The 226025-nt window shown below is 40.7% G+C and overlaps 2 protein-coding genes across 2 annotated transcripts; both read left to right on the forward strand.

Annotated features, from left to right (window-relative positions):
* The first annotated feature begins 16925 nt into the window (after positions 1 to 16925).
* LOC130835552 (ATP-binding cassette sub-family C member 4-like) lies at positions 16926 to 186301 on the forward strand. Its single transcript, XM_057707190.1, is given in 32 exon segments — positions 16926 to 16999; positions 20540 to 20650; positions 21197 to 21317; positions 29779 to 30003; positions 37682 to 37771; positions 38850 to 39013; positions 40188 to 40313; positions 41517 to 41766; positions 50831 to 50932; positions 54346 to 54435; positions 60336 to 60527; positions 67376 to 67470; positions 67696 to 67782; positions 75179 to 75275; positions 78185 to 78394; positions 79764 to 79904; positions 80846 to 80883; positions 81271 to 81365; positions 82741 to 82887; positions 100020 to 100099; positions 116074 to 116224; positions 124690 to 124809; positions 125997 to 126107; positions 127349 to 127449; positions 128521 to 128712; positions 134888 to 135043; positions 148182 to 148271; positions 154143 to 154315; positions 154753 to 154858; positions 165965 to 166063; positions 166066 to 166104; positions 186095 to 186301. Coding segments are annotated over 32 exon segments (4080 nt in total).
* A 7176-nt stretch (positions 186302 to 193477) lies between these two features.
* Positions 193478 to 195535, forward strand: LOC130835805 (coiled-coil domain-containing protein 22). Its single transcript, XM_057707659.1, has one exon. It carries the CDS (start codon positions 193493 to 193495, stop codon positions 195371 to 195373), a length of 1881 nt encoding a protein of 626 aa, XP_057563642.1. The 5' UTR covers positions 193478 to 193492; the 3' UTR covers positions 195374 to 195535.
* The last annotated feature ends 30490 nt before the right edge of the window (positions 195536 to 226025 follow it).

Consider the following 226025-nt stretch of genomic DNA (forward strand, 5'->3'; position numbering starts at 1 on the left):
TGCATGTAAGAAAAGACATCTTATTGCTCTTATCTTAGAGCTTCTAAGGATTTTAGGATCTGTGCCAGGGATAGCATGAGAACCAAATAGATATTTCTAACTACAAATCACAACATCACCCTTCAAGGTTCATCCATACTGTAGCATGTATCAGAATTTCTTTCCTTTTTAAGGCTGAATGTTGCTCCATTGTATGTTTATACCACACTGTGTTTATTCATTCCAGCAATAACACTTTTGAATGATTTTTCCTCAAATAAACCTTTATGTATATGTGTGTGTGTGTGTGTATATATACATTTATATGTGTATATATATGCAGGTGGGTTTCATATATGGGAAAAAAATCTGAAGTTACTTATTTCCCTCTTGTACTGATACCCACTTATTACCTCATTTAATTTTTTTTTATTTGCGGGATAAACAAAATAAATTTTTATTTCTTGCTCATGCAGTTTTCTCTGTAAATCAGTTGACTGCTGAGTAACTGTCCTTCATGCCATGAGAAGAATGTGCTTTGGTCTTTCCTTTTTCCCTCTCTTATTAAAACAGGATTCCTCCAGGACCAACCTAGCAGTAGAATAAACATTAGGGAGTCTGGGGTTGTCCTCTAAATAGCCTGGCTTGCATTATGCCTGTCATCTATGCTCACCTCCACTGACCAGTATTGGCCACTAGCTCCGTGTATCTCAGGCAATGGAGGAAGCATAGTCCTCCTTTTGGTCCAGAGAGACAGAGAAAAGTTTTTGAGTCACATTAAATGCTTTCAGAGGTTGCAGCACCCTCCTCTCTCTGGAGGGGTGTGGGCATCCTCATCATTCACCAGGCATGTGTCTCCTAAGACCTCCTGTGGGCAGGGTGTTGAGTGGGCACTGGAGTCCCAGGGAGCAGACCTGCTCACCCTGCTTTAAGAAGCCCGTGGTCCAGGCGTGGTGAACCAGTGCAGATCCAGCAATTATAACTCGCAGGTAGTTTTTACAAGCTCTAAATAAACTAACAGGATTCTTTCTCCCTTATCTTTTAAGAATTAGGTTATATTTTACCTGTAAGTACAGTGACTGGCAATTAGTAGATATTCAGCAAATACTGCTGACAAAAGAGCTCTTCTCATGTAAAGTGTGACTGAAGAATCTAATTCTGACCAAAAACTTATTCTACAGTATGTTATCATGTAATCTGTGCCATTTTTAGTGCTTTAAACTCAGATATACTTTAAAATTGTGCTTTCTTGGCCTGGGCAATTTTTAAAAATCCACGTCTCTGCTGTACACATTGATTTTCCCACTGTTGTGATCATACTCTCCGTGGTTCCAGGGTTTGGAGAGCACAGCTATCCAGTCATTCTACGCAACACGACTCTGGTGACCCCACTACAGCTTGCTCTGGGGCAACCATTTGCCCCAGCAAACTGTCTTTATAGACATCTAGACTCCTGGTTCTAAATTACATCAAGCACGTGAGAAATGTTGACACAAAGATTACTCTTTGACTTTCTGTTGGTGACTCTAAAATAATAACTGACATTTGGAGAGAAAGGCAGCCCAAAGTGGCAGTGGGCTTTGGGACAGATATCTGGGTTCAAATCTTGTGGGATTTTTCCTCATTTTGGAGAATTCACTTCACGTTTCTCTAAATTTTATTATCTGTAAAAAGTTAATGTAGTACATACCTTACAGTAGTATTGTAAGGATTTAATGAGATGATAAAAGTGTATAGTTACACATTCAGTGAAGTGTAGCTATTGTTATTGAATGAAAAATATTGTGTTTTGCCTAACAATTGCCTTACATGACATAACATTTGGTGTGAAGCACAATTTTAGACTGGATTGTAAATTCCTTGGAACGTTGAAATTTTGGTATGCTTTTCATGTGAATGTTGGTACTTCATTTGCTATGTGTTGCTGCGAAAGCTATCAGCAAAGGTTTCGTTTAGTAACAGTTTCTGTTCCTGTAAGATTGCCTTCTGAGATTCAGAAAACCTCTAAATTAACCTCTGTTCATCTGTATGTTGTAATTACAGTGCTTCTTTACAAGAAACAAAACAAAACAAAACATTTTCTTGGGGAAAAATAAGGCTTGTTTTGATTTTTTTTTTTTTTTTTTTTTTTTTTTCAGTTCTGGACTTTATTTTACAAGCACATCACAAAAAATGATTAAACTATCATGGAAACTTGCCCAGTTATTCTAAGTTGTTCAAAATAGAATCCCCTAAAGCTATACTGCTCACTTATTAATATAATGGCTGCAGCTAATTTGCAAAGAATGTTGCATTTACGAATATCTCTTCCTGTCCTTTCGGTTCTCCATCCCTATTAACAATATTTGTATATGTAGTTTTCATATAAAGCAATTTTTAATAGATACAATAAAAAGAGAAAGCAAAAAAGAGAAAATTTTTTTCTTGTGATGAGAACTCAGGATTTACTCTCTTAATGTTAATATACATTATATACCAGTGTTAACTATAGTCAGCATGCTGTTCATTACATCCCTAGTACTTATGTTTATTGTAACTAGATGTTTGTACGCCTACCTCCAATTTCTCCTTCCCCCAAGCCCATCCCCACTTCTGGTGACCATACTCAAGGCTTTTTATTATATGAACTTTTCTGCCTTTTAGCTTTAGCATATATGACTTCACTAAAAGGGTAGCAGATATAAGTATAGGGGTTAAGAGCATGAGTTTTATAACCACAGAGATCTACATCATAGTTAAGATCCTAGCCACTTTATAGCAAAGATCTTGGATAAATTACTTAACGTGTCTGAGCCTCAGATTTCTGCTAAATGATAATGCATTCTCATTTTTCATTAAATGTAAATTTAGGAGGATTTTAACTTTAAAAAAAATACTGTCTTGTACAGATGTGTTATATTCTTATTACTAGAAATTTACTCTTCATATTTTAATGATTAAATTGGCTTACTGGTGTAATTACCATACATATCTGTGCTGGTAAGAGCCAGTTTTCCCCACGGCCTGCATGAAAAAAATAGCAGAGCTGAGGTTCTAGATTTTAAATGACACACAGATACTTGACTCTGAGCCAGTTTGTCACCACTTATAGGTGATCTATGAGGAAATAACATACTACACAGCTTGTGATAATCAATCAGTTTATCTGATTTACTGAAAACCCCATTTTAAATTAAGAGGAAAATCGTAAGATAGAGAACATGTTTCCTTTGGACAACAAAGAACTCAAAATTAATTAAAACTGTCCAGAAGAGTGGAATCCAAATTTGAATGAGAATCTTTGGACAATCAAGATGTGGCAAAAGGGCACCATGTAAAACAGAGCTGTTTATAGCAAAAGGTAGAAAATCTCAAAAAAGTTAATGGAGGATATGGCTAAACTGAATTCCAGAGCTATTAGTGTTACAACTATTATAATACCAATGAGTGTCTATCTTCTAATGTTCTTTCCTATTTTAAGGTTGCTCATGGAAACAGAAAACATGTCTAAAAAGCAGAACAAATGTATTTTTTCTCACAGAATCTTTTAAATGATGAATGTAGGTGTCATGGGTTATGAAATAACCTCTCTAAAATTTCTGACCAAGTGAGAAATAACAATCATGAATGGTTTAGGAAAAGCCGAGAAGCAGAGATTCCATTTCAGTTCTAGGATGCTACTAGTGTCAATGTTCTTTTGATTCTCCAAAAAAATAGTTTAGAATGGCACTCTAAGCTTTTGTAGGATTTATATTGTCACGTCTAATTAGTCATCCAGCTTCAATAGGTAGCTCCAAGCTTTTAATTAACTAAACAGTATTATAGACGACTGGTTGGGTGCTGGCCAGATAACTGTGTCCTAAATAAAAGGCCAGATTTCTTCACTTAGTAGCCATGGCTGTTATTAATTCTAAATGAGATAAAGTGATAAACCCATATAAAGAAAGCTGCTATTAGAAATTGCTCAACTTCAAAGAAAGTGTTGTGAAACACAGATACTTTAATAAAATAAAATGTGTGCATATGAATATATAAATATCCTCAGATATACATTCACCTACTATATGAAATAATAGAATCATAATATGTTTAGTGCTTTACTCAAAGCATTTTTATGTCTGATATCTCATTTGATCCCAGTGTGGTCAGCAGAAGAGAAAATATTATTTTAGTTTTAAGAATAAGAAAACTGAGGTGTAGAGCTATGCAATGATTTAACTGTTACTCAAAACAAAGAACAAACTGGAATCAAAGATGACTTTAGATAAGAAGCATAGATACCTTCTATTTCAAATCTCTCATTGTGTAAATGAGGAAGATGAGACTCAGATACAAATGCACTTGCTCAAAAACATGTGTTTAGCATAAAGTAGAACCAAGAACAGACCTTGTTGACTATGTTAATAACTCATACACCTTTTCTAGTAACATTGAAATAGAACAAAATAAAAAATAGAGAGCCTAACAGGGACCATGCAAGGACTCATTTTACTCCGAAGGACTCTTAAGTGCAGAAGAGGATAAATTAATTTCCAAACTTAATGCAGTAGTAGGCTTGAAACACAGTTCTCCCAATTCGATATTCTTTTAAAATTATATAACTGTATGTGCTTAACCTATTTGCAAGCATTTAAATGACTTCAAATCTCACAGGCCTAGATGACCTCTATTTCAGAGTTTATAAAGAAATAAAATAGTTTAAATCCTGTGACAAGAATTTTCATGAACTCATGAAGCACTAGCAGAGTTTTTCTTGAAAAAATAATGTCTTATAAAGATATGGGATGTGTTTATTACTAGAAATTTACTCTTCAAGTTTTAATGTGTCTAAGACACCAATTTTGAAATTGGGAACTCTCTTTTAGTAAATATGAAATGGAATGGATAAGAAAAGGTGATACCTTTAGCACTTGTTGTAAGGCTGGTTTGGTGGTGCTGAATTCTCTTAACTTTTGCTTGTCTGGAAAGCTTTTGATTTCTCCCTCAAATCGGAATGAGATTCTTGCTGGGTAGAGTATTCTTGGCTGTAGGTGTCTCTCTTTCAGGACTTTCAGTATATCCTGCCATTCCCTTCTGGCCTGCAGAGTTTCTGTAGAAAGGTCAGCTGTTATCCTTATGGGTTTTCCCTTATATGTTATTTGTTGCTTTTCTCTTGCTGCTTTTAATATTTTTTCTTTGTGTTTATTTGTCATTAGTTTGATTAATATGTGTCTTGGTGTATTTCTCCTTGGGTTTATTCTGTATGGGACTCTCTGTGCTTCTTGGACTTGGTGAATTATTTCCTTTCCCATGTTGGGGAAGTTTTCCACTAGAGCCTCTTCAAATATTTTCTCAGACCCTTTCTTGTTTTCTTCTTCTTCTGGGATGCCTATAATTCGAATGTTGGTACGTTTAAGGTTATCACTGAGGTCTCTGAGGCTGTCTTCTAGTCTTTTTATTTTTTTTTCTTTTTCCTGCTCTGTGGCGTTTATTTCTCCCATTCTATCTTCCAACTCACTTATTCGTTCTTCTGCCTCAGTCATTCTGCTGGTTAGAGCATCTAGAGTATTTTTAATTTCAGTTATTTTGTTATCCATTGCTGTTTGTTTTTCTGAGTTCTTGTGAACTGTTTCTTGTACTTTCTCTATTTTGTTATCGAGATTTTGTATCATTTTTACTATCATTACTCTAAATTCTTTTTCAGGCATTTTTCCTATTTCCTCCTCATTTATTTGGTCTTGTGGGTTTTTTTCCTGCTCCTTTGCCTGCATGGGGTTTCTTTGTTTCCTCATGGTTGTCCAAGCTTCTGGGGTTGCTTGTCCTGGCGATAGAGGTGTTTATAGAAGACTGTCCAAGCCTCAGACTAACGTCCAAGTATTGGATTAAACGAATATTCAGTCTTTTTTGAACAACTCGATACAGCAGGCTTGGTGTGTTACACAAATTATTTTACTTAGCCTCCAGGAAATCCCTGAAAAAGCAGAATCGTGACGGTCCTCCTCACTCCTCGCCTCTGATTACAACAGACCGAATTATGGGAAGGACATGCGCAGCAGAGCCTCTTGGTATATAACCTGCAGCTCTCTCTTGAGGTGTTCTCTCTGTTTTCTCTTTATCTTCAATAAACTCTTTTGCAACCGGTAAGACCTCAGATTCTTCTTTGCCTCCTTACCAAGAACTGAGGCCCATGGGAGGAGGGGGGTCTCTGGATTCCCCTCTGCTAACAAAACTTTCAGGTTCTGCTTTCTCTGCCCTTTTGCTGATCCTGCAACATAAAGTGATGGATGAACAATTTCCTCTGAAACAGCTTCTCCTCCTTCAGGATCTGTTCTAATCTCTCTTCTTGCCGGGATCAACTCGGCGACTCTAGGTGAGTGACGGGTGCCGCAAGCTTGAGGAACACACAGACACAGACTGAAGAGAAAGATGGGACCGGGGGACTCAAGACCTCTAGGATCAAGAGCCTTGTTTTGATTTTTAATCACCCATAATCCCACCATACAGAAATAAACAACCACTGTTATCATTTTGGAACATTTTCTTTCAGTGTTTCTTGTTTCATGCATTGTTGTACATAATTGGTATAATGGTTTCATGCCATCATATGAATATTCTTTGTTGTCTTAGTTTGGGTCCCCTGAAACTAAACTCTAAGGATTTGAATGCAGTAGGTTATTTGGGAGGTGGTCCCAGGAAACACTCAGAATGGAGTAGGGAAGTGAGACAAGAAAGCGAATAAAGGCAGCAAAGGATTTATCATCAAGCATGTTCCCAGGAGGGGCTACTGGAGCACAATCCTGCCGGGAAACTGTAGGGGACAGTGTGGAGCAGAAGACTCATGGTCACCTCCTGTGAGGAGGGAGTGAGGTGGGTGTGTACACACCAGCTGCTGTCTGTCTGTTGACTGAAGGCTGCTGGGGGAGGAGAGCAGGGGAAGACATTAGATTCCTGGCACTCCTGGCCTGCCTTGTACTTGAGCAGAGCTGACTCTGGGGGCAGACAGAGCCCTCAGGCAGAGCTGCAGGAAGTCAGGCTCCTGTGAAATGGAAGGGCCCAGGGCTTATGGGCAGACACTGACAACATCGACTCACCCATGTTATGAAACACTGGCTACGGGACAGGCTACAGTGTGGATGATGCCTCCTCAAGGGTTACACTCCTGCAGTGATTTCTTTTTCTGTTTTCTGTTCCTCCTCACAGCAAAACTGGTCACAGGAGTTGTGTATGACCACTGTCTCCACACCTTTACAACGTGTTCTCTGCTTCACATGTTTTTATACGGTTTCTATCTCTCTCTCTCTCTAAAAACTGCTTTTAATAAGTCACTAAAAACCTCCGCTTTGCCAAATCCAATTGTTACTTTTCTGTCTTCAACTTACTAGCCTCTCAGAAGCATAGGCTCCAGCTTTTCCTTCTAGAAACATGCTCGTCACTTCTGTGACTGCACATTTTCTCCCACCTCCGTCTCCTTGGGTGAGTCTCTACCTGCAAATGTTGGAGGGCCTCAGGGCTCTATCTTTGGTTCCTCTCTCCCTCTTTCTCTTTTTAGTTTGTTTCTTTTTTTTTTTTTTGAGATTTATATATTTATTTTATTTATTTTTGGCTTGTTGTGTCTTCGTTACTCTGTACAGGCTTTCTCTACTTGTGGCGAGCAGGGGCTACCTTTGTTGCGGTGCATGGGCTTCTCATTGCAGTGGCTTCTCTTGTTGTGGAGCAGGGGCTTCAGTAGTTGGAGCACATGGGCTCAGTAGTTGTGGCACGTGGGCTTAATTGCTCCATGGCATATGGGATCTTCCCGGACCAGGCTCAAACCCGTGCCCTCTGTATAGGCAGGAGGATTCGTTAACCACTGTGCCACCAGGGAAGTCCCTTTGGTTTGTTTCTATACATCTTATTTCTTTAATGAAAATTCTTAAATAACTATAGGAAAATGTCAACACTTTATATAATCAGTTTGGAATATATGTTCATTTAAAAAAATTTGGGGGTATTTTCAGCATTCTTAAAATATTTCATATCAAAAGAAGAGGAGAAATTTACTAATCATTTAGGAACGTATAAAGCCATTAGCAAACGGAAGCAACTTCTGATAACATTCGCTTCTCCAGCTGTCATCCTTGGGTAATTTCAGTCTCACAGAAGACAGCTGAGAGCAAGAGACATCTAAGTTGCCAAAATTATATGTACAAACTCATCATTATTATTCCTAGTAGAGATCCTCAGGCCCTTACTTTAAGCCTATTAAATCTTACTTTACAAGCTGATTTTAAAGTAGTAAAAAGTAAAATATTATTAGAAAAGGGAAGAAAAGAAATAAAAATATAGAAAAAATAGACGTGAAGTTTTTAACAGTTAAGTTGTTGTTAGTAAATATATATAAGTCCATAAACCCCTACACCTGTGTTTTATTAGGCCCTTAGAGTATTGCACCAAATGGTACAATACTACATGCTGGTAATGATACCAAACAATAACATTTGTCATCACTGTTCTGCAGACTCTAAGAATGGAGGGACATCAGCAATACATTTTAGAAAAATGCCCACCAAAAAAGTCAACATTTTTGTTTTAATATTGAAACATAATGGACTTCATTTCTGTTATCCACATTATAATAAAAGCCTTTACTCAAAGTTGTGACTCTAAGGGTGAGAATTGGACACAGTATAAATTGTAAGCTATGTAAGGTTAGGAAACATACATTTCACTTACATGCAATTTGCTACTTTTATACCCACAGCTTCCCTGGGAGTGCAAATGAAAGTAGACTGTCTGGAAGGAGTAAAGGGAAGTCCCTTTTCAGAAAACAAAACAGAATTCTAAAGTTCATTATGTTTAGAAAGAGCACTTCAGTTTTTTAACCCCTGAATGTCATATAATATATCTATGACTATCCAAAACAGAGATTAAACGTTAATAATATGCAATGTTTATAAATATATTTTATAAATATATCTTACCTCAAATTCTATTCCTTTTAGTTTAACTGAAGTCACATTTAACAAACAACAAAAAAAATTTAATGAAGAAAAAATGGACCAGCTGATGGTAATTTGCAAGGGATGGAAAGGAGATTATGATAATAACTTTGGTAGTGTTTTATACATTATTTTTTTTTAAATTGAGAAGAAAGGCTAAGTCTGGCCTTCTAATTTTCTTGATTGAGTTGAAGAAGCTGTATCTCTATCAGATTATGTATAAGCCTGTGAAATTCTCTAGGGGATCAATGGGACATTTTATTAATATGAATCTCAATCTCTAACTTAAAAAAGATCTCTTCATGTCTTCTATTATAACATGTTTTGGATATATAATCTTCATCAATATCTTAATAGTATTTCATAGATTTTTCTTCTTTCTTTTTCTTTATTTTTTTTTTTGAAGGGCAATGCAGAGGTTTATGCTATGCCTCCGTCCCCACTCTCCATAGTCTCCCCACTCTCAATATCCCCCACCAGAGTGGATATATTTGCTGCAACAGATGAATCTACATTGATACATCATGTCACTCATGGCCCATAGTTTACATTAGGGTTCACTCTTGGTGTTGTGCATTCTATGGGTTTGGACAAATGTGTTCATTATAATAACATTTCCGTCATTATGGTCTCACACAGAGTATTTTCATTGTCCTAAAAATTCTCTGTGCTCCACCTATTCATCCCTCACCCCCACCTCCACCTTCTGGCAACCACTGATCTTTTTACTGTCTCCACAGTTTTTCCTTTTTGTCATATAGTTAGAATCATATAGTATACAGCCTTTCAGACTGGCTTCTTTCACTAAGTGACAAGCATTTAAGTTTCCTCCATGTCATTTCAAGGCTTGGTAGCACATTTGTTTTTAGTGCTGAATAATACTCCATTGTCTGGATGGGTCAGTGCATTTATCCATTCACCTACTGAAGGATATCTTGGTTGCTTCCAAGTTTTGGCAGTTATGAATGAAGCTTCTATAGGTATTTCATAGATTAAAAAAAATCTTTTCCCTCAAAATTAAACACATATCAACCAACACGCATCCAAACAAGACTGAAGAGGCATCTCCTTGGTCACGTTCCCTTCATCTTTGCATTAACTGCATTATTAATATTAGCATATTATTTTTTTCCATCTTTATTTATCTTAAAGAATGCAAGAAAATGTAAAAAAACACCCAAATGAATCTACAAACAAGTGCCATTATACACAGATGGTTTTTATGGAAGGCAGTTCAGTTGACTGATAGGCAGAGATGGATGGCAATGCTTGATAGTCAGTTGCTGGATGAAAGTCTAAATTTGAAATAAGAAAAGTGGTTTGAGGGCAACAGAGTAAATGTTGCAGTCCTGTAGGACACAGATGTGTGCTAGAAATAGCCTACCTGCATGTTTTGATTAACGCGTAAACACATTACTTGTCTGACTATTGAAAAATGATAAATCACACACACATACACACTAGTTGGTGAAATGTGTGGAAACTTTGGTGTCAGTTTAGAGAGAGTGGCAGTTCTCACAGGATTCAAGCAAGATATACTACATAGTTTGATTCTGAACTTTGCATGGGTACATGACATAGAGTTAAATGCATCCTTCCAGACCAGCTCATTCGAAGAGGTAGCACCTCAGGCTTTCTGACCAAAACTACCAGCTTTGGACCAAAGGCCAGTTGCTCTTTCTCAGTTGCTTCTTATCCAAAGCTACTGCCTTATCTTGGGTCCTCCGTTGGTACACTGTGGTCAATGGTAAAATATTGTCACCACACAGAACCCAGAGAAACCCACTGCAGGCAGTAAAAAAGCTATCACCTTATCTTGATTTCTCCATGTGGTAGACATTGGTCAGCAGTAAAATTCCATCACCAGGCAGAATCCAGTGAACCTACTGCAAAGTTAAAAAAAGAATAATAACCTTAGTTTACCAAAGCTCAGGCATAGTCACATGTTAGTAATCCAGAAAGGATGTGCAGTTGAGCCAATAAGAGGTATTAGCCAGGGAAACAAACATGGGTCAAAATACAAGTCAAGGAGCTGGCTGATCCTGAGTCCGCAGGCGAGGTGACACGCAACACGTGGTTGCCATGAAAGAGAAATGAAGGAATGGGAATGGCAGGGAGAGTCTAACAGTCTCTTTGCTAGAATCCTCACAACTTCTCTGTTGCTTTTGTCACTGCACTCTCAGGATACAGCTTTCATAAGTTCTTTTTCCACTCTGGCCACTGTTCAAAGCTTTCAATACCACTTTATCTGTTCCTCTTGCACAGCTGTCCCCTCACTTACTACTTCTTTGATGTTCTTCCTTACTTTATGTAGATCTGAGTTTCTAATTTATTTTCCTTTTTGATAAGGAACTTCTTTTAACATTTTTTTTGCAAGTCAGATCTATTGGCAACAAAGTCCCTCAATGTTTGTTTGTCTGAAAAAGTATTTATTTCTCCTTCACTTTTGAACGATCATTTCACAAGGTACAGAATTCTAAGTCCATAGTTTTTTCTCTCAACACTTAAAATTTTTCACTCCACCCTCCTTGTTTACGTGGTTTCTGAGGAGAGTTGGATGTAATTCTTATTTTTGTTCCTCTATAGCTAAGGTTTTTTCTTTAATTTGAAAATAATATGCCTAGTTGTAGGGTGTTTTTGACATTAATACTGCTTGGTATTCTCTGAGCTTCCTGGGCCTGTGGTTTGGTTTTGACATTAATTGGAAGAAATTCTCAGTCATTATTTTTTTTTTTTGAGATTTATTTATTTATTGGAGTATAATTGCTTTACAATGTTGTGTTAGTTTCTGCTGTACAACGAAGCGAATCAGCCATATGTATACATATATCCCCTCCCTCTTGGATCTCCCTCCCACCCATCTAGCTCATCACAGAGCACTGAGCTGAGCTCCCTGTGCCATACAGCAGGTTCCCACTAACTCATTATTTTTTCAAATATTTCTTTTGTTACTTTCTTTCTTCTTGTTCTGGAATTCTCATTATGCAGATGTGGCATCTTTTGTATTTGTTCCTCAGTCCTTGGATATTCTGGTTTTTTCAGTCTTCATTCTCTTTGCTTTTTGTTTCTGTGGATTCTATTGATATAGCCTCTTGCTGAGCTAGCTAGCTCAGCAACTCCTCTCTCAGCTGTGTCCAGTCTATTAATAAGCCCATCAGAGGCATTCTTCATTTCTGTTACAGTGCTTTTTATCTCTAGCATTTCTTTTTGGTTCTTTCTTAGAATTTCCATCTCTGCTTACATCACCCATCTGTTTCTGCATGCTGTCTACTTTATCCATTAGAGCCCTTGGTATATTAATCATAGTTGCTTTTAAATTCCTGATCTGATAATTCCAACATTCCTACCACATCTGGTTCTGTGTCTTCAAAAAAAGAATTTTTTTTATTTTTTGCTTTTGGTGTGCCATGTAACTTTTTCTTGATATGCAGACATGGTGTCCTGGGTTAAAGGAACTGCTGTCACAAGGCCTTAGTAATAAGGTGGTGAGGTGTGAGGGCAGGCAGTTCCCACGACTGGGTCTCAATCCCTCAGTGAGCCTCTGCCTCTGGACTGTGAACGTCACAAGTGCTTCTCATTTTTTTCTCCCCCACCCTTCCCGTATGTGGGACAGAATGGCTAGAGACAGCTGGAGTTGGGCATTTCTATCCCCCCGGTTAGTTAGGCTCAGTTAATACCCCAGCAAGTTAGACTCTGGTTAACTAGTCTCCCCTGAGGTCAGGCCCTGTTAAGAAGACTGAGTGCTCTGGTCTATTCCAAAATTGGCTACTTTCCCCTCCCCCAGCAGGAGGCCTGAGGGGACTTCTCTCTGGTATTTTCTGTAGGATCCTGGTGGAGGTCCTGGAGGTAAATCTCACAGTGTTGTGAGTCCTCCCATGACTGGGTCCCCCTGGAGTTTTTAACTCTCAGGTTGTTCACACTGAGCCTCCAGCAATTTGTCAGTTTTAGTTCTGGATTTCCTCCCCAGACACAGGTCCCCCTGGTGGTTTCACTCTGAGTATCTGCTCCAGGAAGCCTTGATTTCCTCCATTCACCTGGAGGAAAATCTCAGTCAGTCTCAGGGGTGGCAATTTGCCTAGTGTCCTCCCTACTCTTACAGATGCAACAGGAGGTCTTCTGTGTAAAACAAACAAACACACACCTACACTCACCCAAGTTATCTTATCAATGCCATGGATTTTTTTCGGTTTTTTTTCTGTTGTTGTTTTTTTGTTTTTGTTTTGTTTTTTTTCTCCCTGATTTGCACAAGGCTGGCTCCTTGGTATTCATGTTTCAGCTCAAATTTCTCCTCTGAGCAGCCTTCCTGACTACCCAATTTAAATCAGGGCTTGCAGGCCATCTCCAACCACTCTCTTTCATTTCGTATTTATTTTCCTCATAGTCCTCATCAAACCTGATATTATCTTGTTCATTCATTTACTTGTTTACTGTCTATCTCCCACTACATGAATGTAAACACCGTGAGAAGATAAACCTTACATGCCTTGTTTGCCATTGATCCCCAGTGCTTTGAAGGGTGTCTGATGTATGGTAGGTGTTCAAGAAGCACGTTTAAAAATGATTCATGATTTATTTAATCATTTTTCTATTGCTAAACTTGGAAATAAGGTCTTTTCTAAATTCTATTATAATATAAGTACTGCTCTGATAAACATATTTGTTATATACATAAATTTGTACATAAATAGTTGTCTGTAAATGACTTTTTGCCTTATCATCTTATAAGTGGAAATCCTATTGAGTCAAAGAGATGAACATTTTTAAGGCTCTTAATAAATATTGTCAAATTATTTTCTGAAAAGGCTATTCTGATTTATATTTTACCAGTAGTATATTACAGTGCCTATCATACTTTGCTTTCATTAGCATGGGGCATTCTGGTTTTTAAAGTGTTGCTAATTTAATAGGTGAGAATGAACATATTTGCACATCTATATTATTTTATTATTTGTATTATTTTGTAGTAATTTTCTTTTTACCTATTCTTTTTCTAGATTGTGAGCCTAATGAAAGCAGGGATTTCATCTTTTTAGATGTATTCTTTTCTGAAGACATCTTTATCAACTCTTAGCAGTTTCTGGACAATTTCATCTCAATAATGGACTAGTTTTCCAAAGACTGAAAACAAAATAATTCAAACTCCCAGTATTATTATAACATCTTAAAGGAAGATCAAATGGAATATATTGACCCAAGTTAAGCAATTTTGCTTAATTTTTTATACCAGGGCTCTCTATGAAAGCATCATAATGCAAATATGACTGAGGTCCAGTGGGAAGTGACACAAGTAATTCATTACTAATAACAAAGTTCTGAAATCTGAGGATGACTTCTTTTCATGAATTAGGTCACTTCAAGGTTATTTGTATAGTAACATGAATATTATTGAATTGTTTCCTTTTTTAAATAAATTTATTTATGGCTGCATTGGGTCTTCGTTGTTGCACACAGGCTTTCTCTAGTTGTGGTGAGAGGGGGCTACTCTTTCTTGTGGTGCACAGGCTTCGCATTGTGGTGGCTTCTCTTGTGGAGTACGGGCTCTAGGCGTGCAGGCTTCAGTAGTTGCAGAGCGTGGGCTCAGTAGTTGTGGCTCTCGGGCTCTAGAACGCAGGCTCAGTAGTTGTGACACATGGGCTTAGTTGCTCTGCGGCATGTAGGAGCTTCCCAAACCAGGGCTCAAACCTATGTCCCCTTCATTGGCAGGCAGATTCTTACCACTGTGCCACCAGGGAAGCCCCAATTTCTTTTCTTGAGTGGGAGAGAAATTTGTGGTGCTAGAGCCTGTCCATGGGCTACAGCAGTGCTGTCCATAGAAATACAACATGAATCATACCTGTAATTTTAAATTTGTAGTAGCCATGTTAAAAAGTTAAAAGGAACAAGTGAAAGTAATATTAGTAAGACATTTTTAAACCAATGTGTCCAAAATACTGTATCAGTGTGTAATGAACGTAAAAATCATTAATGAGACAAAAAAATGTTTTATGCTGTCTTTGAAATCTGTTGTGTATTTTACAGTTATAGCATCTCAGTTTGGCCCAGACACATTTCAGGTCCTCAAAATCATCATATGGATAGTGCTTTTGTATTGGACAACCTAGGGTTTATAGTATTAGTTAGGATTTTAATGGGTTCAAAAGAGTGAATATATTTTTCAGTAATTGGAAGGATGTTCCTGATAGGTGTCGTAGTTTGGGTTTCCCAGTAGCAGACCCTGAGACAAAGATTTGAGCGGAATTGGTTTGTTTTGGAAGTGAGCCCAGGAAAACACTTGTAGCAAGTGGAGAAGTGAGACCGAGAAGGGAAGGAAGCCAACAAAAAGTGTTAGCAAGAAAGTGCTGTCCTTGAGCCTCATCTTTCTCATCTGTACGATAGGGATGAAAATACCTTCTTGAATAGGGCATTGTTAGGGTCAAAAGTAAGGCAGGGTCCCCGGAAATGTGCATACATGTTCTGTAACATATGCCACTGTCATTTGTCTAGGCCTTGAGCACACGATGAAAGAAATCATAAGGCAGTCTCTGTCTTCCAGTATTCCCCTTTCCTAATCTAACAGGACAGCAAAACACTCACAGAAGTTCCCCCCACCCCACCCCATGCAACATGTGAGATGCCAAAAGATCTCACATGTTGCAGAGATCCCCAGTGACAGCATTTGAGCTTTTCTAATCTTCTGTTACCTTACTTTAAGTCTCGCAGTTCTGCACATATAATCTGTGCTAAACCCTGTTGTTGTCCAAGATCAAATGTTTGGCTGATGGTTGTGTTGTCCAACGCAAGTTCTTATGCCCAATGCACAGTGAGGCCAAACTGAAATATTGGAGCCCTGAGCACTGGAAGCTTTAATACAAGGGCCAAGTAAGGAGTACAAGAGGCTCATGCTCAAAAGAGTGGAACTCACCAATGGATTTCAGGGGAGGATTTTTAAAGACAAGCTGAGGATGGAAGTCCAGGGTACCTGATCCGCTCATGCACTATTCTTAGACTGGTCGACGTGGAAGAACAGGGTGATGCAACAGAGGTCCTCATTATCAATTGTTGGGTTCCAGCTGATCCTGGTCATCCTGCAGTTAACTTCTTCCACCTGGTGGGCTTTTTAGCACCTGCAAAACAACTCAGGAATGCTCATCAGACACTGGTATCTATAGCCTTCAGGGAGGAACTGAAGATTCTGTGACTGCTGTATGGCTGATCTTTTGTTCAATTTTTTTTGGTCACTACAGGTTCACATTCTTTCAATCGTTAATTCTTGAACCAGCCTTTTGTGACTCAGGGGAGGCCTAGGAGATTAAAGCTTTTCTACAAACAAGAGGCAGGCAGAGGACATGAGGTGGGGGTTGGGGTCTGTCCCAGAAAGGCCCCACAGGGTCCTGCTTGGTTACAGTTGGGGAACCTCCCACAGCACCCTTGTTTGGTCCTGATGACCGCAGGATTCCCAGAGGGTGGTATGTTAATGTCTCTGCCAGCTTTCTCCAGGTCTTCCTTGCAGCCCATGGGGAGCTTCCGAACAGCAGAGGTGAGCAGAGCCTGAGTCTTCCCTCTCCACCTTCTAGGTGGGTGCTTCGGCTCACAGTAGGCACTTCAGCAGATTTCGCAACCAGCTGCAGTTGGTCCTACAGCAGCACAGTCAAACCTACCCGCCTCCATCAAAGAGCTGGTGGTCTCGCCTCGCAGCTGAGTGTGGCTCCTGGAATTGTCTGCCCGGCTGCCTGCTGGTCCTGCCGCCCCAAACGTGGCGCGCGGCGTCCTTCTCCCGAGCCTGTGGCGGCGGCGCAGAGTGGATGCCCCATAGGTGACCCAGGGAGGCTGCGCAGTCCTGGGAGGCGGGGACCAGCGTGCCGCCGGCGCTCCGCTCCCAGAAGCAGGTGGTTCTTGGGCTCCCGCCCAGCGGACCCGCGAGGGGAGTGGTCTCCAGTATCCCAGCCGGCGCCTCCAGGAACAGCGGCAGCGGCGCGGCCGCCAGAGCAGCGCGACTCCAGCCCGCGCCCCCGCCCTGCCCCTGCGGGCAAGATGCAGCCGGGGTACCGGGAGTTGAAGCGCAGTCCGATGCAGGACGCGAACCTCTGCTCGCGCCTGTTCCTTTGGTGAGCGCCCTGCCCGAGCTGCAACTCGCTGGTGCTATAGACCCGTGCTTGACGCTGCCGGCGCCCTTCAGGGACCACAGGGTCGGGCGAGGGAGCGCTTTCCGATGCGGGTTGAGCCTCCCGACGGTGGCCGCGTGTTCCCCTCTGCGCCCCTGCACACCGGGCAGGCGGGAGCAGGGCTGGGGAGCGCGGCGCGGGGACCTAGAGGCGGGGGTACTGGGTCTCACTGCCTTGCTGCTCGCCTCCCCGCCAGCCTCCAGAGCCAGAGAGAGGCACGAGCAGGGGGAGCAGGAGACAGCGAGGCTGCCCAGGGGGAACCACCGCCCAGCCTCCTGAGAATGGACTGGACCCCCACACTCCACCCTTAGCCGGCTTCCCCCAACAGCTCAGGATTCGCAGTTCTGAGCTAAAGCTCCCCGCTCCCATCCCTAAGCAAAGAACTTATGAACAGCTTCCTTTATCTAATTAGTGCCTCGGACCATTCTTTCGATAATGTCCCCACATTTTCCTATATTCCTTATGTGACATCTGCGTTCCAACTTCACCTGGCTCCCTCTGCCCCTGTGTCTATGACCGTGTCTTTCTTTCCCTCCCTCCTTGTGTTCCTGGGTGGCTCTCACTGTATGCCCTGGTACCTAGTTGTGGCAAATTTCATGTGGGTAAAGAACATTATTATTTTTTATTTAATGAACGGGGACACTGTTCTTGAACACATTTTGCTTTTGCCTGGGACACACAGCCATGACTGGAGGATGCATTTGACCAGCCTCTTTCGTTATGAATATTTTCACTTCCACCTTTGAGGAACACTCTGGGGATGGGGATCCCTGAAGTCTGTGGGGTCTTATCTAGATCTCTAGCCTTTAGAGCAGCAGCACTTGGTCTTGATGCAGGAGGTCTTGCCCAGGAGTCCCTGGTCCTGAAACCACAAGGGTCCCTAAGCTGGGAGGAAACACACATACGAAATATGGCTCAGAGGTGAAGCTCTTAACTAAAGTTTTCCATCTAGTAGCTGGGACTACTAACAAGGTGGGCCTGAACCTTTGCGCTTTAATCACACTTGGGTGATTACTAGATCTTTTGTTTCTGGACCCTAACTCATTCGTCTTTCCCACAAATTCTGATATTTCCTTCTTTAATGGAACAGCCCAGGGGATCCCCAGGGGATGGAGTTCCTATGCTTGTTTTGATAGTGGTGTATTCAGTGTGTGTAGCTACATTTCTTGGCCATTTGATGGCCTTTGAGGATAGAGGGGCCTAGAAGAAGGAATATGGGTGTGGTTACCGTAAATAATAACAAAGTAAGCAAACATCTCCTTAACTTAAGGCAGGGCAAGGAACTGTCTAAGCACCTGCTTTTTGTGGATTTTCAAAATGTACGTGGATGGAAATGGGAAGGTGAGGACTTCTCATCAATTTTGGTAGGCACACATTTCCTGTTTTCCTGCTGGAGCGGAAGGAGCTATTACCTCTTATTTTTCACCTGAAGGTGCTGGGCAGGGAGGTTGAGTGAGTTGCCTACCATCACACAGCTAGTAAGTGGTGGAGCAGGATCCAAACCAGGCAGTCTGGCTCCTGAGCCTGTGTTCCTTGTGTAGGTAACTGCTGTACTGCTCACCAAATTGGTCTCCTGGACTCGTGCCAGGGTCCTGGCCCAGGCTAAGACCCCTTATCTTGGCTGGGAAGGTTGTTTTTCCACTTGGATTCCCACAGCCAATAACTAAACTGATGGTGAGACTGGAAGAGCACAAGCTTTGTTCAATGGCCAAAGAATAGAGAAGCAGGAACTTAGTTTGCAAATCATCTTCTCAACCCAGTTTGGGCTGAGACACTATGTGTAGGAGGGTTGAGGTAAAAGGGAGGGAACTGAGTCAAGAGAGGGAGGAATATTCATGACTTATCTGAGAACAGGGGTGTGGTTCGGACCTGAAACTGAGGCAGCCCTCCTTTTCAGGCCCTGTATGGGCTCTTCAGGTTGTTGTCATGGCCATTGTCAACTGTCCTGGCACTGGTGGGGGTGTCATTTAGCTGCTGATATATCACAGGGAGCGCATAATGAGGTTCAAGGTCTACTGGCGGTTAGGTCTCCCGCCATCTTGGGCCTGGCTGGTTCTAACCAGGTCTTATTTCTCTGTTTGCAGCTTCCTCCTTTTATGGTGGAGCCTGAGACTCAGATAAGAGCCAGTGGTTTCCATTCGAGGGAGGGGCAGGGTTGTAATTCTGGGACAACAGCCTGGTAGCAATTCCTCCCTTTCCTTTTTACTGCTCCTCGTTCTTGAAGGACACTGAAGGGGCGAAGGTCGGTCTTCTGAAACGGCTTCCTGCTGAGCACGGGTGTGGTCATATGTTGGGTGAGAGGAGCAGAATTTTTCCTGATTCAGCTAAAATAAGTCTGTCACCTGTCTGGAGTCCCAGTTGCTCATACCCCTGGGTAAGGACCATGTGCAGTTTGATTGCCTCAGGTCTCCAAGAGATGAAACTAATGAGGCAGCTGAGGATGCAGCGACCACAGAGCAAGAGAAGGAGAATAACTGTAAGGAGTCCTAAGAATCCAGAAGTCCAGGGAAGCTGGAGATTGCCCTTTTGATACCGTCCCAAATTTGTCCAGTCAGGCTCTTCTTCTGAGTAATTCACCAAATGGCCTGCTTTAACAGTTGGGTTGCACTCTCTTCTATTTCACCACTCACATTAACATAGAAACAGCAGGAAATATTTCCAGGGGCACAGATTCCCCCTTGATCAGCCAGCAGGGAAGTGAGAGCTGTGCAGTGGTGGAGGGTCATGTGGGCCAGAGGGTGCAGTGAAGATTGTATGATTCTAAAGTTGGAGCCGGGTTCTCTAGTTCTCCAGGCCACTGTCCGAGTGACTTCTGTTGTAGTTACAGCGTTGTAAATTGTTCCTCGTGCTGGGCTCCCCAAGGATGCTACAAGGGTGACCACTCCTGCTGGTACCAGTCCAGCTCCCCTCCTGACTACATGAATGGCCCCCTGTAGTTGGGAGGTGGGGTGGGTGTCATTAAAACTTGGATGTAACCTGGGTTGTGTGGTCACCACTTGTAGCCCAGTGTCCGTTGGTATAGTTTTCTCGGAGGCAGTTTATGGCCCAACCGTGGGTGGTCCTTGCCTCAGGGGCACACACCGTCTTCGGGTTTTCTTGAGTCACGTTTAGGCTGATGGTGGTGCCCTTCCATCCAGGGTGCTGGCTCCATAGGCCAGGCCCCTCTGGGTCTGATGTGATCCTGTTCCCAGAGCCCTTAGGCATGGGGACTATCTAGAGTCTACCATGCCATGCCATGTTTGGTAGGCCACAAACAGGCTGTTTTAGTTGTTATATCATGTATAAGCCAGAATGACTTTCCTATACCTCGATATATGTGAGTATGTGTGTGTGTAAGCACGTATCTAGTTTTCCCCATATCTTTATATATTTAAAATGTAGATTTTTTTTTTTTTTTACAAAGCCCATGAATGTAGGATTCTAATTAGACAGTGCTGTGTACTATGGATATCCGTCACTCTCCTTTTCTCTTAATTTTAACAGGTGGCTAAACCCCTTGTTTAAAATTGGTCACAAGCAGAGATTAGAAGAAGATGACATGTACTCAGTGCTTCCGGAAGATGGCTCCAGGCACCTTGGGGAAGAGCTGCAAGGGTGAGCAGCAGGCAGAGAGGAGAAGGGGAAGGAGGAGTGAGAACGTCTCCGTGTGGCTCACGGTTTGGAGTGGGTTTCGCCTCCTCCGGGCTCTTCTGGAGCCTCCTTCCCCTGACACTGCACGCTCACCCCCCTCAGGCTGAGCCCGGGCTTAGCCCCCTTTGGAGGCTGGGGGCCCCGTGTTTCCTGTGCGTTTGTGGACGTGGAGGGAGCCAGCAGCCCAGGCGCTGGACCCCGAGCTCTGTCCCCGGAGGTGGTGTCCTTGGAGGAGGCCGTCTGTCTTCTTGGGCTGCTCATGGTGCTGTGACTCCAGCAAAGCTTGGCAGGAACTTGTTTCCCGAGACTGGGAGTCTTTCCATCAAAGGTGTTTTTCTGGTGCTTCAGGGTCCACAAGGCTCATCTTTCAGGAGCCCTGCAAGCAATTAGCCAGCATTTATGGGGCAGCCACACAGCGCCCTGTAGTAAAGGCTTCTCCTCCCCTCTGTCACCTCCCCTGTTTTGCCTCTATAGGGGCTGTTCTTTACTGTGCTTTGTTTCTCATCGCAGGTACTGGGACCAAGAAGTTCTGAGAGCCCAGAAAGACGCACGGGAGCCTTCTTTAACGAAAGCAATCATAAAGTGTTACTGGAAATCCTACTTAGTTTGGGGAATGTTTATGTTTCTTGAGGTAAAAGCTTTTACATACAGTGTATTGCTTTTCAGTGTGTGAGGATCAGTACTGAGATGGACAGGCAGGTGGGGAAAGAGGCCTGAGGATAAAATGTATAGGAAACATGAAGCTCAGCAGTTTTGTTTATCTTTAGAATGGGCAAATATGTAAAGGACTGGACCTCCAGGGGATTACTGTTTTTCTTTTAACTGATTAAAACATAGTTTCATGGAAGATGGCACTGAAAAGGAAAGACATTATATATTATGTTAGGATGTTCTTGGTGCTCAGTATAAATGCTGAGAGTGATCCATGATCAAAAGAAATTAAAACCTCAAGGAATATGTGCCCTGTGGTTTGGAGGAATTAAATTTGGACCCGAGCCAAGAAAAACATAAGACATTTTACAGGCTCTCAGCAAATAATTATTAACTTGACTAGGTCACCTCTGATAAATGCTTTCCTAAGAAGGGATCTTGCCTCTCCCCTTCCAGTGGAACAGAACTGGGGCCCTGTGTCTGAGCCGGAGCTGCTCAGATCTCCCAAGAGCACACCCTTCCTCAGGCTGCCCCCTTCCTGGTGGGCTGGGTAACCCAAGCCAAAGCCCCCCGTGGGAGGAGCTCCAGCTTCACCATGAAATGTGGAGCATTCGTGCACCACCCATGCTGGTTTCTGTCCCTGGCTGTGGGGGTGGATTGCTGGTTGAAGGGGGCGTCTTGGTAACCTGGCATGTGCAGAGGATCTAGGAGGGATGTGAAGGGGAAAACTAAAGGCAGAAAGCCATGAGGTCAGTGACCTCCATGACCCTGAAAGTTCTGGGTCAAGATCCCCCAGTGAGACAGTTCCACCTGGGGGCGCAAGACCAGTCAGCCTCCCTGTTCTGGCTGTGGCTGCTGGAGGTCGGCTGCAAACCCACCCAGGTGGCTCGTGCTCTCCGGGGCACCTTAGTGCTGCCTTAGGGACATGGGCGACCTGCGGGTGTCTGAGAGCAGGAGGGATAGAAGATGCAGTTGCTGTGAAAGGGTTGTTTTAGGTGGAGAAGGTGGTGAGTGGTCATAAGTACTTTTTGTTCGGGGAGAGGTACGTGGGCCAGGCGGTTTGCAGGTGGGATGTGTGACTTTTGTTTAAAACGCTCTGTTGTACTGAAAGACACTGCAGGCAGGGGGCAGCTGGGTAGGTGAAGTCTGCCCCACACAACTGGAGAAACCAGAGAATCTGTCAGGTGACTGGATGGTCCTGGGAGATTGAGTGCTCATTGATGACAAAGGTGGGTTGGCCATTGTGCCAGAGGATGGGGACAGGTATATGGGGCAGAGTTCCACTTCTGAGTGAGCTCTGACCACGTAGATACTGTGCCTGGTGAAGGGCAGGGAAAAATGCAAATGTGTGGGACATACTCGAGGGTGGGAGAGGGTGCAAGAGTCCCTCAGGCTGTCCCAGCCCTTCTTTGACCTGCGTACAGCCGTCCCAATGATGGTGTTTCTACACAGTCACAATAAGTCTTCATTTGAAATACACAGGCGGCAAGCAGGTGTGGCCTGTGTGTGCGGGATTTCCTGACCTCACAGAGCAAAGTGCTCATGAATTCTGCTTGTTGGGAAGCCCTGGGGCCTCCGTGTGTGCCTGTGGCTCATGCCAGGTGCCTGGTTAGATGAGTGGCCTCTGGGTTTAGTGTTGAATCATATCCTGAGAGCTGTACTGCTGGGCCTTTGCATTTATTTCCCAACCCTTTCTTCCAAGTGTCCCTCACGTCTGCTCAACCCAGGAGGCTAAGGCATGGCTGTTGGTGGCAAAGATACTGTGGGCCGAGAGCAACCACTGAAGACCACACAGCAAGGGAGAGGAGGAGGGAGCACTGAGCAAAGCGGATGGGGACCTGCAGGGCAGACCTGCTCTGTGCACCCTGCTGGGTCTTAAGTACATAGCATTAGCCATTAGATGTCAGTAATATCCACAGTGATGACCTTGAGTCATAAATGAGGGTGATGCTTTTCAATCCATTTTCTTTTCATCTTTTTCTTTTCTTTCTTTTCATATATAAACTTTTATTGTAACATTAAAAGAGTTTTTAAAAATTGAGGTATGATTGACTTACAATGTTACATTACTTTCAGGTGTACAACATAGTGATTCAATATTTTTATACATTACAAAATGATTACCATGTAAGTCTGGTTACCATCTGTTACCTTACAAAGTTATTCCAGTATTATTGAGTATATTCCCTATATTGTACATTACATCCCCGTGACTTATTTATTTTATAACTGGAAGTCTGTACCTCTTGATCTCCCTTGCCTATTTCACTCGCTCCTCACATTCCTGTCAGTACATTTTCTTTAAGAAGTCAAGGAAGGAGGTGATTCATTTTTAAAAGATTGCATTCATAATTGTTAAATTTTTTCGCAATCTGCTTAGAAGTGAAACTTTTAATTACTGTCTAGAAAACTTGGCTTTTACATATCACTTTTCTCAAGAATTCTTGTTCTGCCATAATGGCCTGTAAGCAGCATTGGGTTTTCCAAGCCCTCTGTGAAACCAGCCTCTGCCATTAAGAATGGAATAGTTCTCTTCTCAAGACTTCTGATAATAAAACTGATCAAAAACACTTGTTTTTATGCTGGTTTCACAGCACTTGGAGCTGTTGTAGCTATTGTAGTTCATTTAGTTGTCCCAGAATTCCTCCGAAGTAAACAAGGCAGATGTTTCCACAGATAAGGACCAAGAAGTGCAGGAGGGCATAGGATGGGCTTGAGTCATGTGACTTGCAGGTGGCTGACCTAGTTTCCAAAGCAAAGCATTTTAATTCCTAAGCCAGTATTCTTTGCATTCTATCCTGATGCTTCCTCTCCTGCCACAGCCTCCACTGAAGGGTCAGAGGCAAGAGTAGGTATTTTTTCTGACCACAGCTCCGTGCTCCTCTATCAACTGCTTCCCGTAGTGTTTTCTTCTGTAGTTTTTAAGGACATTTCAAAAATACAAAAAAGTAGAATAAGATTGAAGGGTAGAAGAATGTGTCAGCTCAGAATATGCCTCTTTGGCACAAAGATTATTATGTGCTAATTACTTTTTTGAGAAATAGACACAGGAAAAGCTCTGAAGACAGAGTAAAGCTACTCTTCTATAAGGGACATTTATATTGATAAAGGAAATCTCCATTTGTAAGGGTGTCTCCCTCTCTGTACCAGAAAGAGAAGGGTGGCTCTAAATCACAGAAGAATCCTGTCAGTGGAGAAGTCTTCAGGAAGACTTAAATCTGCATAACAAACCCAACCCTACCCTAGTTTAAGTTGCTTTTCCTATTAACCTCTCATAAGTATCCCCCACTTTCTTTTGTCTTTACCTGGAGATGGGATTTAAGATGGTAGCTTGAGCCATCTCAGAGAGTTACTCATTTTTTCTAGGTTTTTCCCATCTGTACCAGAAATAAATATATATTAATAAACTTCTGTTTGATTTTCTATTGTTATTCTGTCATTTATTACAGGGAGTCTCAGTTAAGAATTCAGAAGGGTACAGGGAAATGAGCCCCCATGTAACCTTAAGGCAGCTTCAATAATGGCCAACTCAGGAGCAGTCTTGATTCATCTGAACCCCTACTCTTACTTTCCAATATCATTTTGAAGCAGTTCCTAGACATCACATCACTCTTATCTATAAATATTTTAGTATGTATCTTTTTTTGTTTGTTTATTTTATTGGCTGTGTTGGGTCTTTTTTACTGTGCGCGGGCTTTCTTTTTAGTTGTAGTGAGTGGGGGCTACTCTTCATTGTGGTGCGTGGGCTCCTCATTGCCATGGCTTCTCTTGTTGCGGAGCACGGGCTCTAGGCACGTGGGCTTCAGTAGTTGCAGCACATGGGCTCAATAGTTGTGGCACATAGGCTTAGTTGCTCCACGGCATGTGGGATCTTCCTGGAGCAGGGATTGAACCCGTGTCCCCTGCATTGGCAGGCGGATTCTTAACCACTGCGCCACCTAGGAAGCCCAGTATGTATCTTTAAAAGATGTGGACTTTTCCCCCTAAATAATCCTAATCCTATTATGATGCATAAACATTAATTTTAATGTCATCAGTATCTAGCCACTGCTCACAGCTGTGTTTTTCCCCGTTGTTCTTTGAAGCAGTATCAAATAAGGGACTTTTGATCAATAGAGGTTGTATGGGTTGCTTTTCTATTCCCCCCTACACTTCACCCCTCTCTCTCTTTCCCTCTTAGCCATTTATTTGGTTTGTTTTTTTAAATGAAAGAAACCAGGTTGTTTGTCCTGTAGAGATTCCCACAGTCTGGATTTGGCTGATGGCCTGTCTCCCCCTGTATCATGTAACATGTTCCTCTGGCACCTTAGGTTGGTGGTTAGATCTAGAAGCTTGATCTGACTCATTCAGGTTTTCTTCACCCCTTTCCTCTTTGTAGGAGGTAGGGTTGTAGGGGTGTGTCCCTCCCGTATGAGGTGCATACCGTCTTTTCTGTGTGTGTGATGTGAGGAGCTACTCATGATCATTGCTCAAGGTCCAGTAATTCAGTAAGGGTTGCAAAATGGTGATGCTCTAACTCTAACTCTTACCCTCTTCATTTATTAGCTGAAATATTTGCATAAAGAGAAAGTTTGTCATTATAAACTCTTTGGTTACCCTGAGCTCTAGTATTTACAGGAAGGATAGGGGAAATTCTTAATTTCCTCAGATGATGCTAATGTGCAGTGAGGATGAAGACCCTTGTGTAGAAGAGGACTGAAGGCATATCTAGAATCCTGATAGTTATTATTTCCCCAGATTCACTGCTTTTCCTCCCAGTCTCTGGGTCTTTCTCAGCTCTACCTTTGTCACCTTTCCCCCCAGTTCTAAAAACGAATTGCCTTTTTATTTTCCCACAAGTTCACTCTTTTTTGCTTATATGTTTCACTCAAGCATTTTTTCTTTGTCTGATAACATGTTTCAATTTCCTGTGTTGTCTCTTTTTTTCTCATGAATGAGAGATGAGGAAGTTGGGTAAGAAATGTTTCAAATACATGGGGAAACATCGCAGAGGAACTGTACCCACTGTGGAAATTCTAGCATCTAACTGTAAGAAGTTGCCCTAAGAAGCAAGAAGTGGGACCCAAATGTCAGGTGCTTTCAGGAGGTTGATACCAAGGACCCCGTCGAGAAATGTCTGCTTCAGAGACTCTGAGACTCTTGTAGAACCTTGAATGATGGGCTTCATGGTATTAAATTGGGCTCTTTTAAAAATCCCTTATGATTTCAGAGTTGTGAAAAATTCCTGTGAAGGAATAAGAACTATATTCTCAGTTGGTTTGTGGAAAAAATATTCACGGGGTTATAGATTGATGTCAAAGATGAAGGTTAACGGGGGCAAGTTTGACCTTGTTCCTACTTATCCGGAAAGTTTTAATTTGATTAGTTTCATGTTTGATAATGAGTATTTTCTCAGTTGTTTTATTTCTTACTAGTTGAAGGTTAGGATCAAGAATGGACAGATGAGTGAATTTCATGGTGGCGCCCGCCAACACCAGTGTACACGCGGTAGGGGTAGCTGCGGGAATGGCTGTGGCCAGTGTCTCTGTCCCCAGGGTGAGCCACAGCTGCCCCTCACCCCTCTGGGAGACTCTCCAAGACAAGCAGAGTCATCAGAAATTGGGCCTTCCCTTGGGATTCACACCACTGTCCCATTTGGAGTTAATACATGGAACAGAGCATTGAGGATATACAGTTGTTAATCTTCTAGCAGCTGGAAAACATTCTGCCTGGTCCACCTCAGCCAGTTGCTACCAAATGCCAGAAATGGAGACTTTCACGGGTTACAGATGCTGCTGCCAGCTGTCCTGTTAAATGATTCTTCCTCTCTAACTTACCCTTATGTGTGGAGGGGATGGATTTACTCAGTTCAGCTTTGATGGCTGTAATGACTTCTGCCCTATGTGTTCTAGAAGCTTTAAGGTATTATATTTAGTACATGTATTCTTATTCTCTATATATACTTTGGAGTTTTCTTTTCACAACTTTGTGTTAGTGACTACTTTGTTTTCTGTTTTGTTGAGAGAAATTACTTGAAAATTGTTCTTTACTTATTGTTATTTTTCATGTGGAGTATAAAATCCATTTTTTAACTTCAATAGTTGAAACTTACCCTAGAATGGAAATTCCTTGTACATTATGCTTTTCACCACTTTTCTGAATTGCCATGACTACTCCTTGTTGGAGGAAAAGTAGTGCTTAAGAATAACAAGCGACTCTCTCCCTAAATTATGTCAAATCAGTGTCACAGTTCATGTTCAAAAATCTTTATTATCTTTTGAAAATGTTAATTCCAAATGAAGAATAATCATTATTAAGAAAAAAAAAGAATGGACAGAGGAGTGGAAGATCTGGGCCACGAGCTGGCTTTACACCTTAATAAGCCTGTTTGCTCAACTGAGTTATTAAATACTGTCTCTCAGTGGAAAAATCCTGATGCCTAGACAGCAGTGACCTGCCTTTATTTTTCACTTTTTTTTTTTTTTTTGCTAAATTTGTTGCATCTGTTGTTATTCTCTTTGCTGGGTGACATTACTCTTACCTTTTCTTATAATTACACTTTTATTATAACGGTGGGCTCAAATGGAGAGCTGAGTAATAGGCAACAGTGATTCCCAGACGCCATCATAAATTTCAGGAAAGTTTGGGAAGGAAGGTGTTACCGCTGGGCTTCTGGTGGAGAGTCCCAGCTTTGTAGGCTGTAGCACTGGACTGCCCTTGGCCACACTTGCACAGGGACTGCCCATGTGTACAGTTTGATGTTCTTGCTTCTCTGTGTAAGCCTCCAGATTTCCATCTCAGTAAATTCTAAACAGTCTCTTTTACAGTCTACTGTATGAGGGGTTCTGCCATAAGCTTTTCATGCTTCTAGGGGTGAATGATTGGGCATATTGAAAATGTAACAGTGAGCCTTTGTTTTCTTAAGAACTGATCATCTTGCTCTGATCTGATCATCTTACTCATAATTCTTCAACTAAACAGCATTCCCTTACTTCTCTATAGTAGATGAAAACTGCTATGAACTCAGGGAAGGCGAGACAGTTAGTGCAACCTGTGAATGTGTGTGTGCATGTGTGTAGAGCAAGACAGGAGTGTTGGGGTTTGATGTCACATCCATTTGAGGGGTGAGGACAGCTTTCTGTAAATATCCTGATCAGGCACTAGTTGGTTAAGCAGAAAATGCATGTTAGTTTTGTTTCGTGTTTGCAGTTTTGTATTTTCTTCCCTTCCTCTTGAATGTGGGTTCTTCAACTTCAGACACACAGAAGACAGCTATCAAAAGTAAGCCCATCAGTTGTTTACCGTGTCTGTGTTAGTAAGGAGGGGTTGCCTGAAAGGAAAAGCTTGTTTCAAAGTCAAGTTTCTTCAGAAGGTTTCCAAACTTTTGGCATTTTGTCTTTTGAGAAGTCTGTGGAGAAAATGATGTCGAGGGCATCAAGGTATTTACTTTTGGTGACTTGGAGAGTTTGGTTTTCCTTGATGGAGGAGAAGTGTACCTTGCAAGGGGTGACTAGAAGGAGGAGGTAGGTTGTGGGGTGGAGTGGCCCTTTGGCAGGGTAGGCAAGTGTTGCTGTTTGTTTGTTTTTAGTTTTGGGGAAGGAAATTGCTTTCCCTAAGTCTTACTCAGCAGGTAAGCCCCAATCCCCACCCAAGTCACTGGTTTAGGATTTCAGTTTCTTTCCTTGAGGAATAGATGATTGGTAACTTTTCCTCTAAACCAGTACTTGCAGTGTATGACTGATTGTGAACTACGGATAACATCATTTTTTTTAGCTTGGCGTCTGCCGTATTTAATATTTGACAACAAGGAACATCCCAGCTTCTAGTGGGTAGAGATATATTGAGGTAGTGCCTCCTGGGGATGAGAGCCTGCAAACTTCCCAAACCTGGTTTCTTAGTGTTGCTCCAACAGAAGTTGGGCTCTGTTCTCTTGATTTACCAACATGTGGAGTTTGGGGTGGAAAAGAGTAAACATGTTTGTACCAGTGTCTCAGTTCATAAAGGCTCTTAAAGCAGAAGATGATGGCAAGAGCGTGTCTCCTGTACATGAGCCACCTTGACTTTCTGTTGGGCTAAGACATTGAGAGTGCAGGGGACAGGGGCAGGCTGCCAGTAGGGCTTGTTCATATGGAAGCAAATTTCTTAACCTTCTTGTGCTTTCACTTATTCATATTAGGCTAAGATTTGTTCAAAAGCACTGATTATAATATTTATTGAGCATCCACTGTGTACTAAGCATAATGTACTAAGGCTTTACTGTGTTTGAATGTAAAGTTTTGCCTTAAGGTTAAAACTATTGACTCTTGTCTCATAGGAGATAGTGGATCTGAGTATTTTTCTTTTAGATTAGCCATGAAAGTAGCATTTTGTCAAAATGCCTTTTTAACATGCTAATAATAAAAGTAAAGCTTGTGTGAAGAAAAATTGGCATTTCTAATTAAGGCTTTTATCTTTCCTTTTAGGAAGGCACAGGAGTACTTCTGCCCATATTTTTGGGGAAAATTATTAATTATTTTGAAAACTCTGATCCCACCGATTCTGCTGCTTTATACAAAACCTACACCTATGCCACAGTGCTGAGTGCCTGCATGCTCATTTGGGCCATTCTGCACCACTTTTACTTCTGTCACATTCAGCGTGTGGGGATGAGGTTAAGAATAGCCATGTGCCATATGATTTACCACAAGGTAAGTATCATTTGGTAGCAAAGTGTGTACCTCCCCTGAAGCATCAGAAGCATTTTGGGAAGTTCTCGTAAATTAAAAACGTTGTGACTGGGGTCATTTACATCTTACTAGAGATACTTGCTATTTGCATCAAGCCAATTTTTTTGTTGTTGTTTAAGCAAACTTTGCCAATAAATAATGAAAAGTATTCTCTTGAGATCAGGTCGAGGCTGCCATTGATAATTTTATCCACAGGCTGTTGCATAATATCCACTAATTTATTATGAAGTCTACTTAAAAAATAAGTATCAAAAGTATCACATTGATTTTCAGTGTTTCCAGGCCTGCCTAATAGTGGTATTTATGGAAATTTCATGTTGTTGTTCATTAAAACCTTCATTTACATCAGTTTTATTTACAACTGAACTTAAGTGATTGGAGCTATAAAATTAGATCTAGAAGCAAAGAATGCATTTGAAAAAGGGAATGATTATAATTTTAAAGACCCATCTAATTATATTCAATATAATTGTGTTAAATAAATATGTGAATGAAATCCATGCCAAATACAGGCTCGCTCACTAAATTCTATAGATATGATTGTTTTTAATGGTATTAAAGAAAATTGTAAGGTGTTTGAGATAAAACTTGAAACTTTACATTGTTTTATTAATTCTGGAGAGAATTTGTTGCTGTACATTCAAGCTGTTTTTTAATACAATAATTCCTTTTATCTTTAATATGCATTATAGCACTTTTAATAAGACCTAATTTGATGTGTTCAGTGATATTTTATTGAGAAATCCCATGAAATTATTCTAAACACTAGTTTACCCTGGTAACTAGTGTAAAAGGAGTAAGGATGTCAGGTGTCTTTACAAAGGAATTGTTACAGATACATCAGTGTCAAGAGCTAAAGAGCTCTTTATAAACTTCATTCTGGATATCTCTTTGCCTTAGACTGTTTGCTAAAAAGTCCTCATTTGACTTTATTGCATACATTAAATTTTCTAGGAGAGTAGATACTGTGTTCTCACCACACAGACAAAATAAGGATAACTATGACCTCTTCTTATGAATGCCCCATAATCATAACTGCCAAACAACCATCAACAACAACAACAAAAAACTGGAATCCATCAAAAAAAAAAAATATCCTATATCCACAGACAGAGAAGAAGCCATAATGAGATGGCAGGAAGGGCACAGTCATGAGAAATCAAATCCCATACCCACCAGGTGGGTGACCCAGAAACTGGAAAATAATTATACCACAGAAGTTTCCCCACAGGAGTGAAAGTCCTGAGCCCCGTGTCAGGCTCCCTAGCCTGGGGTCTGGCAATGGGAGGAGGAGGCCCCAGAGAATGTGGCTTTGAAGGCTGGTGGGGTTTGATTGCAGGAATTCCACAGGACTCAGGAGAAACAGAAACTCCACTCTTGGAGGGTGCACACAAGGCCTTGTATACACCAGGACCCAGAGAAAAAGGAATGACCTTATAAGAGCTTGGGCCAGACCTACCTGCTGGTATTAGAGGGTCTCCCATGGAGGCAGGGTGTGGCTGTGACTTACCATGGAAACAAAGACAGTGGTAGTTCTGGGGAGTACTCATTGGCATGGGTCCTCCTGGAGGTGACCATTTTCTTACCAAGACCTTGCCCACCCAACAGCCTGTAGGCTCCAATGCTGGGACCCCTCAGGCCAAACAACCAACCAGGTGAGAACACAACCCCACCTATCAGCAGACAGGCAGCTTAAAGTCTTCTTGAGCACAAAGTTGCCTGCTAAACATACCCCTGACATGGACCTGCCCATGAGAGGGACAAGACCCAGCTCTATACACTAGTGGGCAGGAACCAGTCCCTCCCACCAGGAATTCTGCACAAGCCTCTTAAACAGCCTCATCCACCAGGGGCGGACAGCAGAAGCAAGAATATCTACAACTCTGTAGCCTGCACAATGGAAACTGCAATCACAGAAAGTTAGACAAAGTGAGATGGCAGAGGAATGTATCCCAGATGAAGGAACAAGGTAAAACCCCAGAAGAACATCTAAGTGAAGTGGAGATAAGTGGTTTACCTGAAAAAGAATTCAGAGTGATGATAGCAAATGTGATCCAAGATCTTAGAAAAAGAATGGAGGAAAAGATCAAGAAGATACAATAAATGTTTAACAAAGACTTAGAAGAACTAAAGAAAAAAAACAGAGATGAACAATACAATATGCGAAATAAAAAAAATCACTAGAAGGAATCAAAGCAGAATAAGTTAGGCAGAAGCATAAATAAGTGAGCTGGGAGACAGAATGGTGGAAATCACTGCCACACAACAGAAGAAAGAAAAAAGAATAAAAAGAAATAATGACAATCTGAGAGACCTCTGTGACAACATTAACTGGGCCAACATTTGGATTATAGGGATCCAAGGAGGAGAAGAGAGAGAGAAAGGACCTGAGAAAATATTTTAAGAGATAATAGCTGAAAAATTCCCTAACATGGGAGAGGAAATAGTCACCCAAGTCTGGAAGCACAGTCCCAAGCAGGATAAACCCAAAGAAGAATATGATGAGACAATAGTAATCAAATTGACAAAAATTAAAGACAAAGAAAAAATATTAAAAGCAACAAGGGAACAGCAACAAATAACATACATGGGAACTCCCATAAGGTTATCAGCTGATTTCTCAACAGAAACTCTGTAGGCCAGGAAGGAGTCATACAATATATTTAAAGTGATGAAAGGGAAATATCTACAACCAAGAATACTCAACGCAGCAAGGCTCTTCATTCAGAATCAAAAGAGAAATCAAAAGCTTTACAGAAAGCAAAAGCTAAGAGAACTCAGAACCACAAGACCAGTTTTGCAACAAATGTTAAAAGAACTTCTCTAGGTGGCAAAGAAAAGGCCACAACTAGAAACAAGAAAATTACAAATGGAAAAGCTCACCAGTAAATGTGAACATACAGTAAAGGTAGGAAATCACCCGCACACAAATGTGATATGAAAATCAGCAATCATGAGAAGAGAAGAGTACAAATGCAGGATATTGGAAATGCATTTGAAATTAAAAGACCAGCAACTTAAAACAATCCTGTTTATGTATAGACAGCTGTATTAAAACTTCACAGTAACTGTGAACTGAAAATCTACAATAGATACACACACAAAAAAGAAAAAGGAATCCAAACAACACTAAAGTTAGTCATCAAATCACAAGAGAAGAGAACAAAAGAGGAAGGGAAGAAAAAAGAGCTACAAAAATCCAAAACAAATAATAAAATAGAGATAAGAACACATGTTCAAAAATTTAAATATAAATGGATTAAATGCTCCAACCAAAAGACATAGACTGGCTGAATGGATACAAAAACAAGACCTGCATATATGCTGTCTACAAGAGACCCACTTCAGATCTAGGGACACGTACAGACTGAAAGTGAGGGGAATGGAAAACTTATTCCATGTAAATGGAAAGCAAAAGAAAGCTGGAGTAGGAATACTCATATCAGACAAAATAGACTTTAAAATAGACTGTTACAAGAGACAAAGAAGGACACTACATAATGATCAAGGGATCACTCCAAGAAGAAAATATAACAATTGTAAATATATATGCACCAAATATGGGAGCACCTCGATATATAAGGCAAATACTAACAGCCATAAAAGGAGATATTGACAGTAACACAATATCAGTGGGGAACTTTACCACCCCACTTTCATTAATGGACAGATCATCCAGACAGAAAGTCAATAAGGAAACACAGGCCTAAAATGACACATTAGAGCAGATGGACTTAATTGATATTTGTAGAGCATTCCATCTAAAATCAACAGAATACACATTCTTCTCACATGCATCCGGAACATTCTCCAGGATTGATCACATGCTGGACCACAAATTGAGCCTTGATAAATTTAAGAATATTCAAATTATATCAAACATCTTTTCTGACCCCAATGCTATGAGATTAGAAATCAACTACAAGAAAAAAAAATGTAAAGACACAAACACGTGAAGGCCAAACAATATGCTACTAAACAACCAGTGATCACTGAAGAAATCAAAGAGGAAATAAAAAAATACCTAGAGACAAATCAAAACAAAAGCATGATGATCCAAAACCTACGGGATGCAGCAAAAGCAGTTAGTGAGAGGGAAGTTTATAGCAATACAATCTTACCTTAGGAAATAAGAAAAATCTCAAATAAACAACCTACCCCTACACATAAAGCAACTGGAGAAAAAAGAACAAACAAAACCCAAAGTTAGTAGTAAGAAAGACACCATAAAGATCAGAGTAGACATAAATGAGATAGAGATGAAGAAAACAATAAAAAAGAGCAATGAAACTAAAAGCTGGTTTTTTGAAAAGATAAATAAAATTGATAAACCATTAGCCAGACTCATCAAGAAAAAAAGAAAAAGGAATGGGCTCAAATCAATAAAATTAGAAATGAAAATGAAGAAGTTACAATAGATACCACAGAAATACGAAGGATCATAAGAAACTAGTACAAGCAATTGTATGCCAATAAAATGGACAATCTAGAAGAAATTGACAAATTCTTAAAAAGGTATAATCTCCCAAGACTGAACCATGAAGAAATTGAAAATACCTAGGAATAAACCTAACTAAGGAGGCAAAAGACTTGTACTCTGAAAACTATAAGACACTGATAAAAGAAGATGACACAAACAGATGGAAAGATATACCATGTTCTTGGATTTAAAGAATCAATATTGTCTGAATGCTTATACAACCCAAGGTAACCTACAGACTCAATGCAATTCTTATCAAATTACCAATGGCATTTTTCAGAGAATGAGAACAAAAAGTTTTAAAATTGGTATGAGATACATAAGATCCCAAATAGCCAAAGCAATCTCAAGATCGAAAAATGGAGCTAAAGGAATCAGACTCCTTGATTTCAGACTATACTACGAAGCTATAGTTATCAAAAGAGTTTGGTACTGGCACAAAAACAGAAATATAGATCAATGGAACTGCATATAAAGCCCAGAAATAAACCCACACACCTATGGTCAACTAATCTATGACAAAGGAGAAAAGACAGTCTCTTCAATAAGTGGTGCTAGGAAAACTGGACATCTACATGTAAAAGAATGAAATTAGATTATTCTCTAACACCATACACAAAAATAAACTCAAAATGCATTAAAGACCTAAATGTAAGACCAGATACTATAAAACTCTTAGAGGAAAACATGGGAAGAACACTCTGACATAAATTGTAGCAATATCTTTTTTGATCCATCTCCTAGTATAATGGAAATTAAAATAAAAATAAACAAATGGACATAATTAAACTCAAAATCTTTTGCACAGCAAAGGAAACCATAAATAAAACAGAAAGGCAACCCACAGAATGGGAGAAAATATTTGCAAATGAAGCAACTGACAAGGAATTAATCTCCAAAATGTACAAACAGCTCATGCAGCTCAATATCAAAAAACAAACAACCCAATCAAAAAAATGGGCAGAAGATCTAAATAGGCATTTCTCCAAAGAAGACATGGAGATGGCTAACAATCACATAAAAAGCTGCTCAGCATCACTAATTATTAGAGAAATGCACATCAAAACTACAATGAGGTATCACCTCACACCAGTTAGAATGGGCATCATCAGAAAATCTACAAAGAGAAAATGCTGGAGAGGGTATTGAGGAAAGGGAACTCTCCTGCACTGTTGGTGGGAATGTAAATTGATACAGCCACTATGGAGAACAGTATGGAGGTTCCTTGAAAAACTAAAAATAGAATTACCATATGACCCAGCAATCCCACTCCTGGGCATATACCCAGAGAACACCATCATTCAAAAAGACACATGCACCCTGATGTTCATTGCAGCCCTATTTACAATAGCCAGGACATGGAAGCAACCTAAATGCCCATCAACAGATGAATGGATAAAGAAGATGTGGTACATATATACAATGGAATACTACTCAGCTGTAAAAAGGAACGAAATTGGGACAATTGTAGAGACGTGGATGGACCTAGAGACTGTCATACAGAGTGAAGTGAGTCAGAAAGAGAAAAACAAATTATCATATATTAACACATATATGCGGAATCTAGAAAAATGGTACAAATCAACTGGTTTGCAAGGTAGAAATAGAGACACAGATGTAGAGAACAAACATATGGACACCAAGTGGGGAAAGCGTGGGGCAGGGGTGGGGTTGGGGGGAATGAATTGGGTAATTGGGATTGCTATATATACATAACTAATAAGAAAAAAAATATGCAATTGTACACTTTAAATATATGCAGTTTATTGTACATCAATTGTATCTCAATAAAAGTTCTTAAAGAAAAAAATAATAAGTGAAGGGGAGAGGCAGGACAGTCAGAGTCAAGGAGAGATTTAAAGATGCTAAAAAAAAAAAAAAAGGGCAGAAGATCTAAATAGACATTTCTCCCGAAAAGACATACAAATGGTCAAGAGGCATGTGAAAAGATGCTCAACATCACTAATTATTAGAGAAATGCAAATCAAAACTACAATAAGATATCACCTCACACACACTATAAATAATAAATGCTGGAGAGGGTGTGGAGAAAAGGGAACCCTCCTGCACAATGTCTGTCATTTTGTGTCTGGCTTACGTCATGTAGCACAATGTCTTTAAGGTTCATCCATGTTGTAGCAGGTGTCAGAATTTAATTCCTTTTTAAGGCTGAATAACATTCCACTGTAGATATCTACAACATTTTGTGTATCTATACATCTGTCAGTGGATATTCAGGTTGGTTCCACTTTTGCCTATTGCGAATAACGCTGCTGTGAACACAAGTATACAAATATTTGTTCAAGTCCGTGCTTTCAGTTCTTTTGAATACATTACTGGAAGTGGAATTACTGTACTATATGCTAACTTTACATTTAATATTTTGAGGAATTTCCATACTCTCTTCCATTGTGGTTATATCATTTTACATTCCCACTTGATCACTGATTATTCTGTTTGATGTGATGAGTAAATGAAAAGTTTTTATGAACTATGACATTTTGTTTGGATCTGTGGCTCCAGTTGGTGGTCTGTTGAAAGAGCTCATGGTGGTCTCTTCAGGTTCCTGAGATCTCTAGAGCATTTTTCATAACTTTTTACCAAATAAAGGGATTGTGCAACACAGGTTGTGTTTTTTTTGTAAAGTTAGCAGACTGGCATTAAGAACACAGTTTCCTCACAGGAACAGTGCTGTGAACATTATACTCATTCATTTCAGGATGAGGAGACCAAGACCAAAGTGTTTAAATGATGTTGTACATGGAATTAATGATCAATTCCAGATTTACAGTTCAAGTGTTCTAATTTCTTCTCTTCAGGTGGCCTCAACAATCTCATCTAATTGGGCTCAAATTTACTTTAGTTGGCTCCTAAGTCTAAACCTACATTCCTTTATACTTAGGGCATGTCCAAGTTTATTGAGAAACAGGGAGGGGTTTTTGCTTCTACCTCCTACTCCTCCCTTTGGTGTCCTTGTGGCCTTGGCTGTTGCCACATTGAGGAGTTGAAGAATAAACGTGAGTCCCTAGTACCCTGCTGTCAGGGGTCATCCTGATACCATGCAAGACCTTTTGAAAACATGCTCCATTTTGCTATGTTCTGAGAGTGACTTGGTATCACCATAGAAATCCAGTTTTCTATTTCTTTCTCTTATTTCAGGCACTTCGCCTGAGCAATGTGGCCATGGGCAAGACTACCACAGGCCAGATAGTCAACCTACTGTCCAACGATGTGAACAAGTTGGATCAGGTAAGCTGCCCCTGAGGGATCCTCTTCCATTTCCTGTCCTTCTTACTGGGTTTTGCTTATTGGGATGCCAGGTGCCAATGTTTGGCATCGGCCAGGATTCTGCTGAGAACATGACAAGGGTTTTTTTAATCCAATGCTTATTTCTTCTGTGTGCAGCTTAGATATAATTGTATGTGTCATCCTGTAGATGAAAGTTTTGTTTTTCTAAGGTTGCCTGCAACATACTCCAATAATAGATAGGCAGCAGTGTTCTTGCTAAGCTCGGTTAGTGTCCCTAAGGGTCCTCCTGCAGGGGCCCTTCTTGGCACGTCATGCTGGTGTTGCTGGCTGAACTGTCTTCCTCCACCTCTAGATGATGAAGACCTGGTGGGCAGGGATTGTTCTTTCCCCTGTGCCTTGTACAGTGCCTCCTGCATAGGAAGACTTCAATAAATAATGCCAAATGGGTGGTCCCTAGCCAGTCACAACCTACTCTCTGCTATCACACTGCACTCTTTTTTTACACTTACCTTATAAATCATACTATCCAGGATGTTAGGGCTATTGGTCAGATCCATATTTAACTAGACCACTTCTCTTTCAATTGTTCATCCATTAAACATGAAGTAAGGCCCCTACGCAGTTTCAGGGATGAATAAGAGTTAGTTTTTGCCCTGAAGAAGTCACAGATTTTCAGGGAGGTAAATATACAAATAATTACTGGAGAATGTGGTAGGTACCATAATATAGGCTTTCCTGGGATTCTGGGGAGCCCCAGGGCTGATGGGAGCTGAATTTGGGGGCAGAAAGTGCTTGGGAAAGCCCTGAGGTCATCTCTGGTGTAGATAAAATCAAGATCTTCCTTCAATGCTGCTGGTCTGCTTCTCCCTGGGCGTCCCTGAAGCTGGCCCTGTGCTGCCCCGGGACAGCGTCATCGGGGGTGGTTGCTTGGATTTCTGCTTCAGCAGGTGTAAAACCCACTGAGATCGTTTCTGTTTAGGTTCCTGTTGGTTCTTTCAGAGCAGATTGTTTCCATACTGTGTCCTTACTGGTTTTGTTTTTACACAGTCCTAAGAAGGCTTTGTCTTTTTCTTTTAAGGTAACGATGTTCTTGCACTTTCTGTGGGTGGGGCCACTGCAGGCTATCGCAGTGACCACCTTGCTCTGGATGGAAATAGGAATATCATGTCTTGCCGGGATGGCGGTTCTAGTTTTTATTCTGCTTTTGCAAAGCTGCATCGGGAAGTTGTTTTCATCACTCTGGTAAGAGAAACACTGGTTTAAAAAATAGGTGATATGTACTTGGTAACATCGATAGTCTGTTTGAAGCATTAATTTAAAAAACTACCTTCTTTGATCTCTTCTTTGTGTGTGTTGTAGACTCTTCAGGCTTAGCCAGCAGAGGCTCCAGACTTAAGCTGAGGGCTGGTTGTGAAGTGGGAAAGGTGACGGCATTCGCTCTTTCCTCACGGATAGCTTTTCAGGCACCATACCTGAATAAGTAGAGTGTCTTTAAGCAGAATTTACCTATGTCCAAGTTTTTTTTTAAAGATTATTAAATAGTAATAATCTTATAGGCCCATTTCTAGATGTATGTATTTTTGTTATGCTTGTGTTAGAGCCTTTTCAGGTATGTATATTCGCATCTTGTTTTTAATTCAGTGGTTCCATTAAGTTATAAGCACCCCAAGGACAAGGCTGATGTTAATTAACTATGTCTTTATAAAGCCCCACATTCCCAGCAGCGTATGTGATAGAAAAGTTGCTGGTGATGAAGAGCCTGATGGTGATGAGTTAGACCTGAAGCAGGTCCCAGAGGGTTGGAGGTGGGTCATGGTCCAGGTTGTCAGGTGATGGAGATGTTGTGCCGTTTGAAGCTCATTGAGTTCTTTTGCATGTATGTGAGCACCTCTATGTGTGGTGTATTTCTCTACTTGGAATTTACTTTCCTCTCTTTGTTGTAGGGAGATGTTCCTTGTCCTTCAAGACCCTGTTCCAATGTTATGGGGTCCCTGATGCTTTTCCTGCTCTCCTTTCCCAATGGAATTGACAGCCTCATCTTTTCTGCTCCCAGCATTTTATTCCTATTTTATTACAGCACAGCCACTCTCTTCCTGTTAAATGTGGTGCCTTTCTGCCTTCCCTGCCCAACTGTGACCTCCTTAAGCAGATGGTTTGTATCTTACTCATTTTACATGTTCTTTAGCCAATACTGCAGGTTTTCCAAGTTACTTCTTGATTTGGGCTGAATGAAGAAGTATAATTGAAGTCTTTTTCTCCTTTGTATTTTGAGTAGGACCTGCCTGTGTTGTCAGCATAAAAGAGCTATAAGGAATAATTTGATTCCTTGTCTTTGCCTGTGTCCACTGCTGCTGCTGCTATTACAGAAATCTGGGCTGTGGTCACTAAGGTTCATCTCTCATGTCTGTCCCCTTAGGAGGAAGACTGAAGCTTTCACAGACGACAGGATCAGGACTATGAGCGAAGTTATAACTGGCATCAGAACGATAAAAATGTATGCTTGGGAAAAGTCATTTGTAGATTTTATTACCAGGTTGAGAAAGTAAGTTTTTGTATACATCACACCATATTTTCATACTTTATTTTTTATTCTACTGAATGCTTTACAAGTCTTAACAAAATTTTCACAGTAAGGTGAACTTAAGTACTATCCACTCCATCTCCCCACATGTGGCAGTGGGGTTAAGTGGAATAATGGAGTTTATCATTTAACTTGCTTTTCCATTTACCATCTTTTTTTTTTTTCATTTACCATCTTCTTTAAGGAATATATATATATATATATATATATATATATATATATATATATATACTTCTTACTTATACAGAAATGAAATTCCAAGTATTTCTTAATACCCAAATCCCAAAAAGCAATGATTCTAAGATGTTAGTATTTAAGGCAATAACATTCAAACCAGAACTATAATTTGTGTTAATGTAGCACAAAGGGGAGATTATAGAGGTTGGTTGCACCTGTATTGGGCCAAACTTTATGAATCACTATTATTCATTCCAAACAGAGCCATGAAAATATTGTTCCTTTTTCTTTTGCTTTGTTTCATTTAAATATGTGATGAGTATTTATACTCCAGCACAGGGTACTTAGAATTCTCCAGTAGCACACTGTCACCTCTCACTTTGTACCTTTGTGGGCCCCTCCCTCTGCTGGGAAGACACTCCCATCTTCCTTCTTTTCTGGCCTCCGCCAGGCCTGACTGACTCCCACTCATCTTCTCAGGTTCCACGTGCGTGTGACTTGCTCTGACTCCACTGCTCCGAGTCACACGCCTCTGCTCTGTGCTCCGTGGGGGCTGTGCTGGCTCCTCTGTCTAATGTCTTGGTGTCTCACAATTTTGGGGTTGCTTAGTCTCTTCCCCCACAAGTTCATGAGCTCCTGGAGGGGACGGGCTATGACGTTCTGTCATCAGTGAGGAGCCCGGCACAGGACTTATGGTTATGAATGCTTGTTGAATGAATGTTCAAACCCAGTCTGATTGACCCAGAATGTTTAAAAGTGTGACATGAAGCCTCCTTTTAGTTGGAGAGTGAGGTGGTGATGCAGGGTGTGGTCCTTGTGTCGGGCAGACCCCCGGGTGTGCACTGTGTAGTGTCTGCATGACGTGAGGGATGGTTTATCTTAATCTGCACCCACTCCCTAGAAAGGGGCCACTCACACAGGGCACTGAATTCATGACTTGGATGTCGATGCTTCTTTTTAAAACCTATTTACTATTCTCTTTTCCAGGAAGGAAATTTCCACGATTCTGAGAAGTTCCTTCCTTAGAGGAGTGAGTTTGGCATCATTTTTCGCTGTAAGCAAAGTCATGGTTTTTGTCACCTTCATCACCAATGTGCTCCTGGACAACGTGATCACAGCCAGCCAAGTGTTTGTGGTGGTGACGCTGTACGAGGCTGTGCGGTTGACGGGCACCCTTTACTTCCCCATGGCCATCGAGAAGGTGTCAGAGGCAATCATCAGCATCCGAAGAATCAAGGTTTGGTGATGAATAACTTTTTTCACTTGTAGATGGATTTTCTATAAAATACCTCCTTTTATGTGGTGTCCCTGTGTTCCTGTTAGGTGAGGTTTAACTCTCTCAGTGCCAAAGCTGGCAGTCATTCCAAAATGTTGCAGGTACTCCCCTCTCTTCTTAGGTGGAGTGCATTACAGATATCATAAGATTACTGCTCATTTAGAGGCAGGAGTATAAATAACAGCAGCACAGGGGTCTTGATGTACCAGTGATGACTGCAGGGTGATTAAAATGTCTGTATGCAAAAGAAGCAAACAGATTGCGTCTCCTGTGTGAACTCAAATGACTAGGCACTGACTGTGTTGAGTCCTGGGATGAATAGGATTCCTCTCTGGGCTGCGAAGGAAAGAACTTGCTGAGAGGACCCTGCTCCTTGGGCAAGAAGAATGGCCTCAATTTCACTTAGTTCTCTGTGTTTAAAAATGAGTTCTTTCCTTCCTGCATGCTTTCTTGTTGATTTTTGATCTCTGCCTTTTGGTTCCTGCCCTTTTTTTACTTACTGTCTAAGCCTCTCTCTAGCTGGCCTCTTCCTCTCAAAGTTGTGATTCCCACTGTATCCACTGTCTCCTGTTTTTAACTAACTGTCCCTGAGTAGCCAGGGGCAGAATAATTTACATCACCAAGACAAGGGCCTGGCACACAGTAGGCACTCAAGTAGTTGTGTCTAAAATGAAGATAAATTGGCTCTGTGAGCCGGCCTGGGCATGAGCTTGAGTGTCTGGATTTTATAAAAAATCTAATTTGTTTTGTTCCTACTTCTCCACAGTGATGCAAGGCCAGTAATAGATATCTAGTGAAGTTAGATAGCTCTGGGTGTGATTATATTTTATTTTGGGGTCTTGTCATAAAAGCTGACCTTTTTATGATGACTTTTCTACATAAAAAGCTATTACCCATAAAATAGATCAGTCATATGGGGTCAGTTCTGGTCCGCTAAGTTTATCATTCTTTCTGACGGAGGCTTCTAACAACGTGGTTAAGGAATGGTCCATGCACTTGAATAGAATTTCTTTCTCATGGCTTTCACATCTTGAAAGAGGACAGTTAGGAATATCTTTGGATCGTAGTGATGTTCTCAGTGACACAGTAACCTGTCAAGATGGAGGCTTCACACGTGTGTTGTGCTGCTGTGGTTTTGTTACTGCTGCTGCCAGGGCTCGCTGTGTGGTCTAGATGCTCCTGAAACCTTCACGTGTCATCTCATTTAATCTTGATGTCAATTGAATGGGATAAGCATTAGTGTCCCCACTTCATAGATAAGGAAACAGCTTCCTGTAACAGGTGAAATAGCTCGTCCATCCTCATATAGTTCGAAAACAACAGAACTAAGATTCTGCCCAGAGCCTGATTTCTTAACCACTGTTACGGTAACTTCTGGCATGTAGAATATCTCCTTATGTTTAAGTTCCCTGTTTATTGCAGAATCAACATTTTAAACTCTTGTTTCCCAGCACACAACCCTCCACTCTGGCAGGAGAGGGGGGGCTTTTCTCTGTGACCTGCCACATTCATCCCCACTTTTGGGTCTTGCCTCACTCTCTTCGGCCCCCTGGGCTGCCTTCTCTTCTGTCCTTGATTTAAGCAAATGCTGCTGAGCCTCCAGCAGCCCCATGACCCTCTCCCAGCACTTTCATTCTCACTGATCTAGGGCTTCCATTTATAGAAGCAGCATTCTAAGCCCCTTGATAGCCCCTTGACTGTATCTGCTGGACACATCATGGGCATCAAGTAAATACTGGATTGACTGAAATAACAGTTACAGGAAATGGCTGGGACCCCACAGAGGCCCAGCGTGGCCCAAACTGCATTAGGAGCTGGAGAAATGCAGAGGTAGGGCGCAGATTGGAGTTAGGCGTTCCTGCAACATTAGGCCTTGGTATGTATTTCCAGGGGTGTCTCAATCTAGCACCGTCTCAATCCCAGAGTGGGATCTTATCCAGAGTGGGACTAGCTCTTAGTCTTTCCCTTGTTCTGTGCGTCCATTTGTGTATCTCAAACCAGCCCAACTGGGCTTGGTGGACCCGCTCTCTAAAGAGAGGGGCTGTCCCTGCACAGCCTCGTGTTCATGCAGACTCTGCTGGCCTCGCTCCTGGGCTGGGCTCTTGGGCCTTCTAGGTATTTAGAAACACCTCAGTCCACTTAGTATGACTGTCTTCCTGATCATCATGAAATAAAAGATTAAAATAATGAGGCTTTATGCTAAAATGCATTTCAAGTCTGAAGGTGGTCAGGAGACAGAATTCCCTCTTTGGAGCTGGTCAGTCTTTTCTCTCTTAAGGCCTTTGACTGGATGAAGCCCACCCACACTGTGGAGGATAATCTGCTTTACTCAAAGTCTGCTGATTTAAATGTTGGTCTCATCTAAAAAATACTTTCACTGTAGTAACTAGATGTGTTTGAGCAAGTGTCTGGCAACTGTGCTTTAGCCAAGTTGACATAAAATTAACCATGACACCCGCCTGAATCCCCGTCTCTTCCTTTGAGTTCCTGGATGTGACTGTGTCCTAAGCCATGTGTTTGTGGATTTCATTCCCTCCCTGAACTCCAGACTCATCTAAAGGGCAGGTACAGTGCCTTCTTCATCTTCATACTCCTCACAAATAGCAGGTGCAGCTGAAGGAACCATCCAGCTCCATCATGTCTGGGCTCCTGCAAATGCCTAACCATGAAGCCTGGTTTTAGTGGGAAAAGCGGTCACTCTGATTCTCTGGTAGATTACGTGATGCACCAAGGAGTATAGCACAAAAGGAGTCCTGCAGAGGTTTTCAAGGAATTGTGCTCAAATATTCGGGTAGGATTTTTTATTTCTTTTTCACCAAAATGCAACTGAATTGTGTCTGAGGTTTGAAATTCCTTCCCATGTGGATGTGTGCAGTGACATTAACATTATGACCTCGGGAGAACATTGAGTTTTCTGGGGCTGGCTTTGTCAGGCTGCTTTGTGTCCTGATGAAGGAAACACCTTTGATTAGGGCAGGAAACCTAAATTTTTCCTCCTGTACACAAAGTGTCTGGCAAGAAGGTGGTCTAGGAATTTAGAAATATGTTCAGCAGTAGTTGTTTTCAGTAAAAGCAGGACAAATGGCTAAGAATAAGAGTGCTGAGAAGATTGGTGTTAGCGTGCAAACTGCTTCCTGGTGGGTTGAAGTAATTGGTGAAATATTTTTTTTCTTTTAAATCTTAGACTCTCTATATAGTTTCTACAACCCTTTAAAAACTTTAGTTCTCTAGTTCATCAGAATCACCTGGAATGCTTATTAAAGCTAAATGATCACACCTTGCAGTTTCTGATTCACTAGATCTTGGCTGGGGCCAAAGTTACCTATATCTTTAGTAAGTGCCCCTGTGTACCTGAAAATAAGCCACATATGGGAAACGTTACCCTAGTTGCAGAAAAAAGCACATAAAGCCAAAATGTGCTTTAGAAATATAAAGGATGTCAGGATCACGTGAAAATTAAAATTAGTTGAGAGGAAAAACCTGTCTTGGTTTATGCTAGACATTTTGGGAGGCAAATTTGGAATTTATTCATCCATCCAATCACTTACTCTGCATAATAACTGAGGACCTACCTGAAGCCTGGCATGGGCTAGATGTGTGTGTACAATGGCAGGTAAGCAAACACAGAGAAGCCCTTCCTGCTTAGAATTTATGCTTCATCAAGTGGGGGATCAACAAAAAAGTAATGAAACTCACTGTGAATGTGCATTTGTGTGTCATTAGTTGTTGGAAGGAAAAGTGCAAGACATGAGGTGCAGAGATGCTGGTGTAATTTTGGAGGTCGTGCTTCCTGGGAAGGTTGAGAAAGTCACCTGGAGAATTACGTGTGTGGGGGTGGGGGAGGTGGGAGGCTGAGGCTTCACACTTTCATGGGGATCTTGATGTGAAAAGGGCTTTTAGTTAGTGGGGATCCATGTATTTTAGAATAAAAAATGTCTGAGGCTGCAGAGTAGAGAGTGCTGGAGGCCTGAGCAGGTACTGTACAGGACCCTACAGGTAACATTAAGGTTTTTTTTTGTTTTTGTTTTTTTTTTAACATTAAGGTTTTTAATGTCTCAGAGCTCACCCTGGCTGCAGCCTGGGGAAGGGGTCAGGGAGGTGGGGTGGGGACCCAGAACAGAGTCAGGGAGTCTTGTCAGGAGGCTAGTGCAGAACATAGTCCAGAGACAAGATGATGTGGTTTTATTTAGAGTGAAATAGAGAAACATGACCAGATCTGAGAGCCCCTCAGGACACATCTTGAGTTGGGTATGGGAGGAGTGGAGAGGTGGATCTCAGGCTGATTTGGGCTTGGGGGCTGCAAAATCACCTGGATTCATTGAAATATGGAATATTAGAATAGAACTAAATTTGGGGAGAAGAGCCTGAGAAGCTTTTGAAATACCTGGTATTTGTTATAAGACCCACTTCAACAACCAGCCACTGGCCTGATTCAACCTCCTTTCTTACTGTCTAACAGGTAATAGGCAAAGAATATAATCAACTAATCAGATGTTCACTTTTCTTCCTTTCTCTGCCTCTCATTTAGATGTGTTAACACCCAATTAGAAGGTGAGAAGGATAGCAGGAGTGGAAGAAAAGATCAGCAGAGTTTACTGATCAGGTAGTCAGAACTGGGCAATGTTTGACCATAGATGGGCTGGAGGTGTGGTAAGCACGTAGTTTAGCGCACAGTGTGGTGTTGAGCCCTGCTGCCCCACTGCCTCCTACAGCCTGGGACTCAGTAGACTGGATGGTGCATCTTCCAGGATTTCCACTCAGGTCATGTCTGGGAGCCCTAGGAAGGAAATCCACCACCTCTGCCCACCTTGGAGGGGGCAATGTTTTATACCCTCAGAGCAGACCTACATGTGGCTTCATAGTGTTGTGTCTTCTTATTTACCCATGTTTTTCAATTTCCTTTCTTCCATGTACAGAAAATGAGGATTTATTGTGATCTTATAGGCCTAAGCATCCCTTTTATTTTTCTCTTAGTAAGGAAAGAGGACAATGGTCTTGGTATTGAATGACTCCAACAGAATTACAAAAGATCTTGTCTTAACTTCAAAGCACTAAAAGTCTTCAGTGACTTTGCCATTCAGTAAAATGTGTCTTTGAAGTTGTATTGTTCACAAAGCTGCTTAGGATTTTGCCCACCAGCCACTCAGAAGTCAACCTTTTTGGCTCCAGTTTTGATGTAGGTACTTTCCTGCATGACCTGTTCTGGGTCTGCACTCCATAGCTCTAATAGCTGTTTAATTTCAGCTCCTTCATCAGTCTGAGTCCTGGAGAAACGTCCAGCCAGCACGTCTGGCACTTTTACAAGCTGGTCGTGCATTGAATGGAGTCTCATTTAACCCCTGGAAGACTGTGACGTCTTTCCCCCTCAGACCTATTATTTGTGGGAAATGCTCAACAGATTCACTTCCTCATTTAGGGCATAATTTTTCTTTTCTTTCTTTTGTTTTTCTTTGAACATAGGAAATTTCTGTTCTAATATGCACACCCTGAATATTGAGTATTTATATCCTGGTAACACATTTAAGCTTAAATTGGAATTTGATTCTGTCTAGACAAGATTTATCATATATATGTATAACTGTTACTGACCAGGGCGCCCTTGGACTTTTTAATCAATAGAAATTGATAAGAGGCTGGATAAGAAATTCAGGCAAGACTTTATTGAGGCTCATGACAGCACAAGGGAGCGAAAATAAGAGACGGTGCCCTTGCTCACCCTTCAAGAAAGGCAGGCTGGTTCCTTAAATGGGGTGAGAGTAAGGGTAGATCAGTGATTTGGGCCAGAGGGGTGGCTTAGGTGGTCTGCCCACCCCCGTGTAGGTGCTGTGTGCAGGGATCATACGCAGTATGCTGCTTTTCTCCTGGCATCTCAGAAATGGCAGTTGGCTTGTGGTCTTTTTGTATCTTACAGTTCATAATTGCCTCCACTGCACATGCGTGTGGTTACTTTTAGTCCCTTAGAGTTTCTTTGTATTCTGTTGCTCAAGGAGACATTTATCCAGGTACAAGCACTCCAATGAAGGGTCCCAGGTCCCATCCTATCTCATAACATTTTGCTTGTTGCTGTGTTAGCTCATGCTGTGTAAGGCTGTAGCCATGCAGTCAGTGGTTGGACTGATTGGAACCAGCCCTACAGTCTATTCCTTCCTTTAGCTGATGCCCACGATGGGCCAATTCCGTGCAAGGCTTGGCCTCAGTTGGAGGTGGGACTGTGTAAGTGCATGAATGACATAGTGTCTCCCCTCTATTTGACTTAACATCCCTATGGGGGATTCAGAGGTTGGGAGGGCAGTGCCAGCTGGGTACATCCTGACTGGTACCCAGGAGGATTAGCATTTAAGATGGACCAGAAGAATGGGTGGGAATAGTACTCAGGATATCCAGGCACAGGCCACTTGGGGAGTGTGGACTCAGGTGCTGATGGGTCCCTGGAGGGTGTTAAGCATAGTGGACATTCTCAGAGATGTTGTAAAGAGATCAGGAGGGAGTGGTGTTAGGGTAGGTTCGGTGGTGTTGGGAAGGGCTGGGAAAGGAACCAGCAAAAAAAAGTTGTATTAGTATTTGAAATGACCAGTAGTGAGTGAGATTCTGAAATTATGTTGTTTAAGAAGAAAAGAGAATTGGGAGAGAGATGAGCTGTGGCAGAACAGATGAGAGCTGGTACCTGGCTGACGATGGGAGAGGCCGTGTGGAGGGAGAACTCAGGCTGGGGTGGTTGAAAGCCTACAGAGGAGTCCTCAGAGCACTGTCCATCCATCCTGCCTCCTGCTGGACGTGGGCTTGGGGCGGGTAGGGGTAGCCGTGCCCAGTGTTAAGGTTCTTAGTGAGCCTGGATGAGAGAAGAAGGGAATAAGTGGATGGCATCTCCCGCCAGGTGGTCTTTGAGAGAAATAAAAGGATCTCGTCTTCCTTTTCCTGCACAGAAGCAGGTTTTCACGTTCAGTTGTTACCAGTTGTTCTTTTGAAGTAGAAGGTTGCAATCACATTTGTAGCTTTGGGGCATGATAGACGAGGTGTCAAGGACTTGAAGGGAGTTTATGATGTTTAGGGTAGTAGGTTACTATTTACGTGTTGTTCTCTTTCTCAAACGTCGTCATATGCTTGTTTCAGTTGCCCCCTGTGTTGGTGAGGATTCGGTTTACCTGTGTGTCCTAGAATTACCCATGTTAAAGCTGCGTACACAGGTCATTTGTTTTTCTCTTATTCAAGAATCCTTGCAAGGCCCTATATTGGTTTCCTGGGGCTGCCGTTACAAAGCACCACAAACCAGATGGCTTAAAACCACAAGAATTTATTGTTTCATAGTCCTTGAGGCTAGAAGTCTGAAATCATGGTGTCAGCAGGGTGAGGATCCCTCTGAATCCTACAAAGGAGAATCCTTCCTTACCTTTTCTAGCTTTGGGTGGTTGCAGGCAAACCTTGATGTTCCTTGGCTTATAACTGCCATCACTCCAGCCTCTGTGTCCATCATCACATGGCTTTTTTCTGGCTACATGTGTTGGAGTCAGGGCCCTCCCTCTTCCAATGTGATCTTAACTTAATTGATTACATCTGCAACAACCTTATTTCCAAATAAAGTCACCTTTTGAGGTAGCTGGGTTTAGGACTTCACCTTTTCTTTTCGAGGGATGCAATTCACCCCATAACAAGTTCTGTGGCTAGTATGATCTTCTGTGGTGTTAGGGAGCAGGACTCTTTCTTTCTTGTTACTCCACTGCATGTGGCTTTGACCAAGTTGTCAGCCTCCAAGGCCCAGGTAGAGGAAGGTCCTGGATATTGTCACTTTCTACTGACCTGGATTTAGTCACATGGCTGCACCTATCTGCACGGGATGCTGGAGAGAGAGGGCCTCTTTCCAGGTTGCCATGTGCCAGCTAAAAATCAGGGTTTTGTTACCACTGAAGAATGAGAGCAGGTTTTGAGGATAGCCAGCAGTCTCTGACACACATTCACAGTTCTTGGCGAGGGTGGGGTGGCGGTGATATCAGTTGTTTGACCAATGTCTGTGCCACTGTAGCTTTTCTCATTGAATTATGTCTAGCATTTGCAGGGCAAGAGGGAGTTTTCCTGTATGTGATTGTTAGCTTTGTAGTGGTTCACAGGTCTTTGTTTTATTCAGGTAAATTGCATCAATTAGCTGCTAAGTCGTGTGGAAAATAGCAAGAAGTGGAAGATGCAGCCATTCCTACTGTTGAAGAGAGAGGGCACTGACTAAGGAGAAGAAACAAGTGATTGTGAAAAGATGCTTGTAAAATATTTTTTAAGGCATAGAAACTTGAGTGTTTTCTTTGTAGAGTGATGACTTAAATGATAGTTAATGAGAAACAATGATCTGGATTTGACACACACGAGAAAAGCAGAGTGTACAGGGTTTTCATTCGGAGTCTCTGCCATAGGTCTTGTGTTCCCAGCCTGTCCTGTGCCCCTTGATTCCTGCAGGCCTGGGAGTGGCCTTGCTCCCTGTGTTCCTAGCAGTGTTGCATGGTGCTTGGCACCTGGTGGAATTCAGTAAATATTTATGGAATAATTTCTTACCAGCTCCCCTGTTTATTGTTAATAACACAAAAGTAAAACAAGAGAAATGTCCAGGTTCTAAATGTATTGGAATTTGAAGCCATATTTTCTCCTTAGGGAGGGACCGGTGTACTTGCTGAGAAAGTTACAAGTTTCCTCATGGCCAGGAACTCTTTATTTATCTATTACACACACACACACACACACACACACACAATATATATATGTGTATATATGCATATATATTAATATATTATTTTATATATGCTATATATATGCTATACTATGTTATATACTTATGTACTATATGCTATAATAATAGTATATTATAACTATACATTATTTAGTATGGTTCTCATGTGAACCAAGACATAATAAAATACAGTTATGCAATGATATGTAGGCTGTATAAAGTTTTTTATTGCAAATTCCAAGAAAGCAAAACAAAAATTATTTTTTTGGTGCTTTGTTCCTGCAGTTTAAACAACCTGTGTTTTTCCTTTTTCTGTAGAACTTTCTGTTACTTGATGAGATATCACAGTGCAACCCTCAGCTCCCATCAGATGGTAAAATGATTGTGCACATGCAAGATTTTACTGCTTTTTGGAAACAGGTAACAAATCCTCCATTTCAAGATTGTGACTGCTAAAAGACAACTGTGACATAGATTTATTGGAGACTTTTGAGATTTTAACCAGGGTGTAAAACGTGACTTGCCCATTTACTGAAAGTATGTTATAAAAATTCTCAAAATCAGGAATAAGGTTTGCAGTTAATGGAGATCAAGTGTAAAATCACTCTGAGACATTTGACATGTTCTTTATCTCATTTTAAAGAGAACTTTCAAAGAGAACCTTAAGCACATGTTGAACTTAAAGTACATAAATTCTAACATAAGTTAGAATTTACAGGATTAGACAGACACAATGCTGCAGTATAGAATGGGCTAAAAAATACAAATACATAACCAGTTGTTACAGACCAGAGGCTTTGGGGAATCAGTGTACATTTTTTGCCTTGATGTTCTCAGATCATCTTATTACATACTGAGTGAGGCTGTGATTTGTATCTTTGCTGTGGGGTAGGGTGGGGCTCCCCCATCCTAAGCTTCTGGGTGATTCTGGCTACTTTGGTGGCAGCAAGGGACAGGGAGGAGACAGCAGGTGGGCATAGTAAGCACCAGTGATTCCAAGTTGAAGGGCTGCACTGTGTGGCAAGCTGACTGGGAGAACGGGTGATTTTTCAACACTTGGTTTATTTTTTATGTTTGGGCAGATAGGAAAAGCAAGAGGGTCTGCTCTCAATAAGTTCTCAAAATTGCACACCTCATACACCCCCTTTACCGACAACTGAAATGCTCCCCTGCCGCCTTGTTCCATGGTCCTCTGTGCACATCCTCTTGTATCAGTGTGGACTAGTCAGGCAAACTGAACCCCCACTACAAGAGAGGGAGTTCCATGCAGGGAATTAGTTACACAGGAGATGAAAGAGCAAAAAGGGCAAAACAGTGTTGCTTGAGATAACCTAGAGATTAGCAAAGGCAGAAAGCTGCTCCCACCCCCAGGGCTGGAGGGACTCAGGTAGGTGGCGTCTCCACCAGAGGGTCCACTATCTGGAGCAGAGCCCAGGAGCCTGGCTACTGTCAGAATGGGGACCACAGAGCAAGTGTCCAGGCTGTGTAGACTCTTCCTGTCTTTTCATGCCTGTGACTCTGTTGTGCCACCTGCATCGTGTTCACCTACTTCTGACTCAGCATCTGCTGTCCCAGCAAAAAATAATAGTATGTTCCCAAATACATAAAACCACATCCCTGTACCTTTTGCACATGGAAACTCACACAAGGTGCCTTCCCTAACCTGATGGTATCTCCTACCTTAATACCATAGATTTAATTCTTGCTTGGTATTCACTTGAAGCATTTATGGAAAGCACCACTAAAATTCTATTATAAGAGCAGACTCTGTGTGAATGCTGATACATACCTTGAATGGCCCATTACCCAACTTCTTTTGTACCAAACGATGCAACATAGTAAAATGAGCTGTTTTGTTCTTCTTCCAAGAACTTCATAACATGTTCTCAGACTTCTGTGTAACTTGCATTGTATAATAGTACAGAACACCCTATTCTGCTGTCCTGGCCTTGCCCATGGAAGGCTGTGCCCCTTGCTGGGGTCATTAGTAATTAGGGGCTGCCAGATTAGGTCATGGGTGAGAGAGCCCTCAGGAGGGGGAGGGGAACAGACATTGGGGGTTTTGGAGAGAAGCTGAGTCTGAATGAAGGGAGTGCTGGGTGGGGAGGCAGGAAATAGATGTGAGCTCTGTAACCTGCTCCACTAGACAGCCAGGTGGGCAGGTGGGGGAAGATCTTGGGGACCCAGGTCTCATTCTTAACCATTTAATTTTAAAGCTGAATTTTTAAGCTTTAAAATAAAGTGGTCCTGTGGGAGCCTCCAGTTTCATGGGGCAGGGATTCCTAACTGTGTCTGGCACAGAGTGGGGGCTCAGCTGATGATTTGTGTTGAATCAACCTCCCCTGAGCCTGGATAGTCAGGAGACTGTCCTCAGTACCCATGGGCTGTTGAGTGCTGCCCCCTTCTGGTCACTCCAGAGCAGTGCCTGATCCTGAAGCCTGAACAGGGAGGGAGCTCAGTGTCTGACCCTGAGAAACTGAGGTATGGGGACAGGAAGCTGATGTTTGCATGTGATTCATTGTTTGGTTGTCATAACTGAGTGAAAAGTAGTAAAATAGGAACCCTAAATGTCATAAAAGAATAGAGGAGTGGAGAAGCTTAAAAAATGTTTTTCCATTTAATATTTTAAAAATATTAAAATCTAGCTTCTTATTGATTTGTAATTCCTATAAAATCTGGGGCTAGTTATTTTGATGAGTCAAAGTAATTGTTGTTGTTTTAGTAAGTGACTATTCCATAATCAGTTCAGTTATTTCCAGAGAAACTTTACATTTAAAAGATTTTCCAGACTTTTTATCCAGATCTAGTGCTTTTAATCTTTTAGACGTTTTACTAACCACGTGTAAGCACTCTTTTGTTTTGTTTTGTTTTGTTTTTAAACACTGGCAGTTTTTGAGAATATTCTTAACACTTAGTATCTGTAAAGACATACCCTGAAGTCTCTTTGCCTTAGAACTTAACAGATTGTGCAGTAATCCGACCTGTGATGGGCATGATGAGTACTTTGTCCTTCTCCCTTGAGTTGGATTGTACATGCAACAGCACACCTCATGTTTTGTTGTTGTTGTTGTTGCCCCTGTTTAGCCAGGACAGGAAATGCATGTAACACATATAAAATTGAGGCTTTATCACTCTGACCCACAATGTCATACTTAATTTCTTTAATCCCCATTTTTTTGTTGGTGTTGGTGTTAAATTAGAGCTGTGGTGAAATTAGAGCCTTGACTGCCATTTATAGGAGTTAATTTACCAAGAGTGACTTTATCATATAAAGTGCCCCCTTGCTTGCTGAGCTTTCCTGAGATTCATTCTTTATCAATTGAAAATGGAGAGATTAGAGGAGATTTCAAGTTATTTATTAGTAAAGGACCAGGCAAGCATGTGTTTCTGCTGCCACATTGTGGAGATTAATGAAATAAACAATTAATACTAAGGGTCATAATGAAAACTTATAAATGATTAAAAACCTCCCATACTGAATATTTTATTAATTATATTGTTTTAATAAGTTAGTGTGCATCATGAAGTTTGCATTTCAAGCAGGTGCTTTGTCACTTAAACTTCTAAAATTCTCTGGATATCTAGAGCTGTGTCTATTTGGAAATCTGGTAAAAGAGGGAGACTTCCTAAAGGCAACTAAAGCTGCTTCAAACCCTCGAAGAGATACAATTGGATGAAGAGGCCTCCAAGACATAGTAACTTAAAATAAGGAGAAAAACATAGTTATGTTTGCTTATCAATTATCTTGAATATTATGTTATTTTCTCCATTTTCTGAACCAATTCATGTTACTTTATTAAAATGGGCACATTTTTGTAAACTTTAATTTTTAGGCATCAGAAACCCCAACTCTACAAAGCCTTTCCTTTGCTGTCAGACCTGGGGAACTGTTAGCTGTGGTCGGGCCTGTGGGGGCAGGAAAGGTAAGTTATGATGGCTTTTGTCAGCTGGATGCAACGCCACAGCCCCTACTAAATTCTCAGAGTTGAGCCCAGAGCTGTGTGTAACACAGTTTGAATTGGGTGTTTCTAGAACAGCGTTTCTCTAAGTGTGTTCCATGGAACATTCATTTTGCAAGAAGTTTTCGTGGCCAAAAAAATCAGGATAAACGCACATTGTGTTTTCCTTCTTGGTGCTTCACGTTGCACTGTTGGGAACTGCTTGTCAGGAATTTGACATCTCAGTAAAGGAAATGATTTATGTGACAGCTGTTCAGGATGGACTGAGACAATGGAGACTTCTTTTTGTCACACTGGCCCCTCCAGGAAGTCTGGAGATTGTAAAGGCTCTTCTGGGAAGCTTTGAGCATTTCCTCACGTGACTTGACTTGGTCCCATCAGTGCACGTTTAGTGAGTGTGCAGCCACGTGCTGGAGCTAAAGACACAGACGTGAGCAAGACCCTGACGCCCCTGCCTCCAGAAGCAACCAGGGTCTGGGGTGAGACAGACACGCAGGCAGGTTATTTCAGCCCATTGTGGTGAGCGTGCTGATGGTGTGGACACAGACACGTCACATCTGTGTGTTGTAAGAGATTTGAAGGAAATGTGCACATGCACTTAATCTTGCATTCTGTACAACAAAATACAGAGACCTAAATGTGGGATGTGTACATGAGAGGGTGATGATTTCCTTTTCTTTTCTTTTAAAAAGAGTTTTATTGAGACATAATTGACATGCAATAAACTGCATATATTTAAAGTATACAAATTGATATTTTTTTCTTATTAGTAATGTATATATGGCAATCCCAGTCTCCCAATTCATCCCACCCCAAGCCCCCCAGCTTTCCTCCATTTGAGTCCATATGTTTGCTCTCTAAATCTGTGTCTCCATTTCTGTGTACCATTTTTGTAGATTCTGAATATATGCATTAATGTATGATATTTGATTTTCTTTCTCTGACTTACTTCACTCTGTATGACAGTCTCCAGGTCCATCCATGTCCCTACAAATGACCCAATTTTGTTCCTTTTTATGGCTGAGTTATATTCGATTGTATATATGTACCACATCTTCTTTATCCATTCGTCTGTCAGTGGACATTTAGGTTGCTTCCACAACCTGGCTATTGTAAACAGTGCTGCAATGAACATTGGTGTGCATGTGTCTTTTTTAATTATGGTTTTCTCTGGGTATATGCCCAGTAGTGGGATTGCTGGGTCATATGGTAATTCTATTTTTAGTTTTTTAAGGAACCTCCATACTGTTCTCCATAGTGGCTGAATCAATTTACATTCCCACCAACAGTGCAAGAGCATTCCCTTTTCTCCACACCCTCCCCAGCAATTATATTTTGTAGGTTTTCTGATGATATCCATTCTAACAGGTGGGAGGTGATACCTCATTGTAGTTTTGATTTGCATTTCTCTAATGATTAGTGATGTTGAGCAGTTTTTCATGTGCCTCTTGGCCATCTGTATGTCTTCTTTGGAGAAATGTCTATTTAGATCTTCTGCCCGTTTTTTGATTGGGTTGTTTCTTTTTTTGATATTGAGCTGGATGAACTGTCTATATATTTTGGAGATTAATCCTTTGTCTGTTGATTTGTTTGCAAATATTTCTCCCATTCTGAGGGTTGTCTTTTCATCTTGTTTATAGTTTCCTTTGCTGTGCAAAAGCTTTTAAATTTCACTAAGTCCCACTTGTTTATTTTTGTTTTTATTTGCATTACTCTAGGATGTAAGTCAAGAAAGATCTTGCTGTGATTTATGTCAAAGAGTGTTCTTCCTTTTTTTTCCTCTAAGAGATTTTTAGTGTCTGGCCTTACATTTAGGTCTTTAATCCATTTTGAGTTTGTTTTTGTGTATGGTGTTGGGGAGTGTTCTAATTTCATTCTTTTACCTGTAGCTGTCCAGTTTTCCCAGCACCACTTATTGAAGAGACTGTCTTTTCTCCATTGTATATCCTTGCCTCCTTTGTCATAGATCAGTTGACCACAAGTGCACAGGTTTATCTCTGGACTTTCTATCCTGTTCCATTGATCTATATTTATGTTTTTGTGTCAGTACCATATTGTCTTGATCTATAGCTTTGTACTATAGTCTGAAGTCTGGGAGTCTGATTCCTCCAGCTCCGTTTTGTTTTGTTTTGTTTTTCTCAATATTGCTTTGGCTACTTGGGGTCTTTTGTGTCTCCATAAAAATTTTAGGATTTTTTGTTCTAGTTCTGTAAAAAATGCCATTGGTAATTTGATAGGGATTGCACTGACTCTGTAGATTGCTTTGGGTGGTCTAGTCATTTTCACCATGTTGATTCTTCCAATCCAAGAACATGGTATATCTCTCCATCTTTTCGTGTCATCTTTGATTTCTTTCATCAGTGTCTTATAGTTTTCTGAGTACAAGTGTTTTACTTCCTTAGAGGGGTTTATTCCTAGGTATTTTATTCTTTTTGTTGCAATGGTGAATGGGATTGTTTCCTTAATTTCTCTTTCTGATCTTTCATTGTTAGTGTATAGGAATGCAAGAGATTTCTGTGTGTTAATTTGGATCCTGCAACTTTACCAAATTCATTGATTAGCTCTAGTAGTTTTCTGGTGGCATCTTTAGGATTTTTTATGTATAGTATCATGTCATCTGCAAACAGTGACAGTTTTACTTCTTTTCCAATTTGGATTCCTTTTATTTCTTTTTCTTCTCTGATTGTTGTGACAAGGACTTCCAAAATTATGTTGAATAGCAGTGACAAGAGTGAATATCCTTGTCTTGTTCCTGATTGTAGAGGGAATGCGTTCAGTTTTTCACCATTGAGAATGATGTTTGGAGTGGGTATGTTGTATATGGCCTTTATTGTGTTGAGGTAGTTTCCCTCCATGCCCACTTTCTGGAGAATTTTTATCATAAATGGGTGTTGAATTTTGTCAAAAGCTTTTTCTGCATCTATTGAGACAATCATGTGGTTTTTATCCTTAAATTTAATATGGTGTATCACATTGATTGATTTGCCTATATTAAAGAATCCTTGCATCCTTGGGATAAACCCCACTTGACCATGGTGTATGATCCTTTTAATGTGTTGTTGGATTCTGTTCACTAGTATTTTGTTGAGAATTTTTGCATCTATATTCATCAGTGATATTGGTCTGTAATTTTCTTTTTTTGTAGTATCTTTGTCTTGTTTTGGTATCAGAGTGATGGTGGCCTTGTAAAGTGAGTTTGGGATTGTTCCTTTCTCTGCAAACTTTTGGGAGAGTTTGAGAAGGATGGGTGTTAGCTCTTACCTGAATATTTGATAGAATTCACCTGTGAAGCTATCTTGTCCTGGAGTTTAGTTTGTTGGAAGATTTTTGATCACAGTTTCAGTTTTATTACTTGTGATTGGTCTGTTCATATTTTCTATTTCTCCCTAATTCAGTCTTGGAAAGTTATACCTTTCTAAGAATTTGTCTGTTTCTTTTAGGTTGTTCTTTTTATTGGCATGTAGTTGCTTGTAGTAGTCTCTTATGATGCTTTCTATTTCTGTAGTGTCATAGCTTCTCCTGTTTCATTTCTAATTTTATTGATTTGAGTCCTCTCCCTCTTTTTCTTGATGAGTCTTGCTAAAAATTTATCAATTTTGTTTATCTTCTCAAAGAACCAGCTTTTAGTTTTATTGATCTTTGCTATTGTTTTCTTTGTCTCTATTTCATTTATTTCTGCTCTGATCTTTATGATTTGTTTCTTCTACTAACTTTGAGATTTGTTTGTTCTTTATTCTCTAGTTTCTTTAGGTGTAAGGTTAGAGTGTTTATTTGGGATTTTTCTTGTTTCTTGAGGTAAGATTGTATTGCTATAAACCTCCCTCTTAGAACTGCTTTTGCTGGATCCCATAGGTTTTGGATTGTCATGTTTTGTCATTTGTGTCTAGGTATTTTTTAATTTCCTCTTTGATTTCTTCAGTGATCTCTTGGTTATTTAGTAGTACATTGTTTAACCTCCATGTGTTTGTGTTTTTTACAGGTTTTTTTTCCCCTGTAATTGATTTCTAATCTCATAGTGTTGTGGTCGGAAAAGATGCTTGATACAATTTCAGTTTTCTTAAATTTACCGAGGCTTGATTTGTGACCCAAGATGTGATCTATCCTGGAGAATGTTCCGCATGCACTTGAGAAGAAAATGTAATCTGCTGTTTTTGGATAGAATGTCCTATAAATATCAATTAAGTTGAGATGGTCTAATGTGTCATTTAAAGCTTGTGTTTCCTTGTTTATTTTCTGTTTGGATGATCTGTCCATTGGTGTAAGTGGGGTGTTAAAGTCCCCCACTATTATTGTGTTACTTTCAATTTCCTCTTTTATATTTGTTAGCATTTGCCTTATGTATTGAGGTGCTCCTATATTGGGTGCATATATATTCATAATTGTCATATCTTCTTCTTGGATTGATCCCTTAATCATTATGTAGTGTCCTTCCTTGTCTCTTGCAACATTCTTTATTTTAAAGTCTATTTTATCTGTTATGAGTATTGCTATTCCAGCTTTCTTTTGATTTCCATTTGCATGGAATATCTTTGTCCATCCCCTCACTGTCAGTCTGAATGTGTCCCTAGATCTGAAGTGGGTTTCTTGTAGACAGCATATATATGGGTCTTGTTTTTGAATCCATTCAGCCAGTCTGTGTCTTTTAGTTGGAACATTTAATTCATTTACATTCGAGATAATTATTGATATGTATGTTCCTGTTACCATTTTCTTAATTGTCATGGGTGTGTTTTTGTAGGTCCTTTTCTTCTCTTGTGTTTCCCACTTAAAGTTGCTTTAGTGTTTATTGTAGGGCTGATTTGGTGGTGTTGAATTCTCTTAGCTTTTACTTGTCTATAAACCTTTTGATTTCTCCATCGACTCTGAATGAGATCCTTGCTGGCTAGAGTATTCTTGGTTGTAGGTTCTTCCTTTCCATTGCTTTAAATATATCATGCCACTCCCTTCTGACTTGCAGCGTTTCTGCTGAGAAATCAGCTGTTAACCTGTTGGGGGTTCCCTTGTATGTTATTTGTTGTTCTTCCCTTGTTGGTTTTAATAATTTTTCTTTGCTGTTAATTTTTGTCAATTTGATTACTATGTGTATGATTTCCTTTATGATAGACTTTTGCTCTTCAGACACAACTCACTTCAGAGTTCTTTTAATAATAATCTTTGGATATATTCTTCACACATAGCTTTTTAAGAACAAGAATTTGTCAAGTAAAGGATACTCAGTTGCAGAAACAACTGCACTAAACATCAAATACATGAAATACACACTCTGATTGGCTGCTCTGCTACTTAAGGATGTTAAACATTCTTGATTAGTCTTTGCTGAGTGTAGCAATTCATTTGGGGTAAACTCTTGGGCACAGTAGATTGTTATACTATTTTATCAATATTCCTTATCAACCATTAGTTTACACTGACCAATAGTGTTATTTTGTTTGTTTGTTTAATTTTATTTATTTATTTATTTTTTTGGGGGGGGTACACCAAGTTCAATCATCTGTTTTTATACACATATCCCCGTATTCCCTCCCTTCCTTGACTGCCCCCCCCCTCGAGTCCCCCCCCCAACCTCCCCGCCCCAGTCCTCTAAGGCATCTTCCATCCTCGAGTTGGACTCCCTTTGTTATACAACAACTTCCTGCTGACTATCTGTTTTACAGTTGGTAGTATATATATGTCTGTGCTACTCCCTCACCAATAGGGTTATTTTTAATTTTTTTGGTCACAACTGCCAGGGCTGTACTTCATCCTGTTCTAAAGGAAAGGGTTCTATCCTTTATCAAGCGCCCAAAGTGGGGATGGCTGTGCTGCAGGGCGTGTCCCGTCCTGAGTGCTGCCTGTTCACATGTGTGTGTTACCATCTGTTTCAGTCGTCACTGTTAAGTGCTGTGCTGGGGGAGCTGCCCCCGAGCCAGGGGCTGGTCAGCGTGCACGGGAGGATTGCGTATGTTTCTCAGCAGCCCTGGGTGTTTTCAGGAACTGTGCGGAGTAATATTTTATTTGGGAAGAAATATGAAGAAGAACGATATGAAGAAGTAATAAAATCTTGTGCTTTGGAGGAGGTGAGTAATGACTTCTGAGTTGCATATACTCGAATTTCAAATAATGATAGGGTTGGTTTAAATTGTAAAGTTTGGTGAAAGTTTTTTTTTTTTTTTTAATTTGAAGCTTAATATTTTAAGCTGGTCTTCTGTGTAAATATATAGACATATATGCTACTGTTTTAATCCTGATGTGATAGCACTCACAGAATGCCTTTTCTGAGAGGGGTGGGGTTGTTTCATTTTGTGAAGTTTCATTCCCTTTTAGCTTCTTTTTTTGGGGGGGACAGTTACAAAAATTTGTGAAAACAGAGAGCACAGTGTGATGAGCCCTCCTGCACCCACCCCAGCTCCAACCAGGAGCAGCTGGAGGCAGGTCTTGCTGCGTCTCTACCCCCGCCCTCTGCCAGCCCCACCCCCACCCCAGATTATTCTGCAACAGATCCCAGACCTCAGATTAGTCCACCTGTAAACATTTCATTAGTTTTCTCTAAAAGGTAGGAAAGCCTTTGGGAGAAAAATCACATTATTATACCTGAAAAATAACCCAGATTCCTGAATATCATCAACCTTCTAGTCTGTGTTTACATGTTGTTAACCATCTCACTGAGAAATCTCGCTCACCATTGTCTGAATCAGACTCCATGTGATGTCTGCCCCCTGCTCTTGGTTGGTGCCTCCTCGGTCCCTTTCAGTCTGTAGGTTTCCCTCTCCTCTTCATTTTTGACTTGTAATTTATTATTTAAGGAAAGTTGAATGCTTTAAAATTTACTTTTAGTACTGCATCATTTCTCTGGGGGAGAGATTATTTTCAAAAATGGCATTGAGTTGCACAGAAAATGGCAAGATGAAACATTTAAAACTCTATGTTGGGATTTAAATAAAATTAGTGAATAAATGATGAAAATTGAACTTAACTGATAGAAGAATACAATTTGGCAAAAAGAAAGGAAAAAAAAGGTAAATACTGTTAAATACTGTGTTACTCTATTGGGTTATAAAAATCTGTGAATAATAACATTAAAGGGCACCTCCTGGGGTTTGTTCAGTGCAGTCCTGCCTGTCCTTTTATACTGTGAGGGAAAAGGCTGGGACAGACTTTCAAAGGTGTGGTGTTGAAGGCTCCAGACTGAGGAAATAGTAATTCTGCTTGAACAGTGGCTTGAACATCATAGGTTGTAACAGGTGAATAGCATTTTCGGATGATGTGGACAAAACAGAATTGCTTGCTTGTTTAATTGGCTTCTGTTTCTTTTTCCTAGGTTTTTGTTAATGGGAGATTGTGTGTTTGCAGAAACGATGTCAAGTTAGCAGGAATGAGCTAGCTTTTTATTAAATGGTGTAGAGACTGTATGAGAAAAGAAGGGGGAAAGCAAATGTAAAACAGTGAGAGCAATAGCTCCCATTTATTCAGAGTCCACGTGCAGATCATTTTTCTATCTTTCACACACATAAAAAGGCATATGAGTTATTAATTCTTTATGAGTGTTTTCGATGTTACCATCCTCATTTTATAGTTAGTAAAACTGAGGCTTGAAGAGATGAAACACCTCATCTTTACGTTTGCAGCTCAGGCTCAGATCACTGGGGATTGGTATTTTGCTGCAGCCCTGTGGGGTGATTGGACCAGTAACACGGGCAGTGTTCTGGGGCTTCACCCACCCTTGGGTATCCATGCGGCACAGACTGTGGTGGGAAGGGGCCCTGCAGAATTGGGCTGCACAGAGATTCTTCTGTACGTGATGTGAGGTTTATAAACAATGGACTCTTCTCCTGTTCTGCTGTGTTGTTGGGACATGGAGTCTAGGCCCTTTGTGCACATTCTCTCCTTGGCAAGAAGGGAGGCCCAGGATGGAGAAGTAGCGAAGAGCTTTGTCACTTGCCTGCTGAAACTTTGGACACATTCTGTTACCTGCCTGGGCCTCTGATGTTTCTGCAGCACAATAAGGACATTGTGTCAGAGGGTTTCTAAGAGGTTTTGCTGCTGCTCTGAAATGCCATGTATGACATCTGATTAACAAGGGGTCAGCTAGGTCTTATGACACCTGGGAACGATTTAATGAGTTATGAGATCCTCTGCTTAACTCTATCTGGAATTCCTGTGTCAGTGGATGGGCATAAGACCCTCATAGATAATAGGGGCTTCCTGGAATGCTTTTTGTCTCTAGATACAGGGATAGAATGTGTAGTAGGAGAGACCTGGCCCTTGCAGAGAAACAGTCCTGGGTAGTAGCTCCAGGAGTCTATCTCAGTTTCCTCGCTTATTAAATGGGGGAGGTATGGGATTACTTGAAAGGCTACAGGCAATGCCTGTGAAATGAAAACATGCCAGGGTTTTAGTAAACGGTAGCCATTGTAACTATTATAGATCTTTTCTCTATATCCATCCATACATCTATCCATACTTACATATAAATACAATAAAGCTTTACCTTACAGTTCTCCCTACCCCCACCTCCCCCAAATCCTGGAGGAAAAAACAGAAGAAAAGCAACATTTCTTATATTACATATGTTAGTAACAACTAGATGAATTGTATTAGATCTAATTGAAATAATCATTTAAGTTCATTGAGCTGAATATATTTCTGTGATAAAATAGGGAGATATGAAGTAATCACATTTGACAATATCGATTCAGGCTGATGACATCAACTCCAAGGTCCAGGAGTCAGAAGGCTCAGGGATGGAGTCTCAGTTTCTCTGTTTACTAGTTGTGTGTTTTGGGTTAATCATGTGACCCTTACAAGCCTGGTTCTTCATTTGTAAAAAGGAATAATAATACTATTAACCTCATAAGGTTGTTGTGAGGATGAAATGTAGTAGTGATTTTAAAGTACCTGATTGCTAGGGACATAACAAGCACTCTATAAATGTTAGAATAATTTTGAAAATAAATTAACTCCTAATTATAAGCTCAGCCAGTTTTTGGTAAAATCACATCCATAAGATGTGACATGTAAGAAAGAAGGTATCTGAGTATTTAACTTCCATTAATTGAGGTGATATTTCTATAGGTGCTCTACACACAGTACGTTATATAAATCAACAATAAACATATCCTGTTACCATAACATAAGCAACATAGTATATCACATTTGTCTGCATATCATCTTTAACCACTTGAAGGCTTTTAAAAACTTTTAGGAAATACATGTTTAAAGTTATCAAACTGATAAATTTTAGTTTAATATTTTCACACATAGATCATTTACTTGGACATTTGCTTTTCAGATTGCCTTGACAATCATATGATAATAAGTTTATTGAGACTTCCATGTCTAGGTATAGAGGCCTTCAAGTCTTGAGTTATTTTAGTGTTGCCTTCATTTCAAATATACTTTTCAGTCACCACCTGAACAGCATGTTGTGAAAGAGTAGAAGGCTATGAAGTGACATGAGCTTGGTTCAGATTTCAACTATTCTGTTTAATAGCTGACAGTCCTCAGACCAGTGATGTAACCTCACTTAGTCTCAGTTTCCTCATCTGTGAAATGGGGCCAGTACTTCCTATGCAGCTTGTTGTGAGGATTAGAGATAATCAGCATCAGGGTCCAGAACAGAGCTTGGTGCACAGATCTCACCCTCCAGGAGCTGAGAGAAGCCGTGTGCACACGTACAAATGATGGAGCAGAATAAGATGGGTCCTTCACGAAAGATGTAAACAAAGCCTTAGGAACCCAGCAAGAAGAGAGATGAGTCCAGGGTGGTTTCATGGGAGAGAGTGTTTGGGCTGAGCCTGGAAAGATGGGCAGGATATTGACAGGCCGTGAGAGGAGGGACCATTCCAAATGGAAGAAAAAACCATGAAGAAGGCAGGGGCCTCCTGCTGTTTGACTCTGGAGCCCAGCCCTCCTCTGCCAGGGCCTCAAGTCCTGTCCTCATTAACTATTTCAACGGTCGTCTCTGCAGTGTTTCTACACTAAGTCTCCACCATCACTGAAGGGCCCTTGATGTGCTTCTGGATGGATGGAATCACACCAGTGAAGCCATTTTCTATTTTGCCTCTAGTTTGTGTGTCTGCTATTCAGTGGGAATTGGTTAAATTTAATTTAGAGGAAAATAATGTGAATAAGAACACCTTCCTGTCAGCGGGAGGAGTTGTAATATATGCTCAACTCAGGCTTTTCCCATTTAATCAGAAAATGGTGGCTGAGAAATCAGCTTGACTTGGATTTTACTTCAAATCCTCTGATATGTTTTTCCCATCTTGGGCTTGTCCATAAATAACTTGCAGAGTCAACAACATCCTCAAAGTCTGACTACCAGACTCAGAGCTAGTTTCTTATACCCTAAGTGTGCTAAATGAAAGAGTGGGCTTAATTACCTTTTCTAGAATGTGGTTTAAATTGCTGTGCTACAATGTGGTGCTATTTTAAGAAGGAAATTGAACAACATAAAGTCAAAGCATAAAAATTAAGCAGAAGAGTTTGCAAGGACTGTCAACAGTGAAACAGAGGCCAAGTAACTCTGTGTGTGTGTTTGTGTGTGTGTGTGTGTGTGTGTGTGTGTGTGTGTGTGTAAGGCTGGGGACCTGTCAAAACAGCTCATTGTTTTTTCATGAAAACCAAAAGCAAGAGATGGTATTAAGTTCTGAGCTCAACAAAAAAATAGGGTGAAATAGTGGTAAATTTTCAAAACACAGCAATTGCTGTCTTTCATTTGATGTACCCTCATTAAGCTTTGAGTGTACAAGGGACCTGTGTGTGCCTGTGTGTCTTTGAGGCTGTCAGGGAGGGTTGTGATGGAAACAATCTCTTTCTTCTCCTTGTGGTCATGTCCTTTGCATGCTGTGATTCACACTGTGAATGGGGTCCCACTGTTGGTTTGATGAGAAAATAGGCATCAGTCACTAATAACAGCAAGTTACAGTCAATTCATGTCCTTTTCCCCCATATGCAGGGTGTTCATACACTTGTTTTGATCCTCAGAGAACCCTTGAGTTTAGTGATTCTTGTGTCTGTAGCACATTCTGTCATAGAGGAAAATAAGACTAAGGGAGATCACAGGATTTGTTTATCATGGAGACTCCAGTGTGCCACTTGCTTTCTACCTAAATTTACTAAAGGAAAGACAAAGAAATGAGGGCTTCATCTGCAGAAAGGTACTGTTGTGTATCTTAGGTTGATACTTGAGGGGTTTAGTAGAAAACAAACTCCCCACAAACTCTGCTTGTCTACACCAGGACCTGTCAAGTGATAATTATAGGCAATCTAAGATTTCTAATATAATAACTATGTAACTTAGACTTAATTGTTATCTTGTCATTTTAGGGATGTTCTTGTCCTCTCCCCCCCGCCCCCCCATCCCAGGTACTGGGAAAAATAGACTGATCTATTTACTTCTTAAATAATATTCAAATATAATTTTTGATTGATTCCCAGATCCTCAGGGCAAAACTTCATGTTCTTCTTAGCTTTATGGTTTTCCTTCTTCCACAGACAGGTATCTGCTTAATCCAGCTGATCTGCTCAGTGTCCCTCGAGCACACTGTTTCTTTCCCTTTGGTTTTCCTGCCCAGCCTGCTCTTTCCACTCCCAGTTCTTGTACAGACCTTGTCTGTCACTCTCTCACTTACCTTTCTTATCACTTGCCCTATGTATCACTTGCCTTCCGTGAAGACAAAGGTCAGGTGTTATCCCTTCTCTGAAAGTGGGAAGCTGAGGCCGAAGTCAGCAAAATTGGTCATTTAGGATAAAATAAGTCCTGCGCCTTCATCAGCCTGGGCCACCAGCTCTCACACTTGTGCCTCTAGCACAGACCTTTACACTCACGTATCCAGCTGCACTGTGATCTCACCAAGAGGTCACCTCAGCTTGTCCACAACTGAAGTTTCCTAAATGTGCATCCACTGTCTTCCCCAACTCAGTAAATGGTGACCCTGTTCTTCTTCTTCCTCGTACCCCAAACACCATAGTCCTCCTCTTCTCTTACAATCCACACCCATCCCATCAGCAGGTCTTACAGCCTCCACCTTTGAAATGTGCCTGGAATTTGACCCCATCTCTCCATTCCCACTGCTCCCACTCTGGTCCTGGCCACCATCATATCTCTCATCTAGATTATTCCAGTAGCCTCCTAACTTGTATATGCCCTCAACCTTTCCCACTCAATGCCTGTTTTCCAAAAAGCGCAGGAGTGATTTTTTTAAAAACCTCAGACCATGTCAGTCCTTCCCCTTCCCCTCCCCCTTTCACTGGGAGTGAAACCAGGGCTCCTCCTGCTCCGTCTCTGCCCTCATCCCCCTCACTCTTACTCAGCTCCAGCTCTCCTGGCCTCCTTGCTTGTCCTGGAAAACCTTGGGCATCTGCCCCATGGCCTCTGCCCTCACTCATTCCTCTGTGTGGAGCCTCCTCTCCAGGTCTGCGTGAGCCCCCTCCACCCTCCCCCAGATCTGCTCACACCTGAACAGAGCCCTTCCCGACCCCAGTATAGACTCACTTTCCCTCCTTTACTCCCCATCCCCTTAAGCCAGCTTCCTTATTCTTCTAGTCCTTAGTACTTGCACTCATGTTAATTTTCCATATTTTCCATCTCCCACCATGGAAAGAAACTCTAGGGACTTTGTTTCCTCATGGCTGAATTCATTGTGCCCAGAACAATCTCCAGCATACAGTCCATCCTCAATAAATATCTGTTAAAATGCTCAAATGCATAAATGCTGTGAAAAACTGCAGAATGAATGTGAATGAAAAACCCTGAGAGGTTGTTTTTTTTTTTAACGTTCAAGGTTATAATTTAGTCACTATGAAATATACCCACTGCTGTTGATGAAATACTTTTATAACGAAATGATTCTAGAAGGTTGGATGGCAGGAGGAGAACACATTTTAAGTTTTTTTCTTTTCCCCCTTTTCTATCTTCATGTAGGATTTGCAGCTTTTGAAGGATGGAGATCTAACTGTGATAGGAGATGGAGGAACCACACTGAGTGCAGGGCAGAAAGCCCGGGTCAGCCTTGCAAGGTAAATAGTGTTTCAGTTGCCATCCTGCCCCTGCCTCCTCTGCAGCTCCTAGTGGAAGTGAGCACGAGACCTCTCTCACCGGGTGGGTGCTGTGTGAAGCAGGGTCTTGGTCCTTTCCATGGGCTCTTGGAATGAACATTGAGTTATTGGACACCGTCCTGATTCAGAGATGAGATCCAGGGAGCATGAAGCGTTCTTCTCCTGACATCTCTCTATGTTTCCTAGAGCCGTGTATCAGGATGCAGACATCTACCTCCTGGATGATCCGCTCAGCGCAGTAGATGCAGGAGTCAGCAGGCACTTGTTCAAACAGTGAGTTTGCTCCTGTGTTCTGTTATTTCTGCTTTCCAAGAACGCTGTAGAGATCAGGGAAGAAAGCTCAGGAAAGCCTTTCTGCTGCAGAGACTCATTCTGCCCTGGTGTCCCTCTCTCCCCTCCCTTCCCCCACAAAAGATCTATCATAGAGAAATTTTGCATCATGATAAGGTCAAGACAGGAAAATACAGGAGGTGCTTCCAGTGTGTGGAGGCCAGTGGAGCCCATGCTTTAGGGAGCTGAGGAATAGATGGCAGATTTCCCCCTGCTACTTGCAGTTGATAACTAGACACTGTGGGTGGACCCAGACCCCAGGAATAAGAAAGATGATGTATGGTTTTTAAATCAGAGGGTGAGTCTCAGTAACCTGGTACTTCACTGCCAGTTCTTTTCCATCATCATTTGTTTAAGGCACATTAGAAGTGAAGTTCTCAGCACTGACGAAGGGCTTCCATTGAAAAGCCTTGTTGGTTTATGCTTATTCTGTCAGTTTGGAAATACTTAGTAAAGTCTAGAATTTGAAAATGATTTATTCCACATGAGAGTACGGCTTCAATCATTTAATGTTGCTTCATGGATGCTTATTAGAATTAATACTTAGACCACAGTGTAGGGTTAACTTGAATTTGAAACTAGGAATCTAGAATCTGGCTGAAGTCCTGACTCTCACTTTGTGTGTCTGGAATGTGTTGTCAGTGGCTCTTGCTTGGCCACCGAACCCCTGAAGCAGAACAACTCTGATGCTTTTCTGTGTGTAATGTGTCCTAACACACACTGACTGATGCCTCTGATGGAGTCTAGCTGGCCTCTTTGAAAGCCTAGTGAACTTGCTTTTTCTGAAGCAGCATCCACATCTACCCCATGGTTAGGTACCTTGCTGTTGTTCCCCTTGTTAAAGGCAATGAGCGCTTCCAGCTGCACGTATTAAAGCCCTACTGTGTGCACTGAGATCGATGCCCTTATAGATGTTACTACACAAAACCTCTTATTTTACAAAGGAGGACAGTGAGCCAGGAGAGGGAGGGACCCACACTGGGCAGAACAAGGGAGACTAAGATGTTCAGCTCTCATTCCTGCCTCTAGGGAATCTGTCTCTATGTAGAGCTTGTTAAGATAGATGCCTGGGAATAGGTCAGCATAGCCAAGGTTTAAGTATTTCAATACAGGATAGTAAATGCTACATGGAAGCAGAAGTGGGCAGCTGTAGGCTTTCAGCTAAAGTTGGAAAGCTCCCTGTGCACTGGGCTTGGTGGGAAGTGCCCTGTGGACCTGCTGGCTGGGCAGGGTTTGTGGAGGCTGAGAAGAGGATTCAGTTCTTTTTGCTAAAGGAAGAGTAGAGGCACAGGAGTAGGGGGAGGAGGAAGCAAGGCTGTGAGAAGAACAGCAGGCACATCCTCGCCTGGAGGATGCAGGTTGTACAGCAGAGAGAAGTTATTTGGAAATTCTCGCTGTCAGGTCCTGTGTTAGTTTACTAGGGCTGCGTCTGTTCAGGCTGCTCTCACAGGAGACCATGGACTGGGTGGCTTAGAAATAACAGAAATTTACCTCTCACAGTTCCAGAGACTGGGAAAGTCCAAGATCAGGGTGCTGGCAGATTTGGTGTCTGGTGAGGGCCTGATTCCTGTGTCCTCACGGGGTGGAAGGGGTGAGTCCCTTTTATAAGGACACTAATCCCATTCACGAAGGCTCCACCCTCACGACCTCGTCACCTCCTGATAGCCCCCTCCTCCTAATACCAACACATTGGGGATTAGGTTTCAGCCTCTGAATTTTGAGGACACAGTCAGCCTATAGCAGGCTGTCACAGATGGGACGGTGCGGCTCAAACAATAGAAATTAGTTTTCTCACAGTTTTCGAGGCTGGAACTAAGATCAAGGTGTGGGCAGGTTTAGTTTCTGCTGAGCCCTCTCTCCTTGGCTTCCGATGCCAGCCTTCTCGCTGTGTCTTCACATGGTCTATCCTCTGTCCCTTTGTGTCTGTCCTTACGCCTTAGTCTCCTCTTCTAAGGACACCAGTCAGATTGAATTAGGCCTACCCTAATCAAGGGTAACAATAACCTCTTTAAAGGCCCTGTCACCAAATGCTAAGGTACTGACTATTAAGGTGTCATCATGTGAATTAGAGGGACATGATTGCTTTACAACAGGTCCAGGATAGCACAGTAAAGAGACTTTGGCAGAGTCAGCTGTGTGAGAGAGAAACCTGTGAGGAGCTCCGAGTTCTGGATCCTGGGAGCTGGGATTCTACATCCACTAAGCAGAGGTCGTGGGGTGGGTTCCACCAAAGTCTGTATGTAACTTGCACTGAGTGTTGAGGTGATGAAAGAGCTCTGCAGATGGATGGTGGTGATGGCTGCACACCACGTGAATGTGCTTAATGCCACTGAACTGTATGCTTAAACATGGTAAAAATGGTAAATTTCACGTTATGTATATTTTACCACAATAAAAAGAATTTTCAAAGTGGCATTGAATCTTTCAGAACATGAGAGAGCAGGACAGCTGACATGTGGCATGGCCTCCAGCTCTCTGATATGACCACCCTTTCCTGCTCTCTCCTGACTGTGACTTGATGAATTTTCCCTTAGAGAAGTGCCTTGTGGCTTGTCATGGGTTCAGTGACAGGCACTCGTGCTGTGACAGGGATTCCCCACCCTCACTCTCCTGGCATCTTGAATAGCTCAGCCTCTCTGTTCCCAGCGCCCCATCCTGAACTCGCAGATATCTGTCGCCCTGTCTTGTGTGGGTCTGCACAAGTTCTCCATCACTCCAGGAACAGTTTCTGCTGGTCATTGCATCCTGTCACAGGGAGGGGAGAGGAAGGTGTTCTGATTGCCAAGTATCAGTGTGCTCCTTACAAAAGCTCTCCCAAGTTCTTCTTCAAACACAGGAGTTGTTTATAAAGTCCTCTCCAGCCTTTTGGGTTTAATGACCTTGGATGTACACTTGATAGAAGTAAGCTTGTTAAGATTGTTGTTTGCTCATCAGAACCACATTCTCTAGGGAAACATAAGTCAGGGAGCCTGAATGTAATTTAGGAAATCACTCAGCAGCAACTGGAGACTATTCTCAAGTTAGAAGATTGGATGGAAAATTGTGCTTCGAAAGATGGTGGTCATGTCAAAGTTTAGTCATGGGAGTGTTTTGTATTAACAGTGAATGAATTACACTCTACTTGCCATTAACAGTTTCCTTCAGTCATGAATCTATATTCCAGATTATTAAGGCGTGTGAGTTTTACAACTACGTATTGTAAACATTGAGTGAGTTCTATCACCTACAGAAGGTTAGAGGCCTTAGGTGAACTGATGCCGTCTCACCTGTGTCTAGCCATAGCTTCCCATTGTATTTCAGCCCCACGTCACCAGACCCTCGCCTCCTACGTCACCAGTTCTTCAGGTCTGTCCTGATCAGATTCCCAGGCTGCTGTCTACCAAGTTCACCCTTCCTGCTCCAGCCCTTCACAGACTCCCCTTCACATTCAGGATGCAGTTCCAGGTCATCAAACTGAGAACAAGCTTCTTTGCTGTCTGCCCCCATCAGCCTTTCCAGCTCGTCCCCACACCCACTCGGTATTCCAGCCGTGCTGGCTTTGTGGGGGCCCCTTTCTCACACCTGTCTGTCTGTAGATACTGCTCCCTCTGTCCCAGAGCCAGGGAGCAGTGCGCCAGGGCAAAGAAGGAAGGTGAAAGACAGGCCCCTGCCTTTCCCTCCTGTTCCTCCAGGGGGAGCCTGTGCCCTTCTGCCTTCCCACAGCCCTCAGTGGGCTGCACTTGACCATTTACGAGTTCCCCCCACCCCCCATAAGCTGTGAATACACAAAGCTGCCTTAGCCCAGCATGTTCTGTCTCAGGACCGCTACACCTCCTCTGCCTTCTTCCAGGATGTTTCCCCCAGATAGTCTCAGGGTTCCCATGTCAACCCCCATCTAAGTTAGGAGCACCACCCCCCTTGCTTTTTCTTTAGAGCACACATCATGTCCTGATAGAGCATTTTCTATACTCATTCAGTGTGTCCTCCTGTACACAGTCTGAGTATTGTCTGCTTTCTTTACCTGTGGATGTATCCTCAGCACTTAGGACAGAGCCTTGCACCTCGACAAACCTGCTGATTGAATGAATGAAGGTGGGAGTCTGTCTGTCTTATTTGTATCCCCTCTACCACAGGCTGTGTCCCCTCTTAATACAGCCCTTATGTAGGATTATATATGAGATTATAGGATTAACACAGCCCTTATATAGGAATAATGGTTAAATAACTGGTTGCTGAATCAATCATTTTTATGGCATGACTTGAAAATCTTTACTATAAAAACTTGGAAAACAGAGTATTTTCCTACAAATTTGAATGAAAAGCATTATTTAGGAAAAATTCAAAGCCATCAACTGACCACTTCATTGTAATTATTTATATTACCTCATCTGTGGTGACCAACTTTTGGGTTGGTCCACCTTGGACATAGCAGCTGATCAGATTTGATTAACATCCACTTTCAGGGACTGATGGCAGGTAATTATGGATTAAGGGGAAATAATTCCCTTGAAAGCTTTAGTACTACGTCTGAAGAGGGGGTTACTCAGTCAAGAAATTTAGGTATGAACGCTGAACTAACACATGTCAAAAGGGAAAAATGAATCCTTTAGACTGAATGAAGCAATGGTGTATGTGTCTATATCCTGGGCTCTTGCTTCTGATTATAGGACCCAGTGTTCAGAGTGTCCCCTTAAGGCTTTCCTATCCTAAGTCCAAAGCACATGACCTCTCGTGGGTTAGGGAGGAGTAGAGAAGGGGGCTGACCTTTACTGAGTGGACTGGTGGTTTGCTTTCTCAGAACATGTGGATGAGTTTTCATTGACCTTGTTTTCGGATGAAGAAACTGAGGTTTAGTGGCTCGACCAATGTTGTCAGGCTGGTGACAGGGACTGAGCTGCTGTCTGCTGCCTCTAGACTCTCCATCTGACTGACTCAGCAGGCTGAGCTGTGGCCCATATTCCTGAGATTTGCTTTGTGAGGGGTTCAGACACCCAGAGTACATGCCTGGAGCCCTGCCCATGGTCACCGGGGCCCCATACCCGGCTACTCGCTTCCCTTGAGGGGTTGTAGACCCTTGAGGGATGAGACTGGGGCTCAGTTCCTAGACATCTGAGGGGGGTTGTTGGGCTTCATCCTGCAGGCCAGCCAGACCTGTACTTGCCCAGCTTAGACCTAAGAAAGAGCCTGGAGTCAGTGACAGAGACATCAGTGGTTTAATGTATGGGGCAAGCTTCCATGTCTGAAGCAGGGTCCTTGAGAGACACCCCACTGCATGCAGCAGATGGTGGGAAAGGACATGGTGGCAGTCTTAGCTCCTAGGGAAAGAGAGGGAGGGCGAAGAGGTTACCTATTATAGGGGAAATTGATGTCAGGTTGACCCATCGGTTACCATGGAAACCAAAAGGGACACACCCGTCACCGCCCCTTTGATAAGCATAGTGGAGGATTCTGATCTAAAACTAGAACAGCCATTAGCTGGGCCCTGGGGCAAATATGTAGGAAGGTCAGTCATGTGAGTAGGTGTAGGTGAAGCAGGCACCCGTTGAGCAAGGGATGTACAGAGAGCAAGAGAACAGCCATCTTGGGTGGCCTGACCATACAGAGGTCTTGGGTATAGAGAATCGATGTGTCTTTTGAGCTGTTGGATGATTTCCACTGTGATTTGGGCCATTTGGATTCTGTCCTTTTGTTTTTATATTAGGAAGGTGTTCAGTCCTAGTGAAAGAAGACTTGCTTCCTGGATGGGACTGGGAATGTCGTAGAGACTGATGGAGGCCATGCTAGCATTCATTTTCTATCTAATACTGCTTGTGAAGAAGTGTCTAGGAAATGCAATCTGGCAAAGGTTACCAAGAATCTATTAATTTTTTAACTGTTAATATGTACATCATAATAAAAACAAAAATAAATAAGTGGGACCTAGTGGAACTTCAAAGCTTCTGCACAGCAAAGGAAACTATAAGCAAGACGAAAAGACAGCCCTCAGAATGGGAGAAAATATTTGCAAACGAATCAACAGACAAAGGACTGATCTCCAAAATATATAAACAGTTCATCCAGCTCAATATCAAAAAAACAAACAACCCAATCAAAAAATGGGCAGAAGACCTAAATAGGCATTTCTCCAAAGAAGACATACAGATGGCCAAGAGGCACATGAAAAGCTGCTCAACATCACTAATTATTAGAGAAATGCAAATCAAAACGACAGTGAGGTATCACCTCACACTGGTCAGAATGGACATCATCCGAAAATCCACAAGCAGTAAATGCTGGAGAGGGTGTGGAGAAAAGTGAACGCTCTTGCACTGTTGGTGGGAATGTAAATTGATACAGCCACTATGGAGAACAGTATGGAGGTTCCTTGAAAAACTAAAAATAGAGTTGCCATATGACCCAGCAATCCCATTACTGGGCATATACCCAGAGAACACCATAATTTAGAAAGACACATGCACTCCAATGTTCATTGCAGCGCTATTTACAGTAGCCAGGACATGGAAGCAACCTAAATGCCCATCAACAGATGAATGGATAAAAAAGATGTGGTACATATATACAATGGAATATTACTCAGCTGTAAAAAGCAAGGAAACTGGGACATTTCTAGAGACATGGATGGACTTGGAGACTGTCATGCAGAGTGAAGTGAGTCAGAAAGAGAAAAACAAATGCCATATATTAACACATATATGGGGACTATAGAAAAGTGGTACAAATCAACCAGTTTGCAAGGCGGAAATAGAGACACAGATGTAGACAACAAACATATAGACACCAAGTGGGGAAAGTGGGGAGGGTTGGGGGGGAATGAACTGCGATATTGGGATACCAAATTGTACGCTCTAAATATATGCAGTTTATTGTATGTTAAAAAAAAATGTACATCATAAATCATAAATAATCACCTAGAAAACTGTCTCTAAGAAAAAGTCACACACTTTTACATGACATAGATCCTTCTTCTCCCATTCCTATGTAGCAATAAAATAGTGTTTTAGTTCAGTCAAGTTTTGGAATCTCAGTATTGCTCAATTTTTTTACATTATGAAACATAAATAATCATTAAGCTGAGTTTTTGAAAAAAAAAAAAAAAAACTTAGCTGTTGGTACCTCCTTCACTGGATGGCTGTTTAGAATTTTTTAATGTAGCTAGACTCAAGTTTGCTGCTGATGAATTTGAGGACCTAATCATAATCATTGATTTATGTTTGTATTCAATTTGTATTGTTTATTTGATTTAAAGTACACACCTTTGACTGCTATGTGGTCTGTCTCATTATGTTTCTGAAATACATGTTTCCAATTTGGAGCACCCCCATTAATGTGCTTTTGCATACTGTACCTTTTACATTTGTAGGTGTATTTGCCAAGCCTTGAAGGAGAAGATCACAATCTTAGTGACTCATCAGTTGCAGTTCCTAAAGGATGCAAGTCAGATTCTGATATTGGAAGATGTAAGTAATTTTTAGAAGTCTGTGGAACTTGCTAGCACTCAGGTATGTAGAAGGCCAGGCCTCCCAGCAGGTCATTCTCCTTGGGTTCATGGTAAATGCCCTCTTCTTCCTCAGTTTTATGCCTCCTTCTTCTCAGAGTAGGTGGTATTTATGCCTTTGAGGATGAATCCAAAGACCTGTAGAAATGTCACCACTACATTCTAAGCCACATAAACACTTTTTAAAGTATATAAAAGTGCAACCTCAGAGTTACTGAATTATCACTGTCATAGTGAAATTTGTTAAGGATAATGATCCTATCTTTATCTTTTATTTAGAACTTTTTGTTTTCTCCTCCACAACTTAAGTCAATGTGTATTATTTGGAAATTAGAGATACTAAGATATGTTTGTATCTACATGATTGTCACGTGCAGTTTGCCTAAAGAGCATCTTTCATTAACACCAGAAACAAGGTTGGGTAGCCAAGTACGCTGGTCAGAGACACCCACTCTGCTGGTGTAGCCAGCTGCTGGTTTCACTGCATAGGTCTTTTTTTGTGCCCAATACATGTGGGAGGCTGTGCAGCAGTAGGACAAGCCCTTGCCTTCATGGAGCTCCCTGAAGGTTCTTATGGGGACAGATGTGACAAAAGATAGAGGGATGGGGGCTGCCATCCTGACTGCCTCCCTGAGGAGGTGGTGCCTCGCAGAGATTGAGTCGTATGAAGGTGGGGACCACACAGACACCTGGGGGAGAGGGGTCTGAGGCAGGGGATCCTAAGGAAGGAGCTGACCTGGCCGGTTAGAGGAACAGCAGGAAGGCCCACATGTCTGAGGAGAGTGAGCAGGGGGATGTGGAGGGAGCTGGTCTCCAAGCAGTGAGCAGGGGGCCTAGAAGTGGGATGGAAGCCATTGAATGGTCCAGAGCAGCGGAGCGATCTCATCTGATATGTGATATAAAAGATTCCTCTGTTGTTTGCTGGAGGGGCAACAACAGAAGCAGTTAGAATTCTTAGTAAAGTTGGAAAGGCAGAAGTAAGGGCTCAGGCTAGTGTATTAGTTTCTAGAGCTGCCATAACAAAGTAATGCAGACGGGTGGCTTAAAGCAACAGAAATGTATCCTCTCACTGTTCTGGAGGCTACAAGTCCCAAATCAAGGTGCTGGCAGGGCCGTGCTCTCCCTGAAGGCTCTGGGGGAGAATCCTCCCGTCCTTCTGGTATTTGCCTGCCTTCCTTGGTGTCCCTTGGCTTATACCTGCAGCACTGTAGTCTCTGCCTCTGCTGTCACGTGGCCATTGTCCCTGTGTCTGTCTGAGGCTCTTCTCTTCTCATAAGGACATCAGTCATATTGGATTTAGGGTCATCCTGCTCCAGTATGACCTAATCTTAACTTGATTGCATCTGCAAAGACCCTGTCTCCAAATAAGATCATGTTCACAGGTTTTGGATTTAGAGATTGGACATACCTTTTTTTGCAGGGGCCACAACACCTAGCATGGTTGGGGGTGGGGTGGAGATTAGTGAGGAGTTTTCAGACTCGGTGGTGGTTTGATGCTTCACTCCTTGGCTTGTTTGCCTCTGTGCCTCAGCACCTCTGTTGTTAACCCTTGTCTGTTCTATCAGGCCATCGGTCAACTTCCTCACTTATCAAATAAATTTCTGCTCTAAGAAAGATTATTAAAATGCAGAAGCTCTACCTCTCTAGAAGCAGGTCCATGTGTCAGCTCTTCTCCACTCCTCCAGAAATGGGGGGGGGGGGGCTCAGATTTCTTAAGCTTTAGAACAGCTAATTTCATGTGCAGAGGGGGTGATACTAGTGTGTAAGACCCCAGCATTGGTAGTATTATGAGCAAAGAATCAATGGGCAGGAAAATAATCTATTTAGACAGTCCCTAGATATTTTAGGATCCCCTCATTACTTCTTTTGAAGACATCATCCTGATTTTAATTCTATCAAAACAACCATTTGTCCACTGGTAAGCACCCCTGGATGAGTTGGGGTCCATCCTCATGGTTTGTCTGGTCCCTCTCTCGCAGCAGAGAGGGGACAGCTGGCCCCTCGTCCACTCGGAGTTGTCAGCACTTGGCTGCGGAGTGAAATTGCCATCTTTGTACCACTAGTCATTTCCTTGTGCATCTTACAGATACTAAGTGGAAAGTGATAATTTCATTAAACAATGTATATGAATTTTGACTCCCAAGTGGAATGAGATGCATATATCCTGAATAATTTTCTAGTTCTGCAGTATCACATGGTGCTCAAAGGCTTCAGTGGGTTTCTCCCAGGGGACCACCTCAGGGGATAGGGTGAGAGGGTCCCAGCTAGGGTCCTGGGCCACCTTCTTCCACCTGACCTGCCTTAACCAGAGCTGCCCTCCTTTGATTAGTTTTTCATCCCAGGATTTTGCATAATATTTTGTTTGCCACTGACTGAGTCAGCTGAGTCTTGTTTCATGGGCTGAGAGGAGGGTGAAAACATATACACATTATTTTATATGACTGTAAGGCAGGGAAACTGCAATGATATGTTACACATGTTCAAAGAAAATGATTAGATTATAGCTTAAGCAGTTGTCTGATTGGGGAAGCCTGTTTGGCTGCTTTTGGTTAAGTTTTTTCTCGAATTTAAGTGCACTGATTCTGGCTTAGGGTTTGGTTTGCTGGCACAGGCTGCCAAGGCATTAGAGCCACCCCAGTCTCATGGCCTCCTTGTTTAGTTACTTTATCAGGGTTTGGCAGAGAACAGAATGCTCAGTTCTTGTCAGGTTTAACTGAACTAGATTTGTCAATCAGAATTCCAGACCTAAGGATCATTTTCTTAAGAAAATCATCATTTGATACCAGTTAACTTTTCTTGATTAGTATTTAGATTAGATTAGTATTATCATATGCAAATGCATTCCTCTCAAACTCTTTATTTTTATTTTAGGGTAAGATGGTGCAAAAGGGGACTTATGGTGAGTTTCTGAAATCCTGGGTAGATTGTGATTCCCTTTTAAAGAAGGAGAATGAGGAGGCTGAAACATCTCCAGTTCCAGGAACTTCCACTCTGAGGAATCAGACCTCCTTAGAGTCTTCAGTTCCATCTCAACAGTATTCCACACCCTCATTGAAAGATCCAGTTCAAGAGGACCAAGATGTGAGTTTCTCATCCTGCAACGTGCCCTGGTCTGTCTGCTCTTGGTGGCCTTGCAGGCCTTCAGTCTGCTCTGCTCACAACATCTTCATTTGTCCCAAAGTAGATCCTTAGTTTCCAAAGCCTTATTCCATGGAATTGGTAGAATTAAAAGAACATGATGGGAGCAAGCCTGATTGGTGTTCTCCCTTGGGTGTAGGATGGTGAGTCTTATGGAGATCGGTAGTGGATGTGCTGCTATAAATTCCTGGGTGTATGTGGCTCACACTGATATGAGAACTCTTCAGTTTCCCATAGTTACATCCTACTTGCTCTGGTGGCCCGTGGCGTCCCTTATGCATCTAAGGGCTTAGTATGAAAACCTCCTTAGACTGAGTCCTGCTGTAGCCCCTGTTGAATCAGCTACCGTTCCTATATGTTGGAATGTTCTGGCATTGCAAGTGATTAATGGTATTATTTTGCTCCATTGTCAGATGGTTTGTGACAGGCCAGAGGTAGCAAGTGCAAAGGACCTGCCACACAGCAGACACTTTGGAGTTAGTTCCCATCTTCCTTTCTTACCCGTCAAGACCGAGAACCATGTCTTACTCACCTTGAATCTTCAGTAGCCAGGATAGAGCCGAGGATATCTTTGGCCCATGTGACAGTGCATTCTAAGTGCTCCAGACAGAAATGCAGAAATGCACTAGATCTTCCTTAACAACACACACAAGTACCCCTCAATATCCAACCCTCACTATCCAAACCCAGGAGCCTGGATGATTCTGATAAGTATTCATATTAGTCCTTCACATTCTACACTCCGGAATCACTCTCTGAAATTCAAGAAGCAAATAGATTTGGATCATATGCTGTCCCCCTGCTATTTTAACTCACATCGCTCCAACTGACTGTGTGTACTCAGTTTACTATATTTGACTAATACTTTGAATCCCTGCTGTGTTTTATGTTCCTGTCCCTGAGTGACACAAATAATCTAGAGGGATACATCATCTCCATATCACTTTGTGTATTATTTTGGAGCAAACTTCTGTGTTCGTACTTGAATCGGGTATGTGCTTATGCTGAGAGTCATGATCCACTTAAAGCAAAGCCACCCAACAGTGAATAACGGTGAATAACCTCATGCAAACGATGTTTCCTCATTTCTAATAGATTCCTAGGAGTGGGATGGCTGGGTCCAAGGGCGAAGGCATACATGGTTTGGCTAGATGTTTCCACACCCTTCTCTGTAGCAAATGGACCATCTTGCACTCCTACTAGTGTGTGTGTGTTTTCCCACGGCTTTGCAATGGAGGGCATTGTTAAACTTTGGAAATTTGGGAGTTCATTATTTAAAATTTTGTCTCTCACTGCCATTTTCTCCTCCCAGACTGAGAATACACAGTTCACACTCTCCCTGGAGGACCGTTTGGGTGGAAACGTTGGTTTTAAGACCTACAAGACCTACTTCACAGCCAGTGCTCACCAGTTTATCATCATTTTCCTTATTCTAGTAAACATCGCAGCTCAGGTAAATAAGCACATTTATTCTGATTTGTGCCCTCAGCTTGCTATTTACATACTATTTATACTGTATTTATTTTATTATTATTATTTTTAATATGTATATTATGAGATTTATGTCAAAGAATTGGCTCATGAAATTGTGGGATCTAGCTGGGTAAATAAGAAATCAGAAAGGCAGGCCTGCAGGCTGGAACCTCAGGCAGGAGCCAATGCTGCAGTCTTGAGGCGGAATTTCTTCCTCCTCCAGGAAGCCTCAGGGTTTGCTGTTAAGGCCTTCATCTTACTGATTAGTCCCACCACATTGTTCAGGCTAATGTCCTTTACTTAATTTCTGGTGTCAGATGTGAATCACATCTACAAAATACCTTCACAACAATATCTAGATGAATGTTTGGTTGAATCACTGGAGACTGGCCTGGCCAAGCTGACACAGAAAACTGACCATCACAGTACCTGTCAAGCTTTTTTCCTTTGAAAAGTGCTGACATTTATACAATTATTACTGTATTTTTTTTCAATATTTTTTGGCCGCGCCGCTCTCCATGTGAGGTCTTAGTTCCCTAACCATGGTCGAACCTGCGCCCCTGCATTGGAAGCTCAGAGTCTTAACCACTGGACCACAAGTGAAGTCCCTTATTACTGTATTTTGCAGTCCACTTGGATTTGCATTGAAAAGCATTATATGTGGAGAGCAAAGAAGTGAGGCTTACTGGTGTTGTGTGTACATGACAGAGAGATTCTAGGAAATAGGATGTCTTTTAAAGATATTAAAATGTAATTCACCCTCCCTGAACTGTGGTTGTGTGGGATGTGGGGCTGGCGCAGACCTGAGTGGGGAGGATTGTCTCCATTTCCTGGAGCCTTTCCATCACCCATTCTAGTGAGTGGGGGTTTGAGGGGGGTCAGTAATGTCAGTGTTTGAGTGATTGTTGTTTCCTGCTCCAGGTTGCCTACATCTTTCAGGATTGGTGGCTTTCATCCTGGTGAGTGATTCCTGGTCTGACCCAAAGTGCTTTAAAATTGACATGAAGCTTCACTTTCCTACAGAGTTGGGGGAGAGGTGGGGCTTGTTCAGCCTCCTCTTCTGATCCTCACATTGTTTCCCTGAAGAAAAATTTAAGTTCCTGCTGGTGGAGTGTGACCCTCCCATGGTCTCTCCCCGTGTCTGACCCTCAGCAGCTTCCTCACAGATAATTTTAAGAACTGGAAGTCATGATTCAAGTTAAATTTTTATAAGGTAGACAGACACAGAGACTTGTGAGCTGGGAACCATTTTCTAGCATAAAACACATCTCCTAAATTGAAGGGTTTTTTCTTATTATTTATCTAAATTCTGTCTATAATATGATGTTTTTATTCCTGTTCCATAGGGCAAATGAACAGAGTATCCTGTATGTCATGGTGTATGGAAAAGAAAACGTAATTGCAACGCTTGATGCTGTCTGGTACTTTACAGTTTATTCAGGTAAAGTTGAATCATCTGGTTTATTATACAAGAGTCTGAGGTGCTTACAGTGAGCCTGTGTGAGCAGCTAGGGCTTCCAGGAGTAATTCAGCAATGTCTTAACAGTTTAAGAGTCTGAGTCACATGTACTTTGTGAATTAATTAGAGTATTTTTAAAATATCCAAGAAAAAAAGAGATTGAATGAAGACTCAATTTGCTCTGTACTGGATTTTCAAAGTTAAACTGGGATTGCACATTCAGAAAGTCAGCCACTGGAAGCATGTGGCTATTGTCTATTCTAATCAGTTGCTTTAGCTAAATCTTCCATCATTATATGGATGGGCAAGGGGATGAGAAATGGATCCCCACCCTGTGGTTCAGATTGTTCTAGTTCTGTCTGAATAAACCCTGGATTTTATTGAATTTGTATGAAACCCTCTGGCAGCAAGGGCCCCCAAATAAAATACCCTCGCAGGTATGCAAAGCTCCCCTTCTCCATACTGCTCATCTCTTGGGCTAGTAAGTATCTAAGAAAGAAGCTAAGTAGGAAGAAATCCAGTGTCTAGGAATTAGGATTCCTTCTCTTTCTTACCTTGAGATCACAAAGTTATTGTGTCCACAGCTGTAAATAATTTAATATCTGGCTTGCTAGACTGTTATTAACATGGCTTTTGCTTTCACAGGAGTGCTTATGTTCATTTTCAAATGTTATGTGTTTCTATATAACACTTAGTGAGATAGTAGTTGCTCATTTAGATTATCTCATGTTAAAATATAATTTGTGTTTTCTTGAAATTCAATTATTTAAGAGATTTTTCTGCTTGCAACTTATGATATTTTCATACTCTTTAAAACTACTTGGGCATGGAAGTAGCTACTTTACATGGAAGTAAATTTCCACACAAATTTACCATTTACAAGGAAATGGTATATCATTTCTCCTGCTTCCTGTTATTTTATGCTGGTATCAAAGCATATCTCAATTTTAGCTTATGGGATGTTATAAATAAAGAGATTTGAAATATGGAGAAAGAGAGATCGAATACTTTATATAATTTTCTTTCTTCTGAGTTTTATTAGAACTCGTAATTGAATCAGGAAAGACTGAAAAGGTAGTTTACACCTGTTTTTTTTTTTTTTCCCATGTGGTTTTTATTTAATGAGAGGAACATAGTGATTTTTATATTCTTTATAAGTGTATCTTGTGAATGTATTAAACTCTTATGGAATCCATTATATAAATAAATTTATTCTATATTCTATATATTCATTTATATATAAACTATATTTATAGAATAAAATGCATAATATCCTTAACTCCCTGACATGCTTTAACATCACTGAAGAAAAATCAGAGATCTTGTGCTCTCTGAGTGATGTTTTTTTTTATTTCAGTTCTAACTGTAGGTACTGTCCTTTCCGGCCTCACAAGATCTTTGTTGATACTCTACGTCCTTGTTAATTCTTCACAAACTTTGCACAACGAAATGGTGGAGTCCATTTTGAGAGCTCCAGTATTTTTCTTCGATAGAAATCCAATAGGTAAGTCAGACACCAAGCTTCTCAGTAAATATGTCTTGCTAATGCATTTAGTGGCTGATTACATTTTGGTATTTGAAAATGGAGGAGGTGCTTGGAAGAAAATCACTGTGAAGTTGATCAATTTTCTACAGAAATCTTCACTGATATTTTTTCCTACCAGAGAAAATCTGAATATAGAAGCATATAAGCTTTTATTCCAGTTTGTGTAGAAAGATAAATAAATGTTCACTTTGCAGAATAATTTAGGAATCCATTTGTTGTGTTGGCATATGAAACACCCTACATTCAATGCTAATGTGTTTCAGTGTTGTTGACTGGTTGCTAAAATGTTGGCTGTGTTACATAGTGTTAAGCTAGGTTGTCTGCTGGGAAGAACCCTCTTACAATGAATCTCTACACAAGACAGGCTGTGTGTTTCTTTCTTTCATTCCCCATCCGTTTCTGGGATCTCAGAGCTCTGGCATGTGCCTATACTTTGAGGTTTACCTAAAATGGTAATGAAAAATTAATTAAAATACAAAATTGGTGAAATGTAAAAATCCTCTTCAATGGAATTAACTCTATAGTTTTACAGTGGACTTTTGGTGACACGTAAGAGGCTTTGTGGTACGTAGCAGGTGGATCTTCAGTGGTAGTTTCTTGATATGAGTGTCTCTGGAGGTTTCTCAGTGGCTTCTTCCTCCGACTTGAGGCCTTTGACCTGTCTTGCTTTGGAAAGTAGCCTCCTACCTGGGTTTCTATGAAGAGTTAATTCATCAATATACATGCTCATTCTGTTCAGTTGGTTAGACTTGCAGTGAGGCCCAGGGCAGCTTTGTTTTTGCAGGAGATGATTGACAGGGCCTATTGAGGCACAGAGGTGGGCTGGAGAGAGGACAGGAGTAGCCTTGGTCTGGCCATCAACTAGCCATGTGACCGAGGCCAGAGAAGGTAGGTACTATTAGATACTCAAATCTCAAAGCAGCATGTTGTCTGCCTTGGTTTAAAAGTATGGATGCAGGAGCCAGCTGGCTGCATTCAGTCCTGGTGCTAGTTACTAACAGTAATAGCTGGTTATAGTTATGTTAATATGTATGTGCTAGTTACTTAAATTCTCTTTTTTTTGTTTTTCTTATCTGTAAAATTAGGATGCTTCTAACACCTACCTTAACTATATCTTGTAATTGTGGGCATTAAGTGGGTTAATACATTGACAGCACTTAGCACAGGTCAGTGCCTGATGAACCTTAGTGGCGCTGATGACATGGTGTCTGGGAACTTCCTCTCCTGTGAAATGGGAATAACCGCTGCCCTTCCTGCTTCACAAGACTGTTGTGGGGATTAAATGAGACTGTTCAGGGCAGCATCTTGTGTAGATTTATTCAGCACACGTTGTTTAGTCCAGGCACTGGGTGGAGCACAGGATGGTAACCTGCAGAGGCCCACACGGATCTCGTCTTACTATGAAGCCATAGAGAGAAAGTGCTTGGAGGAGTCCATGCTATTACGGCTGTGAAGTTGCTCCACTTTGTCAGGTAATGTGAAAACTACAGTCATAAAGTTGGGAGCCCTAAGTGGGACTGAATTTCTGTTCTCACAGCCTCTGAGTGCTCGTGGCCACAGTTAACCAGGCTCTTCATGTTTAAGACTTGTAGGCTTCTTCAGACGCTGACTTACTTGTTATTCAAGGAGTTGGGACCCAGTTTAAATCTTCAAGGTCACTAATCTTCGAGCATCCGGCACACTAATGTTTATCTTGCCTCCCCCTCCTGGGTCTATTAGCAGGACTTCATTCCTTCAAGAAAACTGAAACCCTAATAAGTACTGCAAAGATAGGCCTGGTTTGCTCTAAAGGTCTAGGGGCTATGAATTATTCACTCTTTTACTGGTAGATTAAATTGAACTCTTTTCTATAGTTTATTTTCAAAAGTAGAATTTGTAGTAGATTATTTATGGTGAACTCTGTTTCTGGTATGTGATGGCATGAAGAGAATACCACATGTAGTGGTTCTTTGGAAGCTGCAGTTCATGAAACCAGAGCATGCAAGATTCCAAATTCTGTTGTCTGTCAGTCAAGAAAATGAAACTGTCCAACACCTAAATATGTTTCCCTGGGTTTCAGTTGTGCGTTGAAGATGAATCTTGGCACTTATGTGGGTTAAATATTTGATACCTGATAATTTTACCTTATAAACTACAGGCCCTTAAGAAGTAAAGAGGAGGAAATGATCCATTTTAAAACATCAGTAGACACTTTAGAACTATCATTAAACAGGGAGTTGGGATATAGTTGGAGATGTTGCAATGTCCCAGTTCTGCTGGAACATAGCTTTGGAAGAGCTGTGCCAGTCACTTCACTTCTCTTTGTCTCAGGTTCTAACAGGTAAGAACGGGGGCTTTTTTACTTATTAACATTTTATCAGTCATCTACTGATTGTCAGTTGTGGTCCCAAGCATTGCGACAAAAAGTCCCTATCTTCATGGCATTTGCAAACTTAAATAATTGCAGACAATGAGTTGTTTGTTTTCAAAAAAATCTAGTGTTAATATTCTATGATTTCATATAGAAAAGATACAAATTCAGAATTTAATACAGCTGTGGATTGGAGATCTTGATTCACATATGCACACAACACCCACTTACTAGCATAGCCCTGTGGTATGTATCTTTTTCATCATCAATTATGTAGGGGTTGCCCTTGATTTCAGAAAATTTTCAAAAACTATTTTCCTGGAACTTTAAGATGAATTGTTTTCAAAATGAAATCACACCGGTGGGAGTATGAGTGGAATTTAGAAAATAAAGTCAGTGATTCTTTATTTAAAATGATCATTTCTAAGCTTACAGCAAACTCAACCCGATTTCTAACCAGACTCTTGATGATACTGAAATGCTCTCCTGACCCATCAGGGACTGTCTGGGTGCTAGAGCTCATCTCTGAAAAGTGTGTTAGGGAAAGAAGAAGGAAGCCAGCACTTCCAATGTTGCCCTTTATAAATATCTACACACACTTGTCTTTGGTGGCACATGAGAAATGACATTTTCTCTGTAAATAATGTTATAATGAAATCAACTGTGATGCATTGAGTGTTCTTGGAAACTAGGATTAATCTGTTAGAAATTTCCCCCTCCTTTAGGGAGCAATTCTTTAATATCTAGAAAAACATGGCAAGCTCCAAAGTACACTTGCAGTAGAAGTTTATTAAAATACTGTGGTTAAATAGAAAGCTATCATAAAATCAAGTTCTCTGTTCTGGAAATATTTTCCTTTCATGCCTTTTTTAAAATTTTCATTTTAATAGATTGTATCACATTGGGAAATGTTTCAACTTTTTGAACACCTGGAAAGTCTATTTTAGACTTGTTATGTGTTAAAGAATCTTTATCCAGACATTATTCCAGATACAGTCATGCTCCTCATGATGGGAAAATCCTGCCTCCGGGTCCGCTGTTGGGAGGAAGCAGTGCTGCAGAGCAGCGTGCTGTTAACACATCAGTAGAAATCAGAGTTTCTGCCCTGGGTGATTTTCAGCCTAAGTCTCTGATTTGGGGATGTTTAAGTCAATAATTAGTTAATGATTTCTCTCTGAACTTCAAGTGGATGTTTCTTGAAGTGTTCTTTTTATTCAGTGACCAATCTTATCCTTCAGTCTGACTGAGGCATATAATCCAAAAGTATAGAGACTTTTGAGGGCGTGGTAACAAAAACAATGTACCTACTTCCTTCTGTTTCACACAAAGATTTTGAACAGATACCATGGTATATGTTCTTGTCCTTGAATGCATTTTCTCACACAGATAATTTCATATATCTAGATCAGTGGTTGTGCTTTGAAATGTACTCAGAATCATGGATTAATTTTTTTCATTACCTTTAAATATTTAGAGATAAATTAAGAAGGAAATGATTGCATTCTTGTATGTAGTCATTATTTTTAGAATGTTTTTCTTTTTTCCCCTGTTGGTGTTAGACTGCCTGGGCTCATAAAATGTATCTCCTTTGGGAGAGCTATAAATTTATTATTCTTCCTTTTTGGAGAATAAAATGACAGTAACATCTTAAAAATTCTATCTCATGTTAATATAAATCTTCTCTACAGCCTCCCTTTTACTTAGCATAAAAATGAAAAGGGACTCAAATATGGCTTAATGAGTTCCACTAATGGGCAGTACTGTAGACAGAAGTATTTCTTATTGGTGCCAACTTTTAGATGTTGGTCTTGACATAGGCCTGTAAATGGGAGGAAAATAAACACCTATTTCAAGATGATGAATAATCATTGTTACTAGGAAGTTGTTCTTCCTTGATTCAAGATTAAATAAATAGTTGTGACACAAACAGCCAGAGTAATAAATGGCAGTACCTGTGTAATCCAGACAGTTAGTGGTTTATCCTACAATCAGATGAGCTGCTGTTTATTAGCAGATTGTCAAGTCTTTAGACCAGGTGAGTAGATTTCACTCCTACATTAGGGAATTCTAAACCTCAAATGAAGAAGCTTTAATTCCCCTTGGTGCCAAATTTTCTAACCACTCACATCTTCTTTCATAAAGGAGAAGCTATAGGAGTTTCATGCTTGAGTGACCTGGCCTTCAGTATGTCTTCTCTTGGTTCTTGTTACATCCAAGTTGCTAAATTTTCTAGATGAGATTAAGGTTTGAAATTTTAGATAACACAATGGTACCTTATATATTTTGGCTAAACATTGAGTATTTTTTTAGAAATGTATCATCTTTTTTCTCCCATTAATTCCTATGTCCATTTTTTATTCGATGTCAGGTAAGAGAGAACTTTGTCATCAGTAGACATTTTAAAGCTGTTAATGGACAGGGAGTTGGGATGAAGGTGGAGATGTTGCAATATCTCAGTTCTACTAGAACAGAGCTTTGAAATAGCTGTGCCAGTCACTTCACTGGCACAGTGAAGATCCTCTTGCTTGAAGCACAGTTATCTTAAGCAGCATTGATGTGTGTGTGTGTGTGTGCACGTGCATGTGTATGTGTTTGTGAGTGAGAGAGACTTCTTCTGAGTTAGATTGTCACATCAGAATAAGATCGATATTATTAGATTATATTAAAGAGATGTGAAATTTAAAGTTTTAAAATTAACCAGCAAATAAAAGTGACTGTTGCCTTTACCCAGACTAACTGAATGATTTTTCTTTGTTTTTCAATAGTGGTTTTGAACCACTGTGTAATTTGGAATCTGTGGTGCCCCATGGTAAGGAAAACAGGTTTTGGAATCAGCTAGTCTGAATGTGAATCCCAGCCCGGCCACTGACAGACAGACTTGTGTCAAGTAACTTAACCTCTATCTGCTTCAATTCTCTCTGTACAATAGGGTTGATAGGATAATAACACTCTCAATGTTTTTGTGTGTGAGAATTGTGAGAATTAATATATGTAAAGCAGTTAAAGCGATGCCTAGCAAATAGCTGACATTAGTTGATTTTTTGACTAAATGACCTGATGAAATTTAGGGATTTTTTTGTCTTTTTCTCCTACAAAATCCAAATGAATATGATAAATTTGTTAAAAGCATTGGGAATGGGGAAGGATGTGTATATTTTCCCAGATGGAAGGGAAAATAGATAAATAAGACTAAAAACCACAAAACAAAATCTACAGCATGTTTTTTGTTTGTTTGTTTTGTTTTTGTTTTTGTTTTCATTGGGGCACACTTATTCCTGAGTTCATTTTAATTTGGTTTCACAGGGAGAGCTCAGTTTTGCATATAAGTACCAAACATCTGGTTTAATCTTTGTTTGAAAATGATACAGCTAGAGTTTATTACAGAAATCTGTTGTGTAGGTAAGGAAAGAGAGTTGGCAATTTTATAAAGTAACTTCTATTTAAATGCAATATTGGAATTATTCCAGGGAAGTGGATGTACTTAGAAGTAGCAGGAACTTAGTATTTCTTAGAAAATGCTATAATTGGTCAAAATGGAAAACTTTTATGTAGTCACCTTTTTCAAAAAACATGAAAAAGACAAGTTTCACAAGCGAAAGTTAAAATTGACCTAAGGCAGTTTTAGACTGTCGACCTTCAAATTTAATTCATGGAATGTTTTTAGAGACATTACATGGTTTGTTCACTCCAGTTAATTCCAGCCAATCCTGCATTGCTATCAGATGGACATTCTGATATTTCAAAACTTCCTTGTGCACAAAATATGGTTAAAGCAGCCTGGGATGAAAATGAGATTCCTGGTTAGTTTTTATAAATCTGTAGATTATATTTTTAAAGCTATTAAAGGCATAAAGAATGTGACAGAACAAATACAACTCTACTATAAATACTGCCCAATTAGTGTTAATAAACTAACCAATTAAATGCCATAACTTACTGGCTGGGATATATAATGACATTGAGGTAGATGAAGAAATGCATAGCTCTGGGTGGAGACACCTGAGTGAAGACAGAGAGCTCTTACTCCACGAACACCTGGCTGTCAGGTAGCTGTGTTAGGCAGGGAGCACCTACCTGTCCAGAGTCTTGGCATTCAGCCTCAATGGTGTCTGAGAGGCCTGCAGCTCTGAAACTCAGTGAATTTCAGAATTTACTTGGAAATAATTTGATAAAAAAGAAAACCAAAGATAGGTTGTAAAGACTTCGGATGATTTTTATAATAGTGGTTTCCATACACCATCTACTCTTTCAGAGATCTGCTGCATGACAGAGGTTTCATCTGTTGGCAGTTATAATTCTCCCAGGGATATGGGATAGAGACTGTGCATTTTGCCCTGAAGGGCAATTGAGGTGCACTGGGCCAGGGAAAACACCCTTCCTGGAGACAGGATGTACATTCCTGTGGCAGGAGAGCCCCGTGATAGGTGGTGTCCTGTTCTGTCAGAATGGGCAGTTCTTACCTGGCCCACATCTCTCTCTGGCCACCCCACTTCCTGTGTTCATGGTTTAGAAATGTCCTGAAATCATGCAAACTGTGCAAGTGGTCATTTTCCAGTGGACACACTCCATAGCTTTCAACAGACACACGGTGTTTCAGAGCCACTGTGGTAGAGATTTTCCTGCCTATTGCTGTCCACTGGTCTGTCCATCCCTGACCACGAGTGAGCTGTGACTCCTGTGTGACAGCCTGCTTGACATGTGCATGAGATCCAGGGGTAAAGGTAGTAGCCTGGTCTAGCTTCCCAACTTTTTTTTTTCAATGTTCAGGAAATGTAAAATATTGATCACTCACTGTAGCAAAGCATTTATGGAGGCTGCAGCAGAGTGGTTTTCTGGATGTATCCACTCCTTCACGGTCAATCCCCTACTGTACTTAGTACTGCGACTTGCCCTCAGTCACAGGACAGGTGAAGACCTGGGTCTCTCAAGCCTCTGCATTTTCCTAATCAGTTATGCCTTTTATTAGACCATCTGTTTTCATTCATTCTTTCAGTCATTTGTTCATTTGTTAATCTATTCATTCAACCTTCAATAACTTACATAATTTTGAGGTGGAGTTATTTTAAGTGTCTCACTTTAATCATGGTTAGCCAAGAGAGGGTTCCTGAAACTCTTCTAACCAGGAGTGATGTTCAAAGTATTCAGCATCCAGTGGAGCAGGGATTAGCCAATAAGAATGGCCAGGCATGTCAATAGTCAGTTTGACCATCACCCTTCATACCAGCTTACACCGGCCCTGCCTGTGATATTTTTATTTTTTGGCTCATCTTTATTGTAGATATTTAAGAGAGCTTTCAGATGTGTCCAGTAAAATAGCTCCATGTCATAGATGTGTTGACATGAATTTTCTGAGTCTCTCTAACACGGAGTCAGTCCCCAACAAGGGTCCTTCTGCCCAGTGTTGCTCATGCCAATAGAACGAGCTAGAGTTCCTTTCAGAAGCAAAGGAAAGCTTTATTCTTTGATCAAAGAATGGAGAGTGTGAGATTACATGCTAAAGTATATGTTCTCTCCCCTAAAGGCCCTGAGCAGAGCTGCTTTATAGGGTTCTTGTAAGCACACATGCCCCGCCACCACCATCTTGAAGCCGTTTCCCATCAGGGGTTCTGGTCTGAAGGTCCAAGTACAAGGCCTCTGCACGTGGTACCCTGTGAGCAAGTGAAACTAGACTAAGCACAAAGGAAAAAAAAAAGTTAGACTTTATTTTATTACCCAGCTTCTATTTTTATTTCCCAGGAATTGTTAATGGACTTTGCTGTGACAGTATGATGAACCAGACACTTCATGTTGAAACATTAATTTCCCCAGGTCTGAAAACAATAGTTAACAAACAAAGACTCCTTGAAATATCAGTCAAGATTGAAATTTGGAAACTATCTGTTTATTTCTAGCAGAAAGGCTTGTTTTACTAATTCATTCAGAATATGCCCAAGCGATTTCCATATGTGAGGCTTTGGTCCAGGTGCTGGGGTAACAGCAGTGAATGAAGCAGACAAAACCCCTGCCCTAATAATGTCCATATTCTAATTTAATTTGTGTGAATAAAAAGGAGAAAAGTGGTTGTTAGCTCCTAGAAGCAAAGAATGAATTTTTAAAGGGCAGGAATTATACATGTAGAAAAGACAAGGTTAATTTAAAGGTTGTTAAGACAGAACTTATAACTGATCCTCACTGGGCTGGTGACCCCTCAATGGGTCCTTTGCCTGGAGTTGCAAATGTCACTTATGAAACCAGGTTCTGTATAGCAGAACAGAAACTTTATTCAGTGATTAAGGAATGGAGAAGGGAGAGCTCATGCTCTAAAAACACCTTCTCCCCAAGGGGAGGGGAGTAAAGTACTTTAAGAGGTAGGAGGCATGCATGTCACCAGGGCTCTAGAAAAGGCACAGAGATGTCCAGGAACAGCCGGGGTAGGTGGGGTATGCAGAGTCTTCCATGACCCTTTGCACCTGGCAGGAATTGTGACTAGTAGAGTACAAATCGCCCCTTGGGTAGAGATCTTAACATGCTAATGAAGCAAAGGCCACTTTCAGAACCTCTAGGTCTCTTCTGTGCAGGCACATTCCTGTAGTCAAGTCAGACTCTGTTCAGGGGAGTTGACCCCTGCATATCTCTTAAAGAACAGCTGCTTTAAGTACATCTCTGTCAAATACCAGGAGCTTTGGAAACAAAGAGGTAAATCAAGGCAGAGATCCTTTATCTCTCAGGGGCAGGTATGGGTGACAAAGGAACTTCATCAGAAGTGTTTAGTTTCTTCCTTGTTACTCAAAGTGTGGGCCCTGGACCAGCAACATCAGCATCACCTGGAAGTTGTTAGAAATCCAGAATGTCAGACCTCACTTCGTGCTCTTAAGAGTATACATTTTAAGTAGAACTCTGGAAGTTTCATATACAGATTAAAGTTTGAGAAACATTGTTCTTGTGAGTATTGGCCTATTTCTGATCTAATTTCATTCAGATCACAGGAACTTTCCATGAACTGGTAGTTTCCCCCACGTGTTTATAAACTGAAGGAGCTAGAGCATTAGTGGGCTCCCTAAGAATCAGAATTGATCTTTCCACATGTGTTCCCTTATTGACATGTACTGAGATGGTCACTGAGTGGGTTCCAGGTCTTACACTCTCTCTTCAGTAAGAGCCACTTTTAAAATATTCATTTTCTTAGATTTGTTTTATGTTTTTGTGTAAGAGTCCATGTGCACAGAAGGTTTCCCATCTTAAAAAAAAAAAAAAAAAAAAGGTTGGAAAGCTACTGGGTTTGTGATGCTTTATTAGTAAATCCCATTTGAGCACACCCCGCCTACACCCCTGCCCCAGCACTTCGCATTTTGTTATAGACTGTGTGTGAAATGTGGTCCATGTTTGCAGAGGGTGTATAATCTAGATGTGAACTCAAGACTACTATACATGAAAAGTAGTTAAACCACTAAGTAGATTACACTATGATATGTTCTGAGAATATACCCAGACTCCAGGTGGAATCTGGAAACTCACTGAAACAGTCCCTCATCAAACAAAGTGTCAGAAAACTTATGCCTTTAAACATGAAAATTGCTTATGTCTTTGCTGAGAACCTGTACGGTCTTATTTTAGGCCCTACTTGGTTGCAGAATCTCCCTCAGTCCTCAGCACTAAAAGTAAAAATGAAGGTTGGAGGCAGTCTCTGGGCAACAGCAAAATGTATCAGCTAAAAGGCACAGTATTCAGGAATAAACCTGCCTAAGGAGGCAAAAGTCCTGTATGCAGAAAACTATAAGACACTGATGAAAGAAATCAAAGATGATACAAACAGATAGACATACCATGTCCTTGGATTGGAAGAATCAACATTGTGAAAATGACTATACTACCCAAAGCAATTTACAGAGTCAACGCAATCCCTATCAAATTACCAACAGCATTTTTCACAGAACTAGAACAAGAAATCTTATGATTTGTATGGAAACGCAAAAGACCCGAATAGCAAAAGCAATCTTGAGAAGGAATGATGGAGTTGGTGGAATTAGGCTTCCTGACTTCAAACTATACTTCAAGGCCACAGTGATCAATGCAGTATGGTACTGGCACAAAAATAGAAAGGGGGATCAATAGAATAGAACAGAGAACTCAGAGGTAAGCGAAAACACATATGGGCACCTTATCTTTGACAAAGGAGGCACGAATATACAATGGAAAAAAGACAGCCTCTTCAATAAGTGGTGCTGGGAAAATGGGACAGCAATGTGTAAAAGAATGAAATTAGAACACTTCCTAACACCATACACAAAAATAAACTCCAAATGGATTAAAGACCTAAATGTAAGGCCAGACACTATAAAACTCCTAGAGGAAAACATAAGCAGAACACTGTATGACATACATCAAAGCAAGATCCTTTTTGACCCACCTCCTAGAATAATGGAAATAAAATCAAGAATAAACAAATGGGACCTCATGAAACTTAAAAGCTTTTGCACAGCGAAAGAAACCATAAATAAGACAAGAAGACAACTCTCAGAATGGGAGAAAATACTAGCCAATGAAGCAATGGACAAAGGATTTATCTCCAAAATATACAAGCAGCTCATGCAGCTTAATACCAAAAAAGCAAATAACCCAATCCACAAATGGGTGGAAGACCTAAATAGACATTTCTCCAAAGAAGACATACAGATGGCCAACAAACACATGAAAAGATGCTCAACATCACTAATCATCAGAGAAATGCAAGTTAAAGCCACAATGAGGTATCACCTCACACTGATCAGAATGGCCATCATTAAAAAACCTAGAAACCACAAATGTTGGAGAGGGTGTGGGGAAAAGGGAACTCTCCTGCACTGTTGGTGGGAATGTAAGTGGTACAGCCACTATGGAAAACAATTTGGAGGTTCCTTAAAAAACTACAAATAGAACTACCATATGATCCAGTAATCCCACTCCTGGGCATATACCCAGAGAAAACCATAATCCAAAAAGAAACATGTACCACAGTGTTCATTGCAGCACTATTTACAATAGCCAGGACACGGAAGCCACCTAAATGCCCATCGACAAATGAATGGATAAAGAAGATGTGGCATATATATACAATGGAATATTACTCAGCCATAAAAATGAATGAAATGGAGCTATATGTAATGAGGTGGATAGACCTAGAGACTGTCATACAGAGTGAAGTAAACCAGAAAGAGAAAAACAAATATTGTATGCTAACTCATATATATGGAATCTAAAAAATTTAAAAAAAAAGTGGTACTGATGAACCCAGTGACAAGACAAGAATAAAGATGCAGTTGCAGTGAATGGACTGGAGGACATGAGGTTGGGAGGGTGGGGGGCGAAGGGGAAGCTGAGACAAAGTGAGAGAGTAGCATAGACATATATACACTACCAGCTGTAAAATAGATAGCTAGTGGGAAGTTGCTGTGTAACAAAGGGAGTTCAACTCAAGGATGGATGATGCCTTAGAGGACTGGGATGGGAAGGGTGGGGGGGAGTTGCAGGAGGGAGGGAATATGGGGATATGTGTATAAATACAGCTGATTCACTTTGGTGTACCTCAAAACCTGGTACAAGAGTGTAAAGCAATTATGTTCCAATAAAGAGCCTAAAAAAAGAAGATGTGGCACATATATACAATGGAATATTACTCAGCCATAAAAAGGAATGAATTGGAGCTATATGTAATGAGGTGGCTAGACCTAGAGTCTGTCATACAGAGTTAAGTAAGCCAGAAAGAGTAAAACAAATACTGTATGTTAACTCATATATATGGAATCTAAAAAAAAAAAAAAAAAATGGTACTGATGAACTCAGTGACAGGGCAAAAATAAGGATGCAGATGCAGAGAATGGACTGGAGGACAGGGGTTTGGGGGGCCGGGGGGCAAAGGGGAAGCTGGGACAAAGTGAGAGAGTAGCATAGACATATATACACTACCAACTGTAAAACAGATAGCTAGTGGGAAGTTGCTGTATAATAAAGGGAGATCAACTCGATGATGGGTGATGCCTTAGAGAGCCAGGACAGGGAGGGTGGGAGGGAGTCATGGAAGGGAGGGGATATGGGGATATATGTATAAATACAGCTGATTCACTTTGGTGTACCTCAAAAGTTGGTACAAAAGTGTAAAGCAATTATATTCCAATAAAGAGCTTAAAAAAAGAGGCACAGTATTATAAAAATATTTTGAAAAAATAGTAGTTGGGTGGGGAGTTGGAGTGCATCTCAAGTAACCATAAGTAGCCTCAAAGGACATTGCCATGTTTAAAAATAGTTAAACCATTTCATGCTCAAAATATTAGATCTGGGTTGTCAAGAAAAGGTGCATTTATGCTCTGTATCTTTTGTTTAAGATGATCCTATTGCATAGCACAGGGAACTATATTCAATATTCTGTAATAAACCATAATGGAAAATAAAATAAAAGACGATAAGTCTCTTGTTCACATGAAAAAGGTTCTGCTGAAATGATTAAAATAGGTTTTGTTATTTAAAAGGTACTTAGTAATTTGAAATTTTAACTTCACAAAATCTATCATTTCCCCCAACTAGTTTTATAAAGCAAGTCTATTGTATCTGTGGTGATTATTCTAGTCAAGGCTTTTGGGGTGCTGGGGACAGAATCTACCCAAATTAGTTCAGATGAGGAGAGCTTTAATAAAAGGAAATGGGCATCTCGTGGAACTGGTTTGATGCTGACTTTCTTGGAACTGAAGCTGGGAACTGGGGTCCTCATGGGAGCTGGGACAGGGCTTGTACATATTCCCAAGCCCCTTCACCTCTCATTTTTGCTGGGTGTGGAGAGTCTGCTCCGCTTTCCTGCTTCTCTTCTGGTCTCGCAGTTTTTTAGAGGGGAGATCTGAATGACTTGGTGGCTAGTTATTGGGTTAGCTTCCCCTGGGCACTTTTGGTCAGTTAGCTGTGGCCAGGGCTGTGGAGGGTCCCTGAGAGGGCAGCACAGTTATTCCAAGTCTGTCCAGTAAAGATAAAGGAGTTCAAGTGAGTGGCAGATTCCTGGGAGCTACATTTGTCAGTAAGAGTCTCAAGGAGGAGAAAGGGTTAAGTCTGAGATTTGGACAGATGGGGCAGGGATTGAGGACCTTCTTGGTGGGTAAGTAGAAGAGAGAGGCGGGCCCCCCATCAGAATAAGGGTACATGATCAGGAGTGATGGAAGGGAGATAAGGTAGGTACCTCTCTTCCATCTCCTCTCTCCTCACTATTCCTAAAAACATGATAGATATGATTTGATAAAGAAAGGAGGATGTGAATGAAATTATTTTAAATGACAAGTTAAGACCCGTTGGCTATTATATGAGATCAGGGAAGTCAAAATTGAATAAAGTTTTTCATGCTGAGTATTTGGGCAGAGGTCTAAGGCAGAGTTTGAGAAGTCGGGTGTGGGTAGTTGCAAGTCAACTTTAAAGTCTTCTATTCAGTTTAGATGTGTTGAGCTTCAGATGTCCTGTAGAGCAGGCAAGTGCCCAAGGAAGAGGTCAGGAGTGGAGATATGATTTGGGATGCATAAACAAACAGGAAATCATTGTAATGAAAGTGAGTGAAGTTTAGAAAGAGAACCAGAAAAAGAAAAAATAGTCAATGGCACAATCCTTACAAAAAAATAAGAGGCAGCAGAGGATATTGTAGGAAGTTGCCCTGAAAAGTGAGGTTTCTGTGCCTTCTCTCTCTGCTGGGTGGAAATCCCAGGATGGCTAGGCAGTAGCACCCACCCCATGATGAAATATTATTGCATCACCCTGAGCAAGGTTGGACCTTTCCTCCATCACCAGAAGTTTGGCCTATAAAGGGATTTGAACATTTCTGTTTGCAGCAGAACCCTTTCTTCAAAGGGTGTCTCAATGTGAATGTCCAGATGGATGTAAGGGTCTCTGAGAGGGTATGGGCAGTAAGGGAGATGGATGGAGTGTCTTGTCCTCCACTTCCTCTTCTGCCTCATTCTCCAAGGTACCTCTGTTGAGTCACAGATGCTTCACAGGACAAAGTTTGGAAATTACTAGCCATGGTGACCTTTCATGTCCCTTAAATCTCTCAAATCCCCTGAGGATAATATGAATAACACCTTGCACATGTGTGCTACTTCCTAATTTAGAAGATGCCTGCGTAAGCATGATCTCTTTCATCCTAATTATCTTTTATCCTGTGCATGTCATCATCTCCTTTTAAAAGATAAGGAATTTGCAAAATCCATAAGAATATATGGAAAATTGCCCATTTGATTTTAATGTTCCTAAAGCAGAACTGATTAAATAATAACCCAACCTCTTGCCCCTCAAAGCTTGGTCAGGGAAATAGCAGAAAGGCTATCACTGGCAGCTTGGAGGAAATGCAGACACTCTAGCTCCCCCCTAACACTCCTGAATCAGAATCTGCATTTTAACAAGTGGACCCTCCTACAGTGCCTGGTAGACTTTCCCAGGTAATAGGATGCTGCAGAGACTGGGGGCAATGCTCAGCTTGTTGGTTGAGCACCTGTTAACTCACCTGGCATCGTGACTGGGTTCTTTCACCTGCATAAGCCCATTCAATCCTGAGAATAACCCTCTAAAGCAGGCATTCTTAGAGGCTTAGAAAAGTTGTCACTGGGCTTTCAAAGGTGTCACTAAAAGTTTCTGGAGTCTGTATTTCCTAAGCCTGAGACAGAAAAGTTGAGACCCAGCCTGTTATGGCCTGGCCTGGCTAAGGGCAAAAGCTTTCAGTCACTCCAGCTCCTGGCTTGGGCACACCCTGTGCTTCCAGTGAGCCAGGCGCCCCTGGAGGACAGCAGAGCCAGCTCATCCCAGCAGCAGAAACCCAGCCCCTGGCCTCTGGTCATTCTCAGTCCAGTTGTGGCTTGGGAGGAAGGTACCTCTGACAGAGATCAGGAAGAGCAGGTAGAGGTCCCACATCTCACCTGCAGGCTGGCTTCCTGAAGCCTCAATTACAAATGAAGTTCAGGGGCCTAGATAATATATTTCTCAAGAGTTGCTACCCCAAAATAGGGCGTGTGTGTGTGTGTGTGTCTGTGTGTGTAGCTTCAATTTCTTTACATTTAATCATTAAGAAGACTAGTGTTGACTGAAAAAAATGCACAATATAAACATTGAGAGTTCTGTTTTATTCAGTGGACAAAAGTGAGAACTTAAGCACGGAACACAGTATCTTAGATAACTCTTGAGAGACTGCCCTGAAGAGGAGGAGGGGAGCAAGGATATATAGGAGTTTTTGCAACAAAGAATAGGTAGTTGGAACATCAAAAGATTAGTGTTAATAAAAAAAAAAAAGCCAGATATCTCAAGTTAGGGAATTTATTGCTTTTTCTGTGTATGGGAAGATGCAAGAATCTGGGCTCACTGAAATCATTCCTTTGATATGCACCTCAGCTATCTGGGGCCAGTATCCTGTGTATTTTCACCCTGAGCATTTTCATCCTGAGTTTCCTCAGTGTGCACAGTTGGAGGGTGGCTGCAGGGTCCTAATGGCTGGAACATCCTCTGTTTACTGATGTGACAGGTGACATTTTTTGTTCACACTAGATATTTATTAGAAATTAGTTGTCATCTTGCAATCCTGCAGCCTTTAGGATATACTGTTTTTGCGGATTCTGAGCAGGGGAATAAAATCAATGATGTTAAGTGATTCTTAGTCATTAAGTAATATTTCTGTTTCCCTGCCTACATCCTTCTGGTCTTCTTGGATGTATATGCATGAGTCTGTGTTTGTCACACCTGGTGCACCTCTGAAAATAATAACTTATTATTACCCCAGTAGTAAACTCAGAGCTTGGAAATGGCAGGAACCCACAGTCTCCCAAAATGTGAGGTGCTGTGTACCATCTTGAGGGGAAAATAATTACAGAGAGGTTATAATTATGTTATTATAAAAACTACAGAGAGGTTATAATTAGCACTTAGCAAAATTAATTGTGATAACTAAAGCAAAATTAATGTAACAATTAAGATTAACTGAAGTATTTTGAAACTATTTACCAACTTAGCACTTGGAATTTGTCTTATATGGGATGGATTTAAAAGGAGGAAACATTCTCAAATCCAGATACTGCCACAAGATTTTCCCCCCATACTTTTTTTTTAAAGCTATTTTCTTTTTTGTAAATTTACTTATTTATTTATTTATTTATTTATTTATTTATTTATTTATTTATTTATTTTATTGGCTGTGTTGGGTCTTTTCGCGGGCTTTCTTTTAGTTGTGGTGAGTGGGGGCGACTCTTCATTGTGGTGTGGGGGCGACTCTTCATTGTGGTGTGCGGGCTCCTCATTGCCGTGGCTTCTCTTGTTGCGGAGCACGGGCTCTAGGTGCATGGGCTTCAGTAGTTGCAGCGTGGGCTTAATAGTTGTGGCTCACCGGCGCTAAAGCGCAGGCTCGGTAGTTGTGGCGCACGGGCTTAGTTGCTCCGCGGCATGTGGGATCTTCCTGGAGCAGGGATCGAACCCGTGTCTCCTGCATTGGCAGGCGGATTCTCAACCACTGCGCCATCTAGGAAGCCCTCCCCCCATACTTTTAAAAAGCAGGACTCAATTTCAACTCCCCATCCACTGCCAATTGGTGGTATTTTTGTTTTTCTTTAGATATCGTATTTTCTCTTTCTTTACCACTGATATTGGCTTATTTCATATGAATCTGTAATATATTAAATACATATACTTTAAAAAATATTGTTTTGATTTGTTCGTGAATTTTTTCTCTTAAATGGCATATCTGGGAAAATGAGTGATTTCTCATATCCTGTTCTTGCAGGAAGAATTTTAAATCGTTTCTCCAAAGATATTGGGCATATGGATGACCTGCTGCCCCTGACATTTCAAGATTTCACCCAGGTAACATAACAGTCATGTGAGTTCTCCCAGGGAAAAGCAAAGTGCCTATTTTTCAAGGCCTTTTCACAGGGGCTGAGGGTGGGCCTTTCTGCCTGGTGATGTGTTGTGTTATCTTAAGTAAAAGGCCATGTTTGTAGAAGAAAGGTGCAATTGTGATTGGGAGGCTGAGTTAACATGAGTAATACCTGGTGTAGGAGCGGCTACACAGTCACGTCAAGGTTGGTTCGAAGCAACAACATGCTTGGTGAGTGGTTCTCCCTCTGCCTTCCAGGGATCTGGCGTGGCTTCCCTTTACTGTGAGCACATTTCATAGCAGAGAAACAGTCACCTCTCATGGAAAGACAGCCTAGATTAACTAAATTATGCATTGGATTACTACAAAGGACAAATATTTACTGCACTGTTTTAGGGTTTTTTTGTTTGTTTTTTTTTGTTGTGTTTTGTTTGGTTTTTTGGATAAAGCCAGGTGTGATTACTTACAAAGAAAAAATTATTAATTATAAGTTGAAAATAATACTTGAGCAAGGACAATAGAGAGCAGTTATTGAGGATACAAAGCCTTTAAGTGAGTGATTTGATTATGGGATCAAAGTCATCTCAAAAAATGTCTTTTTTGTTTTTGTAGGCAATTTTTCTCTTCACATGTTGATTGCTCTGTCTTAAGGTGTCTTTTAAAAGAAAACACAGAAATATCCACAGAAATACCTTCTATCCAGCCTTTGTTTTGTCTGTGAACTTGAGATTCTAAAGAATGATGTTGGGTTGTCTCAGCTCTCCTCTCCTCATTCAGTATCATTGCTCATGTGAGATGTTTTTTCTGTTGTTTAATTTTGTCTACTTTTCAGTGATTCAGGTGGTGGAGACTTTCTTCACTTCCAAGTGTTCATTTTGGAAATGAAATGAATTTATCAAAAGCTGCACACAGAAATGCAGCAATGAATATCTGACTGCAGACAGCATAGCCTATGGGCAAATGCTTCCACTCTTTACTAATGAGAAGTAAGCTGAGACTCAGAGGCAGAGTACTTTTATTGAAAAGATATCTGATTTTCTTTTTTCTTTTCTGCAAACTTATTTTATAAAGGCATGCTGCTGGGTTTAGCTCCATAATTTATCCCCAGAAGCAACCTTTCCCTAAAAACAGTGTCATGTTTTGAGAGTGATTATGAATTACTTTGAAAAGATTTTGTGAAAGGTTCTGTTTCTTTGCTACAGCAAGCTAGGCCAAGGCTGGGCTTCCAAAGCTGGCTGGCCTGTTGTGTGCTTAACCAGTCAGTTATCCATCATAATCAGAATCCATCTCATGTTTTTGTATGACATAAACAGGGACAGGGATAGACGCTAACTGATTTCAGTAGAAAACATTCTTAGTAGTGTGAAGGGAGAAGACTCTGGTCTTATTGATTTCCAATCCCAGATCTGCCACTTGTAGTTCAGTTATCTTGAAGTTTGGGACCTCCAGGTGGAGACCTCCTGCAGGTCATTGGAAGTAAGAGCCTGGTGTTTGAGAGAGAGACCTGGGATTCTTCACTGAGCAGGTAGTAGCTGAATCTGTGAAGATGGATAAGATTGCCCAGAGAGAGGGAAGCATTTTGAGGAACAAAGGTCAGAAGCTTATGGAAGCCTTGATACTCAGAAAGCAGAGAGAAAAGGGAAGCAGAGGAGACACACAATAAACAGCAAGGAAGAGAGGAGGAAATAGGTTGGGGAACTAAGGAAGGACAGGTCTGTTCAATGCAAAGGAAAAGGTAAGTCCATGGAAAGTTGTTGGTTGATTTGGAAATCAGGAGGTGTCTGGTGACCATGGAAAGTTGTTGGTTGATTTGCAAATCAGGAGGTGTCTGGTGACCAAAGGAGCAATTTTAGATGTGGGGAGGCTATAGTGCAAATCAAAGAGGTATGAAGGGTGTTGAGGTGAAGGCAGGCTACTCTTGGAAGGAGTATGACTAAAACAGGAGAGAGGCCCATCTGGAATGCAGGGTGTGAGGAGATGTTGCTGGTTGTTTAGATTTTTAGTTTGTGGGTTAAGGGTGTGTGTGATGGTGGGTGGTATTTCTCTACCTCATTCCTTTCTTTCAACTAACTGGGATTAGAGTTGAGGCCCTGAGGTACACGGGTGAGTCAGGCAGGAAGCCCTCCTCTCATAGGTCTCCTCCAGCCCCCCAGGGGGAGGGAGACCTCCAGAGATACATCCCTTGCTGCCCTTGGAATCCTAATTGTGCAAGCGCCTGTGGAGGAAGTCCTGGAAGGCAAACTGGAGGTGGGGGCTGGAGGCAGCTAGGGAGCCTGGTCCAGGAGGTGGGTGGAGCTTCTAGGAAGTGACCTTTGATCCCAGATGAGAGGAAAAGGCCCCTGTGGGGGGTGGGGCAGGAGGTGCTGCCAGAAGCCATGTTCCCAGTGGGAACCAGTCTTTTCTCTCTGTCGTCACCTGAGAGAGGGGTCGGGCAAGGACTTGAAGGGGGTTGTTCGGTTTTGTTTTAAAGGACGTAGTTCGTGCCAAGTGTGTTCAAACTCATTTTTGATTACTCTACTAATCCTTAGTATATTTGATAAACCTTGGAAGATACTTGATCACTTTTTTATTTTTATTACTTCTAAAATATTTATTCCATGTACTTTTCCTCCTCTAATTCCTTCTCATTCCCTTAAATGAATCTCACATAATTTATTTAATATTTTGTAGTAGTGATGCCAAGTGCGGGTAATGACAACCCTGAATTCTGAGTAGTGGGTCTACACTGCAGGACAGTCCATGCCCTCAGGTGACGTCTTTCAGAGACCACATCCCAGCAGAGGGGCGATCACAAGTTTGTGCCCTATCGTGTACACTGACTCTTAAAACTACCAGATGTGTTGCCTGTCCAGTCACATTATAGCTGCTGGCCAGCTTGGAGCTGTTTGCCATTTCAAAGGAAGAAGGAAGGCAGCATAAAAAAAAAATTTATGTAGCATGATTCCATGTGATAATCATTTATGGTGTTGATAGCTTTAAAGTGGGGTGGAATGGGGAGCCCCCAGACTCCCTTTTCAAGCTTGAGTCCTAGCTCTCCCTCTTCCTGTCTCTGCCCCACAGAGCCACACTCTCCTTCTCTGTAAAATAGAGAAAATAATACCAAGTCCATAAGGGTTGGGAAGACAAATGAAGTCATTTTAATAAAATTCTACTTATAACATCTAAGTGCATGTTGAGCACTAAATAATGGGTAGTAATTTTTAAAATGCCATGTGTTTTTTTAAGTAGGAGAAATAGTCTGATGATGGCATTATGTTACCTTGAAATTATTGTCACAATTTCCAAGCCCATAAATATTGCCTTGTGAGTTTGCATCACAGAGATTCTAAGTTTTGTAATCCTTGAAGATTTTAATGGACTTTTTCCCATGTAGACTCACAGAATAAAAATCAGTTATTTTCAAGATAGACCACGGAGCACTAAATATTTCATATTAATGTAATTTTCATACAATATGCCAAAGTCCTAGATAACATTGAGTAAGGCGTCTCAATTACCCACAATTCTTGTCATTAAAACCATCACTTCCAAGAAGTCTTCCTACTGGTAAAACAAATGAAAATGAAGGTAAGATGCAGAAGCTGGATTCAGGCATTTTGATTTTTTTTTTAAAGTTTGGGACTACTCTGAGCATGCGAACTTGCACACAGCTGCCACCAGCAAAATGCTATAATTTATTGAGGAAAACTGAATTGCATAACCTTTCTTTCCCACACACCCCTTATTCAGGAAAAAAAAAAATTAGCAGCTTGACTGAGCTTAAATAATTGACTTTTCACATCCTTTCATGGACACAAAGGGCTCATCCTGAGGCTACTTGAGCCACCAATGCCGGCAGTGGTGGGGACCACCATGGACCGTGTCATTCCCTCCTCAGCCACACACAAAACACATTGACTGCAGCTTTATGAAGTGAAAATGCCCAAGAAAAAGAAAATGTAAAGGAGGTGTCCTTAGTCATTTCTTTCCAGAGGAGGGAGAGGAAAAGAACAAGCTGCTGCATCTGGATGTTGCGAACAAAGCAGGCCTGTGACCAGGGCATAATAGGTTGGGTCACTAGCTTTTATAGAAGCAGAAGAGTGGAACTGCCTTTACTTCTCTCAGTACCACTGACCCTTGCATTTCATTGTGTAGAGATGTCAGGGAAGGTGTGTAGAAAGCATCCAGCCTCTTGCACTGAATGATGACTTTGTCATTTTGAGATTTCTGTGGTGTTGGTCCCTTCCCCCACTCCCTCCCTCAGATCCCCATTGGGGATATTTATTTTTAATATATATTTAATACTAGCCCTTTGTGAATATTTTTTTCCGGTCTCTGGCTTGCCTTTCTATATCCTAAATAGAGATCAAGTTTTAATTTTGATGATGGTAATGTTTACCTTTTTTTTTCTTTTATAGTTCATGTTTTTGTATCCTAAGACATCTTTGCACATTCTTAGAAGTGTGAAGATACTTTCCTATTGTTCTGTCTTTTTAGAAATTGATGCATCTTGTGTTGACTTTTGTGTATGGAAAAGTAGTTAGTGGTTGAGGTTTATTTTTTCCGCTTATTCTCGCCACATTTGTTAAAGACTTTTATGCACTGAATTGGCACCTTGGTTAGAAATCATTTGACTTTATGTGAGGAAGTCTGCATCTGTATCTTTATTTTGCTCCACTGATCTGTTATCCTTATACCAATACTGCAGTCTTGGTTATTGTACATTTTAGTAAGACTTGAAACCCAGTAGTTTAAGACCTCTAACTTTGCACTTCTTTGTCAAGACTATCTTGATCATTCTTGTTTCTTTACTTTTCTGTGTAAATTGTAGAAGCCTTTCAATTTGTTTTTTGATAGAAGTCTGCTGGGAATTTTATTAATATTTCCTTTTAGCTGTAGTTTATTTGAGGAGTCTGAGTCTTAACAATATTGAATCTGCAATTATGAATATGTTATCTCTCCACTTATTTAGGTCTTCTTTAATTTTAGAAATATTTTGTAATGTTTAGTATAGACATCTTATACTCTTTGGTTAAGTTTATTCCTGAATATTTGATGTTTTTTCATTATATTGGGTTGGCCAAAAAGTGCCTTCGATTTTTAAGTAAAAATAAAAGACATTTTTCATTTTTGTCAAGAGCTTTATTGAACAACGTATTCACCTTTTTGTTCCACTACCTTCTGCCTTTTTTCAAGCAACTCATAATTCCATCTTTCCAAAACTTTTTATCTTTTTGAGCAAAGAACTTTTCCGGGTGCCTTTTATAGTCTACCAGGGAATTGAAATTTTTTCCATTATGAGAATTTTGTAAAGATCACAATAAATGGAAATCCAAGGTGCAATGTCTGGTGAATATGGTGGGTGAATCAGAACCTCCAGCCAAGCTGTAACAGTTTTTGCCTGGCCAGCAAAGAAACATGCAATCTTGCATTATCCTCATGGAAGATTATGCGTTTTCTGTTGACTAATTCCAGATGCTTTTCATTGAGTGCTGCTTTCAGTTGGTCTAATTGGGAGCAGTACTTGTTGGAATTATTTGGTTTTCCAGAAGGAGCTCATAATAGATGGCTCGCTTCCAATCCCACCATATGCACAACATCACCTTCTTTGGAGGAAGAGCAGCTTTTGGTGTGGTTGGTGATGGTTCATTTCACTTGCCCCACGATCTCTTCTGTTCCACATTATTGTACAGTATCCACTTTTCATCACCTATCACAATTTGTTTTAAAAACAGAAAGTTTTCATTACATTTAAGTAGAGAATTGCATGAGGAAATTCGGTAAAGAACATTTCACTTAACTTATGTGGAACCCAAACATCAAAGCAATTCACATAACCAAGCTGGTGCACATGATTTTCAGCACTTGATTTGGATATTTTGAGCATGTCGGCTATCTCCTGTGTGGTATAACACTGATTGTTCTCAAAGTCTTGATTTAATCCCTATCAACTTCAGCTGGTCTCCCTGACCGCGGAGCATTGTCGAGCAAGAAATCTCCAGCACGGAACTTCGCAAACCACTTTTGACACATTCAATCAGTCACACCACCTCTCCATACACCGCACAAATCTTTTTTTGTGTTTCAGTTGCATTTTTACTTTTCTTGAAATAATAAAGCATAATATGCTGAAAATGTTGCTTTTTTTCTTCCATCTTCAGTATTAAAATGGCTACACAAAAATTCACCAATTTTGATAAGTCTTTTTAAATGCATGGTGATGTGAGAACTGTCACATACAATCTAACAAAATTGTTTCGAATGAAGTTAAAGATAACTAAGTGCTACTAGAGCTTACAGAAAAAACCGAATGAACCTTTGGCCAACACAATATTGTCGGATTGTTTCTAATACCATTTTTCAACTGCTTCTTGCTAGTATATAGAAATACATTTGATTTGTTTGTGAATTTACTTAACATTTCCTGGAGTTGGTGGTGTTTTTTTTTTAAATTCTGTAGGATTGTTTACATATATAGCCATGTCAGCTATAAATAATGACAGTTTTACTTCTTCATTTCCAGTATTTATGACTTTTATTTTCCTTTCTTGACATTTTTGTGGCTAGAATCTCCAGTACAGCATGGAATAGAAGTAATGAGATAAGACATTCTATACCCTTAGGGCAAAATCTTTCACTATTTTTACATTACGAATGATGTTACCTGTAATTTTTTGGGTTGATATCTGTTATCAGTTTGAAAATGTTTTAATTCCTCAATTGCCAAGAATTCTACTTTTTTTAAAAATCAAGAATAAATGTTGAATTTGGAAAAATATTTTTTCTACATCTCTTCAGATAATCATAGGATTATTCACCTTTACTCTTTTAATGTGAATTATAGTGATTTGTGTTTGAAGGTTAAACTTACATTCCTGGAATAAACTTGACTTGGCCATAATGTAGCATCTTTTTATTTAATGTATCACTGTATGTAATTTGTTAATATTTGGTCAAGAATTTTTGTATGTGTTGTTCATGAAGGATATTGGTCTATAATTTGCTTTTCTTGAAATATTTTGTCAGCTTTTGGTATCAGAACTGTGCAGTCCTCATAAAAAGACACAGAAAATGTTTCTATTTTAGATGATTGGTTTTGTGTGTCAACTTGGCTAGACTAAAATAATCCCATTATAGAGTCAAAAAGTAATCTGTGTGTTGCTGTGTAGGTAATTTTGTAGATGTGATTAAAGTCCATTATCAGTTGATTTTAGGTAAGGACAATTATCCTAGATAGTCTGGGTGGGCACAGTTCAATCAGTTGAAAGGCCTTAAAGAGCTAAGGCTTCCCTGAATAGAAAGAAATTCTGCCTGTGGGTCAGAGCATCAGCTCCTACCCAGTAGTTCCAGCCTGTTCTTTGTAACAGCCAGGCCTGTGGATTTGGGACTTGCCGAGCCAAGTGTGATTGTGGAGTTTGATCTTTTTTATATTGCTATATTCAGTTTATTGGTATGTTGTTTAATGTTCCTAAGACAATTTGGTTTGTAATTTTTCTTTCTTTTAATGTCTTTGTCTGGTTTTTATATCATGATAATGCTGGACTCAAATTCCCTGGAAGAGTTTAGTAAAACTATTTTTGCACAATGTATTTGTAAAGGCCTCTGGGCCTAAAGTCTTTTCTGTGGGAAATTTTTAAATTATGGACTCAAATTCTTAAATCAATATGAAATTATTCAGATTTTCTATGTCATTATGTCAGTCTTTGTATATCACTTTTCAAGACATTTGTCCTTTGCATTGAAATTTAAAAATTTATCAGCACAATGTCTAATCCTCTTTGTAATATCCATGGTATCCCTTGTGTTATCCTCTTTTAATTCATGTTAATGGTAAATGTTTCCCACCCTTTTTTTTTTAATTTTATGCTGCGTGTGTGTTTGTTGATTTTTCTGTTTAGAAGTTAGTTTTTTATTTCATTCATGTCTACTTTTTCTTACTTCCATTTTCCTACATACTTTAATATGCTGGGTTTTTTGTTGTTTTTGTTTTAATTTTAAGATGGATCTAGTTGGGAGATTGGGACTGACATGTATACACTGCTATATATAAAACAGATAACAAGTAAGGCCCTACTGTATAGCACAGGGAACTCTACTCAATTCTCTGTAATGAACTTTATGGGAAAAGAATCTAAAAAAGAGTGGATGTGTATATGTGTAACTGACTCACTTTGCTGTAGAGCAGAAACTAACACAACATTGTAAATCAACTATACTCCAATAAAAATTTAAAAAAAAAAAAGATGGATCTTAAAACTTTAGCTTTTTTTTTTTTTTTTTTGGTTAAGACTTTATTTTTCATTAGAGCATTTTTTCAGTTCACAATAAAATTGAGGAAGATATAGAGATTTCCCATGTGTACTCTGTAGCCTTTAAAAAAATGTTTAAAGCTGTAAATTTATCTCTAAGCACAGCTTTAGTTTTCAGACCTCAAAGTTTAATGTTAGTAGGTTTTCATTTTCTTTTATGTCAAAATACTTTCTAATTTTATTGTTATTTTGAACTAGGTGATATTTTCAAGTGTATTTTGAACTTCCAAACATTTATTGATTTTCTAGTTACCTTTTTGCTACTGATTTCTAGTTAAATCCAGGTAGGTTAGAATATGTCCTGTATAATTCTGTCCCTTGAAGTTTCTTGATTCTTGCTTTTAGCATAGCATATGTGTAATTGAAAAGAATGTGTTATGTAGCTATTGACTGCAATGTTGTATATTTCTTAATTAGGTCAAGTGTGTTAATCATGTTTTCAAAATCTTCTATATCCCTATTGATTTTTATCTGCTTGTTTTATCAGTTGCTGAAGTGAGTTTAAATCTCCCACTGTGAGTATGGAATTGTCTATTTCTCCTTAGTTCTGTCAAATTTTCCTTTTTATATTTTGGAGCTATGTTATTAGGATTATATAAATGTAGATTTTCTAAAATATTTTCTAGATCAGTTGATCCTATATTCATAAGAAATGTTTTCCTTTGTTTCTAGGCATCCTTCCTAACTTCATGTTCATAGCAGTGTAGATAGATACTCCAGCTTTCTTTTGGTTAGTGTTTTTAAGGAGACCTTTTTCAGTTTTTTATCTCCACTTTTACATGCTATTATTTTTAAGGTGTGCCTTTTAAAAGTAGCAAATAGATGGACTCCAGTCGTGAATTTCTTAATAAGCTGGAATCCTAACAAAAGGTAGAAAGGAAGCTATTGATCACTGAGATGTGCTGAATACAAAGGAAGAAGCGCACTACCTTTCCCTAGTGCTTTCTGTTGTGTTGGTTAACAAATCGTAAACCAAACACCACCATTCACTCTTCAGTGGAGTTAGTTGTGATTCTTATTTGGGAGCTAATTGAAGGATACACAGGTCCCAGAGCTGGTGTGGTTGTGAAAAGATCCAAGGCAGCCAAATGAGGGATGGAGGTGTGATTAATGTGTCCCAAGGAAAGGACAAGTTTAGAAAAGCTTGGTTTTAGGGTTTATATAGATCTCATTGTACAGATGAGACACACCAATGTTCTATAACGTTCTAAGTTAACCAAGTTAACAGAGTTAACCGAGTTGGATGGGGTCAAAGGAAACAGAGATGAAATAGGAGGAATCTGGGAACCAGAGCTGATCTCTGAAACTCCTGAGATGTGCACGGTACCATATCAGCTTACATGCAGACTCAGTACTGACCCTAGATTGGTATTAAGTTTAGGAGCTTACATTTAAAAGCCTTCCATGTTTTTCCTTTTGCTTCTACATATATTTATCTTGTGATTGAAGGGTAATGAGTATTGTTTGACAGGAATTACATTTTATTTCTTAATCTATTCAGAGTTTTGTCGTCTGTTCACAATTTTACTCTCTCCAAAAGAATCTTGTGTTAGCAGTGTAATCTCTGTGATACTCAGTTCATTGAAAGTTTTTTTTTAATCTCAGATGTTTCAAGAATAAATAAGTAGAAGAATCTCTCCTACACCCATATCAGTAAACAGCTTACTGATCAAAAATTAGTCGTCATTTTTTTTCCTCTCTAAATCACAAGGAAATTGCCTTGTTTTCTTGCCAAGAAGTGAATCTCACTTTGTTCGTTGCACTTAAGTTGTATTTTTTGCAAAATCAGAGTTTAAGGCAATCTGGATGATTTGTACTTACCACAGCTTGAAACAGAATTCTTAAGCGTCTTACCGCAGAATTTAAAGCTTTGAAATTCTTTTGAGGTGTTAGCAATTTTAATGGTCCTGATTTTATTTTTTAGTACTGTAAACAAATAATAAAAGAAGTACTGTCTACTGATTAAGTGGTTTTATGATTAAATACGTATTTCACATTGTGCTAATGTAGGTATGAGAGCAAGCAAGCGAGAATTCAAACAGGAATGGAGTGAGCCAAAAGTGTGGATGGCATGTTTATTTGCATAAAATAAGAAAAACAAATTTTACTGCTGTTTATAGAAAACATGTTCTTTGGCACAAGCTTCACAGAGACTATCAGGAACACAATCCCTTGGAATTAAGTTTAAAGTATGAGGGTGAGCCAAAAATTATCTGCACTCTGTTTATATTAAAACTTGTATAAATTCTACAGCCAGCGTGTGGATAATTTTTGACTCACCCACATAACATGTAGGTAGATACCTAGGAATTCCTACAGAACTGTAAGGAATTTGCAAGTTAAACAGGGCCTTGTATTTCAAACTGTGCTTGTGAAAAGAATATGTTAAAATCTGCAATATTATGATACAGTGTTAATTCTACAGGTTGAGACTTACTGGTGAAATAATGTTTTTTCCACCATCCAAATATAGATGTTAAACATTTAAAATACTTAACCTCATTTTGTGTTCTTGGGGTTTACATGTTTATTAAAATTGGATTGGGTTTTTTTTCCCCAAGTCATTGTGCTTTTTGGGCCTAAAACTCACCTTTCTTATGAGATTTTCTTTTTTCTTATTTAAAGAATAATTCTTAAATCAACACATGTTAGTGTGTTGTATTAGAGAGCACTTTTAAGACCTTTTAATGATCAGTCTGCTCTGTGAGCTGAGTAGGCTGTTATTCCCTAATTAGCTAGGAATCTAGGACTGGTTGCCTCATGGAAGAGACCAGATACGACCCCAAGAAACCCAACAAAATTAGAAAATGCAAACATAAGGGAAAATATGTTAAAAAGCAGTGTATTTAGATGTTAATTTTTTAAATATGAATTTTATCTCTATATGGGATACAGTATCAGGCAGAAATTAAAAGGACAGGCTTGCGGTCAAAAATGACTGAATTACCTGACTTTGGGCAAATCACTAAGCCTCTCTGAGCATCAGTTTCCTGCTTTGTGGAGGATGGAGAGGATAATCCCTCCTACTCAGACTTAATGTGAAAATGAAATTAAATAATGTCTGTGAAATACTTGAGAGTGGGGCACATGGCAAGCCTCGTGAAATGTCCTCCGTTGTTGGTAATTGGGAGGGTGGGGTACCCATCACTTCTTTGCTTGTTGCCTAGATCTAGAGAACTGTGGCATTTCTTCAGCATTATGAGGAAACTTGCCATGGGCACTAGCCATAAAGCAGTGTCTTATTTTTCAATTTTTTTTGATTGGGCAGGTTTTTAAACAAAACCATTAACATTTTTCATAAGCATTATTTTCTTTTCCTTTTCTTTACTGCTTTTGTATATACCTCACTAACAATTTATTTAGATGCCAGTGTGGTTTGTCAGAAACAGCTGCTCACGGGACAGCATCTTTTCTGAGGATGAGAGGTACTCATTAGACATTGTTTCCATAGGTGGTGGTGACAGTGTCCTCTGCCTTAGTCATCCTGACATCCTAATCAGGCTGTTTGCTTGTACCAAGAAGGCTGACCTGGAATGGACACAGTTGAATTTCCTGGGATTCACTAGTGTACGAGATCTAGCTTTTGTACTTCCATTGGTATCAATACACCAGTTTATGGTGCATGAAATAGAAAATGTCAAGTTGATCTTCCCTTTGGACTGTATTGTTTTGTTGATTCAGAGGCCCACCACATTTTCCCATAGTCTCGCATAAATGCTCAGCAGTTTCATAACAGTAAGTCTTCACCAAAAAAAGTGAAACTTGAAACATAAAGAGGATATGGAATAAGAAGAGAAACATCTCAAAAAATGTTGACTTGCTGCCATATCCCTAAGATTATCAATCTTTGGAAGACCTAGAGTTAGGAAGAAAATACAGAGAGGACAGAAATTGTAGTTGGCATGAGGTTTATTGGTCATATCATTTTAAAAGTGCATCTTCAAACAAAATAGACCTCAGATACGATTTTCACTGTGACCAGAGAAAAGCCACAGTCACTTTGGTACATGTGACGTCATCACCACATCTAGGAAAAATAGGACCTACTCCGATATGTCCTTGGGTACCAAGCTGTTCCAGTGGTTAGAATGAGAGGCCTTCTAGGGTCCAACTGCATGAGATTCTTAAGATTCTTTTAACCCATAAATCTGCTAATATACCATCCGTCCTCTCCTGGCTTCTGGCATCCAGAGCACACTAAAGGGTGGTAATAATGGACTTAGAGTTTCTATTCATTATGTATGAACTGGTAAGCACTTTATATATTATCTCATTTAATTCCCAGCACCATGATTTTATTTTATTGGTATATCCCATTTTTACTAAGATCGAGAGTAGGTGTAGGGTCTTATCCTCCCTGTTAATATTCAAGAAGTTTTACCCTAAACCCTATCTCAGCATGATACCAGGCTAATGGAATTTGCACTCCAGGTGTAGGTTGTCATTCTCTGCAAACTAAAAAATTATTCTGAATTGTGAAAAATCACCATGTACTTGCAAGTGAAAGATTTTATCCAAGAATTTTTTGTATTTGTTCATGTGACTTCGTTGACTTTGGATAGAATATCCCAACTGGTGTGCTCCAAATGGGTTATAAGCATATCAATATGATTCCCCTTATTTCTTGGGGCATCAGGACTTGGGTCACTTGCTTCTGGGTCAGCATGCTTCTTGCTGTGTACACATCATCGTCTCTGTGCTGTAGTGAGAAGAGGTACAGAAGCACTGGCCATGGGAGTGGGCTATCAGATGGGCCTGAAATCCAATCAGATGAGGGTAATTATGTGTGTAGCTTGGATTAGGTTCCTTGGGATTCCTGGGAATGTGGAAGGAAGAAATGAGATTGACTTCAAGGAAGGGATGCTTGTTATGCACCAGAATCTTTTGTTTACTTCTTCAGATGTTGGCTTTTTGCTTAGATACTATTTTTATCTTCTACCAGCTTCTGTAAAGAGTTTGAGACAGCTGGCAATAAAAGATTCACAAATGTATATACATAGATACTAGATACATATAAATGTAAACCAGTCCATTGTGTGTGTGTATACACATATATAATATATATATATTTGTATAATTTCATATCCAATCCACTATGAGGTTGGCATTAATATGTCCTACAAGTAGAAATAAAACTGTTAGAGAAAGCCTCTTTGTATTGCTTCAGAATTTAGTGGCATGAAATCTGAGGGACCTAACATAACTTGGGAGCTTTTGAGATCAACAGTTACCTACTGGTCTTTAATGGTACCCAAGGAAAAAGCATTGGCACAGCTCCTGTGGAGCCCTTCATTTTTTAAAAAACTTTTATTTTATATTGGAGTGTAGTTAACGCTGTTGTGTTAGTTTCAGCTGTACGGTGAAGTAATTGGAGCCTTCATTTTGATCTTACCTCTGCTATCCAGGTAAGCTGCCAGGCTGGGTTAGCCATAAAAGGCTCTCACCTGGGGAGAGCCAGATTATTGAAACTGGTGAATATTGTCTTAATCAAATGATGTGAGTCTGCTAAAAAACAAACAAAAAAATATGATTTAGATTTTTTCTTAATTGACATTTTAGCAGGTTTTTTCCCTGACAACTAATTATGGCAAGCCAAGTGACTTAACACCAGACATAGAAGGAGCTGGATAGGACCCCGCCTCATGAGCATGATGGGTGTAGCAGGGTGAGATGCATCAGTTAATCTGGTAGTTGTAAGAAATCGTTCATCTGTAGGTATAATAGATCATATCAGATAGTCCTATTTTTCCCCACTTATGATTGGAATTTGTTCTTTCAAAATCCCACCCTCTTCACTCTGAGGTGTATATTGATACCAAAGCAGAGGCTGGGAGAAACAGGAAAAGCACATGAGTCAACATCCAGACACTGCCGTCTGATGCACAAGGGCTCCTGGGCAGAAAGCCACAGCTCTGGATGTTTCCTTCTCTTCCAGGCTCCTCCTGCCTTCAGCTGTGGCTCTGGGATTCCTTGAGTACAAACTGCTCCTGTCTTTTTCCACAACCTACAGTACCTTCCTGGGAAAACTTAGGACAACCACTTATACCCTCCCAGCTTTGTGTCTCTTACATATAAATGGACATGACAGTTCTTGCTCTTCTCACTCACAAGATGGTTGTGAGGATCCTCTGAGAAAACAGATCTGGAAGAGCTGTGAAATGATAACCCAAGTCTCTGTGGTACAGGCATTACCCCCACTAACCCATCCCTCAGAGATGCTCCAGGGCCAGCTGCCCCGGGTGACAAGGTGGGGAAGGTGCTGGTGAGCACGGGATGCAGAACAACCGGTGTTAACTTGGGCAAGCATCTTAACCTTCCCAGCCTGGCTCCTTTTTAGTCAAAATTTCCATCAACTGTGATTACTACCTTCAAATTATTCATGCCACTCTTTGATTTGTTAAACCAGCCTGTAAAATTCAGTCATTGGCCTCTTCTTCAAACTCTCTGAAAAGTGTTCAGGTGTTCTTCCCTGTGTTTCCCCAGCACTCTGCACCTTGTGCAGATCATCATGGATTGGTATTTATCTGAGATCATGAACTTCAGAGGTCTTGGCCCAGGCCCTGTGAATCCACACGTCCCCACCATTTGACCCCACTTTCATTGCAGGCGGATGCTAAGTGTTGATTGCATTCCTATCGCCTGACGCTTTACACCGTGATATAGTACTTTTCCTGACAAAGACAGATACTTAAATCAGCATCAGTCAGTGACTTGGGTTTCTATTCTACCTGCTGTCTTTTTAGACCAAGATCATTTTCCGAGATAAAATCATCTCACGGGATGAGGTGATGATTAAGTGAATGTTCATTGAGCTCTTAGCACAGTGGCTTCTATATAGTAAACACCTGGCAAATGGCATCTGCTGGTGTTATAATCTTTAGCCTTTGAAATGGACATTTTAAATACTTAATGTAATGATAGAAAGTTGGCTATATGTTGGGGGAAAGCTTAAATATGTCACAGTGGCTTATGACGTGGGCTCATCAGCTCTGTGACTTAGGCTTTGCAGTCTCCATAAATTGCTTTTCCTCTCCCTGTGCCTCAGTGTCTCCATCTGTAAAATGAGAAAATACTGTTACTCGATAGGGCTATTGTGAGAAATAATGAGTTAATACATATGAAGTTTTAAATATGCAGCCCTGTACACAGTCAGCACTCAGTAAATGTTAACTATGGGTAGAAAACCAAGAAAGAGGAATTCCCACTTCCAAAGGTCAACATTTGAATTTTTCCCCTTTTTCTGGACACTGAATTTATAATTAACCACTTCTTTATCCCTACATGTGTAGCTGAGGCTTCTGGATTCCTCATCTGTGATACCTGCTCACTCATCTCTCTAGTAACACCTACTCACTTGTGATAGTTTGCCATTCAAGTTCTACTCTGTGAGTCTCAAATATTCTCAACTGTGAAAAATAGTAACACCTGCCTCATAGGAATACTAAGTGTATTAAAAGAGCTAATACCTGGAAAGTTCTTATCAGAGTGTTTGACACACAGTAAATATCATGAGGACCACCTATAATTTTATTTCTTTGGATGGGAAAGCATTCCCTACTATTCCAACACATCTTCTGTGGAAAGGAGTTTAATCCTAACGAAACAACCAGTTAAAGTTTATCTTTGAAAAGAATCCTTGACAAGGAGGCCTCTATCTATTTTCGCTATTTCAGACATTTCTGCTTGTGATCGGTGTGGTGGGCGTGATGGTGGCGGTGATTCCTTGGATTGCAATACCTGTGGTTCCCCTTGGCATCATTTTATTTTTTCTTCGGCGATATTTCTTAGAGACGTCACGAGATGTCAAACGCCTGGAATGTGCAAGTGAGTACCGGGGCTCTCAGGTTGGGATGGCAACGCAGGCTGGCTTCCATTTATGCCATAATTAACCAGACCCCTGAAATTCTGCAAACTCTGGCTTCTGGAATTGCTCACCAAGTCAACGTTAGGTAATTGAATATTATGGCCACTGTGAGTCAGTGTGACCCTTTAAGGCAAATGGAGCTGGTGGCAGGTCGGCTGCAGCTTTGCATTTTAGCACACGGAGGATAGATGTGAACACCATGAGGACAGGGACCGGTTCTGTCTTGTTCATTGCATACTTCCTAACAGTGAGTAAGCACACAATAAACACTTTTCTAAAAAATAAAATATTTCATTTTGTTGGAACTAATGCGGAAAATACGGGATTTTTCTTCCCCTGAAGTTACCAGAAATGACAAGGAAAGGAAAAGATTAGGAAAATCAAGGAGTCATTAGGAAATATATGTCAGAACTGACATATCTGAAAAATATATTCTTTCATATGTTCAAAAGATGGTAAGTAAGTTGCAGTTGTTAAATGTTTTGAAATGATAACCCGGTTATTTTCTGGTTTTCTCTTTATCATCACCAGTATTTGGGGTGATGTTTGTGGTCCCCATTCCACAAAGCTGTTCATAAAACTAATGCTGAAAATAGTCCCCTTAGGAGGACACAGGAGGGGAAATCTGTTCAGTACACATTTAGGCTTATTGCTCCATTCGACTTCCTAGTTTTAGAATAATGGGGAACACATTTTATGATTCATCATTCTATTCTACAGGTAATCAGAGAGGATGAAATAATCCAGAGTTTCTCATTATTAATGCATGTATTTCATCAATATTAAAGCAAAAAATCATGAGGAAACTATTTAGAAATGTAGTATATTTTTATAACATTTTTTATTTTAAAGTCTATTTTATCTGATATGAGTATTGCTACTCCAGCTTTCTTTTGATTTTCATTTGCATGGAATATCTTTTTCCATCCCTTCACTTTCAGTCTGTATGTGTCCCTAGGTCTGAAGTGAGTCTCTTGTAGACAGCATATATATGGGTCTTGTTTTTGTATCCATTCAGCCAGTCTGTGTCTTTTGGTTGGTGCATTTAGTCCATTTACATTCAAGGTAATTATTGATATGTATGTTCCTATTACCATTTTCTTAATTGTTTTGCTGTTGTTTCTGTAGGTCCTTTTCTTCTCTTATGTTTCCCGCTTAGAGAAGTTCCTTTAGCATTTGTTGTAGGGCTGGTTTTGTGGTGCTGAATTCTCTTAGATGTTGCTTGTCTGTAAAGCTTTTGATTTCTCCGTTGAATCTGAATGAGATCCTTGCTGGGTAGAATATTCTTGGTTGTAGGTTCTTCCCTTTCATCACTTGAAATATATCATGCCACTCCCTTCTGGCTTGCAGAGTTTCTGCTGAGAAATCAGCTGTTAACCTGATGGGAGTTCCCTTGTATGCTATTTGTCATTTTTCCCTTGTTGCTTTTAATAACTTTTCTCTGTCTTTTATTTTTGTCATTTTGACTACTATATATCTTGGCGTGTTTCTCCTTGTGTTGATCCTGCCTGGGACTCTCTGCACTTCCTGGACTTCCTTTCCCATGTTAGGGAAGTTTTCAACTATAATCTCTTCCAGTATTTTCTCGGGTCCTTTCTTTCTCTCTTCTCCTTCTGGGACCCCTATAATGCGAATGTTGGTGCGTTTAACATTATCCCAGAGGTATCTTAGGCTGTCTTCAGTTCTTTTCATTCTTTTTTCTTTATTCTTTTCTGCATCAGTGATTATCACCATTCTGTCTTCCAGGTCACTTATTCGTCCTTCTGCCTCAGTTAATCTGCTATTGGTTCCTTCCAGTGTATTTTTCATTTCAGTTATTGTGTTGTATATCTCTGTTTGTTTATTCTTTGATTCTTCTAGGTCTTTGGTAAACTTCTCTTGCAACTTTCCAATCTTTGCATCCAGTCTTTTTTCGAAGTCCTGGATCATCTTCACCATATTATTCTGAATTCTTTTTCCAGAAGAGTGCCTATCTCCTCTTCGTTTAGTTGTTTTTCTGGTGTTTTATCTTGTCCCTTCATCTGGTACAAAGTCTTTTGCCTTGTCATTTTCTCTGTCTTTCTGTGGCTGTGATTGTCAGTTCCATAAGATGAAATACTGCTGATACTGCTTGATTCTGTTGTCTGCCCTCTTGTGGAGGAAGCTGTCTAGGAAGCTTGTGGGTGTTTCCTGATGGGAGGGACTGATGGTGGGTTGGGCTGGGTGGGCAGAGCTCAGTAAAACTTTAATCCAATTTGGTGGGTGGAGCTCAGTGACACTTTAATCTGCTTGTCTGCCAATGGGTGGGGCTGTGTTCCCACCCTGGTGGTCGTTTGGCCTGAGGCTATCCAGCACTGGAGCTTACAGGCTCTTTGGTGGGGCCAATGGTGGACTCTGGGCAGGCTCAAGCCAATGAGCACCTCTCAGAACCCCTGCCGCCAGTGCCCCTGTCTCCTGGGTGAGCCACAGCTGCCCCCCATGTCCACAGGCAACACCCCAACACCAGCAGGTAGGTCTGGTTCAGTCTCCTGTGGGGTCACTGCTTCTTCCCCCTGGGTCCTGGTGAGCACACTTTTTTGTGTGCCCTCCAAGAGTGGAGTCTCCATTTCCCCCAGTCCTGTGGAGATCCTGCAGTCAAATCCTACTGACTTTCAGAGTCTGATTCTCTGGGGATTTCTCCTCCCATTGCTGGACTCCCAGGTTGGGAAGCCTGATGTGGGGCTCAGAGCCCTCACTTTAGTGGGTGGACTTCTGCAGTATAACTGTTCTCCAGTTTGTGAGTCACCCACCCAGCATTTATAGGATTTGATTTTAACGCAATTGCGCCCCTCCTAGCATCTCATTGCGGCTTCTCCTTTGTCTCTGGATGTGGGGTGTCTCTTTTGGTGAGTTCCAGTGTCTTTCTGTTGATGATTGTTCATCAGTTAGTTGTAATTCCGGTGCTCTTGCAAGAGGGAGTGAGCACATGTCCTCCTACTCTGCCATCTTAATCCTATCTAATAATAAAAAACTTTTAAGAGGCATTTATCTTAAGTATTTGTGTAAAGGATAGTTGGTGTCAGTTTCATAAAGGCTGTAGAAAAAATTTTCATGCATCAGGAGAACCAGGTAAACTCCCATGAGGTCTGGTTTTGTGAGGTGTTTGGATGGACTGTGGAGCAGTGGAGTCCAGGTGTGTGTGACGTTCTGCCGATGTGACTTGGTAGGATGGTAGAACCTGGGAAGGCAGAAGAGGAAGTGATGAGCTCCATCCAGTCTTCTGTGTAGACAAGGTTTCAGATGTTTTATGATTTGAGGCCACTCATGAAATGGGGTCATTCAGCAGTCTTGTTGCAAAGCAGATCTCTGGTACATTCAAAGAGGGGTTGTTCCAGAAGGAACACTTGACAGAGATCTTTGTCTGGAGTGAGGGTCACTTCCCATCCATATGGAAGTGGAGAGAAGGGCATCTTCTGAGGATTTTTTGAAGAAGTGGTACAAGATTTTCTTAGTGTTTGATCTAGAGAGTCTGAGAACTTTGGCACCATTCCTGTGGAATATTGGGATTTTTTTCACCCTGAGGCTGCAACAATGTGAGACAATACATTCAATCTGGGTATTGCCTCCTCCATAAACCTAGATAACCAGATGCGGTTTTAGTTGATTAGAACTATTTATTTTCTGTATCTAGGTAGTAGATCTGTGCCGTAAATAATAACATTGCTGTTTTCTCTAAATATTAATTGATTGTATGTCTTAAGGTCACTGCTGGAGCCGCCAGCAGAAAGAAGGATGTTTGATTGCTGTGGCCAGAAGGCATAAACCTGCTTCATCCTAGTGCTCTGAAGGACTACTGAAGTCCCGAGATTTATTTTCATATCCTACTGCCCAGCTGCCTCTGGAAGCTTAGGCTGACATTTGTCATCTTAATGACAAATCTGCAGCTGATTATAATGGGATTTGGGGGCATATTTTTACAAAAGTGAGCATAGCAATGATCAGTCGCAGAGCAGTGCATAAAACCAGGGTGGCATTTGGTTGTCTTTCTCTAGCCAACTTTGCATTTGGCAGTGCCTGAGTGATGAAGCCATATCCAGATTCTGTCTGAAGGGTGCTATGATCAGCTAGCAATGTCTGCCACGGGCATTGCTAGAAGAAGGTTAGCACATGTGCCAGGTGTATTCAGACCATGGATCCTCAAGTCTGCTGTTTTATGGGGTCCTCATGGCAGATTCCCAGGGACTTTGCTCAACCTACGGTGCTTAATAACATATGCCATCATGGCTAAGTCTGTTGGATATTAAGCTGAGTAAGATTTGGGGGCTTTCTGAGCATAAATAACAAAGTCTGGAGAAAAATGCATGTAGTTACACATGAGCATCCTTAACCCTGATTATCCTCCCTCTGAGACACTGCAGCTGTGATTAAAAGCACAAGCTTGGGAATAAGACAGAGTTGGGTCTGACACCCAGCTCTACCACTTAGGTGGGTTAATTTACTTAGTCTTGGACAGTGAGTGCTCTTAATCCCTCAGTCTCTGGGATTCTCATGAGGATTTCTTGAGTCAGTTCTTGTAAAGTACTTGCCAGCCACTGCCAAAGCCACCAGAACCTTGAACATGAAGGAATTAGGAACATAGTAACAAGTGGTAGGTCTCATGTAGCGTGAATAGTAACCTGCAGCAGGGCTGTCAGCCCAGGGTCCTTGTATGCGGTTCCCTGCCCTCCCCCTGCCAGGGAAGATCTGCCGACCTTGTGAGATGTGTCCCCAGAGTCCTCAGGGTTGTGGAAGACACACCTGTCGGTCTTGTGACCTGTAGGGTTACATGCGTCTGTGACTGCAGACTGATACCGTGGCTGGTACATGGTCTGCTTCAGGACAGCGAGCTCAGTCTTTGTGGAAAAAAGGATGTTACATTGGACAACGTGATACCAGAGCCTCAACATCCCCTCTCCCTCTGTACTAGTTCATTTTCTTTGCAGACTCTCCAGTTCATTTATCCTGGCATCCTGCTCATTCCTAGGTGGGGTTTGCAAGAAACAGGATGGCTTTTCATGGGTCCTGATTTCCACTGGACCACTGTAACTCTTGGGCATGAGGTGAGATAGATGATGGGGTGTTTGGGTTCCTTGGTGGTCAAGGCTGAGACAACACCTGGTTTCTAAAGTCGATCTGCCCTCCATCCCTAGTGGCAAGAATCACCTGCAGCTTTGATCTCCTGAATGAGGGAAGCAGGTGAGGGGGACTAAGCTGAAGAGTTCATTCCAGGATTCTCCCAGGTGAACAGCCACATCTACTTCCTTCTCAGAAGCCTTGCCTGTAATGAACAGTGTTGATGTCACAACATTTGCTCTAGAAATGAAAGCCTGGTTGTAGTGAGTTTTCTACACCCTCTGGAGCTGGGTTCTCAGCATCCTCCTGGCAGGGTATTGGGCCCTGGAATCCTCATGTGTTATCCCTGTGAGCACCCTGTTTCCAGACTGACTGAGTTCGGGGGGTGAGTTGGGACACCTGCTAGGGGTGCAGAAAAGGCCTGTACAGAGCTCCCACCTTTCTTATTTGGAGCAAGAGCTCACTCTGTGTTTGTGTTGCTCTTATAAGTGCAAAGTTATAGGAAGCTAAAATAAAAAGTTACTCAATAGAATGAAGAGAGAGAACTGTGTGGATGCTGAAATAGGAACACAGGCATACAACTGGATGATTAAAAAAAAACACCAAATCCCTTTCGGCTCTTTGCCTGAATTAAGTACAAAGGGGAAATGTTAGATCATGTCCCCGTTCAGAGAAAGTTTTTTTCTTAAAGCAATATCACAGGTGAGGGCCCATAACAGTTAAAATTCCTGGTCAGATGTCCCAGTTGGAAAGAGCCCCAGGGCTGAGGGAATGGTCAGCTGGCCCACAGCCCAGGGCTTCCCACCCTCTCTGAGCCCCAGCGTCTCTGGCTTGTAGAACCAGGGACACTAAACATAAGAGGATGTTCTGTATCTTTGCCCATTTGTACCCCAGCACCCACTACACACACCTGCAGTGCCCATGTGCATGTTGGTAGTGACTGAACTGTCACCCAGACAGGCATTCATATGCTGGGCTAAGGAGTCAGGCCCTGAAAATAACTTGGAGTTCTCCCCCATGATTCTTTTTCCCCATCATTTTATAAATTTATTTATTTATTTTATTGGCTTTGTTGGGTCTTTGTTGCTGCACACGGGCTTTCTCTAGTTGCGCAAGTGGGGGCTACTCTTCCTTGTGGTGCATGGGCTTCTCACTGCGGTGGCCTCTCTTGTTGCAGAGCACCAGCTCTAGGCGTGTGGGCTTCAGTAGTTGCGGCACATGGGTTTAATAGTTGTGGCTCACGGGCCCTAGAGCACAGGCTCAATAGTTGTGGCGCATGGGCTTAGTTGCTCTGCGGCATGTGGTATCTTCCTGGGGCTGGGATCAAACCCGTGTCCCTTGCATTGGCAGGCAGATTCTTACCCACTGCACCACCTAGGAAGTCCCCCATCATTTTATAAAGCCTCTGTAGCCTCCTGCAAGATAAGTGATCTAAACTTCCACTAAATGCCCAGGTTTTCCTAACAGGTCTTTTCTAAAAAATACACAAATAACAAAGTGATGTCAGTATTTCCTGCTGATACAGCACAAGTTATCACTCATCCCAGACAGAGGTCAAAGGCTCGCAGTCTACCCCTGACAATAGCAAGCTACAGCTTCATTCACAGTGGGGAATGAAAACCATAAGCGGTCCTTCCTGCCCAGCAGCCTGCGGCCCACCTGTTCCCTGAGGGGCAGTAGCCTGACCCTGTGCTCGTGGTCAGTATGCTCTTAGAGAAGATGGCAGCAAACAAATGGCCAATCATGTGATACCAGGCTCCAAACCCACACGAAGCCACTCAAAAGAGAATGGCCACTAAGGCCACAGTCAGATTCTAAAAGGGTGATGCCAGTGTCACATGCCACAGCGACCTCCAAACACCAGGGCAAGTATCCAGCAGGCAGTTATAAAAACATCCATCAGGTTCCCAGAGCTGAAGTCAAGACTATTCAAAGACCCCTTGGCTGCACAGGTCCTGTAGACACAAGGGCAAATGTGATACCCAGGTGCTCTGTGACCTGCAAAGAGACTCTTGGTGCAGGTGCAGGGAAAGCCCTGAGATGCAGGAGACAACAGACTGTCCGTTTAACTTACTTATCTCACCCTGTCCTGTGCCTGGTACTGTTCCAGTTTGGAGGATAAACTGATTTTACCCCAGCCTTTAGATTACTAATCTAAGGTGAAGACAACACACACAGCTGGTGAGGACTCTCAGAGAGAATTAATCTTTAAAATGCTATTGACTCAGGACTTCCCTGGTGGCGCAGTGGTTAAGAATCTGCCTGCCAATGCAGGGTACACAGGTTGGAGCCCTGGTCCAGGAAGATCCTATATGCCATGGAGCAACTAAGCCCATGAGCCTGTGCTCTAGAGCCCATGCTCCGCAACAAGAGAAGCCACCTCAGTGAGAAACCTGCGCACCGCAATGAAGAGTAGCCCCTGCTCACCGCAACTAGAGAAAGCCTGCATGCAGCAACAAAGACCCAATACAGCCAAAAATAAATAAATTAATTAATTAATTAATTTAAAAAATGCTACTGACTCAAAAATTAGTGAACAATAATTACTCTGCCATGAAAAAGAATGAAATGCCATTTGCAGTAACATGGACGGACCTAGAGAATATTACTCTTAGTAAAGTAAGTCAGAGAAAGACGAATACTATACGATATCACTTATATGTGGAATGTAAAAAATAATACAAATGACTCTATATGCAAAGCAGAGACAGACTCAGACATAGAAGACAAACCTATGGTTATCAAAGGGGGCAGGGTGGGAGGGAGGAACAAATTAGGAGTATGGGATTAATAGGTACACACCAGCATACATGAAATAAGTAAGCAACAAGGATTTACTATATATCACAGGCAATTTTATTGAATATCTTGTAATAACCTATAATGGAACACAATCAGAAAAAAATAACTGAATCACTATGCTGTATACCTGAAACTAACACGTTATTGCAAATCAACTATACTTCAGTATACTTTTAAAAAACGAGTGAACAATTTCCAACTGGAGGGAAGTCAGGGAAGAATTTGGAGGGAGGCTCTGTGCGAGGAGGACGTTCATGAATGAGATAGTAAAGAATTTCTTTATCTACATCTAGCTGTGATTTAAATGTGGTCAAAGATGGGCTCAAAGAGAATCTTTCATTTCCAGATTGTTAAAGTGAAGCTTGGTGTGAGCAGGAGTTGGAGGGTCACATGGAAGTTCCTCTCCAGAAGAGGCATTGTCCCTCCTCCACCAGGCAGCCCACCAGGAAGCCCATTGGCTGCATGTGGGACCACAGAGCATGGGAAGCAGTTGGTTTCCTTGCATCCAGCCTCCCTGACTTTCTCTGTCGTCTGTCTGTCTCTGCTTCCCCAGCACAGAGCCCAGTATTTTCCCACTTAGCATCTTCTCTCAGGGGACTCTGGACCATCCGGGCGTACAAAGCTGAACAGAGGTTTCAGGAACTGTTCGACACACACCAGGATTTGCATTCAGGTCTGTAAGTCTATGGAAATGATTTTGAAGGAGGAGACTTGCTGCCTTCTGAGGCCTGACCTCCCTCTCAGGTGGACTTGCTGGCCCGCACCTCTCTCTGTGCTGTCCCACGCCCCACTCTGCACACCTGTCTCCCCTACCCCTTCCGCTCAGCATCCCCTCTGTGTTCCCCTCTTCCTCCGTCACCCCCTTCTTTTCTCCTGACTGGCTTGCATTGTCCTTCCACCACTGTGTCTTGTGGCTATCTGTCCCTTTACAGCACAGGTCAGCAAACATTTTTTTGCAGAGAGCCAAGTAGTAAATATTTTAGGCTTTGTGTGCCATACTGTCTCTGTTGTGACTTTTCAACTTGCCTGTTGTGGCACAAAGACAGGCAAAGATAATACATCAGCAAATGGCCATGGCTGGGTTCCAATAAAAGTTTATTCACAAAACCAGGTGGTGGACCGTTCTTGGCCCACATGCTTTAGTTTGCTGACTCTCTTTTCAGAGCATGCAGGGCAGCAGAAGTGATTGAGGAAAATAATTCCCTGATGATCAGATTTGCCTCCCACTTGATTTGTATTATTCTTCGTATCAGTGAAGTTTTTTTCTGAGTAGAAATTTCAGAATTTCCTTTAGGTCAATAAAATCCTGGCCCAACTTTCCAATCTCTATTATATTTTGAAGATAAAGTGACATTTTGAAAGCCACATGCAGATCCTGTTAGCTGATGGTCATTTAGACACTGGCTCCAAAGAATAAATGCTGTGCAGGGCACTGTAGTAAGTGCAGAAGGTACTGGAAACATAGTGTGAGCTGAGCTCTCTGCTACTGGAGAACTGGGAACAGCTGGCCCTATGAGAGGATGAGCCTCGCGCTGAGGCCCAGCACTGCAGGAAATGTACCAATGAAACCATTTTTCCATCTTCTTTATTAGAATTGTATTTCTGTTTACAATCTGTGGGTTGAATTTTTCAGTGCATGCTTCCTGCAAAGCCCCTGGACTGATAAGTGTGTCTACCATACATTGTCTTGTGTCAGAACCTAGCTTTTTGGAATCTTCAGACTCCTTGAGTGTGTAACTTTGCTGTCCCACCTTGTGTAAAAATCTGTAGCTCAACTGAGCAAAATGCTCTCCCTCATGAGAAGAAGCTAATATGGTTTTCCTACTCATTTATTATGTTTATTACGCTTCACAAATTCAGAGGCTTGGTTCTTGCTTTTGATGACGTCCCGATGGCTCGCCGTGCGTCTGGATGCCATCTGTGCCATCTTTGTCACTGTTGTTACCTTTGTGTCCCTGATTTTGGCAGAAAGTAAGTACAGATGTGAATATTTGTGGTATGCCTACAGTTTATAGCTTTGTTTGCAGTTATTGATTAAACTCTTGCTATTTTGTCTAATACATGCTGTTTGGTTCTAATGAATTGTAATAAAGTGTTTGAGTGTGTGACTCCACAGTGTGGTCCATATGAAATCATTTGTGTCTTGATAAGACCTTTTATCTTTTTATCTTTCTTTGAATGGGTTGAGGTCTACACCACTGTAGCAAACTTACCTTCTGAACATTCCATGTAGTGTCCTGTAGTTGGGAGGAGAGAACCAAGTTTACCATTAAGTTTTTTGTTCAGCTTAGCACTTTAGGTTTTAGTTTTAGGGCTAGTCAGATCTCTTGGTTGTAGGTATTTAGGTGAGAAAGATTCTCTATGGGAAAGAATAGTATCCTCACTGCTGTGGGTACCAGATGAGCAGGTGTTGGTGTGTGTGGCATGTATTCACCATCCATAACTATTCCGTAGTAACAGCATTCATTTTTTAATATGAAACAATGAGAGAAGTATTTTTTATTTAAAAGCACTGGCTCTTAAAACCCATTGCTTTGTTTTTTGTGGTTTCAACTGCAGCTATATTGGACATAGAAAGTGAAATTACATAATGATTCTTGAAACCATAATCACGAAAGTCTGAATAATGACATTATTCCTCACCAATATAATATTGTCAAGTGGGGACTTCCCTGGTGGCACAGTGGTTAAGACTCCACCTACCAACACAGGGGACATAGGATTGAGCCCTGGTCCGGGAAGATCCCACGTGCTGTGGAGCAACTATGCCTGTGCGCCACAACTACTGAGCCCTAGTGCCACAACTACTGAAGCCCACGCACCTAGCCTGTGCTCCAAAACAAGAGAAGCCATCGCAATGAGAAGCCCACACACTGCAACAAAGAGTAGCCCCCATTCTCCCCAGCTAGGGAAAGTCCGTGCCCAGCAACGAAGACCCAACACAGCCAAAAATAAAAGAAATTTATAAAAAAAATATATTGTCAAGTGTATGTCAATCCTGCTGGGATTAATAAACGCATCTAATAGTCTTTCTAAATTTATAGTGAGTTTTTTCCACTGTATCATGGTCTAAATCAACAGTAAAATATGAGTATCTGTACATGAAAATGATTTAAATATGTAAAGGAGTCTTCTTAGTAAAGTGACAGAAGGAGCTGGGTGACTGGTTGAGGATGAGATTGACTTTATTCCCCTCCTTCTTCCTCATTTAGCTTTGAATCCTGGACAGGTTGGCCTGGTGCTGTCTCTCGCCCTCACACTCAGGGGGATGTTCCAGTGGTGCGCCAGGCAAAGCATCGAAGTTGAAAATATGGTGACGTTTATTTTATCATTCTTAGCTTTTACAAGTCTCCTTGCCATTAAATGGCATAAAAGCAATTCTTATGTAAAATAGTAAAACTGTTATTTTTACATTGTAGTTGAGGTTTTTTTTATATCCTCTTCTATCTGTTTAAAGTTAATGTAAAATAAAATATCTACATCTTTTTCTCAGTCTTATGTGAGCCGTGTCAGCAGGTTTTATATTCATCACAAGCTGTCTTCAAATATAATAAATTACTCTGTAGGAGGGAGGTTCTGAAATCCTAGAGAGAATATAAGCTAATTTCTTAGCGGCTTCTTTATTTTTGTTTCTTAACAGGTAATTTCTCATTTTTGTAAAAGAAGAATTCAGTGCTTTGAGCTTTGTTTAATTAATAGCTTCCTCTGCCCCCCCATTTTAGCATTTGATCTTGTATGTGTTGAGCACCTGAATTTGTTAGCAGCCTTTCTTTCTGGTAGGATAAGCTCCCTCTCAGAATGCACTATCAAAGCTGAGGAGTTATAGTTGTTTAAGAGGCCTTAGTCAATATGTAAATTATAGTCTCTTTTGAATATCTGCACCTTCTCCTAAAGGGAGAAAAACAATAAAAATGAAATCTTTCCATTTTGTTCTTCTAATAGAGTAGAAAGTGACTAATTATTAAAAGGAGGTTTGATGACTGTCCAGCTCTACTCATCTATAATAGATGGCCGTTCTGTAGCCACACATTACTAATTGGTGTCCATAAATATCTTTTTCTTTGACAAAATTCTCATTTGTATTGAGATGTGAAAAGGGGAAAAATAAAATCTTAGCATTCATTTCTCTAATTCTTTTAGTTTTAATAATGTTGAAGGAAGTAGCTGTAAGTGAAAGTGTTGCGATAATAAACAAGTTTGCAAATCATCAAAGGCCTCATCAAACTCCTACTTCTGTCCTTTGCGGATGCTAAGACCTGAGATATTCTGAACCATGTAAAAGCAGATATAAAGACATAAAAGCAGAATGGTTCATTTACAATCTCTGAAAATCCATAAACAAGACCCTCTGTTCCTAACTCATGTGATGTCAAATGTGTTTCAGATGATTTCAGTAGAAAGAGTGATTGAATATACAAACCTTGAGAAAGAACCATCCTGGAAATACAAGTGTCGTCCACCACCGTCCTGGCCCCATGAAGGAAGGATTTCCTTTGACAAAGTGAACTTTACGTACAGCTTAGATGGACCTCTGGTATTGAACGACCTGAAAGAGCGCGTTAAACCAAGAGAAAAGGTTCATTTAAGCCATTTGTGTTTTTAAAAGTTAGCACTGCATCTGCTGTTGGCTTCTTCCTCAGTGTGTCACGGGAACTGTTTGTTCCTCTGACGATGTAAATTAGATCAATGACATTGTTGGTAAATCTTCCTTGGAAACTGACCATGGAATGGGGATCCCAGCGTTTCTTTCCCTATGTCGTGAGCTGCTTATGGTGGTTGGTGGGCCCTGGAGCTTCTTAGAAATGCAGAATCTCAGGCCCACCCAGACTTCTTGACTCAGAATTGCATTTGAACAATACCTCCCAGTAAAGTTGTTTGTCTCCCACAGGCAATTTTTGATGACTGATAACCTGTGATTTCCAAGAAACATCCTTTGACAGTTTGAAATTGAGCTCATGAATCACCCAAACCCCTCTTGTGTCTGAGCATGAAGCTCTAGAAAGTTCTGAGCTATTTACCCTACAGATTCACTTACTTTTATATTGTGCAAATCGTGCCTTTACATTATAATCTAATTCTTTGTTATTCCAGTGCATTTATTTGCATCTTTTCAGTGGAGTCTGACTTCATCACAGGCAGTTTTCATCCTGCTGTTCAGCCTTCCCCACACCAGCCTCCTGCAGCGACTGGAGGTCTTTCAGCACACACTCAGTCCTGCCTGCTCTCAGAGCCAGAGACAGCCCAGCATAGCTGTGTATGTGTGGCTTTTTTTACCACCTGATGGAATCAAAAATTAGTCTTCCTACCCCAAGCAGGGCTCTAGGTCTGTTTGGCCTGTTTCCAGACACCATGTGCCCCACTTAGCTGCAGGCTTCTCTCCCAGCCCAGCTGTGGCTGCTGGTTCTTTCTGCTGAGAGCCAGCCCACCTGACCTCAGGTACCCTCTTTGCTCAGAGATATCGGCCCTCTTGCCCACTTTATACGCACCCATATCCATCTCATGCTTTATCTGTCTGGCATAGGATCTCTATGGTAGGTCTGTTCCTTTAACTGCAGCTACACCTCTCCCCAGTTTCTCTCATCTAGCTACATAGAGAGTCTTAATAAGGTGCCAGGCTGTCCAGGAGATAAGAAGGCCATCAGAAGAATGGAAAAGAGGCCAACATACATGGGTTTGAATCCCATCCTGTGACTTATGGGCTCTGTTATTTCAGACAGACTAATTAATCTTATAAGCCTCAGTCTTTTCTTTTGCAAAATGGAAGTGATAGGACCTAACCTCTAGGGTTGTTGAACAACTTAAATAAGATAAGACACATAAAGCACCCAGCATGGAGACCAGCACAGAGTAAATGCCTGGACAAAGAGAGCTGTCATTTTCATAGGGTGTAAAATGACCTTAACCACTAACACTGTGTAAATTGCTGTCTGTCCATGAAAATGAGGAGTTGGCCATTTACAACTGTTCTTATGGCTGTAGGATCCATTAGCCATGTCTGTCTCTGTCCAACTTATCATATGTCTAAAAAAATATGGTAATCAATTTTCCATAAATTTCTCCAGCTCAAGTTTAAAATCTCGGCTCCCTACAAAATGCCTCTTTGTCTCAGGAAACCACAGGTAATACAAATAATCCAATACAGATCCTGCTATCAACACATACAGTCCAGTTGAAAAAGTAAGAAATAGGATATATTAGCTTTGTAAAATAGAAGGAAGTCATCATTTTTGTGGAACTTTAGAAGGAAGATAGTATCACATCTGTTAGGGTTGAGAGAAGTCCACAGGAGGGGTCAGATAGAGCATTTCTGAGGAATTAGGCATGTGAGACAGACAGTGATGTGTGGTTAGGGTTTCAGCAGGTGCAAATGCACGTGAAAGGCATTTTGGGAGGTAGGACCAGCATAAGCAAAGGCCTGATGTCCTGATTCTATGACTGAAGAACTAGGCACATGCATAGCATTCAGGGAAAAGAACTACCAGGTGTATAACACACATTTTCATGTTCATCATGTTGCCGTGAAATCCATCTAGGGGTGCAGATTCATGATCTCTGGAAGAAAAGAATTTCTCCTGGGATTAATAACGAGCCACTGCTCAGGTTTAGATAGCAGAGTAACAGTTTATTAAGGAGAGAAAATACAGTAGCTTCTGGCACAGACACCAGGAGGGGATGGAGAGACCCACGATGGAGTTGTACGTGTGTCTTATATACCCTAAAAATAGAGGAGTTAGTTATACCCCCGCCTAGTTACCTCTAACTACAGGAATTTATAACAGTAGTGGACTGATTACTGAAAACAATGACTTTAGCCCAAGGATGAAGAATGGATTGTTCCCTGGACGGGTCATGACATTCATCAGAGTTTATGAATTTCTTAACTCAGTGATCTGGGCCGTCCCAAGTAATCATTGCCCTAGCTTACAATCAAGATTACGAAGGGGTGCTGTAAGAATCAATCTTGAAGAAAGGAGCTTTAAATCACATTTTCAAGTTTTTCTGCCCTTCCTCCGGCCGGTCGGGCTATGAAGCTCTCAAGCCCTCACAACTACCTAGTAATCCCAAAGAAGCTGACTCGTGGAGATGAAGGATATGTTGAGGTTAGTGGGAACAGTTTTGTAGAAGAGACGTTCTGGGGTGGAGTGGCAGGCACAGAGCTGTCCTTTGGGAGTTTAATCTGAGAAGTGGGTGCACATGGACCAGAGTGGACAGATGCAGGAGGCAGGGAGCCAGCAGCTGTTGTGCCTCAAGCAAGACGTCAGGGTAAAGTGATTCCACTTTTTGGAAGGAAACTGTCAATTAAAACAAAGTTATAACATCTGGGTTTGTGAATGTGCAGGGAAACGGGTGGGAGTAGAAATTGGTATCATACGTATTTCTGGAGATTAGGTTGGCAGTACTTAATAGCTTCCTCTGAAAATGTTCATACCTGTTTCTCAGCAATTCCACATCTGAGAATTTATCTTATGGAAATAATTAATGCTGTTTGCAAAAATTTAGCTTTAAGGATATTTAACACAGTTATTTATAATAGCAAAGCATTGGAGACTGCCTAAATATCCACCAATAGGGGGGTTTATTAAATAAATGATCACACATACTGTAATATTATGTAGCCATTAAAATAAAAAATTTTACAAAATACTAAGTGGAAACATTACAACAGTATGTTCATATTAATCCCATTTTATTTAAATATAAGACCTTGTATCTTTAAGAACATATACACAAAAGTCTATAGACTCTTAAGAATGGTTCTGTCAGAATGCTGGGGTGATGGCTAGTATTTATTTACTTTTCAAATTAATTTATACTGATTATGATTAAGAAAAGAGTTTGTTTTGTTTTATAAAAGGTAATGCAGCCTGGCACTCAGGTGCTGTATAAGGGCCTTAAATTGAGGGATTGAGGCATGAAACATTGTGGGAGTAGAGTCGTCAGGGCTTGGCACCATGCTGGACTCAGGGAAAGCTGGAAGTAAGGTGGACAGTTGAACCTGTGAGCCTGGGAAAGAAGTAATGAGATGAAAGTGGGGATGTCAGAGGAAGGGGCTGTTTTGTGTGGAGCATTAGCTGTTGATCATGTTGAGTCTGATGTGTGAAGAGAGATCCAGGTGCACGTGTCTAACAAGTTGGTGTGGTCGTCAGAGACCAACCCTGGCCTGTTTGGGAAAACAGAAATGGGCAGAGTCTCAAGGCAGGTAAAATAAGAGTGTCTCCAAATTTGTTTGGTGTTAGGAATGTAAACTAACTGATTCTGGTGACACTCTCCACAGGCAATTGGTAAAACCCACTGGCGACCTGGGAAAAACTTTCAGGCTATTGTTTTGATAAGTGAACGGTAGAAATAGCCAGAGCCGGGTTTCTTTGAGTTGCCTTTTTCTTACTCTCCTCACTGGAGTTAGGCGCTCACAGTCCTGTGGTCGTGAGCAGCCCTTGGTGCCCTGGGATATCATGACCATTTACCCAAAGTCTACAAATGTCCCAATTTGCACAGATGTATCAGTTTCAGTAGAGCTGATAGCATAGGAATGTACACATATTCTCACAGACGCAGTTCTTGCCTGTGTCCTGAGATGTGATGATTTACATATGAGAACACCCAGAAATAGAGACACACGGGGTTCTATTGTGCTTCACAGACCATGCATTTTTTACAAATTGAATATTTGTGGCATCCCTGCATCAGGGAAGTCCATCAGCGCCATTTTTCCTACAGTATTTGCTCATTTTGTGTCTCTGAAAGCACCTTCTCCCTGAGTGTGGAGCGTAGGCAAGAGCAAGCTTTTTATTGAAAAGAAAGAAGAAGGTGATAAGGGGCAGGGGTCTATTGTCATCTTGAATCATAGAAATGGGTGGAGATTTCCTGGACTATCACACCTCTTTTCTGCCCTTGTTTCGGTGTCTGGGTCTGAAGCTGAAGGAAGCTGGGGTAAGGTGGGAGGCCAGGGATCTTAGTATTAATAATGAGATGCAGAGATAGGTCCTTTTTATCCTGTTATACAAAGACAGCTGGAGGACTCAGTCAGTTTTGGTTTTCTGAAGGTTTACCTGTAGGGAGGAAATTGTTAGAAATAGGGGACTTCTTTGCCTCCTTGCCCAGGATAGATGTGCTTGTCTTTTGGGGTTTTTAGGGACCCCTGGATTGTTCCTCTTGGTGACAGTAATACTATTGTAGACTTAGTAGACTACAGTATGGTGTAAACATAACTTTGATATGCACAGAGCAACAAAAAAATTCTTGTGACTCACTTTATTTTTCGATATTTCACATTATCATGGTGGTCTGGAACCAAATCCACAATATCATTGAGGTCTGTCTGTACACAGAACTTGAGTCATATATATTCGTACTAGGACCTGCTTATACGCAGACAATGGCCCCTTTACATTATATAAATTAGGATTTAACATAAGGTACAAAGTGGCTACAAAGATAATAAAATTAGCTAAACCCACTTTTATTACATTTAACTTCTATAAAGGTAAGTCCTTTTTTGAAGTTCCATGATTGATTTTATAGATTAGTATTCAAAACATTGGAGGTGTTCAAATGACAAAATATGAAACATTCTGATTACAGTGCTCAGAAAGCTTTAGTTCTTCTCTGTTTAAAGCTGTGAGTTTTTTAAATTTACTGAATTAATTTACAAATGATTGAAAGCATGTCTTACACCCCCCATTGATTCCAGATTCCTAAATAGAGATGAAATCATCTCTTGGGAAGCTGCCACCAGGGAATTTGCAGTTGGGCAAGCTCATTGGTTAAAAAAAAAGAGAAAAAAAAAAGCCAGTTTCTGCATACGTATTGAATGCACATAGCTAAAAGCCAGTTTTTACAGTATAGATTTTATTCTTTATCAATATTTTACCTGCATTATACAGGTTCTTTAATCTTATCTTTAGTGCACTTAATTTCTCTCTGCTTTGATTTTAATGGCTAGACTGACACTTGACATGTATCTTTCCGAGATGCAATTGTAAGTATTAATTTGTTTATAAAATGCCTTTCAAAATGCTCAGATGAAAGGTCCCATATAAGTAGCAAATGTTGTTTGTATTGTTGTTGAACTTGTTATGTGTATTTTGTCTACTGGCAACTGTTTTTTAAGACACTGAGACCTACATTTTACAATTTTAAGATGTTTCCTTTCAAGATAGAATATAATTAAGATATTTACTATCAGGAAGTGATTTAGTTTCTCTACCAAAGAATAATTCCTCTTAAATAATAGATCCCTGAGAAAGTGAGTACTTGTTTATGTATAACACTTCTGACTAGACTTGTTGACATCTCTGTAAATTTACCCACATAATTCTCAAGATCAAAATATCCAGACAGTAGGAATAAAGATAATTTAAGATGACTTCTTATGGACCACTTAGGAGACTGCTGGCTTTTCACTGCCAATAGGTTGATTCTGTTATTTGTAACTCTTTTTGGGACCAGGGTTATCTCAAACAGGGGACATTTGTCAATGTCTGACATTTTTGGTTGACACAATTTGGGGGCTGCTTCTGGTATCTAGTGGGTAGAGTCCATGGCTACTGATAAACATCCTACAATACACAACACAGGCCCTCAACACCCCAAAAATAAATAATCTGGCCCACAATGTCAACAGCACCATGGTTGAGAAACTTATAGGCTACTCTTTATATAGAACTTTTAAAATTCATCTTCAACAACAGGGTTTCTCCCAGGTTTGTTGCATCTTGTTACTTCTTAATCCCTCCTGGATCTCTTTACAGTTTGGCATTGTGGGAAGAACAGGAGCTGGAAAAAGTTCCCTCATCGCTGCCCTTTTTAGATTGTCAGACCCCGAAGGTGACATTTGGATTGATGGCATCAGGACAACCGACATTGCACTTCACGATTTAAGGAAGAAGTTGTCAGTTGCACCTCAGGTATGCACATCAGAACATTCTCACATGTTCTTTTTATAAGATATCAAAGTTTAATTGCTTTTAATTTGATTGGTTTTTTTCAAATTGCATGAAAGGGTTGATCCTTTTTCCTCCAATAGAGCATATTTTTAGCAGCAGGTATTTTCAACGTTTTCATCAGATACCAGGTTTTGTTTTTTCATTCATTTAGTGTGTGTATGTGATTTAGTAACTTATCCAGATAGATTTCTGGACTCAGGCTTCCTCAGGTGCCATAGTTTTATCCACTGATAAGCACATAATTCTGAGAACAAAGTGATAAATGGTTTGTTTAGCACTGGAGAGGTTCCTAAAGTAAAACACAAATATTAGGTATCTTACAGATGGAATTTTGCTGTAGGAAATAAAGTCACCTTTTTAAAGGTGGTTATCTCCCTAAGGGCTTCCTATGAAACCATGGGGCTTTGAGAATTACAGGGTATATAGATGCTTTGGGGAAACTTTTAGAATTCAGCCATTAATAAATGATTTTAGGGACTTCCTAGATGGCGCAGTGGTTAAGAATCTGCCTGCCAGTGCAGGGGACAGGGGTTTGATCCCTGCTCCAGAAAGATCCCACATGCTGCGGGAGCCCGCCCATGCCCCATAACTATTGAGCTTGTGCTCTAGAGCCCACAACCCACAACTATTGAGCCCATGTGCCACAGCTACCAAAGCCTGAGAGCCTAGAGCCTGTGCTCCACAGCAAGAGAAGCCACCGCAATGAGAAGCTTGCACACCACAATGAAGAGTAGCCCCCACTCGCCACAACTAGAGAAAGGCCGTGTGCAGCAACAAAGACCCAACACAGCCAATAAATAAATAAATAAATAAATTTATAAAAATAAATAAATGATTTTAACCAGGGAGGCAGTACAGAATAATGAGGAAGAACACAGGACATGGAATTACATCTCTGCACCTTGGTTTTCTCTCCCTTACCAGGCAGCTAACAGTACCAATTCCTCAAGGTGCTGTGAGGACAAAATAGGTCAGTGCATGTGGAATGCTTCACATAGACCCAGTATGTGGCTGCTGTGATGGTGAAGTGTTGAATTGACCTTCTCTTCCTGGGCTCTGATTCTGTTTTCTTTTGTCCTGCTTCTTAAAGAAATATGACTTTCAGGGAGTGTTTTGGAGATTGGATTATATGCACAATAGAAACTCAAGTTATTCTTTGTGGTTCATCCACTCAGAATAATTCAGAGAATATTTACTGAGCAATTACTATCCTCCAGGTATATAGCCAAGGACAACATAGACCTTGTGACCTCATCTTTTATCCTGCACTCTGCTTTGATAGACTTGCTGATTATGTTTTTCTTTTTAAATTTTGAGGGTTTTTTTTTTTTTTTTTAATTCTCTACAATCATCAAGGGAAGCTCAGGAAAACACCCTCTTCAGATGAGAAAGACAGACAGGAGAGGAGACAAAGACAGCCAGGCAAATTTGCTTCCTGGAGTGTGGATGTAATAGCTCTGAAATGCCTATTTATGAGGAAGCATATAGAACACGGCACTTAAAGAAAGGAAAACATGGACTTGTGTCTTATGACTGAGTACAGCTGTTGCTACCTACCCCTAGCCTCTAAAATAACTGGAATTAGTATAAGTACTTTCGAATTCAAGATATTCCGTTCAGACTACAGTGAGATGCCACCTCACACCCCTTAAGATGTCTACTATCAAAAAGAAAAGAACAAGTGTTGATGAGGATGTGGAGAAACTAGAATCCTAGAATCCTTGCGCATTGCTGGTAGGAATGTAAAATGGTACAGCCACTGTGGAAAACAAGTTGGCTGTTGCTCAAAAAAGTCAGAAGTAGAATTGTCATATGATCCAGAAATTCTACTTTAGGGTATAAACCCCCCAAAATTGAAAGCAGGGTCTTGAAGAGATTTCTGTACATGCATGTTCACAGCAGCATTATTCACAATAGATAAAAGGTGGAGGCACCCAAGGGTCCATTGACAGATTACTGGATAAACAAAATGTAGTGCATATACATACAATGGAATATTATTCCGCCTTATAAAGGAAGGAAATTCTGACACATGCTACAACACAGATGAACCTTGAGGACATTATGCTAAGTGAAATAAGTCAGTCACAGAGGACAAATACGGAATGATTCTACTAATTTTAGGTACCTAGAGTAGTCTATTTATGGAGACAGGAAGTAGAATGGTGGGTGCCAGGAGCTGCTGGGATGAAGGAGTGGGGAGTTGTTGTTTAATGGGTACAGAGTTTCAGTTTTGCTAAATGAAAGGAGTCCTGTGGCTGGATGGTGGTGATGGCTGTACAACAATGTGAATGCATTTAATACCACTGCACTGTACACTCAAATATGGCTAAGGTAGTAAATTTTATGTGAATTTTACCACAATTAAATAAAAGTTTTTTAAAGATACCCCTTTCAGAAAAAATGGGAAGAAATTTTCAGCACATAGAATCCCTGAATTTAAAGATTCCCTCTGGCTGTTAGATTCATGACAGTGATTTATGTAGAAAACAAATGAATTTAGATTCCCAAGTTTTAAGTTTTGATTGTACCCATCTCTGAAATGGGTCAAATGAGTCTAGCAGAAATAGTGGGTGTATCTGTGAAGTCCTTTTATGTCCTTGGATGAAAAGATTTAGAAATGTGCCCTCTGTTATTTTTTAAAATTTTTTAATTGAAGTATAATTGATAAATATGTTAATTATTGCTGTACAGCAAAATGACTCAGTTATACACATAAAGATTCTTTTTTCATATTCTTTTTTCATTATGGTTTATCACAGGATATTGAATATAGTTCCCTGCGCTATAAAGTAGGACCCTGTTGTTTATCCATTCTATATATATAAGTTTGCATCTGCTAATCCCAAACTCCCAATCCATCCCTCTCCCACACTCCCGCCTTGGTAACCACCAGACTATTTTCTATGTCCCCAATTCAGTTTCTATTTCATAGATAAGTTCATTTGTGTCATATTTTAGGTTCCACATATAAATTATATCATATGGTATTTGTCTTTCTGCCCTGCATTATTTTTGTTTGTTTGTTTGTTTTGTTTGTTTTTTTTATTGCCCTGCATTATTTTTAATGCCTCTTAATAAGAAAAAGTTGTGTCCTTGTCTACATAAAAGAACTCTATAAATAAAGAAAAACATTTGATGATTCTTGGCTCTGCTGTAATGTTTAGAAGTACATCTGAGCAAAGACTAAATATACCTTGCTATCACCAGGTTTTGGTCTGTTCCATCGGTTTCCACCCTACTTTTGAGCATGCTCTGCGTACACACTCCAGAGAACTTGCTTACAAAACAAGGCTAATCTTTGTATCCGTGCAGACAATGATCACCAACCATGTAAAAACAGAACATGTATTATTCCACTTTATATGCCATTGCCTCCAAGGTACAGTGTTGGTTGATTAAAGAGAGAGAATCTGGGCTTCCTAGGTGGCGCAGTGGTTAAGAATCCGCCTGCCAATGCAGGGGACACGGGTTCAATCCTTGCTCCGGGAAGATCCCACATGCCGCGGAGCAACTAAGCCTGTGTGCCACAATAAAAAAAAAAAAAAAAAAAAAAAAAAAAGAGAGAGAATCTGGAGAGATTGTGCAATGTGAAAAGGGTCCCAGGCAATCATTCAGGAGGCAGCTGGGGTTAGACTGTTTAAGACCGTAGACTGAGTGTCAACCTGACCCACATTTCTAAAAAAAATTTTTGTTGGAGTATCATGACCAACATTTTTATTCCTGCTCTGCCTCATATGACTATGGGGCCTTGTTGAAGTCGCTCAGCTTCCAAGCTTCAGCATCCTCATCCTTAAACCAAGTCTAGGAATTACTGCTGCACAGATTGGTTGTGAAGATGTAGCTGAGTGAGAAAACATTTGTGACCCATGCCTGGTTCTTGGGAAGACTCAGTCAGTAGTAACTATTATTATTCTTAAGGATCAGGGCACAGGCCTTTCAAGGATTATTTCTACTTAAGTAAAAAGAGTAACACATTCTAGAATGACTTTGCTCTTTACTTTCTGTTTATGTGTTTGTGGCCTTTGGTGATTTTCTTTATATTTATTGCTTATAAAACCAAATTGTTTATATAAATTTAAACAGTAAAGCAAAAAAACAATACACAGTAGGAGTTTTAGGGAAAAGCGTAACAGAGAAATGTGTCTAAGGTCTTTTCTATGAGGAACAAGAGGAGAGAATATCACATTTTTGTATTCTTTTGATATCTGGCTCCCCTCCTACCAGGTTCTTTCCCGACCCACTCATACTTTCAAATCCTCCACGAAGACCTCTGGCATTTTTCTCAGTCCTCCCCACATTCTCAACTCTTTTCTTCCTTTCCTTGAGGACAGGGCCTATGTCTCTCATTTCTGTTGCTCTAGTGCCTGTTGCAGCCCCTGACAAGTTACACAGGTGTTAATAATCATTCTAAACATTTGTGGAATCCTTAACACATTTTAGCCTTTTTCCCTACCATCTCCCACTTAACCCTCACAACAATTCTCTTGGTATTCTTACCCAACAGATTTAAAAACTGAGGCACTGTGAGCTTAACCTACTTACCAAGTAAGGAGCAGAGCTAGGATTCAAAATTGTGTGTGTGTATGTTTTAATTGAAGCATAGTTGATTTATAGTGTTTCAGGGGTGCAGCAAAGTGATTCAGTTTATACATATATATGTATATGTGTGTGTGAAAGTGTGTATATTCTTTTTCAGATTCTTTTCCATTATATATAGGTTATTGCAAAATACTGAATATAGTTCCCTGTGCTATACAAGTCCTTGTTTATCTATTTTGTATGTAGAAGTGTGTATCTGTTAATCACAAATTCCTAATTTATCCCTTCCCCCACCTTCCCCTTTGGTAACCATTAGTTGGTTTTCAGTGTCTGTGAGTTTATTTCTGTTTCATAAATAAGTTCATTTATATCATGTTTTTAGTTTCCACATATAAGGGATATCATATGATATTTGTCTTTCTCCATCTGACTTACTTCACTTAGTATGATAATCTCTGGGTCCATCCATGTTGTTTCAGATGGCATTATTTCATTCTTTTTTATGGCTGAGTAATATTCCATTGTGTGTGTGTATGTATGGTATGTGTATATTTATTAAATATATATTAATATATATTTTATATATACTTATATTAATATATATTATATATATATATATATAGTGTGTGTGTATATATCTCTCTCTCTCTCTCACATCTTCCTTATCTATTCATCTGTCAACGGACATTTAGGTTGCTTCCATATCTTGCAAGCAGTGCTGCTGTGAACATTGGGGTGCATGTATCTTTTCAAATTAGGGTTTTCTTCTTTTCCAGATACATGGCCAGAAATGGGATTGCTGGATCATATGGTAATTCTTTTTTTCAGCTTTTTAAGAAACCTCCATACTGTTTTCCATAAGAACTGCACAAATTTACATTCCCACCAACAGTGTAGAAGGGTCTCCTTTTCCCCACACCCTCTCTAATATTTATTTTGTAGACTTTTTAATGATGGACATTCTGACCAGTGTGAGGAGGTACCTCATTGTAGTTTGGATTTGCATTTCTCTAATAATTAGTGATGTTGTGTATCTCTTCATATGCCAGTTGGCCATCTGGATGTCTTCTTTGGAGAAATGTCTATCTAGGTCTTCTGCCCATCTTTTGATTGGGTTGTTTGTTTTTTGGTATTGAGCTATATAAGCTGTTCTATATACAGAAATCTGTTGCATTTCTATAAGTTAACAACAAAATATCAGAAAGAGAGGGGGACTCAAGGGGGGGAGTCAAGGAAGGGAGGGAATACGGGGATATGTGTATAAAAACAGATGATTGAACTTGGTGTACCCCCCAAAAAATAATAAATAAATAAATAAAATTTAAAAAAAAATAAAAAGAAAATAAAAAGAAAGAGAAATTAAGGGAAAAATCCCATTTACCAACACATCAAAAAAAAAAAAAATACCTAGGAATAAATATACCTAGGAAGGCAAGATACCTGTATTCCAAAAGCTATAAGATACTGATGAAAGAAATTTAAGATGACATGAACAGATGGAAAGCTATACATACTCTGGGATTGGAAGAATTAATATTGTTAAAATGACCATACTACACAAGGCAACCTACAAATTCAGTGCATTCCTTATCAAATTACCAATGTCATTGTTCATGGAACTAGAAAAAAATTTTAATTTGTATGGAAACAGAAAAGACCTCAAATAGACAAATTATCTTGAGAAAGAACAGAGCTAGAGGAATCATACTCCCTGACTTCAGACCATACTACAAAGCTACAGTAATGAAAACAGTATGGTAATGGCACAAAAATTAGACACATAGATCAGTAGAACAGGATAGAAAGTTCAGAAATAAAGCCACACACTTATGGTTAATTAGTCTAAGACAAAGGAGGCAAGAATATACAATGGAGAAAACACAGTCTCTTTAATAAATGGTGCTGGGAAATCTGGACAGCAACGTGTAAAAGAATGAAATTAGAACATTCTCTAACACCATATACAAAAATAAATTCAAAATGAATTAAAGACCTAATTGTAAGACCAGGTACTATCAAACTCCTAGAGGAAAGCATAGGCAGAACACTCTTTGACATAAATCACAGCAATATTTTCTTGGATCCACCTCCTAAAGTAATGGAAACAAAAGCAAAAATAAACGGGACCTAATTAAACTCAAAAGCTTTTGCAGAGCAAAAGAAACCATAAACAAAATGAAAAGACAATCTACAGAATGGAGAAAATACTCACGAATGATGCAACAAACAAGGGATTAATTTCCAAAATATACGAACAGGATTCAAATTTAATTTAAGAAGAGTCCCAATTCTAAAGCCTGAGCAGCTAACTACTCTGCTAGTAACTTCAGCACTGTTGACTATGGTCCACAGTACAACTGCTTCATATCATGATTTCATGTGCGTGTATACATCACACACACATACACACACACATGTACATATACACAGGGGAACACAAGTTTTACAAAACAATCTTTCTCTGTGCTCTGATATTTTCTATTATATCCATTCTATTCTAGTTCATATAAAAGAGAAAATGGGGACTTCCCTGGTGGTGCAGTGGTTAAGAATCCGCCTGCCAATGCAGGGGACATGGGTTTGATCCCTGGTCTGGGAAGATCCCACATGCCATAGAGCAATTAAGCCTGTGTTACACAATTACTGAGCCTGCACTCTAGAGCCTGTGAGCCACAACTACTAAAACCCACATGCTTAGAGCCCATGCTCCACAACAAGATAAGCCGTCAAAATTGGAAGCCTGCACATCACAACAAAGAGTAGCCCCCACTCACCACAATTAGAGATAGCCCGCATGCAGCAGCAGAGTTGTGCAACAAAGATGCATTCAGCAATGAAGACCCAACGCAGCCAAAAATAAATACATAAATATATAAATAAATCTTTAAAAAAGAGAGAGAAGATGGTCACAAGGCACAAAATTGATTTCATAATCCATTGGTTGCACCTGCAGTTTGACAAACCCCATCCCTCATTGTCTCCCTTTTGGGCTGGGCTCCTGGTCCATGTTAGCATCATGTCAGGAGCTTCATTGTTGTTCCAGATTCTCAGAGCAGCCCTGCAAGGTTAGCCCCATTTTCCAGTAAGATATTTAGGACTTGGGGAGATTAATAGCTTAGAATCAGAACCTAGAACCGTCCTTTTTTAAAAATAAATGTTTGTTGAACTGAATAATGTTCTCATCAGATGTTTTCCCATTATTTTTCTACCATCCCACTCAGGAGGATTCTCCAAACCATAACAAAAGCAAATAAATGTAGAGCAAAGTTGAAAGATAAAACTCCTAGTGTTATGTCTCTCATTTGGACAGTATCAGTTTAGAAAACTGATAACAAGTGTATAAATATAGAGCAAAATGGGAGGATATTTCTCTTAGTGCTGTGTCCCTCACTTGAACATATCAGTTTAGAAACAAGTTTATTCACTTATATGACATGGGCTAATATGTGTCAGGAGAAGATACTCAAAATCTTACCCCTCCTCAGGCAGGAGCCCTTTCCCTTTAAATGTCTAGCTGGCTGTGGAGGTGGAGAAAGTCTGTTCATATGGTTACTTGAAGTTACTTGTCTAAGTGCAGAAAGCTTACATCCCTCTACCCCCAGATGAATAGGAAGCAGTGTTGCTTGTGTCTCAACACCCTGATTTAGGGAACCTAAGAAACTGAGACTCTGCAGAGGGGGTCCCAGTGCTGTTTCTTGGAGTTGCCCCATTTAAGTGAGCCAGACCTACATTATCTTCCCTGGCTTCCTGCTTCCTATAATCCAGGGAGCAGCAGTGAGCTTCTGGAGTGGTCCCTCTCTCTGCCAGGCTCATCCCCATCACTGTTGACCACACCATGAGCAGATCAGAATTGAGGGAGATGTGACAGCAGCAAGGACCTGCATAGGACCCAGAGGCAGGGGAGTGGTGACACAGACCATCAGTCCTGGAACCCTGAGGGGACCTTTCAAAGACAAATACTGTATTCTCAAGAAGGTACTCCTCAGTTTGTGTTCATAATTTCAGCAATAAGCAAAAAATAAAAGCACTTCCTCAGTAATATCCTTAAACAGAACATAAAGCTGAAGTATATGTGTCCTTTGTGCTCCCAACCTAAGGTAGTTAATTATGTTCCCCAGAAAGAACACCAAGGTGAGATTATATTCAGGGAGTAGCTTGCTTATCTGAAAGGATCTGGAAAAATGAATTTCAAACTTCTTTGGATGATTCTCTACACATAGAGCCCCTTATCCTATTGGCATAAAGTGTTTTCAATTGAAGAGGGATTCCATGCAAATTCAGTATTTATGACTGTAGCCCAGGGTTTGGCACAGATCAATAGACATCATCTTTATCATGATTAATCAGATTTATTTTTTTATATTTAATAGGTTTTCTTTTTAAATCAAAGCAAAACTGAGTATTTTTAAAACAGCCCATTCTGCTCTTTCGGTATTTCTATTCCCTGAGTTTTCTTCAATAGGTTGAAGAAGATGAACCAGAGCTGTCTCTCTAAGACTTCTCCCTGATTACCTGGTTTTCTTTCCCTTTTTTTTTATTGAGAACAAACTCAAAGAGAGAAGAGGTGGATGTACTGTTGCTAGTGAAGAAATACAACTGGATTCTAGCCTAATGCAGTCGGCCCTTTGTTTCTGACACTGAAGTCTTCACTAAATCCTACGGAACTGCTCCCCAGAGCCCCTGAAGGAGGACTTTATGGGACTTAAATTCTTTTTCCTTTATTGACGAACAGTGTCCTTTTCTTCCTAATATGGATGATGATCTGTTCATTCAGAGGCTACAGGATTTAAAAAAAAATAATAAAGGAAGAAGAAGGAAACCAAGATTTAAAGGGACTTCAGGTGATTCCCTCATTCTTGAGACAGGGAAATAAGCTACCCATAAATAAGGTCCTCAGATTAGAAATGAAACATAGCTCTTAGGAAACAGCAGCAGTAGCTACGCTTGAGGATGTATTTTAGTGGAGGGCAGTTTCCTGGTTTGGAACTGAAGTGATTAGGGCAGAGTGCTGTGCTTTACCTGCTTTGTTTGTGACCCCTTGTATGGTTTTTGGCTTCATCCCAGGTTGTTTTAAGCCTCTGAAGGTTAGTGGGTAGGGCTTCTTTGTAAGATAATGAGGGTCTTGTGTTCCTGCAGCCTATACAAAAGGTCCAGTAAGACTGCCGTTTTCAGTCTTGCAGTTGTGTTGAGGGGTTATCAACTTACTACACTAAATGCTCTGATTCAGAGTGGCCATTTTTGGGTCAGATGCCTAATATGAACTTATATTAGTAACAGGAAAAAATTGCTACTGAATATGGCACAAAGGATTAAATTTTAAAAGCGTTCTCTTTCAACCACGATGAAAACCAGTTCTGAAACTAATGCTCCATTCAAAATATTATGTTAAATAAGAGTATTCGTTTTCCTGACTCTGCTGTGCCAGCTAACTCTTATTAAATGAGGTTTAATTCTGTACCTTCAGAAAAAAATACATGTGGGCCAATAAATTTAGTGTGTATTTACATGAAGCTTGTGTGTCCTACCATGAATCTCTACACTGAAGTGTTCTGCCTGCAAACATTTTTACAACACTTATTTAGCAGATTAGTTTATTAACGTCATTGCTTGGAGGTGGGTACTTTAATAATATCTATCAGAAATGATCATTAATTTGACCCTTATCTGCTCTTGCAGCATGTGTCTACGGTGAGCACTTTTATTACCTTTTGAAGATAATATAATGGCTTCTTATTTGGCAAGAGATGAAAGTAGAATGAATAGAAACCAAAATGAACACCATGTGTAATACACACTGATATATTATAACAGATGCTCACAAATTGCCTGTTGGATTTAAAGAAAAATATAGCCTCAATCAGTTAATGTTGTAATCAATTATTTTTTTATTCAACTTTTTATTGAAGTTTTATTGATTTTGAAACATGTATTTGGCATGTCTTAACAAAGAGAAATATTCTCATTTACTAAATTACATTCTTCCATTTAATGCTGCTAAATAAAAAATCATAATTGCCCAACATGTCCTTTTCAACTGACAGCATAAACTTGAGTGGGGACCCTTATTGCAGTGTGAAATTCTTAAAGTTATTTTTTGTTCTCTTTATGACACTCAGCAGTGGTTTGGTGATAATTAGCAGAACCTTCTCAAAGCCTGCAGGGTGTCTGAGGGCTCTGATTAAAGTTCAGCATGAAGCACCTGCAGGCGCTGGTCAGGGGCTCAAAAGTGAGCAACTCCTCTGTCTGCAAAGAATCCCACTTTAGTCCCTCAGGGTTTGGAGAGTCTCATCCCTTTCAAGGAGTTTCCTAAAGTGTAGAAGGTGAGCGAGGTGACAATAGAGAGAGGCCCTGATTATGAAATCGGTAATTGAACTTTAAATGGGGTCCCTGTCCCTGTTCTCTTGAACCACTATAACCGTTGTTCCCTAACATGCTTATACTGTGAGCCCTTTCATTGCTTAAGGAAGGAAGAAAGGTCTGTCTTTTAAAACAGATTTTTTTTTCTTCTCAGATCGGCTTAGGTAACACCTCCATAAAGTGTACTTTGAAAACCAGGTGGACACTTCAAACCTTAGACCTTTTACAGGATGTGAATTTGCTCTGTGAGAGGAACCTGAAGGGAAAAATGTTCAGGTCACAGAAGCCACAATGGGCAAAGAAACGTTCTTGTCATTACTATGAGCAAAGAGACCCCGTCTCACTTCTCCCAGTTGGGCGCAAATCTGGTTCCTTAACCTGGCCTCCTTCCAGCCCTTTATCTCCTCAAACACCAGTCCTTGAAGAGCCTCTCATTTGGGCCCCAGACTAGAATTCTGCCCATGGTTTAGAGCCTTGAGGGGGAAGGTGGAGGAGAGTCAGAGGAGAAGAGGGAATGTTAGGGACCAGGCCTGGCCACATCGTTTGTGTAAACCTCAGGGAAACAGCTGAAAGAAAAGAAATTGCCTGCATGTTGGAATCTTAGAGTTGATAATTGCAAAGAGTATGAAGTTTTTTTTATAAAAATCTGAAGTAGAATGATGATTATTCCCCTGACAAGGAACTCTTAATGTTGCTTAGATGGTTGTTTAGCCTTTGATCCTAAATTCAAGAGTTTTAAGGGAGACCTTAAATTTGGGTCTGGGGATTTTTCAGTACAATTCAATAATCATTTTGAAAAGTCATGACCCGTGATTTTCAGTGCTTTGGAGGCATATCAGGCACTTAATCAACTTTGTGGAAATAAAGCTCCCTTTATAGTATATTTTTAATTTTGGATTTTGCTTAGGGTTATATCTTTTTTGATGGCACACTGTGTATCTTCTGCATCCACTTCTCTCTCACCAGACTTGAAACCAAGACAGTAGGGAGAGAAGATACAGGAGGCTCTCTGAGTGTCATTTTTTTCCATGGCTGGGCAAAAGAAATGTCTGTCTTCATCTTTCTTCTCAGGCTTTTGTGAAGTGAGGAGGAACAGTCCAGCCTCCAGGCCAGGCAGGATTTGAGGCTGGTGATTCCGAGCAGTTCCCAGGCACATGTGGGAGAGTCAGATCTCCTCTTGTTCTCTCATGTGTGCATCCCCTTGTTCTACCCCCTTCACTGAAAGGAGCCAGTTGGGCTCTTCTCTGCTGCCCACATTCTTGTGGCCTTGCTTACTAGAGCTTCCAGAAGGAAACTTAAATGACCTACATGAGCTTATGTACAAGATTCTCTCTTGAAGCCCAGAAGTAGGCACATGTTTACAGAGTAATTTACTTGTGGCTCCTCCTGAAGCAGATGACTAGGAAAAGCTATTTAAATTAAAATAACTTTATTATGATGCACATCACAATGGGTTTCAGGTCATCCTGGCCTTGCAGTTAATAATGATGTTCTGTGAGGCATGTAATCCTGATGCACAGGTGAGAGCACGTGGGGATCAGCTGATGCAGAATCAAAGGCATTATCTTCATGGACAGAGGTGCCACAGGCCCCAGCAGTTGACATTCTCTTTGCACAAGTGGAGATGTTCCATTCACACATGTGGAGAGATTCCAGATCTCAGAAGACTGTTTGACCAATGGATAAAATATCCTAGTTTATTCTTCAGTGCAAATATGAAAATATTTAACAGTTTTGCTTTGAGGCACAAACCTCAACTAATCATGCTCTTCGAATTTCCCAGTCACACCAGTATTGACAATTAATTTCTGTGGCTCGTGATGTAAAGTTTCTCAAATAATTATATTCTCAGTTGTGTGTGTGTGTGTGTGTGTGTGTTTAAGCAGATATTACTAGGAAGGTTTTTTTGTTTTTTTTTTAATCAAATTTTCCTCTCTCTTCTTCAGTTTTTTTAAGATGAAAAAACTTCTTCAATACTTTCTTCTGTTAGTGTTCAGTAGTCTGGAGGATATTTTGTAGCACACTTTATACAATGGAGAAAATTGTTTTAGAGATACTATTTTGTGAGCAGCCATTTTCAACCTTATTATTAACAATTACAGTGAATTTTGATATTTTGTATTTTAATTCTGTTCTGTAAGCATTGGAATAAATTGAAAAGAAGCTACAGAAATAACATTCACTATTTTGGGATATTTAGGAACCTGTTTTATTCACTGGAACAATGAGGAAAAATCTGGATCCCTTTAATGAGCATACGGATGAGGAACTATGGAATGCCTTAGAAGAGGTAATTTATTAAATGTAATTCACTTGTTAACATTAGCATATGTGTGTGTACATGTATAGCGGTTGCAGATGATTAAGGGGAAAGTATCAGTTTAACTGACTTTGGTTGCCTCCTAGGAGAACACTGATGACATGGATGAATTTAAAATGTGTGTATTGATGGGGATGAAAACCAACAATGTAATCCCTCGTGTTTCCATTTTAGCTTTTCCCCTAGAACTCAAGCAACTAGATGCATTATCTTGTCCTTAGCAGAGCACTAACCTTGACGTTAAAACTCTGGGCTCAAATTCTACTAGTGACCTAGTGAATTAATTACCCTAATTATTCTCCAGTGTTCATTGTACTCCTGTGGTCTTAGAGAACATCTGCTAAGTGAAGACAACAATAGTTTTTCATTATCACCTGAAAGATGAACATGATCATACCAATAAAATGCTGTGAAGCTTCACAAGAAAGTGTTTATAAAGGTAATTTATATATGAGAGTGGGTCAAAAATTATCTGCACTCTGGCTATAGTGCAGATAATTTATGATTCACCCTAGTAGTTGGAATGTGATAATGATTATGTCATTTTAATACTGTACTATGAATGCAGGTAACAGAACCTTGGAGCTTTTGATCAGTTTTCATATGGCATACGTTCATTTCTAGAGAATTTTCTGTTATTTGGGTCATGTTTGCCCTTGCCCCACTTCTCGGAATTTCCTCACCCTTGCATGAAAAAAATTTTGACTATTAAGTTGCTGTTGGTTTGTATATTTTAATGGTAATTATTTTGTGTATTCGCCCTAGTTTTGCAAATTGATTCTACTGATGGCAGAAACTCTAGATTTCTAAACTACAGACAGACTTCTAATTTCTCACAGGACCTAGCTTAGTCTTTTGCTTTTAAAAAGTAAGTACTTAATAAATAGGTACTAAGTGTTTGGTTGATCTCTTCATTTCAAAGAACTGTGGCTTATTTCCTTCTTTCTTTTTTTTAATTAATTAATTTATTTATGTATTTATTTATGTATTTATTTATTTATTTTATTGGCTGTGTTGGGTCTTTTTTTTGCTGTGTGCAGGCTTTCTTTAGTTGCGGTGAGTGGGGGCTACTCTTCATTGTGGTACCCAGGCTCCTCATTGACGTGGCTTCTCTTGTTGCAGAGCACAGGCTCTAGGCGTGTGGGCTTCAGTAGTTGCAGCACACTGGCTCAATAGTTGTGGCTCACAGGCTCTAAAGCGCAGGCTCAATAGTTGTGGCGCACGAGCTTAGTTGCTCCACAGCACGAGGGATCTTCCTGGAGCAGGGATCAAACCCATGTCCCCTGCATTGGCAGGCAGATTTTTAACCACTGTGCCACCTAGGAAGCCCTGGCTTATTTCTTTAAAAAATTTTTTTGTTACACAAATTTGAGTGACTGATTTTTCATGTTCTTGTTTTGAATTGGTGTGTTTGTGATTTACCCTTCCAGGGGAGTTCTGAAATCTGTAATATATAGATGAGCTTTGACTGTGAGCAGGCAGATTTGGAGGCCCAACAGTTTCCTGTCAGTAATTCTGGTTTCTGAAGGCATGTCAGCACTGATTCTTTACACATCTACCCTGCTTTCCAGCAACTGAGGGGATTTTGTTTTCTTAAATCGGGCCAATTGCTTTACCTTCTCCTACTTGAAAAGCAATACACCTCTGATTTCATTTAAGTTTGTTAGCCTTTTACAGTGAAATTCTAGAAGAGACGAGGTGGGGAGAGCAGTTAACCACCAAATGTAAAGAAAGATAGGATGATCTGCTAATCTTGAGTTCATAGGACAGATTTAATGGTGAAATTGTGATATCTTAAAAAAGAAAAAACAAACTGAAAGTGCTGACAAATTATTTTTCTATTTGTTTCCCAGCTTGAGGTCTCTCTTCACAGATTCTCAGGTAGTAAAATTACTCTAGAATTTTAGGACACATTGTTCCATGGACAGAGGGGAAATGTTAATTAGAAGGCAAATCCTGTTAAAAAATTATCTTAGAACTTGGCCCAAACTTAATTCATCTGTAGGAGCAAAAATTAAAATAAAATTTAGTAGCCTTTAAATTCTAAAAATGATGAGGTGTTAGATGATACTAAGATCTAGCTTTATTTAAACTACATTTGGGACTGTCTATAAAAAAGAAATAAACATGAGTTTATTTCACAAAGTTAAGTGTGTGGTTTCCGTGAATTGCTTCTGGAATTGACCCTGTTACTTAGTGATATGGCTTAGGAAAATCATCCCATCATTGTGTTTCTCTAGGAATTGTTTCTTTATGACTTTATATACAAATATCATTAAGAAATAACTCCTAGAGAAACACAGTAATGGGATGATTTATCACTCTAAGAGGTATCACTAAAACAATGAGGTCAATTTTTAAGTGAACTTAAAACTCCAGTCATTGTTTTTTGCAAAACTGAACACGTGAACCCAAACTCACAGAGTTGGCCTGAGGGTAAGTGAGAGGGCACTGCTATGTTTTCCTCTTTAAGAACTTCAGTTAAAAGGAAAAGATGCTTTTCTGTCTCCTCTTTCTCCCTTGGAGGAGACGGACATTCAGAAGGGAGACAGTCGTATGGATGCTGCCCGTCTCATCTTGATTATTTTTCAAAATATGCTGAAAATGCATTTTTCAATTACTGAAAAATAGCCAGCTTACTGTAAACTGAAGAAGGTTCATCAGAAATTAGTGCTGATTGGGGTGAAAAAAGCAACATCAGGTCTACAAATGTAACATGAGTAGTGCCTGAAGATGAAGCACTTTATCACTCAAAGGTTAAAAGCTCACAGTATATAAAACTTTGGAAATGAATCACCGGTATGTTGCTTCTGCTAAAAAAGCAAAAACAAAACACCTTAGTTACTGGAATATGGAATTAATAGTATGGTATGTCAAAACTGGGAAGAAATCATGCAGTTAAATGTTTGATGTTGATAGTTTCTCTGTCAGGACCCAAGTATGTCTCCTCATACAGGAAACCAAGATACAGAAATCTGGGCATCAGCAGCCTGTGCATCAGGAACCACGTGATTCAGTCCTTGCTTTGGTGACAGGTCACATTTCCATTTCCCTGGGTCTTGTATTTAGGTGAATGGGCTCTCCCTTTACTTCATTTATTGTTGGCTCTGCTCTAGTGAAAGCTCTTCCCCATCTGTTGATTGCATTTCACTCTCCTTCCAGCCCACACCAGCCTTTCTTTTTGAAAAATAAGAAGGTTCCACAAAACGTGGAAACCATCTGACACCTGTGTTCACCTCCTGTGAGGGGCATCAGTACTAGGTACAGTACACACAGTAGGTTACTTTGAAAATGTTTATGGTGATAGAAATAGGGTGTTTTATAAGTTCAATTTATTATTTTTCAATTTTGCTATATTTTTTCTTTTCCCAAACTCAAAACAATCTGAAATATTCTATACTGAGATGTATAGTTTTGAATAGTATTATTTGCTCCATTTTTCTTAAATTATAACTTTTTCATTGCTTTCCACAGTTTAAAGTGTGATGTTATGATATCTTGGAGCCAGTTAATTGTTATAAGAATATATTCCTTTTACACTTACATTTAATAAGAAAATAATATTGTGTATAAATCATCTATCTATATGGATTTATCTTCTAATTTATAGAAACAGATATGTCACATGATGAGATTCACTTATAATTTCATTCATGCAGCCAACAAATATCTACTGAGAGCTTGTTAGACAGGCATTGTTACAGATACTGGAGCAACCAAAAGAGACAAAGCCTCTGCCTTTTTGGAGCTTAAATTCTCCCAAAGAAGATGGAAAACAAGCCAGTGCATATGTAACAAACTCTCAGTGCTGATACATGCAAAGGGGAAAAATAAAGCAGAACATGAAGAGTGGCCAGCTGACAGCATTATTAATCATGGGCAATATCTGTTGATCTGTTGTAAATTCGCATACTGACACATTTTATACTCTAACAACTGTTAGGAGGCAGACACCTTTATTATTACAATATTATAGTCTTATATAGAGTTTAGGAAGCTAAGATAAAGAAAGTTCAGGAACTTGCCCAGTTGGCAGAGCCAGGCAGAACCTATGCCCAAGCTTCAAGCTTCCAATTTCTGATTTTAAAATTTTCGAATCCCAAGAATGTGGAAGGAATAGTATGATGAACACATATACACCTTCACCGAGATTCAACAGCTGTTAATATTTTTCCATATTTGCTTTCTCTCTTCTATAATCTATATTTTGCTGAACTGTTAGTTGTAGACCTGTTTATTAAAAATTGCATTTCACCTTTAAATACATAAGTGTATACCTTGTAAGAACTGGGACATTCTCTTACATAACATAACACAGTTATCTCAGTCAAGAAATTTAATAGTAATATCTAATATGCTTTCAGATTCTCCAGTTGTAACTCCTAGTTATTATTGTCTACTGCCTCTATTGTCCTTTTCTGCATCCTAGTACATAATTATAACTTGATTATATGATTACACTACAGAGGGCCTTCATATTAGTATTATTCTCATAATCATCCCTGATTCATAAATGAGGACAGAGTCTAAGAAAACAGCATTTTCTAAGAAACATTTTATCTCACAACTTTTATTCCTCATGAGGCTGATATGGACAAACTGAAGGAAAGTAAAAACCAGATTAGTAATGAGATGTCATATGAGTCAGGGGCATGTATGAGGTTATTTCTTCAAAGTCGGGATGTCAGTCTTAAGAAAGACCAACCACTTGCACCACAATCCAGATCCTACCCTTTAGATTCTGTGTACCTTTCATGCTAATGCTACATACCAGTATCATAGTTAATCCTAACTCTGAATCCCCCTTTCTCAGGATTGGACTCCATCAGGAGCACAATTCAGGATCACATTCATAGAAGAGCTCCAGCATTTAGGATACCACGAAAACATTGCTCACTCACCCTTACTGTTTTGTTATTTGACACATTATAGTGTCAAATAACTTACTGGCCATCACTCATCAATCTGTTGGTCTCTTGATTTGAAGTATATTTACTCTTTGTTCTTTAACTTCAAGTATAGCCTGAGTTTGGTTCTTGTTCTATAATATTTCTCCAGAACAAATGTTCATTGAACTGATCCCTACCACCAAATGTATTTTTAGATTATCCTTGGCAGTTAAAAGCTTGGTTTTTTTAACCTTATGAGTACAATTTTATGAAAGATTAATATAAACACCACCTATATCTATATCCTGGGTGAAATAAGATGTTACATTGTGTCCTATTTTTCGTGAGTTTTCATTCACTGTAAGACATTTATGACATTGAAGAAAATGCACTTGACTGGTCCACTATTTTGAGGATTAAATTTGGGAAAGAACCATCACCAGAATAGGCTCCAGGATTACTAATGTATGAGGTGCAGTTTGCCATTGTTTGAATTTGTATTTTTTATGCTTTACAAAATGGTAAAGTGCTGATAAGATTATATCTTTAGAGAACTATACTTTCTGAAATTTTTTTTAAAGTGTACGAACTCCTATGCAAAATGTACTTTGGGAAACATGCCTCAACCGTAAAGATCCTTTTAACTTTTCTGTTTAGGCCACATTGGGAGAAAATAGCTTCATTTTTTGAGAGACTTCCTTAACCAATCCCTAGGTGGGGTTTCTGGTGGATGTCATGTGGCAGGGAGGGGGGACACTGAGATCTTTCTGTCCTGCATTGAGTCTACCATCTTTCTCTGTGAACGCTCATTGGACGGAGCTCTCCCCATCACCTGGCTATACATGTAAAATACCTAAGAAATCCTGAAGACTTCAAAGGTCTAATGTCTAAGAGGCCTGTCTACTTCAGTAGCATTTTGTCTAGGAAAATGTCATTCTTTCTGTATCCACAGGTACAACTTAAAAAAGCCATTGAAGATCTTCCTGGTAAAATGGATACTGAATTAGCAGAATCAGGATTGAACTTGAGTGTTGGACAGAGACAGTTGGTGTGCTTTGCTAGGGCTACTCTCAGGAAGAATCAGATATTGATTATTGACAAAGCCACATCAAATGTGGACCCAAGGTATGAAACTGAGGTCCAGGAAACCTGGAATCTGAATTTTAAATGTGGTAAATGGAAAACATTTTGTGAAGCTTAGTAATGTTCCTAAATGCTGTCTTTGCCACAAAGATATCTCTTGATAATATTAATTCCAGAAAACAAAAGAAGAAACCAAAACATGTTTTATAGTGTTAATGCTATTATTAGCTAGCCTAAGAGAACTAGATTCCTAAATGCAGCTCCTGATAGTTTCAAGCAATTTTGAAAGTAAACTATTTTCCATTGTTTTATGAAAAATATTAAATTTCTAAATAGACTTTTTATACTTAGCTTTTTTAGGAACAAGATTATATGTTAAAGTATTGATTTTTAAAAACATTATAAAAATATCATATATTTTTAAGTCTTAGGTCGCTTTTCCTGTCTTTACTGAACTAAATCAACTTCTTTGATTCCAGAACGGATAAGTTAATACAAAAGAGAATTCTTGAGACATTTGCCCAGTGCACGGTGATAACCATCACACACAGGTTGGGCACCATTATTAACAGCAACTGGATAATGGTAAGACCCTGACCTGTGGAATTTCAGTCGTTTCCATTTATGTTCAATTTTTCAACTTCCTTGTAAAACTTGATAGGAACCTCCAGTAATTTAATTTTCTCTTAGTTTCTCCTCTCATTCCTGAAAATAACTCAAGTACTTAACTATACTTTCAGAATACACTATTAAATAATATGTCCAGTAATCTTATATTTTCATATTAAAAGTTTGTTTGATTTTCATTTTTTAAGATGGCCAACCATGAAAATATTCCAAATCCAAGTTACAGCTTCATATTTCAGAGTAGTAGAACACAGTCATTTTCACTGTGTCACAGTTGTTTCAGCATTTTTGGATTTCTTTAATCAAAAAATTATCCTCTCATTTAGACTGCCAGGAGGTTGTTGACTAAGCTTGCAGAATTTCTCAGCTGTTGCTATCAGAGAGTAGTCCATGAGAAGAAAGGGTCTAGTGAGAAAAACAGTATTTCAACAGAAAGGATTTAATATAGGAAATTTGATACAAAGGAATTAGAGGGCTAGAAAAAATGAAAGGAAACCCTGGGGTAATAATTTTAGGAAGGAACTACCATGTTCTAAGACAGATCTCCAGACCTAAGAACTCAGAAGAGAGACCCTAAAGAGTTGATGCTCAAAGTTCCAAGGAGAGGTCACTGCCCAGTTGCTGGTCATATTCATGAGGGAGCACAATGATGCTAGTTCTCCATGTTCTAATAGAAGCTAGGACCTGGAGTCAGGTCCCACTGCTAAGGTGATGCTGCAGGAGTAGCAAAAACCAGGTAGACCATTAGCTCTGATTCCCACCTTCAGTCTCCTTCCAGTACCCGCTACTGGTGGAACCTAACAAAGACCAGCTGGCCAAAGAGCCTCTGAAATGTGACTTGCAGAGACCCAGCCTCACCCTCAGAGATGAAAGTATAGAAAGAAAGGCAAATCAGGGCTGAGAAACTGTAAATACACAACTAGCAAACCTCTTACACAGTAGATCTAGACCCTGTACACACGGCAGGCTCCAAGCTTTGGTCTCTGGGTGTCTTTCTACTATCTTCCTTCCACGTTTGATTGGCTCTTTCTTCCTTAGTAATTTAATATTTTCTTCCTCAGCTTTATTTCTTTCCTTCCTTCTTCTATTCTTTCTCTCTCTTTTTTTCATCTTCTCTATTTCTTTGTTCTTTCCCTCTGTTGGTTGCTGAGTTTCAATAAATGTTAGAGTGTGGTTTTATAAAATGATAAGAAAAGCATCCCTCAAAGGAAGAACCTTTGGCTGCATATAATCCCAAAGGAATGCAAGGTATTTTTAGGTATTTTGATGGTCTATACTAAACCAGTAATAATCAGTAATAAATGGTCAGTAATATGCAAACTTCCTTATGTCCAATGATAATGGAACTGTCTCTTTTGACTTCTTGGGCAGTTTCTGGAATATCACCTCCCACCCTACTTCACATGCATTGTCAGATGGGATCATCAATTGGGATATTGAGAAGATACCAGGCTGTCAGCACTGAAGCATTACCTGTAGCCTCACTCCCCTGAGCTGGACATGCACAGGAGTGAGCTCTGGGGAGGCAGATGTCAGGAGTGGGGCATCATCAACCAAAGGGAAACTCTAGGCTTCAAATAGTGTGTAAAGTCACCTGGACTAGAACATCTCAGTAGGAAGCTGACCTCATCTGCAGACTTTTGTGAGGGACTGGGTAACTCCAAGATTACAGTACAGTAACTCAAATTCCAAAAATGTTGTTTAGCATCAGGCATCCTTAGTCCCTTATTTTGTGTTCTTGAATGCTAATTGGAAAAGTAAACTTTTATTTCTGCTTTTTACCTGTTGTTTTGTTGTTCTTACCCTGCAGCATTTTGTTTCGAAGACTGTCCCCCAGAGCATCTGTCTTCCATAATAAATGAATGACACTATGGAATTTTATCTGTTCCAAGCCTTTTGTCAGGCTTTCAAAGCTAAAAAAAAAAAAAGATGACTTGATATCCAGCTTAGTTAGGGGTCCATTCAAAGAAATTCTTTGCTCTTAGATGTACCCTGGAGATTTACTTTTGGTTTTTGGTATTATAGCATTAATGGTAGCATCTTTTTTATTATCTAATTCTTAGAAATTCTGTCACCTTGGAATATATGACTCATTAGGGAAACAGGAAGGACAGAATTTGGAAGGTGTGTCAGCTGGTCAGTCCTAAGTCTTATCCCTCAGCACCTGATCCACAGATGTGAATGTCTGTATCCTTTGAACCAATCAGCTTTGTCACCATTATCAAAATATTTCATTTGTTTAATGCTTTACTTACCAATATTTCTTAGTAAATTTCTATAAGCTCAGATTTTTCTCTCTTGGTCAGAGTCTTAAAACATATCTTTAACGTGGTTTTACAAAGCAGTTTATAGCCCAGCCCCTCCCCACCTTTCTAGTTTTGTCCTTCTCTGCTCTCCCTCTTACCTTTACAGCTAAAACCACATTGATGATCTTTCAGTTCTCCAAATGCAGTGTTGACTCACTCTCACAATTGTGCCCTCTCTCTACTGTTGGTGGCTTAGACTAAGGTGCTAGCAGTGGGAAGGGTGAGACGGTTGGATTTGGGGTAGATAACAAAGTGGACGCAAGCAGATTGTGTGATGAATTGAATGTAGAATCTGAGGGCAGAGAGAGGAGTCCATGCTGGTTTCTGGGTGTGGGGCCTGAGCATCTGGGTAAATGCAGAAGATGAAGTGAGAAGGGAAATGTAAGAGTTCTCTTTGGAGTCTGTCACCTTTGTGATGACTGACCTTGTTTTCCGTGGTGGACCTTACCTTTCACTGTGTAGCTGCCCTTCCCACTCCTGTGTTAAGAGACCTTCAGTTTAGGGCTCCTGGCCAAGAATTCATCAGTGATGTCACAGGGAGTTCCCACCAGGAGATGTAAACTTGGCCACTTGTTTACATCTTGGTCCAAGCTGGTTGTGGTTGCTCCTTTGGTGGGGATGGCAGGGTCCAAGAGACATGCATTCCCTACCTTCAGGGTCCAAGAGACCTGCATTCCCTACCTTCAGAGTTGGGGAATTGTCCTCTGTGTACCAACCACCGCAGGTGTAAACTTTATATTTTGTTCTAGAGATTCTAATTACCAATTGGCTTTCAATTTGGCAAAAACACCATAAATAATGTTCTTTCTCAAACCTTTGATTTTTGAGACAATTTTTTTCTTGATCGCTTTAGAAATACAAGCATATGGGAGAGGGCTAAATTAGGAATCTGGGATTAACAGATACATACTACTGTATATAAAATACATAAACAACAAGGACTTACTCTGTAGCACAGGGAACTATTTTCAATATCTTATAATAACCTGTAATGGAAAAGAATCGGAAAAGGAATATATATGTATGTATATATATATATCTTTAACTGAATCACTCTGTTCTACACCTGAAACATTGTAAATCAACTATACTTCAGTTAAAAAAGAACAAGTAATCCATGCGGGAAAAAGAGAAATATAGGCATACCTTGTTTTATTGCACATTGTAGATACTGAATTTTTTTACAAATTGAAAAGTTGTCCCAATGCTGTCTCAAGCACGTCTATCGGTGCCATTTTTCCAACAGCATTTGTGTCTCTGTGTCACATGTTGGTAAATAATTCTCACAATATTTCAAACTTTTTCACTATCATTACTTTTGTTGTGATGATCTGTGATCAGTGATCTTTGATGTTACCACTACAACTTGCTGAAGGCTCAGATGATGGTTAGATTTTTTTGCAATACAGTATTTTTAAATTAGGGTATGTACATTGTTTTTTCAGACATAATGCTATTGCACACTTTGATGGGCTACAGTGCAGTGTAAACATAATTACTATGTGCCTCGGAAACCGAAAAAACTCATGCACATCACTTTTCTGCCATATTCACTTCATTCTGGTGTTCTGGAACTGAACCCACAATGTCTTTGAGCAATGCCTGTACTTCCTTCCTTTCCAGAAAGCAGGTGATTGTCTGTTGTGAAAACTTTAAGAATATAAAGACAAGTCAATCTGCTGCAGAGTCTGATGCTCCAGAGGGCGGGTGGCCAGCCTTGGGCAGTAGCTGGGGAAGTGACAGAGGCTGATGAAGGGATAACCAACAGTGTTGTCACCATAAAGTCCTATAGTTACAATTGCTTGAGGTGTAATAATTATATTTTGTTGCACTGGTGAAACACTTCTGCACAAATATGGATGGATATGGTTTTGTTTACTGTAAGCAAATCAGACAAAAGACTTGTTGAGGAACAACTGTGACCTAATTAATAGCTTTTATGTGTTGGCTTTCCAAAGGGATTTACTAAGTTTGGATTCATAAGGTGCCATTAATGTGTCAGAATTCTATTTTACAAAGATGTTCTCTTAACTTTAACTTTATTAAAAATGATGGAGTCCTAATGACAGCTAATTTAATCTTCCTCATTTGCTCCATTGCCACAAAACAGTGGAGCAAGACAGACAAATTGGAAATCCTCTTTCTCCTAATATTCACCACTATCTTTGCATTAAAGCCATCTTCCTTGTAGTTTTTAGGATCAGCTGGTTGCTTGTGACCTGCCTTCTCTTCACCCAATAGCACAGCTTTTCTCTCCAATCGCTGCACACTCCAGTCTTCATATCACCCCAGATTCTCCCTAGTAGCGTGAGCAAAAGAAGCATATGAAAATCTGCAATTGCTCTAGCAATATTGTTGCCTGTGTTCAGCATTTTCTCTGCCTGCAGTTAGAGAATTCTTTGGAAATGAATGATGAACCAAAACCAGGGCCAGGAATCTCAGCTCCCACCTCCTCTGTTTACAGGCAGTCTTAGGGTTTTATCATCTTTATTTTCTTCCTCAACTCAAACCTATTTTTAGTAGAGTTTTTCCCAGAGAAATCAAAATCAGAAACTGTTGCAACATACCCACCTGGAAAAGCACAAAAATAATTAATACCTGACTAGAGTTTTACTTAAATTCTATTTTTCACTTTCATGGAACTTTTCTTTCATAAGCCTGTATGGTTAGAACATTTTAGAAGAAAAAGTTCCTTCAAAAACATGCCAAGAGATTTCATTTAAGTTTTTAGGGGGAAAGAGAACTCATATGGATGTAGAAAGCACAATTGAAAAGAAATATTTTATGAGGGGGGTACGTATATGCAAAGGCAGCAGCTTTGGGTGAGGGGCTGTGGAGGTCACCGTGACCCAGCCTTCATCATTCCCCAGTGAGAAGAATGATTTATTATTTCAAGACCTAAGAAAAGACTTTGAGTTAATACTTGTCACATTGTGTAGTCCCTGAGAAAATCACAGGCACCCATTTTATGAGGGACCCACCTTCTAAGGTAGGATAACTATCCCTGTGTCACCTGGCAGCGAGAAACAGAGGTCTGACGCTCAGATTTTCCCCTCCCCACTCTACCTGTCACTAAGCAGGATCTCCCTTTATTGCTCGTCGCCATATTGAAAGCTGTTCCCAGCATCTCTTTCCTGTCGTCAGGCTTCTCCTCCATCCTGTCCTGCCCCCACCTCTCCCTGCAGCCACCCCATGATCACTGATGGCTTCCTGTCAATGAAAATGGATCCACTTATTTTGCAGTGGGTCCATTTAATTTTTATGTCTAGGACAGCCACCTGGAATATCTGCAGATACACAGGCCTGATAAACACATCTTCATTGAGTTTATGTAACTGACTGACTCCTCCAATATAATGCATTTTTCCTTAACCTACTGGAGAGTGACAAACAATTCAAGGCTGGCGTTCCTGGAGAGAGCCTGGGGTTGAGGGATTGTTATCACACCAACTTGAATGTGTGGTTTAGTTTATAGTTTAACTTGGGTTACAGGAAGAGTGGGGAAAGAGTGAGAGATCACAGGACGCTTTTCTTATAGATATGAAAGGTGTTAAAAGTTCAAATTTATACCTATTTTTCTGTACGTAAAGAAAATTTAGAGTTGCTTTATGTTTATATGTTCTGAAATATCTAGAATCTTTTATCAAAACCAGAAAAGGCTAGGTGCATAAAATTCTATTCCTGGCCTTTTTTCAGTCTGCATCCCATCTCAGCTGTCATAGCACCTGGTGGGAGCCTGGGCCACACTGCACTTTTGCTCCTTTCAACTCTCCCTCCTCTCTGACTGAAAGAAAACTTCTTTCTCTTTTTCAATATTTGACATAAATGAGTTGCAAGCCTCCATCGTCAATCCTGGTTTGTCTCCCCCTCATTTTCCTCTCGCTCTCCCTCTTGCCCATAGTCATCAATCTGGAGCATGTGGTCCTCCAAGTCCACATCCCTAATCCTACGATTCCTGTGTCCCACTGCCTTAGCTGTTTCCCATGCCAGCTGGACTCGTTTCTCCACTTGATCTCACCCTACAGTCTTAACAAACTACACCATTGGGCAGTGACCCAAACCTTGAATATAGTTTCCTTTGTATTTAACTTTCAACCAGCATGTACTCTGTGCCTGTTACCTGTCATGTACAAGGTCAAGGCTCTGAGACACAAAAGCGAACAAGGGAAACCGTATAACCCTGCCCTTCAGGAGCTGCCAGGCTCACCTCCAGCCCTTTTGGCCCATGTTGTTCCCTGTGTCTGGAATGACCACTGTCCACCCACCCACCCCCATTTCTGCATGTTCAAGTCTATCCGTTCTTCAAGGCCCAGTTCACTGCACTCTGTCCTCCTCTGAACCTCTGGACAGAAGTCGTCTCTTCTGCTACTAAACTCCTTGTTGTGCTTTTTTTTCTTGAATTATAGACATTTGAGGATTTTATTCTCTCTGTCCTTTCAGTACAGGCTCCCTAAAGACAGGGACTGTGACCTACTTGTGTTTGCCTCTTCCACAGCATCTATCATAATGACAGAAATACAGCTAAATATGCAATAAATGTTTGTTGAATAAATTCAGAAATTAATGAAAATTTACTTAATTTTTCCTCAAATATTTTTGGTTGTGTGTTACTTGACATTTATTAATTCTGAAAGTTAAACAAAATTTGTTTTCTTTTTCTTTTCTTTTCTTTTTTGGCTGCATTGGGTCTTTGTTGCTGTGTGCGGGCTTTCTTTAGTTGCGGCGAGTGGGGGCTACTCTTCGTTGTGGTGCTCAGGCTTCTCAGTGCAGTGTTTTTTTTTGTTGTGGAGCACAGGCTCTAGACATGCAGGCTTCTGTAGCTGCACCATCCGGGCTCAGTAGTTGCAGCATGCAGGCTCAGTAGTTGTGGCACATGGGCTTAGTTGCTCTGCAGCATGTGGGATCTTCCAGGACCAGGGATTGAACCTATGTCCCCTGCATTGGCAGGCGGATTCTCAACCACTGCGCCACCAGGGAAGTCTGGTTTTCTTTTTCTGTGAATATACACCAGACACACAGTAAATAATTGGAGACTGAGTACAAAAAATTACAGTAGAAAGTAGACAGGAGGAATGTTTATGTTTACAGGCATATTTTGTTAAATTACATACAAAGTTAATATAAGGTATTATCTATAGGGAAAGGTATCTTAGAAAATTGAACGTTAAAATTCTCATCTCCCTTATTTTACTTCTGATAATAAATTATCTAACAGTGTCCTTCTTTGGTAACTTACTTCGAGACAAATGAATACTGGTTCAGACCCAGGTTCGAATCCCAGCTCTGCCATCTATTGATTCTGCCTCCTCGGCCAAGTTACTTAACTGCACCTCAGTCTTCATCTCTGGCCGTGAGCTTCTTGATAGACTGTCTTGCTTATCTTTGAATCTCCCATTCCTAGAGTAGTACTTTGGTGATAGATACTCAGTGTTTAACTGGATGGATGGATGGAGGGGTGGGGAGAATGGAAGGAAAGAAGGAAAGGATGGTAAATGGAAGGATGGATAGATGGAAATTATGTACCTTGTTTGTCTACTCTTTTATTTCTTTCTCTTTTCTTTTCTTTTTTGTTCCCCCACTGCACTGGGTCTTCGTTGTTGCACTCAAGCTTTCTTTAGTTGTGGCAAGTGGGGACTACTCTTCGTTGCGATGCACGGGCTTGTGGGCTTCAGTAGTTGCAGCACATGGGCTCAGTAGTTTCAGCACAAGGGCTCTAGGACACGCAGGCTTCAGTAGTTGTGGCTCCTGGGCTCTAGAGCATAGATGCAGTAGTTGTGGTGCACAAGTTTAGTTGCTCCACAACATGTGGGATCTTCCCAGACCAGGGATCAAACCTGTGACCCCTGCATTAGCAGGCAGATTCTTAACTACTGTGCCACCAGGGAAGTCACTGTTTGTCAACTCGTTGTTTTTTGTTTTTTTTTAAGAACTTTTATTGAGATACAGTTGACATACAATAAACTGCATATATTTAAAGTGTACAATTTGATATTTTTTTTTCTTATTAGGAACATATATATGGCAGTCCCAATCTCCCAATTCATCCCCCCCACCCCTCCCCGTGTTTATATACTCTTGAGAGACATTCTTGAGAATTAACAGTGATGATTACAATGCATGTGACACAGTGAATCCTCAACTCATAACTATTTTTTTATTTTCCTTTTCTAATCCAAAGACTGCTATTTTATTTATGGGGTGATATCATTGATCTGGTGGTCACCATGGTCTTTGTTACATTGCACTTATATGCCAGGGCATCCCGTCTCTCAAACCTTGTGAGTCCATCCATTCGGGGCTGTATTAATAATGCAATTCACTTTAAGGTACTGTATTTTTTTTAATGTATATGAAAAAAGTATTAACGATTTATATGTTTGAAGTGTTATCTTACAGAAGTTAAAATTTAAGTTCTAATAAGTTATCAAGCATTATAACAAACTATCACAGTTCTGTCACTCCGTCCCCCCAAAATTGAAAACTCCCCTTATAAATTATAATGTAGGCCATTAAGCTGCTAATGTCAGCTAGAAAAACTGCACAGCGTGAGAGCTGTGAGGTAAGTTTTATTGGGGGCACAATGAGGACTATAGCCTGTGAGACGGCATTTCAGATAGCGCTCAGAAACGGCTCCAAAGAGGTAGGGGGGAAGGTCAGTGTATCTATGATTTTAGTGAAGGGGGGTACGTGCAGTCAAGCACACAGTTTGGCAGAGGCTTGCTGCTAGTGATGAGGAGCAGATGTCACCGTTAATGATTTTAGTGCTTTTCTAGATATGAGGAGATGCAAGAATTGGGCTCAAAACATCTCCTGAAAATATGGAATATCTATCTAAAGGCCCGTTCTGCCAGTTTTCCACAGAGCACAATGTGCCTCTTTCCTGATCTCCAACCTGAACTCCTTTCAGGCTGTGTTAAAGGTCAGCAGTTGAAATGGTGTGTGAGTTAGTCCCTGTAGAGGCAGACGGCAAGTGTGAATTTTTAGTGGCACTAATATTTATAAGGCTCAAAGTATTTTGACCAAAATGATCTTTCTGCCATTTATATTGTTAATCCTATCACATTTTGAGAGCACTAACTTTTTTCTGGCTTTGCTTTATTTAGGTATTAGTCAATCCTGAGAACTACTCATCTCAGTGGCATTTATGTGTTTTAGACAACATGAGAGAAAATGGAAAGACTTACTATTCACTCAAATTTGAATAAATAAAGTAAAAAGTTGGACAAGGACAAAATATATATTAAACATATATAAAGTCTTATAGTCGGAGAACTTATTTCCATCAGCTCTGAAGCGGAGATTTTTAAAAGCTGTTGCTTTTGCAGAATGTAAATTTGTCCATTGTATGAAGTAATTCAAATAGTTACGTTCTAATAGGGCTATGCTTAAGTAAAACTGCATGTTCAGGACACCTAAATTGGCATGCCAAATTATAGGACATTTTAATACTTATGTGGATATGACCAATTCAACTATTCTTGAACTCCTTTGAGAAAGCTTCCCTTAAGCAGTCATTCATAGCAATAAACAAAAGATTAACAGGAAAATGGCCTTTATGAGACAATGTTTCTGACTAAATACCATGGATGGAATTAACTGCAATATCTAGATATGGAAAAACAAGCTGTGTCTTGCTCCGTTTCAGTGTATTCTCTTAAGATATATTTACTCTAAATATAACCTAAATGAGGAACTAAGTACCACTTAATATTAGAACTGTTTTCCTAGGTACATCATTTGGGCCAATTGTTTCAAACTCTTTCTTCCCTCTGAAACCCTAAACCAAAGCTGCTGGTGTGTAGAAAGGCAGCGTTAAGAGCGCCTTCCTCTCCCTCCAGGTAGTGGGCTGATTAGTGAGCAACAAAGTGGCTGAAAGGCAGGCGGCTGAAGGGAGAGAGAGAAACAAGGAAAGGTAACTTGTGACAGCACAGATTCGGATCCTTGGCGATTCACACTGGGCTGCCCCGTGTGCTGTGTGGGCAGTGATCACTGGAATTTGGAGCTCAATTTCTTACTTGCTTCTTTAGTCTTCTCCAAAGAGAAAATTGGATTTCTAGAGATTTCCTCTGTGCAGAGCAGTTCTGGAAAAGCTATTTAAGTAGCAGTTCTTTTTGCCAGTCTTTCACTCTCAGAAAAATAAACTACAACCAAAGCCAACTTCAAGAAGCACCTTAACCTCTCTGACAAGAGATTCGGCCCCTCTTAGCAGCTGACATATTCCAGGACCCTAAAGAAATTCCGGAAACATTTGTTTTTTCCCCAAATATTGCTTAGATTCTGTCAAGCCAATTTGTTGATTAATTTGCTGTCAGGTCGCTGCCCTCTGGTTTGTATGACATCAACTTAACTTTTAGCTAAATTGAGTTTGATTTTCTTGAATCAACAAATCTCCCAACTCTTTTTTACCTGTATAAATAGCCTTCAAAACTCAGAGTCTGAGAGCTAAAAGCACTAACTAATGATAACCACCCAAAAAGCCCTTGGCAAAATATAAAATGCTACAGACTGCTCAGTGCCCAACATCATAGTCTAAAATTTTCTTTCTTCCTTTCCTATAATGTTATAATAATAAAAGGTCAAGTTAGGACTTTGCCTAGTAAAACAGGGCAATCAAACCATTTAAACACCAGCCAGGCCTACCACCCAAATAGATTCTCTCTGTTCTCCCTGTCCTGCCCCTTTCTGAGATATTATCTGAGTTTTAATATGTTACTGAGAAACATTGTGTGCTAATGGGTTTCTTTCTGCTGATGAACAGGTTTTGGATTCAGGAAGACAGAAGGAACATGGTCGGCCATATGTTTTGCTGAAAAACAGAAGCAGCCTGTTTTACAAGATGATGAAGCGACTGGGCAAGGTCTAGGCTGGGCTGCTGAGCTCACTGAAAAAGCACAACAGGTGAGCCTGATTGCAGGGAGTTGTAATAAATGTTCATCTCCAGGGCTCGTGCCTCACAATCCCCATCAAGGGTCCATTAACAAGGATTCTGTGCCCTTTTCAAGTATAAGCCTCCAGAGAGAAAGCTTCTTCACTGCGCCTTAACAACACATTGCAGGTGGAAGACAGGTCTGCTGAGAATCTGCAGCAGTGGTGGGGGTGGGGTCAGGATGTGTGCACACACATGCGCCTGAGAGGGATTTCAGGCTGGACTTTCCACACATTTGGGCTCAGATCTAATAGAGCACAGAATACTCTCATTTTGCAGACCCTTTATATTTCATTCTGATTGGTGCTCAGCACATATGCGATGCAAATGTTCTCAAGGAACATCCAAAAAATTTGAGAGTTGGAGGAAAAATAGGTGCAATATTGTTCATTGGGTCTAGGAAGATCTACCAGGGAAAGTTGTAGGTCACTTCTGTTTTCTAATTTGTGAAGAAAAATCCTACATGATACTGTCATTTTCTCCCTAATTCTTTGCTGTTTAGAATTAGGTCCAGTTGCCCCCCTTATGTTTCCTCTACTTTCTGGAAGATAAAATTGTCATCAGGGTAAATCACAATACCTTAACACTGTAGTTTGAATAGTACTCGAAGATTTACAAAGCATTTTCACAGAGATGAGGTGTGTGAAAGCACTAAGCACTGTACATGGTGTGAGAAAGGTGCTCCAGGAGTAACATTCAGGTCACGTGGTATTTTTCTAACAAAGGTGAGGTGGTAGTATCTCCTACAGAGGTGATAAGTGAGGTCTGGTTTAAGGGGCTTAGCCATTGTTATCCAACTGCCTGTAATTGTTTCTGGAACAAGATGGGAATGGGGTTGATGGAAGGATGAAGGGAGGGAAGGAAGGTCTGGTTGGTGTTTTCGCCCATTGAGATGTGTAGTTTGGGATGAGATGAGGCTTCCAACTATATGTGGTGAGGTTTCCTGTTAAAACTTTATCTCTGGGCATAAATTATGGGTGCATTTTACTTCTTCGTACTTTTCTGCATTTCTCAGATTTTCATTTGTAAGTAGAATAAAATTGTGTAATATTTAAAATATCTCTTTTTAAAAAGTCCCGGTATCTAAGAGTACTTCTATATGAAAGATTTGTCTAACATGTAGCCTAAGTTCCCTCTGTCACTGTTACATCTCATTCCTCCTCCTTAGAAATGAAGAACAGCACCTTCCACTGTTCCTAGGGTAGGAAGTTGCCCAGGGTCACAGAGCTGCCTGAAGAGTTGGCAGAGGATACCTAGGATTAGGGACAATGAAGTCTGTGTTCTGAACTTTTCATAAGTACTTATATTGTATGCAAATGCAGAGAAGCTGCACTTGGAGCTATATATTTTATTATGCCTAAAATTCATTTCATCTATTAGAGTGTCTCCCAGTCAAAGCTTCCCTCCTAAGACCTGATAATCATTTGTAATCCCCTGTATAACCTAGTCACAAAACAACCAGGAATCTCACAAACCCTTTTGTTCTTTTGACCTTAGGCATTTCATATCAAAGAGATGTGTCCCCACCTATGTGTCAAAATCTTCAATTTAAAAATGTGTTATCATTATATGTTATCAAAAATTGAGTAGTGAGAAATAGATCACTGAATTCTAGATAGGTCCAGATAACATAAGATAATAGAGTTAAACACCCTCATTTTACAAGTAAGGAAACTAAAGCCCCTCAGAAGGAAGATGGCCATATATACATAACTAGTGTTATGCTAGTTTACAGCAGACAGAGAATTAGAAATCTTTTCTTTCAGTGTTTAAAATCAAGTGTAACATTCATGTAAAAACAGATATAGTTCATAGAATCAGAAATCTTTGATTCCTAGTCTAATAATCTTACACCTAATTTAACAATATTAATGGTAAGTTACATTTGTGTAGTTCTTTATAATTTATTTTACATAGTTCTCACATGTATGATTTCATTTAATCCTCATGACAGTCTTTTTTATCCCACATCATGGATGAGGAGATTGGGTCAAGGGCTCACCCAAGGTCACAGGGCTGGTCCAGGGAGCACAGAGGGTGAATTGCTGGGGGAGGCTGAGTTACACCCTAGGTACTGCATTCTGTGTTGAGTCTGAGAACACTGCTCATTTCACATGGTAGCCAAGGTGGGGCCAGTCACCCAAGTTCACAAGGTGGCAGAACATCACTCTTGGATTTCAGCCCCAAGTGGCTCAGGCCACTTCTTCGGAAGGACATAAGAAAATATCTTGATTTGCATCAAGAAAGTATCTTGATTTGCATCCCAGTTGAATATCTTTTTGACATTTTTTTCTGCATACACTTGGTCAGATTGTCAGATTATCAGCTTTTTAAATGTGCAAGCATTGAATATCAATGCATCATCAGGGCTGTAACACTGGGAGGATTAGCTTAAGTCAACAAGCTTTTTACTCTAACAGGTTAGAATTCATTTGTTTGAAAAGAAAATTCAATGAATGTCTGAGAAAAGTGTTCTTTTTTTTTAAATCTTTTAAATTTAGCCTGTAAAATCTGTTTCTTCATTCATTGTTTTATGTGTTCCCCTTTGAATTCTTCTAGAAATACTTTATTTCTTTATTATGACTTGCTATGAACCATGAAAAACATATTTTCCTTCTCTCCATTCTGACTTGCTATGAACCACGAAAACATATTTTCCTTCTCTCCATTCTATCACCAGATTTTAGTTGTTTAGTTTTTCTTCTACTGTTTACCTTCAAATCTTAAAAATACTTAAACATCTATTATTTTACTTGTTTTAAATGATAATTTTCTACTTCTCAGTGTGCTAAAATTTATCCTCTAGTATAATGTTTTTCAAACTTTGAGTTGTGATTCATTAGTGGGGCTATGAAATCCATTTAGTTATTCATGACTAGCATGTTTTAAGAAATGAAATAGTAAATAATGGAATAGAAGAAAAGTAGCAATGTATCTTTCCTAGTAATAGAAAATACTTAATGAAACTCCTCTCAGGGTAGATTAATATAGATATGGATAGTAAATCTGTACTGAGACTCAGTGTAAATTTACAAATGAAAGGTTGAAAACAGTCTCTGTACTATCTTAAAGGAGGGTGTGTTGGAGTTAGAATCCCTGACTTATTGGACATATAGTTAACCCTTGAGGAATATGTGTTTGAACTTCACAGGTCCACTTATACATGGGTTTTTTCCATTTCATATGTACTATGGTACTACACAATACACAGTTAACTCTGTGGATATGCGGGACCAACTGTCAAGTTATACACAAATTTTTGAAAGTCCAGGGAGTCGGCTAACCCAACCCCTGTGTTGTTCAAGGGTCAACTGTATGAAATATTTATTTGCTTCTTCTATATTTTAAAATAACTTGATCTTCTTTCCTGGATGCTGAAAGGATTCTTTTTCTATTTTGAAGGTCATGGGTTTTTCCTGGGAAATTATGTACTCTTGGTCTCTAGATTCAAATATTTTATTTCTAGAAGTTTACTTGAATTATATCTTTGATTTTGTTTTATTTGATTGGATTCTCCTCCCTCATGCTGCAACTAAAGATTCTGCATGATGCAACTAAAAGATCCCATATGCCACAGTGAAGATCCCACAGGCTGCAATTAAGACCAGGTGCAGCCAAGATAAAAAAAATATTAAAAAAATAAAATAAAATATATAAGGAAATAAAAATGTAAAAAAAAACCCAAATATCTGTAATGTATGTCTTCTGTCCTTTGTCTATTTTATAAAGCTACTATCTCCTTAATTCTTTTTAAGTTTTTATTAATTTACAATTATTTGGCTTGCTTTCTCAACTCTATTGTCCATGTCTCATATAGATTTTTCAGCAGTGATTGATCTCCTTTGTGCTGCCTTTCAGAATGATCATTTCTTTAATGTCTTTATTGTTCCCTTCCACTTCAGTTTTGGCCTCTATCAACTCATGTTTCATCATCTTCTGTTGCTATGCCATGCTGTATTCTCAGATATCTGTTGTCCACAGGTTGATTGTTCTGCTACATTTTCTTTGAATGTATTGCATTATATTTTTTTCATAATTTTCATTTGTTCAGTATTTTTTCATGTCATATGCTTTTCTTATTTCTTTTCCTCATTTTTTTGTTTGTGTATTTTACAGACCCTGTACTACTTTATTATCATTATCCCTGCTACTCACCTTCAAATTCAGTTTTTTTCTACATCATATATTTGCAGGATACTTGTGGCTAGGGCATCACTTCTGGCTAAAGGGAATTCTCTCTGCTTAAAACAGAAGCTCCTCACAACTAAAAGAGAGAGAGAGAGAGGAGAGAGAGGGAGAGAATAAGCGAGCTAGAGAGAAATTGAGAATGCATGTTCATTTAGCCTGTATTCCTCTGTAGCCTGCAGAGATGGGTAGTTACAATGCTGCTTGCATTTCAGAATCTCTATTCTCCTAGAATGTCACCAATGTACATACTTCAGGGGAAGATGGTGATTCTATATGATTCCTTATTCGTACACCTTAGAATTTGCCAGTTATTTGGAAAACTGTGCTCTCCCATGATTGCTGAGATCTGCTCCCCTAAGGTAGCCTGTCTGTCTTGCCACAGGCCATTAGATCCAGTTAAATAAGGCAGCCTATCCAGATCTTTTTGTCTTTTGGGACTTCAAGTGATTCCTGATTTCATCAAAGCATGGGCTTATTTTTAATCTCCCAATATCCTTGCTGTTTAGGGTGATTGCTGAGAGGATAAGGGGAAATCAAATTCATTGTTCCATTAACCTAAAAGGATAAATCCTATCTCTTCAGTACTCTTTAACTTTGATAATATACCTGAGACTATGTACACAAAGTCAGACCTGCTTTAAAGATGAGAAGTTTGACCTAGAGTAATGGAAACATAAGGAAAAATAAACAAATGGGACTTTATTAAACTTAAAAGTTTTTACATAGCAAAGGAAACCATAAACAAAATGAAAAGACAACCACGGAGTGGGAGAAAATATTTGCAAACAATGCAACCAACAAAGGCTTAATTTCTAAAATATACAAACAACTCTTACAACTCAATAACAAACAAATAACCCAATCCAAAAATGGGCAGAAAAACTAAATAGACATTTCTCCAGAGAAGACATACAAATGGCCAACAGGCACATGAAAAGATGCTCAACATTGCTAATTATTAGGGATATGCAAATCAAAACTACTATGAGGTACCACCTCACACCAGTCAGAATGGCCATCATTAAAAACTCTACAAATAACACATACTGGAGAGGGTGTGGAGAAAAGGGAACCCTCATACACTGTTGTTGGGAATGTAAGTTGGTGCAACCACTGTAGAAAACAGTATGGAGGTTATTCAAAAAAACTAAAAATAGAGTTGCCATATGATCCAGCAGTCCCACTTCTGGGCATATATCCAGACAAAACTATAATTTGAAAAGACATGTGCACCCCTATGTTCATAGCAGCACTATTTACGATAGCCAAGACATGGAATCAGCCTAAATGCCAGTTGACGAATGGATAAAGAAGATGCAGTATGTGTATAAACACACACACACACACACACACACACACACACTGGAATATTACTCAGCCGTGAAAAATACTGAAATAATGCCATTTGCAGCAACATGAATGGAGCTAGAGATTATCATACTAAGTGAAATGTCAGACAGAGAAAGACAAATATCATATGATTTCACTTATATGTGGAATCTAATAAAAAGATACAAATGAACTTATTTACAAAACAGAAATAGACTCACAGACATAGAAAGCAAACTTAAGGTTACCAAAGGGAAGAGCAGGGGGAGGGATAAATTAGGAGTTTAGGATTATCAGATACACATTTCTATGTATAAAATAGATAAATGAAGACCTACTGTATAGCACCAGGAACTATATTCAATACGTTGTAATAACCTGTAATGGAAAAGAATCTGAAGAAGAATATATGTGTGTGTGTGTGTGTGTGTGTGTGTGTGTGTGTGTGTAACTGAATCACTTTGCTGTACACTTGAAACTAACACAACATTGAAATCAACTATACTTCAATTAAAAATTAATTAATTCTTTTAAAAAGATGAGTTTGAGGATTACTGGGAGTGAACTAGGTCCATGCAGCTCAGAGAGAATGAACAGACAGCGTCTTGAGCCAAAATTCTAAATATATTAAACCATTGATTCCTGGCCTTTATCTCTGCAAGAGAGCTTTTATTGCTCTATTGCTTTTAATAAGATCTAATTCCATGATGGTGGCTTTGTTTACAAGCTGGAGTTTAAATAGTAAACTTAGTTTCAATCTACGAGGGTGAGTCAAAAATTATCCGCACTCCAATTATATTAAAACGTCTATAAATTTTACAGCCAGAATGAACAAACTCAAGAGAAGGAGAGGAAGAGGGCCAAGAAACCCAACGCACACTGGTCTTATATTCTGCTTGACCTAAGTTTAAACTCTTTTGGCATTCTCTGTTAATCTTCACAACCATTCTAAGCTGGCAGTATTATCCCTCAGGTAGAGAAACTGAGGCAGAAGGACCTAAGTGACTTCTCAAAGTCACAGGTTAGACAGTATTAGTAATCTTTTAACTACCATTTTCCCCACCCAGGTTACCGTATTCAGTGAATTCACTGTGTCTCAACTACGACTCTGGACTTCCATAAAGATAAAATCAAACGATTCACAAAAGGGCCTCCCAGTGTTTTGTTTTCACTGTTCAAGTCGGGTGATGCTGCTGCTTTCTGTGGACTCAGGGGCCACATCTCTGAGCAGCATCATAATCACACCCAGCACTTAGCTCAGCCTGTTTTCAACCTGCAGTTTGTAGCCATCAATTAGTTCCTATGAAGTAAATCATTGTTTCATTTCACAAATGAAGCAGCTGGTGTGGAGAGAGCTTAGGTGATTTTTCCAGGATCAGCAGTGGTCCCGAGAGAGAGAGGAGACCTGGCCCCTCCATCCCAGGCTCAGCCCATTCATGAGAACTCTGCTAACAAACATTCAGTCATCTCATCTCCCTTCATACCCCGCCCTGTGAAAAAGATGCCTTCTCTCACTTGTGCTGTCAGCCAGAGTGTGGTCTACACCATGGCAACAGATGAGAGAAAGAAAGGTCAGATCAAGGATTTTATACACAGGAGGTTCGTTTTCAGTATTCATTTTCAAGTATTTCAGACCGTGAAGAGAAGACCATTAGAAAGTTGCTAATAATACCATTTTCTTTTTAAAAAATTATGTTGAGAAGGCTATCAGGAAAAGAACGAGGTGATTTAGGGAGGACTATCAAGCAGTAGAAAGTGAAATGTATTCCCATTTCTTCTTTTTGGCTGTTTTTAGTTCCACCGAGAGAGTACATAATATATAACCACACAAAATATGGCTAGCATAATAAAATGGAGGAGGGAGATGATATGCAATTAGCTTCCCCCACCCAAAGGCCTTATTTTTAAATCCTTGCATTATAGTGGAAATAGCCTCAGATTTCACCCAGTGGGGGGGTCTACACATTCTTGGAGCATTTATTTTTCTCTTTAACTTAAGGAATATTTTAGTGTATAGCATTTCATATTCAGTGCTGTTTGAGGGGTAGCAGGTATGCAAGTAACAAGAGAAAAAGAAAGTACACCTATTATGAAGGTAAGTGTCTCAGTGCTTTTCTATTTCGTTTATGAAGTCTGTTATCTTCCATGATGACTTTGTTGACAGCATCCACAAACGTACTTGGAGCCAGGTTTTATAAAATACATCTGTAATCATATGTTTAAGCGCCCAGCTTATGACATGAGTCAGCCTCAAATAGATGGTACATTTTCTGTTTTAAAGACTTGAACAAAACTTTTCTCATTCTTCTTTGGGGAAAAAAATGACATTTGAAGTCCATTTTCACCCAAACACATTTGAGATAAGATCTTAAATGTCTTGATATTACTTCACTTTGTTCTGTACGTCTGAAAAGAAACTGAGATACAGTATAGCCACTAAAAATTGATTGTGGGACAGAGAAACTTGACAGCATTTCATTTCCTTTATGTCCTGATTATGTGTTTATCAGAAAACCTGTATCTCTTCCAGTTCAGCTAGAAATTGGTAGAATTGAAAAACTCAGGGGCTTGGCAAAGAACTGTCCTATTATTTGGTATCATCTTCCATTTTAGAGAAGTTGCTTGGTTGAGTCATTGTTAAAACTGTTGATTCTCTTTTCATTCTTGTGACCCACTATCCACAGATCACATTTCTATGGGCCTTATAACTGCTTTGCTGCACAAATTAAACGCCAGGATATTTCATACATATACGCCAGCGTATCAATGCTTGTCAATCAGAGCTTATAAAATATAGGGATTACAACCTGATATTAATATCCAAATCTATTGTATTCATTTTATCTATGAAAATGGGAAACCCTCATGCAGATGCTAGATTTCTCAGCCTCTTTGTCACTGTGTTTTTAGTTTATCTCCAGGTTTTGAGTCACTAAAATGATTTTGCTTATCAATTTAATGTAGTGGTTAAAACATATATGTGAATCAGAATGATCAGAACTCAAGTGGATCTACAGGTTGTTTGGCATTAAGCCCAGCCCCAGAGGGTTTTAATGGGGCTTCCTCCTCCACAGAATAAAATTGTACCTCTAGTGATGTGATTTGCTTCACGTGAAGAAGTGGATATAGAAATGTGTTGCCTTAAGGAGGAAGACTTTAAAACTCTTAAACATGTTTGGGGTTTTTTTGTCTTTTTTTTCCTCAGATATACATCAAAGGCATTATCCAGATATGACTCCGTGACCATGTGGTGATGAATAGCCTGCAGCCTTAACAATTTTTGAGACAGCACTGTGATCCTACCACGATGTCAAGTCTATTCCAAAGGCATTTTTCCAATAGTTTTTATACTGCATAAACTATATTGTACATTTTTTACACCAGCAACAAATATCTACACGTACAAGATATTAGTTTATTTGGGTATTTTTTTTCTCCAACTTCATCCAATGATTTTAAGCTCTTACAAAGTGATTTAATATTTTTATTTATGTTATTCTATTTTCTTTTTCTTATCCAAATCGGAGGTGCAGGCCACCAATAAAAGCCGTCTGCCAGGTTTTGTGCCTTGAGAGACTCCAGAACCAAAGCTTATTTTCTAAGGTAAAAGACAAAGTTGTCACAGAAGTTTTTTACTGCTCCCCAAGTTACATACTACTTTCCAATTATATCACGGATTCCATTTACTTGAAGACTGTGAGAAGTTGCCATTTTGTCTTACCACTTCTTTTAGCATAACTAGGATCCATGATTCCACCTAAATACTACAAAGAAAACTAATAGGAAAATATATATATATATACTTCAGTTTAACTGACATTATAAGAGAGATGTCCCCCCTCCAAAAAAAATAAAAAGATATATGGTTAAAATACAGAAGGACAATATTTAATTATATATTCTAAAAGGGAAGGAAGAGGAAATAATGCTTTCTCAAAATAGGAGCCCTTCTAGGAGATTTGATAATGAAGGACAGATGTTATTGTCTTTTAGATAGAGGATTTTATTTTTTTACCTTTTTTATTGTGGTAAAATATGTATAACATAAAATTTGCCATATTTTTAAACACACAATTCAGTGGCATTAAGCGCATTCACAATGTTGTGCAACCATCAATGTCTAGTTAATTTTTGGTAATTATGTTAGTACTATTCAGTTTGTTATTTCTGCAGGGTCATTTTTGGCAAGTTTTATTTCTCTAGGAGTGGAACTGTTTCCTGTGAGTTTTGAGCTTGATTGGCATAAAGTTATTCACTACCTCATATATGTTTAATCTCTGCAGCACCTGTAATTGTGTTTTTTTGTTTTTTAATTTTCTTTGAGTCTTCTTTTTTTTAAATGAATAATCTTGCATGACTTTCTCCTATTTTCAAAGAATCAATTTTTTTGCTTAATTGACCCTTTCTGGGTTTTTTGTTGTCTAGTTCTTCGCATTATTCTTTCCTTCAATTTTTCATTTATTTTGAGATTTTTTTCCTCTAAATTCTTTTTTTTTTTTATTCTTTTTTTTTGGGGGGGAGGGTACACCAGGTTCAATCATCTGTTTTTATACACATATCCCCGTATTCCCTCCCTTCTTTGACTCCCCCACCTCGAGTCCCCCCCACCCTCCCCGCCCCAGTCCTCTAAGGCATCTTCCATCCTCGAGTTGGACTCCCTTTGTTATACAACAACTTCCCACTGACTATTTTACAGTTGGTAGTATATATATATGTCTGTGCTACTCTCTCACTTCGTCTCAATTTCCCCTTCACCCCCCGCCCCCTCCCATACCTCGAGTTCTCCAGTCCATTCTCTGTATCTGCATCCTTGTTCTTGTCACTGAGTTCATCAGTACCATTTTTAGATTCCGTATATGTGAGTTAGCATACAATATTTGTCCTTCTCTTTCTGACTTACTTCACTCTGTATGACAGATTGTAGTTCTATCCACCTCATGACATATAGCTCCATCTCATCCCTTTTTATAGCTGAGTAATATTCCATTGTATATATATGCCACATCTTCTGTATCCATTCATTTGTTGATGGGCATTTAGGTTGCTTCCATGTCCTGGCTATTGTAAATAGTGCTGCAATAAACATTATGGTACAAGTTTCTTTTGGGATTATGGTTTTCTTTGGGTATATGCCCAGGAGTGGGATTACTGGATCATATGGTAGTTCTATTTGTAGTTTTTGAAGGAACCTCCAAATTGTTTTCCATAGTGGCTGTACCAACTTACAGTCCCACCAACAGTGCAGGAGAGTTCCCTTTTCTCCACACCCTCTCCAACATTTGTTAGGAAACAGATTAATTTTTAACTGAATTATTTTTCTATTATAAGTACATAAAGCCTATTTTATTTCTAAGACCCACTGTAGCTGCAACCTACAAGTTTTGGTGCTTAGCACTGAGCAGTAATCATAATACTACGTATTTTCGAATTTATAATTTAATCCCATTCATTATATCTTTTACCCATGAGTTATTCCTAAGTGTAATGTTCTCTAAATTTCAAGTACTCATGGACTTTTTTCTATTAGATTAAACCAAGTGGAACTGCTAACATTCAACTTTCAACCTTTTTTTTTAACCTATAAAATGAAATTTCATATGGTTCAACATAATAGTTTTCTTTTTTTGACCAAACTTTATTTCATTTTGGTCAGAGAACATTAGTTTGAGGATTTTAAACCAAAAGTAACCACATTCACACACAAATACATAGTCCTTGTTTCCACCATTTTGTATTTTATTTCGGGATTTAAAAATATTATGTGTATAACCAGTAATTTTCAAATAAAATTCCTTCCCAGAATGTTTTTTGATATGTGTTGCAGGTTGGTTTTCTGAGATACAGGCGCAGTTGGCATTTGGTGCTGGGATGTTTATTAGGGGCGCCCTTGGGATCAGAACTTGTGGAATCAGGAAGGAAGAAACAGGATAGGGCAGAAGGAAAAATCAAGCTGGAACACTGGCCAGACGACCTTAGCTGATTCCACGGAGGCTCTGGAGTGAAGATGGCCCTTCAGGGTTTCCTGGCATGTCCACTGGCCAGGCCTTTATACTTCTACCTGGATGGGTCATTGCATACAGGCTGCCCCCAGAGGGGCTGGTGGCTAAAACTTGCTCTTTAGCAGCACTTCCAGCAGCTGGGCAATAAGTCCTTAAAGGGAGATCTGGACAGCACATCTCCCTGCCCCCCATGGCATATGTCACAGTTCCAGAGGTAGGTGATTAGGATGTACTGTGGTGGAGAACTCTTGGTGACTGACATTTAAGTCAGAATGACTAAGTGATTCTCCTCAATGCCCTGTGGTCTAGAAAAAAGCAGGTAGTCCATGTAGGAGAGAGATCCGTATTCTCTAGGGTCAGTCCAGTTTTCACCTCTTCTAGGAAGCCACCTTAAGATCAATGATCATCCTAGGTAACTTGTATTTCTGTCATACCCTGACCACCTCTCATTTGTTAAACTGAACCATACTTGGTTTAATGTCCTGTTGTCACCATCTTGAAATAATTTTTAAATAAGGGACCCTGCTTTTTGCATTTTGCACTAGGCCCTTTAAAATATGTAGCCTGTCCTGACTATGAGTATTCATAAGTGGTCTGTGTTCTCACGATACCTTGAGCTTCTAAAGACTTGAAGCTATTCAATTTTTAATTATATCTTCCAGCACAGTGTCTGTCACATAGGGGGTGCTCCGTACATGCTTGCTGAATGACTGCTGACTGAGAACAAACCTTCCTTATAACCTTTAGAATTTTGAAATTTTAAGATGTAGCCTGGGATAACAGAAAGCCCTGGTTTTGGAGTCAGTCACACTGATCTGCATGCCAGTTCTTTCTGTGCCACTCACTAGCAACGTGGGTGCTCAAAGAATGTATTCTCCAAAGTGGGACACTTAAGACTGAAAGGAAAACAATAACCAGCCATGATGCCAAGACAATAAATTGTCACTGTCCCTGAAAAAATGGGTTCTGGTCACCCTAGTGCCATGTAGCCTTAGTTACATGCTTGGATAAGTCTCTCAACCTCTTTGAATCGCAACTTCTTCATCTGGAAAATGAATATAATTCCTGCCCTTGCACAGTTGCTTTGGTTGGGATAATGGATAGACCAAGAACATCCAAAGAAATGGAAAGGATGGAATCTTTGGCTTTGATGATTCTTAATCACCAGAAGAAGAGAGCAAGATAGGTGTGGATGAAGGAGGTTGTAGACTGTAGAAGATGTATTTGAGGAGGTTCTCATCTGATGGCCTAAACCAAACTCTTCTTCCTTTACATATAGTTAAAATGAAACAAGCACATGGAGAGGAGCACAGACTCTGGTGTCAGCCTTCCAGGGTCAGATACTGGCTCCTCTGGGCTTTCGTTGGTTGGGTTTGGATACAAGTTCTGCTACTTGCTCATCTACCTGCTAATCGTGGACTTTTAAGGTTGAGAAGCCCACGGTGCTTCCGTTTCTTTGTAAAGTTGAGGTTAGGACAGTATGTTTCTCAAAAGGCTATTGAACAGACTAAATATGATAGTAACACTCAGAGCGTGGTCTGTGGGCTAGTACCAGCCCATGCACTGTTTGTAACTAGGTCTCAAGTAAGTACAGGAATTTCAAGAGAGCTAGAAACGTGTAGCCATCTGATGTTGCAGTGACATCCACACTCAGAATGGGTGGGATCTTGAACAGGCCAGAGACCAGGCTGAGTGTTGCACTTGAAGGGGAACGCACGTAGTTGAGCTGCACACTAGCCGTGCACAGTGGGATCACTGATTAGTTTGCAATGGGCCGAAAATGTAAAATTAAATAAAACTGATTCTTAATCCCTGATATTTAAGAAGCAGCACTGCTTTTTTTGTGATTAACTCTCTATACTACCGTCTTTATTATGACAAAGATATTTGTTTAAAATTAGAACATACAGACTTTACGTTAGCAATATTTTTAATAGCATTAAAAAGTTAAAAGTAATTAAATTCCTGCTTAAGTTTAGAGGTTTGGGGTTTTTTTTTCCCCCTAAGTCTATAAACAATACTGGGCATATGTTCACACTGATTCTATTCTTGAATCAACAGCATGGTCTTGATGTTGAAGAAGGTACCTGGAAGCACATCAGCCCACCATATAAACCCTTCAGAGAACATAAGGTTTTATGTGTGAGCCGTTGATTTTCCCTTAGAAACAGAAAGAATAAGGATTAACTGAGCTTTTGTTTTTCAAATCTGACATTCTAAGGAAAATAATCTCATTTTTTCAAAAACTAAAATAGCAGTGTGTGTGTTGAAAACCTAAGAGAAATGTATGTTTACTTGAATTTAGAACTAAAAATAACATTAATAGAAGAAATAACATGCCTCAGCCCTGTGAGACCTCCATCTGTACTCTAGGCCCATCTGACTTGCCTCAGAGGTCAACATTGGGATTGTATGATTTTTAACGAAGAACCATGATCAAGGTTTACATACACTAAGAATGTTTTACAGAAAGGTTAAATTTAATGGTTCTAACTAAATTCACTCAGCAAACATGCTCACAAAACTATCCATTCCAATAGATGGAAGCTTTGGGTTTTCTAAACCAGCATTTGATCCAAAAGCTAATCATATTTAATTTTACTTGAAAAACATTTTTAAAATTAAATTTTGCAGACTACCTCGACAAAAATTAAAGTGTCTCTATAAGATGCAGTTTATATCACATTTGAAATGGTACAAGGACGAGTCAACAGAGGACTGAGGATTTTAAAACTTTCCATTTTATAACACAATTTTAAAAAAATCCATGAGTTTATACTGATTCTAAGAAGATAGTTAATACATCAGAATAGCCATCATTAAAAGTCTGCAAATAATAAATGCTGGAGAGGGTGTGGAGAAAAGGGAACCCTCCTATAGTGTTAGTGGGAATGTAAACTTATGCAGCCACTATGGACTACAGTATGGAGGTTCCTCAAAAAATGAAAAAAATAGTTACCATATGATCCAGCAATCCTACTTCTAGCATATACCCAGACAAAGCTGTAAATCAAAAATACACATGCAGACCTATGCTCATAGCAGATCTACTTACAATAGCCAGGACATGGAATCAACTTAAATGTCCATCAACAGATGAATGGGTGAAGAAGATGTGGTACACATATACAATGGAATATTACTCATCCATTAAAAGGAATGAAATAATGCCATTTGCAGAACCATGGATGGACCTAGAGATTATCATATTAAGCAAAGTAAGTTAGAAAGAGAAAGACAAATACCATATTGTATCACTTATATGTGGAATCTGAAATACAACACAAATGAACATATCTACTAAAAAATACCAGACTCACAGATGTAGAGAACAGACTTGTGGTTGCCTAGGGGGAGGGGGCTTGGAGAAGGGTAAGACTGGGAGTTTGGGATTAGCAGATGTAAACTATTGTACATAGGATGGATAAGCAGCAAAGTCCTACTGTATTGCACAGGGAACTATATTCAATATCCTGGGATAAACCATAGTGGAAAAGAATATGAAAAAGAATATATATATGTATAACTGAGTCACTGCTGTACAGCAGAAATTAAACACAACACTGTAAATCAACTATACTTCAATAAAATTTTTTTAAAAAGATAAATGATAGATAGGAAGGGAAAGCTCTTTCTTGCAGTAGAATGCTAACAAATGGAGATGGATTGACAGAAAACATACCAAGTGGCAGCCATAATTGTCATAAGTAATTCAGACAAAATTCAATATTGGCTGATAAGTGAATATTTGGAAGGTGGGGGGATACAGGGAGTTTTCATAGACTCAAAGTATCTTCCCAGATTAATTAGTTCATAAAGGAGTTGTGTTTTTAAAGTGGAAAAATCTGGCAGACAGCACCCTAACTAAGTGACCAGAGTTAACTTTTCCAATAATGGGCCAACTGACACCCTTGCCTCTTGATGAGTGAGGTAATGACAACAATATCATTTGTATGGTATTCTTGCCTCTGCCTCCCAAAAGAAGACAAAAGCACAGCCTAAATCAAATCGACAACCCAAATTGACATTCTACAAAACATCTGGCTTGTACTCCTTCAAAATATCAATGACAAAGGTTGAGACAAGTTTTAGATCATCAGACAAGTTTTAGTTTTGTGAGTTTTGTTCCCACAGCTCCCTGCAAGCTGCAGAGCTCCCGTCTAGCTTGGGGTGAAAGCACAGAAATATGCACAGCCTCGCCAGGGAGCATGTGGGGTGGAGATGCTTAGAGTGAACAAAATTACTTTTCACAGAGGTGGGATATGGCATTAGGTGTTTTTTTAAAGGATGTAACAATGTCAAGTGAAGAATCACCTGTGAGCCAAATTCTCAGGACTGTGCCATTCCCTCCACTGTTGTTGGAGGGACAGGCCCCTGTGGGATCCCCCTGTGTTCTGAGCAGAGGTTCAGCCAATAGCAGAGCTGCAGTGAGGAGTGAATGCCTGGGGCCTCCAAGGGCAGATGAAACACAGATTGCTGCTCATTGCTGCTCAACAGAAGTGCTGTAGATCCCCAAACTATGTATTCTGGTGTAAGTTCATTTTCTCTAGAAAGTTCTCTTTTTTCCCTGTGATATATACATATTTCTACCTGGAATTATGCCAATCGATTTTATTCTGGTATGCCTTTTTTTAAAAAAATTATTGGAGCATAGTTGATTTACAATGTTGTTACTTTCTGCTGTACAGCCAAGTGAATCAGTTATATTGATACATATACATATATCCACTCTTTTTTAGATTCTTTTCCCATACAGGTCAAAACAGAGTATTGACAGAGTTCCCTGTGCTATACAGTAGGTTCTTATTATCTATTTTATATATAATATTGTGTATATGTCCATCCCAATCTCCCAATTTATCCTTCCCCTCCTTTCCGCCTTGGTAACCATGTTTGTTTTCTACATCTGTGACTCTCTGTTTTGTAAATGAATTCATTGTACCATTTTTTAAGATTCCACATTTAAGCAATATCATAAGATATTTGTTTTTCTCTCTCTGACTTACTTCATGCAGTATGACAATCTCTAGGTCCATCCATGTTGCTGCAAATGGCATTATTTCATTCTTTTTAATGTCTGAGTAATATTCCATTGTATATGTACACAACATCTTCCTTATCCATTGAAATGTCAATGGACATTTAGGTTGTTTCCATGTCTTGACTATTGTAAATAGTGATGCAATGAACACTGGGGTGCATGTGTCCTTTCGAACCATGTTTTTCTCCAGATATATGACCAGGAGTGGGATTGCTGGATCATATGGTAGCTATATTTTTAGTTTTTAAAGGAATCTCCATACTGTTTTCCATAGTGGTTCTATCAATTTACATTCCCACCAACAATGTAGAAGGGTTCCCTTTTCTTCACACCCTCTTTAGCATTTATTATTTGTAGATTTTTTGATGATGGTCATTCTGACTGGTGTGAGGTGATATCTCATTGTAGTTTTGATTTGCATTTCTCTAATAATTAGTGATGTTGAGCACTTTTTATGTGCCTCTTGGCCATCTGTATGTCTTCTTTGGAGAAATGTCTATTTAGGTGTTCCGCCCATTTTTTGATTAGGTTGTTTGTTTTTTAGATATTGAGCTGCATAAGCTGTTTGTGTATTTTGGAGATTAATCCTTTGTTGGTCGCATTGTTTGCAAATATTTTCTGCCATTCTGTGGTTGTCTTTTCATTTTGTTCATGATTTCTTTTGCTGTGCAAAAGCTTTTAGGTTTAATTAGGTCCTATTTGGTTTTTTGTTTGTTTGTTTTTATTCTCATTACTCAAGGAAGTGGATCAAAAACATCTTGCATTGGGACTTCCCTGGTGGTGCAGTGGTTAAGAATCTGCCTGCCAATGCAGGGGACATGGGTTTGATCCCACTTGCTGTGGAGCAACTAAGCCTGTGCTCCACAACTACTGAGCCTGTGTTCTAGAGCCTGTGAGCCACAACTATTGAGCCTGAGTGCCACAACTACTGAAGCCCATGCACATAGAGCCCATGCTCCACAATGAGAGAAGCCATGATGATAGGAAGCCCGCACACCACAACGGAGTGTATACCCCACTTGCCACATCTAGAGAAAGCCTGCATGCAGCAAAAAGACCCAACACAGCCAATTAAATAATTAATTAATTTAAAAAAAATCTTGCATTGGTTTGTTAGAGAATGTTCTGCCTATGTTTTCTTCTAAGAGTTTCACAATATCTGGCCTTACATTTAGATCTCTAATCCATTTTGAGTTTATTTTTGTATATGGTGTTAGGAAGTATTCTAATGTCATTCTTTTATATGTAGCTGTCCAGTTTTCCCAGAACCGCTTATTGAAGAGACTGTGTTTTTTCCATTCTGTATTCTTGCCTCCTTTGTCATAGATCAGTTGACCACAGGTGTGTGGGTTTATCTCTGGACTTACTATCCTGTTCCGTTGATCTATATTTCTGTTTTTGTGCCAGTACCATACTGTTTTGATGACTGTAGCTTTGTAGTATAGTCTGAAGCAGGGAGTCTGATTCCTCCAATTCCATTTTTCTTTCTCAAGATTGCTTTGGCTATTCGTGGTCTTTTGTGTTTCCCTAAAAATTGTAAAAATTTTTGTCCTAATTCTGTGAAAAATGCTATTGGTAATTTGGTAGGGATTACATTGAATCTGTAGATACTCTCAGTAGTATAGTCATTTTCACAATATTGATTCTTCCAATCCAAGAACATGGTATATCTCTCCATTTGTGTCCTTTTTCATTTCTTTCAATAACTTTTAAATATGTAAACATATAATATGGGCCTTCATTTATACTCTTGACCCAGGGCCCACAGATATGAGTGACAGGTCTGTTAAATGCTTCTCAAAATGTGTTTAGAGGACCCCCTGCAGCAGAATCCACTGGGTTGTTTATCAAAAATTTTAATTCCCAGGCCCCACTTGTGTGACCCCCCTGAATCAGAATCTTTGGGGCTGGAGCCTAGGAATCTGCATTCTAACTACTCCCCTGGTGATTCTGATCCAGAGCAGATTTACAGGAGCAATTGTAATGGGGGAGCATGGATAGGCACTGCCGAGAGTGGTAGGAAGCATCAGGGAGAAGTGAGGGAAGTCACCAGGCCAAAGGAAGGTGCTGACCATAAGCTCACACTACTTCCTGCTTCTCTCATTAATACTCTTAATAACCTGGCCTGACCACACTCCTGGGAGTTGGCTGCAGGGAGAAGCTGCCAGAACCAGGCAAGGGTGTCCTCCAGCTGAACCTGGGGCTCTTGGAGGCTGCCCTGCAGAAGGAAGTATCCAAGTCAAGGTGCAATAGGGAGCAAAGGGGCTGTGGGCACCTGGAGAGACCACATGGACCCAACCAGGGTATCAGGCTTAAGCCGTTGTGCAAATCTTTGGGCAGGTGAGACCTCCTGGGTCCTGCAGGGGACATGGGAGGAGCTGGGACAGACTGTGAGGTCCCACCAGGCTGGGTGCAGAGGCTGCATCTGTCACTTACAAGTTATACGACCTTGAGCAGGTCCTTAAGCTCTGTAGGTTTGTTTCCTTGTCTGTAAGATGGAGATACTAACACCCTCTAGGCTTGTGTTATAACTAAATATGATAATTAAGTATCCTGTACAGAGAGGAGAATAAGGGCCAGCTACTTTTTATTGGGAAGCTTGTTATCTTACACCTTTGCACTTCCTGATGCTTGATTTCATAGGCACTTGTCACTGGCTGATAAGACCAATTTCCTCAAACCCCAGGCACAGGAAGTCTCCAGTCACAACCCTGTGCCAGACCCGTGCTTGGCCAGTGGCCTAGAGCTCCCTGAGCTTCCCTGCGCAGAAGCAACTCCTGCAGCTACTACCAAGCTCTTCGTCCTGTACAGTTCCCAGGATATCTCTCCCAGCAAGTCACATCTTGGTACTCATGCTCATAGGTTTGTGATGAACTAAGGCTGAGCTTGTATGAAACCTCCAGGCTTCCATGTGAGGAGAGTGGGAAGGCCATGGAATGTGAGACCAGGAAGGTCACACAGCAGTGAAGAGGGGTGGAGGTTCCTTGCCTCATCCTCCTCATTCGCCCCACCCTCCACACACAGAAACGTACACTCCTGCTCCTGCCCTCAAATCATCTGATTTCTGTTTACTGTTTCCAAGTCCAGGTCACATCTGCAATATGGCAAAGGTCAATGGTTTGCAAACTTGGCTGCAATTTCAAATCATCAGGGAAGCTCTGTAAAATCCCAGTGTTGAAGCCTTATCTCAATTAAATCAGAATCTCAGGGGAGGGGAGGCAGGAATCAACACTCTTCTATAACACTGCAGGTGATTCCACCCTGTAGCCAAGTGAGAGCCACTTTTGGAGGCAAAAGATCTCATTTCTTCCCAAATGGCAGCTGCTTTCATTGCTAGAGGCCTCCTCCAAGAAGCCTTCCTAATAATCACACTTCTCCTCCATCTGTCCACAGGTCTGTCTGTAGGTGGGGCCAGAGCTTTCCATATTTGAATGTGCCTACGGGTCACCTGGGGAGATTGTGAATATGCAGATTGGGACTCAGGAGGTCCAGGTGGGGCCCAGGGTCTGCATGGCTAGGAAGCTCCCAGGGGCTGCCCCCCTGCTGGTGCAGGGACCACACGGGGCAGGGGCTGTAGGAGAGCAGCCTCTGTCTGCACAGGCACCGTTGTGATTGTTCTCCAGCCGCTTTGGGCTCCTTTTCTGCCTTCCCTGCCACACAGGGAGAGCGGCTGGTTTCCAGCTCTTTCCCACCCTGCTTTCATCCCACTCACCCCATCTCCTACCCCCAGAAATGGAGCTGGAGGACATGAGGTAGGAACGGAGCCCCCTTCTGCAGCTCCAGTCTGGACCGCCCCCACCCTACAGTGCAGGGGCACAGCCTCACCAGAGGCCCTGAGAACATCTAGGCACAGAGCTCCCAAACTCTTTCACACCCTTCTGGCCACTTCCAGGGCCAGGGAAGGAGCAGTGAAGCCCACAGATGATAATACTCAGTAGGGGCAGCTGGGACGGGGCTGGCACAGGTTCTGACACTTTCTGTCTCAGAGAATGGCTGGAGGATCTGATGGGGCCATGGAGGTCATCTCCTCCCAGCTTTTAGTAACTCAGCAGAGCTGGGGCAGCAGAGCTGGTGGTTCCAGTTATGGGTTGAATTGTGGCCCCCACCCCCAAATTCACACGTGAAATTCCTCATCCTCAGTCCTTCAGAAAGTGACCTTGAACTCTTACAGATGTAATGAATTGAGATGATGTCCTTAGGGCAGACCCTAATCCAATATGTAAAGGGGACATTTGGACACAGGGAGAACACCAGGTGAAGATGCAGGCAGAGATGGTGGTGCTGTGTCTCCAAGCCAAGGAAACCCAGAGATTGTCATCACATCACAGGAAACCAGGAGAGAGGCAGGGAACAAGTTGTCCTCACAGCCCTCAGAGGGACCCAACCCTGTTCACACCTCGATTTCGGACTTCTAGCTTCCAAAACTGTGAGAGAATGAATTTCTGTTGTTTAAGCTGCCCAGTCTGTGGAGCTTATCATGGCAGCTCCTACAGGTCCCAGAAGAGCAGCCTGGTCCCTACTGAGCGCCAGATGCCCCCCTTTCTAACTCTATCACTTCTCCCATCAAGGAGTTTCCACAGTCACTGGGATATTCCCTGATCCCTGTCTCCACAAATATGTAGATCGTGTGGGAGCAGAGGGCCTTAAAGACTGGCCCTGACCTGCTGCCACCCCCTCGAAGCTGTGGGACACACCCAGTGACTCTGATATTTCCGCTCACATCGTGAGGCACTGGTGTGTGTGTCCCTGACTGCTTAGCAAAGAGGATCCAGTTCACCATCTCATCATCCTATCCTATCAGCCTCCCTAGAACTACAACATTGCACTGGGAAGGGATATTCTAATTTAGTTAACTCAGAGGGATATTTATTTCCATAAGAAGAAAAATAGCTAGACATCTTGTCTTTTCCCAGATTCTAAAAGGGAAATCACTTAAAGAATTGGGCCCTTTGCAAAAAGCTCCCTTGGTGGGAACTCTCCAGGGCCAACACCATTCCTCTTGCCCCTGGTTTTTTATTGAAGGCCCTCCTTCCACTCTCCTCATGTGACTCTCTACCCGCCCCCTGCAGGAAACCCATCCTCACAGGAAAACCTCATCCCCATGAAGGTCTCATCACCTGAATCAGGCTCCTTTCCCCTCATCAGTCACCAAGTCTCAAGTCTAATTCACTCAGTTGAGAGTGACACGGGCGTTTCCTGGCACTCAGGTCAATAGGGTGGAGGTGTCTGAAGGCGAAAACACTCGATGCTGCTGTCTCTTGGGTCTAGTGTGAGCCTGGGTCTCCCAGATAATGAATTTCCTTCCAGAACCCCACCTCTGAGAGGTTCCTGAGTGTCTGTTTCTTTAAGTCTTTGACCTGATAGACCAAGAAGGTCTATAAACCTCACCTGGCTTCTTTTACGAGGGGAGGGACGAGCTTCCAAGAGTAAGTATCACTATTCAAGGGAACAGTGCAGACTACACTGGTATTTAAGAAACAATTTTCTTAACTAATCTGGTGCTTCTCCTAGAGATCTTATCTAAGTCTCTAGGAGATGTCACACACCACTACTGGGCAGAAGAGGGTCTGATTTTTTCCTGTTCTGTTACCAACCCTCCTAAGACTGCAACAGGAGCCTTCTGCCCTGTGTTGCTCCTGCCAGTACAATGAGAGTTTGGTTCAGAAGGAGAGGAGGGCTTTATTCTGATCAAAGTGTGGAGAGGTAGGAGCTCCTGGTCTGGAGCACACGCTCTCCCCTTAAACAAGTAGGGCTGCTGTATATGTTTCCTGTCAGAGCGGGGAGGGGGCGGGATTCTCGCGGGGCGGGCTCAGCTCTGCTAATCGAGGCTCCAGATGGAGGGGTGGGGTGGGGGCAGCGTTCCTCCTGCACACAGCCCCCTCACCGCCATCTTGAATCACAGTGCCGGGTGCAACGTCTGTGCACACGGCCCCCTCACCGCCATCTTGAATCACGGTGCCGGGTGCAACGTCTGTGCACACGGCCCGCTCACCGCCATCTTGAATCACAGTGCCGGGTACAGCGTCTCTGCACTCGGACCTCCAAGCGGAGGCGATGGTGTAGCCGTTTCTCACCAGGGACTCCGGGCTGAAGGGCCGGGTGTGAGGCCCCTGCAGGAGGCGGCCTGTGAGCAAGTGAGGCTCGACTAAGCACAAGGGGAGAGAAAAAAGGTAAGACTTGACTTTCTGACCACATTCTGTGTTTCCTCCCCGGGAATGTTGCTGGGCTTTGTGGTGCCACGTCCTCCTCTGTCTCCGCCCCGCTCCTCGGGCCTGAGGGCGCTGAGGGGCGCAGGTGCGGCTCCTGCCGCTGCTTCCTGCCGGGTGTGGGGGCGTCAGGCCTGGGGGAGGAGCAGGGCTTCCCCCGCCGCCTGTGGACGCGTCTGTGGCCCCCGGGCCTGGGCCCTAACTGCGCTGTGCCTGCGCCCCCGCCGTCTGCAGGTGTGTAGATTCTGAGGGTCATTAAGGGGCCCAGGAGAGGCGCAGACCCAGCGGCGCGAGGGTGGCCCGCGTTACCCCGGCCCCAGGTTTGTTCCCAGACCAGGCGGCCTGGTTTCTGCAGCCAAGCGGCTCTCCCCGTGGTCTGTCTGCGCCTCCTTCAATTAGGCCACGTGCCTCCACGTGACAACAGCTCCACGTGCTGCCCGGGGCACAGACCCCTCCCCGGGCAGCTAACGGATGATCCGGGGCAGCTCGGTCCCCCAGGACCATCCCGGCCAGGGAGGCAGCGGATTTGTCACAGCTAGAAGTTCAGGCCGCTGTCCTTGGCTGTGGTAGCTGTCTCCCTTTTTTATGGTGACAGTGTTGTATATGGTTCTCCTGGCCAAGGTCACTAGCTCCCCTTTGAGCACAGTGATCCCTGCAACTAGCCGTCTGCTCTTTGGAGACACGTATTTGTTGTTTTTTTGAAGAGAAGCTTCAGGTCAGAGAGAGGTTCACACGAGTAGTCAAGGGGATCCATCGCCTTGGTTGTTTCTCCAGAAGCAACCTCAGGGACCCCTTCACTCAAGTGTGATGTCCCTGTGGAGTGATCCCCTGCAATTTCTGGGCGTCACTAAATGGGGTCTGTTCCACTTAGGAGTTAGCTGGTTTTTCAGGCTCCCAGCTTTCTAGGTTTTTAGATGCACCTCGTCCTCTGACTGGAAAGGGTGGAGGGCCAGGTCGGTGGGTGCAGGCAGCACCTGGTTACTATGGTTTTTACTACCTGGAGGGCACACTTGAGTTATTCCATTTTAAGGGGGCTAAAGTGTCCCTTCTCTCAGGTTTGGGGAGTGAGTCTACTGTACATGAGCTCAAGTGCACTTGACTTTAACTTATGCTTTGGGGCTAACCCCATGCTGAGCAGGGCAATTGGAATTAATCCGATTTTCTTGGGTCCCCTGGCATAGCTTGGCTAAGGTTCCTTTTAAGGTCTGATCAGTTTTCTCTACTTTTCCTGATGATTGGGGTCTCCAAGGTGAATACAAGGTCCATTTTATGCCCAGGGCACTTGTTATCCCTTTTGTCACTTGAGACAGGAATGCTGGGACATTGTACTTTTTAAGTATCCCGGGAGCCCAAACCTGAGGATTATGTCTTTTACTTTAGCTGCTGTGGCTGCCATTTCGGTTCTAGTGGGGAACCCTTTTTATCCACCCTGAAAATGTGTCCACTAGCACCTAGAGATACTTGAAGTTGCCCTATGCTCTCATATGACAGTGAAGTCAACCTGCCAGTCTTCTCCAGGATGTGTCCCTTTGATCTGAATGGGCTTTATCTGGGGGCCTCTATGTGTCTGGTGTTGGGGGTTTTCACTGTGTAGATGGGACATGTCTCAGCTATCAAACTGACTATACTTTTCATGCCAGGTGTTACCATGAGGTCAACTAACCAATTATATAGAGCTTCCCTCCTGTAGTGAGTCCCTTGATGAGACTCCCTGATAGCTTGACAAGCTGCAGTTTGGGGAAAGAAGTATTGCTCATGTTCATTAACTAGTCCCCCATGGCCTCCTAGATCTCCATCTGTTACTGAACCAAACGGGTCAGCTCAGCTCTCATGATAAAGCCAGTCTACTGATAACAGGTTGTGGTGAAGAAAAGAACAGCATTTATTGCAGGCACCAAATAAGAAGTATAAGTGGTTAATGCACAAAAGATGGATTTTAGAGAAGGGCTTTTAAAGGGAAGGTGAGGCAGAGAGTTGCAATGTATGTAATCAGTTCGAGCACAATTCTCTGGTTGATGGTCAAGTCACAAGGGGTGTCACAGGGGTTAACATCAGTTCTCAGGCCCCAGCTGATCTGGGTGCCACATGCTCATGGTCATCAGTTAATTTCTTCCATCTGGTGGGGATTGTAGTATCTGCAAAACAACTCAGGGATGTGCATCAGACACTTATCTGTGTTCTTCAGGAAGGAACTAAAGATTCTGTGACTGTATATGGCTGATCTATTTAAGTTTTTTTTGTTACTATATGTTCATATTCTTTCAATCATTCTTGAGCGAGCCTTTTGTGACTCGGGAGGTCTGGGAGACTAAAGTTTTTCTACAAATAAGAAACAAGCAGAGGACTTTGGAGAGGGTATGGTGGTCTATCCCGGAAAGCTTCATAGGGTCCTGTTTGGTTACGTATTGAAGCCCATTTCTGAGCTTTGTCTAATTCTTCCTTTGTATAGTCTAGGGAGTAATAGATGGATTTGGTCTCTTAGATATGAAGGTAATTGTCAAGTTACTGGTTCTAGGGCTGCTCTTTTGGCAGTTGCATCTGGTATGTTGTTTCCCTTTATTACCTCTGTATTCCCTTTTTGATGACCCCTGCAGTGAATCACTGCCACTTTTTCCAGAAGCTGCACTACTTCTAGGAGTCTCAATATGTTTAATCCATGTTTCACCTGCTTATTCTCTGCAATAAGCATGCGTACCTTTCTTTCCAAATAGCCTTGTGTGTGTATAGGATGGCATATGCATACTGGGAGTCTGTGTAAACGTTTAAGATTGTCCCTGTCCCAAGCTCTAAGGTTCCAGTGACGCCTATGAGCTCACCTTTTTTGTGCCGAAGTCCTTGGGGGTAGGCTTTGTGCCTCTATGATTTGGATCTGAGAGATTACTGCTCATCCCATCAGCCTTTTTCCCTGTCTTATAAAACCACTTCTGTCCATGGACAGTTCCTCTTCAGTATTTGGTAGATGCTCACTTCCTCGGTCACGGACTGGAAAAGATTGTGCCTGTGGTTTCTATACAGTCATGTTCCAGGGCCCCTGTTTCTCTTGGTAGCTGGGTTGCAGGATTTAATGTGTGGCAGGTTTTTCTGGTAGCCACTGGGTTATCTAAAAGCAGAGCCTGAACTTGAATCAACTTGCAAGGGCTAGCCATTCTGTTCCCTTAGAACTTACTAAAGCCTCAACCTGATGTGGGGTCTACACAGTGAGTAGCTGACCAAATGTTAACTTTTCAGCCCCCTTTACCAGGGTTGTAGTAGCTGATACTGCCTGTAGGCAAGAAGGTCATCCCTTAGCAGTTTGATCTATTGACTAATTGTTTAGAGACATAAGCAACCACTCCAATGAAGAGTCCCAGTCTTTGAGCTAATACCCCAAGGGCAATTCCCCTTCTCTCATGAAAGTAAAGGTCATAGAGTTTAGCTAAATCTGGGAGGGCCAAGGTAGGGGCCTGAAGTAATTACTTTTTCAATTGTTGAAAGGCCCTTTGCATTCTGAATTCCATTCAAAAGGATTCTCATCCTTTCAGTTTTTCATCTAGAAGCCCAGCTATTAGACCACAGTTAGGGATCCAGATGCAGAAAACCTGGCATCCCCAGGAAACCCTTAAGCTGTCTTCTAGTTCTGGGAGGGATGAGGCTGCAAATGGCACCTTTTCTTTACTGGGGTGGCTTCTCTGACCTTCTGTGAGAATGAAGCCCAGGTGGGTCACCCGGGTCTGTGATATTTGAGGCTTTTCTTGGACATCTTATATCCTTTATTGGTTAGGCAACTCAGGGTGGTTACAGTAGTTTTGTGAGAGGCTTCCTTGGTAGGATTGGGGAACAGAATGTTGTCTACATGCTGGAAGAGGGTTCCTCCTCCAGATGTAGATCTGTTAGGTTTTTAGCTAAAGTTTCCGCAAAGATGGTGGGGAATTTGGAACCCTTGGGTCAGGACTGACCCGCAGTATCGTTTTTCTTATGTGTTTGGGTCTTGCCACTCAAAAGCAAAAATTTCTTGTGACTGTGGGGCTGATGGAATAGAGAAGAAGACATCTTTTAAATCTAATACTGAATACTAGCTCCTGGTGGATGGTAGCGTGGCCAGCAGGGTGTAGGGATTAGGGACCTCTGGATGTGTATCCTTGGTAGCTTCACTGACTGCCCTGAGGTCTGCCCTGTACCATCTGAGTTTCTATCTCTCTTTAAAATACTGCTTTTGTTAAGTCACCAAGAGCCTCTGCTTTGCCAAATCTAATTGTTACTCTTCTGTCTTCAACTTACTAGCCTCTCAGAGACATGGGCTCCAGCTTTTCCTTCTAGAAACACTCTCTTCACTTCTGTGACTGCACATTTTCTCCCACCTCAGTATCCTTGTACGGGTCTCTACCTGCGAAGTAGAGGGCCTCAAGGCTCAGTCTTTGGTTCCTCTCTCTTTTCATAAATCTTTTTTCTTTAACAAAAATTCTTAAATATGTATAGGAAAATATCAACATTTTATATAATCTATTTGGGTATGTACATTTTAAAAATAAAATTTGGGGTTATTTTTAGCATTCTTGAAATATTTCATATTAAAAGAGGGGGGAAGGGACCCAACCTCGGACTTCAACACGGCTCCACCATGGAGGAGGCAGACCGAATCCTCATCCATTCCCTGCGCCAGGCCGGCACGGCAGTTCCTCCAGATGTGCAGACCCTGCGAGCCTTTACCACTGAGCTGGTTGTAGAAGCTGTGGTCCGCTGCCTGCGTGTGATCAACCCTGCTGTGGGCTCCAGCCTCAGCCCCCTGCTGCCTCTCGCCATGTCTGCCCGGTTCCGTCTGGCCATGAGCCTGGCTCAGGCCTGTATGGACCTAGGCTATCCCTTGGAGCTTGGCTATCAGAACTTCCTCTACCCCAGTGAGCCTGACCTCCGGGACCTGCTTCTCTTCTTGGCTGAATGTCTGCCCACTGATGCGTCCGAGGATGCAGACCAGCCTGCAGGTGACTCAGCTATCCTTCTCCGGGCCATCGGGAGCCAAATCCGGGACCAACTGGCCCTGCCCTGGGTCCCACCCTGCCTCCGCACTCCTAAGCTGGAGCACCTCCAGGGCTCGGTCCACCAGAAGCCTTTCCGTGCCACCAGGCTGTTCATGCCTGAGTTGCGCTCCAGAGGAGAGCCCCAGGAGTTCCAGGCGAGTCCCCTGCTGCTACCAGCCCCCACCCAGGTGCCCCAGCCTGCTGCGAGGGCAGCCTCGCTCCTCGAACACCATGCCATCCAGCTCTGCCACGCCGGCCAGGACCACCCCGGGGACGAGGACTGGGTCCCCCGAGCATCCCGCCTCCCCGCTCAGGAGGATACTCGGGCTCAGCGGCAGCGGCTGCAGAAGCACCTGGCCGAGCACCTGCGCCAGACCTGGGGCCGGCCAGGACCCCCACAGCAAGCCCAAGACCTGGGAGAGCTGCTGCAGGCCTGGGGTGCTGGGGCCAGGACTGGTGCTCCCAAGGGCTCCCGGTTCACACATTCAGAGAAGTTCACTTTCCATCTGGAGCCCGAGGCCCAGGCAGCCCAGGTGTCAGATGTGCCGGCCACCTCCCAGCGGCCTGAACAGGACACGTGGGCAGCTCAGGAGCAGGAGCTGGAGTCTCTTTGGGAGCAGCTGGAGGGAGTGAATCGCAGCATTGAAGAGGTTGAAGCCAACATGAAGACCTTGGGAGTCAGCCTTGTGCAGGTGGAGACCGAGTGTCGGAAGAGTGAGCTCAGCACAGCGGAGCGCGAGCAGGCCCTGCGCCTGAAGAGCCGGGCAGTGGAGCTGCTGCCCGATGGGGCTGCCAACCTTACCAAGCTGCAGCTCGTGGTGGAGAGCAGCGCCCAGCGGGTCATCCACTTGGCGGGTCAGTGGGAAAAGCACCGGGTCCCGCTGCTTGCTGAGTACCGTCACCTCCGAAAGCTCCAGGACTGCAGAGAGCTGGAATCTTCTCGGCGGCTGGCAGAGATCCAGGAGCTGCACCAGAGTGTCCGGGCAGCTGCTGAAGAGGCCCGCCGGAAGCAGGAGATCTATAAGCAGCTGATGTCAGAGCTCGAGATCCTGCCCAGAGACGTGTCCCGGCTGGCCTATACCCAGCGCATCCTGGAGATTGTGGGCAACATCCGGAAGCAGAAGGAAGAGATCACTAAGATCTTGTCTGACACGAAGGAGCTTCAGAAGGAAATCAACTCCCTGTCTGGGAAGCTGGACCGGACGTTTGCAGTGACTGATGAGCTTGTGTTCAAGGATGCCAAAAAGGACGATGCAGTTCGGAAGGCCTACAAGTATCTAGCTGCCTTGCATGAGAACTGCAGCCAGCTCATCCAGACCATCGAGGACACGGGCACAATCATGCGGGAGGTTCGAGACCTTGAGGAGCAGATTGAGACGGAAATGGGCAAGAAGACCCTCAGCAACCTGGAGAAGATCCGTGAGGACTACCGATCGCTTCGCCAGGAGAACGCTGGCCTCCTGGGCCGGGTCCGTGAGGCCTGAGCAGCCCCCAGCAGAGGTCTCCCCCCCGGCCTCAGGCAGGGATTTGGGGTGCTGGGAGCGCTGGCCAAGCACTGGCCCTGGCCATGCCTTCTGCTTGTGGTCCAATTCCTCCTGCTGCAGCCTTGGCCCCAGACCCTTGCCCACCCGACCCCAACCCTTATCTGGGCGATCATCCAGAGTGTGGGAGCTCGGCTGCAGTTTATTGCGGACGGCACTGGGGGTTGGGGCCTTGGATCTCAAATAAATGAGGGTCTCTGTCAAAAAAAAAAAAGAGGGGGGAAATTTTTCTAATCATTTAGGAACACTTATAAAGCCATTAGCAAACCAAAGCAACTTCCGAAATCATTCACTTCTCCAGCTGTCATTCTTCAGGCAATTTCAGTCTTATAGAAGACAACTGAGAACAAGAGGCATCTAAGTTGCCAAAATTATATGTCCAAACTCATCATTATTCCTAGTAGAGACCCTCAGATCCTTACTTTACAGCCTATTAAATCTTACTTCACAAGTTGGTTTAAAAGTAGTAAAAAGTAAAATATTATTAGAAAAGGCAAGAGAAGAAAAAATATTTTAAAAGACATGAAATTTTTAAAAGTTAAATGGTTGCTATTAAATGTATATAAGTAAATCTATAAACCCCATACCTGTGTTTCATTAGCCCCAAGACTATTATACTAAATGGCACAATACTACATGCTGGTAGTTATACCAAATAATAACTTTTATCATTATGTTCTGCAGATTCTAAGAATGGAGGGACATCAGCAATACATTTTAGAAAAATGCCCATCAAAAAAGTTAACTTTTTTTATTTTAGTATTAACACATAATGGACTTCATTTCTCTCTCCCGCATTGTAATAAAAGCCTTCACTTAAAGGTGTGACTCTAAGAATGGGAATTGCACACAGAGTAGAAGTTGTAAGTTCTGTGAAGGTAGGAAACATGCATTTCATTTAGATGCAATTTGCTAATTTTATACCCACAGCCTCCCTGAGAGTGTAATTGAAAGTAGACTGTCTAAAAGTAATGAAGGGAAGTCTCTTCTCAGAAAACAAAAAAGAATTACAAAATTCTTTATGTTCAGGAAGAGCACTTCAGGTTTTTTAACCTCTGAATGTTGTATATCTATTTATATCCAAAACAGAGATTACATGTTAATAATATGCAATACAAGTTAATTTTATAAATATATTTCTTACCTCAAATTCTATTTCTCTTATAAAATGGAAGTCCCACTTAATAAACACACAAAAATACTTTAATGAAGGAAAAATGGACCCACCAATGGTGATTTACAAGACAGGGAAAGGAGATTATCATGACAACTTTGGTAGTGTTATATAAATTATTTTTAAAAATTAACAGGAGAAAGGCTAAGTCTGGCCTTCTAATTCTGTTGATTCAGACGGAGAAAGCCTTATCTGTATCAGATGACATATAAGCTTGTGAAATTCTCTAAAGGATCTTTGGGACATTTTATTAATATAGAATCTCAATCTATAACTTAAAAAAAAATCTCCATTTCCTCTGTATATCCAAAAGGTGAAATGTTATAATAATCTTCACCAATAACTTACAAGTATTTCATAAATTTTTTTTTACTTTTTTTTCGTTTTTGAGGGGCAAGTACAGAGAATTCCCATTTCTGCCCTGTCCCCATACTCTATAGCCTCTCCACTATCAACATCCCCTACCAGAGGGAGCTACATCTGATGACTCTACACTGACACAACAGTGTCACCCAAAGTCCATAGTTTACAGTAAGCTTCACTCTTGGTGGTGTGCATTCTGTGGTTTTGGAAAAATGTATAATGACATTTCCATCATTATGGTATCATGCAGAGTATTTTCATTGTCCTAAAAGTCCTCTGTGCTCCACCTCTTCATCCCTCACCCCCATCTCCACCCTCTGGAAACCACCAATCTTTTCATTGTCTCTAAAGTTTTGCCTTTTTGAGAATGTTGCAGAGTTAGCATTATACAGTATATAGCCTTTTTCAGACTGACTACCATCACATAGTAATAAGCAATTAAGTTCACTCCATGTGGTTTCATGGCTTGGTAGCACATTTCTTTTTAGTGCTGAATAATAATCCATTGTCTGGACAGGACAGTTTATCTATTCACCTACTGAAGGACATCTTGGTTGCTTCTAAGTTTTGGCAGTTATGAATAAACTGCTGTAGATATTCCATAGATTAAAACATTTTGTTTCTCTTCCTTCAAAATTAAACATATAATCAACCAGCTTACTTCAATATGCATCCAAACCAGATTGAAGAGGCACCTCCTTTCTTCTACTTCATACTCTCTCCATCTTTGCATTCATTGCATTGTTAATATTGGCATATTAATTTTTTTCCATCTTCCATTCATTTATTTTAAACAGTTCAAGGATGTGTAATAAAATACCTAACTGAATCTACAAAGAAGTGCCTTTACAATACAGAGATGGTTCTTTTATGGAAACTGAACCAGTTGACTGATAGGCAGAGATGGATAACAATGCTTGATAGCTGCTGGATGAAATTCTAAATTTGAAATAAGAAAAGTGGTTTGAGGGCAGCAGAGTGAAGGTTGCAGTCCTATAGGACAAATAGATGTGTGCTAGAAGTAGCCTGCCTGGCTGTTTTGATTATCAAAGAAATTGAAAAATGATAAATTGCACACACATACACACCAGTTGGTGAAAGGGCTGGAAGCTTTTGGTCCAAAATTTGGTCTCAGTTTAGAGAGTGTGAGATCTCTCACACGATACTAGCAAGCTATACTACATAGTTTGATTCTGAACTTTGCATGGATACATGATATGGGCTAAATGTATCCTTACAGACCAGCTGATTTGAAGAGGTGCCACCTCAGGCTTTCTGACCAAAACTATCAGCTTTGGGCCAAAGGCCACTTGCCCTTCCCCGCTTGCCTCTTATTTAAAGCGACCACCTTATCTTGAGTCCACAGAAATAAAAAGTGAACCACATCTCTAATGTTAAATTTTATAGTAGCCATGTTAAAAAGTAAGGAGGAACAAGTGAAATTAATGTTGGTAAGATATTTTTAAACCAGTGTTTCCAGAATAATATCATTTCAACATCTAATCAATGTAAAAAATCATTAATGAGACCAAAAAATATTTTATGCTGTCCTTGAAATCCATTGTGTATTTTATACTTGCAGCACATCTCAGTTTGAACTAGGTATATTTCAAGTCCTCGGAATCCTTTTGTAGATAGTGCTACTGTATTGGACAACCCAGGGTTTAGAGTATTAGGATTTTTATGGGTGCAAGAAAGTGAATATATTTTTCAGTAATTAGTTGCTGGTAGGTGTCTTAGTTTGGGTTCCCCTGTAGCAGACCCTGAAACGAAGATTTGAGTGAAAGTAGTTTATTTTGGAAGTGGTCCCAGGAAAACACTTGGAGGGGGGCGTGGAAAAGTGAGACAGAAAAGGGAAGGAAGCCAATACAAAGTGTGTTAGCAAGTAACTTATTGCTTAGGCAACTGGGCTCCTTCCTTCTGGGTAACCCTGAGAGACAAAATTATTCCACCTGACAGATAAGAGGACTGAGGCTTTTATCTGCCAACTCCCCACTCATCATTGGTTGAAAGTTGAATCCAGGGTTTGCTTTGTATATGGCCCCAATGTGCTCCCATAGCCAAAAAATGGCCCTTCAACAGAGAGCAGAAGATAAGCAGTGAGCTGCCTTATTCCTAGAGACAAGTCCAGAAAATATGAGCTGGAAAGTGACAGCTTCTGCTACAGCAGATCACACAGTCCAAGTGGGATCCTATTAGCTTCAGGAATCCCAGAGACTTGATGCCATCAAGACTCTCCTTTATACCACTCGTCCTGTTCATTTACATATCCCTAGCTCTTGGATCGGTCTTGGCACTCGGTAGGAGTTTAATAAATAGCTGTTAACTATATGACTTTCCTTTGGGTCCCTGCTTTATTCTTTCAGGCCTCTCCAAGTAAATGGGGCACATGGCTACCAGCAGTTATGGGTTATATCCTTATAACTCCCACATCAAAAAGGAAATGAGGTTTTTTCCTTTCTAGCTTCAGGAAAAAAAAATGCTCAAGGAATAAAAGCCAGTTTGCCTGGCATAGGCCATGTGGTAATCTCTGGGCCAAACCCTTTGGACGTATTATGACATATGACATATAATGATTGGCTAGATTTGAGTAGGGTGCCGACTCATGAGGTTACAGAGGTGGATAGATTACCAGAAGGTAGAGTGACAAAGAAATTGTCACCATATTCAGAACTGTGAATACCCAGTGGAATATATTTAAATTGTGAATGCCATTTGTCATTTATGTTTTGGTAGAAAAATACTTAAGGACCAGCACTGTCTTAGCTGAACCATTTTAGTACTGCTCTTATACATGCTGCAGATTTAACACTTGATGCTTTGACTATTTGATAAGATCCTATAGATTATTTAAGAAGTTATAGTTTGCATAGTTATAAATTTGCATCCTGTTTCCCTGAGGTTTGTTTGGCAATGAATCATCAAATCCAGCAAGATTGAGTCTCTTTTTTAGGTGTTGTCTTATCATCCTCACTGGAGTCAACGGCTGGCTTCATTAACTCAGAACAATATTTTCAACGTTCACCCATGTTGTAGCATGTATCAGTATGTCTATCTTGCCAAATAATATTCCATTGCATGTAACACTACATTTTATTTATACATTCACCAGTTGATGTACACTTGGTTCCCCCCACCCCAACACACTTTTTCATTTTTACGAATAGTGATGCTGTGATATCTGTATCTAAGTTTTCGTGTGGACATTATGTTTTCATTTATCTTGGTTAGATAACTAGGAGTAGAATTGCTGGATTGTATGGTAACTGTGTGACTGTACTATCTTACATTCCCTCCAGCAATGTATGAGGGTTCCAGTTTCTCTACATCCTCTCCATTGCTTGTTCTTGTCTTTTTAGTTATAGTGTTGAACCATTTAAGATCAGTAAACAAGTGTAGATAGAGGTCTTATGACATTGTCCCCATGTTTGTAAGCTCTGTGCCTGGCCTAGTGGTCATGCACCTAGAAGGCATTCACTAAACATTTGTTCAGTGAATGAAAAAAAAAAAACCAAAAAACCAAAAAAACCTTTTATTTGTATGTTGCCTTAGGTTTTAGATTTTACAAAGTGCATTCACAAATTCTCAGACTCCAGTAACACTGTAAGAAGTAGAAATAGTGGGGATTTCCCATTTTAGACTTGAGAAAGGTAATAAATGAAGCATCTAGATTTCTGGTCCCTTGGTTTCATATTTAGTCTACTATGTACAATTCAATGCTGGTTTTCAATATGTCTTCTAAATACCATATTGGTTAATGTTCAGAAGAGAATGCTAACAAGTTTCAAAAGTTTTTTTTGTTTTTTGTTTTTGTTTTTTTAAAGTAGAAACTGAAGGGACTGAGTGTATTTGGCAGTTTGGAGATGGCTAACTATGGCCCTGAGATCATTGTGGGGACTGGAGAGAGCAGTCTGGGGCAGCCTGACAAGGGTTCTTCATCTTTGAAGTAGATCTAGTAGCTGAGCACTTACAGGACTGGAAAACATAGGGGATGTCAAAGAGAATGTCAAATCAGGTGAGGACTGATTATTTAGGTTGTAGACTGCATTATCTGCGAAAGAGCTAACACCAGAAAGGTAGGTAATTGAAAAATTAAAATTTTCAACTCTGTCTTCCTTTTTATAATAGAAAATTTCAAATATGCAAGAAAAATCAAGAAAATAGTTTAACAAACCCCCATCATGCCCATCATTTGCAAATTATCAACATTTTGCCATTCTTACATGTTTGACATAAAAATTGTTTGACTACATTAAAGCTTCCTTTAAAAGCCATTTCCCCTCCAGCTTTATTGAGGTATAACTGACCATCAAGAATTGCATATATTTAAGAGGTACAACCTTGTGACTTTATTTATGTATACATTTTGAAATATTCACCACAACCAAGCCAATCAACATAATCACTTCATACTTTAACCATTTTTCTTTTTTCCTTTTTTATATTGAGAACACTCAAGATCTACTCTCTCAGCAAATTAAAAGTACACAGAACAATAACATCAACTGTAACCACATTGCTGTACACCAGTTCTGCAGAACTTATTCATCTGGCATAATTGAAGCTAAAAGCCATTATTAATAACACTATTTTAGCCAAGGTACATGGAAAATTATCAAAGAATAATGTGATTTTTTTATACACACCACAAACCTTTTTATCTTCATTTAGGGTGGAAGGGAAGAGAAGCTGCTGAGCTGGTAAGATGGCCACACAAATAACTAAACACTTATGAATAGGAGCCCAAGATTTTGTTCATTCAGTCCTGCAGTCATTCATTCATTCAAACAGCATATTCTAGGTACTTTTCACACACACTGACCATCCACCAGTGATGCAACCATTCTGAACTTGGACTTGAGTCCAAATCAAGATTCACCATTTACTGATCTGAAGACCTTGGACAAGTGCTGTCCTTGAGCCTCATCTTTCTCATCTGTAAAATAAGGATAATAATACCTTCTTGAATAGAGCATTGTTAGAGTTAAAAGTGAGGTAAGAAATGTGCATGACCTGTGTTCTGTAACACATGCTACTGCTATTTGTCTAGGTCCTGAACACATGATTAAAGAAATCATAAGGCAGTCTCTCTCTCCCCATATTCCCCTTTCCCAGTCTAAGAGGGCAGCAATAATTCACTGAGGTCCCCCGCACAATGTAATGTGAGATGCCAAAAGCCTGTCCCCATGACAGCATGTATTCATCTTCCAAAATCATTTGAGTTCTTCTAATCCTCTGTTACCTTTCTTTAGGTCTTTGTAGCTCTATAAACATAATCTGTGTTAATCCCTGCTGTCCTCCGAGGTCAAGTGCTTGGCTGCAGATTGTGTTGTCGGACCCAAGTTCCTGTGCCCAAGACAGTGATGCCAAATAAACTGAAATATCCAAGTTCTGAGAAGAGAAATGTTTATTTCAAGGGTCAAGCAGGGAGTACAGCAGGCCTATGCTCAAAAGACCCGAACTCCTCAATAAATTTCAGGGGAGGGTTTTTAAAGGCAAGGTGAGGGAGAGAGTCCAGGGTAGTGAGTTCAGAGTTGTTTTATTCACAAACTTGCTGAGGACTTAAAGCCTCTCAGATAGCTCTGAGGATCTGCTCCCACGAGGTAAGGAAGGAGCCAGGATACATAGGAGTTTTTGCAACAAAAATCAGGTAGTTAAGAGCATCAAAAGATTACTGTTAATTAAAGAAAACCAGACATCACAAGTTAATGAATTTAGTGCTTTTCTATGTATGGGAAGATGCAAGAGTCTGGGCTTACTGAAATCATTCCTTTTTATGCACCTTAATTATCTAGGGCCAGTATCCCCTTTTCCTCTATCCTGAATCCCCTCAGGGTGCACACTTGGGGGTGGCTGCAGTGGCTGGAGTTGCTGATGGCTTGATGTCCACAACATCCTTAGTTAACTGATATGGCAAGGTGACAGTCTTAGTCCACAGTACAGTGATCACCTCGTGCACTATTCTCTGGCTGATGGCAAGGTAACACGGTGGTATCACAATCTTCAGGCTCCAGGTAATTTGGGGGCTACCCTCTCATGGTCATCATAGAATTAATTTCTTTCATCTGTTAGGGGTTTTAGTATCTGCAAAACAACTCAGGAATGTGCATCAGACCTACCTGTGTCCTTCTGGGCGAAACTAAAGATTCTGTGACTGTTATACCAATGACCTTTTCCTTAAATTTTTTTTGTTGTTGTTGTTACATGTTCACATTTTTTCAGTCATTAATTTCTGAGCCAGTCTTTTGTGACTCAAGGGAGGCCTGGGAGACTAAAGCTTTTCGACAAACAAGAGGCAGGCAGAGGACTTTGGGGTGGGGGTGGGGGGTTTGTCCCAGGAAGGCCCTACAGGGTGCTGCTTGCTTACAGTTGGAGAACCTCCCAAAGCACACTGCTTTGGTCCTGATGAGGGCAGGCTGCCCAGAGGGCGGGCTGCTAATGCCCTCTGCCATCTTTCTCCTGGTCTTCCCTGAAGCCAGGGGGTGGTTCAGAGCAGCAGAGTTGGGCAGAGCCTGCGCCTCTCCTCTCCACCTTCTGGGTGGGTGTCTGGGCTCAGAGCAAGTATTTTGGAAGAGTTTGCGGCCAGGTGAGAGTACGTGGGTGCTTGGGCGCCGGACCCCCATGTGCTGAGCAGTTCGCTTACTAGCCTCCGTCAACTGCATTGACCCGTCACCTTGCACCTCCCAGTGGCTCCTGGCAAATTCCACCCCACAGTCGCTTCATCCCGCAGCCCCGCGTGCCTTTCCTGGCTCCTGCTGCCATAGCAGCGGCCCAATGGACGCCCCCGAGGCGACCCCGGGAAGCAGGGACCTGGCAGGCAGCCGGCACTCCACTCCCAGAAGGAGGTGGTTTTCCGGCTCCCGCCCAGCGTACCCGCGAGTCGGCCTGGTCTCCAGCCTCCCCAACAGGACCTCCACGAGAAGCGGAAGCGACCCCGCCTTCGGCCGGCAAGATGTTGCCACTGTACACGGCAGTTGAAGCCCAACCCGCTGCAGGACACGAACCAATGCTTGCACTTGTTCTTCTGTTGAGCGCCCCGCGGGTACCCCATCGCCACGGGGCTCGTGCATGACGCTGCCGACGCCTTTCTCCGGCTGAGGGAGCTCTTTCTGCTGGCGTCCGGGCTGCCGGGCTTCTTGTCGGCGGTGGGGTCGTGCCACGGCGGCCACGGGGTTCCGCGCAGGCGCGCAGGTCTGGCGGAAACAGGACTTGGGAGGGGGACCCGGGGACCTGGTGGCGCGTGTCCCGGGTGTACCTGCCTTTCCGCTCGCCGCCCTGCCAGCCTCCAGCGCCCGGGAGCAGGAGAAGCAGCGGGAGCAGGAGGCGGGGAGGAGGATATCCGTGCTGCCCAGGAGGAATCACCACCCAGCGGGAAAATGGACTAGACCCCCTTCCCACTCCACCCTTAGCTCGGCTTCCCCCACCGCTGAGGAATTCGCACTTCTTAACTAAAGCAGCACCCTTTTCCCCCCAAGCAAGCTGCTTATGAACAGCTTCCTTTATCTAATTAGTGCCCTGGACCATTGCCAATTTCCAATAATGTTTCCACATTTTCCCGTATTCCTTGGGTGACAGCTGAGTTCCAACTGCACCTGGCTCCCTCTGTCCATGTGTCTATGACCATGTTTCTCTCTCCCTCCCTGTCTCTATGTGTGTCTCTCACTGTATATCCTGGTACCTAATTATGGCAAATTTCATACAGGTAAAACACTATTAATTTTTATTTAATGAACAGGGACATTATTCTTGAACACATTGTGCTTTTGCCTGGAACACACAGCCGCGATTGAATTATGTATTTGACCAGCCCCTATTGCGAATATTTCCCCTTCCGCCTTTGAGGACCACTCTGGGGATGGGGTCTTATTCAGAGCTCTAGCCACTAGAGCAGCGGCATGTGGTTGATGCAGGAGGTCCTGCCCAGGAGTCCTGTGGTCCTGAGAGTACTGACAGGTCCCTAAGCTGAAAAGAAACATACTGATGGAGAATGGCTCAGAGGTGAAGCTCTTAACTAAGTTCCATCCAGCAGCTGGGACTACTAACTAGGTGGGCCTGAACCTTTGGGCTTTAATCACACTTGGATGATTTTTAGATCTTTTGTTACTGGATCTTAACCCATTCATCTTTCCGAAATTCTGATATTTCCTTTTTTTTATGGGACAGCCTAGGGGATTCCCAGGGGATGGGGGCTCCTATGCTTGTTTTGATTGTGGTATATTCACTGTGTGTAGCTACATCTCTTGGCTATTTGGTGACCCTTAAAGAAATAGGGACCAAGAAGGAATATGGGGGCTGTTAACATAAATAGTACCAAAGTAGGCAAACATCTCCATAACTTCAGGCAGGGCTAGGAACTCTCCAGGCACCTTCTGTTTGTGGGTTTTGAAAGTGTATGTGTGTGGAAGAGGGAAGGTGAGGATTTATTGATTTTGGTAGGCACCCATTTCCAATTTTCCTGCTGGAGGAACAGGAGCTATTACCTCTTATTTACACGTAAAGGCACTGCAACAGAGAGGCTAAGCTGCTTACCATCACGCAGCTATTAAGTGGTGGACCAGGATCCTAAATCAAGCAGTCTGCCTCCCGAGCCTGTGTTCACCCTGTATGTAACTGCTGTACTGAGCTGCTTCTATTGGGATACTTGTTCTTAAATGTATGGAGAAGGTGATTCCAAACACATCTTTGTACTTGGCAGGTAGGAGTTTCTCAAGGGAAGTTCTTAAAGTTCTTGCTGTTTGGAGATGATGCATGTGAAGCATCTCATTTACCAAGCTTTAGGGCAACTGTTATCAAAGTATGGCTCTCAGACCTGCAGCATCCTCATGCCCTCAGAGCTTGTTCGAAATGCAAGTTCTCCCTCACTCTTTTCTCCACCAGTTCTGTAAAATTAGAAACTCTGGGGATGGAGTTTAAACAAGTGCTCCAGGTGATTCTGATGGAAGGTTGCTCTGGCTACTGCTTTAAGCCACTCCTCCCATTGGCATTATTTCAGTATTAACTTTAAAAAAGGGGTTAGTTATTGACGATGATTGCCATCCTGTGTGTGAAGTCTGAGGTACCTTAGTGATTTCCTTGTGTCCCCCATTCGCTGCCATGGGAAAGCTGAAATGAGCCCAGCCAGGAAGTGCCACCCAGAGATAAGGCCCACCCTGTAGAGAAAAGCCGAGTTTTCATCTTTTCATTGGGTATTTGCTTTTCTTCTCAAATTTCATCTGCTCTCTAAACTTGTAAATGATGCCAGTAGCTAGCTACTGACTTTTATACAAATGACCTCACTGGGGTTGTAGTGTTTTCACAGCACAGATTGGAATTAGGGTCTAAGAGGAGTCATACATTATGGCTATTGGTAATTGTTGTGGATTTTAGAAAAGAATGTATATTTTTCTATTTCTGTAAGGAATTTAAAACTATAGAAGAAGGAGAAGGGAATAAAGGTTTCTTTCATTTTTTTTTACATTGTATTAGGTTTTTTCCTTTCTTTTTTATTTATATATAGTTGATGTACGATATTATATAAGTCACAGGTGTACAATATAGTGATATACAATTTTTTTGATCAATTCCAAACTCCCTAACTATCCCTCCCCTTCACCTTTCCCCCGGTAACCATAAGTTTGTTTTCTGAGTCTTTGAGTCTATTTCTGATTTGTAAATAAGTTCATTTGTATCATTTTGTTTTTAGATTCCACATATAAGTGATATCATACATTTCTCTTTCTCTGTCTGACTTCACTCAGTATAACAATCTCTAAGTCTATCCACGTTGCTGCAAATGGCATTATTTCATTCTTTTTAATGGTTGAGTGATATTCCATTACGTGTATGTGTCACAACTTCTTTATTCCTCTTCGATGGACATTTAGGTTGCTTCCATGTCTTAGCTATTGTAAACAGTGCTGCAGTGAATATTGGGGTGGATGTATCCTTTTGGACCATGTTTTTCTCTGGATATATGCCCAAGAGTGGGATTGTAGGATCATGTGCTAGCTCTATTTTTAGTTTTCTATGGCACCTCCATACTCTTCTCCATGGTGGCTGTACCAAGTTACATTCCCACCAGCAGTGTAGAAGGGTTCCCTTTTCTCCATACCTTCTCCAGCATTTATTGTTTGTGAACTTTTGTTTTTAGAGTTTTATTGAGATATATTTAACATACAATAAACTGCATATATTTAAAGTGTACAATTGATATATTTTTCTTTTTAATCATCTGTTTTATACACATATATGTGTCAATCCCAGTCTCCCAATTCATCTGTTCATGGACTTTTTGATGCTAGCCATTTTGACTGCTGTGAGGTTATATCTCATTGTAGTTTTGATTTGCATTTCTATAATAATTAGTGATGTTGAAATATTTTCATGTGCCTCTTGGCCTTTTGTATGTCTTCTTTGGAGAAATATCTAAGTTTTCTGCTCATTTTTTTTTTTATTGGGTTGTTTGTTTTGATGATATTAAGCCTCATGTGCTGTTACAAATTTTGAAGACTAATCCCTTGTTGGTCACATATTTGCAAATATTTTCTCCAGTTCTGTGGGTTGTCTTTTCAGTTTGTTTATGGTTTCCTTTGCTGTACAAAAGCTTTTGAGTTTAATTAGGTCCCATTTGTTTATTTTTGCTTTTATTTGCATTACTCTGGGAGATGGATCAAAAGAGATATTGTTGCAATTTATGCCAGAGAGTGTTCTGCGAATGTTTTCCTCAAGAGTTTTATAGTGTCTGATCTCACATTTAGGTCTTTAATCCATTCTGAGTTTACTTTTGTGTATGGTGTTAAAGAATGTTTTAATTTTTTTACATGTAGCTGTGCAGTTGTCCCAGCATCATTTATTGAAGAGACTGTTTTTCCTTCATTGTATGGTCTTGCCTCCTTTATCATAGATTAATTGACCATAGGTGTGTGGGTTTATTTCTGGGCTTTCTATCCTGTTGCATTGATCTGCATTTCTATTTTTCATGCCAGTACCATACTGTTTTAATGACTATTAGCTGTGTAGTATAGCCTGAAGTCAGGGATCCTGATTCCTCCAGCTCTGTTCTCCTTTCTGAAGATTTTCTTGGCTATTCAGGTTCTTTTGTGTCTCCATACAACTTTGAAGACTTTTTTGTTCTAGTTATATGAAAAATGCCATTGGTAACTTTATAGGGATTGCATTGAATCTGTAGATTGCCTTGTGTAGTACGGTCATTTTAACACTATTGATTCTTCCAATCCAAGAACATGATATATCTTTCCATCTCTTTCTGTCATCTTCAGTTTCATTCATCAGTGTCTAATAGTTTTCAGAATACAGGTCTTTTGTCTCCTTGGGTAGGTTTATTCCTAGGTGTTTTATCCTTTTTGGTGTGATGGTAAATGGGATTGTTTCTTGAATTATTTTTTCTGATCTTTTGTTGTTAGTGTATGGAAATGCAACAGATTTCTGTGTATTAATTTTGTATCCTGCAACTTTACTGAATTCATTGATGAGCTCTAATCATTTTCTGGTAGTATGTTTAGGACTTTCTATGTATAGTATATCATCTGCAAACAGTGACAGTTTTACTTCTTTTCCAATTTTGTTCCCTATTATTTCTTTCTTTTCTGTGATTGTCATAGCTAGGACTTCCAAAACTATGTTAAATAAGTGGTGAGAGTGGACATCCTTGTCTTGTTCTTAATCTTAGAGGAAATGTTTTAAGTTTTTCACTATTGAAAATGATATTTGCTGTGAGTTTGTCATATATGGCCTTTATTATGTTGAGGTAGGTTCCCTCTATGCCCACTTTCTGGAGAGTTTTTATTATAAATGGGTGTTGATTTTGTCAAAAGGTTTTTCTGCATCCATTGAGATCTTTTTTTTTTTTTTAATTTTTTAATAAATTATCTATTGGCTGTGTTGGGTCTTCGTTACTGCACATGGGCTATCTCTAGTTGCGGCGAGTAGAGGCTACTCTTTACTGTGGTGTGTGGGCTTTTCATTGTGGTGGCTTTTGTTGCAGAGCACAGGCTCTAGGTGTGCAACTTCAGTAGTTGCAGCACACAAGCTCTATAGTTGTGGCTCATGGGCCCTAGAGTGCAGGCTCAATAGTTGTGGCACATGGGCTTAGTTGCTCTGTGGCATGTGGGATCTTCCTGGAGCAGGGGTTGAACCCGTGTCCCCTGCATTAGCAGGCAGATTCTAAACCACTGCGCTACCCAGGAAGTCCCGATCATATGGTTTTTATTCTTCAATTTGTTGATATGGTGTATCACACTGATAGATTTATGGATATTGAAAAATCTTTGTATCCCTGGAATAAATCCCACTTGATCATGGTGTATGATCCTTTTAATGTATTGTTAGATTCACATTGCTAGTATTTTGTTCAGGATTTTTGCGTCTATGTTTATCAGTGATATTGGCCTGTAATTTTCTTTTTTTGTGGTATCTTCATCTAGTTTTGATATCAGGGTGATGGTGGCCTCATAGAATGAGTTTGAGAGTGTTCCTTCCTCTGAAATTTTTTGGAACAGTTTCAGGAGGATAGATGTTGGCTCTTCCCTATATGTCTGATAGAATTCACCTGTGAAGCCATCAGGTCCTGGACTTTTGTTTGTTGGAAGTTTTTAAATCACGGTTTCAATTTCATTACTTGTGATTGGTCTGTTCATATTTTCTGTTTCTTCCTGATTCAGTCTTGGGAGATTGTACCTTTCTAAGAATTTGTCCATTTCTTCCACGTTGTCCATTTTATTGGCATATAGTTGCCTTGTAGTACTCCTTTATGGTCCTTTGTATTTCTGAGGTATCAGTTGTAACTTCTCCTTTTTCGTTTCTAATTTTACTGATTTGAATCCTCTCCCTTTTTTTCTTGATGAGTCTGGCTCATCAATTTTGTTCATCTTTTCAGAGAACCAGCTTTTAGTTTCGTTGATCTTTTGCTATTTTTTCTTAGTCTCTATTTCATTTATTTCTGCTCTCATCTTTCCTTCTACCAACTTTAGGTTTTATTTGTTCTTCTTTCTCTAATTGCTTTACATGTAAGGTTAGGTTGTTTGAGATTTTTCTTGTTTCCTGAGGTAAGATTGTGTTGCTATAAACTTCCTTCTTAAAACTGCTTTTACTGCATCCCATAGGTTTTGGATCATTTTGCTTTTATTTTCATTTGTCTCTAGGTATTGTTTTATTTCCTCTTTGATTTCTTCAGTGTTCCATTGGTTATTTAGTAGCATATTGTTTAGCCTCCACGTGTTTGTGTTTTTTATTTTTTTTTCCTTGTAATTTATTTCTAATCTCATAGCATTGTGGTTGGAAAAGATGCTTGATATGATTTTAGTTTTCTTAAATTTACTGAGGCTGGCTTTGTGGCCCAGCATGAGGTCAGTCCTGGAGAATGTTCTGTGTGCACTTTAGAAGAATGGGTATTTTGCTGCTTTTTGATGGAATGCTCTATAAATATCAATTAAGTCCATCTTGTGTAATGTGTCATTTAAGGCCTGTGTTTCCTTATTGATTTTCTGTCTGTAGATTTGTCCATTGATAAAAGTGGGATGTTAAAGTCCCCCACTATTACTGTGTTACTGTCAATTTTTCCTTTTGTGGCTGTCAGTATTTGCTTTATATATTGAGGTGCTCCTATGTTGGGTGCATATATATTTACAATTGTTATATCTTCTTTGATTGATCCCTTGATCATTATATAGTGTCCTTGTCTCTTATAACAGTCTTTATTTTAAAGTCTATTTTTTCTGATATGAGTATTGCTACTCCAGTTTTATTTTGATTTCCATTTGAATGTAATACCTTTTTCCATCCCCTCACTTTCATTCTGTACATGTCCCTAGGTCTGAAGTGGGTCTCTTGTAGACAACATATATGGGTCTTGTATCCATTCAGCCGGTCTGTGTATTTTTGTTGGAGCATTTAATCCATTTACATTTAAGGTAATTATCAATATATAAGTTCCTGTTACAATTTTCTTAATTGTTTTGGGTTTGTTTTTGTAGGTCTTTTTTCTTTCTTCCTCTTTCATTGTCTTCTCTTTTGGTTTGATGACCATCTGTTGTGTTTGGATTGCTTTTGCTTGTCTCTTCCCTACTTAGACAAGTTCCTTTAGCATTTGTTGCAAAACTGCTCTGGTGGAGTTGTTCTCTTAGCTTTCATTTGTCTGTAAAGCTTTTGATTTCTCCATCAAATCTGAATGAAAGCCTTGTGGGGTAGAATATTCTTGGTTGTAGGTTATTATTCCCTTTCATCACTTTAAATATATCATGCCACTCCTTCCTGGCCTGCTGAATTTCTGCTGAGAAATCAGCTGATAACCTTATGGGAGTTCCTTTGTATGTTATTTGTTGTTTTTCCCTTGCTGCTTTTAATATTTTTCCTTTGTCTTTAATTTTTCAATTTGATTACTATGTGTCCTGATGTGTTCCTCCTTGGGTTTGTCCTGCCTGGGACTCTCTACATTTCCTGGACTTGGGTGACTGTTTCCTTTCCCATGTTAGGGAAATTTTCAGTTATTGTCTCTTCAAATACTTTCTGGGGTCCTTTCTGTGTCTCTTCTCCTTCTGGGACCCCTATGATGAGAATGTTGGTGCATTTAATGTTGTCCCAGAGGTCTCTTAGACTACCTTCATTTCTTTTCATTCTTCTTTCTTTATTTTGTGGCAGTGATTTCCACCATTCTGTCTTCCAGGTCACTTATCCATTCTTCTGCCTCAGTTTTTCTGCTATTGATTCCTTCTACTGTATTTTTCATCTAGTTATTGTATTGTTCATCTGTGTTTTTCTGTTCTTTAGTTCTTCTAGGTCTTTGTTAAACATTTCTTGAATTTTTCTCCATTCTTTTCCCAAGATCCTGGCTCATCTTCACTATCATTATTCTGAATTTTTTTCCAGAAGGTTGCCTATCTCCACTTCACCTAGTTGTTTTTCTGGGGTTTTATTTTGTTCCTCCATCTGGGACATAATCCTCTGCCTTTTCATTTTTTCTGCCTTTCTGTGATTGTGGTTTTCATTCCACAGGCTGCAGGATTGTAGTTCTTCTTGCCTCTGCTGTCTGTCCTCTGGTGGATGAGGCTATCTAAGAGGCTTGTGCAAGCTTTCTGTTGGGAGGGACTGGTGGTGGGTGGAGGTCTTTTCCCTCTAGTGAGTAGGGACAGTAAACCTTGTCTGCTGATGGGTGGGGCTGTGTTTCCACCCAGTTGGTTGTTTGGCCTGAGGCAACCTAGCACTGGAGCCTGCAGGCTCTTTGGTGGGGCTTATAGCAGCTGCTAGGGAGGCTTATGCCAATGGGTATTTCCCAGAACTGCTGCTGCCAGTGTCCTTGTCCCTGCAGTGAACCACCGCCACCTCCCTCCCCCCACTCACCTCTGCAGGAGACCCTCCAATATCAGCAGGTAGGTCTGGCCCAGTCTCTTATGGGGCCACTGCTTTTCCCTCTGGGTCCTGGTGTGCACAAGACTTTGTGTGCATCCTCCAAGAGTGGAGTCTTTGTTTCCCCCAGTCCCATTGCAGCCCAGTGATCAAACCCCAAGAGCCTTAAAAGCTAGATTTCCTGGGGACTCCTTCTCCCATTGCTGGACCCCCAGGCTGGGAAGCCTGACATGGGGCTCAGAACTTTCACTCCTTTGGGATAACTTCTGTGGTATAATTGTTTTCCAGTTTGTGTGTTGCCCACCTGGCAGGTATGGGATTTAAGTTTATTGCAATTGTACCCCTCCTAAAGTCTCCCTGTGGCATCCTCTTTGTATTTGAACTTAGGGTATCCTTTTTTGGTAGGTTCTAATGTTTTTTTGGTCAATGATTTTCCAGCAGTTAGTTGTGACTTTGGTGTTTTTGTAAGACAGAGATAAGCTCACATCCTTCTATTCTGCCATCTTGAGCTCCACCTGGAGGATTTATTTCTATTAGCCAAGTACACTTGCTGATATTTTGATGGTTTCTTAGTCTTTCCTCTAGAAATCTTTATGTACACCTGAGCACACATCTTTCCTATAAAACTTAATGGTTTTGAATCCTGAATACTTCTTAATTTTCTGTGGTTATTGAAGCCTGCACACCTAGAGCCTGTGCTCTGCAACAAGAGAAGCCACTGCACTGAGAAGCCCACACACTGCAGCAAAGAGTAGCCCCCACTTGCCACAACTAGACAAAGCCCACGTGCAGCAATGAAGACCAAATGCAGCTTAAATAAATAAATAAAAGAACTCTCTTTTTAAAAAAATAGTGCATAATGGGTTTTAATAGGTTTTGGGGGAGGATCCTCTGTACAGTTATTGTTTTTTCCTTTTATAATTAATAAGTAATTTGCAGAGAGATAATTTCAGATTATGTAAATACTGTACTCCACATCAAAGTTTCACCCACTAGTTTTATCTACAATGGATAATTTTCTACCTCCATTGTTCCTTCTGTATTTCTTTGCATGCTGGAATGCAAGAGATTTCCCTTGTCTCCTGTTTATGGAGCAGTAAAAATTCATGGATTCTTTATTAACTTAATGGGTTATAATTTTTCATGGTTCTGTGGTTTTAAATAAGATTGGAAACTTTCCTTCCCTCCTCCTGTCTTCCCTCCTTAGAATACATTATCATCCACTCTAGAGAAGATAAGTAGGAAGAATTCTATCCCAAGACCACTTTTGTTCAAGTGACATGGAAGTCCTTTAAGTTTCTAGAATGTCTTGGAACTCCCTGGCCCTACAGAATTTCTTCCCCAGCCCACTACATCCACCTCCTAATCAGTATCTCGCCCACATCTCTCTCCATTTAGATCCCTTCTCCATGGGAACACCAAAATTAACTTCTTAAAGCCTCAAACTAATCATATAAATTTTAGATTTTAAATTATTTTTTGTTTTCTCCTGTAAGATAAATTTATATGCATTGCCAGTTAGAACTCTTAATAATACACTCTTAACATCTGTCTTCCCACCTCATCATCTACCACCTACCATAAGGTACACTCTGTGTTTCTGGGTTCAGAGTGTCTTACTGTTTCTTACAGACAGTGCATTTCATACTTTTGTGTTTTTACTTATATTCTTTCTGGTTTCCCATGTGCCCTCCCTGCCACTCATCTCATCACATGCTGATTGTAGGTCTCAGTCTCATCTCTGACACAATCACTGTGGCCAGGGAATGGGAGTCCTCTGATGGACCAATGGTTCTCAACCCCCATTGCACATCAGGATCACCCCTCCCTCTAGAGATCCTGATTCCATTGCTATAGGAGTGGCTGGGTGTCAGAGAAACTCCCCAGGTGATTCTCATGTGTAGCCAGGTTTGTGAACCATTGGCTTTGGCCAATCCAAGACCCTGCTAGCAGTTGCCACTCACTGGGGGAGGGGTGGGTGGAAGCTGGGAGGAAATCACAACCTCCTATAGCACAATTACAGTTGTGCTGCTGTGCTCTGTTTTTTGTTAGTTTTTTAACATTTTTTAACATTTAAAAAAACTATTATTTTTGGCTGCATTGGGTCTTCGTTGCTGTGTGCAGGCTTTCTCTAGTTGTGGCGAACAGGGGCTACTTTTTGTTGCAGTGCATGGACTTCTCCTTGCAGTGGCTTCTCTTGTTGCAGAGCATGGGCTCTAGTCACATGGGCTCCAGTACTTGCAGTACATGGGCTCAGTAGTTGTGGCTCACAGGCTCTAAGCTCAGACTTAGTATTTGTGGTGCATGGGCTTAGTTACTTCAAAGTATGTGGAATCTTCCCAGATCAGGGATCGAACCAGTGTCCCTTGCATTGGCAGGCAGATTATTAACACACTGCACCACCAGGGAAGTCCCTGCTGTGCTCTATTGATCCAGCAAAAGCCTTTTGAGGAGAGCTACCCTGAATTCAGCAAAATTTTAACTTAAAATTACATTTTTATGAATGCCATCTCCTACATAAATTTGAGAAAGAGCAGTGCATGTTTTCTCCACATTCTGTTTGTTTTCATCTACAGGTAACACTGGGTGAGCACATGCATCCATGCATCCAGGGATTGCTTCCCAACAGGTCTTTGTGGCCTTTGTCCCCTGGTTGGGAACCCCACATTCACACACCAGCTGCCAGCTTTCCTCTGCCTTCTGTAGAGATGACAGGGGACTGGACAGTCATAGTAGGTACAGGGTCATTGATAGAGGTTAAGAGTGCTAGGCACTCCCGCTTCCTTGCAGTGTCCAGAGTGTTGGAATAGTACCTATAATTGTGTGTGTGTGCACATGTACACACACACACACACACGAGTCAGGGCTGCCCTGAGTACTTGTGGGTAACGTGAGGGATGGCTGCTCGGGAGCGCACATATAGGGTGAAGGTGAGGAGTAGTGGCCAGGTGAACTCACCAGGTATTATTACAGGCACTTTTGTTCACAAGATCTGATCCCTTTAATTTGTATTATTTTTTTAAGGACTTTACAAAGTGTTTTTAGTTTTTAAATCAAAGTATAGTTAATTTACAATATTGTGTTTGTTTAGAATACAGAAAAGTGACTCAGATATATATATATATATATATATATATATATATATATATATACACACACATAACCATTTTTTGATTGGCCTATTTTGGTTACATCATTTTCGTAAATATTTTCTCCCAGTCGGTAGGTTATCTTTTCATTTTGTTTATGGTTTCTTTTGCTCTGCAAAAACTTTTAAGTTTAATTAGGTCCCATTTGTTTATTTTTTTGTTTGTTTCCATTACTCTAGGAGATGGATCCAAAAAAATATTGTTGAGATTTATGTCAGAGAGTGTTGTGCTTATATTTTCCTCTAGTTTTATAGTATCCAGTCTTACATTTAGGTCTTTAATCCATTTTGAGCTTATTTTTGGATATGGTGTTGGAGGATGTTCTAACTTCATTCTTTTACATGTAGCTGTCCAATTTTCCCAGCACCACTTATTGAAGACACTGGCTTTTCTCCATTGTATGTTCTTGCCTCTTTTGTCTTAGATTAGGTGACCATAAGTGTGTGGTTTTATTTCAGGACCTGATCCCTTTAAACTATATACAAGCCAACCTTGCTTATTCCATGAGCACTCCATTCTTTCTTTTCTTGTGACCAAGGAAAAAACAGACGGCAGATGTTTCCAAAAATTGTTCTAGTAAAGCCCGTCCTCTTCATGTCCCCATTAGATGTCCACACTTGGTGCCTACTGTGTGTCCTTGACTGAGGTGTCTACACAGCCCCTCCTAGGGCCTCTTAGCACTGGCCTCCCTTTCGCCTGAGAACTGGAAGGACCTGCCTCCCTCCCCAGCCCCACCTTCCTGCCTGGAGAAGCCCTCACTGAGCCCTGGACCTCCCTGTGGGAATGCACCAGGGATCACTCTCCCCTGAGGACCGTACACCCCTGCCCTCCCCCCCTCCCGCCCCTGTGCACCCTAGGCCCCACTTGTGATCATGTTCCAGGGAGCACGCGGGCTCCCGAGCTCACCAGGCAAAGGGCAGGAGCTTGTGATCTGCAGCCAGGGAGCTCTGGGAGCATTCTGTGGTACCTGGCTGTGTGTCGCTGGCTGGGCTGCGCCCAAAGCTACCATGGAAAACAGCCCTGAGGAAGAGAACCAGGCTCAGGCCATGGCTATAGTCTGTGGTCCCTGAGGCCTCCTGCCCTTACCTGAGCCCTGCCATTGACAAGTCCAGTGAGGATCCCCCAAACCTTCCTTGCAGGGATTCCTAATGTCCACTTGCTTCTGGACAGAGCCCGGGGGTACCCAGCCCCAAGACACAGATTGCAGTCCCTCCGCTGCACAGAATAGATGAAAATGTGGATACCTGCCTCCTTGCCATAGGCAGGGCCTCTGCCTTGCTGAGCATGTATCCACTTAGGGGAAGACCCCTCTGGAATGGTGTTTTTGTTAAGCACAGATGGTTATCAGAAGAGATGTGAATAGTTTAGCAAGAAAGAAACATTTCTCCCTTAAACTCCTTCCTATGCAGTCTCAAAGCAAACAAAAGCTACACATTAGCATAGGTGGTGCAAGCTACCTGTTCAAATAGCTCAGGCAAATAGTGAAAAACAGCCTTGGAAAGAAGAACAGAACTCAAAACCAGTACAACTATCAATACTTGAACAAAAGTCGAAGGATTAAGCTTCATCACCAGTAAGGAGGTGTTTCCCTGTTTGTAATACAAATTATAAGGGTTAGTTTTCAGTAGCCTATTTGATTCCTTCAGATGGTGAGATAGAAGCTTTCTTAGCCTTGTCAAAATAAAAATATGGGAGAAAAATCCAGTCTGCCCCAAGCCTGTGAATATTTATGTTTGGAAATCCTGATTTCAGGTACTGGGTGAGCAGATAGGATTCTGTTCATGCAAATAGCTAGGCACTGGAGAGGCTGTATCTCTGATTGTTGTTACTGCCTGCTTACATCCCAAGAAAACAAAAACACGATTTCATCAGCATTAACTTTCAGTATTTTTGAAAACTTATTTTTACATTTGTTTCATGGAGTAAGAGAAAAGCTGGGGGGAAGGAGTGGGGAACATTGCAGAGAAAGGAGCTAAGAGAAAGTTGACTTGGGGAGAGTGGGTGAGAGATCAAATGGCTGCAGTGGCGGAGATGGTAGGGGAGGACCAGAGCCTGCAGTGTGGGAACAGAGCCCACTGATGCCTCGGGGATGTGGGCAAAGAAGGGACCAGCCTGACCTTAGACCAGGGCAAGAGGCCTCTGCCCTGAGCCTCACACTTCAGAGGACCCCAGTCTAGCCATCCATTGACCCCACTGGTCCCCATGGGGTGAAGCTTCTGAGAGCCAAGCGGACACACCTATCCAGAGCCCAGTTCTCCAGGCGCTCGCTTGGCAGAGTGTTGTCCACACACCAGCAGCATCAGCATCCCCTGGACGCTGATTAGAAATGCAGCTCCCAGCCCTGCCCTCTGACCCATAGCATGTTAACAACAGTTTGCATTTTACCAAGATCCCCATGTGGATTATTTGCACCTTAAAGATCCAGAAACACTGATCTAGACCACTCAGGGTACCCAGGATCAGGAATGGCCCGCCTGAATGGCCCCAGCCCACTTCAAGAGCCTGTGTGAACCTGTTGCCCGAGTCCATCCTCCCAAGGGTGATAGAACCAGGCAATGCTACAGGTGTGAGTAGTCCTGGGCCTGGGAGGGCCCATTTTCCAGGGTAGGGAGGGGTGGATAGCATGTTTGAAAGAGTTTAGTTTGCTGTTTCCTTGCCAGCAGTTAAGTAACATCTGTGTTAACCCTTGTGAATTGGGGAATACAAGGTGCCTTCATTATTTTCACTGCATTTGCTACAAAATAGCAAGGAAGAAAAATTGGAAATATTTAGTAAAAGATATCTGCAAATTTCAGTAGAACTTTAAAGTGGTCAGAGATGTTAACATTTGTTTGTTTACTTACTTATTGGCTGTGTTGGGTGTTCATTGCTGCACATGGGCTTTGTCTAGTTGCGGCAATCGGAGATCGGAGGCTACTCTTCATTGTGGTGCGTGGGCTCCTCATTGCACTGGCTTCTCTTGTTGCAGAGCGCAGGCTCTAGGCCCATGGGCTTTAGTAGTTGTGGCACATGGGCTCAATAGCTGTGGCGCACCGGCTGAGTTGCTCTGTGGCATGTGGTATCTTCCTGGGGCAAGGATTGAACCTGTGTCCCCTGCACTGGCAGGTGGATTCTTAACCACTGCGCCACCTAGGAAGTCCAAGGTGAACTTTCTTGAAAGCGGTTTCCTACTTGGAGGAAAGGAATTCTAAAATCATTACTGTCTCCTGTGTTGGCTTGGTTGCTATGTATACAAGTAGCATCAAAACAACAATGATGCTTTCTTACAAGAATCAGATCAGTTCAACCAGGTCTTAAAGAAAACTAATGAAAAGGAGTTGGTCTATTTTCATATCAAGCAAAGGCATACCAGAATAAACCTGACTGGTGTAATTCCAGGTAGAAATATCTGTATATCACTGGCAAGAAGAGCCTTCTGAAGAAAATGAACTTACACTGAAACACGTAGTTTGGGGGAGTCTACAGTGCTTCTGTTGAGCAGCAATTTGTGTTTCAACTGCCCGTAGAGGCCCTAGGCGTCCACTCCCTCACTACAGCTGTGCTATTGGCAGAACCTCTGCTAAGAACACAGGGGGATCCCATAGGGGCCACTCTCTCCAACAACAGTGGAGTGAATGACACAGTCCTGGGAATTTGGTTCATGGGTGACTCTGCATTTGTCATTATTATATCCTTAAAAATAAGTCACCTAAGGCTATATCCTCCCTCTGTGAAAGGTAATTTTGATAGCAGTAAGCACCTTAACTCCACATGCTCCCAGCCGAGAGTGTACATATTTCTGAGCCTTCACCCCAAGCTAGACTGGAGGATTGTGTGAATGATACTCACAAAACTAAAAGCTGTCTCAACCTTTGTCATCGACACTTTTAAAGAGTACTGGCCAGAATGTCCTCACTTTGGGTTGTCTGTTAATTTTATTTAGGCTATGCTTTTTTCTTCTTTTGGGTGCAGGGGAAAGAACACCATAAAAATGATATCGTCATTACATCACACATCAAGAGGCAAAGGTGTCAGTTGGTCCATTACTGGTAAAGTTAACCCTGGTCACTTGGTTAGGTTGCTGTCTGCCCAATTTTTCCAATTTAAACATACATTTCCTATTTCCTCCCTTATGAGCTAATTAATCTGGGAAGATAGATGCTTTCAGTCTATGAAAATCCCGTCTCCCCCCACCTTCCAAACAATCACCCTATATTCATTTATCAGCCAATACTGAATTTTGTCTGAATTACTTATGACAGTTATGGCCGCCATATGGCATGTTTTCTGTCAATATTTCTACATTTGTTAGTTGGCGTTCTGCTGCAGGAAAGAGCTTTCCCTTCCCCGTTTATCTTATATCTTATTAGAATCAGTATAAAGACATGGATATTTTAAAAATTGTGTTATAATTTTTTAAATCCTCAGTCCTCTGTTGACTGGTTCTTACACCATTTCAGATGTGGTAAAAATTTCATCTCTTAGAGACTCGTTTTAATTTTTGTCTGTGATCTGCAAAATTTAATTTTAAAACTGTTTTTCATGTAAAATTAAATATGATTAGCTTTTGGATTAGCTTCCATTTATTGGACTAGAATGGATAATTGTGAGTTTGCTTGTTTTATGAGCATGGTTGCTGAGGGAAAGAGTGACTTTAGTCAGAATCGTCCAATGGAAACTTTCTGTAAAACATTTTTAGTGTATCTAAGTCTTGATCTTGGTGGTTCTTGAAAAATCGTACAATCCCAATTTGACCCCCAAGGCAAGTTAGATGGGTCTGGAGTACAGATGGAGGTCTCGTAGGGCTGGGGCATGTTATTCCTCCTATTAATGTTATTTTTTAGTTCTAAATTCAAATAAACATACATTTCTCTCAGGTTTTAAACACACACTGCTGTTTTAGTTTTTGAAAAAAATGAGGTTATTTTCCTTAGGACATAACATTTAAATAGGAAAAGCTCAGTTGATCCATATTCTTTCAGTTTTTAAAGGAAAAGCAACAGCTTACACACAGAGCCTTGTGTTCTCTGAAGGGTTAAGTGACCTGATGTGTTTCCAGGTACCTTCTTCAACATCAAGACCATGCTGTTGATAGAATGGGTGTAAACATAGGCACAGTATTGTTTTTAGACTTACTAAAAAACAAAAAACCAAAAATCTCTAACCTTGAGCAGGAATTTATTTTTAACTTTTTAGTGTCATTTAAATATATTGCTAATGTAGAATAGGGCCTTTTGAAAGCCAATATGGTCTATTTTTTTTTTTTTTGGAATTTTTATTTTTTTAATTTTTATTTTCTATTAAAATAATTGATTTACAGTGTTGTTAGTTTCAGGTGTACAGCAAAGCGATTCAGTTATACATACATGTACATCTATCCATTCTTTTTCAGATTCTTTTCCCATATAGGTTATTTTAGAATATTGAGTAGAGTTCTCTGTGCTATACAGTAGGTCCTTGTTGGTTATCTATTTTCTGCAGTATATACTACTATGTATATGTCAATCCCAAACTCCTAATTTATCCTTCCCCCCCTACCTTTCCCCTTTAGTAACCATAAGTTTGTTTTTGAAGTCTGTTTGTTTTGTAAATAAGTTCATTTGTATCATTTTTTTAGACTTCACATGTGATACATGTTTGTCTTTGTCTGACTTCACTTAGTATGATAATCTCCATGTTGCTGCAAATGGCATTATTTCATTCTTTTTTTATGGCTTAGTAATATTCCAGTGTGTGTGTGTGTGTGCTTATGTGTATATATATATATATATAATCTTATCCATTCCTCTGTTAACGGACATTTACTTTGCTTCCATCTTGGCTATTGTAAATAGTGCTGCATTGAACATTGGGGTGCGTGTATCTTTTCAAATTATAGTGTTCTCCAAATGGATGCCCAGGAATGGGATTGCTGGATCGTGTGGTAGCTCTATTTTTAGTTTTTTAAGGAACCTCCATAATGTGCTCCATAATGGTTGGACCAATTTACATTCCCACCAGCAGTGTAGGAGGGTTCCCTTTTCTCCACATTGTCTCCAGCGTTTATTGTTTGTAGACTTTTTGATGATAGCCATTCTGACTGGTGTGGGGCGATACCTCATTGGGGTTTTGATTTGTATTTCTCTAATTAGCGATGTTGAACATCTTTTCATGTGATTTTTGGCTGTCTCTATGTCTTCGCTGGAGAAATGTCTATTTAGATCATCTGCCCATTTTTTGATTGGGTTGTCTTTTTGATGCTGAGCTGAAGAATTGTGTATTTTGGAGTTTAATCCCTCGTCAGTTGCTTCATTTGCAAATATTTTCTCACAGTCTGTGGATTTTTTCATTTTATGGTTTCCTTTGCAAAAGTTTTTAAGGTTAATTAGGTCCCATTTGTTTGTTTTTATTTTCATTAGGAGGTGGATCCAAAAAGATATTGCTGCAATTTATGTCAAAGAGTGTTCTTGCCTGTGTTTTCCTCTAAGAGTTTTACAGTATCTGGTCTTTCATTTAGGTCTTCAATCTATTTTGAGTTTATTTTTGTGTATGGTGTTAGAGAATGTTCTAGTTTCATTCTTTTACATGTAGCTGTCTAGTTTTCCCAGTGCTAAAGAGACTATCTTTTCTCCATTATGTATTCTTGCCTCCTTTGTCATAGATTAATTGACCATTGGTGCATGGGTTTATTTCTGGGCTATTATATGGTCTAACTTTAAACATAAATATCATTGTAATAATTAATAAAGAGGATAGTGTTGAGAGAGAATCGCGTATCCAATATTGTTCTAAGCAGTGCTTCTCAACACTCTGGGATTAAGATGCCATTATATTTAATTTTAAACTTTCAGCGTACTGCAAACTAATCATGATCCCAAGGTACATGGCTAGTGTGCAGTTCAACCATGTGCAGCTTCCCCTGCAAGTGCAACACTCAGATTGGTCTCTGGCCTGTTCAGGATTCCACCCATCCTGAGTGTGGATGTCACTGCAGTGTCAGATGGCTACACATTTTTAACTTTCTTGAAATTTCCTGTACTTGTTTCTGACCTGGTTACAAACAGTTCATGGACAGGCACTAGCCCACAGATCATACTGAGAGTGTCACTGTTGTATTTAATCTTTGCAGCAGCCCTGAGAAACATAGTATCCCTATCTCAACTTTCAAACAAGCATAATGTACTTCCCAACCTTAAGAGCCCACAGTTAGCAGGTACCAGAACTTGTATCCAAACCCAGCCAGTTCCCAGTGGAGCCAGTATTTGTCCCTGGGAGGCTGACTCCAGAGCTTGTTCTCCTGCCCATGTGCTTGTTTCATTTTAACTATGTGTGAAGGAAGAACGGTTTGGTTTATGCCATCAGACGAGGACCTCCTGTAGTCTACAGACCTACCTTCATCCACACCTATCTTGCTCTCCTCTTCTGGTGATTAACAATCACCAAGGTCTATGATTCCATCCTTTGTTTCCTTGGACGCTCTTGGGCCCTCCATCATCCCAATCAAAGCAACTGTTCAAGGGCAGGAATTATATTCATTTTCCAGATGAAGCTGAGATTCAGAGGTTGAGACACTTACCAAGCAGGTAACTAAGGCTACATGGCTACAGGGAGACAGTAGCCCATTTTGTCAAGGATGGTGCCAGTTTATTGTCTTGGTACCTTAGCTGGTTATTGCTTTCCTTTCACTCAAGTGTCCCACTTTGGACAGTACATTCTTTGGGCACCCACACTGCTAGCGAGTGGCAGAGAAAGAACTGGCATGCAGATCAGTGTGACTGAGTTCAAAACCAGGGCTTTCTACTCTCCCAGGCTACCTCTTAAAATTTCAAAATTCTAAAGTTTAGAAGGAAGATTTGTTCTCAGTCATCACTTGTTCATTCATTCATTCATTTCACAAACATTTTTTGAGCACATCTTATGTGACAGACACTAAGATGTAATTTTAAAAAGTGAATAGGTTGTAGAGACATGGATGGACCTAAAGACTGTCATACAGAGTGAAGTCAGTCAGAAAGAGAAAAACGAATATCATATATTAACACATATATGTGGAATATAGAAAAAATGGTACAAATCAACTGGTTTGCAAGGCAGAAATAGAGACAGATGTAGAGAACAAACATATGGACACCAAGTGAGGAAAGCACGAGGAGGGGAGGTTGGGGAGCGGATGAATTGGAAGATTAAGATTGCCATATATACATTAGAAAAAAATTATCAAATTGTACACTTTAAATATATGCAATGTATTGTATGTCAATTGTCTCTCAATAAATGTTCTAAAAAAATGAATAGGACACAGTTCTAAGTCGTTAGAAGTCTATGGCTTAGTGAGAAAACAGACCACCTATGAATACTCATAGTCAGGGCAGGCTGTATATTTTAAAGAGCCTATTGCAAATAGAAAAAGCAGGGTCCCTTGTTTAAAAACTATTTCAAGATGATGACAACAGGACGCTAACCAAGTATGGTTTAGTTTAACAAAGGAGAGGTGGTCAGGGTATTATAGAAATACGAGTTACCTAGGATGACGATTGATCTTAGGTGGCTTCCTAGAAGAGGTGACAATTGGGCTGACACTAGAGAATGAGGATATCTCCCCTACATGGACTTCCTCCTCTATTTTTAGACCACACGGTATTGAGGCAAATCACTTAGTCATTCGGACTTAAACGTCAGTCACCAAGAGTTTCCCGGCACAGTACATCCTAACCACCTACCTCTGGAGCTGTGACACATGCCATGGGGGGCATGGAGACATGCTGTCCAGACCTTCCTTCAAGGATTCATTGCCCAGCTGCTGGAAGGGCTGCCAGTGGGCAAGCTTAAGCCACCAGCCCCTCTGGGGGCAGTCTATATACAATGACCCATCCAGATGGAGGTATAAAGGCCTGACCATTGGACGTGTCAGGACAACCCTGAAGTGCCATCTTCACTCCAGAGCCCCCATTGGGTCAGCTAAGGTCATCTGGCCAGGGTTCCAGCTTTATTTTTCCTTCTTGATTCCACAAGTGTTGATCCCAAGAGCACCCCTAATAAACATCCCAACGCTAAACTCCAACCACATATCAAAAAGTATCCCAGTACTTGGGGAGGATTTTAATTTGAAAATTAGTGGTTATACACATAACATTTTTAAATCGCCAAAGAAAATACAAAGTGGTGGAAGTAAGGACTTTGTGTGTGAATCCTCAATCTTATGTTGTCTAACCAAAATGAAATTGTTATATATTACTAACAAAACTATTATGTTGAACCATATGAGACTGCCACTTTATAGGTTAAACGGCTGAATATTAGCCATTCTGCATGGTTCAGTCTAATAGAAAAAAATCCATTAGCAGTTGAAATTTAGAGAACATTACACTCAAATAAATCATGGGTAAAAGATATTATCAATTAAATTAGAAAATACATAATACTATGGTTTATTGATCAGTCCTAAGCACCAAAACTTGTAGATGGCTATTAAAGTGGATATTAGGGAAAGAAAGTAGGCTGTATGTATATTTATTTGAAAAATAAGTTAAAAATTAATGTTTTCTCCAACTCAAGGATGGAAGATGCCTTAGAGGACTGGGGCGGGGAGGGTGGGGGGAACTCGGGGGGGGGGGGGAGTCAAGGAAGGGAGGGAATACGGGGATATGTGTATAAAAACAGATGATTGAACTTGGTGTACCCCCCCCAAAATAAATAAATAAATAAAAATTAATGTTTTCTATTTTAAAATTTAGAGAAAAAAATCTCAAAATGAATGAAAAGTTGAAGGAAAGAAAGAATAATATGATGAACTAGAAAGCAAAAAGCCCACAATGGATCAATCAAGCAAAAAAATTGATTCTTTGAAAATAGGAAAAAGTCATGGAAGATTATTCATTAAAAAAAGAGAAGGCTCAAAGAAAATTAAGAAGCAAAGAAGAACAGTTATAGATAGTGCGAAGATTAAACATATACAGTATTGTGAATAACTTTATGCCAGTCAAGCTCAAAACTCACAGGAAACAGATCCACTCCTAGAGGAATAAAACTTACCAAAAATGACTGTAGAAATAACAAACTGAATAGTACTAACATAATTATCAAAAATTAACCAGAGTTTGATGGTTGCACAACACTGTGAATGTGATTAGTGCCACTGAATTATATGATTAAAAATGGTTATATGGCAAAATTTATATTTATAGTTCAACATAATAGTTTTCTTTTGATAGTAATATATAACAATTTCATTTCAGTCAGACCACAATAAAAAAATGTAAAAAAAAATCCTCAATCTAGAAGACAATTTCTCACACATCTGTACTTACCAAGTTCCCCTAGAAGGGCTTCTATTTTGATCAAGCATATTTTGACTCCCTTCTCTTTTAAAGCATATCATTAAATATTGTCCTTCTGTATTTTAACCATGTCTTTTTTTTTTTTTGGAGGGGGGACAACTCTCTCTCCTATAATGTCACTTAAGCTACAGTGTGTGTGTGTGTTTTTCTTTTTTTCCTATTAGTTTTCTCTGTAGTATTTTAACCAGAGACCTTTGGATGGAATAATGGATCCTGGTTATGTTAAAGGAAATGGCGACACAAAATGGCAACTTCACACAGTCTTCAACAGAATC

The sequence above is a fragment of the Hippopotamus amphibius genome, chromosome 14, assembly GCF_030028045.1.
Source record: "Hippopotamus amphibius kiboko isolate mHipAmp2 chromosome 14, mHipAmp2.hap2, whole genome shotgun sequence".
Lineage (NCBI taxonomy): Eukaryota > Metazoa > Chordata > Mammalia > Artiodactyla > Hippopotamidae > Hippopotamus > Hippopotamus amphibius.

Bases quoted from the DNA above. Each gene is read 5' to 3' on its own strand.
- LOC130835805 (XM_057707659.1), top strand. From the start codon at position 193,493: ATGGAGGAGGCAGACCGAATCCTCATCCATTCCCTGCGCCAGGCCGGC.